Consider the following 244,394-nt stretch of genomic DNA (forward strand, 5'->3'; position numbering starts at 1 on the left):
CTGTCCTACCCTACATCCTTCAAGGCCTCCTAGGTTCACCTAGCCAGCCTTGGGCTTGCCTGTTTATTGTTGCCTGTTCTATCTAGTCCTTGTCCAGTCCTTGACTGATCCTGTCCTTTCCCTTGTCCTTGCCTCTGGTCCCAGCCTGTACCAGGCTCCAGCCCTGCCTATATCCAAACTCATGCCTGCCCTCAGAACCAGCCCAGCCTCCAGCCCTGCCTATATCCAGCTTCTGCCACCCTCATTACCAGTCAGCCACTAGCCCTGCTTGTATCTAGTTTCTTCCTGCTATTAGTACCAGCCTCTCCTCCAGCCCTGCCTGTATCCAGTTCTTTGCCTGTCTCTGAATCCAGTACCAGCATGGTGAGTGCCAGCTTGCCCTTGACAGCTGCCCTGGTGTCCCACCATTAAAGCTTCAGCTTATCCACTGACCTGATTGTCACTGACAGGCTGCTGCCATCCTTGAAGATGCTCTTCCAGATCTTCCACTTGTTCTTCAAGGTTGTCTTCTGACTGAAGAGTGTCCTGTGCTTCTCACGATCCGCCACACCAGATCACACTCTTCTGTGAAGCGCACATCATGTTGATGCTGCTTCTCCTCTTCTGCTGGCTTGTCGCTCCCAGATTTTGATTAGATTGGGTCCCTGCCTCCCTGAGCACTACTCCCACTACCCGCTCCCCTCCATTCCTCCCCTGCACTAACTCCTCCACTCACCTTCTTTTCTACTCCCACCCCCCCCCCAGCTGCTCTGTCCACCTCACACTCACCACTTGCTTCCCACCCCATCTCCCCTCCCTGGCTACACTCCACTTATCCTCTCTGTCACTGCTCGCTTGCCTTTCACACACTCATCCGATCCCTTATTCACACCCCCTCTGTCATACTCCATTCTCTCAATAGCCACGAACATCCACTCCACTCTTTCAGGAACCTAGAGATAATAGTATTTATTTATTTATTTATTTATTTATTTTATTTATTTATTTATAGTTTTTATATACCGGGAGTTCCTGTATACAATACATATCACTCCGGTTCACAATTAACAGAAGAACTACTGCCGGGGGGCAGTTTACATGGAACAAATCTAGGAACAAGTAAGAACACTTTATCTAAATGAATAGGAAAAAAAACAAAAACTAAGCTCAACTTTAAGTAAATAAATAAGGCAATTGATAGTCTTGATTAAATAGTAGAGAGATTGATTAAATAGTAGAGATTAAATAGTAGAGATTAAATAATTAAATTAAATAATTAAATAATAATTAAATAATAGAGATTAAACAATAGAGATTAAATAGTAGAGATTGATTAAATAGTAGAGAGATTGATTAAATAGTAGAGAGAAAGAGAATCATTGAGCAACAAATCTATTTATTTATTTATTTTTATTTATTTATTTATTTATAAATAAAATGTATAAATTGCTTTCCAGGTCTTACAATAAGATCTTCCAAAGCAATGTGCAACAATCAGATGCACTCTAAAAATTCACTTAAGAACACAGACAAATGGATGGAAACAGCAAGGGAAAAACAAACAGGAAAAAAAAAAAAAGGGCACCATCCAGCAAATCACAATTGAACAACCACCAACTCCAACAACTACAAAACCTCAAACTTCTAGAGTAGAGCTTACCTAACACCACCCAGCGCTGACAAAATGGTACTGGAAGAGGCTGCCTTATTTCCACGAAAGGATGAGCATCCAATAAAACAGATGGTTATCTGTAAACCACCAATCACACCATTGGTCAGCCTAGGTCACTTCTATCAACCAATAGGGAAACTGTCTAGGGAGCATGTAAGGAACTCCTTCAGAGTACCTCAAAGGACCAGGTACAGCTATTTGTACCGGTCCTCTTCAACTCTCAAGTCCGCAAGGGATTCTGGGTTGGGGTGGAGTCCTACAAGTGGGGATAAGAGACCAGTGCAGGAGGGATGAAGGAAGCCCAGGCAGAGGGTCGGCAGCCTTGAGAATACAAACTATAAGCTACAATTGTTTTTGTTGACGTGCTGAAATCAACTAGCTATTTACTGCTTAACAATAAAGATACTTATAAAGATTATTGCCAGAGTCCAGCCTGGAGTCTGTTCTCTGGCTAGTCCTGACCGCTCTGCATCACATATGGTGGTAGCTTGCATAGGCAAAACCCATAAACACAGAAGAGGAAAAAAAAAAAACCTACAAAGTTGTTTTTTTTTTCCTCTTTCTCCTGGGACCTCATAATTTCACTCTCCCAACTGAACCTACAACAGGTTAAAGTGGGTAGCCCTGCTTGCATAGTCAGGCTCAAAAGGGCCAACACGTTTTGGTTTTTTTTGTTTTTCTCATTTTCCTGTCTGGAAAGATACCCAGCAAGGAAGTAGCTCAGAAAACAGGGAAGATGGAGCAAGTGATCCAAATTCTTGCTACAAGGCAGCAGCAATTGCAAATGCCATACAGACTCAACTTGACCAGTAGCAGGCACTGCAAGGACAAGTTGTGCAGCAGTACACAATGTTAACTAAGGTGGCACAGGTCGTGCAGACCACTGTGGCCAGTTTAACCCAGGCGAATCCATTACCTCACAACCTGTTTAAAATGAAGGCAGGTGAGGACCCGGAGGTCTTCTTGAGAAACTTTGAGAGGATTACCCACCTTTCAGCTTGGCCCAAAGCCAACTGGAATACATACTTGACTAACTTACGGGCAGAAGTCAAGCGGCTTTCCAAGCAGCCAACCTAGATGAGACAGCTACCTATATGGAAGTCAAGGCTGCCATTCTGGAGAGAGCAGAGTATATCCTAGAAATATACTGGCAGCAGTTCCGGCAGGGATTCCTGCAGCCTGTGGAGAACCCCCAAAGTCTGTTTCATCACCTGAAGGATGCCAGCTGGAAGTGGCTCCAGCCAGAGGCAAAAGACTAGCCTTGAAGTAGCACAATAGGTGCTTCTGGAACAATTCTTAGGCTTAACCGGCCTATGCGAAATTGGGCCTGCCAACACATAGGGCATAGATTGGAAAGAGCACTAAAAGTGGCAGATGCCTTCCACAAGGTGCAGTTAATGCCCAATGTAGTAAGGAGGCTAGAAAGACAGCCCACACAAAGTTCCTGGCAAGGCACAGAAGCAACTCTCAGAAGTGGAAAGCTCAAATTCTATATCAAGAACCCAGGTCACAGTCTCTTCCACATGCTTTAATTTTAGTCGGAAAGGTCATTTAGCAAGGGACTGTCATTTTGAGGGACCAGAAGTTATGGACATCAGCATAGTGACCCAACCAACATTAGGCTATAAAGTTTCTGAGGATAAAGAAAACTCCAAAGCAGGAAAAATTCTCACCCCGAAAGAAGAAAAGTACATTATGGAGTTCAAATTGGCCCACAAACGGAACTGTGGACTATTTTTCCTTCTGTGCAGGGAATGGTCATCAGGAGGACCACTGCCCATTTAGAAAGGCTGAAAATAAAGAGCTCTCAAGGAAATTGACTAAAGGCAAAAATGAGCCCACACAGTGGGCATCCTCATTTTGTAAAGTGCTGGACCATAATGTCAAAGGGTGTCCATGGTTAGACGACACAGAATGCGAATGCCAGCTGCAGGAACAGGGCAATAAACAAACCCCAGAATGAGAATGAAAAATAAGGAGATGGGCAAACACATTCGCAAAGCTACAAAATTGTAATTTACTGGATTATCCCCTCATCAGCATTGCAAGGAGTTTGTGATCCAGGTAGAACTGGATGAAGTCCCCACCCAAGCATTAATGGATTCAGGGTCAGGAAAGACTAGTTCATGAGGACCTCCTCCAAAAATAAGTGCATTAATCACAAGAAAGACAATTACCTGTGTACATGGGGACAACAGGAATACCCAAACCAGTCAGTTCTGCTGATGACCACAGCAGGTCAAGACATTATGGAAGCAGGAGTCCTTCCTAAGCTCCCGTACCCAATTATTCTGGGACACGATTGTCCCCAATTTATGACTCTGTGGGCTCAGCTCACAGGAAATCAGGGTAGTCAACCCAAGGGTGGGTCACTGGTGAGGAAGAGCCAGGAATTAGCCCAAAAAAGGCTGAAAACCCAACCTGACAAAGTCGAGCTGAAGGGGAGAGTATATGAGGAGCATATAAGTAACTGCCTCAGAATACCTTAAAGGACCAGGTACAGCTATCTGTACCGGTCCTCCTTAACTCTCAAATCTGCAAGGGATTCTGGGATATGGCGGAGTCCTGCAAGCGGGGATAAGAGACAGGGCCAGAGGGATGAAGGAGGCCCAAGGGAGAGAGTCAGTGGCTGCGAGAATACAAACTGTAAGTTATGATTGTTTTTATTGATGTGCTCAAACCAGCTGTTTTGTTTATTATTGCTTAATAAAGATACTTATAAAGCTTATTGCCAGAACCCAGCCTAGAGTCTGTTCTCTGGCTAGTCCTTACTGCTTGACATTACAGGAAATCTACAGCATTTTTCAAACTAGTGCCAGTTTTTATAGATATTTTTATTGTGGTTTTCTGCATGTCAGTTTTTACACCAGTTTTAGGATTACCATGGATTTTTAGCCCAGGCTTTATTTGAATACTAGTAGTTTACTGCGTCAAGCGAGGCAGTGTCATTTTAGCACACACGATATGAAAAATAAGCACTGAAATGTTGTGTTGGTTTTGGTACAGGTTTTATTACATCAGCCCTTATATGAGCAGAGGACTAGCTGAGGACCCTAGGGGATTGCAGTCATTTGCACGCCTTCTGGAAAAAGCGGACAGTGGCAATTCATTGCAACTGATTAGAAGTTAACGCTGCAGGCCTGCTGCTTTTACACAGTACTCCATACCCCTGCTCACAGAAAACTCCTACATAGCTTAGGATGCAACTGTCATCCTTCCCTGGCACAGTGAAAGAGAACAGAAGGGGATGCAAGTCAGTTAACCATTTGGCAGTCCTCGGGTATAAATTAATGCTGGTATTTAATTATTTAAGATGGTCACTGTATGCAGTTTTTAGCCACAAGAACTGGGGGAACTTAAAGAGGACAAGCCAAACCATTGTACAGAGACCATCTGAAACAGTAACATACACTAAACAATTATTATTATAATTAGTATTTAGGATTTTGAGAGATTTTATGTTTCTGGCTTGGAGTTGCTGAGAGGCCCGATTTACTTCTAACACAAGGAGCTCTAGCACCACAATGTTTTTCATTGTTTCTTAATTGATCCCCCAAGGGATCCTAATTATTGTATAGGGGTGGAAAACTGTTTACAGAACTTGAGTGCCAGTCACAATTTTTGGGAGCCAGAGGAAAATTGGTTTCTCCATATTTCATTCTGCTCTATGTATTTACTCCCTTATTCTTTGTGCTTATTCTTTTTATTTGGAGGAAGGGGTGAAGTCAGAAGGGGTCTAGTTACTCTCTATTTTTTTTTTATTTAGCTCCCTGGGAATCCTCTATCACCTCTGCCCAGAGATTGAAAGGGGAAAAATCCCACTTACCGAGATCTCCAAGCACCATCCAGTTTTTATCCATGTCCATTTTTCACTGTTTTTCCTCACTTCTTGCCATCTCTTGTTTATACTAGTGCATTGGAGGCAGGCTACTTTTCCATGGGCCACCCTGTTCACTTCTTTCCTCCATCACAATTTCTTTCCCTCCTCTATACCTTTGTTCCTCCTCTCCCCCTCTATCATATTCCACTCTCTCTATATCATCTTACCTCACATTCTCCCTTCATAGTCAATCCCCTGCTCCCAGCCACCACAATATCCTGTCTCGCCTCTCTTAGGCCACACCTGCAGAACACCATACACAGGTCAGCAGTGGGGGAGGGGGCAATAAAAGTACACACATATAAAATAAAATAAAACAGAACCTTTTAAAGTAATCACCAAAATTCTCTTGTAAGGAAATATTACATAAAACACATAACATTTCAAAGTCCTTATTGTATTAAAGTCACCAGTTGAGAGGCAGATCAATTAGTCTGATTTTAGATAGCATGGTGTAGTTCTGAGTAGCAACCAGCAAAAAAGAGGTGCATATTAAACCAGTAGAAATGTAGAATAATTTCTCGGAAATTGATACCAATCTGTAATGTGCTATTGCAAAGTAATCTACTTTCTCTTGTTCACAATAGTCAACAGACAGGATCAGACACCACCATTTTTAAAGTACTTTGAAGACATGATCTCTGTAGCAGATTTAGAGTATGTTGGTATTTGACCTCTGAGGAAGGCAGAGTGTTCTACCGAAACACAGACCGTGTTGGGCATGGAGAGCGGAAGCACGTTTTATGAAGTAATCTCATCAGATAAGTAGTTTTCACTAATAGGCTGTAATAATCTCACATAAGAAAAACTGAATTGATAAATGATTTGATCTCAAGTGCTTACCATCTGATCCTGCCTGAGCCCATTGCAGGCAGGAGACTGTGGATTACTTTGCAATAGCACATTACTGACTTCTGATACCAATTTCTGAGAAGTTATTATAAAAGTTGCTACTGGAATATGCACTTCATTTTTTGTTGGTTACTAGTATTGTAGAGATGCCTGCTTAATATTGTATTAGGATATCCTGCAGTTTTGAGTAGAAAATATTTACTGATACTCATAGAAGTATCTTAGAAACGTTCACATCAAATAATGCGAAAACTATAAATGATCCACAAACGTTGCAATTCTAATTATTAAAAAATTGAAACAAATATAAACCAAAATAGATCTATTAACCAAATTTAAAACTCTACAAAATTATACTAAGCAATATTTAATAGTAAATCAGAAAAACACATCTTATATAGATCTTGTGAATTTGATTGTTTTAAATCATATTGAAATATGTAACACAGTAACAGTTATGACTGCAGAAAAGGACCAAATGGCTCATCCAGTCTGCCCAGCAAGATTCTCATGGTAATATCTACTGCACCATGGATGTCACCCCAGGTTTCTCTTAAGGGTAGTCCCTGAATTCATCATGTTATTACACAAATCTTTTCATTTCAATGGTTTTAAATCTGATTTGGGAAAGAATAAACTATTTTACTATTCAAAAATTTTCTAAACTGATTAGGATCAAAATAAATGTATTGTTTACATTTGCAAGTAAACAAAATTCCCCTTTCAAATCAAGAATCTGTTTGCTAAATAAAAAACTAATATCAAGCCTGAGTAGGGGGCAGTGAAGGATCTCTCCTGGCTTCCTGTTGTCTGCTTACCTTCCAGGACCATCTTGGCTGCTGGCTCCTCTTTCCTGTGGTGGTGATGTTGTCTTAAGGCACCAATGAGAGCTTAAAAAGGAGGCACCCTGTGGCACAACTCTGGGCCATATTTTTTGGGCAGACACTGAAGTTTATATATTATAGATTTTCTTGTTCCAAATCTCAGCTGCTTTTTTTCTCCTCACCATTATGGTCAAAAGGAAGAGCCGAGCGCAGACGTTTCTTGTCTTTGGCCCCCCTCAACAACATACTATTCCACAGATGTCAGGCTTGTTAGTCCTTTCGGCTGACGTCATCAATGGAGCAACAGTTGGTCAGCTTGAGGCGGTGACAGCTTTGAGCCCTGAAAATCACCATCCTCCTCCTGCCCCATTCACCCAAGTGACAGTGATGACTACCCTCCCAGAAACTGGATCTGTGGTGCAAGCTATAAATCCAGGTACTGGGGAACAACAGGTTGGGCAAGCTATGGTCACCTTGATTGATTCTGTTCTGCAGCATCCTGCAAATATAAATCTCAAGCATGTTTGGCAGGTCATTGATCTTCTCAAAAGAACTGTTAGCAAAAAATTAGATGACTTTCCTCTCTCTATGGACTCTATAAAGAACAGGTATCTATCTATTTCAAGTTTTAGAGGTGATGGGACTGGGCGACTCATTTATTACATGGGTACAGAAGCTTTATGGAAACCCGCAAGCTAGAATAAAAATTAATGGAGCTTACTCAGACCCCTTCGATGTTAAACGTAGTATGAGACAAGGATGCCCATTATCACCTATTCTGTTTGCCCTCTCGCTGGAGCCACTCGCAACAAAAGTGAGGAAACATGCCCGGATTCAAGGAATCCCGATGGGAGGTGATAATTATAAAATGTCGCTTTTTGCGGATTACCTGTTATTCACCATTTTGGATCCAGAAGCCTCATTAAAGGCCCTCCTGGAGGAACTCTCTATCTTTGGGAGACTTTCTGGGTTCAAAATTAATGCTGATAAATCTGAGATACTGAATGTCTCCATGCCGGAAGCGCAGTATGCTGCAGTGGGTGGATCCTTACCGTTTCGACTAAGAATCACATCAAATATTTGGGGGTAAAAACTGGGTCAAACCTTGATAGTCTATACCGCTTAACTATGATCCCCTGGTATCACAAATCCAACAAGGTAGATGGGACAGGTCTGATCTCTCATAGTTCGGTAGAGTTGCGGCGGTCAAAATGTACGTCTTACCTCGCTTTTGCTATATTTCAAACATTGCCAGTAGAGGTACCTGAGGGAGCAATGCACATTTGGCAAAGGAAAATTTTCCGTTTTATTTGGAAGAGAAAAAACTTCCTAGGGTTTCTCGCCAGGTACTTTATAGGGATAAGGTTAGAGGGGGGCTTAACATACCCAATTTAATATGGTACTACACTGCTATCATGCTGGGAGTAGCTATTAGTTGGCATGGGAAGAGAGACTTAAACCATGGATAGCTATAGAACAGGCAGTGGCTGGTGATCCACCTCTGGAGTGTAGGGTTTGGAGCAAGAATGGTGGGAAAGATAATTGTAAACATCTAACTCCTTTCTTGCAATCAGTGCTCAGGGTCTGGTCAAAGTGGCAGTCACGCTTGGTGGGTGATAAGGTGATATACCACTCTACTTCTTTCTTATACAACCCAGGTTTTCCACCGGGGATGGACAGGGCCTTTATTAGCCGGTGGAGAAAGAAGGGCCTTACCCAGATAGGACAATTTTATTCTGGTTCTCAATTGATCCCCTTCATAAACTTACAGAACACTTATGGCCGAACCCCGATGGATAGGTATACGTATTTGCAATTAGCACATTACTTTCAAGTGGAGGGGTCCCAGTGGATTTACACAAAGGCAAGACAATGTTTGAAACATTTTGCGAACAGGTCAGACCACTTAGACGCTCAATATCTCGATTGTATATGATTATTAATATCAGCTCCAGGGTCAAGCTGTCATATCAGCTGAGGTGGGAAGCAGATCTTGGGGGAGAGCTATCAGATTCTGAATGGGATTCATGTCATGTGTCCATGGGTTGAAGCTCAGTATCAGCAACTATCAAAGAGAATGGATATAAACTGATATATAGGTGGTATATGTCACCTGACAGATTACATAAACTGAACAGCCGGGCCAGTGCACTATGTTGGTGGCAGTGTGGGGGAGAAATGATTGCAGCACGATGTGAAATAGCCTATATGTGGAAAAATGTGGACACACCCATTCTCACTAATATCCTATCCTGAGTAGACAGGGTATACCAGTTGGGGTATCTTACTGCCATTAGGAATCATAGAGTTCATAAGTTTCATGCCTTACTGCACTTGGAAAAAGCACACTTCGCAACCTCATTAGAAGATCTAATGCAGGAACAACGGGAAGGGAAAGGGAGGGCATGAGGGGGGGGGGGGTAAGGGAGGGGGCGGGAGATTAGGGCTTGCTTTAAATGGGGTAATATGAAAAGTAACAAGACTGAGACTACAAGATTTGGTACCATTTGTGTTTTTTTATTCATTATAAGTTTTACTGATATACAAATGTGTGTATATAACATTTGTTGAAATAATGTGCTATAACATATCTTTATACAGTTCTAAACAGTTTTATGAACAGTGTTTACATTCATGTGTACCTTGTTGAATATTGTGAATAAATACCTACAAAAAAAAAAAAAGAACAGGTATCTAACAATAATCTCTTACAAATGGCCATGAAGAAAGGCTTGAATTTCTCGAATCTCATGATCTGCTCAAATCAGGAATTTCTAGAGTGCGTACCACAGATTGTACTAATATAAAGAGAGGTTTAGATCAAGAATTCTTAACTTGCATTTTTTTTTTTTTTTAACTTTCCCTGGTCCTCTTATTGGCCCTAAACATTCATTAAATACCTGAAAGAAATATTAGGTATCTCTGATGAGCATATTTCACGTTTCTATTATGTTTCAAATGTTTCTCGAAAGGACAATGAACCTGTTACTTCTGCTGTCCACTCTGATTCCTTCAATTTAACTAATTTTCTTGAACAATCTAATGATGTTATTAATGATCATGCTACTCTGTTGGTCACCCTCTCTTCTGAGGATGATAATTTAATCATGAGGGTGTTCTTTAGTAATAAGGTTTTGTTTATGGGGCATAACATTTGTATTTTTCCTGATGTTTCTAGGCAGACATTAGATTAAGGTATTTTCTTCAACTTAGAGATGTAGTTTTGAGTTTGTAGGGGTGAGTTTTCTCTTCATTAACCTGCTAAAAGTCTTATTAAATTAAATGGTAATAAATGTTTTCTTTGAGCCTAATCAGTTGAAGATATTATTAGATAGTCGAACAGTGTTAAATCTTGCATCCACTTTAGAGCCTAGTTTGCAGTAATACAATTAATTAATTGAAGTCAAGTTTTTCCTAATATTCATTTCCTTTTGAGGCTGTTCCATACAGTCCTTCACTGCCTCTCTTTTTGTGATCTTATATAAGGGTTATTACATTTTTTGTTTCCCTATTTCTAACTTTTTAAATTACTTTTGTAATGCCCTTGTTTCTGTAAGCTGGAATGCTTGTATTTTGAAACTGAAATAATAAAAAATAAAAGCCTGAGTAGATGTTGCTATGTCTGGAAAAGCCAACACTCTTCGTCTGATTTATTAAGGCTTTCCTTCCATTCTATGTCTATGGAAAGAAAGCTTACTAAACAATGTCCTTTATGATCCTCAGATAAAACATCTGTACATATCACCAATTCATGATCAGATTCAAATAAATATTACCATTAAAGTTCTCCTCTTTTGAAGTCAATGTTCACACTTTATTAGAGAACTAAATAACTAAATGGTCTTGTTCAGTGACTAGAAGGTAAGAAGAAAGCTTTAGTGGTAGAATGAACAGTCTGTTATTCAATTCCATACACCTATTAAGTAATTACAAACCATTTTCTTAAAATATTAGTTTCCTTACTACCTGCAATCGGTTGAAAATTCACCAGAGGATCTTTGTGCCCTGCCCGCCGCCCCTCACCAGCTCGACGCCAATAATTTTCCTCACCTCCACAGACTCCCAGAATCCTTCCCCTTTCCTCCCTTCCTATATTTCCAGCTGTAGGCATCATCTTCCATGCTGGCTATCTGTTCCTCTGCCTTTTTCTTACTTCATGGCTACAGCTTCAGTTCTGTGTGTTCTTTACAACTTTACAGCTGGCAGCACCCCTGATGCCAGTAAAATATCATGTATTAATCAATTGAACTGCCGATATGATGTAATCACTTAATACGTCACCAAACGAACATCACATGTGCATGGAAACATCTATTTTTCTTATTTGTGAATAGAGACCTCATAATGTTGAGGAGAGTTTATATTATAACACTCGTTCTCAAATGTGTGGTTATTTAACGTAATCACCACTACAAAATAGTCATGGTAACTGACTATTTTCCTTATATAATCATTGGTCTCCATTTCACAGACTTATATGAGCTTATTTCACTTTTTCACTTTTTTTGTATTTTTTTTTTTTTTTTTTTTAAGTTTTTAACATTTTAGTCAGTGACAAGCAAAAGACACTTATCGTTTTGTGGTCTTTTCTGAACAGTTAAACGCTCGAGGAGCAGCTCAAATATCCTGCCCGACACGCCTCGTGTTTCGATGGATACTTCGTCAGGGGCATTAACTGCATATTTTGATTTTCTATAATAAAAAGAAGAAATTGCCATGCTCACTTACTAATGAACATACTTATATCAATAATACTCCCAGGGTTTCCCTAGGAATGTGCGCATAAGTTTAAAGGTCCCATGGCGAGAATCCTCTTGACCAGCGACAGCAGATGACATCACACAGCTGGGTATTTAAATCCCAGTCGTGCAACAGATCAATGCCTCAGCAACAGGTCAACTTCAGTTTCTGAAGTATAACTTGCTGTGTTCATGAGCCTGCCTTGTCTCTCCAGCACAGCCTGTCTCGTCCTCTTCAACCAGCCTGCCCATATTCTCTCCTCTCAGACTGACCATTGGTACTGATCTTAGCCTGGACTCTCTTTACTCTTGCCTGCCATTATTTCGATCGGTATATAAAATGTCTAAATAAACCGCCTGGTCCTGGATCTACTCTTCTGTCTATGCCCCAGAGACTGCCATCTAAGACCTGCCGGTCCCCAGAACCCAAAGGCTCAACCTGAGAAGAAAGGGGCCGGTATAGGCAAAACACCTGTCCAGTCTCTGCACCAATTCACTCTGCCAGTTGGCAGTGAGGACCTACCCCAGCACAAGGGTCCACAATCCTAACATTCTAAGAATATGCATTTGTTTTTTGTTTTTTTTTTCATTTTACTTCAATTAGTTAGTGCACACTATTTTTTATAAATCAAAAGGAAAAAAAGGAAGAAATACAAAAATGAAAATAAAAAAAACTTTTGACTGCACATGCTTAACAGATTCTCAGTCTGAGGCAATCAAATCTAAGGTCATATCTGCAAATTTTTCAGATTTTCCCCATTTATGTTAAATATCATTATTACCTCATCACCTGATTTTGTGCTTGTAAAGCCTGAATTTTGCCTTCAATTGATAGAAAAAGTTATCTTGGTCTTCTCTTTTTTTTTTTTTCCATTCTATCAATCCTACTTTGGAAGAATTTGCATCAATCTTAGCCTTTAAACTATTTATTGTAGTACAAATATCATCCAGTGAACTTTCTAGGGAGTTATTCTTTACATAAACTTGAAAGTTCTCTATGTTTTCCTTTCTGAGGTATAGTTTCAATTCTACCAGAGTCTTGTAAAATACCTTGATTACCAAGAGGCTTAACCCTAGACGCCAAAACTTTATGGGCCCAATATTCAAAGCACGTTCAGTGCTATTTAGCCAGAGAAGTGGGACTTATGCAGCTAAGTAGCAACTGCTGAAAATGCACCTACATTCAGAAGCTGCTGCTTAGCCATATAAGACCCTTATATGGCTAAATAGCACTGAACATGCTTTGAATATTGGGCCCATAAAGTTTTGGCACCTAGGGTTAAGCCTCTGGGTAACCAAGGTATTTTACAAGACTCTGGTAGAGTTGAAACTACACCTCAGAAAGGAAAACAAAGGTTATATGCACAAAAGTATGCGTGTACAGGGTGAATTGGGGGCAGGGTGTTAGCTGCATAGGTTTAGACGTCCCATAGATCAGGTCTAAACATTGCAGCTTTGCCATGCTGCTGAATATACATTGGAACTTAGCTGGATTAGTTCTAACCAACTAAGTTACTTAAATGGCCAGTTTTGAATATCTACCCCTTTATGGTGGTAATTTTATGAAATAGCAATCCATGAGGTCTACTGAAAGAGCTATTCTTGCCAGAGCTATAATAAAATTTATGCTTGCCCTTCATAAATATCTTGAAATCTAGAAAATACCAAAAACAGGAAAAAACAAACAAATAGTGAGATTCAATACTACCTTGGGAAGCTTGCTGGGCAGATTAGATGGACCATTTTGGCCTTTTTCTGCCATCATTACTATGTTACTATGTTACAATAAAAATAATAAACCATTTAAATTTGCTAGCTAAATTTAACCACCCAAATATTTCATACACAAAAATGAACACTGGGTTAGCAAAATTGAATCACCCACACAATTCAAATAACAGAACCCCAAAAACAAAAAAATATATAGAAAATATTAACTTCTTTTTCCAGAATAAATGAGTTCAAATGTTTCTATACTAGGGATTGCTCAATTGAAAACACAAAGCTCAATTAACCTGCGAAAAAAAGTGTGAAAAGCGGAAAATAAATAAATAAATAAATACTGCAGCTAAATTCCATTCCCAATGACACTGTTCCTCAACACTAGAGAGGAAGACAAATTATTAGGCCAAACAATGCACCTCATGTTCAGGACAGTCAGCAGAATCAACAGAGGTTACTGGCAGCAACTGAAGTCCTCCAGATGCCAAAAAGTACCACAAATCAACCAAACAAATCCTCTTAAACACCTAGACGCAGAGAGCAGGATCCATATCCGCCACCCAAACAGCCATTGTCCCTGAACATTCAACAGAACAAAGTGGCTCCAAAGGCCATTAATGCTTTCTCCCGACTGGTTACTGGAAAAGTTCCTCCACTTATGAGAAGCAAATATGGCCACATGCAGACTCTTCCCAATCTGGTAAGGCAAACCACCTGGCCTTGCATGCTACCATAAGCACTCACTCTGTTCCTCCTTCATTCAAAGGCTTTGAACAGGATGGGCCACAGGGGCCATGACCCCCACCAAAATTTGGGTTGGCAAGTGCCATTTCTTAGCCTGCATCGATCAGACTACAGTGACATAAAATATATGCCATACTGGGTCAGACCAAGGATCCATCAAGCCCAGTATCCTATCTCCACAGCAGCCAATCCAAGTCACAAATACCTAGCAAGTACACAAACTTTAAATAAATCCCATTCTTCTAATGCCAGCAACAAGCAGTGGCTATTCCCTGTTGATTAATAGCAGTTTATGGACTTCTCCTCCAGGGACTTATCCAACTCTTTTTTTTAAATCCAACTATACTAGCTGCTTTAACCACAGCCTCTGGCAATGAATTCTAGAGCTTAATTGTGCATTGAGTGAAAAAGAATTCTCAGATTGGTTTTAAACATATTACTTGCTAACTTCATGGTTCCTAGTCCTTGTATTATCCTAAAGAATAAATAAGTTTCACATTTACCCATTCAAGTCCTTTCATGATTTTGTAGTCCTCTATCATATCCCACCTCAGCCGACTCTTCTCCAAGCTGAACAGCCATAACCTCTTAGCTTTTCATCAAAGGGGAGATGTTCCATCCCCTTTACAATTTTGATTACCCTTCTCTGTACCTTCTCCAGTGCAGCTACATCTCTTTTTGAGATTTAGCCACCAGAATTGCACACAGTATTCAAGGTGTGGTCTAACCATTGAGCGATACAGAGGCATTACGTTTTATTTTCCATTCCCTTCCTAGTAATTCCTAACATTGTTTGCTTTTTTGACCAACACAGCACACTGAGCCCATTATTTCAATGTAATAACGATGACGCCCAGATCTTTTTCCTAGATGGTAACTCCTAAAATGGAACCTAACACTGTGCAGCTTCAGCATGGGTTATTTTTTCTTATATGCATCACCTTGCACTTGTCCACATAATTCATCTGCCATATGGATGCCCAATCTTCCAATTTCGCAACGTTCTCCTGCAATTTATCACAATCCACTTGTGATTTAACTACTCTGCATAATTTTGTGTCATCTGCAAATTTGATTACCTCACTCATTGTACCCCTTTTCAGATAATTTATATATATATTGAAAAGCACCGGTCCAAGTACAGATCCCTGAGGTACTCAACTGTTTACCTTTTTCCACTGTGAAAAAAGACCATTTAATCCTACTGTTTCCTGTCTTTAAACCAGTTTGAAATCCACAAAAGGGCATCGCCTCCTAACCTGACTTTTTAGTTTTCTTAAAAGTCTCTGAATGATTGTCAAACACCTTCTGAAAATCCAAATACACCATCTATCGGTTCACCTTTATTCACATGCTTATTCACCTCTTCAAAAAATGTAGCAGATTTGTAAGGCAAGACTTCCCTTGGATAAATCCATGCTGGCTGTGTCCCATTAAATCATGTCTATATGTTCTGTGATTTTATTCTTTATAATAGTTTCCACCATTTTTCCCAGCACTGACGTCAGCTCACCAATCTATACTTTCCCAGATCACTTCCAGAGCCCTTTTTATATCGGGGTTACATTGCCCACCTTCCAGTCTTCAGGTACAACGGTGCTTTTAATGATAGGTTACAATTTACTTGTAATAGGTCTGAAATTTAATTTTTCAGTTTTCTTAGAACCCTGAGATGTATACCATCTGGTCCAGGTGATTTGCTGCTACTCAGTTTGTCAATCTGGCCTAACACATCTTCCAGGTTCGCCATGATTTGGGTTAGTTCATGTGGATCGCCACCTTTGAAAACCAGCTCTGGAGTGGTTATCTCCCCATCCTTCTTCTCAGTAAACACAGAAGCAAAGAATTCATTTAGTCTTTCCGCGATGGCCTTATCTTCCCTAAGTGTCCCTTTAACCCCTCGATCATCTAATGGTCCAACCGACTCCCTCGCAGGCTTCCTGACTCAGATATATTTTAAAAAGTTTTTATTATGAGTTTTTAGCTCAACGGCCAACTTCTTTTCAAATTATCTTTTAGCCTGTCTTATCAATGTTTTACATTTAACTTGCCACTGCTTATGCTTTTCCCTGTTTTCTTCAGATGGATCCTTCTTCCAATTTTTGAAGGAAGATCTTTTGACTATAATTGCCCTTACCACACCTTTTAACCATATTGGCCTTTCTTCCATCTTTCTTAATGCATGGAATACATCTGGATTGCACGTCTAAGTGTTTTGTTTTTTTTTAAACAATGTCCACACCTTTTGTACACATAACCTTAGCAGCTGCACTCTTCCCCAACACACACAGGATTTCTACCCATAAAGATTCTATTGTGCATTTAAATTCTCACAGAATCCTAATTCTGTTGACTCCCAAGCCATCCCAGACATAAAGCGATTCCTCAACACTTCCCCAAACCCCTTCTACTACTTGAGTGAAAGGCAAGAGCTCAATCCCCCACTTTTATCTAACTTGCTTGCAGCAGATGTTACACCTGTAAGATGTAATTTCCACTGAGAGCAAAGAAGGAACACCACAGCTAGGCCGTCTTTGCTGCCGGACATGCTCTCCCTTGCCACTGTCAGTCAGACCAGCCTTCCTGCCCAGGGGCATAGCGTCCATAGTGAACAGTGGTTCACAGGCACCACCAACTTTAATAAAGGGTGGGCTGTACACCACTGACTTTCCATGCTGTCACTAGCCAGATGGAGGGCTAAAACATCTGGAAACTGTCCAGGTTTTAACCCTCTAGTCCAGTGCAGCAGCTACTCGCATCTAGTAACTAGCTTGAAGAAGCTGTAATTTCTCTCCACAGCCTATGGTGGCACTAAACTACTATTGAGAAATTGTCTGTATGCATTACCTTACCCTGCTGTAGCAACAGCCCATGCAGAGTCTTCCTGAGCCACCACCGGGCCTCTCCTCCCATCTAGCCCAAGGTACACCAGAAAAGGCCCATCGGGTCCACCAGTACCTCTCCTCTCATCCTGCCTGTGCTATACAAGAAAAGGCCCATCAGGGCCACCAGCACCTCTCCTCCTGCCCATGGAGGAGAGGTGCCGGCAGCCCTAATAAGATTTTTTTCACAGCAGGCTGCAGAGGGGAGGAGGTGTTTAAGTTGCAGCCCGACTGGCTTAGAGGTGCCAGTTGGGGCAGAGAGAGAGAGAAGGGACAGTGTAGGGGAAGAGGAGAGGAGAGGGAACTTTAAAGAGCAGGGGAAGAGCTGTTATTGACGTGACACCAGAATTTGAATTTTTTTTTGTGGCAAGTTAGTGAGGGCCTGTGTCTTGAAGAGTGCATCCCTTTTGAGTACCTTGTTGGTGGGAGAGCTGGAGACCTGGGGAGATGGGATGGGACAGGGGAAGAAGACTGATGGGAAAAGAGGGGAAGGGGCAGGTGAGAAGAGAGCAAGGATGGAGAGAGCAGGACTCAGAGGAGAAAGCCAGGGTGGAGAGCAAAAGTGCTAAGGGGAGAGGATGGGAAGGGGGCTGAAGAGGGGAGAGAAGAAGGCTGCTCATGCTCAGGACCAAGGAAAAATAAAAATACCACCAACCATTGGCTCAACCATTACAAAAAAAAAAATCAGCATAAACTTCCTGCCAAAGAGAGGACCCATCACCATATCCTACACCAATGCAGTCTTGGTTTTCCCTCTCCCTACATCCCGTTTAGAAAGGAAGTGTGTGTCAGCGTGGACAGGGAGCAAGTGGTTTCAATATACCTCTATGCCTCCGACCTCTAAATGTTGTTCTGCCAATGTAGCCAAAGGACAGCTTCTTGTCATAGAAACATAGGATAGCAGAAAAAGACCATATGGCGTATCTAGTCTGCCCAACTAATTTAGCTTTACAATTCCCATCACTCTCTCAGACATCCCCTGTATTTATGCCATGCCTTCTGAAATTCAGATACTGTTTTTGTCTTCACCACCTCCAATGGGAGGCTGTTACATGCATCCACTATCTTGTCTGTAAAGAAATGTTTCCTAAGATTACTCCTTAGTCTACCCCCCTTTCACCTTTGTCCCATAACCCCTCACTTTAGAACCTCTCTTCCTTTTGAAGGTGCAGTCTCCAGAATTGTACCAAATATTCCAAAAGAAGTCTCACCAGGGGCCTATACAGGGGCAATATCACCTCCCTTTTTCTGCTGTCAATTCCTCTCCCTATGCAGCCAAACATATTTTTGGCTTTTGCTATTGATTTATCCATCTGTTTAGCAGCCTTGAGATTCTCAGATACAATCACCCCCAGATCCAATTGTTCTCATGTGCTGAGAAGAATTTCATCTCCAATACTGTGCCTCTCCCTTGGGTTCATCTTCTGTGCTCTAATACTGAACTACACAATCCAGTGATCACTAATCCCAGATGATAATATCTGGATTCTAGGTGGACTGTCATAAGAACATAAATTGACATACTGGGTTAGACCAAGGGTCCATCAGGCCCAGCATAGTTTCCAACAGTGGCCAATCCAGGTTTCAAGTACTTGGCAAATACCCAAACACTAACTAGATCCCATGCTACTGATGCCAGTAATAGTAGTGGCTATTCTCTAAGACAACTTGATTAATAGCAGTTAATGGACTTCTCCATGAACTTACACTAACTCCCCTAACCACATCCTCTGGCAACAAAGTCCAGAGCTTAATTGTGTGCTGCTAACTTCATGGAGTGCCCCCTAGTCCTATTATTTGAAAGAGTAAATAACTGATTCACATTTACCCATTCTAGTCCTCTCTTGATTTTAGACTTCTATCATATCCCTCCTCAGCCATCTCCTTCTCAAAGCTGAACAGCCCTAGCCTCTTTAGCCTTTCCTCATAGGAGAGTCCTTCTCTGTACCTTCTCCAGTGCAACTATATTTTTTTTTTGACATGTGGTGACTAGAATTGCACACAGTACTCAAGGTGCGGTCTTACCATGGAGAGATAGAGGTATTTTAACATTTTCCGTTTTATTCACCATTCCCTTCCTAATAATTCCTAACATTGTTTGCTTTTTTGATCACTGTAGCACAGAGCCGATTGATTTCAAAATATTATCCACTATGTTGCCTAGATCTTTTCCCTGGGTGGTAGCTTCTAATATGGAACCTAACATTGTGTAACTTCAGCAAGGGTTATTTTTCCCTATATGCAACACCTTGCACTTGTCCACATTAATTTAATCTGCCATTTGGATGCCCAATCTTCCAGTTTTGCAAGGTCCTCCTGCAATGTATCACAATCCGCTTGTGATTTAACTACTCTGCATAATTTAGTCTCATCTGCAGATTTGAGCAACTCACTCATCATACCCCTTTTCCAGATCATTTATAAATATATTGAAAAGCAGAGGTCAAAATACAGATCCCTGAGGCACTCCACTGTCCACTCTCTTCCACTGAGAAAATTGACCATTTAATCCTACTCTGTTTCCTGTCTTTTAACCAGTTTGTAATCCACGAAAGGACATCGCCTCCTATCCCATGACCTTTTAGTTTTCTTAGAAGCCTCTCATGAGGGACTTTGTCAAACGCCTTCTGAAAATCCAAATACACTACATCTAGCGGTTCACCTTTATCCTGGACTGTCTCTAGATCTGGGATGAGCACAGTGTATATAGCTTTTGAGATATTGCGCCCCCCCCCCCCCCCCCACACCTTTTTTTTTTTTTTTTTTTTTACTATTTCTATACAAGTATTTGTTTTACTTATTTTTTTTTTTCTCTTATATTAGGGTTTTGTTCTCTCATCTCCAACAATTTTCAGATGCTGGACACAACTGTAGCTAATGCTGCTTCTTTCTTGATGCAGCAGCATGGGGTCCAATGAAGACAGTAGGAGTAAACTTTGAAGTGCCTGAGCAACCAGGTGCTTGAGATTTTTATATTTCTTCATTTGTAGGTGTTTTAGAGAAGACAATTTTCAAAGGTCTCCTATATTTCCTCACATAAATTGACCTTTTTGAAAGCTGTCCTCCTCTGCCCAGCTAAATTTAAGCTGAACTTCCACACTGCGCATACTTTTAACCTCATTTAGTTTTGTTTATATAGTTAAACCGCTTTTCACTCAAAACAAAGCATCTTACAACCAAAATAAGTATAGATAAATAAAAAACAAATCTAGAATTAAAACTATTCAAGCAATAAAAACATATTAGACAAATTACTCAATATACTAATTTTAAGTATCAAATGCTTGCCCATAAAACTACATTTTGACTTATTTTCTAAATTTGGGGGGGGGGGGGGGATTCTTGGAGATGGGAAGAGGGAAGTACCCATGGACTTTGCAGGTACGTGGGTTAGTAAAAATTGTGCCTAAATAAATTGGGGCTTTTATAGTTTAAACTGACATGTGGAGATTTAACTTGCGTATTTTCCTTAGCACTTGTTAGCTTTTACACGTGTACGTCAAACTTTGTAACATTCGTGCATGAAGGAAATGACCATTTTTACCAATTAGTCTATCAGTTTCCCCAGTCTTTCTATAGGTCAAGAACCTCCTAATTCTGCAGCCTAAACCCCCCCCCCCCCCCCCCCCCCCCCCCCAGTTTACCCTAACCTCTCACCCAGTCAGCAATTGGCTATAAAGAATTTTCTTGCTTACATGGAGAAGTTACTACTTACCTGATAATTTCCTTTTCTTTAACAAGGCCAGGTGGAACCAGAACCAGTTGGTAATGCACCTCTACCAGCAGATGGAGTTGGAACAAACCTGACATCACAGTAGATATACCCCTGCATTGACTTAAGCCTGCCAGTATTCTCTGCAAAAGCCAACTGTGGACAAATCAACAAAATTATTATTAATAGATAACCATTTGAGCACTCAGCCAACAGGAAAACACTGAGCTCAGATAAAGAATGTAATAACACTAGTCTAGGGACTGGAGTAACACTTACCAGTAATCCCTGGAACACGCATCCACGCAGCACAATAGTGAAACCATCCAGCAGCCAAGGGCATGAAGTTGGATCCACCTGCCCTTATTAAAGAAAAGGAAATTATCAGGTAAGTAGTAATTTCTCCTCTTATCATACGGACACAGATGGATCCAGATCCAGTGGAATATACCAAAGCTATTCCCGAATAGGCGGGAAGCTGCCCACGGTCCGATCAACACTGCATGCGCAAAGGTTGTGTCATCCTGGGCCAGCAAATCCATGCGGTAATGCCTGGAAAAATCTAAAGCTCTGTCCCCACCTCCAAGAATTTAAGCTTTATTGATGACTTTCTTCGAACTAAATGACTCCCAATAGAATATTTGGACAAAGGAACAAGCATGTCCACGCGAAAGAGAGCACTGGATTTGAAACAATTCTCCTTCTCCAAGCTGGCAAGGGATTTGCCTTTGGAAGACGGCGAACAGGCCCTTGAAAGCATGGGAGAGATCATGGCAGCACGGAAACGGCAGGCCCCACTGCATAATCCACTTCTGAATTAAGCACAAGCAGTGAACCTCCAGATTTCCCGACACGATCAGAGCTAAGAGAGTGGTTTCTGGAGCTCAGGGCTGATATGAGGAAAATTATTAGTGTCCAAGGCGATGATGGGGCACCGTGTAGACTATATGGACTCTTGGCTGGAAAACCATGGCGCCATGAAATAAGTCGCACCTTGCTCCAACACAAAAAGGGAACATCAACTGAATCATCGAGAGAAGAAGCACAAATTAAGACTGAGAGAGCACACAGGGTGCTAGGGCCTCGACACAATAACCAGCCCCGCGATATAATTGTTAACTTTCACAGCTATGCCATTAAGGAAGAAATAATAAAAATATCTTGAACAAAGACCACTTGGCGGTGGACAGACTTGGATATTTCTATTTACAATGACCTTGCTCCGGACACCTTGAAGAAGCGCTTTGAAATCAGAGAGGTAACAGCTGCTCTCTGACGAAAAGAAGTTAGATACCATTGGGCATTCCCCTTTGCTTTGGTGTTCCAGCACAAAGGAATCATTCATCGGATTACAATGCTATCTGAAGCCACAGAGGCCTTTCACGTAGCAGGGCTGGAGGTATCAATTACCCCTCCTCCTGCTCCAACAACTACTTTTTTCTGATCCAACCCCAAAGTGGCAGCGTGTAGGCCCCGGAGGACAATGACTGACGCCATCTTGGGAAGCCTGGAAACGCGTTGGAGGACCAGGGCTGAAGGAGCCTTCAGTTATGCTGCTACAAGCATTTTAAGAAGAGAACGCTGATTTCATGAACTCTGGAAGTTCTGGTAGCTGGACTCACTTCTATTAATGAATAATGTGGAGTATTTTTCTTTTGATCCCTCTTTTTTTTTTTTTTTTTAATTTTAATTTGATTTTTAACAGGTCAGACAGCTATGGATGTGTCTGCACTATAGTTCGAGGATGGGCTTACACTTTCCTGTTCCTCAGAAGAGTTATTTCTTAAGAACATAAGAAAATGCCATACTGGGTCAGACCAAGGGTCCATCAAGCCCAGCATCCTGTTTCCAACAGTGGCCAATCCAGGCCATAAGAACCTGGCAAGTACCCAAAAACTAAGTCTATTCCATGTTACCATTGCTAATGGCAGTGGCTATTCTCTAGGTGAACTTAATAGCAGGTAATGGACTTCTCCTCCAAGAACTTATCCAATCCTTTTTTAAACACAGCTATATTAACTGCACTAACCACATCCTCCGGCAACAAATTCCAGAGTTTAATTGTGCGTTGAGTAAAAAAGAACTTTCTCCGATTAGTTTTAAATGTGCCCCATGCTAACTTCATGGAGTGCCCCCTAGTCTTTCTACTAACCAAAAGAGTAAATAACCGATTCACATCTACCCATTCTAGACCTCTCATAATTTTAAACATCTCTATCATATCCCCCCTCAGCCGTCTCTTCTCCAAGCTGAAAAGTCCTAACCTCTTTAGTCTTTCCTCATAGGGGAGCTGTTCCATTCCCCTTATCATTTTGGTAGCCCTTCTCTGTACCTTCTCCATCGCAATTATATCTTTTTTGGGAGGTGCGGCGACCAGAATTGTACACAGTATTCAAGGTGCGGTCTCACCATGGAGCGATACAGAGGCATTATGACATTTTCCGTTTTATTCACCTTCCCTTTCTAATAATTCCCAACATTCTGTTTGCTTTTTTGACTGCTGCAGCACACTGAACCGACGAGTTCAATGTGTTATCCACTATGACGCCTAGATCTCTTTCTTGGGTGGTAGCTCCTAATATGGAACCCAACATTGTGTAATTATAGCATGGGTTATTTTTCCCAATATGCATCACCTTGCACTTATCCACATTAAATTTCATCTGCCATTTGGATGCCCAATTTTCCAGTCTCACAAGGTCTTCCTGCTATTTATCACAATCTGCTTGTCATTTAACTACTCTGAACAATTTTGTGTCATCTGCAAATTTGATTCTCACTCGTCGTATTTCTTTCCAGATCATTTATAAATATATTGAAAAGTAAGGATCCCAATTCAGATCCCTGAGGCACTCCACTGCCTACTCCCTTCCACTGAGAAAATTGTCCATTTAATCCTACTCTCTGTTTCCTGTCTTTTAGCCAGTTTGCAATCCACGAAAGGACATCGCCACCTATCCCATGACTTTTTACTTTTCCTAGAAGCCTAGTACATGTATTATCCGGAGGTGGGGGGGCATACTGGGGGGGTTGATTTTGCTGCTTCGGCATGCCCTCCAAGGCTCAACATTCGCGAAGGGAGGAGAGCGAATCTTGAATTGGTGAATCTTGTGGGAAATGGGGGGAGTCCTTTTAACTCATACTATTTATTACCTAATAACTCGGATTCAATTACTGTGATTTACCAGTTACAACAGGGCGTATGTTTCTGGATTGTTGCTGGATTTTGTTTCACACCCAATTCTTTAACACCTACATGATTTTTCTTTAGACATGATTAACCTAATGTCCCTTAATGTGAAAGGGCTTATCACTTATAAGAAATGCTTTGTGCTACATAGAGAGTTGATAGCACAAAAGGTTAGCATTACCTTCCTGCAGGAGACTCACATCCACAAGAGGCATTAGCACTCGCTAACATTTCAAAAGAATTCTCTCACACTTTCCTGGCTCCAGCGGGGAAGGACCACAAGTGTGCTGGTAAGGGCATACTTTTTTCAGCGGATCTAATGTTTGATTTACAATCACAAGTTATAGACCCGGCCAGGAGATATGCACTACTTAAACTTTGAATAGGGGGTCAATTATATACTCTGATGTCCCTGTATGCTCCTAATCAAGACCAAGACACTTTTTTGCAGAAAATTGCTGATGTGTTGGAGATGCATGCAGAAGACTTTATTATAGGAGGGGATTTTAATATCGCCCAGCCCATCCTTGGACAGTTCAAAACCCACCGCATCAGTCCATCAAAAAGCTAGGAAAGCCCTTAATACCCTTGTAGAACATTGGAGCTTGGATGGATGCATGGAGGCATCACTACCCCACATCTAGATCTTATACCTTTTACTCAGCCCCTCATGATAGTTATACTGGCATAGACTTCTTCTTAGTAGATAAAACCATAATAAATAAAATCACCTCAGTTATTATAGAGGACATTACCTGGTCTGACCACGTCCCTGTGTGTTTGGCTACAAATGTTGTTATATGAGATAGAAACCTATTTACAGGAGTATTTCCAGTTAAATTCCAAAGTTACTACTCAGGCGGGGACCCTCTGGGAATATTCCAAAGCAGTTATCCGGGGGGGGGACGGGACGACTTTACCTCTAAAGCGGCTGCTAATTAGAGAGCTAGGAGCAAAGACTGATTAGCCTTATGGGAAACAATAGCTCAATTGACTAAACAGCATATGAAAACTCAGTCATCTAAAACATACAACAAACTATTAGTGGGCAAATCTGACCTTCACAGGATAGATGATCAACAAATACCTCACACGCCCTTGAATCAACCAAACAAGCATTTTACGAAAGAGATGATGTCAATAGACTGCTAGCCCGCCAACTAAAAGCTAGGATAGCTCAATCTATTGTCACCAAAATTAAAGATACCTATGGAACCACTCTCACAGGCGCTACTGAGATTCGTGACACCTTCACTAATTTCTATTAAAATCTTTATAGCACAGATGCAGCTACAATTATTACCTGCAAAGTGTGACACTTTCCATTCTGACTGCTTCACAACAGCAGATCCTGGAAGCACCAACAACAGTACAAGAAGTAATGCAGGTGGATCACATCTCTTAAACCAGGCAAATCACCAGGCCTGGATGGCCTTTCCAGTGCCTATTATAGAAAACTATCCACCGTTTTAGTAGACCCCTAGTAGATTTTTTCAGTAGCTTACGTGAAAATGGTAGCATATCGGGGTGCTCGAATGTGGCAGGGAGTATCAATTATTGCAAAACCAGGCAGAGATCCAACACAATGTGGTTCTTATAGACCCATTTCACTGATAAATCTAGATTTAAAGATCCTGGCCAGAGTGCTAGGTCTGAGGCTTAATCGATTCCTGCCAGATCTGGTACACACTGATCAAATAGGATTTGTACCGCAGCGAATGGCGGCTGATAATGTTAGAAGATTATTGATCTGATTTGGTGGGTCCACAAAAAACAGCTACCTGCAGCACTATTCTCCATCGATGCTGAAAAGGCATTTGACCTAGTCCATTGGCCTTTTTTATTCCAAATGCTCAGAAAGATGTCATTTGGTTCTTTCTTCCTACTGTGGATCCAGAAATTGTACAACAATCCCAAAGCCAGGGTCAAAGTCAATGGGGGCTATGGGGTCGCCTTTGATATAGGCAGGGGCACTCGGCAAGGCTGCCCACTAGCCCCTTTACTTTGTTTTTTGAGCCCTTCACGGCCAGGATTCATTTGGCCTCCCTTATTCAAGGTGTGAGTTTGGATTCTAATAATTTTAAATTATCACTATTCGCAGACGACATAATGTTTACCCTTACAAGCCCGAGGCAGTCTCTGAAGAGGGTTGAGCACGAATTGAAATCTTTTAGTAAAGTAACCAGTTTCAAGGTAATTTTTGAGAAATCGGAATTGCTTAACCTTAACCTGTCTCCCACTGAGGTCCAGGTGATTAAAGAGGCTTTCCCTTTCAGATGGGCCAAAACTAGCCTTAAGAGCTTAGGAATTTATATAGGTTCCCATGTGACAGATTTCTTAGTTTAATTAAATCCCCCTTTTGAGAAATATTGATAAAGACCTCAGTAAATGGGATAGGGGTATGTTTTCCTGGCTAGGTAGGATTGCGATCATAAAAATGAATGTCCTACCCAAGTTTCTATATCTTTTTTCTATCTTACCTGTGTATATTCCTGCACATATACTCCATACCTGGTAGAAGAATGTATTTGATTTTATATGGAAACGAAGCCCTCCTAGGGTCGCTCGGCAAGTGTTATTCCTCTCCAAGTCTCAAGGTGGATTAGTGGTGCCCAACATCTCTAAGTATTACGCTGCCTCACAGTTAAGAGCATTACTGGATTTTAATCATCACCTTTATGTAAAACAATGGGTACAACTTGAGCAGGCAATAATTGGGGAAATACCTATTCAAGCAATGCACTGGCAGCCACAGGCATCCTGGCACCCTTTAGCAAATTTACCTGGGACAATGAGCACCACTTTAAAAGTTTGGACCCATTGGAAAAAAATATTAATAAGGGACTTTCAATATTTTTATCAATCATTTTTATTCCACAATTTGCACTTTCCAGTGGGGTATCAAACAAAGCTTTTCCATCAGTGGTGCAATAAGGGTATCATTATGATTGGGCATCTAATGTCGAAGGGCAATATTTATTTATTTTAACATTTTTATAGACAGACATTCGTCAGGGACATCACATCGGTTTCCAGAGAACAAATAATACAGCGGAAGACAGCTTTACAATGAACACAATTTCAACAGGGGGGGGAGAAAAGTTAGGGTAATAACAGGGAAAAAAAAAATAACAAGCAAACAGCAGAGCGAGCAGTAACGTTCGTATAAATCGGGTATAAGATAGTTTACAAGAGCTGGGTACATAATCAGATACATAATAGTTTACAGGCGCTGAGGCTATTTACAGGAATGAAAATAGAGTAAAATTAGAGCAAAAGCGTGACAGTGGAGGAGAAAGTAGAAGAGAATGGAGCGCTGAAAGTTGAAGGGTCAAGGGGGCAGTCAGGGATTGCAAAGGGCTGAGAAAAAGGGCCAGCTAAAGACAAGTAGGGAAGTGTAGCAAGGGAGAGGGGCAGGGGGCAGAGGAGGAGGTAGGAGCAAATATATTATCTCTGGTGGATTTTGAGTGTATTTATCAGCTTGACCCTACAAACATTTTGGCATTTGCTCAAGTCTTGCATTTTATAAATTCACAAAGGAAGGCGAAAACTCTACGTAGCAGGTGGTCTCTTTTTGAGCATATGTTTGCCAATCCCGATTCTATTCATGGCTCTATATCTAAAATTTATAAGTTACTGTTTGAAACAGAGCCACAACCTTTTTCACACTTTGAAAAATGGGCAGTGGATTTAGGATGAAAAATTGAAGGGAAAGAGTGGGAAAAAAAAATCATACGATTGGCTGGTAAATGCTCAATATCTACTCACTTATAGGAGAACTGCTATAAAATGATTTATAGATGGTACTTAACCCCCGCAAACTTCACACAATCTACCCTGATCTATCCAATACGTGCTGGTGACAGTGTGGAGAATTGGGATATTTCCGTATATGGTGGAGCTGCCAGCAGATACCCTCCCTTTGGAACAAGATGTTTGCATGGCTTAGTGAGGTGATGAAAGTTATGATAGCCCTTTCCCCAAAATTAGCTCTGCTTAATATGCCTTCTGTAGAACAAGCACCAGCAGAAATTTTGTGCTCAGCGTGTCACTGCAGCGCGTAGTGTTATAGCCTCTAGATAGAAAAACACATGCACACCAAGCATTAAAGATGTCCTTCAAAAATTACATGTAAATTACGATTAGCCTCCCTAACTGCACTTAAACATAAATGGATGTCTTCTTTCCTGCTAATATGGAAGCCCTTTGTGGATTTTGTCTGTAGCAATTATGATTGTTAATAGGTTCATCTTATCCGCTTTTCTACTAGATGGGTGTCTTGGTTATCGAGAGGTAACCCCTTGTATTTAAAAAAAAAAAAAAAAGAACCTTTCGTTTTTGTTCTGTTTGCTCTCCTTCTGTAACTGGTCTTGTGTTAGCATGCTTGTCTCTGTATGATTATGCTGTGCAGATAAGTGTTCGATTTTTGGAATCTGGGTATCCTGTGTTATCAAAGGTCTCTGATGGGGGTGGGGAGGGGATGGGATTTAAGAATCAATGTTGTGTATCAATGTGTGGCCTGTGCTTTAAGGCCATTGTTTGTTTAATTTTACAAAATTCAATAAACCTTAAATTGCAAAAAAAACCCCAAAAACTAATCTCCACCCATGACACTGCCTGAGCCCTAGCGGAACAAGTCCTAAACTGACCAGGTGACGGCCACTCAGTATCCACATACACGGCAGTGACTACCTCCTTAATCCAGCAGGTTATTGTAGCTGGTGATGCCGGCTCACCCTGTTTTCTCCCCCCATGGAGAACAAACAGGCGATCAGTCTTCCTGAGAGGTCTGAAAACCTCCAAATACATCAAAATATGCTTCTTGACATCCAAGGGCCATAACATGCAATATTCCTACGCATCTCTTTCCCTGTCCAGAGACAGCAGGGAAATTGACTGACTCAAAATGAAAATCCGAGACCACTTTTGGCAAAAAAGATGGAACAGTACGTAGCTGTATCACCCACAGAGTCACCCGTACAAGAGCTCTCGTCAAGATAATGCCTGCAGTTCGGATACTCTACACGCAGAAAAATTTGACACAACACACACCAATTAAGGTCAATAACCTCAAGGAGAGGCTACCCATCGGTTGAAAAGTGGGGCCCGCCAAAAACTCAAAATTAGATTAATACTCCACAAAAGGCACTGGTAAGTGCAAGGGAGGACGAAGATACTTCACCCCATGTAAGAAACGGGCTACATCTGGATGAGCCGACAAGGGTCCACCATTCACCTTACTTCGGAACAAGCAAAAGCCGCCACCTGTACCTTTAATGATTAAAGGCCAACTCTTAACTCAATCCATCCTGCAAGAAATTCTAAAATGAGCAGAATCTGAACAAGGAAGAACCCCTCAAACTTCACATCAAGCCTCAAACACTCGCCAAACCCATACATAGGTTAAGGAAGTAGACAGCTTTCTTGCTCTTAGCAAGGTGGCAAACACCACACTAGAATAACCAAGCTTCAGCAACTGAGCCCTCTCAAGGGCCATACCATAAGACAAAATAGAGTCTGATCTTCATGAAGAACAGACCACTGTGAGCTGGAAACCAGAGGGGAGAGTCCACCAGGAGCCTTCGCAAAACTCCATACCACGGTCTCCTGGGCCAATCTGGTACCACCAGGAAGTACCATTTCCATGTGACTCTTGATCCTTCAAATTTTTCTACTTAATGTGGGCCACTAGGGAAAGGCATACTTCAACTTCCCTCTGGCCACTCCTGCACAAGGGCATTGATGCCCAAGAACTTTTGATCTCTCCTGTGACTGAAGTAGTGAGGAACCTTTGCAGTGTGAGAAGTCACCAGAAGGTCCAGAAATGGAAGGCCCCAGCGATCCACTAAAAGCTGGAATGCTTCATTTTACAATTCCCAATATCCAGGATCCAGGCTCTGACTACTGAGAAGGTCAGCTCTTACATTGTCTTTTCCTGAAATGTGTGAGGCTGAGATCTCCTGAAGATGCACTTCTGCCCATTCCGTAAATGGGCTATTTCCTGTGACACTTGCTGATTCTTGGCTCTTCCCTGGTGATTGATGTAAGCCATAGTCGTTGCATTGCCCGACATTATCTGAACCGCTCAACCCTGCAAGAGGTCGCCGAACCACAAGCATGCCAACCGAATGGCACGAGCTTCCAGCTGATTGAAGCTCCAGAAAGACTGTTCTTTACTCCAGTGCTGACAACTCCTGACTGTGTGCTCCCCAACCCTGAAGGCTCACATTCATTATGATACTATCCAATCCGGTGATCTTCGGGAAAGCCTCCTTTCTTAGAAGATTTGCTTGTAACCACCACTGCAGTTGCATGCAGGTCTCCATCGGAAAGAGAAGTTGAATTGAATAGTCCTGAGACTGTGGGCTCCAACGAGCCAGCAGAGTGCCCTGAAGGGGGGCACATATGCGCCCTAGCCAATGGCACCATCTGCAGGGTTGGTGCCATCAATCCGAGTACCTGTAAATAAGACCAGACTGTTAGGCATATAGTGTTTATCAATAGACGCACCAGCGCCAGCTTATGAATACAATCTTCAGGCAGGAACACCCTGTCCCACTTCATGCTGAACCGAACACCGAGATACTCTAAGGTCTGGGATGGTCTAAGGTTGCTCTTGGTCAGGTTCACCACCCAACCTAGCTCCTGCAAAAAGGAAATCACCCTGCGAGAGACCCAAAGGCTCTCTTCTAGACTTCTGGCCCAAATCAACCAATCAACTAAGCACTGATGAACCAGAATCCTATCCTCTCAACTCTGCCACCACCACCACCACCACCATAATCTTGGAAAGACGTTTTGGGTGTGGTGGACAAACCAAAAATCAATGTTCAAACTTATGACAATGTCCAAAGACTGCAAAACACAAACATTACTGATGCTCTAGCCAGCTGAGCATGTGAAGGCATACCTCTGACAAGTCCAGGGACATCAGAAACTCCTCCAACAGTACTATCATTATCACTGTGCATAAGGTTTCCATGTAAAAACGAGTCACCCGCAAATGACGGTTGACCACCTTGAGATCTAGGAGGTGCGAAAAGAGTCCTCTTTCTTGCGCACAATGAAATAAATGGGATATTGACCTGCTTTTTCTTGAGACATGGGCACTGAAACTCCAGCCTGCAGGCCGAGGACCCTTGATAATGCACACTCCCGCTGCCTCTCTTCTGCGGAGAGTTGAGGGAGACACCATAAAAACGTCCTGGTGAACACTACGAAGCTCCAAAGTATAACCATCTCTCATCACCTCCAGAACCTACTGGTTTGATGTGATCTCGACCCACCTCCGATAAAAAGGAGAGAGACGACCCCTTATCTCCTGGTCCCAGGGTTGGGTCAGCACACTTTCATTGAGAGGCTTGGGGGGCTCCACTATCTGAACCTGCATCCCATCTGGGCTGCCTGGGATGAAAGGACTGAGACCTACCCAAAGTTCGAGTCCTCTGAAAAATCACTCCTCTGTAGGGTCAAAAATGTTTGAAACCCCTAGCATGACCTCTTGTGCTGGAGAAGCGTGGCGACTGTTTCTTATCTTCTAGTAACAGAGAAACCTGGGACTCACCCCATTTACTGGTCTTTTTTTTTTTCATCTCACTCCCATACAAGAGTGAACCATCAAGAGGCAATATCATAAGGATAGACTTCGAAACTGTGTTGGCCGACCAACTTCTAAGCCATAGCTGATGCCTAGGCACTACTACCGAAGCCACTCCTCTGGCCGAAGTTTGGACCAAATCGCAGCTGCTGGTTCCATCACTTTCTTTAGTCAACCTCCTGAGAGAGACAAACAAAAGCAAGCCACCAGGGAAAAATATGAAGCTATCTACACATTCATTGCATTTGCTTCAAAGGCCTGCTTAAGGATAGTGTCAATTCTCCTGTCCTGTGCATTCTTCAAGGTCACTCCCCCTTCTACGGGGATAGTCATCTTTTTGATAATCGGCACACACAAGCACATCCACTTTCAGAAAATGCAATTGCTTTCTCTCTGAGCCAGATCCAGGGAGGACAGCCCTTCCAAGGCTCGTCCCCCTTTAAAATTAGCTTCTGGGGCACCCCATTCAAGATCAATTCTTGAATGGCTTCCATAATAGGGAAGAAACGAAGCTTTAGGCAACGAAATCAAAATAGGATCTTTCTTTGGCTCAGGCATAGATTCAGCCCCTGGTACCCCAATATCTTCAATGTCTGGGAAATCAGAGCCAGTAACTCATCTCTATGAAAGAAATGCATTGTAGTTCTATACGGCTTCAATTCAGGAGAAATTTCCCCATCCTCCAGGGAGTAAGGATCAGCATAATCATCCATACCATCTGGGTCCCTATCCAGGAAATCCGCAGCAGGTCTAAGCGTATTCAGATGCTTACCTACAGCACCAGGTGTGCAGAAATATGCAGCCTGCGATCCTGAACTGCTAAGAATTGGCCTGGGGACGAAAACTGCGCCTGAGAACAATGCCAAAACCAGGGTGCATCAGTCCTGCGCCCCCTGAACTACTTTCCCCCACTGAGTAAACAGGGGAGCCCCAAAATCAGGCGATACCTCAAGCTGGGAAGAACCAGGTTTAGTAAAATCAGATGGAGGCAACTCTCCCTGAGCCTCCAAACAGCACTGACACAAATTAGAAGGAATGCCAGGCTGAGATGCCCGAATATGGCAAGCAGCACAAAGGGCAAGGTGCTTAGGCTTCTTTGTTGTTTGTGCCATCAGGTTGTTAGTACACTCTAACAGCTGTCTGACAACTGTGCATCCAGTTGTTAGCGCTGCAAAAAATAGACACCCAAAATTTAGGTGCTCGACCGGGTTTCAATCAGGGCACAAAACTGAGCTCCCTCCAGGATGCTCGGTGCACGTAAACAAGTTCACACTTGCGCACGCATAACTAAGCGCCCGTACTTGTCCAACTAGGCACACAAACTGGAAGCACTACTGGACACACAGCTGGGCGCACAAGAACAAACAGATATAACTGAAAAAGGCAGTCTAAAGCGCAAGAAAAACTATGTGAAAACGCTGCCATGGCCTACCATGCAGCGAACTCAAACCTGAACGTGGGCCCTAGCTAAAAAGGGTACTCAACCCGCCAAGCTGCCCATGTCCCCTAAGCTTCACCAGAGGCAGGAACGAATGTCAGATCGGTGTGCTGAGCAAGGAGACTGGAGAGGAGAGGAATACCTACTTAACTCCCCTTCTCTCTTCCCCCTTTTTTTTTTTTAATTACCTTAGCTCAGCTCATCCGGCTGAGAACAAGGTTGGTCTCCAGCTACAGGGGGGGAAAGAGGGCAAGGACCTTCACTGGCACGCTCGGCTTCCTGCATCCACTTACCTTTCAGCTGTTTTGTTTTTAACAGCCGAGTCCACGCCAGCTGAAAACCAGCTACTGGACCAAGGCACTCTTCTGAGGGAGGGTGCCAAGGATATCCCCATCTGCTGGCGGGCTGTCAGTGCAGGGAATTTTTTTTTTTTTTTTTAAGATTCCACTTTTCAGCATTTCACAGTGTACATCAAAGCGGATTACATTTAGGTAATATAGGTATTTCCCTATCCCCACAGGGCTTATAATCTAATTTTGTAACTGAGGCAATGGAGGGTAAAGTGACTTGCTCAAGGTCACAAGAAGCAACATTGGGATTTGAACCCTGGTTTCCTGGGTCACAGCCTGCTGTTGTAACCACTAGGCTACTCCTCCACTCAATGATCTTAAGATGGCCAGACAGGTGGCTAAAGCAACAGTAAAAGCCAGAAAGATGCTTGGCTGCATAGGGAGAGAAATGGTCAGCAGAAAAAGGGAGGTGATATTGCCACTGGGATTGGTCCTGGGTGAGACCTTACTTGGAACACTGTATAACATTTTGGAGACTGCACCTTCGAAAGGATATAAACAGGATTGAGTCAGTCCAGAGGGTGGCTACCAAAATGATCAGTGATCTTCATTGCAATAGACAAAGTTGTATACCCTAGAGAAAAGGTGAGATATGATAGAGATTCAAATATCTCAAAAGTCTCCAAGCACAGGAGGTAGGCCTTTTTCAATAGAAAGGAGGCTCTAGAATGAGGGAGAAAAAGGGCAGATTCAAGAGTAATCTTAGGAAATATTTCTTTACAGAGAGAGTAATGGAGGTGGAGGAGACAAAAACAATATCTGAATTCAAGAAAGCTTAGGTTAAATACAGGGGATCTCTAAGGAAGTAATGCTAAATTAACTGGACAGATGGGCAGACTGCTGGGCCATACATGTGGTCTTTCTGCCGTCATGTTTCTATTGAAGTCTTCTATTACTCTGATGGAATCAGACAGAGTTCCAGAAACTAGGTCCTGTGATAGAAAATGCTCTGTCTCGTTATGCCTAGTCTTCCCAATTTGAGGGAGTCTCCAAGAAACATCTCACAGAAGATCTTAATGGTCTTGATGGCTCATAAATTGTTAAAATAGAACTTAGCCAGCAGTCCATCTCATTATGGATCACTATGAATTATGGTTACAGCTCCAATCTCCAGGTACCTTAGCTAATTTTAATGATAGTTTATAGATTACTAATAGTAGTCTGCAATTTCATTTTTCAGTTGTTTTTGCCTTATCAGTGCTTTGCATCTATCTTGGCAGTGTTTATGCTATCTCCTGTCCTCTCCTATATAGCAAGTATTGCTTACCTGTAACAGGTGTTCTCACAGGACAGCAGGATGTTAGTCCTCACATATGGGTGACATCACAGGATGGAGCCCTGTACGGAAAACTTTTCTGTCAAAGTTTCTACAAAGCTTTGACTGACACTGGCACACTGAATGGATTGAGTATGCTCAGCCTGCAATTATCCCTGTGAACCACAGGTGTCTCCCTCAATCTCATCTTATAGCTAAAAGCGCAAGCGAAACTAAAATAAAAGTAAAAACGTATACATACCTAACTCTGCGGGGTGGTGGGTGGGTTTTGTTGGCATCGGAAAAATGATACCGGCATCGGAGTCGATGACCGCATCGATAGGAACGTCGAAGACACCAATGCCATCAACCCGGTCGTCGATGCCATCGATGGAATCAACCTGCCATCGATGCCATGGACGATGAAACCCAAGGAAAAATCAGTGACATGGATGAAAAACATGGATGGCATTGATAGAACAATGCAGGGACCGATGGCATCAGTGTACCGATAGCATCGAAGAATTCAGGACGGTCTAAAAAGGGGTACAGACGGTAGCGATGGGGGCATCGACTGCGCGAGGGTACTGAGGAAATCGAAGGACCTGAACTCGACAGGGGCCCTGGCGGCAACGGAAACAGTGGAAGTCCCTGTCCCACTAGCGCTAATAACCAGGCAGAGTGTCACAAAGGGACACTCGCAGGTTATGTGTGGCTAACAAACATAGGGAGAGGGAAGACTGCAGTCGGTTGGCAGGCCAGGGAGATGACAGGAACCGACCGAAAAAACAGGGCATAGTACTCACCGAGCATCGAATAAACGTATGCAAAGGGAGACCCGTGCAGGGAAAAGTGTTTGTGAAGTAAAAGTTTAAGTGTTTCCGTGTGGAAAAAGTGTTAGAATTTCTCACAGAGCTCCTAACCGCTATGCTTACTGCAGAGCGGAAAAAAGAAGACTGAGGGAGATACCTGTAGTTCACAGGGATAATTGCAGGCTGAGCAGTGTGCCACTGTCAGTCAAAGCTTTGTAGAAACTTTAACAGAAAAGTTTTCCGTACAGGACTCCATCCTGTGATGTCACCCATATGTGAGGTCTACCATCCTGCTTGTCCTGAGAGAAATACCGTGACGTCAGCTTGCTCTGTCTCCATCTGCTGGTAGAGGTGCATAACCCACTGGGGCTCTGGATCCACCTGTCTGTATGCTAAGCAACAAATAATTAGTAGGTGTAAATATACACAGGTACCATACATATGTGCATCGCTTTGGCAGGTTGGCAGGTTATAAAATAGCAACTTCATATATGTAAATATTGGCCCCCTTTATATGAACAAATTTATGTGGACACTATTACTTGCATGTGTATGTTTGAGATTTATAAAATAGCAATTAGGTCTATATGTGCTATCTGCATGCGCACCTGCTAATTTTTGTGTGCAACTCTTTGAAAATGTACCTTTATATTTGTTAAACTAGCACTATATAATCAGAGTCTGAGTAATAATTTAAATTATATACCCAAACGTTATTACTCAAGGTTGAAGAGGAAGAGGGACGAGAGGTGTGGTTGAGTTAGGGAAAGTGATAGTGTCAAAATGTCTTGGAGAGTAGTGAGAAAGAGTAAATAAAGGGGGGCAGGGAAGGTGTGGTCCAGGCTAAACTGAGCCAAAAAAATAAATTCTGCATCTTTGAGTAATTTTGTGTATTGTAGTTTATTTAAACCAGCGCTTCTCAACCGTGTGTCGCGACACACTAGTGTGTTGCCAAACACCAGCAGGTGTGTCATGTCTCTCAGTGTCCCACTGCCCCATTGTTCTTTACTTCTCCCTTTTTCCAGCCCCCACGGGCCAATTGGAAGCCTCCTTTCTTCCAACCCCCATTGCCCAGTGGGAAGTCTCCTTCATTCTGCCTCCTCCCTTCTACCTGCCAGTGGGAGTAGAAAGAAGGGAGAAGCCTTTGAGTGGCCGGTGAGGCAGGCATCAGAATGCCCGGGGGTGGGGTGGAAGGAATAGAAGTGTTGAACTCCGACGAAGCAAGGCCGCAATGAGAGCCCATTCACGAGGCGGCGAAGAGGAAACCTGACCCCGACCAAGCAAGGCTGCCATAGCCCGTGGCGGCAAAGAGGAAACCCGACCCCGACCGAGGCCACCATGAGAGCCCATCCCTGTGGCGGTGAAGAGGAAACCCGACCCCAACCAAGCAAGGCCGCCACAACCCGTGGCAGCGAAGAGGAAACCTGACCCCAACTGAGGCCACCACAGGAGCCCAAGTCCCGTGGTGGCGAAAAAAGAAGGCCCGCCAGAGGAAAGCCACGGTGGAACTGGAGCTCATCCCTGCAGTGAAGGAAGAAGTTTTTGGTGAGAGCTTGTATATGTGGGTGTGAATGGGTGCCAGGGTGAGAGCTGGTGGAATGGAAGCCTGGATGAGAGCTTGTGTCTGTGAGTGTGAATGGATACCTGGGTGAGAGCTTGCGCGTGTGGATGTGAGTGGGTGCCTGGGTGAGAGCCTGTGCGTGTGAATGGAAGCCTGGGTAAGAGCTGGTGTGAATGGGTGCGAGAGCATTTGTGTGTGATTGAGAACTTGTATATAAGAGACCATGAGTGTGATTGAGAGAGAGACTGGTCAGGGAGATGAGCTGCAGCAGGAAGCTGCTTCTGGGGAGTGCTATTGGCCTGGAAGGGAAAGGAGTAGGAGAGTTGCTGGAGAGGGTAAATAAAGGTGGTTTTTTAAATTTATTTTTCTTGATTGACTGCCATTTTAATTATTGGGTATTATGCGATGTCTGCTGTTTTGAAATATTTTATTGATATTTGGACATGTTTTGATAATTTTTATGAGGTTTTTTTTTTTTTCTTTTTTTTCTCAATTCTTTATTTATTGCTTTCCAAATTTATCACAACAAATAAACTATTACAAATTATAATGTCATAGTAACTAATTGACATTATTTATATAGGAAAAATAATAATACTAACCATAATAAGTATCATTTTTAACAATCAGTCACTAATGCGAGGCAAAACAAAGTTAAAATCTTCATTCTATGAGCGGTAAATTTAGGACAAATATCTAAAGATAAGGTAAGTATTATCCAAGACCCACATTTTAACAACAAAATACTGGATCTTATACTGCCAGAAGGGCCTTGAAATCCTCTGGATTAGTAAATATATAATTTTTTCCATCTAATTTTACAATACATCTGCATGGGTATTTAAGCAAATAGTACCCACCCCTGTCTAGGGCTCCCTTTCTCAATAACAGAAATTTTTTCCTATTTAACTGGGTAGTTTTTGCAAGGTCTGGAAATATCCAGACCTTTTCACCATAAAACATATTTAATCGATTATGAAAGAAAGATCTCATTACATTGTCTCTATCCGTAATAAATGCGAACTGAATCAGCAAGGTCCCCCGTGTTTTAATCACTAATTCATCCTGGGACTTCTGTAATATATCAGATAAATCCAATGAACTATTTTGTGATAGCTTTTGTTCCAGTATCTCTTTTCACTCTCCTTAACTTCTCTATTTGATCTTATTCTCTCTCTCTTTTCCTAAGTCCTAAATAGAAAGCCTTAACAATCACTGGTAAACATTTATCTGAAATCTTCAGTACTTGTTTTAAATAAGTCCTAAACAGTTCCAATGGTTCCATCCTCTTTATAATTGGAAATTTGTTAACCCTTAAATGTGAAGATCTTATCGAATTTTCAAGGTTTTCTATTCTTTTATTGACATCCTGTTCAACATTTATTTGATAATTTTGTATTTTTTCTATTTGTGAAACTCACTTATCCATCTCAACCATTTCTTTTCTTTGTTCTTCCACTTTTACAGAGTTCTGAGAGGCTAAGTTAGTAGTTTTCATTACTTCATTCATCAATTTATTAATTGATAGGTCTAATTTAACCAAGTAATTTCACACATTTTCTAATGTTATGTTAGCAGGTTTTTTTTTTAACATGGTTTCTGTTTTAATTATTATATAAATATAATTCTTGTTTCTCATTATTAGAGTTACTTAACTTCGGGGTACTAGTTTCTCTAGGAGTAACAGAGTTCTCAAATATACTCAGCTGTATTATCTCTTGTTCTACTTGCTTAAATGGTTCCAAACTTAGTTCTTTTTGCTTCTCAGCATCAATCAAACCTGGAGATCCCAATGCCTTTTCCAGCTCATTCTCTGGAATCTCGGGGGCAGCCCCCCCTTCACTTCCAGGTGGTGGAGGTGTAGCCGGTGCCCCTGGACTTGAAGTTTCCTCGATCAGAGGAGGGGTAGTCCGCTCTAATATCCCTCCTACAGCGATCTGTCCCACAGAGGAATAATTTGGTGAGTCCAGTTGTAGAAACAGTCCTTTGGCCTGTTTCTACAACTGCCATACCAACTGGGGGCCTTACTTTGGCATGTGGCATATTACCACGAAAATTCAAAAACCCAGGAAATATCCAGGCTATAGGTTGTGACCAGGCGATAATGCACAATATGAAGATTTCACTTTGAGGAGGCTTTGAGAGAGAAGGGAGACTTATAAGGAAATTTTATTCCTACTTGAGACGCTATGTAGCTTAATGGATCCAAGACAGACCACGATGTTATTACTGGCACCCTCAGTTTGCTTTACTTGCGGCAAAGTCGGCAAAATCCCAGCTTAGCCGCGCACCCCTTAAGCACGCGCGGCTTTAGCGGCGCGCCACATAGCGCTCAAATTTGTAGTCCACTTCCGGTCCTGCCTCCAATAGACGTCCCTCAGCGTCAGCAAAACCAGCTGGTCAGATGGCAATCATCGTCGAGGCAAAACAAGCTTACCCCCACGTTCAGCTGAGTTCAGGTAATCTTTTTTGCTCCCTCTCCTCTCGGCCGTGGGGAAGAGAACTCAGGCACTCGAATTTGTAGTCTACTTCCGGATCCCGCCTCCAACAGACGTCCCTCAGCGTCAGCAAAATTAGCTGGTCAGATGGCAATCACCGTCAAGGCAAAACAAGCTTACCCCCGGTTTCAGCTGAGTTCAGGTAATTTATTTTTATTTATTTATTTTAGTTTTTTCTATACCGGCATTCGTGAGAGTGTCACATCATGCCGGTTTACAATAAACAGGGGAGTGATGAGAGGTATAGAGAACAAAGTAAATAACATGTGCTGAACCAAAAAACAGTTACAGTTACAATAAAACAGGGATAAGTACAACTTGGAGCAGAGAAGTGATATGAAAAAATTAACATAAGGAGAGGGAGCGAAAAAGGTAATCTTTTTCGCTCCCTCTCCTCTCGGCCTCCTTTTTATGAGTTTTTAATTGTTGGATATTATTCTGTTCAGCAGCTGTTTTGTAATATTTTTAGTATAGCTTTACAATTATTTCTGTGTGGGGCTCTATAGCAGCTTGGCTTATTCTGTTTTCCCAATAGGAAATGTATTAGTGTTTAGGGCCTGGTTTAATAGTTGTATTTCTTAGATAGGATTGTTACTGTTTGAGTGTGTTCCATAATACAGGTGTAACTTTGTGCGGGTTAGTTTGTGTGCATTATTGCAAATCCTGAGAGTATGTTATGTGCTATATTTCGCTTTCCATTTCTCCAGGTTCGCACTGCATGCAGAGTGGCTTTTTTGGTTTTTCATTCCAGTTTCTGTCTCCATATTTATAATTTGTGGTGAAGGTCAGTTCTGGGTATGTGACTGAGGTGTGAGGTATTTTACTAGCATGTAAGCATTTGTATCAATCGTATTTGTTGTGTTTTCTCAATAGGACATGCCTTAGTGGTAAATTACTGTCTTTTCATAAGGAAGGCTATTTTGGCTGGTAGTAAAGGGAGTTTGTTTTGCTTTTACTGGGATGTCATCAGAGCCAGAATATCTTTTTTGTATGGTGAGTTGTACAGGGTAATGCCCTAGATCTGCTCTGCACTTATTGCTAGGGGTTGAGGGGATTCCTGTGGATGCAGAGTGCATGTTTACATTTAGCCCCATGATGGTCACATGTTCAGTGTGTCACGCATGTGAGAACCATCTGTCAGGTGTGTCCCGGCCAAAAAAAGGTTGAGAACCACTGGTTTAAACTATTGCTTAGATAGAGGTTAATATGAAAACGAGCGTGTATGGGCATGCGAGAGAACATATGCTGGAATTTTAAATTGTGTGTGCACTAGTGTATGTTAGTTTTAAAATCCACTTACCGCACATAAGTATGCTCCTAATTTTAAGTGGTTACTTAAGCAAACGTACTTTATGTATCTTCCTTAGGACTTTGTCAGCTTTAATGTGTGTAGGTAAGCGGATTTCAAAACATACTTGCGCGAAGGACATTCCTGATTTTTCCAATTAGTCCACCAGTTTCCCCAGTCAATCTGGAGGCCAGGCATGCCCCCAGTTGACCCGGATCCCTCATCCTGTCATGTTAGGCCTAAAATGCAATTTCTGCAGACTTACTCCTCATCAGGAGCAGCTGTAAATATATGCGACTAAAGCAGTTGTGCATTGTGGCCTCACATTTTAAAATATGGGTTTTTATTGGCCCTACCTCAGAATGCCCATGCACCACCCCTTTTCCACGTTTTAGCATGCATAATTAGCACCTTTTAAAATCCACATTGCTCACACGCAGCCCACACTAGCTTATATGGGCCTTTTAGTGCAAATACCATTTTTAAAATTCAGCCCATAGTGATTACAAAATATTCGTTTAACAAATAAGACAAGTAGAATTTTCAATTATTCTGTGCAAAATGTGTTTTTTTTTTGGTGCAGTATTCCCCCAGGAGTAAGGTAACATATTACTTAAAGCTCACAAAGTTGGCAGACATGTAATCTGACATAAATGGAACTCCCACCCAAAAATAAAATAGCAAACAAAAAGAAAGCCTTTTCACTAAGTGGACACTTTTAAACTTAAACTTAATTTAGCTGTAACAATCTTTGCATCTTCTCCACTGAAATCAAGTCAAAAACATACAATAAAAGCAGCAGAATCATAAAATGTAATATTTATTAGAATTGTATCAGATAACAGCACTCAACATGTTAGCAAAACAAACAGATTTATGAAGTTGTAAAAAAATCTAGGATTACAAAAATGTTAAAATAAATGTGGGTGAGGAAGAGATTGGAAAGGGAGCTGAGGTGTTCAATGGCAAATAAGGAGAAAATTTTCCACTTACAAAACCTTTTCTGCTATATAAAGATTAAGATCTTCAGAAATAGATCTTGCCTATGTGATTAACATGATATGTTCCCTCCTAGACTGGATGGGCTTGTGTGTGTTATGCCAATCGGGATGGAAGAAATATGAAGGACAGAGCAATCATGTTACACTGAACATAGAAACAAAGTGTTGCTTCTAGTAGAGGGAAAATGTTTTAGTGAAATAACTTTAAAAAAAAAAACCAAACCCTACAAGAAATGAAAAATAAGAACAAAACCACTAAAACAGAGAATGAGTCATAGGAGACATACCAGAACACCCCCATTCCAAACACCCTGATATCTGTTTACACGGGAAAAGTTAAACTTGGTAAAGTGCATCTTTTTAAAGACTTGTCTTCTGATGGAGCCTTTCCACTAAATATAAAAGAAACACAAGACGTGCAATAACAAAGTTAAATCATCATTGTGTAAATCAATTTTGTTTTTCTCTCTTTTAAACTACCTGTTGAACATCTGATTTTGCAAAAGAAAGAAGATGTCAACTACAGCAGTGCTCTCATTATTAAATCAACAACATTAACACTGTGTGGTTACACATCTTGGCAAATCTTTAGTTTGGAGCAGGCAAAATAAATGTAATTTGGGCAAATCTTTACATCCTTGCGAGGGGGGTCCTCTGGTGCAGCAGCTGTGCTTAGATTTTCGGAAGCTTTGGTGCGCTCACCACAGGATTGGCCTCCTGGAGGTACCTCCTCCCCACAGCTTTGTAGTCATAGGTGCAGTTGTGCGTTTCTGCATAGCGATGGCTTGCACAGAAGTTGTTTCCACACCTCAACAGACAAGAGATGGAAGAAAGCCTGGTCAGTTTGCCTCTTTGTGCCTCCAAAGTCAGTTCTTTACAGGACTGTACTACTGTATACACATCATTGAATTTAAGGCACGCCATAACCTTGCTTCATCCAAATGTCCACAGCAGAGCACTATCAACCCAATTTTAGACAATTGCTTTCTCTCTAGCCCTTGCAAAAAAGTGGTTGAATTGGCAGTTTGAATTTTGTGAGCAGCAATACTGCATGGTTGTTTTTACTTTTGTTATAGTTTAACCAACAGGAGCTGATGTCTTGATAATACCATTCTTGCATGTGCCAATTCAAGCACTATTCCACCCTCCCATTTGTGCTTTGTAATCTGTATTTTTCTCTTTAGTATGGTCTCCTTTTGGTAGAAAGTCATCATTTAGACATGAGTCATCTGAATGTACTTTTAAAGAGTCACTTGAACCTTGCTAACTAAAATAAGCAAGAATAAAATGTTCCTTGAAGGTGTGTAGCACTACAATAAAGCACTACATAAGCCCAAAAGGGGGAAGAAACTCTTTCTCCACAAGTCAAGGTTTTGTTGACACAGAGAACATGTGTTCCCTTGAATGCAGCATGCCACAAAAACACAGAATATGATGGCAGATAAAGGCCACAAGGCTACCTAGTCATCCCATTTTCGTTCCTGGACCAGTTGATCTTTGGATTTCCTTTAACTTCTTTGCAGCTAGGGATGCTCTGTGCTTATCCCAGGCTCTCTTATAATTTCTTTACTGCTTCTGTCATTATCAGCTCCATTTCATGCATCTATGACCCTTACCGTGAAGAAAAATATTCTGAGGCTACTTCTAAGATTACCACCCTTGCAGTCTCATACTATAATATCTTGTTCTAGAGCATGCTTTCCTTTGGAAAAAAGGTTGCTTCTTGTTCATTTATATCTTTAAGGTATTCAGAACTCTGTCATCTTCTTAAGTATAATTAGCTCTTTAAGATTTATAGGACTTTTGTGTAGACCTTGCACCACTTTGGCAGTCTCTCTTTTGAATGCCTACACCCTGTCTATCTTTTTGAAGGTATGGCCTCCAGAACTGGACATAATGGAGTCATTATTCAGCATGTTTGTCCAGCTAAGAGAAGCATTTAGCTGGAGAAATGGCAGGATTTGAATATCCCACCAGTTTGACTATCCCTGACTTAGCCAGATAAGTATGTAGCCAGCTAAAAACTTATTCGGCTAAGTCAGAGGCAGTCTGGGAGTATTCCTGAGAAGAGCAGAGTTATCTGGCTAACTTAGCTGATAGCATTATCCATCTAAGTTAGCTAGATAACTCTAGGACTGCTTCAGAGCCGTCTTAATGTTATGCAGGTATGTGTATCCAGATAATTTGTACCTTAACCAGCTACATTAAAAATTATAGCCAGTTAAGTGCTGTAAAAAAAAAAACAACAAACCACACATCCTTTGCGGTCTGTAGGCCTGATCCCACACCCTCTAAAGGACTAAAGTTGCTGTTGGACATTGCACTTAACCCCCCCCCCTCCCTAAAAGATATAAAACAGTTGTGGGCCTATCCGTTCAGAGAGATCCCCATCCCCCCCCAAATTCAAGAAATATGTGCAACCTCGGGGGCCCCTACTTATGCCCGCCCAGCACCTCCAGGAGCGCAGCACAATCATACCGCTCCCGGTGGCAGCGAGCACTGTTTTGACAATGCTGGGGACAATACTTGATGCCACTGGATGCAGTACCTGGCAGCCCTGGGCATTTTTGGGGGCTACCAGGTGGGTTCATGTTGGGGTTGCCAGGGGCTGGGAGATACACCTACAGGCCCACGAGGATTTTTTTTTAATGTTTTCCAGCATTTAGGTTAGATTTTGAATATAGCAGTTAAGGTACAAGCTATTGGGGTACATATACCTGGATAACAATCTATCTATATTCAAACAGAGCCAACTAGTATATCTGGATAATTTTAGACAAATTCGGTGGCTTAGCTGGATAACTTGTTTAATTGCTGGTGAGGTCTCAACAACCTGTTTAGAGGCATTATCACCGCCTCATTTTTTTCTACTAGTTATGCCTCTATACATACTAAGCTTTGCTACTGCCATATCATACTTTTGTTACCTTGAGATCATCAGATATGATCACCCCTAATGTTTCTCTCTAGTTGGAAAACAGTATCTCTCTCCCACGTCATGTACTACTCTCTGATTTCTGCACCCCAAATGCATATTTCTGCACTTTTTTTTCACTGAATCTTAATTGCCAAGCGTTCTACCATTCCTCGAGCTTTTTTAAAAATCTCTCCCCATTAATTCTATTCCTTCAGGAGTGATCACTGTGTTACAGATCTTAATGTCATCTGAAAAAAGTGAAAAAACTTTCCCACAAACATCTCTGCAGAACCAGCTCTAGGATAGATAACAGACAATCCACTAATCTTCTTTCCTTTATTACCATCCTATCACTCAACCATATTCTAATCCACAATCTCCCAAGATGCTGCCTGAACTCTGAATCCTGCTAGCTTCAAGATAGGTTAATATCCGCTCAAGTACAGTCTCCCCACATTAGCTTTCCAATCACCGATGGGAAGCTAATGTGCCTGTAATTTCAAATCCCATTATCACTTTTGTGTTATGTTCTACTTATATACTGCCTTCTTCAAAACAAGTTCGACCCAAAGCTGACAAGGGACAACATTCGCCCTTCTCCAGTCCCATGAAACCATTCCTGTCTCCAAAGATCATTGAATAGTTCAATTGGTAGACACCCCAGAATGCCTGAGCTCCCTCAAAATCTTAGAATGTATCCCATCTAGCCCCATAGTTTTGCTAGTTTCTTGCAAACACTGAGGTCAATATCCAGTAAGCAAGCAAGCAGGAAGGTTAGGCATATAAACTTTTGTATAAAAGTTTAGCCAAATATTCAACATGACTTGTGTGTACAAATCTGCCGCGAAATATTTCTGAAAAGCAAGTTTACTTACCGAAAACGATGTTTTTCATAGATAGCAGGATGAATTAGCCATGTTATCTGGGAGCGCCCCCTGGTGGCCCGATGCAGGAACTTCTCTTAGAACATTGAAAGATGTGCTCCTGCACACTGCCGCCAGAAAGTGAGAGCAGGCAGATAGTAAGACTGTCCAGGGAGGAGGGTGGGAATGCATGGCTAATTCAGCCTGCTATCTACGGAAAACACTGCTTACAGTAAACAAACTTGCTTTTTTCCTGCAGATAAGCAGGCTGAATTAGCCATGCTGCTGGGAGTCCAGAGCCAGGGAGCGAAGCACAGCCCTCTTTTCGAGTAGGTAGTTGGTGGATGCTCGCATCTGAGTGGGATCACCTATGCAGCGAATCACTGTAATTGGTGGACAGTCGAGAGTTGGTAGCATAACGTAGTATTTCCTGCTCCATGGACGCATCGGCAGTGGCAGGTTGATGGAGGCAGTAATGAGACGTGAAGGTATGCAAGGAAGAACATGTGGCCACCTTGCAAATGTCTTGAATTAGTACTTGCTGTAAGTATGCGACTGAAGTAGCTACAGAGCGCAGTTGATGTGCCTTTACCCTTGAAGGTAGTGACTCTGATCTGGTAGAATAACAAATAGATGCATTGGGTTAATCAGCTCGCTAACGAGCTTTTGGTTACTGGCAATACTGGAGCATTCGGGTTGGAGTTGAGAATGCCTGTTGGGTATACTAGTCCATTTTTTGTTGTAGGCCAACACTCTCTTGCAATCCAATGTGTGAAGCAGAGCTTCCTGGCTGGAAGCATGCGGTCATGTAAAGGTGGTCAGTAACATTATAGTCTGATTCAGATAGAATGCTGAGACCACTTTCAGGAGGAAGAACGGGTAGTGCACGAGTGCCTAAAGTTCACTCACCCTCCATGCTGTAGTTATTGCTTCTAAAAGAGTACTTTCCATGTGAGGAACTTCAGTGAGGATGATTGCATTGGCTCAAACAAAGGGTGCATCAATGTCTCCAGGACCACTATAAAACCAAAGGACAGTTTCAAAGCCCCCTTCATGAAATGAGAAATGAGGATGTACATGGAAATGGAGGCTCCCTAAACGGAAGGGTGATAAGCCACAATAGCACTGAGGTATACTCTGATGGATGAAATTGTTAGCCCAGAAACATACGGTAAGTGTAGGTACTGAAAGCAAGTGTTCTGGAGGGTGGTGAAAGGGGTCCAGAGACACCAATATACACCACTGGTGGAATAGTGACCACTTGGCTGCATAATTTCTTCATATGGACGGTCTGCGTGAGGAAATATCATCTTGCCCCTCCGGTGAAATAGGCAGATGACTCAGTATCACCCTTTCAATCTCCATGCTGTCAAATGAAGGGAGTCCTACATGGGATGAAGAAGCGTCCCTTCCTCCTGCTTGAGGAGATCCTGTCTGCAAGGGAGATGATCCAGTGGTTGCAGGGAAAGGTGCACGAGGTAAGCATACCATGGTTGCCTAGATCATGTCTGTGCTATGAGGATGAGATCTGACTCCTCCGCCACACATTTCTGTTATACGTGGGCGATAATGTATGTGTTCCCCCCCCGATTCTGCTTACCGACCCCTCCCAGCGAATCAGAAATGCATCCTGAACCACTCACTGGTTGCTGGGGTACAAGGAGCAGAACTCCAGAAGCTTCATGTTGTGTTTGGTGGCAAAGAGATCTATGGTCGGAAGTCCCCACCTGTGGAAGAGGGAGGACACTACCTCCGTTGTGGTTCCCACTCGTGGGAATGAAAGATCCTGCTAAGCCAGTCTGCTTCTGTGTTCCTTACGCTGGGCAGGGAGTCCTACATGGGATGAAGAAGCATCCCTTCCTCCTGCTTGAGGAGATCCTGTCTGCTGGGCAGGTAGGTGGCTTGTAGCTGTATGGAGTGAGCTAGCACCCACTCCAGAATTAGTACTGACTCCCTGCAAAGAGGTTTGGAACCAGACCTGCCTTCTTTGTTGATGTAGAATATGGCTACCTGATTGCCCATGTAAACCATGACTGTTTTGTGCTGGAGAAGCCGAACGAAGGCGCAGATTATGTATCTAATGGCTCGAAGTTCCAGCAGATTGATTTGGAACTGTTTTTCTGATGGGGACCAAAGACCTTGAATCTTGAAGTGTAGTACATGAGCCCACCAACCCCTGGTGGAGGCGTCCGTAGTTAGGATGATCTGGTTGGATAGAGTCCAGAAAGGTGCACCTAAGTGGAGAATCCTGGGTCGAAGCCACCAGTCTATGTTCAACAACATCAGACGAGTTAGATTCACCTCCCTTGACATAGGGTGGGACCTCTGGGACCCAGCGATTGCACAGTTTGTGTCGTTGCATGCTTCGGCACCGTCTGTGTCGATGACTTGAGGGTGTGCTTTGGCGCCGTATGGTCCAATGCCATGACCCTATGCTTTGGTTGACACTCTGCTTTGGGTTTGTGCCGAATTGTTTGATGCGTCTGTGCTTCCACTCCATGACTGTCCTTGGGCAGGGGAGTCGCATCTAATGTAGGAGAGGTGGCATGCGGCCCAGCCTCTGAGGCCACTTTGGTGCGGCTTGGTCCCTTCTTCCCCAGTCCAGTCTTTCGGGAATTTGGCCCCATGTGACTTACTGGTTAAGGGCTGTAAAGACGACACTTTTTTTGTTCTTCCAGCCTCCTGGGCTCCTGACTTGGAGAAGAGTGGGTCGACTATTGGGAGGGGGCATAGAAGCCTGAAGCTTCCAAGTTCCTGAGTTTGGCCAGTTTAGCGGCCCGCTGATGCTGGGCCTGAGGAGACATCCTACTGCAGTCCTGGATGGATGCCTGATCATGGTCCAGCTCGAGGCAGATGTAGCAAACCTTATATCCGTTAGTAATGGACATAATTTTGCTGCACCGGCAAAATTTAAACCCCAGGGCTTTAGGGGCCATGGCAGCATTGAAAAGTGCTTTTGTGGGTTCACAATGGTGAAGACACACAAGAAAGAAGGAAAAAACTGAAGATAAGAGAGAAGAACCCACAACAGTTTGCTGCGTGGGAAAGCAAAAAACTGAGGTGATGCAGTCAGTCGCGTGGGAAGGTACTATGCAGGCATGCAGGAGCATATCGTTCAGCGTTCTAAGAGACGTCCCGCATCAAGCGCTCCCAGACAGCATGGATGATTCAGCTTGTTTATCTGCAGGAAAGTAAGGTTATACACAACTTTATCCAACTTTAAGACAGCTATTTTTCCCAGAGACTTAAGCACATAACTTTATCTAGCGAGCCCTGAGTATCAGTTGAATGCAGTTTAACCATGCCCTGGGAATGCCTCCCAGCCCACCTATTTTTATGCAGGTAAATTTTGCATGCATGAGTTATATGTACAGAATTTATCCACTGAAGATTTATATGGCTATCTCCCTAAGTTAAATTTTAGAAATGTGTGATGAAATTAATGTGATTGTGGCAAAATCTGCAGTGTCATTTTTCCTGTGTTTAGTCCTCTATTTTCAGACTCTTTTATGCTATAAACTCACCATTCCCCTCAGCGTTATTCACACCCAGAATGCAATAGCATATACCTCTCCATTCAACGTTTCCACATGCAATAACAGCAGAAGCCCCAATGAAGTATTACTGCTTACTGTACATGCTGGAAGCTTATTCAGATGCAACTATTTTCCAGTGTCTTCTCAGAGCAAAAACAGAACCATATCAGCCCGGTCTTCAGAGAACACCACTGACTTCCTGACTTTTCCATATTTCAGAGTTGTTCTTCATATTTTGAAATACCTTCATGGAGTTTCTCCTGCCAACCTCTATTTTTATTCAATGTCCTTTCTGCTGTTAATATCTGTTTTCTCGCTGTTCAAAAATCACACAGTCATCACAGCTAGTGGTAGATTTTTCTTCCAGGTCTGCCCTGTCTAGAATATGCTACCAGTGTTTCTACCTCATTGGTTCTCTCCCTCAGCATATCCCTCCTCAGAATTCATTTTTGCCTCTGTGTGTTAATAGTTTGCTCTCATCCAGTGGATTAATATGCTGTATTTTAATGTATTTTCCCCTGTAAGTTGCTATGAGCTACCTACAGCTTTACATTGAGAGGTACTTTTAAAAGAACAGCAATGGTTTCACTTGTACTGCACAAGTCATTGCTGGCCAATTTCACTGTTACTCAGATAAATAGTGTTTGTAGAAAGCTATCACAAAATTAAGTGCACTATGTCATGATCAGCTCAATGTACTGGATTCCCAGGCACACTATATATTCATGTTTCTGGAAATCCAATATTTGAGTATGAAACACACAGTAGCTTCTAAAGCACTTTCTGTCCAAGTACATTAATGTATTCTCAACTAGCATCCATCCAATTGTCAATTTGTCTTTGATACTCTTGGGCAGTTTTTTTTTTTAATTAGCAGGAGATCTTTCTACAGTTAATATGTGGTACATTTTCAATAGCTTAGCCTTGGCCTATGTACAGTGAGTATAGAGTTCCAAGTGTATGTTGTACTTTAGTGGATTTTTAGCAGCCTAAAATTAATGCATATAAGATCATAATGTATATAAGTCTGGTCGCATGAAAAACAGACATTCCAGGGGCATGTTTTAAATTTGTACACAACTTACATTTTCAAAACGTTCATGTGAAACTAGAATGTCAATGCTGCATATACTTACTTACACTACCATTTTGAAACAGGTAAAAATGACCTGTACACACTTGGCAAAATAACTCTGTATTCAAACAATTTATTTAAGCACCTTGTGTTTGAAACGTGGGTATTGTACGTGCTTAAACTAAATGCAGAACTTTGTAGTTAGGTGCATTACTGAAAATTTACCCATATATTATCTAAGATTTGAATCACTACCAAACCTGATAGTTTTAGGACACACAGTGAAACTTAACCTTTAGTGAACATGGTGCCCATAAGCCAGGATAAAGAAATCAATTCTTTTGAATGTAGAAACATATGTTGAATTAAAGTGTACTTAAGATGAGGTTGGGAAGGGAAGGGCTATGAGTCCTCAGTAAATGTTTTGAGCACAATAGCCAAGCACTGTATTTTGGCCCTATCTTCACTAAACTTTGTACATGTAAAACATACCTGCATTCATAACTGGTTGCCAATCCAGTTTTCTTGCCACAGAGAAAGCAGTGCTTTGAGGTTTTCTTTTTTGCTTGGATGGGAGCCTTCATAGGGGGGAGAATAAGTGTGCCTTCCCCTGTCAGAGTTGAACAGCAAAGCACGTGAGTTGTGATATCTGACTGGGAACAGTTAACTGCTTTCTACGTTTCTCTTTAACCTATACAAACTTGAAACGTTGCTTTACATATTTTCATAAGTGAACTTTAATATTCCCTAACTAATCACACAGAAAAAAAGGAAAACTAAAGATCTCTCTCCTTGCTTAACACTTTCACAAGTGGACAATCAAAAATACATTTTCTCTTGCTAAAAAATTAGAGAGGGATGAGTACAGAGAAGAGCTAAAATGGAAATGACAAAACAGCACACAAATACACTGAGAAAAAAGTGAAAGAGCAGGAAAGAATTGGTTAATAAAGAGCATCCAGCTTCAAAGAGCTTAAAATTAGGTCCAGATACAAATAATGTATGTACCCTGTCACCTGGAAATTTCTACCCTTTCAAATAAATATGTATATATTTAATAAAACTTGATTACATGATATTTATAATAGAACATTATCTATATACACACACACACTTTGCACACTTTTCATGTTCTGCTGTCTACAAATGCAAATCAAAGTGCATTAAAGTAGGAATATTTTTTAAATAACATACAAAACATTCTACACCATCTTGAAAGGACAATTAGAGAAATATTCCAAAAGTAATTAAGAATAAAAACCCAAAATATCTTGACTGAATAAGTCTTCATACCCCATACCTGTTGGAAGCCCCTTCTGCAGCAACAACCATGAGTCATTTAGGGGATCTACCAACTTTTTACAGCGAGATGATGCAGTTTGACTTGTAGTTTTTAGAGAGCAGAATGTGAACAATGTAGAAGGGTATGAAGGGGTTTCACATAAAAATAGCATATATTCGCAGACATGCTATTTTATAAACATCGAGAGTACGTGCATATTTTCCCATTTTGTGTGCACATTTTACTGGTGAAAAAAGGGGGCAGGTTAGGAGCATTCCAGGCAGGGTTCAGAAATAGCCATGGTAGTTGCTATTTTGTAAGAGATATACATGCATATATTATCAAACTTATTCTTAAATTTCACACCTGATAATTGACTCATGCAAGTGAAATTGGACTTATTTGTCATCTGCAGTTTTGGGGTAGAAATCTGGATAACTGGTGGAGGGTCTAGGTGAACTGACAGAGGTATTGGACAACTGGTGATTTGAAGTATGTATGCAAGTATTTTCACAATGGTATATGCACACTTTATACAATATCTTTTCCCCACATATAAATCAGGGTTATTACACATACATTTTTTTTTTACTCACCAAAAATACACACGTTTATAAAACAGGTAGAGAAAGCATGCATTTTCTCCCACTGGAAATGTTCGCATATTCTGAAACACAAGTGTGTACTTTTAGAACAGAACTATGCAGCTTTCTATAAACTCTGCTGCTCCTGCCATACAGTTTATAATATTAGCATAAATCTCCATTCATCAGCTTGCATGAGTTAATACTGTACCACAGACAAGTTTGAAAGTTAGACTCAAAGGAAAACCAAAACAAAACTCCGCACAGCCCCATATACATACGGGCGCACAGAGATCTACTATAGTATTTTATAATCTGTGTGCATTAGTCTGCCACAACATGTTTCAGTACATGCAAATATTTTGCTATGCAATGAAAGTGCATACTCTATTTTATAAACATATGCGCGTACATTTTACACGCAAAAAGATTACAATATACATGTAAAACCTTGTGTAAGTAGGATTTATATGCGGACGTAGGTATATTTTAAAATATGTATGCAAACTTGAAATCACCAGTTTGCCGATACCTCCATTTCACCCAAACCCTCCTAGATCATCCCAGTTCACCCAGACGTCTCATCCAAAAGTGGCAGACAACAGACAAATCTGATATCAATTGTGCTGGTTAATTAGGTTTAAATTTGTTCAATTTTGTTTAACATTCACATCTGTTTCCATTTCTTCTGGCCAAAGTCAGGAATCAGCTGACTTGGGTGAAAGAAGTGTTCACTTGATAGCTAGGTATAGAAAGCAGGGCCAAGTGATTCCATTAGGCAAAAGAGGTGGTCACATAGGGTGGCAAGGTTTTGGGGACAGCAAAATCCTGCATGAGGCCTGAGGGGTGCTGTGCTAGAGCTAATACTGCCAAAAAAGGGTACTCTGGTCCAGTGCCACTGCGAAGGGTAGGAGGGGGCGCTGTGCTAGAGGTAAGTTGGAGGAGGGTACATGACTGAAGGTTCGCCTGGGGGCCAAATATTCTTGCACTGGCCCTGATAGAAAGATTTTTTGGTGTGGAACTGACTTACCATAAACTCTAATGTTGTGCTTTGTCTATATATCAGGATTATAATATTATAGTATATTGGTTGTCTATCTTCTATCCATATTCCCACATGTACTCATGCTAGTGGCAGTAACGATATTCTCCATTTACTACTATGTGCATTATACTTTGATTGGAACATTAACGGGTGCTGTTGCTGGTCAGGATCAGTGCTAGTATTTTTGATGCTTCCTTAACCTCTGGTTCTATTTTAACACAGAATTTTTGTTGTTTTTCCAGTAATCAACATACTAGAAATTCAGTCTCACGTTCTTTCCCAGACCCGCTTTCCTTATCAAAAAAGCCCTGTTCACTCCAGCAATCCAAATTTTCAAAACTGACAGACCTCTGAACCTATTTTAACCCATCCAAAGGTCCAAAACCTATCTTAACCCATCCAAATTGTCCAAGATTGATCCCTAGGTGCTCCTGTCCCACCTAACGGAACATAAAAATGGCACCGGTTGGGCCCTACAATATGCACCCAGAAAACCCTGCAAAAAATGACACTTGGAACCCATATGGTATTAGGCCTACTGTAACATGTGTTTGTGGGTTTGGGCCTCAAGACAGCCTTGAGTAAACTCAATGACAACAATATAGTAAACTTCCCATACCAAAACAGTATTAATTGCCAGCACTCAAACAAGAACAACCCTATTTATGAAAGGTCAACACTACAAATATTACACCAGGCCCTAAAACATCTATTAGGAAAGCAGAATAAATCAGAGTGCTATTAATCCCTATATAGAAATGACACACTAGCAGAATACCCCACCTCAGACACACCCTCCCCAAATACAGAATAAAGTGACCATAAAGTTTAAATAGAAACTTGTAGACAGAAACCAAACTGGAAACTGCAACAAGCCAGCCTCTGTTTGCAATGCAACAATGGCAAAACAGAATCACCGCCAGTCCTCAAATCAAACAATAAAATCAAGAAATATAGAAATAGAATAATGGCCAATAATTAAGAACTCAAATGTTGTAAAATTGTCCAAACAGCAATAAAATATTTTTAAAAATATAGACACTACACACCCCCAAAATTAAAACTAATAAGGATGAAAAAAATCCTCTGCTCCCCATACTTGAAAAATTTTGACATCCAGACACTCCTAGCTTGTTGTGGATTAGTGGAGGTGGTACAACACCCACCCAGGCAGGCTCCCATTCACACCCCCCCCCCCCCACCCTCTAGGCAGTCTCCTATTCTCACACACCCCACCCCAGGCAGGCTCCCATTCCCCCCCCCCCCCCCAAGGCAGGCTCCCCTCTTTATCCTATGAACCCAGGATCCCTGGGGCTTCCCTTACTCCTCCGCTACTGCTAGCCCATGTCTTGATCGTTGTGGAGAGAAGGGCAGGAGTTTCTGCAGCTGTAGAAGCTCCTTCAACTCCTCCTTACATGCCAACCCTGTGGTATTCAAAACTCACTGGGTATGAGATGAGCACTAAGGAAGTGCTAGTCCCACAAGTTTTGAATACCACAGGGCTGGCACAAAAGGAGCCGCAGAATGGGCTCCCTCTTCTGTTCCTGGGTCAGGTCATGTTGTGCATGGGCTGAGGTATCGCTTGCATGACCTCTCTATTTGCTGCTGGCAGGATAGGATCTACTGGCGGCCATATGGACTTCTCCTGCCACTGTTGGGATCAGGTCCACCGGTAATCACACAAGCCTCTACTTCCTTGTGCTGCCAGTGGATCAGGCCCACCAAAAACCACACGGGCCTCTTCCTCCTCCTGCTGCCAGTGAGATCAGGTCCACCAGAAACTACATGGGCCTCTGCTTCCTTTGGTGGGTTCCTTCCTTACTTCTACTGCTGCCCCCTAGGTGTGCCGCCCTGTGCAACTGCATGATTTGCACACCCAGTAATACCAGGCTGTAAAACAATACCACATCCCCTGGTTATAAAGCAATGCCGCATCCCCTAGCTGTAAATACTGATGTTAGTGCTTGTGCGATAGCTCATGGCAGCTCATTACAGCTCAATATATGTACTTGCAACACAATGTTCCTGAGTCTCAGCGACTGTTTCACTTTGTCTTCTGTTTCTTTCAGATGCAGCACACTTGGCAGTCTGTTTTCTGTTTCTGTGAGCTGCAGGTCCAGCATAATACATAAATAACTCAATGTAAGCATAAAATTGTGTATACATAACTATGTCTCATACTGATTTTTTATTAATACTCCTTGAAAATCAAAATTTTTCAAAAAGCGCTTCATCTTTGCACATCTACATCATGAAGCCTTTCTAGTGAAGCTATGACAAAGATTAGCACACATTATATAGGGCCCCCAGTCTCCTGCAGTGTCGTAGGGGCCACAAAATTCAGTCCTTCCCACAGAATTGGCCAAATTGCCACAGGAAACCTCCCAAAACAAAAGCATTGGTGGTAATGGACAGCATATTAGTCCTCTCCCTCAATTGCGCCTGCCCTGGAAGAGAAACATTGGTGGATGGTACAATTTCCCCTTCTATTCACTCACTGGATCCTGCTACGAAACAGGAGGATGTCAGCACCCCAGCCATTGTCTTCCTCCTCCTCTTTCCATTCCCAAGTGTTACGCTTTGAACTTTTCGGGGACAAAACACCTCAGTATAAACAAGAGAAACAGGATGAGAGAACTAGGCTAGGATCCTGGAGGGATACAACAGAAAAGCAAGGTGGAGAACCAGAAAAGAGATGGAGTGGTAGGAGAAATTTGTACATTTTTTTTGTGTTTTATTTTGGGGACAAAACACCTCAGTATAACCAAGAAAGCAGCAGGGTGGGAGAACTGGACTGGGGATTCAAGTGGTAAATAACATGGTGGCATTAAAAACCCCAAGATACAGAGTCAGGAGCAGTGCAACAAGGCAGAGTGTCAGCAAGACCCTCAAGGTTTAACATCAGGAGCAGAGCAACAAGACACCCCAAGGTGCTTTCAGTTATCCTGTCACTTGCATGGAAATTCAGGAATCCCAGCAGAGGGAAACTGATTTTCAAGAAGACCAACTTTCACAACAACTCTCTGGTGCCAGCCTCTGGGCATCCCTCACTGCCAGGTGCAGAAAGTGTGCAAAGCAAAGAAGCCTTGAACAATGAGGGCTCACGAGGTCCCCTGCCATTGAGAAGACATGTTTGCTGGGCACTCTGGTTAGTGGATAGATAAAACTGAGCCACCTTGGCCAGGACAGGCTAGACTGCAGACTTGTATACCCAATATGCCAGTAGATCTGTGGCTATGTCCTCGATAGGCTCTGTCAGATGTGTCTCTGTCAAATAAAATGTCACAAATTTCTATGGGGGGGGGGGGGGGGGGGGGCGGAAAAGATCTCTGCTGCCAGATGCTCTAGTGATGGCCTGTGTCAAAAGAGATGGTTCTGAGGGGGCAATGTGGCTGCAGTATATTGTAGTGGGGGGGGGGGGGGGGGAGTGGTAGCTGATAGAGTGCTGCTTATGCACACATTACTCTGGAGTGGCCACTCCTCCTTGCGCTATATCCCCCACTGTGCTTCTGCCTCTGGTGCTCTTGTACTTGCACCCTAGCTGCTAGTATTTCCTTCACATGGGTCAGAAACCGTGGCAAGCATGCAAGTACTGTTTTCTGTTAGAGGTTTCAGTCTGCAAGGAATCTACAAACTGCAACACCTCTGCTTTCATCCCTCTTGCTCACAGAAATCCTCTAATTTCTCCTCTAGAATATTTACTGTGGGGATGACCCTGCCCAGCATGGTGCTTCTGGAACTCAGATCCTCCATGGCATCTTTGAAGGGCTTAAGGACTTGTATGAGCTGCCTCAACACTACTCCACACCCCTGGGGTGTGGATCGCCCCCCCCTGGGGTATCATAATTGAGTAGAATAGCCTAGTGGTTAGAGCAATGGGCTGCAAACAAGGGAGGCCAGAGTCCAAATCCCTCTGCTGCTTCTTGTGACCTTGGGCAAATTACTTCACCCTCCATTGCCTCAAGCCCTCTGGAGACAGAGAAATACCTACTAGTACCTGAATGTAATCCACTTTGAAGTGTCTGAAATATGGAATATAAATAAATTAATAAAATGTAAATTAATATCTCCATTTCCAGACACAGGTCACTTCACTATCCTCTGCAGCATCAGATAGATGGAATTTCAGAGGATGCCAACATCTTGAATCAACCACCTATGAGGCATCCCAAATTCTTGCTGCTTCTCATGGAGAAGCTGCCCACCCTTCACACTATGATGAAAATACCCCACTATTTTTCTGCACCTCTAGATCAAGTTCTTCAGGACTGGAATCCCAGGGTCCTTGGGCCCCAGCCCCTGGGCATCCCTCACTGCCAGGTGCAGAAAGTGTGCCAAGCAAAGAATCCCTAGATAATCTCCATCTTCCACTGCCCTTATATTTGCAGCACTGTTTGTGAGAAAAAGTCTGCAGGAACACGACTGCCTCTCTGGTCTAGCTGCCAACCCTACAGCATCTTTCTTACTGTTGTTACGATACTGCATGAGGTATGGGTGGTATTCATCACGTGGGTGTGCAGCACAGTCCACTGCACTCTAATGCTATGTCCTTGCCTCAGCCAGATCCCACTAGTGTGCCAGGCAAGTGTAGCATTTGCGCTAATGAAGATGTCACTGGTGAAGTACATGCTACTTCCCTCTGCCTTGGCAAGCTGCACCTGCATGAGACTATGGCATTGAGAAGTTCAGGTAACCTGCTTACTGAATTTAGTCCTGGAGGTTACTTTGTAATTGGGGATTACAAAGTGCAGCAGACACTTAAAACCTAGGTTCTCCACTATCTGCTGGGGCTGGTTATCTACGGCGATCATTTCCCCACATCACTACTTTGGATGTTACCTACCTCTTGTCCTAGGACATTGATATAGAATCCCATCTGCTCTATGGTGGCATATGGGTGGCTTGAGGCTGCTGGCCTGCCACCTGCTTAGTGGAATTGGCCACTGAATCAACTTGGGGGGAAAAAAAAAAGGTCTTCCCTTTTCAACCCTTTTGCTACTGCTTCAGCTTCAAGTGGCCAAGAGTTTCCCCAGGCTAGTACTGCCACCCTGATGCCAATGCTAGTGGATGGGGTTTCTATAGGTGATGCTGCATAGCATTTGTCAGATGACCCAATTCCTTCTTTCAGCTAACTGACTAATTTACTGATTGACTGATTTACAACAGTGAATGCACTGAGCAAAAAACTGCAGGTCCTCCCTCACTTTAAAGTGCTTCCCCACCATGGATGTCTTCCACAATCTTCCCTTTGAATCCTTGAGAGCTGCTATGGCTATTGCTGAATTGGAGTTGAGGGGTATCACACTTATGCTCTCTAACTACATTGCCTGCTCTCCCTGGAGATTGCTTTCAATATGGTCAGTATCTTCTACCCTTACCTCCTCACTGGAGGCTAAGATGATACTGACTAGAAGTCCCAAATTCTCTTTGATTACTAGCTCTTCAATATTCTCTGATTCAGGGAATACGAGACCTGATTCTTCCTCCGTTTTCGAAAATACTGCCTCCGGTTGTGGATAGAAGACCAAATGGCTGTCTTGAATGTATCATCTATGAAGGCAGAGTGACAATATGCTAAGGAAGCCTCTATAGCCTTGGAGATGGAGTCCCGACTGATTACAGCAGTCAGAGAAACAAATTGAAAGTTCTCTTTGTAACTGAAGCACTTTGTTTGACAAGGTTGAAAGCAACAAAGTCATGAAGACTTTCTGTAGGAGTTTACTCTTTATAAACAGAACAAAGCTCTTCTACAGTCCAATGTATGAAGAGCCTGCTTGCCCTTATTAGCATGTGTTTTGGGGAAAATCGTTCACAATACAATGGATTATATTAAATGAAATTTTAAAAAAACACTTTTGGCAGAAATTTAGTATGAGTTTTCAAAACTACTCTGATATGGAAACTTTTTCAAACTGTTTTACAACTACCACAAACAAAACCATAACATCCACGAGAGATACAACTTCACTTCTTGTATATATCCCCATTACAATATCAACTCAAGTTCATTTTAATCCACAAAGTATACTAAGCTTTACAATATCATGCATAGCCTATTTGAGTTTCAAACATTTAACTATACTCATGAGATAGGTGCTCCCATCCGACCCCCAGAATAACATTCTCATATTTTCATAACCAAACCCACCCTCCAGGCCTATAGCAGGCATTACAGTTCTACCCAGTATTTCCAGAAAGGCATCCAGATTTCATCATATATTATCAAGTATCTACGAAGCATAGTTAGCTTTTCCACAAAAACTATGGACTTGTCGCCTCCAGGAAGCCAGCGTAGGAGAGGACTTCCAGAAAGTAGCTATTGTGAACCTGCCTGCATGAATCACAAGATTCACCAGAATTTGTTTTGCCATGCTAAGATTGTGATCTTCCCATTGCCCCAATAAACAGAATGATGGTGACATGCCCATATCCACCCTCACTCTCCATCTTCTCGCCCTTAACCAGATCCAAGAATTCCCTCACCCTGGGGAACTCTCATCACACATGCAGGTAAGTACCCATCTGTCCACACCCCCTCCAACATAGATAAGAAACAAACTTAAAACCTAGTATAGTAAACCAGATATCTATATATTCTGTGGAGCAATTTAACCATTAGCTCTACTCTTTGGCTATACATGGAAATCCAGTGGGCCTTTTTCCATATAAATTTTCCAATGTTCATCACTCAGGTCCAGCTGAAGATCCCTGTTTCATTGATTTATTATCTTGAGGGGAGGATCACTTTCCATTTGTCATGCTAGCACTGACTTTTATAACTGAGATATCCCTCTTCTGGAGATGACCTCCCACAATATTACTTTTTCTACTGGGGTGAGGACTTTCCATTCACCCCCCTCCCCTTCATCCTAATCCCTCTAACAACTTCTACCAACCGGAAAGAGCAAGTTTGCTTACCGTAAACGGTGTTTTCCGTGGATAGCAGGATGAATCAGCCATGATTCTGGAGAACATCCTCCGGTCCTCTAGGTGGCAGAGCTCACTCCCACGCGGGCACATAGAGCACAGCTTTGAGAATCTCCCATGTGACTCCCATTCTGCCTCAGTCTGTTTTCCAAGCTCTGGACGGAGTCCGATAGGAGACTGTCCAGGGAGGCAGGCGATAATTACATGGCTAATTCATCCTAGGGAATTCCTGATTTTGTAAATTTGTTAATTTTTTATTCTCAGTTTTTTTTTAACACAGTTCCTATCAATTTCTCTCTCCCCTAGCACTTCACTACCTTTCTCCTTCCCGCAACTTCTGCGCTTACTGTCACCTGACCCCCATCCTCTCCTTTTTCCTTCACTGCTCCACCTCCCCCCTCCCTGTTATTTGTAATTTCCTCTTCCTCCTTTACAATGTTGATTGTGAACCGGCATGATATGTCCTATGAATGTCGGTATATTTTAAAAGCATTTAAATAAATAAATAAATAAATCCTGCTATCCATGGAAAACACCATTTACGGTAAGCAAACTTGCTCTTTTATGCAGATAAGCAGGCTGAATTAGCCATGACTGTGGGGAGTCCCAAGCTGGAAGGTAGGAGCCTCGGCACCCCTTGGGGGCAGTGTACCGCCTCTTCCAGTTTCCAATGATGCGATCAACCTGACCTGTGGTCGCGGACAGTCTCTCACTTGTCCTTGACAGAGGATGGGTCGATCCTCTCTACCCTCTGTGGTCACCTGCTGACCGGCAGTGGTATAATATGTAAAGCATGCAATAACGGTCACATGGCGGCTCGTGGATGTCCATGATGAGCGCATCCCTCATAGTGCGATGGATCCCGCAATTGCTCTATCTTGGTGGCCTTGGCGCAGAGGTCTAGAACGAGTAAATGTGAATCGGTTATTCACTCATTTGGATAATAGAAGGACTAGGGGGCACTCCATGAAGTTAGCATGTGGCACTTTTAAAAATAATCGGAGAAAGTTCTTTTTTCAGTCAACGCACAATTAAACTCTGGAATTTGTTGCCGGGGGATGTGGTTAGTGCAGTTAGTGTAGCTAGGTTTAAAAAAGGATTGGATAAGTTCTTGAAGAAGTCCATTACCTGCTATTAATTAAGTTGACTTAGAAAATAGCCACTGCTATTACTAGCATCAGTAGCATGGGATAGACTTAGTTTTTTGGTACTTGCCAGGTTCTTATGACCTGGATTGGCCACTGTTGGAAACAGGATGCTGGGCTTGATAGACCCTTGGTCTGACCCAGTATGGCATGTTCTTATGTTCCTTATGTTTGCTGGAGAAAGACAGGATGCACTAGGGCCCGGAACCCGGGCACTTCATCTTAAAGGATGCCACAGTTGGGAGTGCTAGACTGAGTGTACGGGGATCCAACGTGTGAAGTCGCCTTCTGCATCTGCCTTAAGCGGCTCTGGGAGACGGTTGGCCCAGTTATCGCCTGAGTAAGACGGAGAGCCAAGATAACCCCAGAAAGGGAGAGGACTCGTTCATAGTGCTGCCCTGTCACAGCGAGATTCGAGGTAAGATAAAGCAGTGGATAAGCACCTGTTGTTCACTGACCCTCTTTCCTGAACTGAGGGCGACCTGAGCAGACATCCCCCTGGCACGATGTCCCTGGTGACAGTTGTCTGAAGATGCATATAGCAGAAACCTAGGTTGAGTCAGGCTCAGGCTAGAGTTTCACAGGACCACTCTCCTTGACTGCTGGCGCAGTTGGAGGATCCTTCAGTAATCTGGAGTTCAACGCTAGGTATGACACCAGGGAGTCATCCTAAGGAGATGATAGGCTGCGATGGCGCTGTCGCCCCTGTCCAATGCAGTTGCCCTTCTTGCTCGGCATGGGGGAGAAAATCTTCTACTGGCTTCTTGGGTAGCAGAGAAGGTTTGATCCGTGTTCTCCATTCCACCTTGCGTGCTTGGCGCAATTACCATGGTAGCCCTTCTAGGCAGGGTACTTACTGGAAGACCCCCCTATGCCATGCTTCCAGATCAGTAGGTTCAGGTATGTTGATGTGTCCCTTCAACCTCCCCAAATTTGGATGCTAGCAGAAGCGCATCGGGAGGAGAAAGGATTACCCTTCCTAACAGCAGGTCTCGTGTATATCCATGGGCATTAGCTTCCCAATGAGTGGACGAACCAGGCAAAGTCCCATGGTCTCCGTGGACCACTGAGGTCCTGAGTGCGATACAGATCCCATTCGAGCTTCGTCTGAGTGGTCCTCGTATGCAGGATACGAAGAAATGATATGGTAGTCTCTTCATCTCTGGGAAGAGAGAAGCACCTTGTACTAGGCGAAGCCCGTGTAGGCAGATGGGGGAGCCTAGATTTCCTGTTGCTTTTGGTGACCAAGGTGTACTAGGGCAGTTCCCCGCCTAACGAGATAACCTGCCACTGCGTGGCTAGATTCTCATTCTCAGGAGTAAGGTGTCACTGCATCAGTCTACTGTGGAATCCCTGCATAGACTGTGGCTATTCAGAGTGTGGAGGCCTGGGCTCCTGTCTACTACCAGACGAATCCCACTTCTCGGTGGCCATCTGCAGAATCAATCCTCTTCCTTCGTCTGTATAGGGGATCGTCCTCTGGCCATCCATGTGGGTCATGATTACCACCCTCACTGGAATCGCTTGGTTTTGAATCTGATGTGGATGGGTGCCCCCGTCTTCGTTGGAGGCGTGGTACATCTGTTGGCAGATGGCCTTCCTTTGGGCTGCCATGGAGGGTGGCTAGCATCAGAGTTGCCACCTCTTACACTCGTAATATGTTGATCTGGCATGGTGAGGAGGGAAAGGCATTGCATCCCCATATTGCCTGCCTCAATTATTAGTGAGTTACGTATAATCACATGGCTGACGCTGCTATTGTTTTCCCGACTGGTTGACACTTGCTGGCTGGGCACTGCACCCTGCCACTAATCCAACCGCAGGCCATGGTCCTTGGATTTGGGTAGTCACATTTTGTTTTCCTTTATGCCGACTGTTTCCCAGGGCCGCCAAACATTGTTTTAACATTGTTACAGCCCTAAGTCATTTCTTTCTCCAATGAGTTGAAGGGTTTGGGCCCCATGTGACTGATAGAGAGGCCAGCTTCCTCAGCCTTACTGGTGGCTAGCTGACCTTCAAGGCTGCCAGTTGCTGGTGTTCCAGTTAACAAACCCGTTGCGTCACCTGTTTTCTGAGTGGGTGACTATCCCAGTAGAAAGATGTCTCGCCCCAGGGGAATGAAGGTAGACCTGAGATCTGCTCCCCCCCCCCCCCAAGCTTCCCCATCGCAATGAAACACGGGGAAGCTGGACTGTGCTGTGGCAGGATCACTGGCACCCCAGTCACAACTAACCCTGCTTCGTTGATATCCGAAGCGGTTGTAGTATGCCATGAACCTCCACCCTGGGGTCAGACAACCTCAATCGACATGACCAATGCGTTGGACAGGAGAAACATTCTTCTTTCTTAGGCAAACCTTGTTAGGCCACATCTGAGGAGAGCATCACCGGTCGGTGAGATGACTAGCACTTCCGAGATAGGCCCCTTCGAGAAACTCTTCCCAGGCGAACCAATGCTCAAAACTCTCCGACCGAAAACCTCTCTGATCAGGATGACAGAGTGGTGAGGCTGTCAGTCCATCTTGCTTACAGGCATGGGGCTGAACCATCCTCAAGTCCACGTACACCTGCTGGCCGGCTTCCTAGGCCTTGCCTATATTTATGTTGGAGCAACGCCGCCACAGGTCAGCGTTACTTCCAGCATCGACTCTACACATCGAGGCATGGGCCAACTCTTCCCTGCACTTCAATCAGGTCGCGACACCTCTGTGCTGGCGAAGGGAGGTACACAGTTTGGGATCCCCAAATGGGAAGATACTCGCTGCCAAATGAGCCGATGCCCCGGCTTCAACCAGTCACTCTGATGCTTCGATGCATTGCATCGAAGAAGCACGTAGAAGCCTTGGCTTCAATGAGGCGCATCGATGTGTCAGGTTTGGCAAAAGCGCTTGGATGCATCAAGTGGATGGACATTCCACGAAGCTCCACTCTGAACCAACATGGGATGCTTAACAGAGTCCCTGGCTCGCCATAGGGCCTTGCCGAAGAGGCCCTCTCTGTCCTCGCTCTCGGGGAAGTCCCATCTGGGCCCTGGAACAGACTCAATGATACCTGGTCTGACACAAGCAGCACAGACCCAGCTTCCAACATTCATTGTGATTCTTCCTCCAAACAGCGAACAAAGGTAACTACATTAATAACAAAAATAAAGTAAGAGAGAAAGAGCTCCACATGCATCCAGCAGCGCAGAAAGAACAAGACTGAGGCAGGATGAGAGTCACATGGGAGACACTCTCACACGGGCACATAAGAGTACAGCTCTGTGTGCTTTGAAAGAGCTCAGCCATCTAGAGGACGTTTCCCAAAGTCATGGCTAATTCAGCCTGCTTATCTGCAGAAAATAGAAGGATTCAGTTTCTTCATCTACCTCAAACTCTTTTCTGAGGTCTTGAAATAGTTTGAGCTGGGCCATGTCCTCCTCCCATAACTGCCCCAAGACTTTCAATCCAAGTTTCCAATCAGCTACAGCCCCGAACAACATTGTGGATATCAGCCTCTTGTTATGCCTTATTGACATAATGGCTGGTAGGGATTGCACATTCAAACTTAAATTTTTGCATATAACCTTCCATACCTTCAGCATGTGCGAAATATGAGGACTAGCATCCCCCACCCTTCTAGCTCCATAAACAATTCAGGTTGCAAAAGTGGCATTGATAAATCGAGACATCCCATAAGTTGTACTTCTATAGAATACCAAGATGTCACCTGTTCTCTATGGAGTAACACTAGGGCACCCACCATCCCAGCTGCCTAATATCCCTGCAAGTAAGGCAGCGCCATGGCCCCCCACCTCTTTTGGCCTTCATAAAGATCACATCTTTATTCGGGCCTGCTGGTTGTGCCATATAAGTTTGCCCATCACTTCCTGGAGAGAGGAGAAAAAACCCTCAGATAAATAATATGGAACATGTTGAAGTAAGTACATTAGTTTTAGAAGAATGTTCATCTTTAAAATATTAATTCTACCTGACCATGAGAGAAAGCGATCGTCCCAAACCTTTAGCTCCTTTTGAAGTTGATCTACCACAGGTGCATAATTCCTTTTATATAAACCTTTCGGATCCTTAGCAACCCTAAATATCTGATGCCCTCTTTTGCCTTCTGAAAAATGGAGAAACACCAAGGAATGTTATGCAATCCTGTTATACCAATGGGAAGCACTTCAAATTTGGAATAATTAATCTTATACCCAGAGATTCTACCATAGTCCATAAGTAAATGTAAAAGTATAGGACTAGCGGATTTTGGATTGGTTAGAAAAAGATATTCTCTTTGAGCATTTTCTAGATGTTGGGAATACTTTACACACTTCAGAAGACAATTGTAGAGAAGATACTAATTTGTTTTCCACATGCATGTAGTCACAGCCAATGACGGACAATTGGGATGCAGAAGATTCCTGTTGCTCTGCATGATGGAAATGTGTGTAATCTTACTGGATGTTGAACAGCTAGGCATTGAAGCCATGAAAATCAAATCTGGCAAGACTAAAATTTGGCTAAGTTCTGATATGCCTTGGTTATAAGTGAAATTGGAGGACATGCTTAGAGCAGCCTTTGGTTCCTCAGAATTAAGAATATGTCTTGTCACCACAATGTTCGCTGCTGGTATCCTGGAGAACTTTGTTATTTAATGGACGGTATATAAAATGGCTAAATAAATAAATACTGGTGTCACAAACAGACCTATGATCCAAGAGCTCCAGAGCTGGAACAGTTCCTGGGCTACCTGATAGTCTAATGACCATTTGTGTGGTTGTAACTAGCAACTTTATCTGCTATCTGGTTTTCACGCCCATTTCCAAATTTTGCAGGCTTTCTGACAAAGATTGAAAGAACCTGACCCTCCCTGATTGTCAGAATGCTCAGGCTTGGACAAACAGATGTTTATAAAACAGCCCTGATGTGGCACTAATGTGGCAGCGAAACATGGCCCTGACGGCGTTTTTCTACAAGACAAGTATTTTTGCTGCAAATTGAATTGAATAACATTTTGCTACATTCAAAGTGTTATGAACACTGTCCGCGGGTTCCCCCGCGAGCAGACTCGCTTACCTACGCTGCATCTTCACCCGACGTGGCAGGACGCCGCTGTCAGGCCTCTCATGCGGCTGGAGCCGCGCTCTGCTTCTCTCCCCCACGGCCCGGAGGCCGCCCTGCTTGTTCTCCTGCTCCGCGGTCGGAGCCACAGCCCTCCGGCGTCTTCCCACGGGACTGGGACTGCCCCCGACGCTGACTTCATTTTCGCGGCGCTAAGGCCGCAGTCCCGGGCTAGAGTAGCGGCTGGAGCCGCTGCCGACATCGGAGCCTGCGTCCAGGCTCAGCCCTGCCTCTTCCGACGCTGTACGTCGGTGCAGGCCGCTGTCCGCGGTCCTGCACAGCTCCCTGCTGCTTCTTAGGTGCCGGCCCACGCTTCTTTGCAGAATTTAAAGGGCCAGGCACAGGAAGTGTGCTGGCTCCACCTGTTATTGGACTTCCTGCTTTAGCCCTATAAAGGGGCTGCTTCATCAGTCTGTTCTTCGCCTTGCATCGTGGTGACTTCACTCTGGAGGCTCCTGCCTGCCAGAGCCTTGTAAGGTCTTCTGTCTTCGTGGAGCTCCTAGTCTCATCTGCCTTCTTCCACGTCTGCATGTCTTGGTGTTCCGCCTGAGGTCCCGGTCCATGTTTTGATGTCTCGTCATGATTGTTTTCCTCCACGTCCTGATGTGTCTTCCTGCCAGGATGTTCTTCCCCGTGTCTTCGTCTGGTGCTCTCGAGCCTTCTGTTCCTGTAAGCCGGTACTCTCGGATGGAGTATTCCCGAGAATGAGGTGGCTTGCAGGTGGGAAGTGTCCCTGTGCTCCTGAGCCTCCGTCCCTGCCAGCCTTGGGGGAAGCTTCGGATGACACCGGCTCTGTCATTGGAGTTCCTCCTTGCCTGGACCTTTCCTGCGCTGTCCCGTTCTCCTCGTGGTCCGTGACCAGCCTGCAAGGGCTGTATAGGGCGCACAGTGGGACAGGGTGGTCCACGACTCAGTCCCACGGGTGGCCTGAGTAGGGCGCCCTGAGAGACAGTGCCAATGTCCATGCCTTGTGTTTTGCCTATTTGGATGTCAAGTTCTTTGTCATGGATGCCGTCGCATCAGCCATGTGTCTTCGTCCAAGGATGCCGTCGCATCAACCCTCTGTCTTCGTCCAAGGATGCCGTCGCATCAATCATTGTCATGTCTTCGTGTCAAGGCCGTCTGCCCTCAACCTCAGGCCAGGCGTGCTGCTCCATGCTGCTCGCAGCAGGTCCGAAAGGGCTCGGAATGGTCGGAGGACCATTCAACTTCCAACATCCTCGGATATTGGCCTTGGGAGCTTGCCGGCCTGGCGGAGGGTAAGACCGTCAGCCATGTGGAGCCACCGTCAACCCTTGGCTCCGCATGGCTGACGGTGTGCCCTTGGGCCTCAGCCCAGACCCTGAAGGTCTGGGTCTGGGCTGAGGCCCAAGGGCACACTAAATCCACCCTCACGTAACACAAAGACATTTCAATGCCTCTATCATACTTACCAAACAGGATTAAAAAACTGAGCAAATAAAAATCAGCATTTTTGGAAGAGACTTCCTAATATGGACTTTATTTTACACAGATTTTTAAGGAGTTATTTATATTTTTAAAAAAATGAATGAAAGGGAGTTTTTTTCCCCTGTGATAGCAGCTTGCTTACAAGTTTGCACACCACAGATGCTCTCTGAAATTTTCCCTTTCAATTCAAAAGGTTTTTGTTCTTGGTAGCAGAAAGTGTTATGGTAGTGTGATTATTTTTGAATACTTTATCTTTTAGAGTTCTTTTTTTTAAATTTAAAAACATCTTTAAGATTTTTATTATGGATATATAATACATGAAAAATGTGACCAGTGTTTTTTAGTTTTTTAGAATGCTTACTAGCCCAGCTAGGAGGTGAAAACCTGATAGATCTCCTGGTGGTTTACTTATCCCCTTATGAAATAACATTATCTATTTAAGAGCTACTAGAACTTATAGATCTGACATTAAGATTTGACATTAAGATTCTAGCTGTTACAGGCAACTTTAACCTACATATAGAGACCCAATGTTGCACATAGCTGATTTCCTCGCCACCATTAAGACACTATGTCTCACTCAGGCTGTTAAATCCTCAACACATAAGAAAGGACATATACTAGACCTGATCTTGCACATGGAGGTAAAATTCAGACCACCACAAAGACTGCATCAAGATAATGCCACACACAATGTATGACATTAACCAGGTGGACAAGACAGATCCTTAAACGTGATGAGAAATGACAGACTTAAAAAACTGTTAAATGCCCCAGATTTCCTCCTTGATGGATGAGAAGCTATCTTCTGTTACAGACCAGATAAAGAAATAGAATTTAAAAAAGCCCTGGAAAAAATTGCTCCACAAAAAAAAGTCCTATGTATTCCTTACAGATACTCCCACAGGTACTCTGAAGACTTAAAAAGACAAGGGTAAAGATTGGAAAGGAACGGGCACAAAACACTTGTCAAGGACAACAGACTAACCTGTAATTTGCACATGACAACCCACAATAGAGCCTTAACCAAGGCCAAAAATGTTACTTCTCTCAGTACACTGAACAAATCTAACTAAGAAAGTGTTTGAAATAAATGACCTGCTACAACCACCACCTCTATAGAATCAAATGACTGCCTCCTTTAAGAACAAAATCATTGAATTCAGTCAGTGCTACAAAGACATCTCATACACAGAGACAACAAGCAGATGAACCCCTCTAAGTAGCAATGAAAAGGGTTGAAAAATTTCTAACCAACATGTACCAACAACCTGCACCCCCTGTCCCTTGCTCTTCAACATAAATGAAGCTAGCAAGTGAAAGCCTCAATACCTAAGTTTCTAAAATTGTGAACTCATCCGTTTCTGAGGGATTACTACCTACATATTTGAAACAAGCCATGGTTTGATCGCTACTAAAGAAGCCCATCCTGGATCCAGACAAATCTGAAAACTACGAATCAGTATGTAATATCCCATCCTGGGGACATTAATTAAAAAAAACAAAAAAACAGTACACACTCAACTAAATGACTGATTAACACCAGTACATTTCAACATATATTTCAGATATGAGCCTTTGATACAAAAACCTACAACTATACAGATATGTTTAACTTGTACTACCAATGGACTCACACCCATCAAGTTATTAAAAATAAATAAATAAAAGCTAAGTAAATATCTCAGTTATCCAGAATGGACTATAAACAAAATTCCATTTGAATCCAAACAAAACGGAGATTCTATGGATACAAAACATGCTCACATAAGTCCCAGATATAAAAAATCTCATTTGGAACTTATAAGCTCCTGTTAGAACACAAATAAAAAGCCTCGGAGTCTTTGCTGGACACTGAGCTATGCTGCCATAAATCCAGACAATAGTAAAAAGTTGCCACTTCCAACTATGTAACTTACAGAGACCACGCTCTCTGACTGAGAAAACAAACACCTCGAGACGATTTTAGACAGTGCTGGGGAGGAGCCAGCAGTCATGGTACATGTGGGCACCTACGACATACGAAAATGTGGGAGGGAAGTTCTGGAAGCCAAATTTAAGCTCTTAGGTAGAAAGCTGAAATTCAGTACCCTCCAGGGTAGCATTCTCTGAAATGCTTCCTGTTTCACGTGCAGGTCCCCAGAGGCAGACAGAGCTCCGGAGTCTCAATGCGTGGATGAGACGATGGTACAAGAAAGAGGGATTCAGTTTTTTTAATAACTGGGGAACCTTTTGGGGAAGGGGGGAGTCTTTTCCAAAGGGATGGGCTCCACCTTAACCAGGGTGGAAGCAAGCTGCTGGTGCTAACCTTTAAAAAGGAGATTGTTCTAGTTTAAAACTGCTCTAAGGGGAAAGCCGACAGTCGCTCAGCAGCGCATGGTTCAGAGGGAGGTATCTTCAAAGGATACTAATGACGCATTAGAATTAGGGCATCTCAACAGTGAGGTTCCATTCATAAGAAAAGTAATCCAAGTGCCTGTAATTAAAAACTCACCTGAGCTATCCCTATCAATTACAAAGCAGAATGAAAACACAAACAAAAAACACACTTTGAAATGTTTGTATGCTAATGCCAGAAGTCTAAGAAATAAGATGGGAGAATTAGAATGTATAGCAGTGAACGATGACATAGACTTAATTGGCATCTCAGAGACATGGTGGAAGGAGGATAACCAATGGGACAGTGCTATACCGGGGTACAAATGATATTGCAATGACAGAGAGGAGCATCTGGGAGGCAGGCTGGCGCTTTATGTCCAGGATGGCATAGAGTCCAACAGGAAAGACATCCTGCATGAGATTAAATGCACAATCGAATCTTTATGGGTAGAAATCCCTTGTGTATTGGGGAAAAGTATAGTGATTGGAGTCTACTACCATCTACCTGGCCAAGATGGTGAGACGGACAGTGAAATGGTAAGAGAGATTAGGGAAGCTAACCAAATTGGTAGTGCAGAAATAATGGGAGATTTCAATTATCCCAATATTGACTGGGTAAGTGAAACATCAGGACATTCTAGAGAGATAAAGTTCCTGGATGGAATAAATGACAGTTTTATGAAGCAATTGGTTCTAGAATAGACGAGAGAGTGAGCAATTTTAGATCTAATTCTCAGAGGAGCACAGGATTTGGTGAGAGAGGTAACAGTGGAGGAGCCTCTTGGCAATAGTGATCATAATATGATCAAATTTGAATTAGTGACTGGAAGGGGGACAGTAAGTAAATTTATGGCTCTAGCGCTAAACGTTCAAAAGGGAAACTTTGATAAAATGAGAAAAATAGTTAGAAAAAAACTGAAAGGTGCAGCTACAAAGGTAAAACGTGTGCAAGAGGCATGGACATTGTTAAAAAAAAAGATCATCCTAGAAGCACAATCCAGATGTATTCCACACATTAAGAAAGGTGGAAGGAAGGCAAAACGATTGCCGGCATGATTAAAAGGTGAGGTGAAAGAGGTAATTTTAGCCAAAAGATCTTCATTCAAAAATTGGAAGAAGAAAACAGGATAAAGCACAAGCGCTGGCAAGTTAAATGTAAGACATTGATAAGACAGGCTAAGAGAGAATTTGAAAAGAAGTTGGCCAGAGAGGCAAAAACTCACAGTAAATTTTTTTAAATATATCTGAAGCAGAAAGCCTGCAAGGAAGTCAGTTGGACCGTTAGATGATCGAGGGATTAAAGGGGCACTTAGAGAAGATAAGGCCATCGAGGAAAGATTAAACAATTTCTTTGCTTCGGTGATTACTGAAGAGGATATTAGGGAGATACTCGTTCCAGAGGTTTTCATGGGTAATGATTCAGCTGAACTGAACCAAATCACGGTGAATCTAGAAGATGTGGCATGCCTGATTGACAAACTGAAGAATAGTAAATCACCTGGACCGGATGGTATACAGCCCAGGGCTCTAAAGGAACTAAAAAATGAAATTTCAGTTCTATTAGTTAAAATTTGTAACCTATCATTAAAATCATCCATTGTACCTGAAGACTGGAGGGTGGCTAATATAACACCAACATTTAAAAAGGGCTCTAGTGGCGATCTACAGACCAGTTAGCCTGGTTTCAGTGTCAGGAAAAATAGTGGGACGTGTTCTAAAGATCGAAATCACAGAACATATAGAAAGACATGGTTTAATGGAACAAAGTCAGCATGGCTTTACCCAAGGCAAGTCTTGCCTCACAAATCTGCTTCACTTTTTTGAAGGAGTTAATAAACATGTAGATATAGGTGAACCGGTGGATGTAGTGTATTTATCTGAAAATCCAAAGTTCCTCATGAGAGGCTTCTAAGAAAAGGAAAATGTCATGGGATAGGTGGTAATATCCTTTTGTGGATTACAAACTGGTTAAAAGGCAGGAAACAGAGTAGGATTAAATGGACAATTTTCTCAGTGGAAAAGTATATACAGTGGAGTGCCTCAAGGATCTGTATTAGGACTCGTACTTTTCAATATATTTATAAATGATCTGGAAAGGAATATGAGGAGTGAGGTAATCAAATTTGCAGATGATACAAAATTATTCAGAGTAGTTAAATCACAAGTGATTGTGATAAATTGCAGGAGGAACTTGTGAGACTGGAAAATTGGACATCAAAATGGCAGATGAAATTTAATGTGGATAAGTGCAAGATGATACATATAGGGAAAAATAACCCATGCACTAGTTACACGATGTTAGGTTCCGTATAGGAACTACCGCCCAGGAAAGAGATCTAGGCGTCATAGTGGATAATACTTTGAAATCATTGGCTCAGTGTGGAACATTTAAAACTAATCGGAGAGAATTCTTTTTCACTCCATGCACAATTAAACTCTGAATTTGTTACCAGGGGATGTGGTTAGTGCAGTTAGTATAGTTGGGTTTAAAAAAGGTTTGGATAAGTTCTTGGAGGAGAAGTCCATTACCTGTACTCTGCTTGGGTGAATTTTTATTGAAAAGTCAGGTAATAAGTCCAAATGAACAAAAATAATTGAAGATATATATCATGGCTACTTGGTTCTCTGTTTGGATTTAGACTACCCTTGTTTTTTTTTTTAGTCAGGATCAGAATACCTTAAAAGCACTGAATATAGCTCTCCAGTTCTAAACAATTTGTATGACGTAATTTATCGATCAATTTAAGAACATAAATACCATGCTTGATCAGACCAAGCTCCATTGTGCCCAGCATCCTGCCTCCAACAGTGGCCAACCTGGATTGCAAACACCCAGCAGCATCCAAAAAGTAGATGTTTTCTTATAACTCACTTCCAGGGATAGTAATAGCTTTCTCTAGTCTACCTGATTAATAATATTTTATGGACCTCTCCTCCAGGAATTTGTCTAAACCTCTTTTAAACATGGCAATGCTTATTGCCTTGACCACATCCTCTGGCAACAGATTCCACAGCTTGACTGTGCATTGCATGAAAGAACGTTCTATGGAGGTAATTTTCAAAGGAGTTACATGTATAAATGTAACATTAACATAGCAATTTTCAAAATTTATGTAATTAAAGTGAACTTACATGCGTAAAACCTATTGACAATTCAGTGACATTGTAGCAATTTTCAAAAGCCCACTTACACACATAAAGTGCATGTACACATGTAAACCCCAGTTTTAAGCATGTAAATCCTTTTGAAAATTATCCTCCTATGATTTTAATCTATTGCTATTAGTTCCATGGAGTATCCCTTTGTTTTAATTATTTGAAAGGGTAAATAACCGTCCTTTATTTACCCATTCCACTCAACTTATGATTTTATCATCTTCTATAGTGTCCCCTCGTAACTGAATCTTTTCCAAGCTGAAGAATCCAAACCTGTGTAGCCTCTCAAACACACAATCATTGAGTTGCCCTCCTCTGCACTTTTTCTAGTTCTAAGATGGGGTGACCAGAACTGCATACCTTCAGAAAAAAGTGGTTGAAATGAGTTCTTCAACCTGGTTATTGTTTCCTGATGTTGAGGTTAGTGAAAGAACTGACTTCTGAAGTAGGTTGGAAGGATTTAACTACCATTTGAGAGAAAGATGGATGTTTACACATTGCAAGATAGTGGTTGGAGATGCTGCTGGTTTCACTGGCATTTTAGATACCACTGATTTGGTCTTATGGGCAACATGAACCGGTGCCATGTGACCCAACATCTGCATAAAACGAGAGTAACTTCTTTAGTTGGAGTGTGTCAGGATTTTATTCATCAATACTTTTGCTCTGTGAAGAGAAAAACTTTCCCCTGTGTTTTGAGACGGGCTCCTATATAGTCCGTCAATGACTCTAAAATGAAAGACATCTGCTCTATGGGAAGAGGATGCAGCCTACCAGTAAAATAATTTAATGAATTCAATCTACTTAACAATGGAATGTTGGTCAACTGTAGGAAGAAGAGTGGAAGAATTGTCTGATTTAGGAACCAAAATCAAGACTGGGCAACTTTAATCCCATTTTATTTATTTATTTATTTATTTAGCATTTTTTATATACCGAGGTATAGCAGAGTTGCCTTCACTCCGGTTTACATACAGAAACAACATGTTACATAGAACGATGTATGAAGATTACAATTTAAAATTAACGATGATAAATACAACAGGAGAATGTATAACAAGATAACATAGGATAGAACCCTGAATAGATGTACATATATCTCATGAAGCATTGAAGGGCATCTGTGTCATTGTAACAGGGAGAATGAAAAAATGGCAGAATATATAAAAGAATTTTAGAGTCATTGAGTGCTATCTTTAAAGGATTGGCTGAGAAGCCAGGGTTTTAAGTCTTTTTTGAAGGATTTTAAGTTATCTTGATTGGTGAGGCAATGAGGAAGCGAGTTCCAGAGCTTAGGGCCGATGATGGAAAAGGCTCTGTTTCTGGTGGAGGATAATTTAGCCTGTGGAAGAGAGGGAATCACTAGATTAATTTTGCTGGCGGTTCGTGTAGTACGTTGGGAGCAATGGATGTGAATGATGTCATCAAAGGCGGAATAGTCGGCATTGTATATTGCTTTGTGGAGTATGGTGAGGACTTTGAATTCTGCTCTTTTTTCAATAGGGAGCCACTGTAATTGGTTGAGAACAGGTGTAATGTGATCAGCTTTTCTTGTACCTGTTAGAACTCTGGCTGCAGCATTCTGAAGGAGCTGCAAGGGTCTCAAGGAAGATTTTGGAAGGCCGATCAATAGGGAGTTGCAGTAATCCAAACCTGAAAAAATGAGGGCTTGAAGGACAGTTTTGAAATCATGGGGGTGGAGTAGGGGTTTTAGATGTTTAATTATTTGAAGTTTGTGAAAGCCTTCCTTTATTTTTGTGGAGATGTGTTTTTTATAGATTAGGTCAGTGTCTAACCAAACACCCAGGTCTTTAACGCTCTCTTTGAGAAGGACGAGGGTCTTGTCAAAGTAGAAGGGTGGAATTGTTAAATGTCCAGGATATTTTTTGGCAATTAGGATACATTCTGTTTTGCTTGTATTTAGACATAATTTGAGATGAATTAGCAAGTTTCTGATAGTATCCAAGTGTGAGGCTGCTTTAGACATAGCATCTTCTATCGAGGAAGAAATAGGAATGAGTAATTGAATATCGTCTGCATACATGTAATACGTTATGTCAAGACTAGATAAGAGATGGCAAAGAGGGGTTAGGTAGATGTTGAATAGGATTGGTGAAAGTGCTGATCCTTGAGGCACACCTGTATCGAGGGGGACAGGAGAAGAAGACTTTTCTATGCCAAAAAAATGGATTCTCAATGCCAAGGTCTTTCTGCAAAAGATGGTGCCAATACGTTTTCACTGCTGAGGAGAATTTATACCAAAGGGGATTGTCTCTGCACTGATGAAGAGATAGTTAGGTAGCACATATGGCCTTCGGCGCCAAGGGACTAGACTTTACATCACCACATTTTGTGTGCTGAGACTTTTCAGACTCATGCCACTGATCATTAGATGACTGTGCCTTTTTTATTTGGCCTCTGCACTAAAGAATTCTCCACCTTAATTGCTGAGGTGGAAATCTGATAAGATTGTAAAAACTCCTTTAAGGTATAACCTCTAGACTATGACCTTGGTAACATGTACAGGTTGCTCAGTTATTAACAAAATAGAAAGAACTGAGAAACTAAGAGTCATTTTAAAAGAGCAATGGGGATATCTTTTGAATCCTGGCTCATCTGTCATCTCGAAGAATAGCAATGCTAAATCAAACAATCATGACAAAAAAATGTACTGTTTTTTTTTTTTTTTTTAAGAGATTCAAAAAATAGAAAAGAATTAAGAAAAAAAAAGATAACCCCAAGGGGAAGAAATGACTATGAGAAATTGGTTGAGAGAGAGCCAAAACACATCCTTGCATGCTAATGGAACAAAATAAACTGAGGAGACTTGTGTGGTGGAGGCTGCACAGGAACACCCTGCAAATGCCCAGAAAAACCTTTTCAGTCTATGTTTTCCATCTTGGCGCCATCAGAAGACATCACTCACTTGTGTAGCTAGTACTTGTCCTGCTTGTCCATAGCGAACCTTTCTGGCCCACCAGTTTACTCAATATGGTCCGGGTTTTAAAAGGGTTACGCGTGCTGGGCCTATTTTAAAAAGGCCTGGTGATGCGTGAAAGTCCCAGGGTTTGCAAAAAGGGGCGGGGCAAGGCTCCCAGCACAGCGGCCATATTTGCTGCTGTGCCAGGGATCGCGCACCAGCAGTTGGCTGGCACGTGCAACTTACTTCAGGCGTACATGTGCGGTGCTGGGTAGCGCGTGCACATGTAGGCCGCGCGCACTTTTAAAATCTACCCCTATGGATTTATAGCATGAAAATAGCACTTGTTACTTAAATTTGTACAAATTCCTTTGCCATCAAAGAATAGTTAGTATTACAGTCTAGTGTGCCACTTATCACACTATGCTACTGTAGATCATCTCTCTCTTCCTTGTTCCCAAAACACCCAGTTCTCCAATTCCTTACCCTATGCAGTCTCCTATCCTTATTCCATTCCTTCATGGCATTTGTCCCTCTCTTTTTGTTTTTAGGGACCTCAAGTCTTTCCTGTCACTTCCCTGTCCCATTTATCATCTCTCTCTCTCTCTCTCAATTACTGAGCCATGTTAGTTACAACTAGAGACAAAGATTTTGTCACATCTATCAAGTCAGTTTCCTTAGCAGCCATTATAGATTTATTATGGTAAATAAGCCTGTCAACAGGGAATCTCTAGAATTTGACAAAATGCACTACTGATCAGCTAGGTCAACAGCATCTTAAGTAACAACCCAAACCAAAAAATTGTGGACCTGGGCTATTCCTAAATTCAATTTCTGAATAAGATGAAACAAATGACTCAAATAATCAGATGAGAAGAAACAAAGAGAAAAACTGTGCATGATAAATTTATGTGCCAGTTGGATGGGAAAGTCTACAGCGCAGAATTGTGTAGGTCTTGAAAAAAAGGAAATTCAAGTACATAAGTTTTCCCAAGGCATGCATATTCTCATTTGCAAGGCAAAAAAACTATTAGTTTATGGCAGGAAAATTATTCCATAATGCTAGAAATCAGAAGTTGTAATGCATGTCATGTTTTCTTTACAGCAACCATTCCCACATATTAACCAGACATTTCCAGCTTACGGAACTCAGAATACTCTATTGCTTACCTACTCGTCTCCCTGGGGCTCCACTAGTTCCATTTATTCCATGCCCATGAGTAGACTACAATAAAAAAAAAAGAGGGAGAAGGAACATCTAGCAGGCTGATTTAAAAAACAGATAACTTACAGTCCATACCTAGATGTTACATACCAGCTTATTGCTCAAACAGAAAAGTCTATATGCCATACAACTGCAGACAGGCTGGTGAGAGAGGTGTGAGGTCACATTAGTGCTCTGTGCCTTTCATTCACTTTCTGCCCCATTTCAACTTTTTATCCAGCTGCATGGAGGGGCTTTTCTGGCATGTAAAGCCTGGCTTATACAGCCAAATTTGAATTTATCATTTAGGGGTGGATTTAGCTTCCTAACCAGGGAAAATGTCTCCCCACTCAATAGCTAAATTTAGTTGCTCAAAAAGCTGGTGGCTCCAAGCGTGGCGAGGTCAGGCCAGGGGACAAAAATTAGGCATACAGACCTAGACACTGCAACAGCAGGCCTATAAATAAGTGGCATGATTTTGACTATATAGATTTAAGAGAATTTTCAGCCAAAAAACCTAGCTTCCTAAATTCATGTAAATCTAGTCAGCCAAACCAGGCCACCCAGATCAGGTGTTCAGCTATGGCTGAAAACTGATCCCTTCATCTTTCAAAGAAAAGGACACCTTCTGTATATGTGCAGTATTTCAAAGGTACATATGAAACTTGTTCCCTTTTTGATTCATATATATGTATATATAAAACAATTAAAAGCACAGGAACATTATCTTCAAAAACCTATGTATAAAACAAAACCATTGAAGAAAAAAAAAAAAAAAAAAAAAAAGACAGCTCATAGCCTAAAGGCAAAACCAAAAATAATACATTTATTACTTCAACAATAGTCACTAATGCTCTGTATTCCTAATAGTAGCCATGTTTGAAACAAGCTATATTGGATTGATCCATACTGCAATGTTACAACTTGCATCATATGCACACTTACTCCTGGAGGAATTCTGCACAAAAAATGTAAAATTCTGCACACTTTATATTCGTCAAAATAAATCAGAGTTGCTTACCTGTAACAGGTGTTCTCCCAGGACAGCAGGATGTAGTCCTCACATGTGGGTGAAGTCACTGGACGGAGCCCTGTCACAGAAAACGTTTCTGTCAAAGTTTCTAGAACTTTTGACTGGCACACTGAGCATGCCCAGGATGCCATAATCCTTGTAGCCACAGGGGTCTCCCATCAGTCTCATTTGTAGCAAAAGGTGAGAGTGAAAAAATAAAATAAAATGATTTTGGACCCAACTGTGCAGGATAGTGGATGGGTTTCATGAGGACTACATCCTGCTGACCTGGGAGAACACCTGTTACAGGTAAGCAACTTTGCTTTCTCCCAGGACAAGCAGGCTGGTAGTCCTCACATGCGGGTGATTAGCAAGCTACAGGCTGATTCATATTTAATTGGACCAACAGCATACAACGTGCAACAGGCACAACAACTGGTGTACTGTTGGGAAAAATGAGGCAGCCTGAAAATCACAACAGATGGATGTGGAAGGAGTTGGGATTATACTGGAAATAAGTTCTTTAAGACGGATTGGCCAAAGGCAGAGTATTGACATCTTTCCTTGTCCAGGCAGTAATGTGCTGCAAATGTGTGAAGAGAACTCCATGTTGCAGCTTTACAAATCTCAGCAATCGGTACTGAATGATAGTGTGCTACTGAGGTTGACATGGCTCTTACAGAGTGCGCCTTCACTCGTCCCTGGAGGGGAAGGCCTGCTTTTTCATAGCAGAATTCGATACAGTCTGCTAGCCAGTTGGAGAGAGTTTGCTTGCCCACTGCAACTCCCGGTTTATTTTTATCAAAAGAAACAAAGAGTTGGGTGATTTCCTATGGACTGCCGTGCGGGTTAGGTAAAATGCAAGTGCACGTTTACAGTCCAATGTGTGTAAAACTCTCTCTCCCTGATGAGAGTGAGGCCTTGGGAAAAAGGTGGGCAAGACTATAGACTGATTCAAGTGAAAGTCAGTTACCACTTGGGAAGGAATTTAGGGTGAGTACGCAGGATTACTCCGCCATGTAGGAACCTTGTATAGGTGTTATTATTTACGAGAGTTGTGGGTGGATCCTTGGACCGTGGCAGATGACCACACCCCCCCCGGGGGAAGATCCCGAGAGGGACCACCGGTCAGGCTCAGAGTTAGGAGACAGACACATACTAGTTCTTTTATTAGACAGTATCCTGAACCACCAGAAGTGGCAGTAGTGAGCTGGAATGCCTGGCTGGGCTGTAGTCCCTCAGATACTGGAACAGCGATCCCTGGAGGCTGAGCTGTAGAGAAACTGAAATACTGAGTAGGCAGGGTATGCAGAGTTCATGGACAGAACCTGATGGTAACACTCACACAATGTCTCATAGAAGCCCAGGAGCTGGAATGAAGTAGGCCCTCGAGGAGAGAGTACCTGGTTCCAGGGAAAGCTCTGAGAGTGCGATGGTAACTCACAGATGTAGTAGGCAGCAATGACTTCCAGGCAGAAGTGAATTCCGAAGAAGTCCGGGAACGAGGGCCCTCAAGGAGAGAGTACCTGGTTCCAGGGAAATCTCTTGAGTGTGCGATGGTAACTCACAGATGTAGTAGGCAGCGATGACTTCCAGGCAGAAGTGAATTCCGAAGAAGTCCGGGAACGAGGGCCCTCGAGGAGTGAGTACCGGTTCCAGACTGCAAACTACAAAGTAAGAGAGAGAGAGCAAGGCCCCCGAGGAGCGGGTATCCCTGGTAAGTCAGAGAAAGCAGAGTAGCTTGGAAAGTCGTAGCGAGTCCGTTGCCATTCCTTGCTAACTTGAGTTGTTAGCAATTCAGAGACCTTTAAATATCTGAAGTGGATGTCATCATCTCAGGGGGACACCCCTGAGGTTCGTGCCACTTCTGGTACTTGAGGCGGGGCCGCGCCACACACGCACCCCTAGGCATCAGGTCAACTTTCCATGTAAGAAACTTAACATCACAGGAGTGCAAAGGCTCAAACGGGGAGTGCCTGAGCCTTGTAAGCGCCTCATTTAAGTCCCATTCAGTGACTGGTGGCTGTAGAGGGGGCTTAAGTTGTAGTAAGACCCTCAAACCGACTCAAGGGGTTGCGCTGTTACCGGAGCATCCCCTACTCCCTTGTGGTACGCTGAGATGACACTCAGGTGTACCCTCACCGAGGAAGTCTAGAGACCAGAGTCCGAAAGGTGCCAGAGATAGTCTAAAAGAGAAGGAGTGGGGCATGAAAAAGGATCGATACCTTTTTGTATGCACCATATGGTTAATCAATTCCACTTAGAATGATAGGATTTTCTTTGGAAGGCTTTCGTGAAGCTACAAGCACTTGAGAGACATCAGTTGAAAGGTTGAGTGGTTGCAGGATCAAGCTTTCAACATCCAGGCTGTGAGGGATACAGTTTGAAGGTTCGGGTGGCGTTACATGCCTTGGTTCTGAGTTATGAGAGTGGGTGCTGTGCCCAGGCGAATGGGTTCTCTGATCGAGAGGTCGAGAAGCAAGAGAAACCATATTTGTCGAGGCCAATACGGGGCTATGAGTATCATTGACCCTTTGTCCTGTTGTAGTTTCATGAGAGTTGGGGGATAAGCATATAGGAGGCCTGTGTTCCGGGGCGAGCGATGGCGTTCATGGCTAGCGTGTGTTGCCTGTGCAAGGAGTAGAATTTGTCCACTTTGTGATTCAGTTCGGATGCAAAGAGGTCGATTGTTGGTTGACCCCAACACCGGAAGATTTTCTTCGTTGCCACAGGATCCAGTGACCACTCGTGAGGATGGAACTGTCGACTGAGGTGATCTGCTAGTACGTTCTGTATGCTTGCTAGGTAAGTGGCCCGTAAATGCATGGAATGTACAAGGGCCCAGGCCCAGATCTGCGCAGCTTCTTGGCAGAGGAAATAAGAGCCTGTGCCTCACTGCTTGTTCAAGTACCACATTGCAACTATGTTGTCTGTTTATATGAGAACAGTCTTGTGTGAAAGGCAGTCCTTGAACACCTATAGAGCAAAATGTATAGCCCAAAGCTCTAGGAAGTTGATCGGAAACGTTGCTTCGAGCTGTGTCCAAGCACTTTGAGTTTGAAGATTGTTCACAAGAGCTCCCCAACCCAAGTTGAATGCGTCTGTGGTTAAAGGTCACTTGTGGAATTGATTGCTGGAAGGGTAGACCTGTCAGCAAGTTGGCTTTATTTGCCCACCAGAGAAGCGACAGACGTAGCTGGTGGGTTACATGAATCTGGGATGAAAGAGTTGAGTGGCTTGGAGCCATTGAGATTTCAAAGTCCATTGAGTTATTCTCATGGCCAGTCTGGCCATAGGAGTAACATGGACCGTGAAAGCCATGTGGCCCAGCAACATTAGGAATTGATGGGCTGAGGCTGTTTCTTTTGTGCGCAGAGACGAAGCTAGCTTGGAGAGTGTGTCTGCGTGGTCGTTAGGCAGGAAGGCCTTTATGACTGTGGTGTCCAAATCTGCTCCGATGGAAGTAAGGAGATGGGATGGAGACAGGTGGGATTTTTGGTAGTTGATGAGGAATCCCAACGAGTGTACTAGATTGATAGTGATCTTGAGAGCTCCTTGCCTGGATTGGCTTGATTATTCAGTCGTCCAAGGTAAGGAAACATGTGTATGCTGCTCTTGCGTAAATGGGCTACAGCCACTGCTAGGCACTTTGTAAATACACGGGGTGCCGAGGCAAGTCCGAAAGGCAGAACCCAGTACTGAAAATGTTGATGTCCCGATGGGACATCAACATTTTCAAAAAAAGCGCAGATGCTTGCTGTGCTGTGGGAATATTGGAATGTGAGCATAAGCGTCTTGAAGATCCAGAGAACAGAGCCAATCTTCTTTTTGCAGAAAGGGAAGCATGGGGCCCAGGGACACCATTCCGAATTTTTCTTTCTGCAGAAATTTGTTGAGATTGGGGAGGTCTAGGATGGGGCGGAGGGCGCCTGATTTCTTTGGAATGAGAAAGTAGCAGAAGTAGAACCCTCTGCCCTGTTGTACCAGGGGAACAGCTTCCACAGCCCTGGCACTCAGAAGGGTGGGCAGCTCTGACTCTAGAAGGGTTGTGTGATCTTTCTTCATCCACAGTGGAGTGGGTGGTGAATCCGGGGGTACCATGAGGAAGTTTAGATGGTATCCCTGGGTTATGATGGATAAAATCCATTGGTCTGTGGTAATGCACAGCCAGTTGGTTATGAAGTGGTGAAGCCGACCTCCTACTGGCAAGTCTGGTTTTGGATTTGTGGAGTGGCTGCTGTTCTCTGGATAGATTTCAAAATCCAGAGGTTTGGCCAGTTTGCGGGGCTGGCTGAGGCCTGGATGGCTTGGGCTGTCATGGATGTCCTCTCTGAGGTGGTTTGGTTTGTCTCACATGAGATGTAGGTGGGTATTACCTGCGTGAGCGATAAAACGGTCTTTTGGGGTCCCTTCTCGTGTGGTCCTTCTTGCAGAGGAGGGAGCCTCCGTAGTAACCGTGGACATTTGACGCAGGGTCTCATGCTGGTCTTTCAGTTGAGCCACTGCGTCCTGTATTTTGTCGCCAAATAGATTTTCTCAGCGAGCTTGTCTTGGACTTCAGTTTGCAAGTCCGATGCCTTAAGCCAGGCCCACCTTCTAGTGCTGATTCCTGTCGCTGACAAGCGAGAAGCAGTCTCGACAGAATCATAAGCAGCCCTTATCTTCATGCTTTCCAGCCTCAAGGCCTTTGCGTAGTATGGCATTGAGGTTATCTTGTTGTTGCTGAGGAAGCGTCAACTATTCCCTGAACTTGCTTCCAGAGATTCCTCTGATATTGTGTCATGTAAAGTTGATATTGTTGTGTTCCTGCTCGCGGGCCTAGCCGCAAGCAGGCACTTACCTTCGCGGCATGGAGCCGCCGCTGATCTTCGCAGCAGGAGCCACAGTCAGCTGTTTTCCTTTACTGCGGCAGGAGCCACGGACTGTGGTGTGCCTCTCCTACTCAGCGGACCCTGCCGCCGTGCTCCAATGCAGCTGGAACCGCCACTGATGCTCTCTCCATCTTTGCGGCCCGGAGGCCATAGTCCCCGGTCTTTCCTTATGGCAGGAGCCACCCTCAGTTCTCTTCAAGCGGCAGGACGCTGCTGCTTCACATCGGGGCCTGTTTCCTCCGCATCTGTGCAGGGCTGTTGTACAGGGTCCTGCACTTCCTGTTCCTGTCTTCCTAAGGCGCGGGTCGCGCCTCCTTCACAGATTTAAAGGGCCTGAGGCCGGATATGCCCCAGGCCCCACCTGGACATCTTCTGATCTTTAGCCCTATATAAGAGCCCAGCTTCCAGTCCTTGGTTGCCTTCACAAGGAGTTAGTCTCTTCTTGACTTCCAGTCTTTACTCCTGCTGGTATTTCCTGTTCTTCGTGGGATCCCTCATTGTTCAATGTTCCTGGTCTCTTCTGGATATCCCTCGTCTTGTCCTGATGTTTTATGATGTTCCTGATGTTCCTTCCTGATGCCTCGTCTCCGCTTCTACTTCCAGACCTTTGGTCCCTCATTGCCACCTCTTCTGGCGTGCCATGTCGTATCTCGTCACCTCGTAGCATGGGCCGGTCTTCTCGTTTGCAGCGCAAGCCTCCGGAGGATCATCCTCACCTGAAGCCAAGTCTCGTCTTGGTCCCGTGTCTCATGCCTGAAGCCAAGTTTCATCTTGGTCCCCTATCCTGAATCTCATTTTGGCCCTTGGATGTTCTTGTGGTTGCTCCATCCATGCCTAAGATTGACTGAACCTGTTCCATTTCAGCGTGGTCCGTGACCAGCCATTGGTGGCTGTGTAGGGCGCACCTTGGTACAGGCTTCTACTGAATCTTCGCCATGTTCTGGCTTCAACTTCCACGTATTCGTCTGGAGTCTGCCTCGCACTGTCCCGTGGGTCCACCCTGTGGTGGGCTGTGTAGGGCACGCTGTGTCGCAGCCTCAACCCAGTACTTTATTTTGTTCCTGAACCTTGATCCTGAAGCTTCACGCCCCAAGCTTCTCGTCTGAGTCTTCACGTTCCACAGTCTTCGTCTGCCCTTGTCTCCTGTCCGGCCTGCTGCCTTTGCCGTTCCCAGCCGCAGGTCCGAAAGGGCTTGGAGTAGTCTGAGGACCACTCAGAGACCAACCTTGTGTGGTTGGCCTGAGGCTGTGCAGGTTGGCAGGGGCCTGGGCTTCGTCTCGACCCGGACACAGATTCGTCTCACCAGCCTCTGCATTTCCTCGGAGCTCCTCTCCGGGTTCACCGAGGTCCAAGGCACACATTTCCTATTCCCGCACAGCAGCTGCTGGCTTCTCATGAAACATCTAGCCAAAGCCTGTGTGTGCAACAGATATGCAGCAATGCGTGACACTAGCATAGAACCCTGAAAGATTTTTCGACCCAAAATATCCAGGAAGTTTTGGTCTTTTCCAGGGGGAGATGAAGAGTGAGGGTGCAGTCTCCTGGCCTTTCTGTGCGGATTCAACTACCACTGATTAGTAGGGTAGATGTGGCTTTTGGAATCCTGGAGTATGCTGGAGTATGCTTGACCAGAAGCCAATAGTAACAGGTGGGAGAGAGAAAAAGGGAAATAAAAAAATGGATAAAGTGCGTAGCTTGCTGGGCAGACTGGATGGGCCGTTTGGTCTTCTTCTGCCGTCATTTCTATGTTTACTGGTGAGACAGTGCAAGGGTGCTCCCATAGACGATGTTTGAGATCCAAGAGAACCTCATGGACAGGAATAGCCATAATTTCTTTGGGAGCATCAACAAATTAGAGGACTTCCAATGTTTTAGGACGTGTCTCTTCCTCTGTGACCAGGTCAAAAGGGATTGTCTGACATTTCCTTTATAAAATTAGCAAAGGAGAGGTCCTTTTGGGGGAGACCATCTCCTTTCTTCCGGAGGAGATCTTTCTGATAGTATGTGCTCCGTAGAAGTGTCTATGAACATCCTCCCATGGGTTATACGGGATCTCTGTCTGAGATCCCGAGAGAGGGAAAAAAGCTGGTACTGCAGGACATGTTGTCATCGACGTATCCCTTGATGGAGGATGTGGCAGCACAGATAAAGGTTTTGGTGGCATTGAGGGGAATCGTGGGCGTCTTGGTCCTGAGAGCCTTGATGGACCAGGAACCGGTTCCGGCTTTGGTGGAAGCAGTGCTGGAAGATGACTGGAGTCCATGCCTTTGTCTTCTGAGGACCCCGGAATGGGTATCAGGGGTTTCAGTGACTCAATAGGTTGTTTTGGCATCGACAGCCCAGGCTGAGTCGGAAGGGCACCGATGAGTGTGTCCAGGCGGTCGAGTAGCAGTGTAAATATTGATGGTTCCGGTATGGGGACCGGCATCGATGGCGGCTGTAGATTCTGGAGGGCATTGAGGACCGCCTGTCGGACAAGCATGTCCAACTCCTCCCTGGAGGCTGATATGGGTAACACAGCTGCAGGGGGAGGCAGTCTAGGGGCTACGGACACCTCCACAGGTTTTTGTGAGGGCTCACTACCCAGCACAATATCGGTGGGGATCGCCTCGGTATCTTGGGTGGAGAGGAGGTGAGAGGCTCCTCTACCTGTGTCCTCTTCGTAGGCGCGATAGCCATCAATGCCGATGCGGTGTCAGTGCCAGCACCAGGAGTGAAATCGCATCTGTGTCAGTGATGGTATTTCCCTCCGTGCTTGGTCCGGTCCTTCTCTGGCACCGAGGAAGACAATGCCGATGCCTTAGATGTTGTCTGTGATGGATGGTTACCGCTGCCTTGGTGCTCCCGGCGAGGTTTGTCAATGGATTTCTTCGATGTTCCTGCCGGTGACAACTGGGCCGACGTCGATGGAGTTATCTTGATTTTGAAAAGAGACTCCATCTTGTCCAGGCGAGCCTGCCTGCCCTTCGGGGTCATTTGAGCACAGCTTGGGCATTGATGAACGTCGTGTGATGAGCCAAGGCACAGCACACAGACATCATGCAGGTTGATAATCAACATGGTACGGGGATACTCCGGACATTTTCAAAAACCCGTCGCCATAATGGAAAAAAGGGGCTGCAAAAGTGGTCGATGGCCTGTGAACACTGAGGAAGGGGAAGCAGGAACAGACCGAAGACTGTGGAATTTACTCATCGAGTGACGGAAAAATGATGTCGTGATGGGAGACCTCTATGAGGGAACTTTTTTGTGAAATAAACTTCAAGTGTTTCCGTGAGGAAAAATAGTGAGAGAATTCTCACAGAGCTCCTAACCGCGAGGCAAACTGCAGTGCGGAAAAAAAAGAGACTGAAGGGAGACCCCTGTGGCTACAGGGATTATGGCATGCTTAGTGTGCCAGTCAAAAGTACTAGAAACTTTGACAAAAAAGTTTTCCGTGATAGGACTCCGTCCAGTGATGTCACCCACATGTGAGGACTACCATCCTGCTTGTCTTGTGAGAATACAATATACATGACAATCTTAAGTAATTAGTTTAAAATGTAATACAGGAAAAATTACTTAAAGATGCAGAGTTTTAAGTATTTGAGCAGAATTTCCCTAGAAGTTCAGTGTCTCTTTCATCATCTCTCCCTACTTCCCTGGCCAGTCTCCTTTCACTTTGCCCTCTCAGGCTTCAACTCCTCCACTTGCCACTCTCTCTCCTCTCCCCCTCTAAGCTCAACCCCTTCCACTATCTCCATTCCCAGAGTTTGACCCCTCTCTCAGTACTGCCTCTCAAATAGGCTCCCTCTGTCCCTCTCTCTCTCACTCACACAGGCTCCCTCTCTGTAGTGCACATACACACCTCTTCTTACAGACTTCCTCTCTCACCCCCCCCCCCATACAGACTCCCTCTTTCTCTCACCCCCCCATACAGGCTCCCTCTCTCTTGCACACACATCCCCTTACAGGCTTCTTCTCTCTCTTACATACACACCCAACCCAGGTTCCCTTTCTCTCTCATGCATACACCCTCACACAGGCTACCTATGTCTCTCTCCCACACACCAATGCAGACTGGCTCCCTTACTTGCTCACCTTCTCCTACACATAGGCTCCCCCCCTCTCTCTCTCTCTCTCACACACACATACATCCCTTCACATAGGCTCTCTTTCTTACACATACACTCACCAATACACAGGTTTCATCTCTCACTAACAAGCACCCTCACATACACACAATCCCTTTTTCACACACCAGCTCCCAATATCTCCCACATATACACACTTTCACAATCTCATTACATAGGTTCCCTCTCTCTCTGCCCCAAGGCTCACAGTCTTACACACACACACACATACACTCACTCTCACCGGGGCCTGCTCCATCTTTGCTGCAAGCGGGACTGCCTCTGCTCACGACACACCAGGGCCTGATCCTTCTTCGCCATGAGCGAGACAGCCTTCACTTGCGGCACACCAAGCCTGCCAGAATCTGCACAGGAGGGGAATTCTGCGTAAATTCTGCACCACTGCAAAGCACAGAATTCCCCAGGACTAGCACACTGCAAACACCAATCAGATATGGTACTACTCTGTTAGAATTGGGTACTCTTTCTAAAACAGCTGCTCCTTAGGTCCCTTCAGGATAGAAACCGAATGACTTAAAATCAATGAACTTACAAGCAACATATTTAATTGCTACAGAGTACAGCATGAAAGAATGTACAATCAGAAGCTCCCATCAGATCTCAGTACTGTCGAGGTAAAGATGCCAGAAGGGCTCCAGTTCAGCAGTTATCTTTGTGTTCCCTGTAAGGTAATCCTTAATGTAATATACTAGAACAAACATTACCATATGTTCTAAACTAGCAATACTTTCTCTACATAAAATTCTTCTTGATTCTTTCTTGGTATTTACAAACACCCTGTAATTGGTCTCCAAACAGAGAGTTCAAGTAAGGGCCTCTTCCAGAAACTACACCAGATGGTCAAATCAAGCATTATCATCACTAAAGGGCTATAGTAGCTGATCCATTACACACCCTCTTCTAAGCAGTCTGATGAACAGATTATGGGGCAAAAATGAACATTTTATTTCATGCAGAGCTATGAGGATATGCATGTTTAATTACAGCTTCCCACTGTTTGTTCATGCTGTACTTATATTTTGGTTATATCAAAGTACTGCTGGTTCTCCTGAAGTTTCTATTCAGCTGGGTCATGCTATATTCATACTTTGGGTGAATCAAGGGGACATAATAAAAGTTGCGGTCGATACGTAGAATCTTGATTTAGATTTTTTTCTTATAAGGATACTTTTTAATCCCCCTAACGGCCTTAACTCCAATGAGCGGTCCTATGGATTTTCATGTTACTTGTTCAATTATCTCCTCTTAAAATGCTTCAGGTGAATCCATGGATGCTTCGCTGAGCCCTGATAGCCATCCACCACCTAATTTATCCCAACGCCAATTGACAGGAGAGGGGGAGAAGAGCTCAGTAGTTGGTACAGTAATCCAGGATTGAGTACAAGGGTCATTGCCATGTGGCACGCAAAGTGATTTGATTCCCCCATGAGACTCTCCCCATATGGCTCCCCAATTGTGAATGATGGTTATTCTTTTCCTGTTCTTGCTCTACTGGAGGTTTAGCAGATCAGTGGGTTGCAATTCTACATCTGTTTCTTCAATGCAGCTTTTTTCCTCATTAGAAGCTATTAAATCTTTCCAGAACCACCTGAAGTGTCCTTGCATGAAATTTTGAAAGCTGCGACGCTCATGGAGTTGTCTTTGGTTCTACTGGTCTCACAGCTTTGCCAGTTTTCCTCTGAAGCATCTTCTAAATTTTCAGAGTTGGACCAAAGTCTTGAAAAAACAGTCTCTTGCCACATCTCATACTGATGGTATTTCTACTTTGCAAACTAATACAACTGCTTTAAAGCTAATTTAAGTCTTCAGTATAAGCAAGAATTGCTTGAAAACAAATTTTAAACAAGAAACAAGATTTTATGCTTTCTGAACTTTCCCAAGACCAAATTTTTATCTTGGTCTTGAATTATTTAAAAAATATGCAATAGAAATCTTGCAGTTTCCCTCAGAAAAGAATTTCCTTATTTCAAATTGTTATATTCTTGCTTCTATTGATAGCTTAGATATGTCTCTCTTTTTGCAGACTTCACAAGATATAATTGCAACTAGGGTTATACTTATTGTTACATTTGTACTTCAATTTGATAAAGATTATATTTTAAACAATATTTTAAATATAAGAACAACCTTTTTTGTGGTCAGAAGATTCAAATTTTCCTTGACATTTCCAGGAAAACTCAGGTAAGGAGGAAGCTGTTTCTTCAGTTAAAACCTCCAGTTCTTGGAATTGGGGCTTCCTTCTTATTGAAGTTTCCCTGCAAATGTGAGGTTGTATATCAGAGAAATTAGTTTATTTTTGTTGACCCTTCCCATCTGGCAACCTTCTTGTTGGACAAGGCACAGGATATTAAAATGAGCCGTTGGGTAGGTAGTACCACTTGGAGAACTAGTCAGATTTGTTTTTGTATTTTAGTATAATTTTTTTCTTTTTTTTTTTATATAAATGGACTTGTAATTCTTTGCTTGTTTAAATATTGTACCTTTTAGTTTGCCTCTATGTCTCATTAGTTGATTTGTAATAAAATCCAATACATAAACTGAAAAAAGTTTTTTTTCTTAAGATGAGTGAATTTTATTACATCTGGTGATTTAAAAAAATTGTAATTATGAATTACTTGCAGGTTGTAATACCTTTACTGGACCAATACAAAATTTATCCATAGATGTTGTACTTGAGCTTTTGAGACAAATCCTTTCTACAGATGTACAGTATATGAACTTTTTTCTGGATAACAATCTTAATAGACCAGCATAAGAGTTACTAAAGAATGATATCAAAGCCTTCAAAAATTTCCGCTGGTTATGTTGCCCAGGAACAAACCCAAGTACATTGCTCTGCTAAACTGATTACTTAAATCTATTTTCCATCTTCTATCTCTTCTTCTCAGGTTTTTAGAGAATTGCAATTCTCTAAAAACCAACCATTCACTCACTATCCCAGCCCCCGACTATTCCTGCACTAAGCCCAAAGCATACATTATCCTATTTCTACACACACACACTACTCCCTGCCCACTCCTGCACTATCCCAGACCAACACATTGGTGGGGTACATCTGTGTGCTTTTAAGTTGTTTGTCACTAAAAATCAGAACTAACTAGAACTTCATTTGTTTGAGTTATTAAATGAAGCATAAGTGATGAATGATCACAGTGGAGGTGACCTCAGCCCACCAATAAACCCAAAGTCTAAATACAAGAAGAAGAGGGACTTTGAGAGAAGCATAAATCTTTTTTTTTTAAACCAAATGTTTGAACAAATCTGAAATGAGGGTAAGAAGGAAGAAGCAGGCAATTTAATACTGTGAGGAACACAAAATAATATGCTACATTTCTTTGAAATGCACTATATAAAAGAATGGCATCAGAAGGGAATGGAAGCACATACACACTGCTGTGAAATTCTTTATTTAAAGCCAAATTAGTCTGGACGGGCATTTTGGCTGTGGAGAAGCATTTAGTCCAAAAGGCTGGCAGCTTTTGTGAAACAAGAGGGCACAGGAGGCTCCATTCCCCACTTTAATTGGTAAGGAGAATCAAAGGAATGTGCAAGGGGTGCAAACAGGCAAAGATTACAAAACCGAACGCTTTCCATATTCTGTAAATTGATTTATTTTTAGGCTTGCTTGCAGAAATTAACCACTGAAAGTCAGCCTATTCCCAATAAAAATGTTTATTGCCTAAAGCACTTCTTAACATTCTGTTGCATCCCTATTTATGACTGGCACTCAGCTGTCACCCCTATAGATTTAATGCCATTCACGGCCAGTATAAAATTGAAAAAACAGTGCCTCAGATTCAGCCTAAGTGTAAAAGAGAAACTTTATTGAATAACTTATCTATATATCTATACACACACACATACATATCTATATCTCTATATATACACACACATACATATATATCTCTCTATATATATATATCTATACACACATACACAAATATAAATATATATATTTATTGCCCCTTGTTACTCTGCAGATGCCCAACCCAGGAGACAGATTTCAGCAGTAGCAACAGTTCTCTTCCCTCCATTTGCAGCCTAAATTCATCACCTCAGTGACAAGGAGGAGCTTTACTGACCTGAGATCTCCACAATCTAGTCTTCCTAAACTAAACGATTGCCCCCACTTCACAGAAATTTCAGAGCTCCTCTGCTGCTCTCCTTTCTCAGGAATCTGATTATGGGTTGCTTCTTCTTTCACGCCAGACAAATCAGCTTTCCACAAGTTCCATGCAGGTTTGTGGGTAGTGGTAAATGTATTACAAATCAGATCACATAAAACTCAGGAAATTCTAGCACTGTCAAAATCAAGTCTCTCTCTAAAGATATAAGCGATTCCACTGCTGGATCAAAAATACCAATCAAATCATTTTACACCACCTCATTGTTCTTTTTTCTTTGGGAAAGAGAAAGTGAGGAAGAGTGGGGGGGTGTGGTTCCTGGCCAGCGCTCTCATATGCAGCCCAATCAGAACTTATACTATTCCCAATGCCTGCAAGAAACAGCTTGGGTAAGGGTGGTTGGAAGCTTAAGCACCAAAGGTCTTTATTCACAGCTTGCTGGATATATACACTTAGCCTTGGCCAGAGCTTCCAAACCTGTCCTGGTGACTCCACAGGCAAGTTTTCAGGATAGCTATACTGATTATACTTATGCTTGGTCTCCACATATGCAAATTTATTTCATGCACATTCATTGGGTATATCCCGAAAATCGATTGGCTATGGACTCAATAAGACAGGCTTGTAAAAGCTTGGCCCAGTTGTCACAGCACTAATCTCAGACAAAGGGATACAGATCCTATCACAATCTGCTGCATGTACTTTGTATGGCAATAAGGAGGTGCTCTTCTGCAGCAGAGCCAGAAACACTCTTATTCAATAATAGGGATGTGAACACTATTACACTACCATTTCTTATTTTTTTTCAGTGCAATATTAGTAGTACAGCGCACAGTTTAAAACTGGATTTGCCAACCCCACAGCTCTTTCCCTACCCCAATTCCTACACACTTTCTCCAAACCCAAGCCAAACAAACCAATCCTATACACCTCTTCCTCTTCTCAAGAAAAGTGAAGTTGTCCTCTACAGACAGCAGATCAGCAGTCGCACAAATGGGTCACATGACTGCCACATTCTTCCAGAGCTTTCTGGAAAGATTCAATTCTTTTCTCTTCATAAAGGGGTTCCTGTGCAGTAATTCCATATTTGCTTTCAGTTTCCATTTAACAGCAGTGATTAGAGGGAGAGAGCCACTCCCAAAGGGGGTGGATAGGTTGTGTGTCACAAGTGATCTGCTGTCTTCACAGAACACCTGTTACAGGCACACAACTTTGCTTTCCCCGAAGACAAGCAAATCAGTAGTCACACACATGAAAAGAAAATAGTGAAATACATCAGAATTCACCAATGGGAGCTCTATTTTATCTTTTTTTTTCTCAACAAAGAGCCATCAGCAGAGGAGACAACTTGAAGCCATAAAAATGGGTGATCGTGGATAGTGGAGTTGGGCTCTTATCTCTTGAAAAACCCCAGGATGACAGGCAGTCCAAACCTACTACTCCAACGGAAGGCCATGTTTAAACAATAATGAGATGTGAAAGTGTAGACTGAACTCCATGATACAACCTTGCAAATCTCCTCAGAGGTAGACCTTAGATGGGTTACCAGTGTTGCCCTGGACCTTATATTATGGGCCTTGACATGCTCCTCTAAGGTTAGGCTTGCCCCTAGCATAACAAAATGACATGCAATCTAATTGGAAACAATGTGTTTTGTTATCACATTTCCCAGCCTGTAAGGGTCAAAAGAAAGAAAAAAAAAAATGTGGACTTTTTATGAGCATAACACCTGCTCTAGATAAAACATAAGAACATAGAACTTGCTATACTGGGTCAGACCAAGGTCCATCAAGCCCAGTATCCTGTTTCCAACAGTGGCCAATCCAGGTCACAAGTGGCTGGCAGGATCCCAAGGGGTAGACAGATTCCAAGCTGCTTATCCCAGGAATAAGCAGTGGATTTCTGCAACTCTACCTGAATAGTGGTTAATGGACTTTTCCTCCAGGAACTTGTCCAATCCTTTTTTTTAAACGCAGCTACATTAATAGCTTTCACCACACTCTATGGCAACAAATTCAAGAGCTTAATAAGCATAGAGTAAAAAAATATTTTATTTCAGTTTTAAATGGTTTTACCTAGTAACTTCATTGTGTGTTCCCTGATCTTTGTAATTTTTGAAAAGAGTAACTAAGCGTTTACTCGTCCCAATCCACTCACTTTAAAATCCTCTATCATATCTCCCCTCAGCCGACTCTTCTCCAAGCTGAAGAGCCCTAACCTCTTTAGCCTTTCTTCACAGGGGAATCATTCCATCTCCTGTATCATTTTGGTGGCCCTTCCTGTACCTTTTCTAACTCTGTTATACCTTTGAGATATGGTGATCAGTATATGCCCACAATACTCAAGATAAGGTCGCACCATAGAGTGATACAGAGGCATTATGATATTCTCTGTTTTATTCTACATTCCTCTATAATAATCCCTAGCATTCTATTTGCTTCCTTGGCTAATGCTGCATACTGAGCAGAAGATTTCAACGTATTATCAACGACAACGCTTAGATCCTTTTCCTGAGTGGTGACTCTTAATGTGGCACCTTGTATTTTGCAGCCATAATTTGGGTTTCTCTTCCCTAAGTGCATCACTTTGCACTTGTCCACATTAAATTTCATTTGCATGCCCAGTCTCCCAATTCTGCTATGTCCTCTTGCAAATTCTCACAATCCTCTTGTGATTTAACAACTTTGAATAATTTTGTGTCGTTGGCAAATTTGATCACCTCACTTGTTCCCCTTTCCAGGTCATTTATAAACATATTAAAAAGTAGTGGTCCCAGAATAGATCCCTGGGGCACTCCACTATTCACCTTTATCAATTGGGAAAATGTATCCTTCAGTCCTACTCTCTGATTTCTATCTTTTATCCAATTGGCAGTGCACAGCAGGACATTGCCCACTATCCCATGACTAATTTCCTAAAAAGTCTCTCATGAGGGACTTTGTCAATTGCTTTCTGGAAATCCAGACACATTATATCAACTGGCTCACCTTTATCAATGTGTTTATTTATGCCCTCAAAACATGTAGCAAATTGGTGAGGGAAGACTTCTCTTGGCTAAATCCATGTTGGCTTTGACCCATTAAACTCTGCCTATCTATATGATCAGTAATTTTGTTCTTTACGATAGTTTCTACCATTTTGCCTGGCACAGATGTCAGACTCACTGGTCTCTAGTTTCCTGGATCACCCCTTTGGTCCCTTTTTAAAAATTGGCCTGACACTGGCAACTCTCCAAACTTCAGGTACAATAGATGATGTTACTGATAGTTTACAAATTTCCAGTAGCAGGTCCGCAATTTTATTTCTCACTTCTTTCAGCATTATGGGATGTATACCATCTAGTCCAAGTGATTTGCTACTCTATCATTTTTCCTAATACATCTTCCAGGTTTAGTGAGATTTGTTTCAGTTCCTCTGAATATCATTTCTGACATGGGTATCCTCTCAACTATGAAAGAATCCTCTTATAGACAAGAATTCATTTAATGTGTAGCCAATCATAATAGGCACTACTGTGCTAAATGTTAAATGAATTCTTGTCTATAAGAGAATTCCTTCACAGTAGTACTATAATTTTCTCTCATTCTTTTGACACAGTTACTGTATTGGTATCTCATATCTTTCTCAGTGAATACCAAAGCAAAGATTTTGTTTAGTTTCTCTGCTATGGCTTTGTCATCCCCCAAGTGCCCCTTTTACCCCTTGATCATCCAATGGTCTTTTCTTATAATCAAGAGTTTCATCTTTATGGGTACATGGATTGAAGAAAAATGAAAGCAGGACAACTGATTTAAGTGAAAATCCTACACCACCTTAGGCAAACATTTAGAAGGCACTCAGAGCACCACCCCACTGTGATGAAGTTTAGTATAAGAGATAAGTAATTAGAGCCCGAGGCTCATCACATCTGCAGGCTGAAAGGACTACCATCAAAAATACAACATTACAAGTCAGGTATTTGAGCTCACAAGGGCTTGAATAGAGTTCATTAGTTAAGTTGAAACCATGTTGCGGTCTAATGACCGCAGGAAACTTGATAGAAGGCTTTAAATATGACCCACATGATTCTGACAACTTAAGTCTTTATAGAAAGAAGGTTTCCTTCCACATGATGGCAATAAATGCTAATTGCACTAAGGTGAAACCCTAATTTAGTTAATTTTAAGACCAGACTAAAATATAATCAAGTAGTCTTTGAGTGGTGCAAGAGAAGAGATCTAAGCGCTTGCCCTCACACTAGATGGCAAATCTCCATTTTGAAATCATAAGACCTCCCAGTGGATTCCTTTCTTGAAGGACTTGGGAGACTTGGGCAACTTTCAACACAATTTATCCAGATAAACTGTTTGAAAATTGTCCTCCTGCAATCCAGCTAAAACTGTGTGTGGTTTTCCACATATAGGCTGAATTTTCAGATCTACATGCGTTATTTTTCATTGAAATCACCACATAAAAAGCAAGTGTAAAGTCCATGGGTGTTTTATACCCATAGACAAACTTTCAAAGGTGAAGTATGCACATACTTTTCCTTTTGGAAATTAGGTACAAGATCAACATGTATAAAGTACTCATGGATTTTGAACCTAGACAGAGTTTATTGGACTGAACAAGCAATCATATCACATATCCCTCAACATCCAAGATGTGAAGGGTAGGTACTACACATTAGAATAGAGCAGCAATCCCTGAATCTGAGACCAAATTATGGAAAAATCCAAGACTGACTGGTTTTCACAGGGACAAACCTAAAAAGGGAATCAAATCTGTCTCATCAAAAAAAGATCTATGAAAATCACTTTTATGGTTATCAGAGGATACACATACAGAACACCTATCCCAGTGAAGGGAAAAGTAATCTGCTGCTAAATCTTCCTTATCACTTCCTGGAACAGATGATTGTGGTAGTTCCAGACAGAAATATACCAGATTCATCTTTTATGTGCCCCACTGGAGGAAGTTTCTGTTTTCCACATTCTGGTTCAGGGATCGATCATGGGAGTCCAAGTAACACTTGGTCTATTTACTTGCATATTTATCCATTCCCACCAAGTATGCTGCTTCTGGTACCAATTTATGAAAGATGGCCTAGTCCCACATCTCGACTGTTTTCCAACACAGGAGGCAACAGTCTTCTCTGCTTGTTCAGCAGAAAAAAGTAGCTGGTTGTTTGTCGACTAGGATAATCTTTTGGCTACCGGATTTCTGAAAGCTTTTAGAACATTCAATAATACCCTTAATCGCAGGAGATTAATGTTTAGAAATTGTCTTGGACAAAACAGAGCACAAAAGGAGGGATCCTTTATCTCTCTACTTGTTCAGATCTGCCTATCTTTTTGAACAAATACAATTTTGTTGGCCACCTGATTCCTGAAAGCCTTTACATTATTCATTATTGTCCTAAACTCCAGAAGGTTGATGTGTAACACTTTTCCTGGAGGGACAAGGAAGTTCTGGATATGAAGCTTGAGCTGGAAACATCTGTAGCCAGAACAATTTAACATGGAGGAATTTAGAAGGGAACTCCCAAGATCAAATTGCAATGAGATAGCCATTAAAACAGGAAGTTTGAGATCTTCTGTAACATACTCTCCTGAAGTCTGAGTTGCTTAGTTTCATACAGTCTACTAACCTGTCTCATGTGGAGACATACCATACAAAAGTAAGGATCAAGATGTCTGCCGATTTATCTCCTCCACTTTGTTGTTGCCCTGCTGGAAAGGCCATAGCCTGACTCGAATTTATAAGAGCCCGTTTGAATTTCAGTTGAAGCAATGAGCTCAAGATGGATTTAGGAAAATTGATGAAACCCTAGTGACTGCAACACCTAGATGGCAGTCTGCATTATTTCATTTACCTCAGTCTGTGATGCACTCTTGATCAGCCAACAATTGAGGTATGGAATAATATGAATCCCCAGTTTGCGAGACACAACTACAGCAAGCTATTTCATGAAAATTCGCTGATCTGAGCCCCAAGTCAAAAGATAGTAAGCAATATTGGAAATGTTGTGTCCTTAGATTGAGATAAACAAAGGATCACTAGTGGCTAAAGAATGAAATGAAGATAAGGGGTAACCTGAACTGGGGTAACCTGCACAGCATGGCAATTACTACCCTTAACAGAATAAAATAAACAAATAAAGCTTGCTGGGCAGACTGGATGGACCACTTGGGTCTTTTTCTGCCGTTATTTACTATGTTACTATATAAATAAGAGATAACGCCAAGTATCTATTTGCATGTTTCCTTCAGACTGAGAACATGGGCAGTCTCCCCTATTCAGGTAGAGAAGAATGTAATTTAACGGTCCATAGGTCTAGGATTGATATGAATCCTCCACAGCAGGAGCAAAATTCTTGCTGTCACATTCCTGCAATGAAACAGGTTTGACTGTTCTGGTCTGCAAGAGGGAAGAGATTTTCAACCTTAATAGGTCCCAGTGATATGCAAGCTTGAATAATTTTCTGAGCATGCGATTTGGAGAGAATAGTATCAGATGTATTTATTTATTTAAAACCTTTTTTATACCGGTGTTAGTGTGAACATCACATCGGTTTACAATATAACAAAATGAATAGAAAAAGCAAAATTGCTTACCTTGTAATAGGTTTTATCCCAGGACAGCAGGATGTAGTCCTCACATATGGGTGAAGTCACTGACTGAGCCCTATCGCGGGAAAAACTTGTCAAAGTTTCTAGAAACTTTTGTCTGGCAGCCTGGGGCTACTGAGCATGCCCAGCATGCCATGATATTCACTGCCTCAGGGGTCTCACTGCAGTCTCGTATGTAGCAATAAGCTTTAGCGAAAAGAATAATAAAAGGTAACATACCCAACTCCGCGGGGTGGCGGGTGGGTTCTGTGAGGACTATATCCTGTTGTCCTGGGATAACACCTATTACAAGGTAAGCAATTTTGCTTTATCCCAGGACAAGCAGGATGCTAGTCCTCACATATGGGTGATTAGCAAGCTAGAGGCTGAGTCATTTTGTAGTGAAGTAAAACTGAAGCACTGTTGTTGAAAATGAATCAGCCGAAGACTACAGCAGGTTGGATGTTGAAGGAGTTGGGATTAAACTGGAAACAAGCTCTTTAAGACAGATTGTCCATAGGCTGAATCTTGTCGTCCTTCTTTGTCCAAACAGTAATGAGCTGCAAAGGTGTGAAGAGAACTCCATGTTGCTATTTTACAAATGTCAAGGATTGGCACTGAGTGATAGTATGCTACTGATGTTGACATAGCTCTTACTGAATGTGCTTTTACTCTCCCTTGGAGAGGAAGGCCTGCTTTTTCATAGCAAAACTGTATGCAATCTGCTAGCCAGTTGGATAGAGTATGTTTTCCCACTGCTTTACCCGGTTTGTTTGGATCATAGGAAACAAAGAGTTGATTGGATTTCCTGTGGACTGCAGTGCGGTTTAAATAAAAAGATAGTGCATGCTTACAGTCCAAGTTGTGTAAGGCTGTTTCTCCTGGGTGAGAATGAGGTCTTGGAAAGAATGTGGGTAAAACTATGGATTGGTTTAAGTGGAATTCCGTAACTACCTTGGGGAGGAATTTTGGATGTATACGGAGAACCAGTCTGTCATGTAGGAATTTTGTATAGGGGGAGTACGTGACAAGTGCTTGTAACTCACTAACCCTTCTAGCTGATGTAATGGCTATGAGAAAGATAGTCTTCCAGGTGAGAAATTTTAGATCACAAGAATCTATGGGTTCAAAAGGAGAATGCATGAGTCTTGTTAATACCAAATTCAGATCCCACTCTTTGACTGGAGGTCGAATTGGTGGTTTGAGCTGAGTTAATCCTCTCATAAACCTGCTGACCAGAGGTTGTATGGAGATTGATGCATCTGCTATTTTGTTATGGTAAGCAGAAATTGCACTTAAATGTACTCTTATAGTTGAAGTCTGAAGACAAGAGTCTGAAAGATGGTATAAGTAGTCTAGAAGAGAAGTCGTGGGGCAGGTGAAAGGATCAATATCCGTTTGCTTGCACCACGAAGTAAATCTCTTCCATTTGGAAGCGTAGTTCTTACGTGTGGACGGTTTACGTGAAGCTATAAGCACTTGAGAGATATGGGTTGAAAGATTGAGTGGTTGTAAGATCAGGCTTTCAACATCCATGCTGTCAGTGATAGGGATTGGAGGTTGGGATGGCGCAACCGACCTTGATCCTGAGTTATGAGAGTGGGAGCTACTCCCAGGCGAATTGGATCCGTTACTGAGAGGTCTAGAAGTGTAGGAAACCATACTTGTTGAGGCCAGTATGGGGCTATGAGTATCATGGACCCCTTGTCCTGTTGTAACTTCACTAGAGTTTTGGTTATGAGCGGAATCGGAGGATATGCGTATAGTAGGCCTGAATTCCAAGGGCAAGCAAAGGCGTCCTTAGCTGGTTGATGCTTTTGTTGGTGTAGAGAACAGAATTTTTCCACTTTGTGATTCAGTTGTGATGCAAAAAGGTCTATTGTTGGTTGTCCCCAACGTTGAAAGATCCTGGTCGCTACCAAGGGATCCAGGGAGCATTCATGTGGTTGGAATTAACGACTGAGGCGATCTGCAACCACATTGTGAATTCCTGCCAGGTAAGTGGCCTGAAGAAACATTGAGTGGTTCAGGGCCCAGTCCCAAATCTGTGCAGCTTCTTGACAAAGGAGATACGAGCCCGTAACTCCCTGTTTGTTGATGTACCACATGGCTACTGTGTTGTCCGTTTGGATGAGAACAGTCTTGTGTGAAAGGCAATCCTTGAACGCATGCAGTGCATAACGTATAGCTCGTAGCTCTAGGAAATTGATTTGAAACGTTGCTTCGAACTTTGTCCAAGTTCCTTGAGTTTGGAGATTGTCTATGTGAGCACCCCAACCCAAGTTGGATGCATCTGTAGTTAAAGTTATCTGTGGGACTGGTTGTTGGAAGGGCAGGCCCTTGCGCAAATTGTCCTTGTTCGTCCACCAAAGTAGAGAGGAACGCAGCTGGTGGGTTACTTGAATCGGAGACGACAGTGGTTGAATGGCTTGGATCCATTGCGATCTTAAAGTCCATTGGGTAACTCATGGCGAGCCTTGCCATAGGAGTGACATGAACCGTGGAGGCCATGTGTCCTAGTAAGGATAGAAACTGACGAGCTGTTGCTCGTTTCTGTGAGTGAATAGAGTTCGCCAGTAAAGAAAGCGTTTCTGCTCGATCTTCGGGTAGAAAAGCTCTTGAGAGGATGGTGTTCAATTCTGCTCCTATGAATTGAAGCATGTGAGATGGAGTGAGATGGGACTTTGGATAATTGATGAGAAAGCCCATCGAGTGAAGTAGAGTAATTGTTTGATTGAGAGAAGCGAGAGCTCCTTGTAGAGATTGACTCCTGATGAGCCAGTCATCTAAGTAAGGAAAGACATGGACACCTTGTTTGTGTAAGTGTGCTGATATTACTGCTAGACATTTGGTGAATACTCTGGGAGCAGATGCCAGTCCAAATGGCAGTACTCTGTACTGGTAGTGTTGATGACCTACCATGAAGCGCAGATACTTGCGGTGAGGGGGAAATATTGGAATGTGTGCATAAGCGTCTTGAAGATCCAGAGAACAAAGCCAATCCCCTTTTTGAGGAAATGGAAGCATGGTGCCTAGAGAAACCATCCTGAACTTTTCTTTTCTGAGAAATTTGTTGAGATTTCTGAGGTCTAGGATGGGACGTAGACCTCCCGTTTTCTTTGGAATGAGGAAATAATGGGAGTAGAATCCTCTGCCGTGCCTAGACCGGGGCACCGGTTCGACAGCCCTGGCTTTCAGAAGGATGGATAATTCTAGTTGGAGTTGAGGCATGTGTTGTGTGTTGAGAGAAGACTGAGCTGGTGGAAGTCTATGGGAATTGAGAGGAAATTGAGTTGGTATCCTCGAGATATTATTGACAGAACCCATTGATCCGTTGTTATTGTTATCCAATTGTTGTAGAATTTGGATAGCCTGCCTCCTACTGGGAGTTCTGGTCGAGGATTTATGGAATGGCTTAGTTCCCTGGATATCTTTTCAAAAGCCTGCCGCAGGACCAGATTGCGTAGTAGGCTGGGGTCTAGGTGCTCTCTGCTGATGCGGTTGTGTTCTATGTTGAGTTCTAGATTGTCTGGGCCTAGTTGCAGGAGGATAAAATCGTTTGACGATAGTAAGGTTTTCTGAAATCCCTCCTTTGAGTTCTCCGGGAAGCATGTGTAGTGGTATCCTGAGGAAGGGCAGAGAACTGACGTAAGGTCTCATTATATTCTTTTAATTGAGACACTGCTTCCTATACTTTTGCACCAAATAAATTGTCCCCTGTACAGGGGAGGTCTACCAATTTATCGTGGACTTCTGCTCGCAGGTCGGAGGCCTTTAGCCAAGCCCACCATCTGGCACTAATACCGGAAGCTGCAACTCTGGATGATGTTTCAAACGAATCATATGCAGCTCTCACACCTCATGTTTTCCAACTTCAAAAGCTTTGGTGATGAGGTTCTGTGCAGATTCTCTTAGTTCATTTGGAAGGGATGGTACAAATTCTTCCATCTGTTTCCAGAGGTTTCTCTGGTATTGTGTGATATATAATTGGTAGGATACTATCCTGGAATTTAGCATTGCACCCTGGAACACCTTGCGGCCTAGAGAGTCTAGAAATCTATTGTCCTTGCCAGGAGGATTGGAGGAATGAACTCTCGTCCTTTTAGCTTTCTTCTGAGCAGATTCTACAACTACTGAATTATGTGGTAGCTGAGATTTCTGATAGCCAGGTGCTGCTTGCACTAAGTATGAGAGTCCCATTTTTCTGTTAATTGGGGGAACAGAACAAGGGTGTTCCCACAGGCGATTTTGTAGTTGAAGGAGTACCTCATGAATAGGGATTGCTAGAATTTGTTTAGGAGGGTCGACAAATTGCAACACCTCAAGTGTTTGGTGACGGAGATCTTGTTTTGACTCTAACTTAAAAGGTATAGAGTCTGCCATATCCTGAAGAAAAGCCGAGAAAGTGAGGTCCTCAGGAGGGGATTGCTTTCTAGGGTGTGGTGGTGAAGGGTCAGACATGAAGGTTTCCAAAGTGTCTGACTGAGTATCACTCCATGAGTCATAGTCTGGAGTGTCTGGTAGTGTCTTCCCTGCTAGTGGAGGAGGAGCTAATCCAGATGGTCCTGGTCTGGGTTCCTGGGTAGCAGAGTCCTCTTGATGTGGATCTGAGGGTAAGGAATCAATCAGATCCTGTTATTTTCTTTGTATCATCGAGTATAGTGCTGCTTCAGATGTTTCTGGATGTCCAGAAGGAAGTGGCATCGTTGGTGTTATAGTTGGCCTTTGCAGAATCGATGATTTTGATGAGGGTATCATCGATATGCCAGGCTGTACAAAATATGGTGCAGTAGTATCGATAGGTATCGATACGCGACCTGAAGTTGCAGTATGCATCGATGTCATAGGAAAAGAAAAAGATGGCATCGACAGTTATCGGGGAGATACTCTGTGTCACCTGCTGCATCGTGGAGGATACTGGTTTTAGGAAGGTAGTTGTCATCGGCCCGATTCCCGACAAAGGGACGATGCCCGGCATCAAGACGGCGCCCGGCATCGAGATAGTTCCCGGTATTTGTGCCATCATCGGCAATACATCAGATATAGGCAGTGATTGTGCTAGCATCGGTGACGTCATGGATGAGGAAGATGTCACCGGCATTGGCATTGTCGCCGGCATTGGTGACGGCACTGGCAGGTGTTCCTTAATAGCCTGTAAAACTGCTTCTTTTATGAGAGATTGTATATCTTGTGGTATGGGAGAAGTAACAGATACTGATGGAGGCGGAGATATCACAGTCTGTGATGTGAGTGGCTCTTCTGTAACAGGCCCTGCAGGCATCGAAGTGTCTGTGTGCTTAGGCCGTTTTTCAATCTGTTCTCCTCAGGGAGATGCAGATGGAGAGACCGAGGCATGATGATGGCGGTGTTTATGTTTAGGCCTAATTTTGATAGTGGAACGAATCTATGCCGTCGATGGTGTGGGTGAAGGTTTATCCCCCGAGCCATCTGGTCGGTGTTTAAGTAAAAGTTTTTTAGTAGGACCTACCGGTGAAGATTTGGATGAAGTTGATGTTGAAGGGATCAACTGCAAACTGAAAAGTTGTTGTATTTTTTCCTGACGCAATTTTCGTCCCTTAGGTGTCATCTCCTGGCATTTTTGGCAAGAGGGGATATCATGCTGTTCACCCAAACAGCGTCCGCATTATAGATGCGGGTCAGTAATCGACATTGTGCGATTACATGTCTGGCACTTTTTGAATCCCGACGCCATGGTGTCAACGATGGCCGATGACTTGAGAAAAAGAATAGCGTTTGAAGAAAATTAAACGCTAAAATACTTCACCAGCCGATGAAGTATGAGAAGGAGTGAGATCCCGTGAGGGAGATTATGTGAAAAGAGTAACTTTTTTAGTCAAAAAACTGAGAAGAATCTCAGAGGACTCCTATACCTGTGGTGCTGAAAGCAATGCAGAAAAACAAAGACTGGAGTGAGACCCCTGTGGCAGAGAATATCATGGCATGCTCAGTAGCCCCAGGCTGCCAGTCAAAAGTTTCTAGAAACTTTGACAGAAGTTTTTCCCGCGATAGGGCTCCGTCAGTGACGTCACCCATATGTGAGGACTAGCATCCTGCTTGTCCTGGGATAATACAATTAACAAGGGAATAAAACAGGTGGGCGAAGAGAAATGCGGGAAAGCAGCATAGAAAGATAGTACAACTGGTGTAGAGTTCTTAACATAGGTAACTATTGGAACATATCATGTTGGATAATATCATGAATGCTAGTTATTATATACATTAATAGAACATAAAGATCACAGTGTATGATGGTAGAAGAAGATGATTGATGGTTATAGCAGGGGGGTTTGCTAGTCAGGAAATGCCTGTTTAAATAACCATGTTTTTAGTTTCTTCCTAAATTTGAGAGAAAATGATTCGAGACTGAGTGCTGAGGGCAGGGTATTCCAACGTGAGGGGCCTGCGATAGTGAGGGCATGTTCCCTTGTGGTGGAAAGGTGTGCTGTTTTTAGAGAGGGCACGTGAAGGGTTCCTTTGTTGATTGTTCTAGTGGGACGATTAAGGTGTGCAGAGGTGAAAGGAAGGTCAAGCCAGTTGGAGTGGTGGGAGTAAATGGCTTTGTGGATGATAGTGAGTGTTTTGTAAAGAATGCGAGAGGGGATGGGGAGTCAGTGGAGGTCTTTGAGAATGGGGTTTATATGGTCTGTTTTACAGGCATTTGATATGACTCTTGCCATAGCGTTTTTGAGCATTTGGAGAGGTCTTATTGTGGAGTACGGGAGACCCAAGAGTAGAGAGTTGCAATAATCCAGTTTAGATGTTAGTGTGGTTTGGATTACTGTCTGGAAGTCATGGGAGTGTAGTAAGGGCTTGAGTTTTTTTAGTACATTAAGTTTAAAGATGTAATTTGAGACTGGCCCTCACAATCTAGAGGAATCAGTTATCTAAAGTTGCCATGTGGCAAAGTTTTCCCAAAAAATCTTAGCCAGTCCCCTATAGGAAAGAGGCTTTTCAGACTGAAAGTATGCAGAGACCTTGGACTTCATATACTCTCCATATAGAGAGATTCAATGGAAGTTTGAAAGTGCTAATCCCCCAGTCAAAGGCTGTAAAGGCTTGAATATTGGTTCACAGGGCCTTGGAACTAAGTAGGGACCAGATAGTGGCATAGCTTCCTACTCTGTCAGACAGCAGCAGTATTGGCATGGAAAATTGAATCCGCATTGGTGCCAACACATTCACTGCCAAGGAGGCAGCATACTAGGGTGCATTTCTTGATGCACCCATTGGGGTTAAAGAACTTGATATTCAGATCTCAGCTTTTGGGTGTACCAAGCAAGAGCCCTGGCAATCCATCTATCTACCTTTGCTTCAAAAATGGAAGATGACAGCACAAGAATCTACCTCAAAGTTGACAAGGTCTTCTATAGCTTTCTTAAGGTATTGCTCAAAGGCTACTGGTTGGTCCTTTGGAAACCTGTACGGAGATGACTGTACATGGGAAACAGAGCTAACCTCCAGGTGGGGCTACTTTAGAGCATCCATAATCTTTAAAGTTCATGTTCTTGGAGCAGAATATGGAAGAGCTACATAGATGTACCCAAACCTCTGCTCAAGGCTTGACACAAACTCTCTTCAGCTTCTTGTTTGAACCTTTGGAGCCCTTTTCATGAGCTGAGAGGGGAGATCAAGATCTTTGCTTGACTCTTGGGCTTATCCTCAAACTGAGGAGCCAAAGAGGTTGAAGGTCTCTTTGGCAATGTCTAACTACTTGAGCAATTGTGGTTGGCTCAATGGACCTTGTGTTGTGTCTTTAAAGCCAGCTTTTTAAAGAAAAACTTTTAGCTTACCCACAAGGAAGGCAGAAGCCCATCGTTCTGGGCCCAACATGGTCTGGGCAACATCCCTGCCATAGTCATTTTGGCCTTACCTCAGATATAGTACATCTTGTCGTAATCAGTTAACATCTTCCAGCTGCACTTGGGATAGAAATTGAAACTACTGGCCTGTTTCTCTAATATTATAAGAAAAATCAACAGAATTAAATTGAATACATTTTATTGTTTTAATAGACATCTGTGGAGAAAATGATTTGGCTGAGCAATCTGCTAGCACGGGCCCCAATAAAAATAGATGTGGGACCCGCTAGAAGCAGAACATTGAAAAAGAAAGAAAACATTAAAAAGGCTAAAGAAACACTACCGGCAAAGGAACTGAGGCAACTCAGCCACCAGACAAAAACAAAGCTAACTGCTGAAGAAAAAAAAAAAAAAAAAACACAAAACACTGCGGAGCTGTAGAAGTCAGATGATTTTGATGGACAATATGTAACCCCTGTGCATCAGTAGAAAAAATTTTAGTCTTTCTCAAAAGATCTGAAAGAATGCATTGCATAGTAAGGGAGTGGTCATGTGATCCATATTGTGACTGCTGATCTTTCTTCACAAAAACAAAAGGTATAATTTTGAAAACACATTCATACTTACAATATAAAGCTCCGCAGTCTCTCTTGGGGGAATAACCTTGCTAAAGCCTTCTTCCTGGAGGTGTTGCAGTGGGGTAGATAGTCCTAGAGCAGAGGCCTGCAGTCGACTGGTCCCACAAGAATTCTGTAAATTCTCCCTGCTTGTGCTTCGTGCCAGCGAAGCTAAAAACCCCAGGTTATTTACAGAGCCCATAGGTTCTTTGGATGCCTTATTGGCCATTTCAGTGATGTCCCTAGCCTCTATTTTAGAAATGATGTCTGGCCTCTTGCCAGGTGAGTCCACTTTAACACCACGAAGCCTAGTAGTCCTAGAAAAAGAAGAATCTGCAATGCTGCGCACCTCCAGCGAGGGCAGCATGCTCTGGGAGGTGGCTGGCCTTAGGCTTCTCAGCTCTAGGCATTTGGGCTGCCTCGCAGGTTTCAAAGGATTATGTGCCAACTGTTGGGGACAGTGCAGAGAGGACAACACTTTGCTTCTAGATGGACTCAGTTCCTGAGAGTTGAAGATTCCAGTCTCCATGGATTCAGACCTCACTGCTTTTGCAGAGATTTTCTGCTGCCAATCCTCTGTTGAGGAGTCTGTGCTTCCATCTTTCAGTGCAAGGTTTGGATTTCCCCTTCCTGCTCCACACAGTTCTGCTGGGCTTGTTTCTGCCAGAAAGGAAAACATTTCAGCTGTAGTGGATGCAGACTCCTTTTCTGCACTGTGCAGGTCTCTACTCAGGAAATCCAAATGCATGAATGGATCTAACTCAGTCATTGAGTTCATCTGCTCGGAAGACTCCCATGTTTTAGGCAGATGTGCTACAGGAGGAAAGATACTACTCCTAGGAATTGGGCCACTTTCTAATTCCACCCGAGATATTTTAGGTGGCAATTTAATAGTGCTGAAAGGTGGAGATAAAGTGGGGCTTTCACAGGATTCCTCTTCTGGGACGTAATCACCAGACAGAGATGTCATTGTTCTGCTAGGAGTGGCCAAAGTAGTTAGGGCTGAAAGTGCATTTTGGGAAGACTCAGAAGGATTTGGGTTGCTGAGAGGAGGTAGGCATGTCTGTCCAATGTGAGGGAGCACTCTGAGAAGCCTATGCCGCACAGCTGCCATGGATCCACTAGCAGGCCGTGCTGTCAATGGAGGTCTTGGTTTCACCTTAGCAGTTTTCTTGGGCTGTTTAAGACAAAAAAATGTCACAATATGATATATGTTTACATTTAGAAAACTGTATATTCTGTTTAAAAACATATCTTTAATGAAACAATATTCTAAACTTGTATGCTTCCCCTTTTATCTCCCATTTTAATGGCTTTCCCCGGAAAACTGCTGTGGCTGTAATTCAGGCTTCTCCTGTAGCCTCTTCTCAGTATTCTGGAAGTTTTTCATGCTGCCATTGTTAAAAATACAAGAATAATTTGGAAAGCTGTCACTTAAAAAAAACCAAAAACAATTAAAAAATACAGATGCTACCAAAAGATAGCCAAGTTGCTTACCTCCAACAGGGGTTTCACCGTGGACAGCAGGACAAATCAGTCACACAAGTGAGTGACGTCATCCAATGACACTGTGACGAATATGCTCTCAGAGAGAATACATTTCTAAGCATGCACAGTAGTTCCCATGCAACCACCTCTGCATCAGTTCCTCTTCTAGCTAAGCTTCAACCTTAAGGGGAGGTGAGTGGGAGAGATTGCATGGCTGCTTTGTCCTACTGTCCGCAGAGAACCCACCTTACAGGTAAGAAACTTTGTTTTCTCCGCAGACAAGCAGGATGAAATACAGCCACACAAGTGGGGACTCCCTAGCTGAGGGTTACCTAACACAGATATCGTTTGTTCACAAGACATAGAAACATGATGGCAGAAAAAGACCACATGGCCCATCCAGTATGCCCATGCATCCAAATAATTTAGCATTATAATTCTCATTACTTCCATAGAGATCCCCTGTATTTATCCCATGCTTTCTTGAATTCAGATACTGTTTGTGTCTCCACAATTTCCACTGGGAGGCTGTTCCACACATCCACCACCCTCTTTGTTAAAAAAATATTTCCAAAGATTACTCCTGATCCTACCCACTTTCAACCTCATCTCATGATGCCCTGTTCTAGAACCTCTTTTCCATTGAAAAAGATTCAACTTCTGTGCATGGACATCTTTGAAATATTTGAATATCTCTATCATATCTCTCCTATCTCACACCTTTCCCTCTAGGGTATACATGTTTAGATCTTTAAGTCTATCCCCATGTGCTTTAGAATGAAGATCGGTGGACATTTCAGTAGCTACCCTCTGAACAGACTTTTCTGTTTATATTTTTTGAAGGTGTGTTCTTCAGATTTGTACATAAGAACATAAGAAATTGCCATGCTGGGACAGACCAAGGGTCCATCAAGCCCAGCATCCTGTTTCCAACAGAGGCCAAAAACCAGGCCACAAGAACCTGGCAATTACCCAAACACTAAGAAGAATCCATGCTACTGATGCAATTAATAGCAGTGGCTAATCCCTAAGTATAATTGATTAATAGCCATTAATGGACTTCTCCTCCAAGAACTTATCCAAACCTTTTTTAAACCTTTTTTAAAAAATTGGCAACAAATTCCAGAGCTTTATTGTGCGTTGAGTGAAAAAGAATTTTCTCCGATTAGTCTTAAATGAGTTACTTGCTAACTTCATGGAATGCCCCCTGGTCCTTCTATTATTCTAAAGTGTAAATAACCGAGTCACATCTACTCGTTCAAGACCTCTCATGATCTTAAAGACCTCTATCATATCCCCCCTCAGCCGTCTCTTCTCCAAGCTGAACAGCCCTAACCTCTTCAGCCTTTCCTCATAGGGGAGCTGTTCCATCCCCTTTATCATTTTGGTTGCCCTTCTCTGTACCTTCTCCATCGCAACTATATATTTTTTAAGATGCGGTGACCAGAATTGTACACAGTATTCAAGGTGCGGTCTCACCATGGAGCGATACAGAGGCATTATGACATTTTCCGTTCTATTAACCATTCCCTTCCTAGTAATTCCTAACATTCTATTTGCTTTTTTGACTGCTGCAGCACACTGAGCCGACGATTTTAAAGTATTATCCACTATGATGCCTAGATCTTTTTCCTGGGTGGTAGCTCCTAATATGGAACCTAACATTGTGTAACTACAGCAAGGGTTATTTTTCCCTATGTGCAACACCTTGCAGTTGTCCACATTAAATTTCATCTGCCATTTGGATGCCCAATCTTCCAGTCTTGCAAGGTCCTCCTGTAATGTATCACAGTCTGCCTGTGATTTAACTACTCTGAATAATTTTGTATCATCCGCAAATTTGATAACCTCACTAGTCGTATTCCTTTCCAGATCATTTATATATATATTGAAAAGCACCGGTCCCAATACAGATCCCTGAGGTACTCCACTGTTTACCCTTTTCCAAATGAGCAATATCACTTTTTTTTGCTGACTATTCTTCTCCCTATGCAGCCAAACATTTTTGTGGCTTTCACTGTCACTCTATCCACCTGTTTGGCCAGCTTAAGGTCATATACAATTATCCCCAGATCCTGCTCTTCCTTTGTGCTTAGAATAATTTCATCTTCAATACTGTACCTTTCCTTGGGTTTTTGCATCCTAAATGCATTACAATGCATTTTGTAGAATTCAATCTTAGCTGCCAGACCTTGAGCTTTTCTAGATCTCATGTTTTCCACTTCTTCCTGGCTGTCCACCCTGTTGCAGATTTCGGTATCATTGGCAAAAAGACAAATCTTTCCCCGACAACCCTTCCGTTATGTTGCTCACAAAAATATTGAAAAGAATCAGTCCAAGGACTGATCCCCCTGAGGCATACTGCTAGTAATACTCTTCCTCAAAGAAAACTCCATTTAACACTATCCTTTGTCACCTCCCACTCGGCTAGTTCCTAATCCAATCAGTCATTAGGATCCATACCAAGGGCGCACAATTTATTTATAAGTCTTTGCAGAACTGGGTCAAAGGCCTTACTGAAATCCAAGAACATTACATCTAGCGGACTCCCTTGATCAAACTCTCTAGTCATCCAAAGAAATTGATCAGATTCATCTGGTAAGATTTACTTTTGGTAAACTTGCCTCAGATCTTGCAAGCCAATGGATTCCAAAAATTGCACTACCCTCTGTTTTAGCAGTGATTCCATTAGTTTGCTCACCATAAAGGTCAGACTAACTGACCTATAGTTCTCAGCCTTCTCCTTACTTCCAACTTTTATGAATAGGAACCACATCTGCCCTTTCCCAGTCCTCAGGAACTACTCCAGACTCTAAAGAAGCATTGACAAGGTCAGCCAGTGGAGCTGCCAGGACATCTCTTAGGTTCCCCTTAGTACCCTCAGATGTATCCCATCCAGCCCCACATTCTTTCTACTTTTAGTTTAGTTAGCTACTCACAAACCCACTGTTCTGAAAACTGATTGAGGTTTACCTCACTTCCAATCTTAGTTGTGTTTGTTTTATGTGGTCCTGCTCCAGACCCTTCCATATTAAGCAATTTTGCTTTTTTCTCATCAGCCTCTACATATATCCCTTCCCTTCACCTCTGAGTCTCACAATGCCACTTTTGCACTTACCTTCTCTATCACTAACATATCTTTAAAAAAAAAGTCTTGTCCCCGCCCCCATTTTACTGTATTTGCTATTTTTTCTTCTGAGTTTCTGCATTCCCGATTACTTTCCCAGCTTCTCTTAATTTTTCTAGATAGTCACCTGTCTCTCTCTTTCTGCGATCTCTTGTAGTTTATGAAGGCTAACCATTTTTCCCTTACCTTTTCAGCTACTTCTTTAGAAAACTTGCATGTCCACTCTGAGAAAAAAAAAAGAAGGTAGGAGAGCTAAAGCTGTTATTTGAAGAGATTTTTTTTTAAACTACTTGACCAAAAGAACTGTCTGAGCAGGAATCTTGCTCTAGACATTAATGCCTTTTCAAATGTGCATATGGAAGACCAGTTAGTTGTCTTATAGATGTCCTACATGGAAGCTGGAAGTAGAATTGCTACAGACTTTGCAGTTGCTCTGATTTGGTGAGCTTTAATTCTACCAGGGAGAGTTATATTTTAATTACTGTAGCATAAAGCAATACAGTGACAGCCAAGAAGAAATTGTTTGCTTTGTCACTGCTTAACCCTGTTTGTTTGGAACACAGGAGATGAACAATTGTGAAGATTTCCTAATAGCTCCTTGTTCTTTCTACATAAAATAAAAAGGCCCTTCTGCAATCCAATATGTGGTTTGTTGCTCTGCTTTATCATGAGATTTTTGGAAAAAAGGAAAGATTATGGATTGATTCAAATGGAACTGCTTTCAATATAAATTTAAAATGAGTACTGAGCACTGCTTTGTCCTTGAATATTTGAGTATATATATGGTAGAGACACTATTAGGCTTGGAGTTCTTAATTTTAGTGTTGAAGTAACTTTCCAAGTCAAATACTTGGGAGTCATTTGTTGCCATCAAATTTGAGAAAACTAAAGTTCCAATGAGTTAGGGGATCTTTTAAGGGAGGGTGAAGATGGATGAGACCTTTCATAAAGCTGATCGCTAGCAGCATGCAGGATATTGGTAAGCCCTTATAAAGGTACATGATATGCTGAAATAGCACTTAAATGTACTCTTATTGAATTAGTCTTCAATCTCAGTTTTGAAAGATTGTGAAAGTATTGTAAGAGCATATTGATATTGCAAAGAAAAGGATCTTGTCCATGTGATTTGCACCAAATAAAGAATCTTTTCCATTTGAATTTATGACTGTTTAATAAACTGCTTCCTTGATGCTATTAATATTGCCTTTGATTTATATTCCGCTTTTCAGCACGTCAAATTGGATCACATAAAGGTACTGTAGTATTTTCCTGTTCAAAGAGGGCTTACAATCTAAAAGGCAGATTTTTAAAGCATTGCTCGCACAAAAAATGGTCACATACGCACATATGTGGGCTGCACGCAAGCAACGCAAACGTACATATCTATGTGCACATCAAGAATAAGGAGGCGGAAAAGGGACACGTAACCCCGAATTTTACAAAGGCTGATTATAGCACGCATTGGCATATTACCCACATAACTTGACTGCTGGTACTGATAAGGAGCAAGTCTGGAGATTTTAAGGCTTTCAAGGGTTCAGGCTCAAGTATGGGGCTTACAGGACGAGGAACCAGAGGGTCCTAAACACCGGGGGGGGGGGGGGGGGGGGAGGGAGAAGAGAGACTGTTAGACAATGACACTTTATATATCTCCCACTGTAAGAGGGGGGCTCTGTCAACTCAGGGTGTGTTTTTGGTTGGGTTTTTTTTGGGAGGGGGGGGCGATGTTATATTGGTCTGCCTAGGGTGCAAGGGTTTGTAGACCCTTGTAACACCACCACCCCCAAAACCCACCCTGAGTTGAAAGTGCCTTTCTTACATTGGGAGATATATATAGTGTCATACTGTGTTTCTTACAGAGGCATTTTCTCTCTCCCCCCCACTCGCCCCAAATATGGTCACTTGTGCGAGCATATTAAAACATGCACAGCAGGGATGTTTTAAATGATGCACATGTACTTGCGCTTGACATAAAATTAAGCGTATCTCTACTTGCACGTTTATGGGTGCATGGGTGTTCCTTTAAAAATTAGCCAGTAAGTTTGTACCTGAGGAGAAGTCCATTAACTGCTATTAATCAAGCTGAATTATGGAATAGCCACTGCTATTACTGGCATCAGTTGTATTTAGTGTTTGGGTACTTGCCAGATACTTGTAACCTAGATTGGCCACTGTTGGAAACAGGATGCTGGGCTTGATGGATCCTTGGTCTGACCCAGTATGGCAATTTCTTTTGTTCTTATAATTTGCCCAAGGTCACAAGCAGCAGCAGTGGGATTTGAACCCTGGTTTCTCTTGTTTTTCTGAGGAAAAGGCATAACATCTAAGATTTGGTGCTCAATATCCATGCTATAAATGCCAGAGAGAGAAGGTTGGGGTAAAAGAGAGATCCATTGTTTTGGGTTATAAAATACAAAAAACCCCAAAGTGGTTGAGCTATTGCTAACCTCTAAAACCAGAGAATCCAGGTCTGAGTACGGCCAGAAAGGGGCTATTAGCATCACTGTCCCCTTGTCTTTCCTTAACTTCAGAATTGTCTTTGTGATTAATGGAATTGGTGGAATTTATTCTAGCTATGTTTTTGTATACTGAACTTTTATTATGAATGCCTTTATGTGGGTTGCTTAGAGATTTTAAGTGGGTTATAAAGAAACCATAAAAGCATACATTAGGCCTTTGGTCCAAGGATTACAAATACATCTAAAGCTACTGCATCATAATCTGGTCTTTTGGACAATAACCGAAATTTGTGATTGAAAGAAGCTGCAAACAGATCCACTGTTGGAAAATGGCCAGAAGAGTCTCATAGTGGAGAGCATTCATGAGGTTGAAGGTGACCTCATGGGGAATCCACTAGAACATTAAATTTTCCCAGATACGTGGCATAAAAGGTGAACGGATCTATTGCCCAAGTCCACATGCTGCAAGCTTCTTGACACATCCTATTCCTCCTCGTTTATTTAGTACATAACTATAATATTGTCAAGCTTGAATCTGAATATGCTTTCTCTACATGAATGGCTTTGAAATTAACCTTTAATTCCAGAAGGTTTGTGTGAAGCTTTTGTTCTTGTTTGGTCCATATGCCTTGAAAACAATTTGTTCAGATGTGCTCCCCATGATTGATTGAAAGTATCTGTCATCAAGATCATTGGAATTTGAGGAGGATGGAAGAACTGGCTTTGTAAAAGATTGGATGAGTGATTCCACCATTTGAGAGATACCAAGACAGGATTTGTGAGTAGTATCCTGTATGACAGTGGTTGATAATGTTGCTTCAGGTGCCATTGAGATAACCTCATGTGAAGGAAGTTACATGTATTGCAGCTGCCATGTGGCCCAGGAGTTCCATAACTTTCCTGGCTTTCCCGTTTTTTTTGTTTCTCTAGTGAATGAATCAGCTGTGATATTTTTTCTTTTCTTTACAGAGGAAGAAATGCTTTGCCTACTTGTGTATCCATTTGTGCTTCTATGAACTCTGGGTGACAAAATGGCACTAGGTGGGATTTTTTGTAACTGATCATAAACCCTAGGGAGAGACTAGTGTGAATTGTGAAGTCTGTTGATACCTTGGCTTCTTCTAAGGATCTGCTTGATATTAGCCATCCATCAGTTTTGGGAACATGCATGTCTTCTATCTTTGTACTTTGCTTAGTGTAGGCTGATTTATATTTGTTTCTAGTTCTCCAGTTTTGCACTGCATGTAGATTGACTTTTAGGGGTTTCCATTCCAGTTCTTGTCTCCACATTTGTAATGTGGTTTTTTTTTACTCTGTATTTGGTGAAGGTCGGAGTGTGAATGGCCAAGGTGAGATATTTTACTAGCATGTAGATATTTGTATCAGTCTTGTTTGTTGTATTTTTCTCAATAGGACATGCATTGGTGATGCACTGCTGCCTTTTTATAGAGCCACACCATGGCATGGCCTGGATGGGACATAGGTGTTTTGGGGTGGGGCCAAGAAATGTGCATATAAATAATTATGCGCCTGGGCTCATGCCCAGATCCTCTGCCGTGTAATTTTACTTCTGTTATAGAGGTTTAAGTTAAAAAAAAAATAAAAAGCCATTTCTGACAAGTTTAAAGGGTTTAGGGTAACTGGGGCAACTGCAGACTATCAAATCAGGGGAGTTTGGAAGACCTAGTTGTTAACTGGGCAAACTGGTGGATGAAGTGGAGAAACTGGCAATGGCGTGAATGCATGCCCCTTTTAAAATATCCCCTTCTAGCCTCCTTGGTCAAGTGCTGGGAGGGTACACGCCATGCAGCAGCGTTACGGACTATGAAGGGAAAGGTGGTAAACTCTGTCACCAATATTTGGATGGTTTTTCGGGCCTTTTTCCAATCTTTGTACACTGGCGAGGAAGGCAACCTGGGGGCTAGAGGTAGTTTTTTTAGTAATTTCTCTCTACCTCTATTGACACCCTTTCAACTGGAAGGTCTGAATGTACCCATAACACCCATGGAGGCTCGAGTACAGATCAGGCAGGATGCATTATATAAGGCGCCGGGCCCTGATGGTTATTTGGGAGGGTGGGGTAATTTTATAAACTCCTGAAGGAACAGGTTGTGTGCTCTATACAGGCCATGTTTACTCAACTGATAGAGGACAAACAATTTCCATTTAATGTTATTAAGGCCCTGATTACAGTACTTCCAAAAAGAGGGAAGGATTTGCAGCTTCCAGAATCCTATCGGCCGATTTTTTTTTTTTTTTTTTACTTAATTTTGATCATAAATTGCTAGCCAAAATATTTGATGATTAGCTTGCTATTCACTTGCCAACCCTTATAGTGGAACATCAGGTAGGGTTTGTGAGGGGGAGGCATGTTGCCTTTAACATGCACAAGGTGATGGTTTCCATCTCTCGCAGTATTTATGCACATATTTCCCTCTCTACTTGTCAGTTTTGATGCTGAAAAAGCGTTCGATAGGGTGGATTGGGAATAGCTGTTTTTTTATTTTAGATAGATTTGGTATTTCTGGGGTCTTTTCTGATGTTGCACAATTACTGTATCCAACCCTAAGGCACAAGTTTTGGTAAACGGGCATTTGACTGATGAGTTTGATATTCAGATGGGGATGCATCAGGGGTGTCCCCTTTCCCCACTTATTTCTCTTGACTCTAAAACCCCTCCTGAGAATGGTGCAGTACAATGAACAGATAGCTGGAATTCCAATTGGAGGTCAAGATTGTGGCTTTTGCTGATGACCTCTTGGTCCATCTTCCCCAGCTGTGTTATTGGAGAAAGTTTTGGCATATGGGTCTTTCTCGGGTTTTAAGCTCAATATGGAGAAGTTGGAGGCTTTGGCTTCTGATCCCCAGGTGCAATCTTTGTGGGAAATGCATTTCTGTTAAGGTGGGCTGATGGTTCTTTTGCCTATTTGGGGATCCTTCTCTCTTTACAATTGGATCGCATTTATGACTTGAATGTTCTCCCTTTGCTAAAGTCTATGAAAGACAAGTTTCTTTCCTGGAATTCGCTGCCATTATCCTTGTCTGGACATATTAGCCTTTTCAAAATGATGCTCTGGCCTCAGTGGCTTTACATTCTGCAAGTTTTGCCTTTTTTTTTTTTTTTTTTTTTTTTTTTTTTTTTTAACAGAAGCAAGATTTATCAGTTGTTGGAGCACAGGGAGTCTGGGTGTCCCTAATATGGGGATGTATAACAGAGCTTGTATTTTTTTGCCATCTCCAGGATTCACTATTTGATACTTCTTTTTATACTCCCTGGTCCTGGGAAGCAGGATGGGTAGCGCCACTCACCCTGCATTCTGTACTGCATGCAGCGAATCCATCTGTACCCTTCATTTGCAGAACCATTGGATTATACAGTTCCTTTGACAGGTTTGGCTGTTTCTTTGCACTGGCTTCCAGCATAGTTTTCAGGAATATATCTTTTTACCTCTGCGGGGTAATGGAAACTTACTTCCTGGGTTGTCTTAATCTTTTGTAAACTGGAAACGAAAGGGGATGGGTCATGTTGCACAGATAGAACATATGGATGGGCACATTGTTTCCCCTCAGGATATTGAAATTCATTTTGGCATGACTATGGGGCAGTGATTGGCTTATAATCAACTTTGACATTATTGGCGGTCTCTCCACTGACAATCTTTGGGATGAGTTTAAGATACAAGTTGAGGATTTTTTTCAAATTGGGGAATGATGGAAGATGGGTATCACTTGTTTCTATAAGGCTCTCTTGCGCTTTCAAGATTCCCCTGCACATGAACCTTTATTGGACAAATGGAGGGCTGAGCTCCTGTTTCATTTGTCGGAGAAGGAATTGCTCTCAGCTTTTGGTAGAATCCCCGGATAGGGAATGCAAATTTAAGGGAATTGCAATATAAATTTTTAATTTGGATGCATTTGCCACCTGTCAGGTTCTTTGCGAGGTTGATACCATCTGATCTATGCCTTAAATGTGTTATGGATAGGGGTACATGTTTGGGTAAGACCAAAAATAGTGCCCTATCATACAAGATTTTTGGGGTAAATTAAAGAGGTATTTACAGCGTATTCTATGGGCCTCTGTATCCCTCTCATTTGAGGAAGTTTTATTTGACTGTATGACGTTAGAGCCAGGGGTGGGCAAAGGAGATTGCCTCATTTTACAAGAGATATGATTATTGGGGAAGAAGGCTGTACTTTGTCTGGTGTACATCTGAGGCCCCTGCCTATTGGGCATGGAGGAATAGTTTACATGTATTAATGCAAATAGAAAACTTGGATACTACTGGGTCTTTTAAGAGTAAGCTGCACTTTGTGTCCATGTGGGACAAATATATTCAATCTTTATCTCCGCAGGCTGGAAGTATATCCCTTTGTTTTACTTTTTCCTTTCTTGCTCCATGCATGGTTCTGTTATGTTTTTGAGCGTAGGGGGTTGGGGAGGAAATACCATTTGTAATCTGTGATTCTCTTATTTGTTTGCCCTGGTGTGCATCAAATCTGCACCAGATTTTGAATTTGATGTGGTTTGCTTACAATAAAAACTGTTTCAGACTAAAATTTTCCCATTACCTTCCAAAATTCTTGATTACAGACACTCCCACCATATGTGGAAAAAGGACCTAACAGCCCTACATCCACACCAGCATAAATCACTACGAGTAGGCAAATTCCTATGTAATTTAACAGGTGTCCAATACCACCTTAACAGTACCTTATAACTATTTTCCACTACTGCAGCAGAAATAGAGCTCTTAACAGTCCACAAAAAACACTTGTCCCAGAGAGTCTCATCAAGCTCATATCCCAAATCTCTCCCATTCAATTAAATGCTTGGCTTTAGTATCCAATGTGTGAGAAAGCAACATATAGATTTTAGACATGAGGCTCTTTGTACCCCCTGTCCAGGTTTAGAACACAGTACCCCAAATAAAGATAGGGGTTTGTCACACAATTTAAAAGGGCCACTTACATGACAATTTTTTTTTTAATTTTCAGAAAACTGTATAAAAATAAAATAAGAAAAGCAAGCGAATACAGAACACACAACACAAATCACTGAAAAAACGCAGCCAGTGAGTGAGGACAATGAATACCCCCCCTCCTTATGCGCTTAGCAGAAGAAATATGACAGAGGAGACTGGTGCATGGGAACTCCAGTGCATAATCAGAAGTTTATTCTGAGCTCTGAGAGAGCATATCCGTCACGGAGCCATTGGATTATATCACCCACTTGTGTGGCTGTATTTCATCCTGCTTATCCGCAAAGAAGTAAAAAGTCCACATTTGTTCTATTTGCACATATTCCCACTGGCTCTCCTGAAAGTCCAGTATTAACTGCTCTGCACTGCCAGTCAATAGATGAGAATTCTAATCTTGGCCATTTCAATACCATTTTCTTGTTCCTCAGGTTAGGCACTGCTGAAAGAGCAATGCTAGCCCTTGGGAGGAAAAAAAGGCAAAGCTTGCACTTATGATATTAGAAGTTGGCCAAGAGGCAACATCTTGAGGAAGCTGCAGTCTGCTTTCTCAAGCCCAGGAGGCTGTGCTTGAGAAAGCACAATATGGGGCAAATTTCCTTAGTTTCTTTCTGAAAATTAGTTACAAGGTACATGGCCACTAAAATACCTACAAACCTTGCACCTGCTTTTTCTGCAAGTCACGTGTAGGCTGGAAAATACACACGTATATTTGAAAATTAAATATACGTGCATTTTCCCTCCCCACTCACAAATACCCTTTTTCTCTAAAAGAAAATATAGCTACATGGCAAAACTTGGCTGTTTATATGCACCTGCTTCAGCATGGGACAACATTGAGCCCCACCGATCCAACAAAGTTTGTCCCTGGTTACTTGGCTAGATTCTTCTGAAAATTGTCCTCTATGTAGGACTGTGAATAAAATGTGAAAACCTTTCACACTACCCAGTTTCTTTCTTTGATACAGAAATTTGCACATGGTTATGACTACTAACCAATTGCAGGGCAGCTTTAAAAATTCTCAATGGACATCAGTATGCTCTGACCTACTTGATATTTTAAATGAACTTCCCTATTTTTCTACAAGAAATGAAAACAAGAAATTCTAAGTGTTGAGGGTGTTAAGGGTACATGAAACGTATGAGCCAAAGCTCTATCATCTGTGGCAGAAATGTCAATGAAATCGGATACATGGTTCAGAATTTATTATGGGATGGACATATTAAAGGGGGCAGGTTGGCGGGGTGGAGTGTGGTAATAGACATACAGTGGCACCAGAAATGATGATCTTATAAAGGTCAGTTTCCATTTCAGAAACTATCTTAAAAAAAAACAAACAGCATTCCCAAGTGTTGAGGGGATTAAGTATACATCAAAAAAGCATGAGCTAGGGTCCCTCAGTGTGTCCTATTATCTATGGCAGGAATCTGAACGAAACTGGATGTATGGTTCAAAAATTATTAAGTGGGGAGAATGCTTACAGGGATGTTGGACAGTTCGATATGCTGATCTTATAAAACCAGTTTCCTTGCAGAAAAAAGGGTAAAAGTAGAAAATGCTGGAGCATGTGTATAATGATGGGAAGTACTGTGTGTGCACAAGACAATGAGGGTAAAATGATTCAACTCCTGTGGCATATTTTTCCAGTAAGAAGTAAAGACCTTAATGACATCATGTGCTGGTACTCAGCATTATATTTATTTTCTTTAATATCTGAGTTCCTGCCAGAGCTTTAATTTCCCATTTATTGCTAACTTTCGTTTTCTAAGTTGTTAAGTGCAAGTATTCTCAGCAGCTAAGTACCAAGTTTATTTTTGGGTTTCCCTATATTGCTATAATTCAGCACTGCAAATGTTGCTAGCGTCATGAATCTGTGGCTATGCCATTGCTGTCCCTAGTTGGCAGGGCTCTCACACATTGTAAAAATGACAAGCTCAGGCCTGGCAGAATTCAGTTAATTATAGGATTTGGAAACTAGTTACTATAGATTTTTTTTTTGTCTTTTTACCCTTTTCCTTCCCCAGAGAGCAAGGCTAGTTTTGGGTGGACGAACTGGGCAGTCACCCAGGGTGTCGTCAGCTGAGGGGTACTCCGGGGACAGAGGAGGTGAGGCCCAGCATGGCCATGGCAGAGCCCATTCCGCCTTGACCAAAGGGAGCAATCGTTTAGCCGCAGCAGACTCCGCCACAGCTGAAGACACATCTGGACTGGCTGTGGGGATGGAGGAGGAGAGGCCCAGTGTGGCCAAAGGGCGCAATTGTGTGGCCATGGCGGATTCTGTCGTGGCTGAAGACACATTCGGAGTGGCTATGGGGATACAGGATGAGTGGCCAGGGTGGCCATGGCGGAACCCATTCTGCTGTGGCCTAAGAGAACTGGAGGGGAAGGGGTGCTTTTTTGCCCAGGGCGCTAATCACCCTAAATCCAACTCTGCCAGAGAGCATGCTGGGGGCTCAGGGGTACCTTGCAGGCACATTTTCCATATCACTCACTGGCAGGGGCCTACTGCATTAGTAACAATTTTATTCTCTCCCTCCCTAGGCCAGAGCAGACCAATACTGCAGATTTTAAGAGGGAAGAGGAAAGGGCAATGAGAAGAGATGACTAGAAATCCAATCAAAACCATGAGCGAACTTTGTATTGTTCATAAAAGAAATAGGTTTATATTCTCCAGTTAGATTATGATAAGTTACTTAGTTCTTTCGGGTATCTACCCCGAATAGTTCAATAATATGGGTCTGCATATATAAACAGAACTTTTAATAGTTTGAAGACTGCACTTCTCATTAAATTTCTCTGATTGCATAAATGTATACAGAGGAGATATGCTGGCAAAAGCAAATAGTATTTCCTCAAATATTCTTGCACACTCCCTCCCATTATTAGACCAAGTACATCAATAACCTCTTAGAGCTGAGTCATCACAATATAAATTAATCGAGGGCTACTTGTTCTTTGGATGGTCACCAAGTGTTGCTGTAAGAGCAGAATATCAGTCACCACCATACTGCGACCCTTGATCAAAAAGGGAAACCAAAGCCAGAGGCCTGGCTGAAAACAAGTCTAAAAACTGGGTCATCTGAGGTAAATATCGAGTGATCTGAGATTCCATTCTGCTCATCACCTTTTTGCTGAGATTCATGTTCTCCATCTTATTCTTCAGCAATCTCATTTTATTCATAGTGATTGAATTCTCAATAATTTGTTGGCCAGATGGAGATGCCTCAATTTCTTCATCATCTTCTGCATACAGGTTATAAACAGAACCTCCACTGCAAAAAAAAATAAAAAATCACAACTTATTTCAGAAAGAGTTCTATTAACATGATATAAAAAGTAGAAGGTAACAATGTTAAGGCTATTTATCAAATGCTTTTGCAAAAAGGTTCTGCAACTATTTTTTTTTTTTTTTTTTAACCTCTCCTACCCAACCTCTTCTTTCCATTCACTTCTCATCAGGAAACGTACAACTCCATCAGATTCACTTCTCATTACAAGCCATCATGCACATGCCTCGTGCCATTTATTTTTAATGCAGAATTCTCCCATGTAGAATTAAGGAAACAGAATGACTTTTTGTGCATGTGAGAACAGAAAGAAGTTCACTACAGAGCTATTCTAGTTGGTGCTAGGAGATGCTAATGATTGTCATTGTTTCGCCTTCCTTCACAGGGTCATCTTTTCAGGGATATCCAACAGCAACCTCACCTTACTCTTATCCCTAAGTCGTTACCCAAATAGCAAAATGTGCTTACCTGTAATAAGTGTTCTCTGAAGACAGTAGATCACCAGTCACACAAGTAGATTCTATGACCATGTATAAGTAATGTGGTTACCCTGTTAGACCTCTTGAAATTATAGATCATGTACGACAAAGTGGAATGCACTTCCCATAGCTTTCTGGTAAAGACAAGAATATCCATATTCAGCACCACTTAGCTAGTTAAATTTTCTGTTAGCTGGCTAAGTAGCGCTGTTTGAAAATTCAGTCATGCTGACCAGCTGCCACTTAACCAGCTGTTTATCCAGCTAAATAGGTAACCAGATAAGTGAGGGGTGGGATGGAGATGTTCCAGGGTGGAGCTACTTAATTGGCTAACATAGCTGGAAAAGTGCCAATTTTCAGACATATTAGTCTTAGTTAGCCAGACAAGGAGATAGCTAAAGCCAGATGAATGCTGGCTGCATAGAGAGAGGAATAACCAGTAAGAAAAAGGAGGTGATAATGCCCTTGTACAGGTCCTTGATGATGCCTCACCTGGGGTACTATGTTCAATTCTGGAGCCCATATCTCAAAGACAGACAAAATGTAGGCAGTTCAGAGAAGAGTGACCAAAATGGTGTGGGGGCAGTATCGGAAGACTTATGAGAGGCTGAAGGATCTAAATATGTACACCCTGGAAGAAAGGAGATGCAGGGGAGATATGATACAGACCTTCAGACACCTGAAAGGAGGCATGATGCAAAAAAATCAAACCTTTTCAGTTGGAAAGAAATCAGTAGAACTAGGGGTCACAAAAAACTCCAGGGGGGATAACTCAGAACCAACATCAGGAAATATTTCTTCACGAAGAGAGTGGTATATGCCTGGAATGCCCTTCCAGAGGAGGTGGTGAAGACGAAAATATTCAAAGAATTCAAAGAGGCATGGGATAAACACTGTGCATCTCTAGAGGGTGCATGGGTGTAACTTGCTGGTACAGCAGATACTACCTCAACTGATAAGCATGGGGGTAACCTGCCCAGAGCAGCAGTTCAAAAAGCCTTGATGCTTTTTTGACACAATTGCAACATTGCTCTGTGCTTTGAGAGTGGTTGGGGGGGTGAGGGAGGCAGGAATTGGATTCAGATGACAATCAACATGGGCCCTGACTTTTATGGTCTGGGGTATTGATAAGCAGACATAAGGGAAAAAGCACAGGACTGCTGCTAAAGAAGATTCATTACCCAGTAAAAATGTTGCGAGCAGTAAATTTTTATGGGTTATCATAAGGCTTAGGGATCCCTGCTACCCTTAAGAGAAGGGTGGGGATAACCTGCACAGTGCGGCAGATATTACCATAAGAAATTGCTGGGCAAACTGGATGGACCATTTGGTCCTCTTCTGCCATCATTACTATGTTTTAAGTATAGGACCGCTATTTGGCTGTCCTATAGCTAGCTGGATAAACTTATCTGGCCAACTATAAGATAGCCAAGCATATTTAGTGGCGATACCATGCCATTAAATATCTTGGGTAAGTTAGCTGAATAAGTTTATCTGGCTAACTTGCTCAACTGGATAGCAGCCGAATATTGACCTCAAATATTTTACTGTATGTTTGCAGGATTTCATGGAGGAGTCACTGCCTAGCAGTTAGAGCAATGGGTTGGGAAACAGAGAAGCCAAAGTTAAATCTCAGTTTTCTCACTAACACTCCTTTTGACCTTGGGTAAGCCACTTTATCTCCCATTGCCTCAGACTGTAAATACTTTGAGGCAGGGGACTTAACACTGTACAGTGCTGCATATGTCTGGTAGCACGATAAAAGTTATGAGCTGCAGTAGCATCATAGCTTCTTTCAGTTCCCATTTTAGCCAAGCTTACGGAAGAGACAGAACAGCTCCCAAGAGGAAGAGGATGAGGATGGGTTTGGGCAAATGGTGAACTGCTTTCTTCAGAGAAAACCTGTTACAAGACAGCAACATTGCTTTCTTTGAGGATGAGCAGGTTCAGCAGTCACACAAGTGGAATTTTGTTTTCAACAAAAGAAAGGAAGAAACTTTTTTTTGGGGGGGGGGGGGGGGGGGAACCCCTTCTATTTGGGTTTTTTTTCTTACACGACACAAATGGGGAAGATGACATGAAATCATATAAATGGTCCCCGGGGAGGGAGGGAGCTCTCCCCCTCAAAAGTCCATGGTGAACAAACAGTTCAAATCTACTATCCCAGTGGGAAGCCATGTCCAGACAATAATGTGATGTGAATGTGTAGAATGAACCCTATATCACAGCCCTGAAAATCTCCTCAAGCAAGATAGACACACTGGCAACCAATACCGACATGGACCTAACATGGTGAGCCTTGAAATGCCCTCTAAACTTAATCCTACCCAGGTGTAAAAAAGAGATGCAGTCTGTTACACAACTGGAAATGATGCGCTTTGTCACTAACTTCCAAGATAATTAAGATTAAATAGAACAGCTTGAGTCTACTCCAGACAGAAGGCAGCAGTTCTTTTTCAATCTAAAGTATGGATTGCTGCTTCACCCTTATAGGCATGCAGCCTAGGGAAGAATTCTGGAAGGATGATTTACAGATTAAAGTGGAACTCTGATCCATTTTAGACAAGAATCTGGGATATGTGCAAAGAATCACTAAATATTTAGTCAGTTTATAATTGACTTATAAACGATAAAAATTACAATGAAATACTTAATAAAATACAAATAAAAATAGCTCACTGAAAAACTTAAAACATTTAAAAAAACACATTAAGCTAAATAAAATCTAAATCTAAATCACTGGCTTAAGTCAATACTATATGCTTGGTTAAAAAGCCATGTTTTTAACGCCTTCTTAAACAGTTTCAGATCTTTTTGAAGTCTTAATTCAGGAGGCATGGTGTTCCATAATTTTGGCCCGCTAACGAGACAGCTCTTTCCCTGACCAATGTAAGTTTGGCACTTGCCACAGAGGTATCTGTAGGGGTATCCTACATTGTGGGGTATGGATACATAACATTGCGTTAAGCCAGTCAATGTGTTCGGCATAAATAGCTTTGTGAATTAAACAGAGCATTTTGTATTTAATTCTTGCCTCTACTGGAAGCCAATGTAATGTGATAAGTACAGGGGTGATATGTTCTCTTATTTATTCTAGTCAAAACTCTCGCTGCTGACTTCTGCAAGATTTGGAGTGGCCTTAATGTTGTTTGCAGAAGGCCTAAGTATAAAGAATTTCAGTAATCTATGATAGCAAATAACAAAGCTTGGAGCATGGTTCTAAATTCAGCTTGGATAAGGAGAGGTTTAAGCTGTCTTGAGAACCAGTAATTTATAATATCCTTCTTGGATTTTTACTGAGATTGTTGTTGGATACTGAGCTCCGGGTCTAGCCAAAAACCTAGATCATGTACTTTTCTTCCCAGGACAAATACGGATTTTTCCATGGTCAAACTTTTTTCTTGGTCAATAGGTAATTGCTTACGTTCAAGTAATTATGTGGATAAGTCACTAAGGCTTGGAGCTCACTGACTTTATGAGCTGACGCAACCTCTCAAGTCAGATACCTGAGTTTACAAGAATGCAAAAGATCATAGCTGGCTTTCCTCACTTCACTTAGAACAAAGATGTTCCATAGCTCAGAAGGAAGCTTGATGAGAGGCTTCAATTTAAGCAAGCCCTACATGCATTTGACAATTTATTTTTATTTTATTTATTTAACGCTTTTTATATACCGGCATTCGTAGGACACATCATGTCGGTTTACAGGTAACTGTGAAAGGAAATTACAATGAACGATGATAGAAGGTTAACTAGATAATATACGAAAGTACAATTGTAGAAAGTCAATGAGCAGAAATACAACTTTGTTGAACTAAATGGATTTTTAGGTTATCCATATTATTATCATATTAAAATTTGATAAGCATATGAACTTATAAACAATATTAAGGAGGCAAGTGCACTTATGTACAATTAAAAGCAGAGGCTAGGGGGGGCAGGGAGGGAGGGAGCGAGGAGGGAAAAAGAGCGGGGGAGGGGGAGCTAGGGTACTTTAGACAAAATTGAGAATGTACTGAAATGGGATTTTCTTCTACATGGTGGTGGTAAGCACTTAGGGGTAGATTTTCAAAGGGATACGCGTGTAAGATACGCGCATACCCCCCGAAAACCTACCCCAAACCCCCCCTGCGCGCGCCGAGCCTATTTTGCATAGGCTCGGCAGCGCGCACAAGCCCCAGGACGTGCGTACGTCCTGGGGCTTGCAAAAAGGGGCGGTCCGGGGGCGTGGCCGAGTGCCCCAACACAGTGGCCTGTGTCGGGGCCTGCTGCGCCAGCACGCGTAAGTTACTACTGCCCGGAGGCAGTAGTAACTTCTCCGATAAAGGTAGGGGGGGGTCTAGATAGGGCCGGGGGGGGGTGGGTTAGGTAGGGGAAGGGAAGGGAAGGTGCGGGGGGAGGGGGGGTAGGAAAAAAAGGTCCCTCCGAGGCCGCTCCGATTTCGGAGCGGCCTCGGAGGGAACGGGCAGCGCATGCAGGGCTCGGCATGTGCAAGTTGCACAAATGGGTGCCCCCTTGCGCGCGCCGACCCCGGATTTTATAAGCTACGCGCGTATCTTATAAAATCCAGCGTACTTTTGTTCGCGCCTGGTGCGTGAACAAAAGTACGCGCGCGTATGTTTTTAAAACCTACCTCTTACTGTACTGAAGTAAGCCTTAAGTGGGTTAGAAGCTGGACTCAAAAATGTAGACTGTATTCATGCAGTTTTTGAATAGGACTGAAGAAGGTATTTAGGGCCCTACCCTCAAACCAGAGGGCAAACCACATTCATTTGAAACCATAAGACCCCCCTAATTGAAGCACAGGTCATGCAGATAGACAAAATCTGCACAGAGTAGATATAAATGGTATAGTAACAGGAAAAGATCAAGTATAACAATGGGCTTCCAAGAAGGCACTAGGATGAAAAAGAAATAGGGGTTATTTATCTTTTCAATTAATAACAGGATTAGGGGGCATGCCTTAAAACAAACAAGTGATAGATTTAAAACAAATTGGAGAAAGTATTTTTTTTCATTCAACTCAATTGAGCTGTGGAATTTTGTCGCTGAAGGATGTGGCCACAGCAACTAATGTAGCAAATTTTAAAAAGGGCTTGAACAAGTTCCTGGAGGAAAATAACTAGCAGCCGTTGTCGGCCTGGTTATGTCTTTCCCTCTCCCAAATCCATTACCCACAACCATCACGTATCTAACACTCTGCCATAAAACTGGTACGGTATTCCTCAGCACGAAATAACAGAAGACTAGCAATTGGATATAAAAGACTGCAGCTTTATTGAATATATACCTTTCAAATTACCATATCGGCTCAGGTAGAGGTTATTACCAGACCAGGCTACACCACCAACACCTCCACCCGCCGTAATATCAAGCAAGGCAGTAACTAACCCGGTCCCAAGCAAGGGGGTCTCCCAAGGCAAAAGGATGTCCCGCCATGCGTTGCCCAAGGTGCCAATCCACCTCTGACCTGGACCATGATGCACACCTACACCACATCTGAAATGCCCTCACCAGCCCAGGTACCTGCCTCCCCCCTTGCTGTGACATTAAATTAAAGTAGGTACATTATCATCATATGCCTGGCAAACAAATGCTAACCATGCTGCTCATATATAACATCCATGGAGAACATGCATCGCTATCTAAAATTTGGAGACTACTAACATCCGGAGAGGGACAACAGGAAACCTTGGTTCACACCGGAACTGAAGTCCACCAAACAGAACCTCAGAAAAAAAGAATATAGCTGGCGTAAAAACCCCTCCACAACCACCCTAGCCGCCTACAAATCCTACTTAAATGCTTACAGGAACGTCATCAACAGAACAAAGAAAGAATTCTTCTAAAAAAAAATTCATCACTTCATTTTCGATTCCAAAGCATTGTTCTCCTACGTATCCAGCCCTCACCAAATCGTCCACACCTCTCATTCTGGACGACCAAACCTCCAGTAAAGCTAATGAATTGGCTGACTATTTTGAGAAAAAAATCTCCAGTCTCATCTCGCCTCTCACAACACCCTTTCCACCATCCCCCTCTACTCTCCCCACAAGCCATCAACGAAACTCATCTCTAGTCTCCTTCGAATCGACATCTTCGCTAGAAATAGAAAACATCCTCAAGAAAACTAAACCCTCCTCGCACCCAGCAGACCACATTCCATCCAACCTGCTTCATTCCATCCCAAACATCATTGCCAAGCCACTAGCAGACGTCATAAATTGCTCCCTAGCTCAGGGTCTTGTACCAGATCAACTCAAGCTGGCAATACTCAAACCTCTTTTAAAAAAACCCAATCTTTCTCCATCTGACCCAGCCAACTTCCGCCCCATAGCGAACCTGCCTTTGGTAGCCAAGCTCATGGAAAAAGTTGTAAACAAACAACTATCAGAATACCTAGAGGAGAATGACACTCGCCCCAACACAATTTGGCTTCCGCAAGGCACTAAACACGGAATCTTTACTATCTACGCTCTCAGACACCATCCTCCTAAACTTGGAAAAAGGCCAACCTTACCTACTCGCTCTGCTGGATTTGTCCGCAGCTTTTGACACCGTGAATCATACTGTCTTACTTCAGCGACTGGCAGACATTGGCAAAGGATCTGCATTCAACTGGTTCAAATCCTTCCTCGAAAATAGGTTTTACAAGGTGAGGATCAACAACAAAGAATCACACCCAGTCAGAGCTAACACAGGAGTTCCCCAAGGATCATCTCTCTCACCCACCCTATTTAACATCTACCTCCTCCCGCTGTGCCAGTTACTTTCTAACCTAAAATTAACCCACTTCCTTTATGCAGACGACATCCACATCCTCATCCCTATTACCGAATCTCTTCACAAAACCTGGTCCCATTGGAAGAGCTGCCTTCAAGCAATCAACCAGCTTCTCACTAGCCTCAATCTCGTCCTAAATACTAACAAAACTGAGATCCTACTAATAACTCAGGACAACAACAACACTATTCTCAACTCCTCAAGCCTTTCGCAACTAGCCAAAACTACAATTAACCATTCATCACATGTGAGAGACATGGGGGTTCTGCTCGACAATCAACTTAACCTAAAAAAATTCATAAACAACACAACGAAAGAATGTTTCTTCAAATTGCAGGTACTAAAAAAACTAAAACCACTACTACTCCTCCGTGACTTCCGTTTGGTGTTACAATCCATCGTCTTGTCCAAAGTGGACTACTGCAACTCCCTCCTGCTGGGTCTACCCGCCAACTCAATCAAACCTCTTCAGATGGTCCAGAACGCCACAGCCAAGATCCTCACTAATGCCAACAGAAGAGAACATATCACTCCCATCCTTCAAAACTTGCACTGGTTACCAATCAAATTCAGGCTCCTCTTTAAAACCCTCATGATGATCCACAAGGCTTTACATAATATCTCCCCCCCTCAATCTAACCTTCCAATTAAGGCCACACACCTCAAACAGACCCACTAGAAGAGCATACAAAGACATGTTATATACCCCACCTGCTAAAACCTCTTTAAGGAAGCGCGCCCTCTCCACAGCTGGGCCTCCACTCTGGAACTCACTCCCACCAGACCTCTGCCAAGAACCCTGCCCTTTAGTCTTCAAAAAGAAACTGAAAACCTGGCTCTTCAGACAGGCCTTTTTGGACAGATAATCCCCTCGCCCATGCTCTCTCTCCCCCTTGAATCCTTCCAATGCTAAACGTCCCATTGCTCATTGCGGTTTTCTCCCTTAACTCTCTCCCTTCTCCCCCCTACCGGCTTGTTTCCCCGAGGCTTAGGCCTCGTTCCCATTCTTCTTATTATTAAAGTTACTAATTTTAATATTATGTTATATCTACCACATTATATGATAGTGTATTCTATTATGTTGCTAAAGTTTTTCACATATCTGTTTTATTTTCCCCGCACGTTCTTGGTTAGTGCAGTTAGTGTAGCTGGGTTCAAAAAAGGTTTGGATAAGTTCTTGGAGGAGAAGTCCATTAATGGCTATTAATCAATTTTACTTAGGGAATAGCCACTGCTATTAATTGCATCAGTAGCATTGGATCTTCTTAGTGTTTGGGTAATTGCCAGGTTCTTCTGGCCTGGTTTTGGCCTCTGTTGGAAACAGGATGCTGGGCTTGATGGACCCTTGGTCTGACCCAGCATGGCAATTTCTTATGTTTCATTGTATACACATATTGGTATTGGCACGTTCTTGGTTCCTATGTTTCATTGTATACGCCTTCCGGTGACAGTTTTCAGTTCCATGTAAACCGGTGCAATATGTATCCTGTACAGGAGCATCGGTATAGAAAAGTTAAAAATAAATAAATAAATATGCACAAGCCATAAAATTGGAAGTAACATAGTATGCATGCAAAAAACCCAATCCAACATTTCAACATATTCAGCATTCCACATTGACAATGAAAAGTTCTGCCTCAAGTACTAGAATTGGGGTGGGAGAGTAGAAAGGCTGGTCAGGAACAGAAGAGGGCAACTGTGCCTCGGTTGCTGCCCTTTAAGCGGCCCATGACATCATCGGATCATAACCATTCTTCCCTCTCCCCCTCCCTTTGCCTAACCAAGTCTTCAGCACGCCAGGAGCCCACGCGCACAGAAAGAGGGGAAAGGCCATAGAGGGAAGAGAGCCGGCAATAATGTCACCACATGCTGCTGGAACTACGCCCAGCAGGGACGTAGACACAGGCCTCCACCTGCAATGCCTGGTTACAGTGGGTTCCAAGCATGGGCCCATATATATATCCATCAATAATTAATTAGGCTGACTCCAGAAAACCCAGTACTTGTTGCTGGGAGTGAACAAGAAACAATCTACTTTTTGAGATGGGCAGTTTTGGAGACAGGATGCTGGGCTCAATGGACCTTGGTCTGACTTGGCATCGCACTTCTTATGCTATGACCCAAACTGTCACATTACCAAAAAACCCACACCAAAAATACAAACTTTTCCTTTTATCTTTTTTTATTGTTATATTTTTTAAAATGTTTTTAAATAGTTCTTTTTTGTCACCTTTTTCTGTGTGTTTCCCACGTTATAGTGTAATAATTTAATACAATTCCCTTCATTAATGTTTAAAAATATTTAATAGGTGTATGGTGATGCTTCATAAAACGCAAGGATCACTAATCCTTAGTGCCCTGCTCAAATTTTTTGTTTAATCATGAGCACCACCGTCCACCCTTTAATTGTTTATTGAACTCCTTAGACATGTATTTCTATAAATTTTGTTTTTCTGTAAAATTTCTTTCTTAATTTCTTCTTAATTTCTAAAAATAGTTATTGTTTTTCTGAAAATCATTGAACACTGGATTCGTGTAAAAACACTGGAATTCCAACAGAAAGTTCAAACAGAGAATGTCAGGTCGCCAATAGTTTAAACCGGGAGCTGAAAACCACTTAGCGTGTAACAATAGTCCTTAGGCGGCACTTGCCCCAACAAGGCCTGGTTTCGATTGCTCTTCCTCAGGGGAAGCCACTCTCCTGACACGATAACTTTTATCCTTAAATGTAAGACTTCTTATGAGCTCGTCTCCACGCTGCTCACCCCGCACTCCTCTTCAAAAGATGGCGGGGTGCGGGGTGAGCAACCATCCAAGACGGCGAGGGCATCCATCTCGGCGCTGGGCCGAGCACTGTGGCATGCATAGTCACCGACACGGTGAATGTCCGCCACCGACGCCATCTAGCACATTGGTGCTATCCTTTTCGATGCTGAACAATGCTCGGGCCGATCAATATCACCACTGCCATCGACACTGTTCCGCACAGTATTGGCAGTCCTTGGTGCTCCAGAAACACTGGAACGAGTTTCGAAGAATTCTGCACTGGCGTCACGAGACATCGAGCCACTGCGACGAGGGCCGGGTTCATGAGCTGTTAATCGCTCCCCTGTTCCCGAGGCGTGCCTCTCAGACATCGGTGGGGGATAGTGGCCCTCCACAAAATACTACCGTGGTAGCACCAGCCACGCTCAGCCTGTCTCCTCTATACCTGCGCCACCATACCAGGCATCAGAGTTGAGACGGGCATCTACTCCCTCGATGACTCCTGAAATCCACAGAGCCAGCAATCTTCACCAGCTCGTCCTTCGGCGATCCACGTCTGATGGTAAGTACCCGCTTCTGCGGCATTCCCATTGAGATGTGTTCTCTATTTCGGGCCACATGGTTCGAAAAAGTTCTAGGTCATGTACCTTCCAAGATCCGTATTAGTGTCACATATCTCTATGCCAGCTATGTCAGCCACAATACCAAGAGAACCTCTCTATCATTTCTTGGGATTGCATAAGGACATCCTCCCGCTTTCAGCAACGAGACTCTGTACTGATTAATGCTCTGGCTTCTGGTTCCTCATTCAGAACCAAAGCTCCAGGTGCATTCGCTGATCTGCTAAACACGAGATCCAGCAAATACTGCCTCAAGTGCAAGTCCACCTCGAAGCCTGAGGACAGGTCTCGACGTCTCCTTGTACAGCACACAGAAAAGCGGATAAGACTTTACTGCTCACGCTCCCGTGGGAAGTTACATGATATCCAGATTACATCAGCCCCTCCAGTTGGTCACCTCCTAGTCTCCCAACTGGCCGGATATCAGCGGCCACCCCACTTTGTACCAAAGTTCCCGGTACACTCCCCCAGACACTACAAAGCGCAAAGGGGGGGGGGTTGGGGAGTTTAATTACACAATTCTTTCTTTCAACAGAAAGTAGTTACTCTCCGTCCATCCTGGACCTCAGAAATACCAACTTTCTTCAGAAGGCACAGGTAAAATGGTATCTCTTGTCACCATGCTTCCATATCGCAGTAAGTACATTACCTCTAATCTTTCTATGTGCTTCATGGTGAGTCAACAATATTACAATCCCAAGCTCTGCCGGTTGCACCAGCTTCGGCAACTGGGATTTTTCATTGAATCACTATCAGTGACTGCTGTTTCTCTGCGGAGTGCAACATCATTCACGCCTTTCCTTGCATGGACAGCTGCATAACCACAGTCAGTCCACGCAAGGAGCTCTAACTTCTTCGTGACTCACTATACATTTACTAACTGGGATTACTGTCACTGCCATAAATCCCTTATACAACACTTCTGGACACCACAGTCATAATGACCTTCCTGACCAGCATATGCGCAGACATTCTAATAAATTCTTACATGTCCCTGCGTGCATTTTCCATAACCTCAGCCCCTCAATTCTTCATTGTCGGGCCATGGGGTTTTTTCACTATGCACTTTCCTCATAGATCCAAAACTGCTATGGGTTAGATTCAGTGAAATTCCATTATCAGTGGGTCTAAGCTGTTCAACCGCTTTCGTCCCTCATCCATATTGCAGATCTAGAACCAAAACCTAGTCTGATTCTGCTCATGCTCGCATTTACTCAGGGTTGTAAAGTTTGACCTAAAAGCTTCTCAACCCAATATGCGTCTACCCCGCTCCAGGTACAGTTTCATATGAACTTCCTGGAGCTTGTAGCCATGCATTATACCCTTATGCCTTCCAGTACTGCCTCTGCAACAAATCTTTGTGCATACAGACAGCATAGGGACAATGTGCTTTCCAATACACAAGCACGCACAACATCTTAGCTGCTCTGCAAGGAAGCTGCGCAACTCTACCCTTGCCCTTGCTCACTCCATGTATCCTCGGGCCAATTATCTAAGAGATTTACTGAGCGCACTAGCAGACCTTCTCCATGTAGGTTTCCATCCTCCTGAATGGTCTCGGACTACATGTGTAGCGGGAAAAATCTTCTAACGCTGAGGTCAACAGAACTTGCCCTCTGCGTCCAAATCGAACCATACGGTGCACAGATTCTACTCCCTACACATGTTTCCAATGCGTTCCCATAGACGCTTTTCTTCCATCAAGGGCCTCTTAAATGTGTCTCTTCTGTTGCCTCTCATAGCCAGCACTCTTCTAATGTTGAACCGGGACGGGGTTCACTGTTCCTCAGACCCACGTCCTGGCCGAGATCAGAATGCTTCCCATACTTCTCAATCTATCATACCGGTAACCAATTTGCCTTCTCACCAGTCAGTCTCAAATCATAGACTTACTGATGTTCTCAGGTACTGGTAGCGTCACAAAACCTTCCACACATAAATCCTACCATTCCAAATGGCATGATTTACCACATGACGCATACAAAAGGGTATTTCCCTTTTTCTACACCACTCTTTTCTCTTGCTCCCTCGGATTCTGCTCCCCAGACATCTTCCACATAGGTACACCGAGTGGTGATACCAGATTAACGGTAAACCCCTTTTGAGTCAGTTTACCATGGATTATCCACTGATCAAGCCGCCTCTATTTTCACTAGTCACGGAATGGAACCTATATCTTATCCTTATAAGTCTCATACGTTCTCCGTTCGAGCCTTTCCATTCCTTTCATTTCACAGTTTGACATGGGAAATTCTTTCCCTCATAAATGTCATTTCTGCCAACAGGGTCAGTGAGTTACACACCTTGTTACATACTCATCCGATCCTGCGTTCCTCTGTGACTGAGTGGTTTTATGTATTCAACTTCATATCTTTCTTAAGGTAGATGTTGCATCTCACCTTACTCAGAATATACTCTGCCCATTTTTCCCAACACCTACAGGTCCACTGGGCTCTGCACATGTGCAAACATGCTAAGGGAGTACCATGGACGGTTGGGCCATGTGGCCCAACAGCCTCAGTTTTAAGATCCTTGATCGCCCAATCCACCTCTAAAGGAGAGATTGGTTTACCCAACTGCATCTGTTCTGTTTCGGAGAGACTCTGCAATGGTACTTCTGCTAAGAAGGAGGATATTTCCTCCTCTGAGGCCCCTATCTCCGGCGTATATAACCCCTGTTAATATTCTTGGAAGCGGTGATGAATTTCAGCTTGAGTCGTCTGCATCGTCCCCGATGATGATTTAATGGAGTAAATCACCGCTTTTACTCTCTGAACCTGTAAACGTCTGGCTAACATCTGGCTATTTTTATCTCCGTATTCGTAGTATCTCTATTTTACCAGGTCCAGGGCGTAAGCTTATATCCGCTGCATCAAGCACTGCCAGATCCTCCCTCTTATGTGTTAGAAGTCGTAGGGTAGTAGCCCCCGCTTCTGTTTGTCTCCCCTCTAAATCCCTCAGTTCTTTTAGTAAGGCCGCACGCCTGGCCTGTTGCTGTTTCTTACGAAAGGAAGCTAAGCTTATACGGACTATCAGCATGCCTGCACTGCTCCTGGCACTATGTAGTGTCGTAGGCTAATACGGGGCTTTAATAAGAACCCAAAGCATGGAGCACTGTATTCAGTAGAGAGAATTACGTGGCAGTGCTATGTCGGTATTGATGGTGTTGATGGCGGCCGAAGCGGCCTTGAGGGTATTGTCAAAAATATATATGAAAAAACGTCGATGACTCGGCCAGCGCAATGATGACAGTGATGGAAGCACTGACTGTATCGGCGTAGGTATCTATGGGAACGATGTGGCATCGAATCATCGAAAAAATATCGTTGGCATCGGAAAAATGATACCGGCATTGACGGAGTCGATGATCACATCGATAGGAATGTCGAAGACATTATGGAAACGACCTGGGCGTCCATAGCATCAATAAAATAAAGGATGGCATCGATGGAAATGACCGTGGCATCGATGGAAGTTCCCCGGGCGACGGTGGCATCGTCCCGGGCATGGATGGCACCGACAAGACAAGGTGTATGTCGATGGCATCCATCTGGGCAATGATGGCAGCGATGAAACTCAAGGAAAAATTAGTGCCATGGATGAAAAACATGGATGCAACTGATAGAAACGATGCAGGGACCGATGGCATCAGTGTACCGTGGGGGGAGGGGTACCGATGGCATCTAAGAATCCAGGACAGTCTGAAGGGGGTACAGATGGTGGCATCAACTGCGTGAAGGTACCGAGGAAATCGAAGGACCTGAATTGACAGGGGCCCTGGCCGCAACACAAACCTTGGAAGTCCCTGTCCTACTAGCGCTAATAACCAGGCAGAGTGTCACAGAAGGACACTCGCAGGCTATGTGTGGCTAACTGAAAACATAGGAAGAGGGAAGGCCGCAAACGGTTGGTAGGCCAGGAAGGTGACAGGAAGCGACCGAAAAAACAGGGCATAGTACTCACCGAGCGTTGAATAAACGTATGCGAAGGGAGATCTGTGCAGGGAAAAATGTTTGTGAAGTAAAAGTTTAAGTGTTTCCGTGTGAAAAAGTGTTAGAATTTCTCACAGAGCTCCTAACCGCTATGCTTACTGCAGAGCAGAAAAAAGAGAAGACTGAGGGAGACACCTGTGGCTCACAGGGATAATTGCAGGCTGAGCATGCTCAGTGCACATTAGGGGTGATGCAGTGTGCCAGTGTCAGTCAAAGCTTTGCAGAAACTTTGACAGAAAAGTTTTCTGTACAGGGCTCCATCCTGTGAGGTCACCCATATGTGAAGACTACCATCCTGCTTGTCCTGTGAGAACAAGTTATATAAATCATCATAATAGTAAAACCATGCTCATAAAAAGAATAAATATTTCAAAGCAGCTGATAAATAGAACATCCAATGATTAACATATAACATTGTTCTTTTTAAATTTCTAATCATCAATAAAATATTTCGAAACAGCAGACATATCAAACACCCAATAATTAAAACTAAAGCTAAAAAAAAAAAAAAAATCCCTTGCTCTCCATACCCAGGAACCTTTGACTCCAGTCACCCTGAGATTGTCGTGGATTAATCAGGGATACATGATGTGCACAAACTTTCTCCTCTCTCTCATATATACACATTCTAACATACGTGTTCATTCTTTCACAAACTCCCTTATATTCTCTCACACAAGTTCACTGATTTAAATAGATTTTTTTATTTTTTAATTTAAAACTTTTTTATACCGACATTCATTTTCATATCACATCGGTTTACAATTAACAGGGTAAAAAATAGAACATAGTTAGAAAGAGAAAGATTCAAGTTACATATAACAAGGAGCTGAAGGAACAAGATGGGTGGAGAAGAGGAAAAGAAGGGTCCAGTGGACTAAAACAGTGCAATAATTAATAGATTGAATTTTTAAGCAAAAGAACTATGTACACAATTCTGTATTAGCTATAGTCCAAAAAATGATTCACTAAAAAACAAAAAATTAAAAAAAATTTTTAAATAGATTTGCTGTCTAGGTTATTTATTTACAAAATCCCAAAGGAGTGCAAAAATACTTATAGGTCCAAGCGTTGTATCATCAAAATATTTATTTTAAACGTTCAAACGGAACCACTCCTTATTTTTAATCCATACATCAATTAATGACTGCTTCAGGGTCCCCCGACACGGACCCCGTGTTTCGCCCGAAGGCTGCGTCGGGAGGGACAGTCGGTAAATTTTTAAACAATAGCTAAAAGAGAACAAAACATCAGTATTAAAGAAAGGACCAATTTAAGGGTACAGCATGTATTTGTTGACGCCGGGACACATACCTTAAACACAGCTGAGGAGTTCTCACAGCTAAAGCGGTAAGGAGGGCGGGCGGTTAGATAAAACACAGCGTTTTTAAAGAACACTTTTTGGCGCGGTTTTGAGCCACCAATCAAAAGCACGTTTCGGCTGACCAATCAGGGAAGGGCAAACTGCGCTGTTATGAACTAATACAAAATGAATGAATGCAGAAAGAAACAGAGGACTCTTGCATTAACTGTATTTTGCCCTTTTCCACTCATGTGCACACTATTACCTCCATATTAAAACGTCATTGGTCCATGTTATCTTTACATGAAGTTTTCAATTACCCTCTACGTTTTTCTTTCTGCCGGGGCAAAAACCTGAGAAACATGCTTGTGCATTCACATTTTCAATCTGATCGTAGTGACAATCCAGATGTGGTATCTGGTCATCAATCCTGCGGACAATGTTCAGTATGTCCTTTTGCTATATCTACTGATCATTTTGAACATCCCATCACTTGTAAAAAATTTTCTTTAAAATTTTCTACCAGTTGTCATTCACGAGGAGTAATCTATGTAATCCTGTGTCCTTGCCCTAAATTATATGTGGGCAAAACTACGAGACAGATACGTACTCGCATTATTGAGCACCGGTCCAACATTCGCACTGGCCGCGAAACAGCTCCTCTTGTTTCCCATTGGCAAACAGCAGGGCACACTGAAGATGATCTAAAGTTTCTGATAATTGATCAGCTTCATCCCCCGGCTCGGGGAGGTAACTTCTCTGACATGCTTATCCGTAGAGAACAAAAATGGATATTTATGCTTAATAGTTTACACCCCGCAGGACTGAACAATGAGATCGAGTGGCAGTATTTTCTATAAATAACATTTCCCATAAGGATCTTCCCACATACAATTTCAATCTGATTTTTCAAGATTAAATTCAGTTGTTTTCTTTCTGCATTCATTCATTTTGTATTAGTTCATAACAGCGCAGTTTGCCCTTCCCTGATTGGTCAGCCGAAACGTGCTTTTGATTGGTGGCTCAAAACCGCGCCAAAAAGTGTTCTTTAAAAACGCTGTGTTTTATCTAACCGCCCGCCCTCCTTACCGCTTTAGCTGTGAGAACTCCTCAGCTGTGTTTAAGGTATGTGTCCCGGCGTCAACAAATACATGCTGTACCCTTAAATTGGTCCTTTCTTTAATACTGATGTTTTGTTCTCTTTTAGCTATTGTTTAAAAATTTACCGACTGTCCCTCCCGACGCAGCCTTCGGGCGAAACACGGGGTCCGTGTCGGGGGACCCTGAAGCAGTCATTAATTGATGTATGGATTAAAAATAAGGAGTGGTTCCGTTTGAACGTTTAAAATAAATATTTTGATGATACAACGCTTGGACCTATAAGTATTTTTGCACTCCTTTGGGATTTTGTATATTAATTTGGAGTGCAGCTTTGCTCCTTCTCTATATTTGGATATCTTAGGTTATTTATTTAGCCATTTTATATACCGTTGTTCCAAATGAAGATCACAATGGTTTACAACATGACATACATATAGATTGACAAGTATATAGACTTGATTTGAACATATAACATACAATTTAAAGCTAGACACATTAGGGGTGATGCAGATCTACAGGGATATTCTAGCACTTTTAAATTTAAGGTACTGGAGAGATGTAAGTTTGGTGGTATATAAAATATGTTTCAGTTTTATTTAATTGGACACTGTTGGTAACCGATTAGGTATTTAGTTCAATCGATAGGTTCTTAATGAATTTGACCTTGTAGGTGCATGCTCTGTGTTCAGATCATTTTAAGTTACGTTATAGGCATTCTGAAATAACTATTTTTCAGGTTATGTTTGAATTTCTTTGTTTCTGGGGTCTGAGTCTCAGGTAGAGAGTTCCATAATATTGGGCCTGCTATGGAGAACACATGGTCTCTTATTAGTCTTCTTGCTCATACATATGCTCATTGACTCTCTCATTCACACATATGCTCTGGAAATCACAGCAAACCTGACTATACAGTGCAATAATTGAAAAACAGGATCATCATTTCTTATAAAACATTAAGCACTAAAGTCAAGAAATACAAAACATCATTCATAATATTAAAGCCATACTAATAAAAAGAATAAATACGGCAAGTAGGCAACAGCCAATGAACATCCAGTAATTAAAATGACTCTTTTTTTTTTTTAATATTTCCCAAATTCCAAATATTTCAAACAGCAGACACATGAAATTTAAAATAGGATTAAAACCTCCAGCTGTCTATACCTGGGATCTTTTGATTTCCAGTCACCCACAGATTGTTGTGGATTGAGGAAGGCAGGCCTCACGATCTTTATCCTCCCCCCCCCCCACACACACACAGGCTCGCTCTCACTCACACATATGCTGTCACATACACAGGCTCTCTTGCTCTCACACAGTCTCTCTCCTTTTCACATACCCACAGACTGACAGATATATGCAGGTTGTCTTGCTCTCTCAATCATGGTAAACAAAGAATAGATGCCAGATGTCCAATTAAAATGCTTTATTCAAATGGAGACTAAATACTTTGAAAAAGCCCGACTCTGGCCAAGTTTCGCCCCTTATACATGGGGCTGCCTCAGTGGCTACAATAAATGAACAAACATATAAAACTATATTAAAACAAATAAAAAACATTGAAAATAGGCAACATATAAAATGTAACATTTAAAAATGAATAAAAGATTAATGGATCAAAGTAGAGTGATTTAAATATGCTGTGTACACTGGCAAAAAAACAAAAAATGATGAGTAGAATCCAAGCAAAAAAGTGTAGCGTGATGAGAAAAATACAAACAAGATCATTCAAACAACAAAATATTTTTATGCAGACATAGATGCAGCAATTAAGAAGAATTTATGGTATACCTGTATGAATTTGGGAACGCTGGAGATTCAGTAATAGTGTTGCACAGAATAGTTGATCTAAAGAAAAATAATCAATTGATATGTAAAATCATAATTAAAAAGTCTTAAACGAGTATATATTTATCGAGTTTTATATACCGTCGTTCGGTTTCTCCATCACAACGGTTTACAAAGTATAGATGTTTAACAGAGTGTTCAGAAATTCACGTGCTTGTTAACATTGTTATCGTAGTCGTTCTAAGCATAGTTCAGTTGTTAAACTGTACAGGTTAAATTACGTGGTTTTTTTTATTGGTTCTGTATGGGCCGGTAGGGATGGAAGATGTAGCTTAGAGTCATTGATTGTTTTGGTAGGCTTGGTGAACATCCAAGTTTTTAGTTCTTTTTTGAAGGTTTTTAAATTTTGCTGTGTTCTCAGTTCGGTTGGGAGGGTGTTCCAGAGTTCGGGGCTTCCTAGGGAAATGGCTCTCTTCCGAGTTGACGTAAGTTGTTTGTGGCGAGCAGGTGGAATTTTTAATAGACCTTTGTTAGCTGAACGGAGATTTCGGTTTGGTGAGTGGAGTTTTATGAATGCACTTAGCCAGTTTGTTTTTCATATATTATTTTATGTATTATGGATAGTATTTTGTAGTCTATCCTGTATTTTATTGGGAGCCAGTGTAGTGAAATGAGAGTTGGAGTAATGTGATCATATTGTTTCATTCCTGTGAGTATTCTGGCAGCTGTGTTTTGAAGGATTTGGAGAGGTCGGATGGTGGTGAGAGGTAAGTTGAATAGTAGGGAGTTGCAGTAATCCAGGTTGGAGAAGATGAGTAGTTGGAGGACTGTTCTGAAGTCGTTGGGGGAAAGGAAAGGTTTTAGATGTCGTAGGGTTAGGAGTTTGTAATATCTGTCTTTGATTTTAGCGGAGATATGGTTCTTGAAGGATAGTTCCTTGCGATTATGACTCCTAGGTTACGGGCATGAGTGACATGGGAGATTGCAGTCTTTTGATTCATTATGTTGAGTGGTGGTATGTGCATAGGATTGTTCTTTCTATCCAGCATGATTATTTCTGTCTTAATGTTTAGGATAAGTCTCATGTTGGTTAGTAGTTGCTTTATTTTGGTGAGGTAATTGGCTGTTTTTTTGTAGGTGTTTTCCAGAGAGTTGTGTATTGGGATGAGTATTTGGATGTCATCAGCATATATGAAGTGAGTCAGTGGCATATCGGGAGAAGATAAATGTTGAAGAGTGTCGCCGATAGTGCAGAGCCTTGGGGAACTCCAGTGTCAAGGTTTATTTTCTTTGAGAGGGTATCATTGATTGACACCTGGTAGGTCCTTTGTGATAGATAGAATGAGAACCATTGAAGGGTTTTTTTTCAGTTACACCAATTTCGGATAGACGGTCAATCAGTATTGAATGGTTTACCGTGTCGAAGACTGCTGATAGGTCTAGTAGGACTAGAAGGCAGCTGTGGCCGTTGTCAAATCCTTTGAGCGTGGTGTCGTTTAAAGATAGGAGTAGTGATTCAGTGTTTAGTTGTTTCCTGAAGCCGAACTGCGTGGGGAGTAGGATGTTGTTCCTTTCCAGGTGATCACTGAGTTGGGAGTGGGCGATTTTTTCAATAATTTTGGCAATGAATGGTAGGTTTGATATGGGTCGGTAGTTTAAAGGGTTTTCTGGATCAAGGTTGGTCTTTTTCAGTATGGGTTTGATAATTGCTGATTTTAGGCAGTCTGGGTAGTTTCCTTCTATGAGGGATAGGTTTATGATGTCTGTTATCGTTTTTGTTATTGATGGTTCGATGGCTTTGATCGACTGTATGGGTATGCTGTCGATAGGGTGCTTAGCTGGGTTCATTTTTTTGATGATATTTTGGATTTCCAGTGATGATGCTGAATCAAAGTTGGGCCAGCTTGGTGTTTTGATTGATTTGTATTTTCGGGTCTTGCTTGTTGCTGAGGTTGTTTGCAGTTTTCTTTAACGAAAAAATAAAAAACCTCAAAGTCGTTGCTTGAGAGCCTGGAGGTTGGTGATGTCTGGTCGTTGGAGGATTTGGTTAGGCAATGTATGATATTGAAGAGCATTCTTGGGTTGTGTTGGAATTTGTTTATTTGAGTAGAAGTTGTCTTTTTTTGCATTGTGGATAAGTTTTTTGTAGTATGCTAAGTGTGATCGGTAGGCATTCAGTAGTGTAGTTTTGTTGTTCCTCCAGGTTTTTTCTTTTTTCGGAGTTCGTGTTTGGCTGATCTGATATTGTCATTTGTACCATTGGTTTTGGTGTTTTGGGTTTTTTATTGTTTTCTTTATTGTGGGGTTTATCTTGTCTGCTATTGTTTTAGTGATGTTGAGCCAGGATGAGGTGGCGGTTTCTGTGATAGATAGGTCTATGTTAGTTCTGTTTGTAGATTCTCTTGAAATGTCTCTATGTTGAAGGGTGGCCGAAAGGAGAAGGATCTAGGTGGGCTTTTTTCTGTTGTAAGTTTACAGTTGGAAGACAGGTTGGCGTGGATTAGAGAGTGGTCCGACCAGGGGTTATTAGTGAAATTTGTGTGGTAATTAGCCCATATGTCAGTATTGATGAAGACGAGGTCTAGTGTGTGACCTGCTTTGTATATTGGGCCTTTGATGATTTGACTTAATCCTAGGGTTGATAGGGCGTCTGTTATTGCGTTACATGTGGGGGAGTGGGGGACTGTGTCAACGTGTATGTTAAAGTATCCTAAGATGATGATGGGTTTTTGTTGATAGTTAGTTTGGACAAGAGGAATTCTATTAGTGGAGAGCAGTTCCGATCTAGTGAATTGTGGGGGGGCAGTATACCAGACAGATTTGTAGTAAAGGTGAGTCGAACAGTGCAATTTCCAGTGGTAGGTGGGTGTTGGTTGAGAGTAGTTTCATCTGTAGGTTATTTTTTACGATTAGCATTAGCCCTCCTTTCTTTTTTGGTCAGGGGATTGAAAACGTTCTGTAGATGGGGTTATTGATTTGGTTGATTAAGACTGGGTCGGTGTTTCTTATCCATGTTTCCGTGATGGCTATGAAATCTGGTTTGTGATCGTTAAGTAGGTCAGAGATGACAGGTATTTTCTTTACTATGGATTGTGCGTTGAATAGAAGGAATGATAGTGCTATGTAACTGCTGTAGGTCTTAGTGTTGATGTGAGTGATGTTTGAGTGTTGGTACTTATAATGTTTCTTTGTTTTTTTTCTTGTTTCCTTCTGTGGGTTATCCGAGCTATGATCTTTTCTGTGGGACTTGAGGTGGATGTAGTCAGGGGTTTGAATGTTTGCCATTTCTCATAGAGTGTAGCAATAGATTTGCTGGGTTTGGGGTCTGCACTAAGGTTTGTGCGAAGGGGTGCACAAAGGGGAGTGCCCCTTTGTCGCGCACAACGCCTGGGAGCATGCCTCCCTTTGAGGTGGATCTGGCGCCGGCGCTTCCGATGATGTCACCAGGGAGGGGCAGGCCTCCCGGCCTAGGAGGCAGGTCGCTTCAGTGTTCCTCAGGGCGTCCCTTGCCCTTCTTCTTCTGTGTATCTGGCCCCAAATGTGTGCTTGTGAGAAGAAGGTGATTAAGGGTTGGCAAATAAATAATTTACAAAATAATAGACGCATGAATAAAAAAATAAATAAATGCATAAATAAAGGTGTGGACAGGCAAGCTGAAACTTAAACAGCAGTGTGACTCATTTGATATTTTAAAATAGCCAGTGCTGTACCGTCAATGCCGATTATTTAAGGCATACAATATCAATAAAAAACTCAATACAGATTGGTTGCCTGGACTTGTACAAGTGTTGTGGAGAGAATGATGTAGGAACATTGTGAACAAAAAATTGTTTGATGGCAAATAATCAGTTTAGATAATAACTAAATATACCGAATGTTCTAAATAAAATGAAATAAAACCAGAAAATGATGCGCCATGGGGAATTACTTAGTGAGCACATCGATTAAAATTAAAAATGGGAAAAAAAAATATGAAGCAATCTATAAAACATACCTAAAAGAAAAATAATTTGTGCTGGTGGTTTAAAGGGAAAGACACCGGCAGTATAAATGATAAAAATATATAGATAGATACGCGGGAGAGTACACCGACTGCAACAAAGCTGTGCTCGTTGATTGGATAATATATAACTGAAGCAAAGTATCGAAGAATCTCTAGTCTAAACGGGATTTTTATTAACCTGAAAATGCCTTTATTTGCACGCATCTGGATACAGGTTCCACAGCAAACAGAGTGACTGAACTAATGATTAAATATCAAAAGTATGCGCCAAAAGCATCTGTTGCTGTGGAACCTGTATCCAGACCCATGCAAATGAAGGCATTTTCAAGTTAATAAAAATTCCGTTTAAAATTAATCATGCAGCCAATTTCTGCAAAAGTTGTAAAGATTGCAGACGATGTTTTGGGAGCCCGATATATAGCGATTTACAATAGTCTACTGTGGTAAATATGAACACCTGAACTAAGTTGTGGAAATCTAAGTCTTCCAAAATTGGCCTAAAATAGCATAAAATTCTTAATTTATAATACCCAGTTGAAAGCACAGTACATAAGTGATACAAATACAATCAGAAAACTGTTCAGATGAAAACCTAGCCTGTTTCATTTGTCTGAATATTCTCCTAAAGAAAATTGGCTAAAATTAGTCTTATCTTACCTGCTCAGTAGAACTTTGAAACAGACCCCTTAATAAGCGGAATGAAGTCTTGGGAATGGGCAAGTATACAGAGAGTCATGTATTAGCAGGTAGAAATGCTGAAGCAGTAGTAAATTGGAATGCATTAAAATACCAGATGGAAATTGGAAGATTATGAACTGGGGAAAGCAATAAAGCAGGTTGGTCAAGTAGCAGTGGAAAAAAAGAGAGAAGTAGTTCATAGGACTGAATAGATAAACAAGAAAGGAGATAGAAAAACAACTTGAAAAGTCATGCATACAAACACTCAGTCTACCTAACCAACCGATTTAAGAGCCATCACTGAATCGAGGCTCAGGGATTATCATGAATAGGAGACAGACAGATCAGGATACACTCTTTTCAGAAAGGACAGAATAGGTGAAATAAAGAGGGAGTAGTAGTTTTGTATCAAGCACAAAACAGAAGGTATTGAAATATCAAGGGAGAAGAGTTAAACAGGTTAGAAGCCATCCAAAGGATAGTATGCAACGGCAAGGTGCTATGAATGGGAGACCTATATTTACCAATCTAGACTGGCCAGTGCCAGCTGCTGTAGCAAATAGAAGTAGGGGAACATTGGAATCCTTATGAGAAGACTCAACTAGTTAAGAAGCCCATTCAAGGTGAAGGGACATGAGATGGTACTGACAAACTGAGATAGTACTGCTGAAATTACGATAGGGGGCAACATAGGATGCAGGGATAGCTATACTGTATGGATCAGTGTAAAGCAGAATTACTTACCTGTAACAGATGTTCTCCTAGGACAGCAGGATGTTAGTCCTTACCCTTAGGTGACAATCGGATGGAACAAATAACTAGTTATAGTTAGAATCTTTGCTGCAAAAAAATCACTATAAATGAGATTACCTTGTTGTGAATTTTAACTATTAAAATTTTTAACCTTTATTCGTTAACACAATTATTAGGAAAACTTTTTTTTTTTTTTTTTTTTTTTTTTTTAATAGAGAGAAGACCTCAGTATTGGCAAGAGATCCGAATTCTCAGAAACTTGTGAGCCAATTGTTACAGTCACTGGTCTTTTACTCCTAATTTCATTTTTTGTAAAAATACTTGAAGTCATTTTCTATTGGTTACTGCTTACAGTACTACTGTGTTTCCAATTAAAGTTCTTATGATGTCTTTACTGATTTTTTTCTTTCACACAGCCATTGACTTTAGTATCTGCAATTGAGGTCAATCTTTCCTATAGTAATATCCTCAATTGTTGCAAGCCTTTACCATGATTATAAGCTTTCATCCAGCAAATCATCTGTGATAAAAAAAAAAAAGGGTTGAAGTAAAATTTAAGTTCTAGACGGGAAAACTTCGCATCGTTCCAAACTGCTTTTCATTTAACAGAACATGATTCTTTATGTCCTGCAACAGGTACTTTGTTCCCGACAAAATTTAACAACGAGGCACTTATCTTTTTGCTTATTTTAAATTGTTTTCTCTCATAACATTGCCGTGCCTTTCGCCAATATGAAGTGCTAGTTGGCTGCCGCCCTTCAAAAAATTATTTTAATTCATGCCACTGTCAGAAATACTCACGATTTTGTCAATACCCTTGTTTGTTTGTTTGTCGGGTTTGATCTAAAGATTCACAACATGGCCGCGCTTTTTTTAACCAGCTAACGGGCTTGAAAAAGAACCAATCATAATGTCCGTAATGATATCTATAACGATCTGACGTCAGATTTAAAAGGTCTTTAGAATTGCTTAACAGATTCATGCATGCTCAATGATCTTATTTAATTCCTGGTTGTGCACGTAATGGCGTGTGATACGCTCTAACGTCAAATTTAAAGGTCTGTTGCTTTTTTGACAGGTTCACGCATGCTCGATTTGCTTTTCTATTTTTAACTATCGGACCGTCAAACTATTTGACAGGTCCCGCGCATGCTCAATGTAGATGTTTATTTTTTGTATTTAATTTCTTAATTGTCTGTCCGTTCCATATGTTCTTCCATTCCTGTTCGTTCTCTAAACAGCTACTTTTCTCCATTTCGCTTACACTTGCAGTTGCTCGTGTTACAATTTAACCACAATTTAAGGCAGCATAATTTTTTAACAATGCCCCACATACTCAACATTCTGATGAATTCCCAATTACTATGCGTTCTGATTTTAATGTAACAAACTGTTCCATTCGATCTTTGAATTAAGACCAATAGGCTCCTCTGAACGCAACTTAAAAATCCACTCCTCTTTTCTAAACAACCACTTCTCTCAGTTGCCCCCTCTCAAATCTGGTTTAATGTGGTCTATCACAAACCATTTTAAATCTCCTGTATTGTGATTTTCCTTAATACAATGCGCAACAATTGGAGCGGTTGTTTTTCTGTTTCTTAGGCAACTTTTGTGTTCCCCAATTCTCAATCTCAAAGACCTCTTCGTTTGGTCCACATAGATTTTATTTCAAAGACATTTTATGATGTAAATGACAAAATCAGTTTGACATGTTATAAAGTTGTTCAACTTATATCTATACTGAGTTTGTGAACAAATGAATTAAAGTTCCAAAGTTTGATCGCAGATCTTGCAGTGGCCACACATGAGCTAAACTGGCATGATGTGCCCTACGAATGTTGGTATATTAAAAGTTATCAAATAAATAATGGAATAGTCTCATCAATGGAATGCATTTGATTTGGTTTCTCTTGCAATGTAGAAGGGCTTAAAATCTCCTTTAAAGTTTTTGTTCTTGAATAAGCTACTCTAAATTCCATATTTTGCATCCCAGGAATCATCTGAATGAGAAACCAATGATTACGCATAAGCTGAACAATCTTGCGTGATGAAGGCGAATATTGAGTAACACATGTAATTACCTCTGAATTTTTTGATTTACATTGAGTTAACAAGGCATCCCTGTCATAATACAGAGCTCTTTTAAATGCATTCTTTATGCATTTATTGGGATAACCTCTTTGTTTGAAATCAGATATTAGTTGATCTGATTGTTGTCTATAAATCTTTGTATTAGAACAATTGCTCTTGTATCTCAAAAATTGCGAAAAGGGAAGGCTGTTCTTTAATGGCATGGGATGTGCAATTTCAAAGTGCAACGTATTACGGTCTGTGGATTTTTTGAAAATGCTAGTGATAATTTCTCCTGTCACTGTTTTCTTCAATAACACATCCAAAAATGATATTTCCAAAAAGTCTTGATGTATCACAAACTGAATTTTCTCATCGAAGGTATTGATCCATCTCCCTAATAAAATTAGCTCTCTCTGTACCACTCCACAAAATGAAAATGTCATCAATATATCGTTTGTAAAAAACAATCTTGGACAAAAATGGTGAATTATTAATCCATTCTTTTTCAAACTCTGTCATGAACAAATTAGCAATGGTGGCTCCCATTGCTTTTCCAGAGATTTGCTGGTAATATTTTCTTTGAAACATGAAAAAATTCTTCTTTAATGCGATGGATGCCAATTGTAGAATGAATGAATTAAAATAATTTTTTGAAGGGCGGCAGCCAACTAGCACTTCATATTGGCGAAAGGCACGGCAATGCTGTTATGAGAAAAAACGATTTAAAACAATCAAAAAGATAAGTGCCTTGTTAAATTTTGTCGGGATATTGTCGGGAACAAAGTGCCTATTACAGGACAAGGAATCTTGTTCTGTTAAATGAAAAGCAGTTTGGAACGGTGCGAAGTTTTCCCGTCTAGAACTTAAATTTTACTTCAACCCTTTTTTTTTTTTTTTTTGTAAGTTTTTATTTTATTTTGCATGAAAAACAAATGTTACAACACATGACGAGGTCCGGGTTCCATACATGTATAGTTAAACAGACTATAGGCACAAAAATACCCAACTAACTGTCACCCACACTGAGGAGCCATCCCATTACAAACATATAGAAAGGGTACAACAAGAGGTGCGGTGAGGAAAAAGAAGTCTGAACAACCAGTGGCATGACAAATTATGAGCTCAGACCGTCAAGCTAATTTTATACATGAGCAATATCGTTTTCCAGGTTTCCCCCCTCCCACCCCTCTCCCCCCCCACCCCAACCCTCCCCCCGTCCCTGCAGAATTCCGCAAGCAAGGTGATCTACGTCATGGTCTCTTTGCCAACCATGCTGTATACGGAGCCCACACATCCTGAAATTTGTGAATACGGTCATGTTTAAGCGCAGTTAAACGACCCATCTGGTACAGCCTATCCAACCTCTGGTAAACCTGCAGCATAGAAGGGACCTCAGCGTTCTTCCACCTGAAGGCGATTTCACTTCGCGCAGCAATATAAATTTGTAGCAAAAGCAACGTATGCTTATCACTACGCATCCCATCCACCAGACTAAGGAGACAGCCTCTGGGGTCCAATGGAACTACAACCCCAAGCAGCTCGGAGGCATACCCCATAATCAAAGCCCAGAAGGTCTGTACCTTGGAGCAAGTCCACCACATGTGATAAAATGTACCCCTTTCACCGCACCGCCTCCAGCAAGAGTCGCCGATATTAGGGTTCATTCGGTGTAATCGGGCCGGGGACATATACCATCTATATAGTAACTTATAGCCATTTTCCTTGACATTAGCAGAAACGGAACTCCTCCCCATGATCATATGACATTTGTCCCAGTCGGAGTCCTGAAGAGTTAGTCCCAGATCAGATTCCCAATTAAGTTGATAGGAAACTTTAGCTTTATCCCCAGAATTAAGGAGTTGATAAAGTCGGGAGATAGGTTTACCAAGAGGCCCACGCTGCTCGCATAAGGATTCGAAGAGGGATCTACCCTTAGCTATCTCCCCTGGCGCCTCCACCGAGCGAAGAAAATGAGTAATCTGCTGTAATGCATACCAATCTCCCGGGGATCCACCATATTTATCTTGTAGCTCCGCTAGATCCAAAACTCGGGACCCCCTGCAAAATTGCCCAGTCTTAGTCAAGCCTAGCTGCGTCCACCGATGTGAAAAGGCCTTATCCATACCCGGGGGAAACCCAGGGTCCCACAGAATTGAAGTAAGATAGTAAATACTTTTGGATCCTGCTAACCGGGACCTCCATTTGCCCCAAAGCTGTAAAACAGCCTTAGTAAACGGTGTGAGTGAGTGGGAGATAACTGACCCCCACTCCCTACTCCACGCCCTATGCGCCAGTGGGACTTCACCCGAGACTGCCTGTTCTATAGCCACCCACGGCTTGGGTTCCCTTGTATCATGCCAAGTAACAATCACCCCTAGCAGAATCGCAGTATAATACCAACTTAAATTTGGCACATTAAGGCCACCCCGCAGTTTATCCCTATACAAAATAGAACGAGAAACCCTCGGGGGTTTGTGCTTCCAGATGAAGCGGAACAGCTTTCTTTGCCAAATCCTCATAACCCCCTCCGGCACTGGGATAGGTAATGTTTGGAATACATAACAAAGCCTAGGTAGAATGTTCATTTTAAGGGCGGCCACCCTGCCAAACCAGGAGAGATCCGTCCGATCCCACCTGTCCATATCCTGCTGAATCTGAGACCACAAAGGCCCATAATTAAGTCTAAAAAGCTCCTCAAGACGGGGCCCTATTTTAACCCCTAAATATTTTATAGAGTCCTTGGCACAGCGAAAGGGTAGGCCTTTCCCAAGGAGGCCAAATTGTGCGTCCGGCATGGAAACATTCAATAATTCAGACTTATCTGCATTAATCTTAAAGCCAGATAGCCGTCCGAACGCCCGCATTTCCTCCAGGAGGAGACTCAGGGAGGTCTCCGGACTAGTAAGAGTGAATAAAAGATCATCTGCAAAAAGCGAGATCTTGTAAGACGTGTCCCCTACTTGTACTCCGAGGATATCCTCCCGCCTTCTGATTTTTTCCGCTAGAGGTTCTAATGAGAGAGCAAATAGCAGGGGGGACAATGGGCAACCCTGTCGGGTACCCCGTTTGACTTCGAATGGGTCCGAGTAAGCCCCGTTAATTTTTATCCTAGCATGTGGATGGCTATAAAGCTTTTGTATCCAAGTAATGAAAGTTTCCCCTATGCCCATAGCTTGCAAGACTTGGAATAGGAATGGCCAGTGCACCCGATCGAACGCCTTTTCGACATCCACTGTAAGTAGCACCGCCGGAATATCTTGGGACTGAGCCCACCACATAAGTTCCACCACCCTCCTCACATTATCCAAGGCGAGTCGGCCCGGGATGAAGCCGGACTGATCCTTATCCACCAGCCAGGGAGCTACTCTGCCCAAACGGAGAGCCAACGCCCGTGCCAGGACTTTCAGATCAATGTTGATCAGAGATATCGGCCGGTATGACCCGCACAGGGTATGGTCTCTGCCCGGCTTAGCAAGGACCGTAATGCCCGCTGTATTGGATTCTTTTGAAAATGTTCCTCCCAACCGTACATCATTAAACATAGCCACCAAAGGCGGAATCAACTCTGTGCTAAATACTTTATAGAATTTCCCTGTAAACCCGTCTAACCCAGGGGCTTTCCCCACTTTGAGATCTTTAATGATCAGCGACACCTCTCCTTCCCTCAGATCCGCATTAAGAGTATCCCTATGTGCCTGGGAGAGCTCTGGCAGCTTGACATCCTGCAAATATTGAGCAATCTCCTCCGGCGTGCACAAAGTCTCGGAGTCATACAAGTTCTGATAAAATTGATTAAAACAGTGCCCTATATCTTTCTGAGAGTAGACAAAGTGACCCTGAGCCCCCTTTATTTTAGTTATTTGAGACTGGGCAACTTTTTCCTTAAGCTTCCTGGCCAAGTAACGTCCTGCCTTGTTTCCCCATTCAAAATGGTGCTGTTTCAGCAGTTGCAACTGATAAGCTATCTTATCCCCTTCCAGAGCTTGCAGGGCTTGACGAGCCGCCACTAAAGGCTGTAAAGCATCTGGATCTAAGGTTCGCTTGTGTCTCAGCTCCAATTTAGCCACCCGCTCCAGAAGGCGTAGTCGTTCCTGGTCCCTTGCTTTTTTTACATAAGCTGCCCGCGCTATACAAAGACCCCGTACATAGGCCTTCAGACTATCCCAAATCACCCCTGGGGAGACTTCCCCAGTATCATTAATGTCCAGGAATTCAATAATCCGCTGTCTGAGCTGAGACACAAACTCTTTGTCGTCCAATAAGCTGTCATTTAGCCTCCAAAATTTGGTGCCCATCTGAGTATCCCTGGTTTGCAGCCTAAGCCACACCGGGGCATGGTCTGACCAAGTGATGGTGCCCACCTCCGCTTCCAAGACCTTCCCCACGGTATCCTTATCAATCAGAAAGTAATCAATCCTAGAATAGGACTTATGAGGATGAGAATAGAACGTATAATTCCTCACAGTGGGGTTGCGTAATCGCCAAATATCCGTAAGCCCCCGATCTTCAATAAGGTGTTTAAGTGACTTCCGTGCTACTTTCCCCCCAACACAACCACTATGGGTGTTATCCAGATAGGGATATCTCGTAATGTTAAAGTCACCCCCAACTATAAGACGACCTTCCGCCCACTCGCTAATAACAGTCGACAGCTTAGTAAAGAACCCAGACTGTTCGGCATTTGGAGCATACACATTTAAAAAGGTGTACAATTCCTCATTAATTTTTGCTTTCACCAAAACATATCGACCCTCCACATCCCGGATCTCAGATAAAATATCCGCCACTACAGAGCTGGCAAACAAGATCCCTACCCCATTATATTTATATTGAGGAGTAGCTGATGCATGGAAAACTTGTGGATACCCTTTAGAGGCTAATAACCGAGCATAACGTTTTCTAAGATGTGTTTCTTGGCAGAAGATAATATCCACCTGATGATGGGCCATATCCCGCATAAACATTTGTCTCTTGTGGTGAGTGTTGAGACCCTTTACATTAATAGAAAGCAGTTTTAATGGCCTCATAGCGAATTGCGGATGAACATTGCTATGCCCCCCAGGACACTCCCGGAGAGAACATGAACCGAGCCCGGTACCCAGCTCGTAGTAGACCAACCTTTACCCTTAGAAAATATATCTAACCCCAACCCATTCCCACTCCCACAACCCCCCCCCCACCCTCCCATTCCCTCCCAACTGCTCGCCACTCTGCCTCGAGTGGAACTCCTCCAGTGGAGACCTGACGTCACCGCTTGACCAGAATTAGGTCCCCCCTCCTCTGCATATATAACCACTTAGAATGTAACGCCCTTCACATAAAGGAAAACATGGGCTCAAAACTTCAACCTGCAGAACTTAAACAATAACAACCAAACCTTGAACTTAAGCCCCGTGATAAGGCACTGCAGTCCGCGGGTGCCGCTTATGAAAGCACTCACACTGAGTCTCAGTCCATCAGAGGCTGATCAGTCTAAGAAAATTAAAAACCTGAGCATAGTCCCCTGTGAACTCATCCTGGTTCTTCGAGTCCCGCTGGACCCCCAGATCTACGACGTAGCCGTTTACCGCCATTGTCCACTCGCTTCCACCTAGGCAGGTCACTCTTCCGATTGCAAGTCGCTGTAGAGGCATCACGGAGTCCCTCCGGATCTGATGCTGGTAGGCCTGCTGCCCGCAGGATATCCTCAGCTTCCATTACTCGCTGCACGCGGGATCCCACGCCATTAATAGTAAAATGGAGGCCAAAGGGAAAGAGCCATCGGTACCTAATATTATGGGAGCGGAGAATGCCAATAACATCTTTAAATTCCCGCCGTTTGCGGATAGTGGAAATAGCCAAGTCCTGAAACACCTCAATTTTACAGGTCTTCCAGTGTATAGTGCCCATGTCTCTCGCTGCCCGGGCCACTGCCTCCTTAACCAGAAAACTGTGAAAACAGGCTACTATATACCTGGTCTGGTTATTCCGCGGACTGCCAAAAGCTCTGTGTGCCCGTTCTAGAACCACTTCCCTCGGCTTCTCTGCGGTCCCCTCAGGATCCAGCAAGTGGGCACAGATGCCTTGCACCACTTGTGTGCAATCACGAAAGTCCTCTCCTTCCGGTACCCCTCTAAAGCGTAGGTTCACTCTCCGGTTTCTATTCTCCAGGTCTTCGACGTGAGATTGTAGTTCATCGTGGGATTCCTTAAGCTGCCCCAGCTCTTCCCGCACTGAGTCCAGCTCCGTCTGCGTTTTCTGCAGGCCGCGCTCAGTCTCGTCGGCGCGCCTCTCCAGCTCCCGGACATCCCTTTTAGTATTCTCAAGCATATCGCCGAGTTCTTGGCGAAACCGGGCCATATCCCCCCTCAGCTCTTGAAACCAGGTCCGGAACTCATACCTGGTGGGGACCTCGGAGTCTGGGAGCGTCTCTGTAGGCTCCGTCTCCGCAGCACTCTCCGGGACCGGCGCCATCTTGTCCCCTTCCCCGAGCGCCGCGGCAGAGCTCGCTGCCGCGAAAGAAAAGCGGTTGAGGTCTGGTTTTTTCCGGGGGGTAGCCATCCTTAGCGCCTAAAGACCTTGGATCGGCGATATGTTAGTGCCCCGGACCGGAGGATACCGCGATGAAGGCGGATTAGCAGCGGAGGAGGGGGGAGCCGAGGTCTTAGGCGGCCATCTTGGTGGGTGACGTCACCGGTCTCCCCTTTTTTTTTTTTTTAATCACAGGTGATTTGCTGTGGGGAAGCTTATAATCATGGTAAAGGCTTGCAACAATTGAAGATATTACTATAGGAAAGATTTACATCAATTGCAGATATTAAAGTCAATGGCTGTGTGAAAGAAAAAAAAAAAGTAAAGATATCATAAGAACTTTAATTGGAAACACAGCAGTACTATAAGCAGTAACCAATAGAAAATGACTTCAAGTATTTTTACAAAAAACAAAACATGAAATTAAGAGAGTAAAAGACCAGTGACTAACAATTGGCTCACAAGAAGTTTCTGAGAATTCGGATCTCTTGCCAATACTGAGGTCTTCTCTCTATTATAAAAAAAAAAGTTTTCCTAATAAAGAACTCAGAGAATGGTAGTCATCGGGGTCCATGATGGTAAAGGGAAAATGACTTACAGGACTCAGGCCTCTTCAATGTCTTTTATGAATGCCATTGAGGAACAGTTAGAAGGGAAAGTATGCTTCTTTGCAAAGAACATGAAAATTTGCAACAGAGTAAACATGATAGAAGGGGTAGACAAGATGAAAGATTACTTAAAAAAAAATTGGAAACAATTGGTCAAAGTTATAGTAACTGCATATTAATGCAAATAAATGTAATATCATGCATCTTAGATACAGAAATCCTAGAACAAAATAACGTTTTGGCAGTGAAGAACCAGAAGTCACCAAATAAAAAAAAAAGAAACCGGAGGATCATCATCGTTATCTCAAAGATAGCCAGTCAATGTAATAAAACAGGAAGGAAAGCAAATAGTATATGTGGGTGCATAAAGTGAGGCATCACTAGTATAAAGAGGAAAGTAATATTACCTCTCTATAGGAGTCTGGCAAGACCCTACCTTAAGTATTATGTTCAGTTCTGGAGACCTCAACTGCAAAGAGACATTGAGAAGGCAGAGGCAATTTAATGTAGGGCCACCAAAATGGTGCACGGCCTGCACTATAAGCCAGGAACAGAGAATTAAGAATCTCAAGATGTACTCGAGAAGAAAGGGAAAGGTTGAATATTTATATCCTAACAGCATTTTCCACAGAATGAGAAAGTCAGGAACAAAGGGTGATCATATTAAGGCTGAAGGGAGAGAAGTTCAAAAGGAATGTGAAGAAATATTTTTTTGATTAGAGAGTGGTCAACACCTGGACAGACCTAGCAGACGTGATAGGAGCCAACACACTGGAAGAATTCAAGCATGCATAGGTCAGACACAAAGATCATAGTGATTGAGGACGACAGAAAAGTTAGAACTGTGACAGTACAGTAGGTTGGCACAAATGGCCATCTGGTTGGATATGTAGTCCTTTTCCGCCAACATTTTCTAAGTTTCATATATTTAATTTGAAAGATTAAAAAGAAAGCAGTGATTTTGTTAGAACACGAGAATAAATATTTGTAAAATCAATCATGAGAATCAATTGCACTATACCTTAGGGACTCAGACAATGGGGTTAAAGTGCCATCTCCCCGGTCTATGACACGAAAGAAATTCAGCTGATCTCCTTCCCGATACACTAGAAAGGTAACTTGTTTGTTGGATGGAACTTTCTCCCACAGGTCATTGCGACTGGGATCCATATATTCAGTCATATCCCTCATAGAATCTTCAACTGGAACTAGACAATGCAAATGGAATTATAAAGCACTAGGTTCAGTCAATCAGATTCTCAATTCATTGATGCCACTTGTTTATATTTCTGGTACTGGATCAATGCATGCAGAGGAACAGCAGTTGGTCATTCCACTTCAGGCAGCAGGGAAACTTTCCCCCTCAGCATTTTTGTTTATATTTTTATAAAGTAATAACAGTTTATAATAAAGCACCTACGAATATAGAGCCCCATTTTATAATAGCACACAAAGAGCAGAAGTCTACATGTGTAAGCTTTGACGATTAGCGGGATCACACATACCTTAACGCAGCATAGGTAAATACATTTCTGTCTGCTAGAGAGCAGGTGTAAATATCCCTGCAAACATTTACACACACACTTTCAAAAGCCGAAAGTATGCTCGTAAATGATTTTGCCATCCCAACTCTGCCCCCAGGAATGCCTCTTTGCGGTACACAAATATGCCCGAAATTGCAAGCATGTGTAAATGTGTGCATGTAGATTTGCATTCATCCATTCAAAAACTGAAAATATGTGCATAAATGATTTCCCACCCCAACTCTACCTCCCCTCTCTGGAACATCTCTTTGTAATGCACATAAAAGTATACGTTAAAGCTCTTTTGCACATACATTTAAGTAGACAATCCCTTGGGCAATTTTCAAAGGGCCATTTACACACTAAACCTGGTTTTGTGTGTGTAAATAACTTTGAAAATTGTACTTATTTATATGCCACCTAAAATTACCCCCAATCTGTTGTTCAGAATTCAGCATTCTCCTTAGCAATTTCTTTCAATGACATATTTTGTATAGCAATTTTCTTTTACATTTCCAGAAACTTCTGCATCAAAGTGCATGAGTCAACATTGACTTTTCCTGCATGTTCAACCCTCCTCTGATAGATCCCGAAGTTCAGGAAGTCACCTTTCTCCCCTGGAGACAAAAAGTCTTTTTGGGCATCAAAATTTTAGAGCTGGAGAGAATAATTGCTCTTGCTGTCAGCACAGACATCAATCAGCAGAGCAACTGCTGATGTGGAAAACCTATCAAGAGTGGTTTGCTGTTTCATAAGTTATGCATCTTCAGCAGGGTAGTTTCTGCTTGAGGGTTTATGCCAGGGCCACAGTGATTTAAAAAAAAAAAAAAAAAAAGAACCATCTGTTTAAGAAAGAACTGAGTGAACGGCCAGCAGAGATAGCAACAGGAGCCAGTGAGAAAGCAAGTGTTGCTTACTTGTAACAGGTGTTCTCACAGGACAGCAGGATGTTAGTCCTCACATATGGGTGACGTCAGTGGACGGAGCCCTGTTACGGAAAACTTTTCTGTCAAAGTTTCTATAAAGCTTTAACTAACGCTGGCACACTGAGTGCACTGAGCATGCTCAGCCTGCAATTATCCTTGTGACCACAGCTGTCGCCCCTCAGTCTAGTCTTATAGCAAAAAACGCAAGCGAAACTAAAATAGTAAAACGTATGTAGACCCAACTCCGCGGGGTGGCAGGTGGGTTTCGTGAGGACTAACATCCTGCTGTCCTGTGAGAACACCTGCTACAGGTAAGCAACACTTGCTTTCTCACAGGACAAGCAGGATGGTAGTTCTTACACATATGGGCGAGTACTGAGCTGAGGATGCCCGAGAGTGTACCCAATGCACCCAAGACGTGCAAAAGGCGCAACGTCGGGGGTGGAATTTGGTAAGGAGGGCATCCTGAACCCCTTAACGGGTTGGTGGAAGGATGTTGGGTAGCTACATCGAACAGAAGAGGAGTAGATGGACGGCCAAACATGGAAGCATGCCGGCCAGTCTTATCTAAGGGATAATGGGCTGCGAAGGGATGGAGAGAGCTCCAGGTCGCAGCTTTACAAATATGTACAAGTGGCACTGGCCGAAGGTGAATTATTGAGGCTGGTACGTCCCTAACAGAGTGTGGGTACACACGGTGTTGTAGTGAAATGCCTGCTTGTTAGTAGGAAAAAGAGATACAGACCGTCAATTAGGAGGAATAGGTCTGTTTGCCCACTGGAACTTGCAGCTTGGCTTTTGCCACAGGAGGAAAGAGTTAGGTGGAATTCCTACGGAGTGTAGTGCGGTCTGGATAGAATGTAAGTGCACTTTTACAGTCCAAGGAGTGTAAGCCTGTGAGGGAGTCAGTTGGACCGTTAGATGATCGAGGGGTTAAAGGGGCACTTAGAGAAGATAAGGCCATCGCGGAAAGATTAAATGATTTCTTTGCTTCGGTGTTTACTGAAGAGGATGTTGGGGAGGTACCCGTAATTGAGAAGGTTTTCATGGGTAATGATTCAGATGGACTGAATCAAATCACAGTGAACCTAGAAGATGTGGTAGGCCTGATTGACAAACCGAAGAGTAGTAAATCACCCGGACCAGATGGTATACACCCCAGAGTTCTGAAGGAACTAAAAAATGAAATTTCAGACCTATTAGTAAAAATTTGTAACTTATCATTAAAATCATCCATTGTACCTGAAAACTGGAGGATAGCAAATGTAACCCCAATATTTAAAAAGGGCTCCAGGGGCGATCCGGGAAACTACAGACCGGTTAGCCTGACTTCAGTGCCAGGAAAAATAGTGGAAAGTGTTCTAAACATCAAAATCACAGAACATATAGAAAGACATGGTTTAATGGAACAAAGTCAGCATGGCTTTACCCAGGGCAAGTCTTGCCTCACAAATCTGCTTCACTTTTTTGAAGGAGTTAATAAACATGTGGATAAAGGTGAACCGGTAGATATAGTATACTTGGATTTTCAGAAGGCGTTTGACAAAGTTCCTCATGAGAGGCTTCTAGGAAAAGTAAAAAGTCATGGGATAGGTGGCGATGTCCTTTCGTGGATTGCAAACTGGCTAAAAGACAGGAAACATAGAGTAGGATTAAATGGGCAATTTTCTCAGTGGAAGGGAGTGGACAGTGGAGTGCCTCAGGGATCTGTATTGGGACCCTTACTTTTCAATATATTTATAAATGATCTGGAAAGAAATACGACGAGTGAGATAATCAAATTTGCAGATGACACAAAATTATTCAGAGTAGTTAAATCACAAGCAGATTGTGATAAATTGCAGGAAGACCTTGTGAGACTGGAAAATTGGGCATCCAAATGGCAGATGAAATTTAATGTGGATAAGTGCAAGGTGATGCATATAGGGAAAAATAACCCATGCTATAATTACACAATGTTGGGTTCCATATTAGGTGCTACAACCCAAGAAAGAGATCTAGGTGTCATAGTGGATAACACATTGAAATCGTTGGTACAGTGTGCTGCGGCAGTCAAAAAAGCAAACAGAATGTTGGGAATTATTAGAAAGGGAATGGTGAATAAAACGGAAAATGTCATAATGCCTCTGTATCGCTCCATGGTGAGACCGCACCTTGAATACTGTGTACAATTCAGGTCGCCGCATCTCAAAAAAGATATAATTGCGATGGAGAAGGTACAGAGAAGGGCTACCAAAATGATAAGGGGAATGGAACAACTCCCCTATGAGGAAAGACTAAAGAGGTTAGGACTTTTCAGCTTGGAGAAGAGACGACTGAGGGGGGATATGATAGAGGTGTTTAAAATCATGAGAGGTCTAGAACGGGTAGATGTGAATCGGTTGTTTACTCTTTCGGATAATAGAAAGACTAGGGGGCACTCCATGAAGTTAGCATGGGGCATATTTAAAACTAATCGGAGAAAGTTCTTTTTTACTCAACGCACAATTAGACTCTGGAATTTGTTGCCAGAGGATGTGGTTAGTGCAGTTAATATAGCTGTGTTTAAAAAAGGATTGGATAAGTTCTTGGAGGAGAAGTCCATTACCTGCTATTAAGTTCACTTAGAGAATAGCCACTGCCATTAGCAATGGTTACATGGAATAGACTTAGTTTTTTGTTACTTGCCAGGTTCTTATGGCCTGGATTGGCCACTGTTGGAAACAGGATGCTGGGCTTGATGGACCCTTGGTCTGACCCAGTATGGCATTTTCTTATGTTCTTAACCCTCTCGCTCTGGTGAGAGAGAGGTGTTGGGAAAAAGTGGGCAGAGTATATTCTGAGTAAGGTGAGATGCTGCCTCTAACTTAAGAATGATATGTAGTTGAGTATGTAAAACCACTCTGACACGGAGGAATGGAGGGTCAGGTGAGTATGTAAAAAGGTGTGGAACTCACTGACCCTGTTGGCAGAAGTGATGACTACGAGGGAAAGAATTTCCCATTGCAGACTGTTACGTGAGAGGAATGGCAAGGCTCGAACGGGGAACGCATGAGTCTTGTAAGCAGTAATATATATGCCCCATTCCGTAACCAGTAAAAATAGAGGCGGCTTAATCAGTGGATAACCCATGGTAAGCTGACTCGGAATCAGGTATCCCCGCTCCCAAGTGGTACGCCAATTGGAATCGAGGCGTACCCATGTAGAGGATGTCTAGGGAGCAGTATCTGAGGGAGTAAGAGAAAAGAGTGGTGTAGAAATAAAGGGGGTAAACCCTCCCCCCTTTTTTTTTTTTTCAAACACATGGTAAATCATGCCATTTTGAATGGTAAGATTTATGTGTAGAAGGTTTTTGAGACGCTACCAGTACCTGAGAACATCAGTGAGTTCATGATGAGACTAACCTGTGAGAAGGCGAATTGGTTACTGGTGTGATAGCTTGAGAAGTATGGGAAAGCATATTGGTCTCGGCCAGGACGTGGGTCTGAGAACAGTGAACCCCGTCTCGGTGCAGCATAATAAGGGTGCTGGCTATGAGAGGCATCGAAAGAGACACATATAAGAGGCCTTTGTTGCAGCAAAGGCGTCCATGGGAACGCACTGGAGACATGTGTAGTGAGTAGAATCTGTCCACCGTATGGTTTGATTCAGACGCAGAGGGCAAGTTTGGTTGACCTCAGCGCTAGAAGATATTCCTCACTACACCTATAATCCAAGACCATCCGAGAGGATGGAAACTTATGTGGAGAAGGTCTGCTAGTGCGTTCAGTAAGTCTGTTAGATAAGTGGCCCGGGATGCATGGAGTGAGTAAGGGCCAAGAGTAGAGCTGCACAGCTTCCTAGCAGAGCAGCTAAGAGGTTGTGCGTGCTTGTGTGTTGGAAATACCATAATGTCACTATGCTGTCTGTCTGTATGCACAAAGGTTTGCTGCATAGGCAGATTTGTAAGGCATAAAGGCATAACTCATGGCTCAAAGGTCCAGGAAGTTAATGTGAAACTCTGCATGGAGCGGAAGAGACGCATATTGGGTTGAGAAGATGTTAGTTCAAACTCTGCAACCCTGAGTAAATGCGAGTATGAGCAAGACCAGTCTAGATTTTGGCTCTAGATCTGCAATATGGATCAGGGACGAAAGTGGTTGAACAGCTTAGGTCCACTGATAATTGAATTTCACTGAATCCTACTCATAGGAATTTTTTGGGACCTATGAGTAAATGCATGGTGAAAAAATGCCGTGGTCCAACAATGAAAGAATTGAGGGGCTGAGGTTATGGTGTATGCGCGCAAAGACATATAGGAATTTGTCAGAATGTCTGTGCGTTGGTTGGACAGGAAGTTCGTTGTGACTGTGGTGTCCAGAAGTGTTCTATATAGGATTTTTGGTAGTGGACAGCAATCCCAGGTAATAGATTTATAGTGAGTCATGAAGAAGGTAGAGCTCCTTGCTTGGGTTGACTGTTATGCAGCTGTCCATGCAAGGAAAAGCATGAATGATCTTTTACTCTGTAGAGAAACAGCAGTCACTGCTAGTGATTTAATGAAATACCCAAGTTGCCAAAGCTGGAGCAACCGGCAAAGCTTGGGATTGTAATATTGTTGACTCACCATGAAGCACATAGAAAGATTAGAGGAGAGAGGCAACCTACTTACTGCGGTATGGAATCATGGTGACAAGAGATACCATTTTATCTGCCCCTTCTGAAGAAAGTTGATATTTCTGAGGTCCAGGCTGGTCGGAGAGTAACTACTTTCTGTTGAAAGAAAGAATAGTGAAATTAAAACTCCCCCATTCCCCCCACCCCTTCTGCGCTTTGTAGCATCCGGGGGATTGTACCCTGAACCTTGGTACAAAGTGGGGAGGCCGCTCTGATATCCGGCAAGTTGAGAGACCAGGAGGTGTCCAACTGGCGGGGCTGACATAATCAGGATATCATGTAATCTCCCATGGGAGCGTGAGCGGTAAAAGTCGTACCCGCATTTCTGTGTGCTATACAAGAAAACGTTGAGACCTGTCGCCAGGTCTCAAGGTGGACTTGCAATTGAAACAGTGTTTGCTGAATCTCGTGTTTAGCAGATCAGCGAATTCATCTGGAATTTCGGTCCTTAATTAGGAACCAGAAACCAGAGTATTAATCAGTAGAGTCCCGCTGCTAACAACGGGAGGATGTCCTAATGTAATCCCAACTGATTGGTAGAGAGGTTCGCTTGGTATTGTGTCCGACATAGCTGGCAATAGCGAGATATGACACTAATACGGTTTTGGAAGGCCAGATGACCTAGAACCTTTAGAACTATATGGCCCGATTTAGAGACAGGTCTCAATGAGATTGTCGCTAAAGCGGGATTAGAGTAGAGTACTTACCATCCGTCGTGGATCGCAGAAGGACGAGCTGGCGAAGATTGATGGCTCTGTGGATTTCAGGAGTCAGAGGGATAGCCTGAAGGACATACATGTCCGACTCAACTCTGTAACCTGGTATGGTAGCGCAGGTACAAAGGAGACTGGCTGAGCATGTCTGGCGCTACCACAGTAATTTGTGGAGAGTCAGAACCCCGCACCAGTGTCAGTGGGGAACACCTCGGGTACAGGGGGAGCCATTATGACTCATGAACCCAGCTCGGATACAAGGGAGCCATTATGACTCATGAACCTAGCCCTCTTTGCAGCGGCTCAATGTATCGTGACATCAGTGCAGAATTCCGAACTCGGTCCGGTCATTCTGGAGCACAGAGGACTGCCAGCTTTGTGTGGAACAGTTGCAGTAGCAGTAGCGATGTTGCTCAGCCCGGGCATTCTCCAGCACCGATGTGCTGGATGGCGTCGTTGGCGGATGGTCACCGTGCCGGTGACAATGAGTGCCACGGTGCTCGGCCCGGTGTTTCCCCAGCACCGAGGTGGACGCCCTCGCTGTCTTGGATGGCGAATGATGACGGATTGTCAGCATGCCTGCACTGCTCCTGGCACTATGTAGTGTCGTAGGCTGATAGAGGGCTTTAGTAAAAAAAAAACCCAAGCATGGAGCACTGTGTTTAGGCGAGGGCATTGCGTGTAGGTGCTATGTCAGTATTGACGGCATCAATGGCGGCATGGAGCTGCCTCAAGGGCATCGTCAAAAATATATATGAAAAAATGTCAATGGCCCGGGCAGAGCAACGATAACAGTGACGGAGGCACCGACGGCATTGGTATAGATATCGATGACAACGATGTGACAACGATGTGGCATCGAAGGATCGAATAGACATCGATGGCATCGGGAAATTGATACCAGCATAAACGTAATCGATGGCCGCATCGATAGGAATGACGAGGACACCGATGGAAAGGACGTGGGCGCAGACGGCATGGCCACGGGCGCCGGCCTGGGCATCGATGTGGCACAGACACCGAGGTGTGCATCGATGGCACCGATGGAAAAAATCAGCGTCATGGATGAAAACACTGATGGCACTGAAAGAATCGATGCGGGGATCGATGGCATCGACAGACCACCGGGGGAGGGGTGTCGATGGTGTCGAAAAAGGCAGGATGGCCTGGAAGGGGGTACCAACAGTAGTGATAGGGGCATCGACTGCACGAAGGTACAGAGGTATGAATTCAACAGGGGGTCCTGGCGGCAACGGTAACCATGGAAGTCCCTATCCCACTAGCGCTAATAACCAGGCAGAGGGTCACAGGAGGACACTCGCAGGCTATGTGGGGCTAACTGTGAAAACATAGGGAGAGGGAAGGCTGCAATTCGGTTGGTAGGCCGGGGAAACCTTAGTGAGGTGACAGGAACCGACCGAAAAACAGGGCATAGTACTCACCGAACGTCGAATAAATGTACGCGAGGGGAGACCTGCACAGGGAAAAAGCGTTTGTGAAGTAAAAGCTTAAGTGTTTCCGTGAGGAAAAGTTGTGAGAATTTCTCAGAACTCCTAACCGCTATGCTTACTGCAGAGCGGAAAAAAAAAACTGAGGGGAGACACCTGTGGTCACAGGGATAATTGCAGGCTGAGCATGCTCAGTGCACTCCGTGTGCCAGTGTCAGTCAAAGCTTTATAGAAACTTTGACAGAAAAGTTTTCCGTAGCAGGGCTCCGTCCACTGACGTCACCCATATGTGAGGACTACCATCCTGCTTGACCTGTGAGAAACTAAGCGCTGCTCTTTTCAGCCTGCACAGGCTACTGACTGTGCCTCCTCTTCCAACTATGCAGGTGCTGACATCACCGCCACCTGCTCGGCCCTGACAATGCCATCTTTCCCTCTTCTGCATGAGTTGCTGTCTTCACTTCAGCCCACTTTGCTGCTGATCCCCTTTGGCCTGGGAAGGGGGCTAGGCAACAGGCCTAAATTGTGGGTCTCCATAGCGACCTGATGCCCAAGGTTTGTGGATCCTATCATAGACCACTTAATGGTTGACAGCAGAGAAGGACAATTTTGTAATTTCACTCAGCCTTCAAGGTCACTCATGCACTATGAAACCAAGAGTTATAAGTGGATGCCAATATGCCCCAACCCCTCTTACCAGCAAGAAAAACATTTTTAAAGCATCAAAAAAATTATATTTGCTAAATAATGCATGAGATAGAACAAGGCTAGAGCAGTGACATAAGTCAGCTATTATACTTAATATTTGAAAAAAATTGTTTTAAAGTACATATTTTAAAAGGCGCACGCAGATGGATGCGCCGATTTTATAATATGCATACGTCACCGCACGTTATAAAATATAATACCCGCACATGCAACCGGGGGGGGGGGGGGGGGGGGGTAGGGAGGGGGTTTTATACATAAACGTGCGGCAACGCAATAGGGCCTTCCCCAGTTCCCTCTCAGTCCGCACCAATTCAGGAGCAGACTGGGAGGGAACTTCCCTATAACCCTAACTACAGTTCCTACATTTTCCCCTATCCTCTCCTCCCCGACTCCTAACCCCTACCCATCTAGCCTAATTTTTTTTGTTAAATACCTTACTGCTCCTTTGGAGCAGAAGTAAATTCCGCGCACCGGCCGGCTGCCGGCACGCGCTTCCCAGCAACAACTCTAATAGCACTCTCCCGGCAAGCCCCCATCCCTTTTACTGAGCCCAGGAGATGTGCACATGGCTGGGTTGTTTCTAAAATGCACTTGGCATGTGCACGGCCTGGCCATGCGTGTATCTCCCGGCATTTGCACGCTGGGCTTTTAAAATTTGGCCCTTAGCATTTAAATTATTTAACACTAGAATACACCATACCCTCTTCTCCAGATTTTGTTAGATAATTGATTACAGTCTCTCTTCTTATCCCCTGCTCTGTCATATCGTACCTGATTATTATTTATAAACAAAAATGGGATATTGAAACATGTTGGTTAGCTCTGATGTCCGGTACCTTGAATTTTGGTTTAAGCCATACCTCTGGCTGTTACCATTTAATACATGGAGTACTGTTTTGATGTAATTTTTATATTTTTGTTCATAAGCTTTTTCTTAAATGCTTCCTCTATTTTTTTTTTTTTATATGCAAATAATTTCTTTTTCAGAAATTACTCCTCAAACGTGTTCATTATTCACTGCTGTATCGATAACTCAATGTTTACTAACGCATTGCTGGAAAATGTAAAAATTGAAGTTCACATCTTTTTTTCAAAAGGAATACTGGCCAAATTTTTTCATGCTTCTGCAATTCAACTTGTGTACAATGCGTTGTATATCATGCCAGACACTGACAGCGTTTCTACAGTATCCGTCTGCTTCAGGGCTAGAGAAAGCGTAAAGTAAATTTAACAGCCATTTAATAGAACATGTTTCTTGGCCAGAATGATACCTACAGTTTTTAGGAAGACTTACTGAAAACCAGAGTTTTGCATTCATATAGCCGCCATCTTGGCTAGATCATCCACCTTATGCCATGTATCTCAATATCTACTCCCCATCCTCCTCTGTATTGTGCTCCCGTCTCTAGCCCAGTAGTTCCCAACCACTATACTGTGAGGGAACCTCAACTGTGTCACAAAATTTTGCTCCCCTGCAAAGAGAACCAAGGCTGGAGAACACTACGGCAATCAGCAACATTTTTTCCCTAATTCCCCCACCCCCCCCCCCCCTTTCTCCTGCAAAAGGGTCTCTCACCGGCAGGAGGAGTCAGCAAGCAGTGCTCCTTACCTGATGCTGCCACCTCCTCTTTTGCTGGCTTCTTGCTGAAGCTGGAACAGCGCGAAGCCAGCCGTTATCACAAGATTATAGGTCCCCAATGATTCCAGCTTCTGCAGAAAGCCAGCAAAAGAGGGAGACTGTGGCAGCAGGTATGGAGCACTGCTCTCCCGATTCCTCTTGCTGCATGGAGATGATCCCGAGAGAGGGAGGAAAAAATGCTGGCTGGAAGGGAAGGTAGGTTAAAAGGCAGAGGAAGAGTCAGGAAGTAAAGGTGGAAAGGAAGAGAAAGTGGTAATGCCACAGGGATGAGGGGGAAGGGGTGGCTATGCCAGGTAGTGAATGGGGGTGGAGGGAAAGGAAGATACGATATTGATGCCAGGACTCAGATGGGGGTGGGAAAGTGATGGTGTGTCATGGCAAAGGTTGGGAACTACTGCTAAGCTCCCTTCTTTCCCTTCCTGTGCTTTCTCTCTTCCTTCCATGCATCTATCTATCCTCCTTTTTCTTCTTCCCATCTCACTTCCTTGTACCTCTTGACTCCCACTGCCCTTCCATGTCCCCCATATGCATGTGTTTCCTCTTCTATGCCCTTTTTCCTTTTTGTTTCTTTACCCTCTCCCTACCCTGTGGCTTCTCTCTCTCTCTGCACTCTCCTTCCCTTCCCTGCTCTGTGCATGACTCACTCTCTCATGCCTCACCAGCAGCTCTCTTAGGTCTGAGCCCAGCATAAAGTGAGGAAGGGAGTGAAACCCAGAGAGCCACTGCTATGGGAGATCTGCAGACCCCTAGGAAGCTGGATGGAGGGCTGGGCTGTATCCTGCTTTGGAAGCAGCAGGGACACACCTCTGTTGAGGTGTGCTGGTTTTGCCTTCCTCCCTCTAACTAGGAATTGCTGTGGGGAAGCGGAGGAGCCACAAACTGGACTTTCAGTATCTGATCTGTTATTCTGACTGGATACTGTACAGCACAGTTAAAAACCAGGCTGTCCAGTCAAAAACCCTATTGATTGTGGCAATAGCCAGTGCCCTCCTACTCCATCAGTCAGCAGGCTCTGGCTCTTGCTGATGGCTCTAACACATCTCTCACCTTTTTCTGTGCCAGCACAACTCCTACTGTCTCTGCCTAACGTCATTACATTTTTCTTGTCTCCTTTGTTTTCTGGCATAGGATGGTATGCGTGGGCGAGAACACATGGGGAGCTAGATAAAATTTTCAGTGGGCCGTTATTTGAGGGCCTCTGTTCTTTCAAACTATATTGTTAAATAGTAGTTCTGTGGGAATTGTATTACAAAGAAAACCTTGAATCCCAAATTCTCAGCTGGGAGCACACAATCAATACAATATAATCGGCGCATGCAGCCAAGTCACTTTTCAAAAGGTACTAGAGAACACTCAAGATTTGTGGGAAGGGGGGTTCTTTGGGTAACTGAATTACTGACTGACCATATGAGCTTGCTTGCACACTATTCATTTCTGAAGTAGCCTCCAGCATTCTTACGCATTCCTAAAGCAGAATTTTTAAAAATTCTGTAAGCTGCTTCTCCTGCAATTACCTGTATACTATGGGAGCAGCCATGTTAAAAGGACAATGTCCCAAGCAACTTCACATCAAATAGAACTGACTGATATGTTGTCATTTGAGACCTTAAAGTCAATATGGGCCAATCAGATCCAATAAGTGTTAGGTTATTTGTGGCTCTCTTGCTAAAAAGACTATCCTCAAGACCAGGGGTGGGCACTTCCAGTCCTCGAGGGCCACAAACCAGTCTGGATTTCAGGATATCCCTAATGAATATGCATGAGAGAGATTTGCATGCACTCTGCCTCAGTTGTATGCAAATCTATGTCATGCATATTCATTAGGATATTCTAAAACCTCGACAGGTTTGTGGCGCCTCGAGGACTGGAATTGCCCACCCCTGCTCAAGACCATGGGGAGCAACTTAAAACAACTCACAAATAAAATATTTACAACATTTAATTGACACAAAAAGTGAGAACTGCTAGTTAGCATATGTATTTCTGAAATATTGGACAGTATTGTCTTCTACTTCCAGCTCAGGAACACATTGCATTATATTCTACTGGTTGAAAGTTTCCATCCCTATAGAGAGCTGGTCCATACAGGAAAGTCTTTTCAGATTATATCAGATTAAATTCTATAACTACAACCTGACATTAAAATGTTAAGTTAGCAATGCCTATAGTCATTTTATTCCTCTTACAATGAACGCCAGATCAATGGCTGTCCATTTATTTTAATTTCTATACAAAATGGAGAGAAAATATTTGCTTCTCTGATATCTATTGTTTATACATTTTTAAAAATGTTATGAAGTAGTTTGCAAAAATATAGAAGTCATTGCTACATGCCTGGCAGGGATGGGGGGAGGTATTTTAGAGGTCCATAACCGCTAACTAGTACTGTATATTCAGCAGCATAGCCATGCCGCTGACTATACCCAGCTGTTAAAGGAGAACCGGCTAACTTTAGGACTGCCCTTTGGCTCAACCAGAGTTGGCTGGATAAATCAGCTGGCTAATTCAGAATATCAAGTTAGCCAGTTAATTTATCCAGTCAACTCGACTCCTTCCCGATCTGCCCATTCCCTGCCCCTGACTTGTCCAGCTAAGCACATAGCTGGGTAAGCCACTTAGGAGGCTAAGTGGCACCCAACCGTAGCCTGATATTCAACATTGCCACTTAGCTGGCTGAGTGCTGTTTTGAATATTGGTCTATTTAAAGTATAAAGTTGAAGGAAAATGTCCAAAAATTTGAGAAGAATGGCCTAGAATGATTTGACCCTGCTAACAGACAATTTATGTCACTTTTTTTTAGATTTTAATTTCAAATCTTTCTGGCAGAGCTGATCAACCATCTAATGAGCCACATATGGTTCTTCTGAGGTGAAAATACGGCTCTTTGAAATCCATCTCAGCCCGTGGTCTACTGAGTTGAATAGACTGCCAGTGGGTTCAAGCAGGGGCTGTGAGGCAGTGGCATGAAGAGCAGTGCCAACTGTGATTGGCAGGTGAGCAGGCACAACAGCAGAATGACTGCAAATGGAGGCAGCAAGCAGAGGCAGCTCCGGCCACAAGCCTCCTGTGTCTCTCATTCTCCCCACAACCAATCAGCAGCACTGAAACTTTTTTTCTGTAACCAACAAATCACATCATGCTACTATGTAAGAGAAACCAGCTTTAAAAAAAAGTTAAGCTAGCAGAAAGGCAAAGTGCATGTGGAAAAGAAAATATGAAGAAAATCAAACTCTTACTGGAAGATTTTTTTTTTTTTGGGAATAAAATGAAAAGTTAATTTGTCTTCTTTGATAGACTTCTCTTGCACGGTTCAAATCTTCAAACTTACAATCCCATTTAGCTACAAACCACTCTCATATTGACAGAATTTCCAAAAAGTTCTGAACGCAATCATTAAAACTTGCAAAATCAAACAGAACAGGCAGATGCGTTCACAAGATCTGCCAAACAATCTCAGTCAGTGATACTAGCTTCCTACCACATAGTTTGCCATACTACCCATGAGAAAACCTTACACAGATACCTCTTCTGTAAAATCATCTCTCAATATTGTTAATTCCATTCTATTACCAGAAAATTACAAAAGGAAATTTTTAGACCTGCAACTCTCATGTCACATAGTAGAATGGAAGATCTCTAATTTAAACAGCAATATTTACAGCTGCATTAACACTTAACAATGCAAATACCCAAGTATCATGTTGGATGAGTTGTGCAACATACAAGATAAACCTCAGACGTATTTACACCATTTCAGATGATTTGTGACATGAGAAAAGAACTTCATTTTGCTTCACTTAAATACAGAACGTCGCAATGTCCATGATGGAAAATCCCTTCTGCCTTTACAAAAGTTTACTGCAACTCCAAAGGTGTGTCATCCATGATATAGCCATAAATAGGTTAGTAGGGTTCTATAAAACTGATTATGGCTTTGCTGAATTTTGAACATTCCGCTACATTAATTAATCACCAAGAGCAAATGGCGTCAAAACAGCTTCATTTAGATCATGTTTGACAAATTAACTACATTTGTACTTATGCACACAACCACAGACAATTCAAATTTGATTGAAGTGTTTAATGAGGAAGATCTCCCTGTGAACCTGGTGCTTCATAAGGTAATCACTAGCTTTTTGAACTGTTGGATGCTGTGAAAATATTCCTGGAAGGGAGATACAAATAGAGACCTGAAACTGTCAGACCCATGATGGCTTCTCAGTTTGGCTTTTTATGCAGATATGTTTCACATCAATAAACTGAACGTGAATCTATAAGAGAAATCTAAGCTGCTGCCTGATCTTGTACAAAAATTTGCATTCATAAAACGAACTCAAGTTGTTTTAGAGACAATTGAAAAATGGAGGTAGCAGAGTTGCTTACCTGTAACAGGGCTCTCCAAGGACAACAGGATGTTAGTCCTCACATATGGATGACATCATTGGATGGAGCCTGGTATGGAACTTTGATCTCAAAGAATTAGAGCTTTCAAACATGCCCTACTGAGCATGTGCAGCTGTACTCATCACCCTACCCCCTAGACAGCATCCCTCAGTCCATGATATAGTTAATACATGGAGAAACCAACTATCTGGGGAGTCGGATGGATTTCGTGAGGACTAACATCCTGCTGTCCTCGGAGAACACCTGTTACTCTGCTTTCTCCGAGGACAAGCAGGATGGTAGTCCTCACACATGGGTGAATCCCAAGCTATAAGCTGTCAAAGTAAGACAAAGCAGGAAACCGCACCATGCTAAAAGCAGCACCTCTCTTCCTTTCGCCTGTGAGACAACTGACCCACAAAGAGGTCTAGGCGGGAAAAGAGTTGGGTTCTGCAAAGAGAAAACTATAGAAAAGACAGATACAAAACCCCAATGCATAGCAGAGGTGCCTAAAGGCAGGGGAGTGATGCAAGAGCCAGCAAGGAACATACTCCGCATCACGGAAAACATTACAAGCAGGGTTTCGGATCAGTAAACCTTGATGACAATAAGTCTAGAACATCAAGGATACAGGAAAAAGTCTAGAGATGTAAACAAGAGAAGGACTCTTAGACGAAGACTGCACAGTTTTCTTCAGTGCTACAAGACAACCGAAAAACCAAATGAGATTTGAGAACTCCCCAGAAAAACTGCGGTCCACTGACATCCGAAAGACAGAATGTCTCTTCAGAAGTTCGCACATGTTTGGCTAATAAGCATAATGAGCAGAAAACCCAAGCAATGCTTGGAAGAATAATCAGCAACAACAGTAGGGTCTGTGACAGATCCTACATGCCAAAGCACCAGGCATAGCTGACCAGCAGAACAGCATCAAGATGAAAGGTAATCCTGAATGGGATCGCTAGGCCAAACCCCCAAGCAGGGAGATATGTTAGGCCTGAAGCTCACCCACACTGTACCCTGTCAAGGGCTGAGTAATCCATCCTGTCTAAAGGATAATTCAGGTGAGTAGGAAGACACTTTGGGCCACCTAGTGAAGTAAGAAAAGCTAAAGACCGTATTGGCCAAAGCTTAGCAAAAATATATGGCAAAAATGGTGTATCTTTCTCTGCAGGTATACACTAAGATATACCATGAATGCCTTAGCTTTCCTCCCCACCCCCCCCGAAATTCCAACTGGAAGTTGGAAGAAGCAAAGAACACAAGGAGGCAGACTTATGGACTGCCAGGGTAAGCATGTCACTAGGTTGTATAACTTAACCCTAAAGCGAATAACTCACTGCTGATTCTAGTAGGGAGTTACCCTCCGAGACAGAGCCCTCAGCCTGCTTGGAACAGCTGAAACTGAGAGCGAATTCCACAGGGAAGAAATTTAGAAACATTCTACTAAGAGACAGGAAGCCAGGGTGCCGCAAGTGCAAACCCCTGTCGAACAGAATTTCTTCACCAGCCTGGAAACTCTAAGGGTACCAGGGCAAGGGTGATCTCGGAACAGATTGCCCTAAACCTGGCTTAGGTATTAATACCATGATATTATATACTTCCAAGGAAGTACACAGTCCAGTAAATGGAACAATTGTTGCATGAACCAGGACTCCCCTGTCCACAGACAGGGTTATCCCTACAATGGGGAAGTATAGCTTGCAAGCCACTGCAACCAAAGAGCAGCACCTTTGTTGCTTGTCCCCCAAGTCCCTCAGCCATGGTATGGCGAAAGGCTGAAAGGTATACTTGCCAATTAGATGGATTAGAACCCTCCTCACTGAGGTAGGTTCCCGCAGGTGAGAATGACTGGCAATAGTGGTCCTTATCAAAAAAATGCCCACTGAGCTCAGCAGATATCAAAGGTAACTCCTGGATGGGAGAAACTCTAATCTTCACCGGGGAGTTACTCTAGAAAGGCTCCCTTGCGAAACAGATCTGCTGTGACTTAGAACAACCTAAGGAGAGCGCTACCGCTTGACCAGCTCTCGGATCCCATGAGGAACAGAGAGTGACTACCAGTCAGAATCAGTGACATGCCTTCTCCGGGAAATGGATAATGAGCGACATCCCTTGCAGGGGTGGATAACTAGGCGTCCAGAGGAGAACCCATAAGAGTTGCCCTGGAACCCAGTTGAATCCCCCCTTCCTGAAGGGGCAGGAAAGCAGTGGGAATCAGGGCCTCCCGATCCCGAAAAACCTGTCAACTCTCCAGTTGAGAGTTGAGACAATCACTGATCGTTGAGATTCAGAAGCAACCAATCTGCCACTGGCAGCCACCCTTGGATGGAGAAGGTCACCATGGTAATCAATGAAAAACAGTCAGATAACCACTGCTGTCATCCCCCTAAAAGGAGATGCACCAATTCAAAGAACTTAGGTTCCAGTGCAGCGATAAACCTGCCAAGGACGCCACAAGGGAAACACACACAAGCATACAGGTAGAGGGGCAACTGGAGAATACAGCCCTCCACTGTAAAAGTATGCTGACCAATACTCATACAGTGATAACCCATACTATGGATAGTGGCACACCTATGATACCTTGCCATATCCGACCGTGCATGCTGCGCTCCACTGTAACAGTAACTCCCAGTGGAGTGCATAGGAACAGTGTGATGGAGTCCCCAGTACCATTGGGGCTCTGGTTAAGGCGTGGTGGGTGGTGTTCTATGGCGTCACCCCTTCCAGTACCTAACACTCCAAGAGGCTGGACACAGCCCTTGAAATTGCATTGAGAATGGCTCACTGCTATTTCCCTCATGGAACAGCAGCAGCGAAGTCCATGGTGACCGATGGTGCCCATGATGATCTGCAGTCATGTCCTGAGGCATCTGACCGCGTCCACTGGTGCACAAAGTGGTGGGGGTGCCCACAGGGCTCATAGCGCTTTCGCACTCACCAACAATGGATTACATCAAGGGCAGCAAACGACGTTACACCAAGGGCTTCAACAGCGCTCGACTGAATCAGTACGATGGTATATAATGTCTGCGCGCCTCAACAGCTCAGCGGCATTGATAGAGACCCTGGTGCCTGAAGGCATCATTAGACCTGTGGTACCAAGGATTCCTGGGGCGCCTGCAGGCAGAAGCTCTGCAGCCCCGACATGCCTCATCGATGACAAGAGGAATCGATGGCTGCCAGTGCCATTGACTGTTCCCCTTGGATCACCTTCTCCATCCAAGGATGTCGAAGCTGCTAATTCAATGGCATCCTTCGCCAGCAGCTATGGCTGATGACAGCCTCGCTAGCACTCATTACCATCGATGGCGCATGAATTCAGGTGGGGCCTCCAATGCCCCCCCGATCCCAGAGGCTCAGGGCCCCCGAGATAATCGGTATCCATGGTGCTCAATAGTCATAGGCCAGTGATGGGAAAGCACAATGTCCCTCAGTGTCCCGTTGGACACCAAGGTGCCTCGAGGGCACCAGACCACTGTGCCTGGAGAGTTGGTGTACCAGGGTGTCTTGAATAAATGGCAATCCCAGCATTCAATACGTTCAAAGCCGAAATCCCTGTTGCTCAAGGGCTTCAGTGGCACTCGAGGGCTCTCAAGACTCCCAGCGGTCGATGGCCTTGGGGACAACCAAGGCACTCTATGATCCCAGTGCTTCGGTGGAGCTAGACATTGTTGAGAGTGGCAACAAAAGGCATCAGTGGCTAACATGCCCATTGGCCTCTTTGGTGGCCACACATCTTGACTGCATTGAGGACACGTACTGAGACGGTATTGAGGATGGCCACTCACGCACCTCAATGGGATAGAGGGCATCGATGGCATTGAGGGCACTGACAGAGGGCGATTCCAATGGTATCAAGGGGGACCATGGCGCTTGATGGCAGACCTGGTCCCCGAACAGTAGAAGTCTGTGCTGCTACTCCGCCACAGACGCCCAAGGTGCTCAATGATTCCGGTGCATTGAGACTCCACATCCACAGATGCCTACGGCACAAAAGGCCCTTACGGCATCAAGGGAGGACACTCACCCTGATGGCATTAAGGGTGCCCTGGCACCTCGATGGCATCAAGGGTGACCATGGCACTCAATGGCAGTCCTAGTACCCAATGCGGTCCTGACATCAATGAGTCAGATCAACAGTGCGCTGGTCACATGTGTGCATGGGCAACCGTTACTGGGCATGGCACCGAAGGTGTGGCAGGAAGCTGCTTGCCCAGGCTCCTGCTCACCCTCTCTCACAAGGAGACTGCACTGACATCACCAGCAAGCAGGAGAGGAGGCTATGTCATCCAGGGCTCCTGCCCATGGAGACCAGTTCCTTTGAATGTGGGGAGGATGAGGTCTCCCACCACACGGGAACAGTGTGATTCTCAATCACTGCATTGTCTGAACCTCCATCGATGCCGATTGATCAGTGAAACAGTATTGAACTCCTGCCCAGGTAAAACTCAGGTGAATCCTCAGGCTCAGCGGCATGCATGGATCACCCACACTGCATTCAGTCAGTCCTGCCAGCATCTAACAAAGGTACAAAACAAATAGAGCAAGGAGAACACACAGATACTAAACTTCAGGTGCAGTATTTTTTACTTTTTTTTTTTTTTTTAAATAAGAGATAGAAATAGTCCTGCCAGACCGCACGGCGACTAAAGCCCGCCATGCGGCTGGCAAACAGAAAAGAAGAAAGGGAAAATAAAACTACTGCAAGGTAAAGGAAAAAAAAACAGTTACAGCTCTAGAAAAAAAGTCACTGACAAAAACTGTGAGGAGAGAGCAAACCTGAATACTGAGAGACACATGGCTCCCACAAACACTGCTTCGTGAGGTAAAAAAAAAGAAGACCGAGGGACTCTGCCTAGGGGCTGGGTGATGACTAGTACTGCACAGTAGGGTATGTTTGAAAGTTCTAGATTCCTTGAGATCAAAGTTCCATGCCAGGCTCCATCTGATGATGTCACTCATGTGTGAGGACTAACATCCGGCTTGTCCTCGGAGACTAGACAGACATACTTTCCTTCAACAGTAAAAGCTCATTCAAGTAAACAGCAGGCAGGCACACATCATTCACCGATACTGCTTCTGCTTCATGATCTTCAAAAAAGCTTGCTTAAAGATTTCAAGGTCTTCAAGTTGAAATAATTTCAGATTAGTTGGGTTGATTCATTCACTGGTAAGTCAAACAAATTAGTCACTGATGAAGCAACTTCTCAACTAGAAATAATGGTATTTTAAGACAACATTAAAATCAGTTAAAAAAAAAAAAAAAGAGGAAACCCTTCAGATCTGGATCACTGTGCTAAAGGACAAAACCAAAATATCGGGGTTTTTCCCCTCTTAATGATTTTAATGTTTGGCTCAACCTATCTTTGCAAGTCTGTTTTTTTTTTTAATACACTTAAAACATGTGAAATCAAGACACAGATCTGACATGTACATAAGCAAATTTTGAGTTTGTGCATATTGGGGTAGATTTTAAAAAGGTGCGCACAGGTGAAATCGGAGCGGCCTGGAAGGGAACTTCCCTTCCCCCTAACCTCACCTTCCCACCCCTTACCTCCCCCCCCCCCAGCCCTACTCTAAACCCCCCCCCCCCCCCCGTCCTATGTCTTACCTTTTGCGCACACCAGCAGGCTGCCGGCATGCGATCCTCTGACAGCGGCAATGGCCACTCTGTCGGAGGCCTCTGGCCCCGCTCCCAGACCGCCCCTTTTGTAAAAGCTCCGGGACTTACACGCATCCCGGGGCTTTACGCTCATCGCCGGGCCTTTTTAAAATAGGCCCAGTGCACGTAACCTTTTTAAAATCCGGTCCATTATGAATTCAAGCTAAAACAAAGAATGTCAGAAGTTTTACCGGAGTCTAAATCCTGCCTGTATTAAAAAGGTAAGATCATGCCACTATTATTAGTAGCAATAGTCTCTTATCTTCGGCAGTCTATCATTAAAACCCAGCCTCTAGCCTATATCAGGCACCGCTCATGTTAATTATGTTATTACCCCCTTATATCTTAATCCAAGTTAATTCGACCTGTTCATTGTAAGACATTTACTTGTCATTGTTGTTATTGTTTAAAATGTAAACCGAATTGATCAATAATTTTGTTATTGGAAAGTCGGTATAGAAAAATGCTAAATAAAATAAATAAATAAAATTGAAAGTTAAAAAATGTTAAAAGTATGGTTCTTTGCCACTGTGCATTTTGGTTTCTTGGCTTTGGGTCTGTGAAAGATTGGCCACCCTTGCTTTATGGTATCAGTTTAGTAGGTTTAATTGGCCATTAAAATTTTGAAATTTTTACTTTAAGTCCATTTCATACTGCCTTTCATTCATATCACTGTTGGACTGGATTTAGTTTTGTTTGTTTGTTGTTTTTTTTTCATTTTAATTTATTAAGCATTTCAATTTTTCAAAAGGATTTTACACAGTATTGAACAAGATATTATTATACAAACATTTATATATGACAAATCATTGCCCATATAACTGTGATAGCCCAAATAGATTTATCAGAAATAATGAGATTCTGATAAAATGAAAAGAGCAGATTTCTATAGAAATACTTCCTCAAACATTAATGTAAGAGAAGTTTTGTTTGTTTTTTTTCTTTTTTTAAATTATCAAATGCAAGCCTTTTCAGTGTTTTACTTTCAATTGACTGGTGATCTTTAAGTGACTTCTGGGCACCCAGCTGTCATCCGGTATATAATGATCCCTGTTTATTCTTCATTCTAGTGTTCACATCACTTGTGCGAGTCTGAAGTTTTTCCACAATGCTGTGTTAAAGTCTTTCCCTGAAGCAGAGACTTGGACAATTTTGAAAAATGGCTCATGTTGGATGTGGATTTTTAATTTGTTCAGCATGGATTCATTAGCAGCACACAAATGAGCATTCTGATAGGTTATTAAGCTTATAATATTATTTCAATTTTGTAGATTTTTGGGATACTTACAGACATAATTGTGATTTCTGAGTACATAATTTCACATTGGATATCACATTTAAAATCGGTGAGCCAATGATTACAAGTGAGCTGTGTAAGTTTAACAATATTTTACTATCTGTACTCCATCTCCTATTATGATGGCAATTCTTCAGATCAAGGTAACAGAATAACAATTAAAGTTCAACCTATCAGCAATGATTAATATTAATTGTTTATCACAGACATGGCTATCTTTCTATTTGTGCTTATATTGTCCAGCCCTTCCAGTTTTTTGGAACTTCTTCCTTTTTGTATTAAAACCGGTATCATCACAAAAGAACCTCAATATTAAAATCATATTCTAATTTGCATCTACCACTGTCCAAAGCCAGAGTATATGCTAATGGGTATACATACCTCTTCTAGTATTGATAGGCCCACCCCGCATAGCCAGCACCAGTTTTAAAGTACACCCTTCCGAGATGCTAGAATACAAAGAAAAAGAAAATCATCAAATGACTGTGTGCAATTTGACAACAGAAAAACACAAACTGCTCACTTATCTATAAGCCCTCCAGCACTCACACACCTGTAATCATTCAAGCAATAGTCATCCTCTAGCTCCATGTTATTCCAAATCAAGTGCTGCTGGGAGACAGGAATACCTGCAAAAAATTGGAAAACTGTATTCAAATATAACATAAGGAATAGCCACGCAGCAAAAATCCAGAGTACCCAAAGCTTAGAAGACAGAACAGTTAGAGCCTTACATCCAGTGTTATATGCAGAGCAGAATGAGAGGAGAAACTAATCACCAACTTTAAAACCGTGACAATCCCTCAGACCCCTGACATTTTCTTACTAGAAAGATATCCAAGCAATGCAAAGCTTTGCAATAATATACAGTATAATACTGAGCATTTAAGATCTGGCAAAAAAAGTGCAAAAGGGCTGCACAATTTTGAGAATGCTAAACTAACCACTATGTTGAATTACAAAATTGGAAATTTCATGACAGAAAAGTTTTACAAGTTTTTTTTTTTTTTTGGGGGGGGGGGGGGGGGGGGGGGACTTAAAAATGAAAAAGAAACTTTAGGGGTGGAGGGGAGGCCTAAGTCTATACACACGAGATTAGTTTCTGGTGCCAGACCAAGTGCTTTGTTTGAGTAATATCCATAAAGACAAATGCTTAAGCAGTTCAGAAAAACACACAATTCAAGACCTCAAGGCAAGAAATGAACAATGTCCATAACATGCAAACAGTTCATACAAATTCAAGAGCAAACCCATTGTAATTCATAATCTCAAGGTGCAGGATCCTTAAATTAATCCCTAAATTATTCAAGAATACATGAAATTCCGAATGTAGCTTCAAGGTACAAAGCTTTTGGATTAATCCATCTCCATCAATTTATAGAAAACAGCACACATAATTCATGAACTTCAAGGTGAAAGCATACATTTCAAACCATGAACATAAGTGAAGAACTTTAAAGTGCAAACATGCCCAATGAATCCGGAAATCTTTCAAAGTGCAGCTGCTGTTATAGTTAATTCTTAAACTCTCAGAATGCAAGCCTGCTGTAAATCAGAGAAACTGCCAGTGTAGTTTAGAAATCAAGGCCTGAACTAAGCACATTTATTAACACATGCAGATTATAGTCAGTGTAGTTTGTCTCATGCTTCCTTATCTATGTGGAACCAGAACCTCTGACCACTGGCAATCCCCAAAATGTGTAGGGGAAAAGGGGGTTAATATAAGCAGAACTGAACTAACAGGAAGCACTGGTCAAGATTTACTGGGGCATCTTGCCAGAACATTACAATTGCCAACAAATTATAAAGATGGAATATTTTTCTCAAGAAAGAAAAGGGACCCACACTATTTTGGCATGGCAGTGCCTGCAGCAAGAGATTCTTTATAGATCAATACCTCCAAGGGGGAAAACAATCCTAACAGTTCTTATTCTCTCCTTTTCTTTCCAGTGCTGAATGCTTCCACAGCTTTTGAATTAGCATATTAGTTACTGGAGGTATTTTTCTCTCTTTCATCTTCTGGAAAATAAAGATGCTTACTTGACATGTTCTCTGAAGACAGTAATTCAAATAGGCCATTGAACTACACATTACTGCTGAACAGAGGAAACTTCCAGAGCTTTCTAAAAATGCAAGAGATTTTTTCCACTCATAGGCAGCAGCTCCCAAACCAAAAGTGGCCATGTGGTGCAGTGTACGGCTACCGAAAAAAAATAAAGGAAGCTTGGATCCAACAGTGCAGGTACAGAAGAAGATTTGGATTCCCTGACGCCATACATGTGCTACCACAGTCAGGCATCTAGTGAAGACTGCTAGAGAAGATGATGGGTTGAAGGGACGTACTCTACACCATTAATGAGAAGAATCCACTGTGAAGCGGAGGTAGCACTTGTGGGTGGAACAGATAAGAATATGCACATGCCATATGCAGATTTGAAAATGAGTGTGCACATAAATTCTCCCTTCTGGATGTAGGGAAGAAAAAAGGCTGAAAGAATTTAACTAGAATTTCTCGGAGCACATGCTTGCTCATCTTTTCAAACTCAAAATACATCTCAAGCTATCCGATTTCTTGGGGATGAGAATACATTGGGAGTAGAATCCCTGCCCATGTTGGAGCATTGGGATTGGCACCAATGTTTGTTGCAGAAGAAATGATTCCATCTCTAATCAGAGATGCGTTAAGTGACACAAATCCGGATTGAGGGTCAAATACTAAGATGGTAGGCAGGTGATATGTAAACAGTATCTAGATTTCATGACGTTTAGGATCCACTAGGCTTTGGTTATCCAATGCCACCTCTCTAGGGAGGTCAGGATTCTGCCTCCCACTGAAGTGAGCAATTGTGGCACATTTGTTAGGATCAAGAATTAGGCCTGAGTATTGGTTGGGCCTGCTGCACTACCTCAGGTTGATGGCCTAGAAGTGGTTTCTACTGTTGAGCCTGAAAAGGAGAGAGCAGGTACTTTTGAAGAGGGCAGAAAGGATGCCATTGATGATCCGGCCTCTTGTTAGAGTAGGAGGAGTGTATCAAAGAGGAAGATTGCTCAATTTCATTGATAGTGGCTAGATTGCCACATTGATTGTTTTGGGGTTTTTTTTGCAAGTTGTTTCCATGCTCTTTTCTGCAAGGAGGAGTTCCTCAGAGAAGGCAGCCCCACAAACATTTCATGAATGCGGTCATGAAAGTTGCTGTCAACCAGGTCATGTGTCGAGCTCCAACTGAGCTAGTCAAAGTATACGAAATGGCATCAAATATTTCATGGACTAAGTGTGATATGCACTCTTCTGCATTTAGAGGTAGTTGAGGATGATAATCTCCATCTTTGTTTGTTTAAACAAGGAGTTTATAATATACATGAGCCCAAGGCATTAGGATAGAAAAGACTACCTTGAATTCAAATTCTGACTTCTCTAGCTCCTAGACCGCTGCTGCTTCCAGTATTTCAGTCTTCCCCCTTTGGAGCATAAATCTCTGGTATGGCATAATTGCTGTGGTGGTTATGTAGTTTCCAGTTGTACCACAACTGGTTAGCTAAAGCTGGGATGTATTCAAATACACAATCCTTGGATCTGGGTCACAAGTCATGGAATTTTTCCACATTGTTATGTCCCTCTTTTATAAGATACTCTGGTCTAGCATAGCAGCTGGCTTTGTTATTAAGATCAGTATTTGAAGAAGAACAAAGACCTCTCCATAATATTCACAATAGTAGTTCAGGTGAGAGAACAATTGAGGTGGTTGTAGACCCCATTTTGAAAAATTAGATGGAACATTGGAATGGAAAAAATATACCTGCTGTTTTTATCTAGATGGGGTACTTGGCAGAAGGGACTCTCTCCTTGGAAACAAAATACTCAGAAGGAACTATGAAGACTCATCTGTGGATAGGCATTAAAGAGATACACCTTTTCTGAGGCTAAAATTGGCACTGTGCCTGGCCACAAACATTAGTACAATCTGGTATAGGATCAGGGCTGAGATTTAGAGTCCTTAAATCCCATGAGATGTAGTCTGCACTTGTATCTATAGAAGCTGTAATAGACTAGCGCTGCCAGCACCCAAAGATTTATTTTATATAATAAAATTTCTATACAGGTATTTGGCAGAGCTGTCATATCGGTTTACATCGTGTCGTAATACAATTAAAACATTAAAAATAACATTACAAACAATAAAAACAATGTTGCTAAAAATTTAACTTTCAAATACACTTTATAATAAAAAGGTCCTAAATGTACAAACACACAACCCTATCAACGTACACTGTATGTGTCAGCGAATAGGACCACATTGATGTAACAAAACACGACAGTTTGTCCCATGGTGCAGTAATAGAGACAGCCCAGAGTGGCATAAGAAAGAGTGAGAACTAAGTATAATTCAACAGTTTCCAGCGTTCCAGCCTGTTACCCTGAGCAACAAGCTTCAGACAGATCATAAATCCACCGTGTGTGGCATGGATATCTCATGAGCCCAGTTCAGCCACAGCTCTGTAGGAATTGATGCGCCTTATCAGGGGTATCAAAAAAATGGACTTTCTCTTGGTACCATATTTTCAGCTTTGCAGGGAATAATAAAGAGAATCGTATTTGTTTTTTAAAGAGCTCCGTGCACACTGGGGTAAAAGCTCTGCGTAGCTCGGAGAAACGACTTGAGTAGTCCTGAAACACTTATTTTTTGCCCCTTGTAGACTATATCTTGGCGTTTCCGGTAAGCTTGCCAGATATCTTGTTTATGCCTGAAATTAAGGAGCTTCGCGATGACTAACCTGGGTTTGTTTTGCTTGTCCGCTTTCCCCCCCCTAAGCGATACGCCCGTTCCACAACCAAGGTACCTTGCAGGGCCGGGAGGCCAAGTTCCTCTGGCAGCCATTTTTCAAGTAGCAAACACAGCTTGTGGTCTGCCACAGTTTCGGGGAATCCCATAAACCGAAGATTTCCCCGGCGGTTACGGTTCTCTAAATCATCAAGTTTGTGTTCCAGCGCGTTGATTTTTTTCTCCTGTGCTATTATTTTCGTTAAGTTAGCATTTACGTTGTCTTCAACGACAGCTATACGGCCTTCCGCTGTGTCTAATAGGGGGGTGATTTACGTTAAGGCATTACAGACCTCCGTCAGCCTCTCCTCTAGACCGGCTAATTTCTCGCTTAATTTTTCATCCAACGCAGCTCGGACAGTTTCTTTTATGTCTGCCAGCGAGATCGCGGGCGCTTGTGCGTCCCCTGCTGAATCGAGTCCGGTCGCCATTTTAGGTTCAGGTCCTCGTGATTTCTCTCTATCCTTTTTAGTACTCCGGGAGGCCATTCCGGGCGGCGTTTTTTGCATGAAACGGACAATGGACATATGTCCTTGCCCTGAGAGGCTAATCAGCTGTTTGGTGGAGTTCTCAGAGCTCAGATGTTGATGGGTGGTGGGGCCGGCACCCGGAGCCTAGAGAAACCCGTCTGCTAGGCTCATCACATCACGTGATCTCTACAAACACACAATGTTGAAACATTTGACAGACAGTCTTACTCATCTTCACTTGTCAATAGGTTCTCGTTTCTCATTTGCGGTCACCTTCATTGAATACCTGGTGAAACAGCCATGTTTTAACCATTTTTCTCAAAGTTGCTATATTTGTTTCAAGTCGCATCTCTACTGGTAAACTATTCCAAATTTTTTGGCCGGCAAGAGATAAGGCTCTCTCTCTTGCTGCTGTTAGTTTTGCTGACACCATCGAGGGAATGGATAGAAGACCTTTATTTGCAGATCGTAAGTTTCTTTGAGGTGTATGTAACCGTACTGCGGTGTTCAGCCATTCCACCTTTTCCCCCGTGTATTGCCTTGTGGAGCATGCATAATGACAAACTGTGCCCGCTGTTCGATTGGAAACCAATGGAGCTCCTTAATATAGGGGTAATATATGCTCTTTTCTGTTAGTACCTGTCAGTATTCGTGCGGCCGCGTTTTGCATTATTTGCAGAGGTCGGATTGTTGAGTTTGGTAAGCCGAGCAACAGGGCGTTGCAGTAATTGATGGATGAGAAAATTAAGGCCTGAAGCACCGTTCTGAAGTCTTTTGGCTTTAGTAGGGGTTTTAATCTCCTCAATACAAGCAGTTTATAATAACCTTCTTTCATTTTGCTATGTGATTTTTGAAGGTTAATTCTTGATCTAATTGAACCCCGAGATCTCTAATTGATGAAGACGTCGATCTGACAGTTTTCGTGGTTCAGCGTCAGGTTACTATTATTTGGTGACATTTTTCTTTCTAGTACTATTTTTTCTGACTTTGCGATATTAATACTGAGTTTCATTTGGTTTAGCAGTTGTTTGATTACATTGAGGTAAAGTGATATTAGTTGGAAGGCATTCTCTAATGTGCTGGTAACTGGAATTAAGATCTGTATGACATCGGCATACAGATAGTACTTTAATCCGAGTCCTGATAGTACATGGCATAATGGAAGTACGTAAATATTAAATAAGGTTGCTGACAACGCAGAGCCTTGTGGTACTCCAGTATCAAGGTTCATAACTTCAGAAGAGCTATCTTCAATCTTAACTTGATATGTTCTGTTTAGGAATGATGTTAACCACTTTAATGGTTTGCTACATATTCCAATTTCAGTTAATCTGTTGACCATAATTTTGTGGTCAACAGTGTGAAATACTGCTGAGAGATAGAGTCATCAGGCCCAGACTGCTATGACAGCGACTCAGCAAGACTATTGCTTGTCCATGCGGTGGTGGCATGCTGGAGCCCTGCACCGAAGTGCATTGGTGCATCAATGCCTTGTGCCAGCATTGTCATCATAGAAGTTAGAAATAAACAGAGCCGCCAGGTAACTCACAACAATAGATATGAAAGAAAAGGGAAACCAAAATATATATTAAAAAAAGAAATGGGTCAATCAGAATATAATAAACATCAAAATAAGGTGTCAGCAAGCCTGATGGCACATTCAAAGAAAATGAACTGCCCAGTCATTTCAATTTTCCACCTTGTAACAAACGTGGTCGGCGTTTCAGTGAGATCTTACTGTAAATCTGAGACCTGCTGGTCCAAATCGATGTCTTTATTGTTATACTTTGGATTACAGTTTACCCCTAATGAAGTTTTCCTAAGCGAAACACTGGCCGTGTCGGGCTTTTCTTTCAGATCTTTGTCATCAGGATTGATCTGAATGGACTTAATACTATTCAAAGAGTTTTTTCTGCTTAAAAAATTATTTCACTATATTTGCACATGAACATGTTTGGTTTCCCTTTTCTTTCATAGCATTGCCATGCCATGTCTAGTGCACCATGTCTCATGCCATATCAAGTGCATCAGTGACATCAGGACTTGTCTTGCGCCTGTGGCACTGGGAAAGAGGCCCTGCACTGGCTACGCTGCATTTGTCATTGTGACTGGCATATCCCCAGTATTGTTTTGGTGCACTGAATGGCTCCAGTGGAAGTGGCTGGGCACAGAGACAGACAAACTGAATGCTTAAATGGTTCCAAGAATCTTTGAACTGGAGGCCAGCAGTCTTACCTCAGTGCTCCCAACAAGGAACAAGCTTCGGTCTGTGGAGCTCCAAAGTGCTGATGGAAAGGAGGAGTGAAGTTTATTCCCCCACCCCCAATTCTTTTCTTTTTGTTCAGTACTTATATGCAAGGATTTCTCCTCAGAAACAAGTTATTTTCTCTTGTTTTTCCTTAAAATGTAGCACTAAGCAGAGCTGTGTGGCTGCTGAAGCAGCAAGCAACTTCAAAAATAGAGGTAAAATGTTACATTAAAAAAGTGCGTGCTTGTGCTCGAACTAAAAATGATGGAGGAGGCTCACATGGGAATTCCCACACTTGCTCAGTAGAACTCAAAGCTTTACTTGACAGGAGAGGGGTCTGTTCGGTGCCACTGGATGACATCATCCACAAGTAATGGCTAATTCAGCCTGCTTATCAATGGAAAAAAAGGAATAAGGCTATTCTTTGGCAGAATAACCAACACTACAACTAAGTATTAAACTGCTCCCCGAGGCCACTGAAAAAAACCTATCCATCAGGCATGCCAAAAAGAAACAGGGGAGCTATGGAGCTACTCCAGCATGAGAACAGCTATGCATGAGTAGAGAAGTTTCCTCCAACTGAAGTCCATGCTCTTCTCGCATGACACACTTGTGTGACTGGGTGAACCTGTTAGTCTTCAGAAAAGGAAAAAATATCCAGAGAAAAAGTATTGCAAGCAAAAAGCTCTTCTAAAAAAAAAAACCCACTGTGGAACTCTTGCCCCAAGGGCTCAATTTAAACGATGGTGCAAAAATCCTACAATGCTGTTACATAAGATCTAATTGCAGTTTTTCCATTTCAATAAGCTGCAGGCAATTAACACCTTGGGCAAAAGATGCCCTATTTCAAAATTATCTAAGAATATTATCAAGGTTCCTGAATATAATCTAAAGCAAGAATCGCACAGATTTCATACTTAAACAGGAAAGAAGCCCCAGCCATCACAACCCCAAAATATTCTGTATGACAAAAAGTAATGCAAGTAGATTTTAATTCTTGATGGTACTATACTAACCCTGTCATCAACCCTTCAATACAGTATTTATTTAAGATACTTATTTCTTACTATGGCGAAATGGGGGTTTTGCCTGCTTTGTGGTTTGTTGTTCTGCCTGTAACATTCCCCTCCCAGAGAGCTTGCGCGCGCCAACAAAAGTATGCGATCGCGTTATGTTTTAAAATCTACCCTAATGTCTCTCAGCCAAAATCAACGTAATCTGGAAAAAAAAAATAAAAATAAATTCAACAAGAAGAAAGATAAGATACTAGCAGTGGAATAGATTAATAAGGATATTACTAAGAGACATTGTGTACTGTGGTATCCCCACTGAATAGTAACATCAGGCCGGTGACGTGGCAGATCAGCCTGCCACAATTACCAGGCTGCCTGCGGTAGAGGTGCGCTTGGTGAGTTGTGCTGGGGATTTTGAATTATTAGCTGTGGTCGGGTCTGTTACAAAAACAAAAAAAGGGAGAATATAATAAAACAGCAAAAAGGGGTCTCCCTCAAGCATAAAGTTGGCGCTCACTCCCAAGCTTCTCATTTTATTCACAAGTCTCCTAAGCAGGACCATATCAAAAGTTTTGTTGAAATCCAAGTAGATGACATCGAGCACTCTCTCTCGATCCAATTCTTTTGTCAACCAATCAAAAAAAAAAAAAAAAAAAATCAGATGAGTCTGACAGGACCTTCCCCTGGTGAATCCATGCTGCCTCAGGTCCAGCAATCCTCCTGAATGTAATAGTTCACTATTCTTTCCTTCAGCAGTCTCCTCCATTAAGTTTTCCCACCACAGAGGTGAGGCTAACCAGCCTGTTTCCAGCCTTCTCTCTGCGCCCACTCTTGTGAAGCGGAACCATCACCGCTCTTCTCCAATCACTCGGCACCACTCCTGTTTCTAGGGATCTATTGAACAGGTCATGCAGCAGACCCGCCAGCACATCTCTGAGCTTCCTCAGTATCCTAGGATGAATATCCTAGGATACCATCACATTCAAAAAAAGACTCAAAACCTGGCTTTTCACACAAGCCTACACCTGAACTGATCTTTTATATCACTTTTCCTGCCTGGTTAATGATCTCTTTATCCCACATTGCTTAATAATCCTTGAATTAATCTGAATTTCCCTCCTGCCAATCTTCAACCACTTGTTACATGATTAACCTAATTTATAGGAATTCTGCTAGTTAAAATTGTATATATTGTATATTGTATAAGTTATTATTTATTCAATTCAATGTTGTCCAAGTTCCATAGTTTCCCTGTTCTCTGTAAGACATTCGTGTTAAGTCATTTCTAAGTTCTATGTAAACCGAAGTGATTGGTAACATTGTTACCAGAACGTCGGTATATAAAAATGTTAAATAAATAAAATAAATAAATAAATATCATCCTCCCCCATGGCTTTATCCACTTTCAGTTTTCCTAGCTCTTTCCATACATTCTCTTCTGTAAACAGAGTTTTGTCTACTCCACCCCCCATCCACTATCTTATCATCCAGCGACTGTCCTTCTCCAGGGTTTTCTTTAGTGAACACCAAACTAAAGTATTTGTTTAATATTTCCGCCATTTCTTCGTCTCTCTCCACACATTGATCCTTTTCACCTTTCAATTTCACTATACCACTTTGGATCTTTCTCCTTTCTCTGATTTATCTGAAAAAGTGTTTGTCACCTCACTTTACCTCTTTAGCAATCCTTTCTTCCACCTTACTTTTTGCTTTCTTGATTACTTTATTAGTCTCCTTCAGTTTCACCAGATATTCTTCCCTGTGTTCCCTTTTTTGGGATCCTTGATATTTCTTGAACACTGTTCTTTTTGCCTTTATTTTATCAGCCACCTCCTTTGAGAACCAGATTGGTTTCTTATTGCAGTTACTTTTGTTTACTTTTCAAACATATAGATTTGTTGCCTTTGTAATTGCTCCTTTTAGTTTGTCCCACTATTGTTCCACCTCACTTATTTTCTCCCAGTCTTCTAGTTCCACCTCCAGGTACTTCCCCATTTTAACAAAGTCCGTATCCTATTTGCAATATCAAACCATACCATTTAATGATCACTGATGCTGAGGTGGGCACCCATGGGGACATTAGAGACATTATCCCTATTAGTGAGTACTAAGTCTAATATAACTCCTTCCCTCGTGGGTTCCATTACCATTTGTTTGAACAGAGCCCCTTGCAGGGCATCTACTCTCTCACCACTTCTGTTAGATTATGAAGAATGTATTCTTCAGTCTATGTCCAGCAGATTAAAATCTCCAAACAATCAAAACCTCTCCCTTCTTTCTCACCTTTTGGATGTCTTCAACCAGATCTCTGTCTAGTTCTTCCATTTGAGTCAAAGGCCTGTACACCATTCCAGTAAAAATAGATGCACCATCATCTTCTTAGGATGGCCCATAATGTTTCTTCTTTACCCCACATTCCTTGCAGTTCAGTTGCTTGGATATTGTTTTTGACAAAGAGCTACTCCTCCCAGTTTTCCATCCTTCCTTAAGTTATAGCCGGTATGGCTGCAACCCAATCATGTCTCCATAACAGCAACAATGTCTAAATCCGCCTCCACCATTAGGGCTTACAGGATTGCCGGCGACACAGATTGTACCACATAAGCCGGCGCAATGGGGTTCATCAAAGCAGCATCCGCATAGAACAGGGCATGAGCAAAGGAACCCAGCAGCCAATCCCTAACAAGCCTCAGATTACAAGCCTTGTTGTATAAAGCCAAATCCGGCACGCCCAGCCCGCCCCTTCCCCACCTAGATTTCAACCAGGATAATGGCAGATGTGCTTTCCCTCCCCTCCATAGAAATCTCCCCAGCGCTGTAAGTCCTTCCGTCGTATGAGAATTGGCAAATTTTGAAGGAGATAAAGCCACCTAGGCAATATCATCATTTTAAATAGATTTATCCTGCCAAGCAGAGACAGCGGTAATTTGGTCCATGTCGCTAACTGTGCAATGGTAGCCTGCAATCTCTGTGGGACATTAGTCTGATAAACACAGTCAGGATCCGCAGGAAGATTAATACCCAAATATGATAAATTATCTTGGGCCCATTGTAAAGGAAAATCCCCCTGCCACTGTGCAGGGAGTGTGTTGGGGTAAGCCAAGACCGAGGATTTAGACTCATTTAAACGTAATCCGGAGAAACGGCCAAATTCCCCAATCGTATCCAATAATACCGGCAATGATCGTTGGGGGTTCTGTTATGAAGACCAGCAGGTCGTCCGCGAAAGCCACCCCCTTAAACATTTGCAGGCCCAATCTCACTCCCCGGATATTCCTGTTTTGGTGTATTGCTAACATGAGCGGTTCCAATTGTAATATAAACAGTAGTGGGGACAACGGGCATCCCTGTCTTGTACCCCTAGCGACCACAAATGGGCTGGACAGCCCACTATTGGCCCAAATCACCACCCAGGGGTCCGTATATAATAGACTAATGGCCTGAAGGTAAAATCCCTCAAACCCCATTCTCCGTAGTATGTAAAACAAGTATTTCCACTCTACTCTATCAAAGGCTTTTTCGGCATCGAAACTTATTACTAGGTGTGACTGTTCTAACTGCCTACAAATGGTTTGAGCTATCAATACTCTACGTATGTTGGCTAAAGCATACCTCTGTCGAATAAAACCCACTTGGTGATCCCCTACCAACATGGGCAACAAAGGAGCCAAGCGTTCTGCCAGGATTTGCGCCAGTATTTTATGATCTAGATTTAGTAAAGAGATCAGGCGGTACGATTACGGTCTCAAGGGATCTTTGTTTGGTTTAGGTATCAAAGTAATGAAAGCCAGATTTTCGTGTGGGGAGAAAGATCCTCGCTCTATCAGTTCTGTATAATTTGCCGCCAGCGGTTCCGCTATCTGATCTACCACCCCTTTAAAAAATTCTGCAGTGTAGCCATCAGGTCCAGGTGTCTTTAGACTTGGTAGGCCTCTGATAATCTGAACTACCTCTTCTTTCTGTATGGGCTGATTTAGCCGCTCCCTTTGTTGTAGAGTCAGTGTGGAAATTGGCAAATCATTACAAAACCTGTCCCTCGTCTCCTCTGACCCCCCCTTCGAGGTATAGAGAGCCAAATAAAACTCTCTAAATCTTTCCAAAATACCATCAGTATCTTGAATCACCTGGGAGGATGTCGTTCTTAGCGCCGGGATAAACCTCTTAGACCGTGCCGCCCGAATCATATTTGCCATCATTCGCCCTGTTTTATTGCTATATTGATGTAACTGAAATTGGTAATAAACAAAGCTTTTCTTCGTCCGTTGATGTATCAGGGAATTAAGTGCAAACTGTATCGAGTGATATGCGGCCCACGCTTCCTCCCCACCCCCTGCTATTAAGCGAATCCTAGCTCCGCACATCTGATTATTCAACGATATTATACGACGATCCAAAACTCGTTTACGGTGTGAAACGTAGGAGATTATCTCCCCCCTAAGGACTGCCTTGGCCGTGGACCAAAACAGGGCCGGTTGAGCCATGTGTAATTTATTGTGGGATTCATATTCTGTCCATTTAGCTCGCAAGAAGTTCCGAAATTTCGTGTCATTGGTCAAAAAGTAGGGATATCTCCAGATACACGCTGGCGAATAGCCTTTATTGAATTGCAAATCAACCCAAACAGGTGCGTGATCTGAAATTACTATATTTCCAATCTTTGCATTTGTGACGAAAGAAAAGGCATGATCACTAATTAAAAAATAATCAATCCTGGAGTGAGAGGCATGAGCTCGGGACAGGTGTGTAAAGTCCCGTTCCGTAGGATTAAGCACTCGCCATACATCCAACAAATGAAATGCTTGTTCTAACAACTGGGGTCCTCTGCCCGCTCCCCACTCCCGTACGCGCGACGCTGAAGAATCCAGATCAGCGTCTCGTATGGTATTAAAATCCCCCCTAATCAACAAAATCTCATTGATAAGGAAGTAAATGGGAGTAGATCCTACGATAGAATAGTGGGCTATAAGTATTGGGGGCATATATATTGCATAAAACCACTGTCTTACCATAAATCTCTGAGATCAGAATAATATAGCGGCCTTGAGGATCCGCTATTTCCTTGCTAATTTTTATGAGAAGTGTCTTGTGAATCAATATGGTGACACCTGCCGACCTCGATGACCCCGCAGCAAAACGAGCCTCCCCAACCCAATCTCATCGTAATTTAGCATGCTCTTCCACAGAAAGATGAGTCTCCTGCAGATTAGCTATCTTAATCTCCTTTTTTTTTTAGCTGAGAGATTATTTTAGAGCGTTTAATTGGCGAATTTATTACACACACATTCCAAGAAACCAACCTAATGGGATTACTCATAGCATAAACCAAAGGAAGTCTTTGTCGATGAGAATACCAAAACCCAATGGAAAGAGCCCCCCCAGCTAGAGCTCCCCCCAGAGAAAACTTTCCACAGTTCCATGACACCATGCAGGCAGAAGCAGTGATTTAGTAGAACAGCAGCATTGCCTTCACTCTGTGCGATTACCCCCCACCTTCCCCCCCCAACCCCATCATTCGTCTTAACCATGTTCCCCAACCAAACCTTTGTTCCCCCAGTTCCACCCCCCGCCCACATCCCAAGTCCCCTTGGCTCATCCCCCAACCACGTACTTTCTTCCCTCGTTCCCTTGCTCCCATAAGGCGAGACCTGAGATCACGTATAGATGTGTCCCTAACTTTGCCCCACCAAACATCAGATAACCAAACAACTAATGGGAACTAACCGTCTCCCCACCTTCCCCATAAAGTAAGCTGTTGAAAAAAAAAACGTAAGCGAGTGGCACGCTCTGTATTACTATTAAAAAAACAAAAAAACAAAAACAAAAGAGAGGGGAAGTCTTACAGGCACACTCTGCTCCCCTATGTGGTGCCTCTAAAAACAAGGCCCAGAGGCGCTATCACTTGTTCTCTGTGGTTCCACTTGAAACAATTCTAGCTAACTATTCTTGTGCCTGTATTAAGTTACCAGTAATAGAAAACAATCTAAATAAAATGTGTATGAGAGATGACAATCAGTACCACCCTTCAAGTTATGAGAATTCCCCACAGCCCAACCCATTTTTATGAGAAATCTTGTAATATAGAGTGTACACCATATGAAAATGTCAGTAAGGAACTCTGGCTGCACCATCCGCTGGATCTGCGAAGGGTCCTGCTGCAGCGTTTCACTCTGTGTTCACACCCCTCTGTTCAATTCCAGCGAATCTAAGCCCCCAGCGTCCACAAGAGTGACCTCTCTCACAGCCGACCCGAACTCCAAATGTTAGAACAGACCCTGGAGCCTTGCGCAAGTGTGATGATCAGTCTTGAGATTAAAACATCCCGCCAGAAAGTTATCATAACATAGTCAAGTTATAGCCCAAGTACTGGTCACAGGTCCAGGGAGTCTCCAGTCATTCAAAGGGAAATTTCAAAGAAAAAAAATTAAGCAATATCTGAAATGTCCCGCCGGGTGCTGTGCTCTTAGGAATCCAATGCTAGCAGCTAACCCTATTTCTGGGTTCATTCTAATACCTCCCACTGGAGACTTGTAAATCCAAATATCTGTATTATCTAAGCGAGTACCACCATCTTCTCCCACTCTCAGAGTTAAGGCACCCAGATTCTGATACAGTCACTCCCTGCATCCCACTGCTGCCCTACATCAGTACATTTTATTGTAAAAATAAAGAAGAGAGAAAAAAAACAAAACTGCAGAGTATTAAGTAAGCAATGAGTCCATGAAACTTTTTGCAGAGTCCACTGTAGTGAAAGTTTGAACCGAATCCTGGGCCCAGATCCGTAAACGCGCCGGGAAGAGTAGTGCAAATTTAGTTCCCTGCTTATGCAACTTGGAGCAGAGAGGTGAAAAAGCACGCCTTGCCTCGGATACAGCTGCTGAAAAATCCTGATGGTGTGTTCCTTATAGCGCAGGTCTCTTTGTTTTTGGGATGCCCTCCAAAGCTCTGCTTTGTGTGCGGAGTTTAAAATCTTTGCTATTACCAGTCTGGGCCTTCCCCCCACCGAGGTTCTTGCTCCCAGCCTGTGAGCACGCTCCACAGTCAGCTTCCCCCGCAGATGAGGCAAGGCAAGCACCTCTGGGAGCCAGGATTCTATTAGAGCACACAGAGAGACTGCTCCTCTATTTCCTCTGGAAAGCCCAAAAATCTTAAGTTATCTCGACGAGCCCTGTTTTCCAGCTCTTCTACCTTGGCCTGCAGGGCCTGTATGCTCTTATCTTCTGCCTCCATTCTGACACGTGTGTGCCCCACAGACTCCTCCAGCTCGGAGATCCTTGTCTCTGCATTCTCCAGCCTAGGAGGGATCGCTGCTAGTGAGTCTCTCACCTCCCCCAGCTGCAAGGTAAGCAGCGTCAACTTTTCATCCAAAGCTTCTCGGATAGCTAATTTTATTTCTTCGATCGTTAGCTGTGAGTGGGGGGAGGGAGACTCACCGTTCGTCACGGCTGCCATCTTGTCCTCGGAGACCAGCTCTTTCTCTTTTCCCTTTTTCACGCTCCGTGTGGTCATCGAGGACCGCGGCTGTCCCCGAGTTGAAATCGCTGACATGTACTCTGTCCCCTGCTCGTTTTTAGTGCTTTTTCAATTCGTTTTTCCCCACGGATTGTACGCGATTGGTGGGGCAAAGCTGGAGCCTGGAAGAAACGCTGCCTTCCGGCTACCACATCACGTGACCTCCCATTCCAGCGATATAGTAACTTATAACAATGCTCCTGTATAGAAGCAGAGATAGAGCTTTTCACTACCTTAAACACCACAACATCCCAGTCATCCTCGGATAAGTGGGTGTCCAGGTTCTGAGACCAGGCTGTAATATGTGCAAATGTGTAGGGTGAGTGTACGTTAAGTATGGCATATACTTTTGAAATTACCCCCTTAATTTTAATCACAGTACTCACAATAATTTTCAAATAAAGATTTAGATAGGTGCAATGTCTTGTCCTCCTGTAATGCTGTCAAGAAATGCCAAACCTGGGCAAAGCTCAGAAAATCTGCTCACACCCCTGATATTTACCTCTGAAATCAGCTAAAGTCATCATAGCGCCCTCCCTTCCAGAGGTGACCTATGCATGCAATGCCATATTCAACCCACTTAGAAAAAGTTTTGGATTCCATGCCCATCGAGAAACAAGTATTGTGAAATAAATGGGAAGGTTGAAAATGTTTAAAGGGGCCCACTATTCTTACCCTCCACTGATTCCAGACTGAGCGTATTCCCTAACGCTAGTGGCATATAGGTTACTGGTCTCCAGGTTGATTTGGGCTGCCAAGGTAGTGCTCACAACGGCATCAAACAGAGCATGGCTTGTTCTAGCCGCACCCATTGTTTAACATCGCGCTGATTATAAGCTTCCACTAAAGCCCGAAGATGTGCCGTTCCAAAATACCACAACAGGTTGGGGACACCCCATCCACCATTTTCCCTACTGGGAATCCTGCCACCAAGAAATCAAACGTCTCCTCAATAGCCTAAATCTAGTACTAAACTCCTCCAAGACCGAACTACTACTCATAGCTCCAGAGAACAGCAATCTCACCGCCTCTCAGCTAACCAACCCACAAACCACTCAAGTGAGAGATCTAGGAGTGATAATTGACAAAGGATTGAACTTCAAAGCCTCCATCAACAGAACGACCAAAGATTGCTTCCACAAACTCCAAGTTTTAAAAAGGATAAGACCTCTTTTCCATGCCCAAGATTTCAGAACGATCCTCCAAGCAATTATTTTCTCAAAGTTAGATTACTGTAACGCTATCTTACTTGGTCTCCCTTCCTCATACACCAAACCTCTCCAAATGGTTCAAAACGCAGCAGCCTGTCTACTAACAAACACCAGGAAAAGAGACCATATCTCCCCAATTCTAAAAGACCTTCACTGGTTACCAATTCACTTCATGTTATGATCACTGTTGCCAAGTGGCCCCACCACAGTTACTTCTCTCACCAAATCTTGCGTTCCACTAAGAATTAAATAGCTCCCTCTCTTGTTGGTTCCTGAACCAATTGCTCCATGAAGCAATCATTTATTACATCCAGGAACTTTATGTCTACTGCAAGTCCTGATGTTACATTTACCCAGTCAATACTGGGGTAATTGAAATCTCCCATTATTATTGCACTGCCAAATTGGTTTGCTTCCCTGATTTCTCTTAGCATTTCATCATCTGTCTGACCATTGTGTCCAGGTGGACGGTAGTATACTCCTATCACTATACTCTTACCCAACACACATGGGATTTCTACCCATATAGATTCTACTGAGCATTTACTCTCTTGTATGATCTTTATCCTGTTGGATTCTATACCCTCCCGGACTTAAAGTGCCACATCCCCACCAAGTTGATCTTCCCTATCATTGCGATATAATTTGTACCCTGATATAGCACTGTCCCATTGGTTATCCTCCTTCCACCAAGTCTCTGTGATGCCAATTATGTCAATCTCATCATTTGCTACTATACACTCTAACTCTCCCATCTTACTTCTTAGACTTCTGGCATTGGCATACAGACATTTCAAAGTGTGGTTTTTGCTTGTTTTAACAACCTACTTTTCAGTTGTTTGGGATAATTCGGAAATCATTAGCTTTGGTGATTTTTTACATATAGGCATATGAACTATGTTTGCTTTTAATGGAACCTCTCTGTTGGGATGCCCTAACTCTCCTGTTTCATTAGTATCCTTTAAGGATACATTTCTCCGAACTATGCACTGCTGAGTGACAGTCGGCTTTCCCCCTTGGTCTAGTTTAAAAGCTGTTCTCTCTCATTTTTGAAAGTTAGTGCCAGCAGTTTGGTTCTACTCTGGTTAAGGTGGAGCCCATCCTTTCGGAAAAGTCTCCCCTTTCCCCAAAAGTTTCCCCAGCTCCTTACAAAGCTGAATCCCTCTTCCCTGCACCATCGTCTCATCTACATATTTAAACTCTGGAGCTCTGCCTGCCTCTGGGGACCTGCACGTGGAACAGGAAGCATTTCAGAGAATGCCACCCTGGAGGTTCTGGATTTCAGCTTCCTACCTAAAATCCTAAATTTGGCTTCCAGAACCTCTCTCCCACATTTTCCTATGTCGTTGGTGCCCACATGTACCATGATAGCCGGCTCCTCCCCAGCACTGTCTATAATCCTATCTAGGTGACGCATGAGGTATGCCACCTTCGCACCAGGCAGGCAAGTTACCAGGCGGTCCTCACGTCCACCAGCCACCCTGCTATCTACATTTCTAATAATCGAATCACCAACTATGATGGCTGGCCTAACCATTCCCTCCTGGGCAGTAGCCCTGGGAGTTTTGTCCTCAGTGCGAGAGGACAATACATCACCTGGAGAGCAGGTCCTTGCTACAGGATCACTTCCTGCTACACCAGGGTGATGTTCTCCTACTGGGAGACCTTTCTGATCCAAGGCAGCACTGGGGCTGCCAGAATGGATTTGGGACTTGGCTATGTCCCTGAAGGTCTCATCAATGTGCCTCTCTGTCATCCTCAGCTCCTCCAAGTCTGCCACTCTAGCCTCCAGAGATCGGACTTGTTCCCTGAGAGCCAGGAGCTCTTTTCACCGAGTGCACACATACAATCTCTCATCGGCGAGTAAAAAAATCACAATGTGACACTCAATGCAAAAGATTGGAAAGCCCCCCCTCTTGCTGCTGGACTGCTGCCTTCATCTTAGTTTTATTGAGTTCCTAGTTAAGTTTAGGATACTGAGGGAGTTGGAATGAAAGTACTTTAAATTTACAGGTGAATTTAGTAATTAATCAGCTCGTGTCCTACAAGGGGATGATTAAACTTTCAATAAGGGCTGGTACAATATTATGTTTTAGATAAGACCCTGATTGATTTTTAATGAGAAAGTGTCTTGTGCCTAAAAATCAGGGGTTGAGTGGATGGGAAAGACAGACACTAGAATTAACTATCTCTGGCTTGCTTATTACCTCAGACACACACAAACTCTAAAGAATATATCCCTTAATTTCACCTTTCACCAAACTTTTATAAGCCCAAAAATTTCTGAAAACTATACTTACCAATCCTCTTAAACCACAGTTAAATTAATCTTCACTCAGTCAATGGAAGGATTTGAGATTCGCCGCCTAACGGCACACACTTCCAGTCCTCCTCTACTGCAAACAGTGCGGGGCCTCTGGAAGCTGGGGCTGTGGAAGTAAATCCTTGGATCGCTTGCGGTGACCTCTGGACTCCTCTCCTGGGGGATGCTGGGAGCAGTATGCAGATGAGCCTTCCGGTCCTCCTCTACTGCAAACCATGCAGTATATGTGCTAATTTTTTATAATAAGCCCCCGACATGCCATCCAAGCCAGGAGACTTACCAGCTTTCAGCATCTTAATGGCAAAGAGCACCTTGGACTCCCTGATAGGACTGTCTAAAAAGGTCTGCTGTTCTGGCATGAGCTTCTCTAGGGGTGTTGCTTCTAAATAGAGATCCATACCTGACTAACAGTCTATTCGGCCTTATACAGGGTAGCATAAAAATCAGTAAAGCATTTTCGAATATCTTCAGAGTATGTAACAACCTAGCCTCCTATAGACTTTATTTTAGCACTATTGTTCTGGGCTAATACTGCTCGTAGGTGCCTTACTAACAGATGACCCGCCTTGTCCCCCTCTTCATAACAGTGCTGTCTACTAAGGCGTTGACGATAGCCTCAGAATCTAATGTCTGGAGGTCCATCCTTGCTAAAGTCAATGAATGGTAATCTTTGGGCCTTTATGTGGATTGATGGAGCTGTGTGAGCTGGGCTATCTGCTGTAATAGTTGTACCCTTCTCTTTTCCCCTTTTGCTGTTTGCAGTAAGCTGCTTGGGAGATAATTAACCCCCTTGCTATTGCTTTAGAGCATTCCCAAACTACTGGGGAGGTATGTGTTAGATTTGTGTTTAGCTGGAAGTACTCATGAAGTCCCTCTCCTAATTGCCTTAAAAAGTTTGTATCCCTTAACAATGATTCATTTAACTACCAAAACCTGACACCTGGGTGAGTAGATGCCAGTCACACCTCCAGCCAAACAGGTGCATGATCCCGTCCAAGTGATAGAATCTATAGTCACCTTGGTCACTCTGTTCTGTACAAGGGTACCAATCAAAAAGTAGTCAATCCTTGAATAAGATTGATGTGCATGTGAGTAATAGGAGTAGCTGCGAGAGTGGGGATATCTTTGCCTCCAGATATCTTTCAAGTCCCACTTCATTATAAGGGTTTTAAGAGATCGGCGAGCTGGCCTAGATGCGGTGAACACTTGCGATTAATTATCCAGTTTAGGGCTGTATGTGATGTTAAAGTCTCCCCCAATTATGAGAAGCCCCTCTGCATGTTTTACCAATAAAGCATCTATAGCGTCAAAGAAGGGACCCTGTCCCATATTGGGGGTGTACAGAGTGACCAAAGTGATAAAGCTTAATTTCTGTCCCCAAGTCTGCTTGGGGACAGAAATTAAGAGAACATATCTCCCTTGAGAATCGGTAATTAGGGCTAACACGTCGTGAATCAAGTCCCTGATAATCAAAATGCCTACACCCATATATTTTGCTGCTTTAGAGCTAGAGGAGAGATATCTATGGGGGAACTGTCGAAGTGATAAGTGTTTGTGCCTTTTTCGCAGGTGAATTGCTTGTATCATTGCTATTGATGCTCCATTAGATATTAGCTCCTGTTCTAAGAGATAGCGTTTATGATAGTGGTTAAGCCCTTTCACATTAATAGATACAATGCACTCACCCACTGCCATGAGCTAGTGAGAAAAGAATCTCCCAAAAGGCAGCATAGTAATCCCTAAGCATCCCTGGACACACCCCCATTAGACATACCTTAAGAACTAATCCCACTAATCCCCCCCCCCCTTATCATACCTCCCTACCACCTGGGTGGTCATCTCCCCTCCGTGGAGGGCCCCTGACGTATGCAGGAATAACCACACCCATGTCCGTCCCTCCCGGAACAATCAAGTTATGTAAAAGCAACTGTGCTATTGAAATATATAAACATTAGGAACAGTATGTAACAAAATACTACTAGCCACAGTAAATCAGCAGATAAGGGACCTCGTATATGTCCAGCGCTAGTTCCCCAGTTAAGCCAAGCTAAACAGGGAATGCCTGAAGGAAACCAGCCAGATTGGATTAAATAAAAAGGATAAATGTCCGTCTCGAGCTGATCTCGAGACCTCAGAATGCCTCCGTAGCCACCTCCCTCCTTTGCCAACTCTGTGCCAGCAAGGCTGGTCATCAATTCTCTGTGGTTTTGGTATGTTCCTGGAGGTGGCGATGTTGAGTTTGAGACCAGCCTTGTTCAGGGCTTCTGCCACCTCAGACAATATCTTTACGCGATGCGTCGTTCCATTCACCATAAATTGAAGACCAAAGGGGAAAGTCCATCTATACCAAATGTTCTCAGCCCTCAGGAATGCTGTCGCCTCATGCAGGTCGAACCGCCTTCTCAGAGTAGAAGCTGCAAGATCCTGATATATGCTTAAGGAGTGGCCCTCCCAGGCCCAGTTGTTTTTCCTTTCAGATACTTGAAGCAGCTAAATCTTTCGCACATAGCTGTGAAAGCAAATTATGATGTCTCTCGGCCTGGCATCTGACTTCTGGCCCAAAGCCCTGGGGGCCTGTTCTATTTTAATGGTCCATGGTACTTCAGCTACCTTGCCATTTGAAGAATGGTCGTCCTGGAATATGAATGTGCACACCTTTCTCAGCCACCTCGTGTGCATTTGCAAAGTCCGCTGAGTCGGGTACCCCCCTGATTTTTATGTTGCACCTTCGAGACCTATTTTCCAGGGCTTCCAATTTATCTTGGAGGGTGGCTACCTCAGTTTCCATCAAGCTCTGCTGTGCCTGTAATTTGTTTAGTGCTGCAGCATGATTATCCGATCTCACATCTATATCATCCACGCGATGTCCCAGCTTTATGAGGTCTTCCCTTAAGTCAGTAATAGAAGCTACCAATTCCTTCTTATGTGTTTTAAGATCCGACCTTATTTCTTGAAACCATCCCCTTATTCCCTAAACTGTGAGGTTACCAGCGAGGCTTCGATTCCAGCAATCTGGAGCTCTGCGGCACCATCTTGTAAATTTATCGCGGCACCCCCCGAAGCGGCCTGCTTGGGCCGGTCTGTGGCATCGTTGGCAGTTTACTAAATGAAAACTGCTTTAAATCTGCACTTTTTCTTTTCGCCGCCATCGCAGCAGTAAAGGCAACTTCTAAATATGCCGGCAAGCCGGGTTTTGGAGCTCAGGCTTAAGTTTTTGAGCGATTATTTGTTCCGGGAGGGAGAGCTCCGTTTTCATGCAGCCATTCCCATCAACGGCAGAAGAGCGCCCCCAGGCTCTTTTATTTTATAATAAAGACAGCTTCCTAGCTACTTAAAAAAAAAAGTGTGTTTCACCCATAATCTCCCCATGCTGCCCTCAATCCCATTCCTCCAATTCTCCTTTACCTATTTAAATTTCCTAATGGAAGTGCAAAAGGATCTCAGAACCTGCATGCCTAGCTCTTATCATCAATCCAAGCATGAGTTGCCTGAATAACAGATGTATAATTTAAGGTATTATGGATGAAGGATGCAGATATGGACAATAGCTGGAGTTAAAGCCTTTACAACTGACACTACTGCTTGCATGTTTTAAACTTGTTCTAATACAACTCCTTGGTATTTTATAAACAAAAAAGATTTTTCAAATACATGTTTAAGATCATGCAATCATAAGAACATTGAGAAAGGAAAAAAAAAAAACCTGTACCTTCCAATCTTTGAATTTTGGCTTTGACAGAAATCAGAGTTTCAAAGGGGGACACACGCAGCTCGAAACAGGTGCCAGTCAGGGTCTCGATGAAGAGCTCCATGGTGTCGTAAAAAGGGAGCTTGTAGTGGAAGGCTCCCAGATTATCTTCATTGAAGAAAGGAGGCTCTTTTTTGTTGGCCATTGCATAGGATTCTTGATTCCTTTGAGGAATGTTATGTTGAAAACGCTATCCACCACTTGTACTGCAGTAACAATCATCTAAACTTGGCAGATGGATAATGAAATATCGTAGCTCATGTTTCAGTGGCTGCACCTAATAAAAGCATAAAAAAAAAATTAGTGGATAAGACTTCATTTCTACTACAAGCCTAACTTGTAAATTTCACCCTTCCCCTGGTCAAGCAGCAGTGTTGCCTTATATATGGGCACTAATACTGCCTATAGTAAAATGGAGAAAATTAAAAAAATCATCTGGCAATGTCTTTATGGATCAGAATGTCATGACCCCCCTCTTAAACATTTGGCTGTGCCAATTCCAATGAAAATGTGGAAATCAATCAAATCCTGAAATAAATAGTAGGCTGCATATGAAAACATACACAATCAAAGTGGGAGGGAAATGTTGTGGGTAAGTGCATTTAGTTTGCAAGATGTGGGTTGGAGTATCCCTTCTGCATAAACTGAAATAGAGCCATCCTATATTCCGTTCACAGTGCTCTCTTAAAGCAGCTGGTAACAGAACTCACAAGGGAGGGGGTGATACTGGACCTGCTACTTACAAAACATGGGAAAGGGTTTCTAATAGCCAGATGGAGTAATGTAAGAGCAAAGGCACATAAAGGGCAGGTACCTGGACAAGAGTACCTACGTTACTAAGATAGGTATGCATTTTAAGGAGCCACTGGCAGGGTGGCAAGATCTTTCTAAAGTAGTACAATGGGCTAAACTAAAAGCATGAAATTGTCACGTCTTGGGGCGGAGGAGCCAATTTAAGCTAGTTTCTTTTTGTGCCAGTTTTAATTTCTTACTGTTTTTGTGTTTAATTTTGTGTGAATGTCGACCTTTTATTTACTGTATTTGCCTCTATACTTATACTATGCATTGCTTTTTTGCATTTTTTTTAATAAAAGCCTTGATTTTCAAAAAGCAGTATATTGAATTCAATAAACACCTAATATATAATAAGGGCTACAAACCTTAGGAATGTAAAATCAAGCTAAGAGGAAAGACAATATGGCTTTCAAAGGAGCTGACTGAAAGAGTAAAGGCAAAAAAATTAGCATTCAAAATGGTGCTAAGGATCTCAGAAAATGGTGAACAGTGTAGAATATCTGGAAGAGCTGAAAAAAAAAAAAAGAAAAAAAAAAGTTAGTCAGGCCAGCAAAGACATGAAAAGATGAAAAAATAGAAAAGGTGGTAAAATAAAGAGACAAAATTATTTTTGGGTGCATCAGTGAAGAGAGAATATGCTGAGATAGGATTATAGAAGAGCAGAAAAGGAGTGAATGACAGAAAAATCTGTTTGTTTTTTTATTTTTATTTCATTTTTGCTCAGCATTCACCAAAAAGGGACACGAAGAACCATTGACAGGTGGCAGGAGTACATCTCATTCCTTTTACAGAATAGAGGTGTTTACATGCAACCAGAAAAAGTGAAAGTGGACAAAGGTAATGGGGCCGGATGGTATACATCCTAGGACATTAAAGGAAGCTCAGAGGTTCTGGCAACTCTGCCAACAATTATGTTCAAGCAGTCATTGGAGAGGAGAATGGCTCTGAAGAAGGGCAGGCGTTGTTCATCTTCATTAAAGTGGTAATCAGGAGGCAGCAGGTAACTACATGGACAGTGTAGATATTAATATATACAGTTAGCCTGATCTTTGTAAAGGATAAATTAAAGAGGCCGCTAATAAAGAAAGGGATAGTGGAGTATTTTAAATTCAGCCACATGCAGAATACAAAGCAGAATTAGTTCAAGAGGGTGCACTGGATGTGGTATATTTGAATTTCAGTTTCAAGAATTTTGCTATCCCACATAGCAGGGTCATGTCAGTCTATGAGTAGGCTCCAAGGTGGCTGACTGGGTTAGGAACTGGTAATAGACAGAGGAAAATTGGTTCTTACCTGCTAATGTTAACTTAGATAATAATCACCGCTATTACTAGCAACAGTAACATGGAATAGACTTAGTTTTTGGGTACTTGCCAGGTTCTTATGGCCTGGATTGGCCACTGTTGGAAACAGGATGCTGGGCTTGATGGACCCTTGGTCTGACCCAGTGTGGCATGTTCTTATGTACAATTCACTCCAGACAAGTGGGTTTTGCATCCCTACCAGCAGCTCAGATGAAGGCAGAGAATAAAAACTTTTCAGGCACTGCTACTTAACCGAGAGTGCCACCTGCAATCCCTCAGTATTTCTCTGTCTCCAGCAGATGGCAGAGATGCAAACCTGCAGTCTGAAGTTAGTTTAAAAAAAAATGAATATATATTTTTAGAATAGAATAGGTTTAGCAAGAAGACAGAAGAAGTGAAATTGGAGCTCTCAGAGGTGTTAGGTTCCTTCATGGGCCATCCCTGGCCGGGCTCGACCCTTGATTCTAGAACAGGAACAGAGGATAGTGTTGAACAAAGTTCACGCTGAAAAGCAAACCAAACTGGCCTGCAAAGTGCAACTGTTAGACCTACACTAAAGGACAATCTGAATCCAAACCACCAGAACATCTGCTACTCAGGTAGTAGATGACCTCTTCCAATGAGGCTTCAGGCCACACTGTAATAAGGAAGCCACATTACTAAGCTTAGTAAATGAACTTAAGAATGTCTTGACAAGGGGAAGTCAGCTCTACTCATCCTGTTAGACTTCTCAGCAGCATTTGACAAAACAGACCATAATCTCCTCCTCACCCAACTGCATGACATAGGCTTGACTGGCCTTGTATTTGCCTGGTTCACGTCTTTTCTCCAAGACTGAACTCAAAACTGTCTCCATGGGAACAGCCTTCCCCAAACCGCAATTGCTTTCCTGTGGAGTATGACAAGTTCCATCCTCTCACCCATGCTATTTAATATATATCTAGCACCCTTGTGCGAACTAAATCAGAAACTGCATTACCCACTATTCCTATGTAGATATTGTTCAATTCTTAGTCCCAAACAACCCAGATCAAGATGAAGCTGTCTCACACCGCAACATAACCTTGGGAGAATACTGCCAACTACCTACACACCAAAACAAAGCTAGCTTTAATCCCCAAGAGAGAGATAATGTGGATTAGGGAAAAAAAAAAAGCCTCAATCTCCCACTTCCAAAAGTGAACCTTGGGGGCACTACATGATCCTCAGCTCAAGTACGGAGTCTAGGCTTCATACTAGATTCCCAACTTACATCAAATCCCAGGTCCATGCCATAGCTAAAATAGCATTTGTCTACTCCATCACAGCTATCCACTTTTTTGCAGATGTGTCAATTGCAAAAATACAAGCCATGTTTACTAACTATTCTATATTACTACTCATGGAAATAACAAACAGAGCCGGTCCCAGTATCGATCTCCGAGGCACTCCACTGATAGCCCCCTCTTCATCATCATCATCTTCATCAATTTTATTTGTGACATTTTTCCACCAAGAGAATTCAACATGAGTTACAGACAATAAGGCGAAAGACAGATACAATGGATCAATAGCAAGACAGGTGTCAGTATAATTCAGTCACTTCAAATAGAGTGCGCTAGAGGAACAGCACAGATGTCTGAGTCTTCATATTCTGGTGGGAGTGTGCTGCGAAATCGCAGCTTGGTGGCAAAGTAGATGATCCCCAAAAATAAATTTACAGGAGATGCTTGCACATATAATATGTATCAACTAACAGTATGTTTACATGATTGTAGGCCAAGATTCGAAAAAATATGGGGCCCTTACATTGTTTGGAAGAGAACAAGAAATTGATGAAGATTTACATGGTACTTGGTGGTCATCCAAATTGCGATTGTTGGGGGGGAGGGGGTGAGAGAAGTTTGTGATTCAGTCATGAGAATGAGAATGGGAGATGCTGGGGGAACAGGAAGGAACTAAAAAATTGTTTATGCAGTTAGTGTTTGCAGCACATTGCATAAGGGATTTTTGTGCAATGTAGTTTCTCTTATTCTTTTCTTATTTTACCACTGATGGAATTGTTGCTAACCAAACTTTGTGTTCCGTGGCACTTATCTGTAAAGGAAAATATCTGTGCCTATGTATGTGTTCATAATAATAAAAAGTAAATTGCAAACAGAATCCACAAAAGGTGGCATTAGATAGGTAACAGTATAGACATGGTTATTACCTCAGGGTGCAGAAATCCAAGGGAGCAGTACAAGATGAAGAATGAGATACTAACATGTACCAGTCTAGACAAATGAGAAATTCCTACTTACCTGATAATTTTCTTTTCTTAAACCAGACAGATGAATTCAGGACCAGTGGGTTATGCACCTCTACCAGCAGATGGAGACGGAGCAAACGGACATCACAGCATATATACTCCTGCAGACACTTCAGCCGCCAGTAGTCTCTTCAAAAGCAATTGTGAACAGATTAGCAAAAAAAAAATTGATTAAAAAACAGTCAACCATTTCGGTTTTCAACAGGAAACACTGAACTGAGGTGAGAATGTATGAATACTAATCTAGGGACTAGATGAACACTTACCAGTAATCCTCTGAAACACATAGCCACAAAGGAGGACCATCACACTTGGCAGCCTAGGACAGGAAGCTGAATCCGTCTGTCTGGTTTAAGGAAAAGGAAATTATCAGGTAAGTAGGAATTTCTCATTTCCTAGCACCCAGACAGATGAATTCAGGACCAGTGGGATGTACCCAAGCTACTCCCGAACAGGGCAGGAGGCTGCCCGCGGTCCTGCAAAACTGCACGTGCAAAGGCTGCGTCCTCCTAGGCCTGCACATCCAGATGAGAATACCTGGTAAAGGTGTGTAAGGAGGACTATGTCGCAGCTCGGCAAATGTCAACAGGAGACAACAATCTAACTTCCGCCCATGACACTGCCTGAGCCATAGTGGAATGAGCCCTAACCTGACTAGGCAATGGCTTTTCAGCATCCATTTATGCAGCCAAGACTACCTCCTTAATCCAGCGGGCTATTGTAGCCTGCAAAGCTTGTTCACCCTGTTTACCTCCACCATGAAGAACAAACAGGCGATCCGTCTTTCGGAAAGGTTTAGAAACCTCCAGATACCTCATGACATATTTCTTGACATTCAAGGGTCGCAACAGGCAATACTCCTCCGCATCTTTTTCCCTATCCAGAGACAGCAGGGAAATGGACCAATTCAAATGAAAATCAGACCATTTTTGGAAAAAAAAAAAAAAAAAGGGAACAGTATGCAGCTGTACTGTTCCTGGAGTCACCCGAAGGAATAGCTTCCGACAAGGCCTGCAGCTCTGAAATTAGACGTGTAGAACATATCGCCACCAGAAACACTGTTTTCAAGGTCAGTAACCACAAGGAAAGGCTATGCATTGGTGGAAATATAGGGCCTGCAAGAAATCCAAAACCAGTTTAAGATTCTACAAGGGAACCGGTAACCAGAAGGGAGGACGAAGATGTTTCACTCCTTTCAAGAAATGGGCCACATCTGGATGAGTTTTCTAAGAAAACTAAAAAGTCATGGGATAGGAGGAGACATCCTTTTGTGGATTCTAAACTGGTTAAAAGACAGGAAACAGAGTAGGATTAAATGGTCTGTTTTCACAGTGGAAAAAGGTATAGTGGAGTGCCTCACAGGGATCTGTACTAGAACCGATGCTTTTTAATCTATTTATAAATTATCTGGAAAGGGGCACAAGTGAGGCACTTAAATCTGCGGATACAAAATTATGCAGAGTAGTTAAATTGCAAGTGGATTGCAATAAATTGCAGGAGGACCTGGTGAGATTGGGCGTCCAAATGGCAGATGAAATTTAATGTGGACAAGTGCAATGTGATGCACATAGGGAAAAATAACCCTCGCTGTGGTTACACGATGTTAGGTTTTACATTAGGAGTTACCACCCAGGAAAGAAATCTAGGCATCATAGTGGATAACACATTGAAATAGTCGGCTCTTTGTACTGTGGCAGTCAAAAAAACAAACAGAATATTAGGAATTATTAGGAAGGGCATGGTAAATAAAATGGTGGATGTCAAAATGTCTCTGTATCGCTCCATGGTGAGACCACTCCTTGAATACTGTGTGTAGTTCTGGTTGCTGCATCTCAAGATATAGTTGCACTGGAAAAAGTACAGAGAAGGGTGACCAAAATGATAAAGGGGATGGATTGGTTCCCCTATTAGGAAAGGCTTCAGAAGTTAAGGGCTGTTCACCTTGGAGAAGAGACAGCTGAGGGGGAATATGACAGAAATCTACAATATCATGAAAGGACTTGAATGGGTAAATGTGAAACATTTATTTACTCTTTCAGATAATACAAGGACTAGGGGGCACGCCATGAAGTTAGCAAACAGCTCATTTAAAACAAATGGAGAAAATTCTCTCTCACTCAATGTATAATTAAGCTCTGGAATTCATTGCCAGAGGATGTGGTTTCAGCAGTTATCATAACTGGATTTAAAAAAGGTTTGGATAAGTTCCTAGAGCAGAAGTCCATAAACTGCTATCAATCAATAAGAATTAGTAGCTTGGGATCTATTCATTTAATATTTGGGTACTTGCAAGTTGGTTGGCCACTGCTGGACCCTTGTTCTGACCCAATATGGCATATCTTATATTCTTATGCACCAATAAGGATTCACCAGTCACCTGACCCCTGAAACAGGCTGCAAAAATTCCAAAATGAGCGGGATCTTAACTGAACGAGAAAGCACCGCTTGATCTTCTCACCAAGCCTGCACATAGGCTAAAGTGGAGAGCTTTCTTGTTCGTAGTAAGGTGACAATCACCACAGTAGAATATCCAAGCTTCAGCAAGTGAGCATTCTCTCAAGGGCCATACCGTAAGACAAAATAGAGAGTTGGATCTTCATAAAGAACAGGTCCCTGCCGCAACAGATTTCTGTGTGCTGGAAACAGGAATCTACCCAGGAGCCGTCGCAGATTCACATACCATGGTCTCCTAGGCCAATCTGGTTCCACCAAAAGCACTGTCCCTCTGTGACCCGCGACCCTCCAAAATATTTGGCCCAACATGGGCCACAGGGGAAAGGTATACAAGCAGCTTGTCCTCCGGCTAGACCTGCACGAAAGCATCGATACCCAAGGACTTTGGATCTCTCCTGCAACTGAAGAATTGAGAAACCTTCGCATTGCAAGAAAATCGCCAGCAGGTCTAAAAACGGAAGGCCCCAGCATTCCACCATGTTGTGGAAATGCCTCATCCAACAATACCCATTCTCCTGCCTGCCAAGAAAGTCTGCTCTTACATTGTCTTTTCCTGCAATGTGCGAGGCAGAGATCTCTTGAAAACAGACCAACTTATGGAATGGGTGGAAGTGTATCTTCTGTGACACTTGCTGGCTCTTGGTTCCTCCTTGCCGATTGAAGTAAGCCACTGTCATTACATTGTCTGACATTACCCGGACCGCTCGACCCTGTAACCTGCCGCTGAACTGCAAGCATGCCAACTGGACCACCCGTGCTTCCAGCTGATTGAAGTACTAGAGAGACTCTTCCGCACTCCATTGCTCTTGTGCTGTTAGTTCCTGACAGTGAGCTCCCCAACCCTGGAGGTTTGCATCAGTCATGAGTACTAACCAAGTACTTATAGCCTGGTTTGGCCACTGTTGGAAACAGGATGCTGGGCTTGATGGACTCTTGGTCTGATCCAGAATGGCATGTTATGTTCTTAACCAGTCCAGCGATTTCAGGGAAACATTTTCTTAGATGATCTGCTTGCAACCACCACTGGAGGTGAGAGCAGACTTCCATCAGCAGGTGGAGCTGAATTGAATAGTCCCAAGACTGTAGGCTCCAACGAGACAGCAGGGCGTGCTGAAAAGGATGCATATACGCTCTCACCTATGGCACCACTTCCAAGGTTGCCGCCATCAAACAGAGTATCTGCAGATAGGACCACACTGTCAGGCACATAGTATTTATAAAGAGTCGCACCCGCGCCATCAACTTCTGAATTCAAGCTTCCGGCAGGAAAACCTTGCCCTGCTTTGTGTCGGACCAAACACCCAGATACTCCAATGACAGATGGCTGAAGACGGCTTTTGGCTAGATTCACCATCCAACCGAGCTCATGCAACAGGAAGATCACCTTGCAGGTCACCAAGTGGCTCTCTTCCAGATACTTGGCCCAAATCAGCCAGTTGTCCAAATACGAATGCACCAAGATCCCATCCTCTCAACTCTGCCGCTACCACCACCATAACCTTGGAAAAAGTTCTTGGAGCAGTGGCCAGACCAAAAGCCAGCACCCAAAACTGATAATGGCAGCCCAACATGGCGACATGCAGAAAACGTTGGTGCTCCAATCGGATGGGAATATGGAGGTACGCCTCGGTCAAATTCAGGTAGGTCAGAAATTCCCCAACTGCACTGTCATGATCACCAAGTATAGTGTTTCCATGCAAAAATGAGTCACCTGCAAATGACTGTTTACCTCTGAGATCCAGGATAAGACGAAAGGAGCACAACGAAATAAATGGAATATCAACCCATATTTTCTTGAGACATGGGCACTGTAACCACAGCTCTCAGATTAAGGAGCCTTGACAATGTACACTCCACTGCATGTTTCTTCTGCGGGGATTGGCAGGGAGACACCATGAACATGTCCCGAGGAACACTCCAAAACTCCGGCGCATATCCCTCTCGTATTACCTCCATGACGCACTGATCCAATGTGATTTCAGCCCATCTCTGATAAAAGAGAGGTGCCTCTTATCTCCTGTTCCCAGGGAAGGGTCGGCAAACCTTCATTGGGAGGCTCGGGAGGTTCCATTACCTGAGCCCATGCCCTGTCTGGGCCGAAAGGAACTAGACCTATTGAAAGGTCGTTCCTCTGTAGGGTGGAAAGACTGGAACCCCTGGTATGACCCCTTATGTCAAAGGGGCACGGTGTCTGCTTCTTATCCTCTGGCAACTGAGGAACTGTGGATTCACTCCACTTACTGGCCAGTTTCTCCAACTTGCTCCCAAAACGAGATCGAGCCTTTAAAGAGCAATTTTGTAAGATCAGCCTTGGAGGTCACATCAGCTGACTAATTTCTTAGCCATAACCAACTCCTGGCTGCTATTACCAAAGCCACCGCCCTCTGGCTGGGGTACGAATCAAATCACAGCCCGCATTTTCTAAAAAGGTGGCGGCTGACTCCATAACTGTCTTGGAATTCACTCCAGAGTCATCGACCTCCTGAGAGAGAAGTAAACGAGCGAGCCACCATGGAACAACAAGAAGTTATCTGCAAGGTCATGCCACTGCTTCAAATGCTTGAGGATGGTCTCAATGCTCCTATCGTGCACATCCTTCAAGGCTGTTCCTCCCTCCTTGGGATAGTCGTCCGCTTAGAGGCGGCACAGAAAAGTGCATCCACTTTCAGAAAACACAGATGCTCGCTCACCACTAGATCCAGGGGGTACAGGCTTTCCAAAGACTGACCCTCTTTGAAATTTGCCTCCGGGGCGTCCAGCTCAAGATCCATCAATTCTTGAATGGCCTCCATGACAGGGAAAAAAAACCAAGAGCTTTACATAAAGAAACCAAAATGGGATATTTCTTTGGCTCAAACATGGAATCTGCCCCAGGTACTCCCAGCATCTTTAATGACTGGGAAATCAAAGCCAGTAACTCATTTCTATGAAAGAACCACAACACAGTCCTATACGGTTCCAGTCCCGGAGGAATTTCTCCATCCTCCAGAGAGTCAGGATCTGCCTCATCATCAGTGTCAACCAGATTCCTGTCAGGAACACCTGCAGCTAATCGAGGTGTACTTCAGCGCTTAAACATAGTACCAGAAGTGGGAGAGGCCACCGCCTGAGGATCTGACGACACAATTGGACGGGGCTGAGGACTGCACCTGAAGAAAGGATTGCAATCCTTGAAAAAGTTCTACCCAAGGAAAGGCAGAAGGATCCATGTCAAAATCAGAAAGTACCTGTGCTGTGCCCACTGAGCTACTGTCTCCCACTGACTAACCATTCAGGGAGTTCCAAGGTCAGGCATCCCACCTGACATGTCTTACCTAGGCCATCATCAGGCTGGGAAGAATCAGGCTTAGTAAAATCAGAGGAAGATAATTCTCCCTGAGCCTCTAAACAGTGCTGGCACAAATTAGAGGGCACTCCAGGCTGAGATGCCCGAAAATGACAGGCGGCATAGAGGGAAAGGTGCTTAGATTTCTTAGCCACAGGCACCATTAAGTACACTTAACAGATATCTGAAGGTGTGCATCCAGCTGACTTTAGGGACACAAAATTTAGGCGTTGCAAAACTAGGCACACTTCCACCATGACAAACTTAAGCACACAACCAATGCTTCCCAGATTGTGTGCACAGGCATCTCGTGCCCAAAAGAAACTGGGCACACAACTCGGACACACAGCTAGACGCACTTGCACACACCAAAGGTCCTGAAGAGGGCAGCTTAACACACAGAAAATAAAATTATGCGAAAACGCCGCTGTGGCCTACCATGCAGCGCACAGAAAAGAAAACCTAACAGTGGGGACTAGCCCACCCGGGCTGCTCAACCCACCACGCTGCCTAAGTCCCTTAACCTCCCACAGGAGCAGGAACGAATGTCAGAACGGCGCACCAAACATGGAGACCGGAGGAAGGGGAAGGCCTACAAACAACCCTGCTACTCTGTTTTGTTTCTTTTAACCTTACCTGAGCTCAGTTTTTCCTGGCTGAGTACAAAGACTATCTCCGGCTGCGGGCGAAGCGGGCATATACCGTCACCAACACGCTCGCCTTCCTGCAACCACAGCCTTTCAGCTGTTTTAATCAGCTATGTCCACTCTTACATTAAAAACCAGCTACTGGACCAAGGCACTCACCTCAGGAATTCTCAAATGGGGAAGGGACCATTAGATATCACCTCAGGAGAGTGGAGCAACTCAAATATCCTATTAATTCTCCTCTAAATTCTGAAGCAATCCCCAATAAGGAAATGCATGTCCACCATCTGCTGGAGACAGAGAATACTGGCAGGCTGATGTCACTATGACACCATTTTGCTCCATCTCCATCTGCTGGTAGAGGTGCATAACCCACTAGTCCTGAATTCATCTGTCTGGGTGTGTGATTATATCTGAAAACCTCAAAGAGTGCAACAAGAGGGTGGCTACAGAAAGAGGCATAACCAGTAGAAAAGTAAAGTAGTTTACTTTTAACAAGATAGCAAATTACCAGTCAGTCATACACTTGAGCATGCAAATCCAAGCTCCCATGCATAGGAGTTCTTCATCAGCTATGACTAACTCTGCACTGAATTTCCATTTAACACAACAACAGGAGAGAAAGCCATTCTAAAAAGGGGGGTGGGGGGACAGATTTGTGTGAAGAGTGATCTGTTGTCTTCAAAGAACACCTGAAGACAGCAGATTATCAGTGTCACTTCATGTTCTCTGAAGGCCAACAAGATCAACCAGTGACACATATGGAACTCCCTAGCTAAAAGGCTGTCTTCAACAAAATAAAAAGGGGGTGAGAGGGAAAAGACAGCTGGTTTTAATCACCTATACCACCACCTCCTTATTTCATAATCTGACCAGTTGCCAACATCCCTTCCCCAATTTGCCAATGATGCTGTCCAATTTTATTTAAATTTTCCTTCTTTATTTTTAAGACTGGGTATGAAAAACAACCAGGACGCTCACAGGCTCCCAAAAGTACCTTTGCTTACTGATATTTTAGTGGTAAATAGGCCACGTTAATGAAAAATCCTCCCAGCGTTCCTGGGAGGGTGATATATCCTATTGACAATGTGTATTTTGTTTTGGGGTGGGGGCGGGGGTGAACCTCATTTTCTATTTTACTTCTTTCTTTTATTTAACATAATCCAAGAAGAGAACACAAAACTATAAATCTGATCTATCACTCGTCTTGATGTAAACTGACCTCTTTAAGTAACTTCCCAGCTACTCCCTGTGCTGTAAATTTGCATGTCATTTTTTTTTAACTAGGTAACTACACTGTGATACACTCTGAAGTGAATGACCAGCCACAAAAAGTGGAACAGAAATCTTAAAATATACTCCATGTCATAGTCTTTTATATCTCTTCAATGGAAGAAATCTTCAGATGGATTTGCACAGAAGGACACACATAGTGGTGAGACAAGAGCTTTTGGGAAGAAGCAGGCTGACAAAAACTAAGATGGCCACCAGTGGGACTACATTTCCCAGAGTCCCTAATAACTAGAATCTGGGAGAACAGTGATTAGCTGAGACGGGATGAGTCAAAGCTGTTAAGGCACTATAACAGAGGGAGTTTTACTGGCAGAAAGAGGAAAGGAGAGGAAGGAAGAGCAGCAGCTTCAGCCTCAGGATAGAGGAATCATCTGATGAGGAGCCCAAGTCCAATTTATAGACTGTGCCAGCATCCAAGCTAAGTTCCTTTGATTGCCATTAACAGACTTTATCCTATTACTGAATCAGGGCCCTTTTGCAATGAGTGTGGAACAATAAAATGGATTCAATATAGACCCTCTATGAGAGTAGGGCAAGAAACAAAGTAAAAGGTTTAAACTGGGCTGGGCAATATTGTGATTTCTAGAGGCTATAAAGATTGAGCCAGGTGTAAAAGCTATTTTGTGTCATAAAAAATCTAAAAGTTAATTAAGTTAAACACTGTGGACAGCACAGTTGAAGGAACATTCTTTTTATTACGTATGGGAATGGGAAACACTTATTACTAAGTTAGGGACTGTGGGTTGTTTCTGTGAAGATACTAAAATCATCTTGTATAAATGTGGCTACTGATAAGGAATTAATACCTTCAGGTAGTTATTAGTTGGGCTGTTTTAAAGTTTAAGAGGGTCAGCTACGATTTCTTTTTCTCAAGCAAACTGATTATTTATTCCCTCCATATAAGCACTCCTGGGGGAATTGCAGTGTGAAGGCGGCAAGTAGTTCTTGGAGGAGAAGTCCATTAATGGCTATTAATCAAATTTACTTAGGGAATAGCCACTGCTATTAATTGCATCAGTAGCATGGAATCTTCTTAGTGTTTGGGTAATTGCCAGGTTCTTGTGGCCTGGTTTGGCCTCTGTTGGAAACAGGATGCTGGGTTTGATGGACCCTTGGTCTGACCCAGCATGGCAATTTCTAATGTTCTTATGTGCAATATATCCAAAGCAAGAAACCTGTGAGGGAGTCGGTTGGACCATTAGATGACAGAGGGGTTAAAGGGGCTCTTAGGGAAGATAAGGCCATTGCAGAAAGACTAAATGAATTCTTTGCCTCCATGTTTACTAAATGAGGATGTTGTGGAGATACCAGTTCCGGAGATGGTTTTCAGGGGTGATGAGTCAGATGAACTGAACAAAATCACTGTGAACCTGGAAGATGTCATAGGCCAGATTGACAAACTAAAGAGTAGCAAATCACCTGGACCAGACGGTATGCATCCTAGGGTACTGAAGGAACTCAAAAATGAAATTTCTGATCTATTAGTTAAAATTTGTAACCTATCATTAAAATCATCCATTGTACCTGAAGATTGGAGGGTGGCCAATGTAACCCCAATATTTAAAAAAGGCTCCAGGGGCGATCCAGGTAACTATAGACCAGTGAGCCTGACTTCAGTGCTGGGAAAAATAGTGGAAACTATTCTCAAGATCAAAATTGTAGAGCATATAGAAAGACATGATTTAATGGAACACAGTCAACATGGATTTACTCAAGGGAAGTCTTGCCTAACAGATCTGCTTCATTTTTTTGAAGGGGTTAATAAACATGTGGATAACGGTGAACCGGTAGATGTAGTGTATTTGGATTTTCAGATGGCGTTTGACAAAGACCCTCATGAGAGGCTTCTACAAAAACTAAAAAGTCATGGGATAGGAGGCGATGTCCTTTCGTGGATTACAAACTGGTTAAAAGACAGGAAACAGAGAGTAGGATTAAATGGTCAATTTTCTCAGTGGAAAAGGGTAAACAGTGGAGTGCCTCAGGGATCTGAATTTGGACCGGTGATTTTCAATATGGTTTGGCCTCTGCTGGAAACAGGATGCTGGGCTTGATGGACCCTTGGTCTGACCCAGCATGGCAATTTCTTATGTTCTTATGCCTCAGATTGTCAACTGTGCCTCTTTTCCCCAATGTAGGTTGAAGGGAGGATAACTCAGGTAGAATCCTAGTTCTTGTCTGATAAGTGAAAGTGAAGAATATTACAGGGAAACCACAGGGAACTAGGACCATACGCCCAAATTCTAAAACCCCTGCATGTGTAAAATTTGGAGGTTATGCGTATGGCTGGGCCCTGCACGCACATTTTCAAAAGGGCCCAGCCACGTGCATAATCTCCAATATGTGCACAAGTACCAGGCCTGAAGAAAGGAGAAGGCCGGGGCGGCAGGCCAGGATAGCGCCATTAGACGCTGTCACAGGGAAACACGCACCGGCAGCCAGCCGGAGCATGGTGTTTACTTCTGCTCCGGAGAAGTATTAAAAAAAACCCAAACCCAAAAGAACTGGGGATAGATAGGTTTAGTTTAGGAGTCAGGGAAGAGGGAGGAAGGAAGGATAGGGTTAGGGAAGTGGGCAAAGGCCCAATCATGTCGCTGTGTGATTCTTTTAAAATCCCCCCCCGCCCCGCGCATGGAGGAGGCCATCCGCCCACATGTGTGCGTTCATTAAAATCAGACGCACACGTGTGCGTATTTTATAACATAAGTGCACAGACATGCACTTATGTTATAAAATAGCCATGTCTGTGTGCATGCACTGGGAACCGCGTGCAAGGGCCTTTTAAAATCTACCACAGTTAGGAATTAAGCAATAGCTAGTGAGTTCTTTCAGTTTGTAATTTCCAAAGACTGTGTATATTGTTTGGAGGAATCCAGGGTCTGTATGAAAAGTTGACACTGTTCTATGGTTAATAAATCAATTGTTCTTGATAATAAGATGTGGGTTATATCAAGAGCTTTAAAGGATTAAATAAGAAAATAAGATTGGTTTTAAAGTGTTTTCCCTTTTGAGAGGAAGTAGACACAAACCTAGATGGGGTAGTAATTGAAAATGGAACCCTATAGGAGACAGGACAGTTACTTTAAGGGAACTGTACTGCAAGATTAGAAGAGGGGGATTCCTGACCCCAGATGTGAGTAGTCAGCCTACATCTTTAGAGGGGGCACTGATAAGGAAGTGTTGCACCCTTATGGATATAGCAAAGGGTCAAAATATGCTGAAGCTAGAAGTTGTTGAGAAAAGGGGGGGGGGGGGGGATGGTAAACAGTCTCTTAGAATCCTAACAGCCCTGATCAAATGTTTATACTGGCATAGGGTCCTTCCCCAGGCAAGCAAAGACCTCAGAACCCCCTGTAAGCCAGACATTACCCTAGCACCTCAAGAGGTCATAGTTGGTTATTGATGTTGCCATGACCTTTACATTGACGTGTCCTGTCTAAAGGTCAAAAGAAACAAAGCTTGATGGTCTTTAAGGCATCAGTATGCTCAAAGCAGAAGTCATCAGCTCTCTTGCAATCTAGAAAGTGAAGGACTATTTCACCTTTATGGGAACGTGGCTTAGGGAAAAACTTTGGCGGGACAACTGACTAAAGATAGACATCCTGGAGCTCACTGATTCTGCAAGCTGAAGTAATCACTACAAAAAAAAACAAAAAACCCACACCCCACTACATAGAAATGCCAAAAAATGTCTCTGCATTCAATAACTCTATAATAAAAACAAACATCCTATGCCCAATTAATCTGCCTGAAGAAAAATACTTTCACATGTTTCCTGAATCTTAATACTTAATTGATCTGATCTTATCAGGTAAAATATTCCAAATAAAGAGGTCCGACAACCAAAAATGTTCTCACCCTTGATTCTGCTAAATACACTTTCCTAAGGGGACATCCAACAAATTAGTGCCTGCTGATCTCAGAGCTCTTATGGGTTTATAGATCTTCAAAAAGCGAGATAACCACTACCGATGTCTCCTCGCTCACAGCACAATGACTTAGTGTCACGATTTTAAACATCCTCCAAAACACAAGGATGCCAGTGTAAGGATCACAAGACTGGAGTGATGTGGTTATAGTGTGTTGAGCAGTTATTTATCATTCTGGCAGCAGAGTTTTGCACTGCCTGTAAACATTTAAGAATAACTGCTGGCATACCAACATAAAGGGAGCTCCAATAGTCAAGTGTGGAAAGTACCAAAGACAGTAATACAGCATGAAAATCACTGTTAGATAGATATGGTTTCAAGTCTCATAAAAGATGAAGCTTATAAAACGTGATGAATGCAACAGCCTTTATCTGCTGACGCAATGACAAATCAGGCTCTAGCTGAATCACCCAGATTTTTTACTGATGGAGAAATATTAATCTCCCACTCTCCAAACTGAAAAGATCTAGGTGTGTCATTCAAAAGAAATCTTAATATCATCAATTTTGTTTTCCCAATGTTAAAAGCCAATCTATTGGGCACCATCCAATCCTGGACAGCTTGAAGACATCTAACACAATCCAGTATATCAGGTATTGCAGTTGTGAGGTGTACAAAAAACTGGATATCATTGGTGTAGAGGCTGTAGCCCACCCCCAAGTTTGCAAGTAAGCTAGAGACAGGACTCAAGTGTTAAATAAAAGTGCAGATAGTGCTGAACCCTGCAGGACTTTGGTGTTCCCAGGGTGCCAGCATGGAATCTGATGATCTGTCTTCATTTGTTGAACCTGGTCTAAAAGGAAGGATTTAAACCACTTCAAGATATTTCCAGAAATTCCAGTTTTCAACCCTGATAACAGCATTTGATGTGCCAAGACAGTAACATGATAATTGATGGCAGATAAGTACAAATGGTCCACCAAGCCTGTCTATCAAGATGCTTATGGTAACTGCCGCTCCATGCAGTTACACCACAAGAGTAGTAACTGCCGCTCTGTGCATGTTACCCCCTGTGTCTTCTGCAAATGGTAGTACCTGCTTCTCCATGCACATTACCCCACCATGTGAATATGTTACACCTAAAGTTATATAGTTTACCCTAGTTTTTAATTCCTGTTCTCTAGCCTCAAAGGATCTGCAATGTAATCCCATGCTCTCTTGAATTCCAAACTGTTCTTGTCTTCACCACCTTTTGCAGAAGGGTGCGCCAAGCAACCACCACCCTTCTCTGTGAAGAAATATTTTCCGATGTTGGTTCTCAGTCGACCCTCCTGGAGTTTCATATCATGACCCCTACTTCTACAGTTTCCTTTCCAACAGAAAAGGTCTGAAGTCTGAGCATCAACAACACCTTTCAGGTATGTGAATGTCTGTATCATATCTCCCCTGCAATTCCTCTTCTCCAGGGTATAAATATTTAGATGCATCAGCCTCTCCCCATAGGTCTTTTTATACACAGCCAACACCTTTTTGGTCAACCTTCTCTGGACCGCTTCCAACCTGTTTCTATCCTTTTAGAGATATGCGGGCGGATTTTCAAAGCCCTGCTCACGTAAATCCGCCCGGATTTACGCAAGCAGGGCCTTGCGCGCCGGCGCGCCTATTTTCCATAGGCCGCCGGCGCGCGCAGAACCTCGGGACGCGCGTAGGTCCGGGGGTTTTCGGAAGGGGGCGTGTCGGGGGCGGGACCCGATGACAGCGTTTCGGGGCGGGGCACGGCATTTTGGGGGCGGGACCGGGGGCGTGGCGCTGGCCCGGGGGCATGGTCCAAGCCTTCGGACCAGCCCCCGGGTCGGAGCACTGCGCGCCAGCACTCCGCTGGCGCACGTAGATTTACGTCTGCTTCTCGCAGGCATAAATCTACGGACAAAGGTAATGGGGGGGTTTAGATAGGGCCGGGGGGGTGGGTTAGGTAGAGGAAGGGAGGGGAAGGTGAGGGGAGGGCGAAAGAGAGTTCCCTCCGAGGCCGCTCCGATTTCGGAGCGGCCTCGGAGGGAATGGAGACAGGCTGCGCGGCTCGGCGCGCACCGGCTGCCCAAAATCGGCAGCCTTGTGTGCGCCGATCCAGGATTTTAGAAGCTACACGCGTATCTTATAAAATCCAGCGTACTTTTGTTTGTGCCTGGTGCGCAAACAAAAGTACGCGAACGCGCTTTTTTTTTTTAATCTACCCCATGGTCTCCAGAACTAAACACAGTACTCCAGATAAGCCCTCTCAAAGGACCTGTACAAGGGCACCATCTTTTTCTTACTGGTTATTCGCTATGCAGCCCAGCATTCTTCTGGCTTTAGCTATTGCCTTATCACGTTACTTTGCTGCCTTCAGATTGCCAGACACTATTACCCCAAGGTCTCTCTCCCAGTCTTTCATCCCCCAATCACATATTTGCTTCACCATGTAGAACTGATAAACAGCAATTTGTGCAGTCAGCATAGAAGCTTGGAATACCTTCTTGTCAAACAGGTCTAGAAACTGGTGGTCTTTACTCCAACGGTGGACTGGAATGGATCCATGCTTTTATTGCTTTCTTCATCATGGATTCAACTACCACTGAATGGTGCAGCAATTGTATGACACCAAATCCTGGAGACTGCTGAACACCGTACTTCGGATCCAATTTTCTCATAGCTGGCATGGAAAAAAGGGGGGTTTCCCATATTTTGCCCTGCAAAGCACTAAAAATAGCATGGAAGGGTAAAGCTGCCAGCTCTGATGGGAGTATAGAGGATTTGTAGAAGGCATAGAAGCTCTTGTCTTTATGAACATGGTCACCCAGGGCGCATCTTTTCAATGAACTTAAGAGTATGAGATGCCTTCCTAAGGCAAGTATGGTCTGGTGGCTCCAGCAGAGGCTTAGAAGCTATGCCTATTAGAGATGTGAATCGGAACTGATATCGGATCCGATTCACATCTCTAATTGCCTATAAAGTCCTCATCCAAACCCAATAACAGGATCACTCACCCAGGAGTACAACAACGATAAGGTAGTATGGGTGGGGCCAAGCAATCCATTTCTGATCTGGAAGACTCCACTGCAATGGGAGTGGAAGGAAGAAAATGCTTGAAGAATGGGCTCAGAAGACATGCTCTACCCTATGAACGAAACTGGGACTCTGCTAGATGAAATCGCTGAGGCCAGGTTCTGGAAGACAATGTGGAAAAAAACACAAAAAAAAAACCCTTTTCACCAAAATCATAATCATATCCACTGAAAATGGATCAACTGGACCCTTGCAGAGTCTAATGTTTCTGGCCAGCAGGAAACTGCTTCCTTGCAATTGTCAAATGAGACACTCTGCAACTAGGGTAGCCATATTTGATGTACACGATCCACATCAATATATGGACATTTCAGGCACATTAATGTCTAGCCTAAGTGACTCCAAGATGTCACTATGACTGAAAAACCAACATGGAGCAGCCATGGCTACAATTTTAACATCAACGAGCACTGGGTGGCTAGATGTTTCAGACAATAACATGATTGTTATTGTATGGATTGTTACAAAATTTGGTGGAAAGATGTGAAAAAGAGAGCAGGGGATGGATATTATGTATGGGTCTTGTAAGAACCAAAGAGAAAACTGACAAAGCCTAGAATAGCCCCACAGAGGAGATGGTGGTGGTCAGCACTGTAATAGATTTTAAACATGCTTGGGATGGATATAGAAGTCAGTGATACAAATAAGGTGAGAGATCATGTAAAAGACATTGTGGGGAAGAGGGGAGCTAATAGATAAGTACAGAAAGAAGTGCTCCATCATGGTTGTCATATTTCATATTGAAGGCTAAGCTTGATGATGAAATTTCACCACTCCTTCAAATTACATCTTCAGAATTCAGATCTCATACATTAAGGGACTCCCAAGATTAGACTTCTGCTCTTTCTTCCCCAGTTCCCCTGTGGTCTCAGTAAAATAAAACAAAAAAAAAAACTTAGAGTTTCTCTTGCTCTTGAACACCGTACTCACACTTCAGTAGAAGGATCTGCAAGAACACCTACACTCTCTACTAGTGGCAGAGTTACAAGGACCATAATCCAAAGGGGTTCCTTTTCCTTCCAAGGACTGGCGCACAGCTAGCAGGTCAACTCTTGGTTGGCCTCCCTTCCAGTTCTTCACACTACATAGATCTCTACTAGATCTTCAGACCACCACCATCTATGCCATAAATTCTTCAAATCTCCTGCCAGAGTTTCATAGAAGGCAGTTTTATACTCCCCAGTGTACACATCCCCTTTAGGGGGAAGAATCACCCTGCCAATCAGCTAGAAACCCCCCCCCCCCCCCCCCCCCCCCCCCCCCCCCCGAACCTTGACAGAAGATTCCCCATGTTAAAAAAGATACGCACTTCAGGATGCCCTTGAACTACCAGTGAACCCTCACCTGTGGCAAGACTCTGCATTTTAAGAATTAAACCACACTTGCCAAAAAGAGATCACGTATGAATACAGCTAAAGCCATCAGCCCAGCAGATAAGTTAGACCTGCAGGTTTAAGAGGTCTGAATGCCCCTCCTCCTAAGGACTATGATCTCAACAGAAATAAAGAGATGCAGAAGGGACCTGGCACAAAAGTGGAAGAGAGGAAGAACACAAAGAAGGACTAGAAAGGGAGAAAAACATAACAAGCAAGTACAAAGGGAGATCTGCACCATGATAAAGGAATACAAGGAGATGTGTGAATATTTTATGATGCTTAGCTTTCTTCTTTGGTGTATGAATTGTCACATAATGATTGTCATCTGAATTTTTATGCAATAAGTACATCATTAACATTATTTTTTCCTGTAGAAAGCTAGGCAATGAACTGGTTAACAAGTACTAAACAATGATAAGGCAGAATTTGAAATGTCAACCAATGTGTTCTGACCTTCCTGAGATCTTAACTGAACTGCTTGCCATAGGAAATTAAAAAAAAAAAAAAAAAAGATTCTAAGTATCAGGAGCATCAAGGGCACAAAAAAAATGTATGAGCAGGGGGGTCACTAAGCGCTTGAACAGTTCAAAAGTTAATTGTATGGGGGGGGAGGGAAGAATCTTATAAGGACAGCTTCCCCTACAGAAACCAAGCTAAATAGCTATTAGGGCAACCTCATAACATGGTAGGGGGAAATTGATCTGCAACTCAGACAGGGAGCAGGGTTTCACATTTTCTACCTCCTTATTGAATGTTTTCAGCTTGTAAATGGCTTCACTTTATCTAGGAACAGCACAGGAATTTTAAATTTTCTTTAGTGAGATCAAGATTCCAAAGCTATCACAAATCTTGCACTCTTCATAAGAATAAAAGGCTTCTGCTCTTCTCCAATAGTGCAGGATGCAGTCTCCTGAAGCCACTCAAGGGAAGAGGATACAAGTTATTTCCTCATCGTTTATCACTTGGCAAACACTAGTTTCAACTGCCCACTATTCTTAGACTTTGGATTACAAGGTCTAAGAGCAGTGAACATGTAGGCAGATTTCTAATGAACATAAATACTGTTATTTCTGGGGACTAATGTTCACCAGTGGTTCTCAACCTTTTTCCCATCATGACACACCTGATGGATAATGCTCATGTGAGACACACTGTTCAATACAATCCATGATGGAAATAAAAAAAAGCAAGCATAAATTTTACTTTTGTTAAGAATGATGCAAGGGAAAGATAAGAGTATATATACCCTCTGTACAGAAATTGCATAAACAGTAAACTTCCCATACCAGAACAGCACTAACTGCCAACACTCAAACAGTAATAACCCTACCTATGAAAAAGCAACATTGCAAATATAACACTAGGTTTTAAAATACAGATACACTTCCTATTAGGAACTAGAACAAGCCAGGCTTATAGGTCGGGGGCTGCACTGCATTGAGCAGAATAAGAACATAAGAAATTGCCATGCTGGGTCAGACCAAGAGTCCATCAAGCCCAGCATCCTGTTTCCAACAGTGGCCAAACCAGGCCACAAGAACCTGGCAATTACCCAAACACTAAGAAGATCCCATGCTACTGATGCAATTAATAGCAGTGGCTATTCTCTAAGTAAACTTGATTAGTAGCAGTTAATGGACATCTCCTCCAAGAACTTAGCCAAACCTTTTTTGAAACCAACTACACTAACCACATCCTCTGGCAAATTCCAGAGTTTAATTGTGCATTGAGTGAAAAATAATTTTCTCCGATTAGTCTTAAATGTGCTACTTGCTAACTTCATGGAATGCCCCCTAGTCCTTCTATTATCCAAAAGTGTAAATAACCGATTCACCTCTAAATAAATATAAATCAATAATTGTAAAATCGAACTAATAAAAAGAAATGATTTCAAAAAACAGCTGATGTATAGAACATCCAATAATTAAAAGCTATATAAAAAGTTTCCAGACACCAATAAAAAATTTCAGAACAGCAGACACGGAGAGCCAATAATGAAAACGAAGGATAAAAAAAATCCTCTGCTCTTCATACTTGGGAACTTTTGATTTCCAGGTGCCATGAGATTGTCGTGAATTAGCAAGAGAAGGGGGGGAGGGAAATTTGCTCGAAAACTTTCTCCTCTTTCACACATACACACACACACGCTCTCTCACTGTAGCACAAGTGGTAGAAGCAGCCTCCTCCAACTCCACGTCACCAAGAAAGATGAGTCCCATTGGCTGCGGGACAGACACTGCTCTGCCTCCTATTGCTGATCGGGCTGCTCATTCTTTTTGCTTCAGGCCTGTTCTGCTCCTCTTGCTGCTCAAGGCTGATACTGCTGGTACTTCCAACTGCAGCATAATCTCTCCTTCTTTCCATGTGTGCAGGCCTACTACATACCACTTTCTCTTTGGGACCATGGGGACAAGGGGCAGAAGAGGCCATGCTGCGACTGCCACTGCTTCCACTAACTCTGCTGCCATATTCTCTGGGCTATCAACAATTTCAAGTTGGGGCTGGGGAGGGAAGAGCAACCAGGCCAGCAGGAAGCCAGGAAATGTGGTATCCTGCTGGTGGAGGATGGGGTACAAATGTGCTTGGTGACATACTGATGTATCTATAACACACCAGTGGAGAACTGCTGCATTATACCTATATAAACTGAGAACAGGGAGAATCTATCTCCTAGGTAAACTAGGCAACTTACATGATAGGACTTAATTTCATTACTTTTCTATAATATTCTCTGGAAGGGTAGTTAGGGAGAATATCAAGGGGTATTTTAAATCAGAATGATTTAAGGTATTTATATTAAAATACTGAATGGAAATAGAATAATTCTGGTATAAATGTGCAAAACAACTTCAGTATAAGGCTAGTAATGAGAACAGGAATATGTGAGACTTAACTGGACTGTATGAGACAAGTAAGGCGAAAAATAGGTGGGACTCTCCTGCAGATATGGGGAACATGATTCCATTGAATGTATGAAGCTGAGGTGATAGGAATACAGCCCTTTTCTCACGATGCGCTATCACCAAGAAATGATGAAGCAGTACTATGACAATGTTTAGAATTAAAAAGGAGGCAGCAGTTATGCATAATACTTATAAAAGGGGGCACATTTTAATAAACCCATAAAACAGTTAAGTATGCAAGTAAAAACATACCTGCGTAGTTTGGCTCTATTTGTGCAGATGGTGTTCCGAGGTAGAAACAGTTTGTGTACAATTAAAAATGTATTATATGCACATAATTTTCTCCTCCAACCCAAGGGCAGATTTAATAAGCCCTACATTTACAATGAAATTCAGGGCATAGTTTCTTAGCCTACACTAAAAAAAAAAAAAAAAAAAATTTAACTACTAATGCAGTAGGCAAATAGTATGTTAACATATCAGAAGTTAAAACAGTATGCTCAATCCCAAGTTAAAATGTGCATTCTGCACTGGCTGATCACACATTTTAAGTCAGAGTGGGGACAGCCATGATTTGTGCGCATAAAGATCATGTTTTATGCACACAAAACGTGATGTGCTTTTTTGTGTGTACAAAAAACGATTTATGCACACACAAATGCTTTCATAAATCATATTTATGCAAAAAAAACACACTGTGCACAAAGCATGTTTTCTGTGAATAAATCCTGATTACATGGCCGACACCAGAACTACTGCTTTTCTACTTACACTAACATTAGCATCGGGAACTTTTAGTCCTGGTCAGAGGTGGAGTAAAGTTTCTGGAATCGAAAAACGTTTAAACTAGTACACCTCTGCATTGGTATTAGGGGGGCAGGGTGGGGCCATTCATAGCAAATGCCTTCATTAGCATGAGATTTCCCTTAGAAGGCATTAAGCAATACGTATAGTTTTACACACAAATCTTGCTAGATCGAAAGTACTGTTTACACACAAAAAATGTGTACATAACCGTGGGTAAAATTATGCGCTCTGCTGAACACACCTTATCACACAGGGCCCCGAAATTCGTCACCAGGAATATGTACTTTAACAGCAATTAAATGCAGGGACTTCCTAAAAATGAAATCTATATTCAGCCGCTCTCCCCAGTGTAAGTTTCATACCGGGAATTTAGGCTCCTAATTCTGTAGATACCTAGACCTCCTTGAAAATTATCCTCAAAGAGACTATCATTAAAAGACAAAGGTGCATGGTTTAAGTATTGTGCTTACATGGACGGTAGCACGGAGGGTTATGCTGTGTACAAGGTGTTAGTGACAGATGAAGGAAACTGGATTTAGGTATGTTGACAAATCAGGTCTGTGAAGCTCACATTTGCAGACTCTAGGAAAGCAGAAGCACGGTGGAACGAGTTAGCAGGATCCACACCTACCACAGTCTCTCGCCAGATCCCACTGCGAGCAGATCCTCTGCATTCCACATCGAGGTATTCCAGAAATGCAAAGGAAACGGAAAGACGAGGAAATGAGCAGCTGGCTCCTTCCACCGGCATCAGGTAGTGTAGCCCTGAGATATGTACTGATTGGCGGAGACTGGCTCTGGCTCCTCACTCTAGCCGCCTGGGTTTCTCTAGGTACGGATGTGTAGATCTCCTTGAGAATGTCTTTCCCAACCCACCTTTCTGAGTATTTCTATATTTGTATTCCTCTTTGTAGAAGTAGGTATAGGTGTATGTAGATCTCGAACTATATGTATGAATATGTTTCTCTATATATTTGTATTACTCTGCGGGCCGCCTCTACATAAGAGTCTCTTAGCCCTCCGTTGGTATCTCCGCTGCTTCTGTCTCAGCCGCGGCCTCCCTGCATGCCCGCTCCAGGGCAGCCGCTTCCAGCTTGCACCCTCATTAATAGCGGCCAATAGCGGGGCTGCCACACCATATCTCGTCCTCGGAGCCCATCCAACGGAGCCCCGAGGCCTCCCCAGCCCGCCACCGCTCGTCTTCCCACAGCCTATACTCAGCACCACCGCCACTACCAGCGGCCGCCCTCCCTTCTCCGCCCTTCTTTGTGAGATCTCGAAGTGACTCCGCCGTGACCCAATCAGAGCCGCAAAGGCGCCTTTAGTAAGCAGAGAACGACCAATGATGAGCCAATAAAAGGCGGAGCTTCGCAGCCAGCAGCATTGGTTGGACAGTGGAGGTGTTTGTTACAGAAGTTACCGGATGCGGACCCTGATCACTAACAACAGTGAGCACGTGACCTTGGTTCGGTCGCCCAGGGCGACGGGGTTGAGAAGAAAGCACAGGCCTGTTGACCTGAGAGCTAGTTTTTCAGCTCAGCCTCAGGAGTTCCCAAAAGGAGAAAAGGAGAGCAGGAGCCCAGCTCCCCAAAACACAAACACAACTGCCGCCCTTTGGGAAATAGCAACACTTCCTCGGTTATTCCTAAATAGCAGCGCAAGCATTGCAATCAGCTGAGCAACAGCAATTTGGGAATTAGTAGTTGCTTGCTGTTGCTCAGCTGATTGCCATGCGTGAGCTGGCCGAACGGGGGCTGTTAAGGCTGAGATATTGAACCATATATATGTGGCTATTAAGTCTAAGATATTAACTAGGATATGAGTTCTATAAGAACTTGGTATGAAAGATCCTGCTATAATTTTATATAAAGAAGTATAAGCCAATGTTATTGTATAGGGAGGAACTAATGCGTTTTTATGAATTGGTTTGACGTGAAGGGCATGTTTTAACTTGTATGTGTGTAACATTCCCGTTGTGGAGGTGATGGAAGCAAGGGAGTCGCACCTCTCCCAGTGCTGCCTATCACGTTCCAGCCTGATACTGCCCCTGGGAGTACAAGGGGGTAGGAAAACCTCCAGGATTCCTGGTGCAAGGGGGGGGGGGGGGGGGTCTTTTTTAGGTACCCACAGTCTCTCACTCTCTCTGCCCACTTGGATACAGGCATCCCAGTACTCACATTTGATAATCACACGTGGTGATAGACTTTACAAAGGACACAGAATATGGTGTTCAACTGAAGTTTAAAAAACTATCCTAGCCATTATGGCAAAAAGAATAAGGAAGAGCAAAACCAGAAAGACATATTTCACTCCTTTTTCCTCCTATGTGGCACTTCTGCATCAGTGTCCATAATTCCCTCTCCTTGGAGGATTAAAAAATGTTGATCTCTCTCCAGCATTAGCTAGTAGGGACCTTTTCTCAAAAAATAGACCCTCTTTACTCTTTCTTGTCTTCTGCCAAAATTCACAAAAACAGGCCAAAGTCCTCCCCAAGTCAACTGTTGTGGGGCAGACCTTCACCTGGATCCACTTCTGTCAGCTAGGGATATTCTTACTCTCCTTCCAGGTTTCTGGTCCAAAAAATTTCAAAAACACTGCTGATCTTTCCAAAACTCCTTGCCTCCCACAGTGAAGCAGGAAACACTCCCTGTCTACTGTGGAGCATGCAAAGACCTTGTGCTCGTGCTCATGCTCATGCCCATCCCCAAAAAGGGATGAGTAAAGTTAAAGGGAAAACCCAGATATGTAAAAATCCCTCATATGCTGGGAACTAGGTAAATATGTAGTTTTGCTATTTTAAACTGCCTAGATCTTTATAGAGGTAATATATAAAGTTTGAGTAAACAAACATCACCTCCTTTAAGGAGTTGTGACGTCAAGTAACTCAGAATAGAGCCACCTCTGATGAAGGCCCAATGATCTGGAATACTTCACCACTGGAACTGAAACAAACAGATTTATTTTGCCGAAAGAAAATGAAAGCCTACTGCAGGAGGCTTACAGAATCCCCAACTAATTGAAAATTCTGCATGTTTATCATACTGAGAACTGTGGTACAGGCGGAGTTATACAATGGGCCTCTTTTTACCCATTGTATAACTCTGCCTGTACCACTTCCTGGTACTGTTCCTATCGCCTTCCTACTGCTTCCCTTCGCTGCTGTCACTCTCTCTCCTATCTTCCTCGCTGCTCCCGTCCCCCGTCCCCCTGTTTTTTGTACTTTCCTGCCTTTCTTCAGTTATTATGTACACCGGCATGATGTTCCCACAAATGTCAGTATAAAAAAGTTAATAAATGAATAAATAAATATTTATCAAATTGTTTTATATGCTGTTTATCTTGATGTATATGTTGATGCGCATAGTCTGCCTCAGGCAATTTTATTGGAAAGGGATGGAATATAAAATAATTGATATATCAGGAAACTACTGACACCCACACACAAACAGCGGGTGCCTTGTCATTGCATGCAACAGCAAACCGTTTTTAAAACTCAGAACAAACTCTGATACAAAATATACACATACAGGTACAAAGAACAGAGGAACAAACAAACGGTGGTACACAAACTCCACCACAAAATAGCACTTGCAACACCAGTATGCCAAGCCAGAAACAAAGACTGCATGAAATTCCACTTTCAGCCACAGAAACTTCCATGGAAAAAGATGAGCAACATCATAACAGAAGAAATTAGTAGAGATTTAGTGGAAGTTATTCACAAAATTGCTATGAAAGAGAAGGTGCTATTGCTAGGTGATTTAAATCTGACAGATATTGATTGGGACATCCTGGCTGCAGTGCCATCTAAAACAGGGATGGAAAACTACGACCCATGGGCCAAATGCAACCCGACGACAGATTTGTTTCTAGCTTTCCTCCTCTTCAATTTGCCTCATTAGATCTGGCCCGCTGGCACCTTTGATATCATCAACAATAGCCTGACATCGCAGGCCTTTGTTGATGATTTCGACTTGGATATTGGCGGCTGGAGATGCACCACCCTCAGAGGGAGCAGCATGGCAGAAGAGAACGAGCAGTGGAGCAAGAAGAGGAAAAGCATCACCCAGCCGTAGAGAAATGCGTGCAGCCACTATTGGATTCCATCCACCGGTAGCAAAGAAAGGAAGAAGCCCATTTTTTCAGTTTGCCCAGTGGTGCAGAAGTTGCGCATCTACATCGCCAGGCAAATTGAGCACATCTCATATCTGTGCACGCCTTGCAGTATTAAAAGTTCACAAGGGCAGCACTTTCTCTTTACTAATCTCGCGATACACAAGATCAGCATGAAGGAAGTATTACGCCCGTGAATTTTCAATACTGTGTGGCCTACAGAGGAAGAGGAGCAGCAGAGCACCCCAGCGTAAAATTGCTGAATTGGAATTCATCAAAAAACTTAACACCATCACCCTAGGTCTGAACAGATACAATGGCTTCATAATTCACTACAACTATTTATGAACTTAACTGTTACCAGATCATTCTGTCTTTTCACATTTACGTCAGTTGTCAATAGGTAATACTCTAATGCAATTAACACTTTCCATACCATGTCCTGCCTAATTCAATGCCTATAAAGTGCCACCTGACTCCTGTCATTTTTGCTACACCAGCTGCCACAGCTATAAGAAAATTATTCCTTACCTGCTAATTTTAGTTCCTGTAGTACCATGGATCATTCCAGACGGTGGGTTATGTTCCCTGTCCAGCAAATGGAGTTAGAACCAAAAATTCCCAGGGGAGGACCTATATAGCCACGCCTCCCTTGCCTCAATCCTCAGTAACTGGACTAGCAAAGCCAAGACGAGAAGAGACAGAACCAGAGGGATCAATTAATCTAAAAAATATAGAGAAAAAAACAGCTGTAAGTGACAGCAAGTAACTTGTACTCAAAAAACTGTAACTGAGAACTTGCAAACAGCACTGTGTTCAAAGACACAGCTCGCAATAACTAGTAGAGATGTGAATCGTGTCCTCGATCGTCTTAACGATCGATTTCGGCTGGGAGGGGGAGGGAATCGTATCGTCGCCGTTTGGGTGTTTAGAGTATCGTGAAAATCGTTAAAATCGTGAACCGGCACACTAAACCCCCCTAAAACCCACCCCCAACCCTTTAAATTAAATCCCCCACCCTCCCGAACCCCCCCCCCCCCCCAAATGCCTTAAATTACCTGGAGGTCTAGTGAGCTGCTGCATTTGTTTTCAGAGATTTCTCTGGGATTGCGTCATGTAAAGTTGGTAAGACGCTATCCTGGAGTTAAGCTCCTTGAAAGATTTTCCTTCCTAGAGAGTCTAGGAAATCTATGATCCTTCCCTGGTGGTGTAGACGAATGAAGTCATACTCTTTTAGATTTTTTCTGAGCTGACTCGACCACTACTGATTGGTGTGGTAGTTGTGCCCTTTGATATGTTGTACTAGATATGTGGTGTCCATTCTCCTATTGACTGGCGGGACTGAACATGGATGTTCCCACAATCTATGTTGTAATTCTACCAGGACCTCGTGAATAGGGATGGCTAGGACTTCCTTAGGTGGATCCACAAATTGAAGAACCTCTAAGGTTTGTTGTTTTGTATCCTCCTCAGACACTAATTTAAAAGGGATTGAGTCTGCCATATCTATATAAATAAAAATGTAAATGTTCATTTGTTCAAAATCTTAAATCTCCGAAAGTTCTTCAACGATTGCTTTCAAATTTTGACACAACGTTGCATTCGATTTCACGCGTTTTTTTATATATCTATATTATATAGATGTCACACCTGTGACAGGTAAAAATATGATTTTTGGGCCGGAGCAGAGCTAATGCGCATTGTGAAATTAAGCCAGACTGAGCCATGGCAACGTGTGGCTGGGTACAGCTAGTCTTTTATAAAAGTGGTGAAGGATAAGTTTTCTGGAGGAGACTTCTTTCTTCCTTCAGGAGGAGATGGTTCAGACATAAAACTTTCTGATGATGATTTTGTGTTTTTATCCTCCCAGGAGCCATATGGTGTATGTTTGGAAAGAGAAGTAGGAGCAGACCTCGGTGGTATTGATGGAACCACTGGTCTGAAGAGTCCTGAAGGTCCTGGTTGGGGTTCATCGAGTGGGGACGGACCAAACATATCTCCTATACCTGCTGGCTTAGTAGGAATAGGCTGTGATGGCAAAGCACCGATGAGGGCATCGAGTTTTTCCATAAGCGGTTGATAAATTGAAGCATCCTGTTGTATTGGAGTCACCAGTATGGGTACTGGCATCGGAAATGGCATCGGGGATGGTAATGGTGATGGTATCGGCATCGGTGCGTGTCCTGTCTTCGGGGATGGCCCTGGCATCGGTGTAGGCACCGGCATCGACAATGGTGTCAGCTTCGACGAGGGTATCGGCATCGGAGGAGTCATCGGTGTCGATGGTCGGAATTCCTGAAGCGCTTCTTGCACTGCCTGGCGGATGAATCTGCTCAGTTCCTCCGTTATAGCTGATGCAGGCAGAGCAGCTATACGTGGTGGCAGTGAAGGCGTCATCAGCTCTACCACAGGGCCCTGTGGCGGCTCGATGTCCAGCACCTCTAGAGGTGGGGAATGCCTTTGGTGTAGGCGGCCTCGGTGATTCTTGTAGATGAGGTCTCTTGGCTCCAGGCTGCTCCGGTGATAACAGGGCCTCCGGAATCGAGGAATGTTGATGCTGATGTCGATGTTTTATATGATGTTCAGTGGCTTTTTCAAGCCCAGACGTTGACTTCGTTGATGCCGCAGATGGGGTCGGTGACGACTGGTCTCCCGAGCCCTCCAGTCAACGCTTTTTAATAACCAGCTTTTTCGACGCTCCAGCTGGAGACGAATGGGTGGACGTTGACGTAGAAGGCAGTAGCTGGATGTGGAAACGGTGTTCCATCTTTTCCTGACGTGCTTTTCGACCTTTAGCGGTCATTTCCGCACATTTTGGGCACGACAAAAAGTCTTGGGATTGTCCCAAACAAAGTACACACTCCAGGTGTGGATCAGTAATTGACATAGTTCGATTACATTTAGGACAATTTTTAAAGCCTGTGGCCAGTTTAACTGGGACAGCCATCGATGGTTATCTTTTTGTGAACTCAAATAGAGTCGGAAACAAAAATTCTACTCACCGGCCGGTGGTTGAAGAGAGACCCCGATATGGGCAATGAGAAAAGAGGGATTTTAATTTGTTTTTTAGACAAAGTTGTGTGAAGAAATTCACACAGGGCTCCTGCTCCGCGATGCTAACTGCAGAGCGGAAAAACGAAGACTGAAGGGAGACCTCTGTGGCTCGAGGGATCATGGCATGCTGGGCATGCTCAGTGGGCTCAGCATGCCAGTCAAAAGTTTCTAGAAACTTTGACAGAAAGTTTTCCGTGATAGGGCTCAGTCAGTGACGTCACCCATAAGTGAGGACTAGCATCCTGCTTGTCCTGGGATAAATCTTCTATACTTATAGTGTGTTGAGTAATCTATGACAAAATAATCACCAATTTTCCTACCCACTATAGCCACACAGGTTGATAAGACAATAGTAAAAGCAAGAAAGATTCCAAAGGGATATAAACTGGATAGAGTCAGTCTAGAGGGTTGGCAACTAATATGATTAATGGTCTTCATTATAAAGCATATGACGAGAGACTTAAAGATCTAAACATGTATACTATAGAGAAAAATGCGTGATAGCGGATATATGAAAGACATTTAAATACCTCCAATATATCAATGCACAGGAGGCAACCTCTTTCAATGGAAACTAGGCTATGGAATGAGGAGTCATGTGATAAGAATGAGAAGGAGTAGACTCTGGAGTAATCTAAGGAAATATTTCTTTACAGGAAAGGTAGTAGATGCATGGATACAAGGACAATATCTTAATTCAAGAAAGCATGGTACAAGCACATGGGATCTCTGATGGAGTGATAGGGATTGTAGAGCTGAGCAGGAGGTGTGGATGGGCAGACTAGATAGGCCATACAGTCTTCTTCTGCTATTATGTTTCTAATATGCAATGAAAATATTATTGGGGAAGTCATACATGACTAATCTGATCAGAGTTTACATACAAAAACTAGAACAAATAAATATATCCACATATATATTTATAGATCAATTCTGAATAGCCCCATAGATAGAGAATACTAAAGCATCTTTTGCAAACATACTTTGTAGCTAATTTTCAAAGGGACATTATCTGTGTAATTTCCCTTTGAAAATAAGCTAACAAAATATGTGAGCTAAAAGCACCCCTGTGCTTTGCAACTGCTATTTTAGAATAAGATTTTGGTACAGTTAGAATTATTTGAAGAAAATAAGTTGAGACATTAATAATTTGAATGTGGATAATGTCCACTATTCACTGCAGAACTTGGCATGGCTGATGGTCTTGTATCAGGACCCACTACTTCTACACTGAGGTCACCCTGACTAAGGTATATTAATTGCATCAGTAGCATGGGATCTTCTTGGTGTTTGGGTAACTGCCAGGTTCTTGTGGCCTGGTTTGGCCTCTGTTGGAAACAGGATGCTGGGCTTGATGGACCCTTGGTCTGACCCAGCATGGCAATTTCTTATGTTCTTATATCTATATCATGGAGAAACCCAAATTTCTATCTGCATTCTCTGCAGCTTAGTCTTCAGTCTTATGCTCTTACTCTCAAACAATAAAAATTCCCATAATTTAAGGAAAATAAGAACAGAACAAAAGTAATGAACCTAAGCACAAAAGTATTTCTAAGGCAGCATGTTCCATTTGTCAGTTCTGAAAACTTCTCACTCAGATGGTTAAGCTTCTAAATTACTGGTCAGAATGAAGAGAATGACTGAACTAAAACAAATACAAAGAATAGTGTTACTAGATTTTTTTTTTATTTATAAAGCTCATGATCACTTTTGAACAGAAAATCACAGTACAAATAAAACAAAAAGAAATAAGAAATTAATATAAAATATATTTACAAGCTCTACAAATATATCTGCACATAATAAAATGAATGTTAAATTTAAACAGTTAATCTGGTAATACAAATACTTTTAGGACATGTCAAAGTGTTAAATGTGACATAGGTACCATTTTCTCTTCCCAAGCTCAAACCTTTTACTCCATTAGACACCAAGTAAACTGGTGCAAGACAAAAATTTAGCTAGAATATGGCAATGTGACTTTTCCCCTTTAGAACTAGGAGAAAAGCTTACTTTTTGTAAGTGCATTCCTGGCTTCGGTTCTTTATCCATTAGGCATCTTTAACCTAACCGCTGAAAATGGTGCGTTTTCACACAGCATTAACGATATAGCACTTTAAAGGAGTAGTCCAATATCCATACTCATGTGGTCAAATCTGAATGAAACATACAATGATCTACCCACTGGGGCTAAGTAATTCATTTCTAGGTTTCTCAGAATTATGAAAAAACATTTTAAAACATTTTGGAATATGACCATCAGGGATCTTTCAAATGTTTCCAATCTTTTTTTTAATTTTTTGAAGGCCAAAGTCAGAGTAAGACAAACATTCTGGAAACACAAGGAGATAGCAACTTGCCCAAGGTCACAGTCCGTGGACAGAGGATAGTCAAAATCATGTCCAGAAATGATATTGCAATCCAATGGTTTAACATCTATATTATGTCTGCCTAAATTTGTAGCCATACTTCTTTTATAAAACTCATTATGAAATGTGTGGTCCTTTTGGTTGAACAGTAAGGGGTAGATTTTAAAAGGCTGCGTGCGGGCGTACATGTGTGCGTGCGCTACCCGGCACGCACACATGTATGCCCGATTTTATAACCTGCGCGCACGTCCTGGGGCTTTAGGCCCAGCGCGCGTAACTTTTTTAAAATCCGGCCCTTAGTTTTCTCCCCGACCTAATTCCACCCTGGGCATGCCCCCACCACACAATGCAGGTAAAAAGAACACATCTCATAGGAATATATGCATGTAATTTTACACACATACATGATGGGCAATTTCCAGACCAGTAATTTTTTATTTATTTATTTTTTTACCCACAGAAACCCCTTTGAAAATTTCTATTAATTTTTTTTGCAATTGGGTGGGAGAGGTGAGAAAGGAAAAAAAATATGCTTCAATCAACTAGTGTCCAATCTTGCATTTTACTGGAATTCTCTACCTTCAATTTATTTGAGAAGCACTCTTCCTACCCTGAAGTTTTTTCATAACTACTTTCTACAGTGGGTAAGAGGAATCATCTCAAGGAAATATTACCCAGAGCCCAAATACAAGCATTATACAGATCAGCTCAGAGACAGAAGGCTAGCAGGGATAACTCAGCTTTCACATTTTTGGCACCCAAGGGCTTGTTTCAGATGTGTTATAGCATTGCTGAGAATAAAGACACACTGAATGGTACTGTACAGCAAAGCTCTTTGACACACAAGGCACTTTGATTTTGTACTTGCCATACAACAGGGTTTATATGCTTTATCATTCATATGTCTATACGTACCGAACACAGCTTTGCATGTTTAATCTACAATATGTATATGTCAGCATAATTCTAACCTTTTTCTAGAATTATCTAGTGCTGGCTTTTTGGTTTTCAGCAAGGTGTATATTCCCCTCTGCTTTGGCAATGGTTTTTACATCATTGTGTGCCCAGTGGGTCTGGGTGACAGGGCATTACCCCACATTTCAAATAGGTTCACAATTTCAGCCAAAAGGTCAAGACTGACACTGCAGCTTATTCAATCTGAGGAGAAACAATTTTCCCAGAGACATGAGATGATAAAAAAACCCTTGGGTCCACAGAATAATCTTCCCCTTGATCATAAGGCATTTCTTATACACAGTGGGTGAAAACAGATCCTCTTACACAGCCGGAGCTGAGCGTTACACTGCATACACTACCTGAAAAGAACATGCAGCCCCCTTCTAAAGTCAATTTTAATATAGTAAATAAAATTTCCTTAGAATAACCCTGAACACACCCAAATTATTATATTTTAATTAGTAGTTTTATAGGAGGGTCCATGTTAGAGCATTCAATTAAAGTCAGTTATAATGATATGCACTTTGATGACATCACTGAGTCCACAGAATAGCTCTAAGATGGAATTCTCACTATTATTTCTAAGGAATATTGGATCCTTTTTTTCAATTTTATTCAAATAAAATGTGTAAATAGCATTATGAAACACCAGTGACTTTCAGAAGGTTGAAGGGATCCTCTGAAGACGTACGTCAAGTTGTTCTACATATGCTTACATAAAATCTCCTTGGCACAGGGGCAGTTCTATCAACAGTCAGGGTGAGGCAAATGCCTCATGTGGAAAAATTATGGGGCAGCAGCAAGTGCCCACCAAAATGCCCCTGCAATAATGTTTCTACATCATTGTGACCAGGAAAGTGTCAGGCAGTAGCTGTTCATGTTCTTAGACTTGTTTTAAGTCTGCGGTGTCTTGTAGGAAGCTGTTTGTGTTATGTACTAGGTGTTTGAAAAACTCCTCATCAGGGCAAAGAGTGCTCTGCCAGGCTTAGAAGTGAGGTCTGCCCAGTCAGAGGCTGGTGCCTTGCATATAGAGCCTCACAGTTTCTTAAGCAAAGGCAAATTCAGATAGCTATTAACATATTAGCCCCACCCCTGAGGATCCAGATTGGTCATCAGCAGTTCAGTAGTGTTCTGGTAGCTTGAGGGCTACAAGCAAGCTGAATTGAGCTGCTGGATCTGAAGATCCCTGTGAGTGCTCATACGCTGTAAGTAAAGCATGGTGGAACTCTTAAGTATTGTGAAGTTAATCTGTGTTAAGTACATAGAAGAATGATATAACTAAATCATGGACTATACTTGCTTTATCCCTATGCTGTATAGTTTTATCCTGCTTAAATGCCTTTGAATAATCCCCTGAACTGGAGTTGACTCATATTGCAGGGACGTCCTCATCCTGATACCCCAATAAGTACAAATATTTTTTCGTTAAATATGCCAAAACCAGATACCATTAGTCTGTTAGGGTTTCTGAGTTTATGCATTTTAGGTAACATGTAGAAAGTGCCAAAAGAAGGTTGGATTGGTATCAGGTGTTTCAAATGAAACTTTCTCTGCTTTGGAAATATGTTAAGACAAGACTTTTTAATTGTTTAGTGTATTTCAGTGTAGGGGTATCTCAGTCAGGTTCCTGAGGTATGTATTGTTTGAAAGCTACTTAAGAACATAAGAAAATGCCATTCTGGGTCAGACCAAGGGTCCATCAAGCCCCGCATCCTGCTTCCAACAGTGGCCAATCCAGGCCACAAGAACCTGGCAAGTACCCAAAAACTAAGTCTATTCCATGTTACCATTGCTAATGGCAGTGGCTATTCTCTAGGTGAACTTAATAGCAGGTAATGGACTTCTCCTCCAAGAACTTATCCAATCCTTTTTTAAACACAGCTATACTAACTGCACTAACCACATCCTCTGGCAACAAATTCCAGAGTTTAATTGTGCGTTGAGTAAAGAAGAACTTTCTCCGATTAGTTTTAAATGTGCCCCATGCTAACTTCATGGAGTGCCCCCTAGTCTTTCTACTATTCGAAAGAGTAAATAACCGATTCACATCTACCCATTCTAGACCTCTCATGATTTTAAACACCTCTATCATGTCCCCCCTCATTCGTCTCTTCTCCAAGCTGAAAAGTCCTAACCTCTTTAGTTTTTCCTCATAGGGGAGTTGTTCCATCTCTAAGTCTCTCTTAAAGGTACTTTAGTGTGCCCATAATTAGCACAGATTTATCTACTAGGCTGATGATAATGTTTTGGTTATTTTGTAGTTTTTTTATGGCAGTTCTTTCTAGTGGAGAAAGATTGGACATTTTATTCTGTTTGCTGGAAAGCTGTCATTTCACAATGTGTCTGAAATTCTCCCCATCTCTGAACATTAGTGACATTCCATAGTACTTTTCTAGGTATGAAATAAAATAGCTTGTATTTCCAATCTTCCAAAAGCTGTAGCTGAAGTTATCCATTTGTCAACACTAGTGGTTTGAAAGCAAATTTGATTACCTCACCTGTCGTATGCACAAGTCCCCCCTTTCACCAAGGCCACCAAATCAATTAAAAACTAGATCTCTTTCTTGGGTTGTAGCACCCAATATGGAACCTAACATTGTGTAACTATAGCATTGGTTATTTTTCCCTATATGCATCACCTTGCACTTATCCACATTAAATTTCATCTGCCATTTTGATGCCCAATTTTCCAGCCTCACAAGGGCTTCCTGCAATTTATCACAATCTGCTTGTGATTTAACTACTCTGAACAGTTTTGTATCATCCGCAAATTTGATTACCTCACTTGTCGTATTTCTTTCCAGATCATTTATAAATATATTGAAAAGTAAGGGTCCCAATACAGATCCCTGAGGCACTCCACTGCCCATTCCCTTCCACTGAGAAAATTGTCCATTTAATCCTCTCTGTTTCCTGTCTTTTAGCCAGTTTGTAATCCACGAAAGGATATCGCCACCTATCCCATGACTTTTTATTTTTCCTAGAAGCCTCTCATGAGGAACTTTGTCAATTGCCTTCTGAAAATCCATGTACACTACATCTACTTTATCCACATGTTTATTCACTCCTTCAGAAAAGTGAAGCAGATTTGTGAGGCAACTCAACGCACAATTAAGCTCTGGAATTTGTTGCCAGAAGATGTGGTTAGTGCGGTTAGTGTAGCTGGGTTTAAAAAAGGTTTGGAGAAGTTCTTGGAGGAGAAGTCCATTAACTACTATTAATCAAGTTTACTTAGAGAATAGCCACTGCTATTAATTGCATCAGTAGCATGGGATCTTCTTAGTGTTTGGGTAATTGCCAGGTTCTTGTGGTCTGGTTTGGCCTCTGTTGGAAACAGGATCCTGGGCTTGATGGACCCTTGGTCTGACCCAGCATGGCAATTTCTTATGTTCTTATTCTGCTCAATGCAATGCAGCTCCCGACCTATAAGCGGCCAGAAGGAAAGACATACAGCAGTAACCTCTCTGTCCACAGCTGAACTAGGGCGTCCATCCCTGCGAAGCTGAATTCCCTCCAGCTGCTGAAAAACCTGGTTTACTTGGCATTCCTTCCTTGTTGCCATGGGATTGAATTTGGGTTCGTCCCACCTGTGTCGAAAGAGCGCAAATGCCTCCGCCGACAATTCCCATTCTCTGGGTCTAGTTATATTGCCTGCTGAGATAATCCACCTGCACATTATCTACGCCTGCTATGTGAGATGCTGCTAGAGCCGCTAGATGAAGCTCCACTCAGGTGAAGAGCTCTTTAACCTCCTGAGCCACTAAACGACTCTTCGTTCCATCCTGTTGATTGATATAGGCACTGTCATTGCATTATCAGAGAACACACAAACTGCCCGGCCCAGAATCCGAGGGAGAAAGAACAGTAGTGCCGTCCGAACCGCCCTCGTCTCCAGATGGTTGATGGACCAGGACGCTTCCACTGGGGACCACTGCCCTTGGGCTGTCAATCCTTGACACCGCTCCACTCCGCGGAGACTGGCATCCGTGATCACCATCACCCAGTCTAGAACCTCCAGATCCACTCCCTTCTCCAAACTGGACCTTGATAGCTACTACGAGAGACTGGATCTGGCCTCTTCCTGAAGCAGTAGCAGCACTTGAAACTCCTCCGACATTGGATTCCAATGGATAGGAGAGCTTTATGATAGGGACCCATGTGCGTAAAGGCCCATGGCAGCAGATCTAGCATAGACGCCATGGACCCTAGTACCTGTAAATAATCGCAGACCTTGGGAACCAGCAAATCTCTCAGATGAACCACTTACAACTGCAACTTTAGAATCCTTTCCGAGGTGAAGAACACCTTACCCACCAGAGTGTTGAATCTCGCATCTAGATAGTCCAAGGACTGAGAAGGGACCAGCTGACTCTTTGACCGGTTTATCACCCAGCCTAGGGACTCCAGGCGCTGTCATTTGCCGAATAGAGGCAAAAAACTCCACTTCTGACTTCACCCAAATGAGCCAATCGTCGAGCTAAGGATGAACCAGTATCCCCTCTCTTCTGAGGGCCGCCGCCACTACCTCCATCACCTTCGTGAACGTTCTTGGCGCCGTAGCCAATCCGAAGGGCAGGGCTCAAAACTGAAAATGCTCTCCTAGCACAGTGAATTCCAGAAATCTCTGATGATCCGCCCTGATGGGAATATGGAGATATGCCTCCATCAGATCAAGAGAATCCACTGCAATCAATGTTCACAATGTTTCCATTCAAAAACATGGAACCTACAATGTCGCATTGACCCTTTGCAGATGCAGAATGGGCCAAAACGAGCCCTCCTTCTTGGGAACCACGAAGTACATGGAATACCTTCCCTGACCGTGCTCCACAAGTAGCATGGGGAGGATAGCTTCCAATTGCTGCAGGCGTAGCAGTGTCCCACACCTCCACTCACTTGGCGGGCAAAGCACAACAGGATACTATGAAGGCCTCCTGGGGGGGGGGGGGTCCGAGAAAATTCTAACATGTAGCCATTTCTTATTCCTTCCAGCATCCACTGGTCCAAGGTAATTCTGGTCCACTCCTCGTAAAAACAGAACAACCTTCCTCCGATAGCCACAAGGAAGGAGTGGACCAGCCCGCCTTCATTGGGCAGGCTTGACACCTCTGGACACCTGGCCATAACCCTCTTTAGTCGGTCTACGGGTCCCCCGAAAGGACTGCTGCTGTCCTGAACCTTGCTTCTGTGAAGAACTGGACGATTTCTGCAGGCACGAAATCTCCTCATCTCACGGAAGCAAGAGGGAGATGGAAAGGTCTTTTTAGTGCCCTTCTTGTCCCCGGGCAAACTATTCCCTCTTAAGAGTCTGCCAGATGGCGTCATCTGCTTCTCCAGGTCCTCACCGAACAACTGCCCCTTAAAAAGGGAGATTAGTAAGTTGCACCTTCGACCAAATATCTGCTGACCAATTGCGTAGCCACAGAAACCTTCGCAAGGCCACCACAGCCTCTTCAACAGGATTTCCAGCTTCCAATCCTGGACATCCTTCAAAGCCGCCTACCCTGCCACCAGAATGGTTGTTGTCTTCATCACCACTGATACCATTGCATCCACCTTCAGCAGCTTCCACATCTCTAAGATGTTGTCAGGCAGGGGGTACAACCTGGCCATAGCCCTGGCCACCTTCAATCTGGCTTTCAGGGAATCCCACTCCTGGTCAATCAATTTCTTCGCCTGCTTTAGCAAGGGGAATGACTTCAGTGGTCCACGCAGACCCTCCAACACCAGGTTTACCCCCTCTGTGTCGGAGTCCTCCTGCATCACCTTAATTCCCAGTTCTTCCAAAACCTGAGGGATGAGTGGTCGCAATTCATCCTTGCAAAATAACCTAACAACCCTAGGATCATCCCCTTCCATCAAAGGGACCTCATTCGCATCTGGGCCCCCCAGCAAACCAGCCCCAGGATCCATGCCCTGACCAGCGCCCTGGTTCTCCTGCGGCCCTTGCGGATCATTGCCCGTTGGATCAGCACCCTCGGAATCCTCAGAGGAAGTATCATCAGCAAGCGAACGTTCAAGATTCAACAGGCGCCTCAGTCCGAGGTCTCTTAAGGCCAATCCAGACCGGCAGAGAGGCTGGCCGCTTATTCGCTAGCTCCTGCCTAGTGAGATAGGCCTCGTGCGTCAGCAAAACAAAATCCACAAAAAGTCATTGAGGGTCACCTTTCCCGCATCTGCTGGCACTTCTCCACCCCCGTCTGATCCCTGAACCACAGGAGAACGTGGGGAAGGGGAATTCCTGCTCTCCACATCCAAGACAGGGCTCCTGCCACTTGGAGGTAAAATGACTGCCGTCTTTGAGACCCCCCTGGGGCCTCCTGCACAGGGCCTGCAGCCCGAATCCAGCGTCTGCCCCTGGGAATCTGTGTCAAGACTTCCTCACTTCCAGAGACACAGATTGGGCAGAGAAGGGCCACGCTGAGGCAAGAACACCTCCCCCCGCAGGCTGACAGGATTTCCTGCGCTCAGCGGCTGTCGGCATGGTGCATGCAGCACAGCTCACGGTTAAAAATGAATCAAGCAGGAGAAAACAAAGCCGCCACAGCTGCACTCTGTCCAGACTCTAGATGCTGAACGGACAGCACAAGTCCAGTGAGTCTGTCCTCCCCACAACACTGAGCTGACTGAGCTGTTCAAGGGAAACAATAAACCACACCGATGTCCCTGAAAGGCCCCAACCTCTCCAGCCTCTCAAGGAAGGACAGAAAGGGGACAGAAAGATACTCTCCTGTTTCTGGGACTCCAGGATGCTTCCACAGGCTGGCTTCGGTTGGAGACCCTCAGGGGGAGTGAAGGAACCAGGACCCCTGGAAGCAAGGGTCAAGCCTGGCTAGGGATATCCAACCCCGTGCTCTCCCTGCTCAACCAAAGGGATGGCCCATGAAGGTACCTAACATCTCTGGGAGCTCCGGATCTTCTTTTCCCTACTCTAAACTAATTTAACTTTTTTTTTTTTAAACTGACTGCAGGTTTGCGCCACTACCATCTGATGAGACAGAGAATTATTAAGGGACTGCAGGTGGCACTTTCGGTTATGTAGCAGTGCCTCAAAGTTTTGGTTCTCTCCCTCCATCTGCTGGTAGAGATGCATAAACCCACTTGTCTGGACTTATCTGGGTATGAACAGGAAAGTAAAGAGATGTGCTGTTCATTTATTCTCTGTAGTGCGGATGTAAAAAAGACTGCAGAAGCTTATCCAAGGGCTGCTGGGGCAAGGTTACTGCATGTTGCAAAACATTCTAAACTTTTCCAGCTAGTAGCTGATCACCCTTCATACTGGCTGCTGAAAAGGCACATGACTGGCATGTGTGTGAGCTTTTATCCTGCTTGTCCATGGAGAATAAATGGTTGCCACTTTATTTTTAGACCCCCCTCTTTCCCCCTTCCCTCCTCCTGGACATTAGGGAGTAACCTAAACACAGTTCCCACAGAGCTTTTATCCCATTGGCAATAGAATTTGCATCAGACTAAAAGGATCCTGGTATTACCCGAACTACTCAATGAACTAATCTTCTGCTTCGAAGGAGGGGGATGGGGGGTAGAAGGAAAGAGAAATTTGGATTCAGGGACAATCAACATGTGCTATGGCTTCTTTAAAGTCTGGGGTACTGATGCACAGACATTAAGGAAAAAACACAGGACTGCTTCTATGGCCAAGTCCTTAAGCAAAGCATGTTAAGCAAAACTGACTGATACATGGGGGTAACCTGCACTGCGCAGCAGATACTACCATGGGGAACTTGCTGGGCAGACTGGATGGACCATTGGGCCTTTTCTGCCATCATTTCTATGTTTCCACTATGAAGTAGCCAACGATTCCTCCCCAAACTCAGTTCCAGGGAATGGGATAGAATGTGTAATTATCTCATAGCCACCAACTAAGCCAGTGTTCCTGCTCTTCAGGGTGAAAA

General features: G+C 42.9%; 1 protein-coding gene across 13 annotated transcripts; it reads right to left on the reverse strand.

The window, feature by feature from the left end:
* Nucleotides 1-10,047: 10,047 nt before the first annotated feature.
* Nucleotides 10,048-227,281, reverse strand: ZFAND4 (zinc finger AN1-type containing 4). 13 transcript variants are annotated; one of them, XM_029609190.1, is made up of 13 exons: nucleotides 226,620-227,281; nucleotides 202,984-203,040; nucleotides 201,785-202,100; nucleotides 179,035-179,110; nucleotides 178,863-178,930; nucleotides 156,563-156,749; nucleotides 140,920-140,976; nucleotides 121,922-122,069; nucleotides 106,757-107,923; nucleotides 77,546-77,600; nucleotides 55,308-55,406; nucleotides 50,880-50,997; nucleotides 10,048-11,899 (listed from the first exon to the last, which is right to left on the reverse strand). In XM_029609190.1, exons 3-13 carry the CDS (start codon nucleotides 201,966-201,968, stop codon nucleotides 11,752-11,754), a joined length of 2,307 nt encoding a protein of 768 aa, XP_029465050.1. In that variant the 5' UTR covers nucleotides 201,969-202,100; nucleotides 202,984-203,040; nucleotides 226,620-227,281; the 3' UTR covers nucleotides 10,048-11,751. The 13 variants fall into 13 exon arrangements, with proteins under 13 accessions (XP_029465050.1, XP_029465049.1, XP_029465048.1 ...); XM_029609189.1 differs by having other exon boundaries at nucleotides 202,984-203,127; XM_029609188.1 differs by lacking the exon at nucleotides 202,984-203,040.
* Nucleotides 227,282-244,394: the final 17,113 nt, after the last annotated feature.

Source organism: Rhinatrema bivittatum, chromosome 7 (genome assembly GCF_901001135.1).
Source record: "Rhinatrema bivittatum chromosome 7, aRhiBiv1.1, whole genome shotgun sequence".
Taxonomy (NCBI): domain Eukaryota; kingdom Metazoa; phylum Chordata; class Amphibia; order Gymnophiona; family Rhinatrematidae; genus Rhinatrema; species Rhinatrema bivittatum.

Bases quoted from the DNA above. Each gene is read 5' to 3' on its own strand.
- ZFAND4 (XM_029609188.1), bottom strand. From the start codon at position 201,968: ATGGCCAACAAAAAAGAGCCTCCTTTCTTCAATGAAGATAATCTGGGA. The intron at 178,931-179,034 runs GTGTGTGAGTGC...TTTGTATTCTAG, and splicing joins TATTGCTTGAATGATTACAG to CATCTCGGAAGGGTGTACTT. The intron at 77,601-106,756 runs GTAAGTATGAAT...TTTTTATTGTAG, and splicing joins AGACTGCGGAGCTTTATATT to TCTACTCATGGGCATGGAAT.